The following is a 282,500-nucleotide window of genomic DNA, read 5'->3' as shown; positions in this document are numbered from 1 at the left end:
TTTTGGAATTCAAAATAGAAGACCAAGACTAAGAACAGTGGAAACGGAAGAAATAGAAAATAGAAATAGAAAAATGTAGCGGGTTTCCTCTGTAAGACAATAGGTCAATGTTCTCTAACTTTAACTTTAACTGTTTTGGATAAATATGATAAATACAGTTCAGTAGATGTTGACAATAATACTGAACATAGAATCAAACACTATAACACGAGTGAGCAGAATGACACTGAACCTCATCCAATTAGCACAAGTTACAGAAAGGATGCAGTGGATTGTCTTTTAGAAAATAATCTGAAAATTACATTTATGACCATATTTTTAAGTTGAAGGAATGGGGAAAAAAGCAGAAGGAAATGTAGGCCTACATAATATTCTTGCTGGGTAAAAATTAAAGGAAGGCGGAAGCCTCCCTCCACCCCCCACCCCCTAAAAAAGAAACCAGAAGAGAAAAAGAAAAAAAAAGGTGGGAAACATGGTTACCGTATAGGCTAGCCCAAGTACTTGGACTACGTGTAGGCCTATCGTTGGGTATTGGTCGACTTTGCCAAAAGACATACCCCTTGTTTTAATATTATTTTAATAAAGATTTCAAGATACATGTATCTATAAAAAATAAATAAAGGTGATCCCCATAATTGGGATAACATGTCTGTGTTCTTTTTATTTCTTCATCGAATGAATCGATCGCACTGATATCGGCAGGTGATAGTTTCGTTTTTGTAAAGGCTGTGTATATATAATTTGGCATCTAAGAAAAATACTTTTAATGATGAACACTACCACTTCCGTTATTTTGATAAGCGGTGATATCCCCAAAATGCAATAGCGGGCCGGTCACCCCGCTTAAATGGAGCAGCAAGAACACTTGTCACAACAGAAACAAAACTAAATATAAAACCATTCGACCCTTTGTCCACCCCAAGTACCAGGTTACAACATGCCCACTACCAACCAAAGAATGAAATGATATCGTTTGACAGTAAAGTAAAGTTTGTTTTATTTAACGACGACACGAGAGCACATTGATTTTTTATCTTATCATCGGCTATTGGAAGTCAAACATATGGTCATTCTGACACTGTTTTTTAGAGGAAACCTGCTGTCACCACATAGGGTACTCTCTTACGACAGGCAGCAAGGGATCTTTTATTTGCAATTTTCACAGGCAGGATAGCACAAACCATGGCCTTTGTTGAACCAGTTATGGATCACTGGTCGGTGCAAGTGGTTAACACCTATCCATTGAGCTTTGCGGAGCAGTCACTCAGGGTTTGGAGTCAGTATCTGGATTAAAAATCCCATGCCTCGACTGGGATCCGAACCCAGTACCTACCAGCCTGTAGACCGATGGCCTAACCATGACACCACCGAGGCCGGAATCTGAATAAAGTGGGGTGGGGTGCAATATGTAACAGAAAATTGAAAAACATCGGTGCGAAATGTTGTAGTTAGCTAAATTTCTATCTCTCACTAATTAGTATTAGGCTACATTCATATATGGAATCTGTAGAGTTATTTAAAAAAATTAAATCGGAATATATCGCTTTAAAAAACAAAATCGGAATATATAACTTAAAATACTGGGTAAAAATAAAATGAAAAAAGTACCGATTCCAAATCAATTGATTTCATTGAAATTGGTTGGGAAGTAACCTAGAAGAAGGTAATAACGTTGAAATTTCATTTTGATGCCGTCTATTTTTATTTTGAAAACGTGACGTCATTAATGCTGTATTTTTACAAGATACAATTAAGATACAGCCCAAATACCTGAGATTTAGTTTTGTGAGGTTATTACCTGTTATTTACCCAAAAATAAGACAAACGGTTTTTTTTTGCTAAGTTGTAGGTTTTTCCCATGTGACGGGAAATTAGTCCTTCACTGTAAATAAGCCCCCTTCCTTTTTGACAGCATTTCAGAAATTAGGCCCTTATTAAATAAGCACCCTCTCATCCCCTTATAACCGCCAATAAAGCAAGAGATTTAGCAATCTAACATTTTTTTCAATTTCATGTCTGCAGTGTTTCTTTGATTTACGCAAGTCAAACCAATGTTTATCTTTGAAACCATACATTGATCAAATCAACTTTTTATTGCTCAGTAGGCAAATACCTTATTGTAATTGGCTATGAACAGTTGCAATGACCTAGTTTGACAACTGTAGATAAAGAGAGTGTAAACTGATGGATCGGTCTGTGCCTGAAACAATCGTGTATACACTAATGCCAGTATGTTGTTAATTGCTGTTGTACGTCTTATTAGCATTAAACTTTGGATGTAAATAAACAGCAATGGTAATTATAATTATATACTAGTACAACAAATATTAATAGATCAGGGCTCGCACTGTTGGTAGCCAAATTAGCCATTGGCTAAATTAAAAAAAAAATGCTAATAAAATTTGCAAGTGGCTAAAATTTTGGCTAAGCCATTTATTATCTTCTGATGTCAACAAACCATTACATAATCTATCCAGCACATCAAACATAATAATAATACCAAATGTTCAGTTAGCAATCTCGCGACCGGTATTTAGAAACAGTGTCATCTCGAACATAGCTTAATGACAATTGCTTATTTTAATCATTACGATTATTAATTTTAACGGCATGTGTTCACCATGTATGAAAGCAAAGATCTGTAGACTGTTATTCTAACTTTGTAAAGTCTGAACCAAAGTAATAAAAACTCACCGACAATACATGTCAATTTTAATACATATGCTAGTTCAGTGCCGAATGACAAGTATGCTATCCCATGCTGTCACAGTCAGCCGAGACCATATGTGTCAAAGACATTACCGCAGACATTAAACAATAAGATTACACACATGTAAATCTTGATGTAAATTTGTAAAAACAAAACAATAGTTGTTCAAATCAATGAATACTTAACTGCAGTTTCGTTTATTACCTTGTCTTTGTTTATTTCGTACCCATGTTTGAGAGCACGCTTGCAGATAGCGATCGTGGGAAATGAACATGCAGTACAAATACAAATTGAGGTTAAACATACACTGAATTAAATTAGTTTACAATAATCATGACATTTGTTAGATAAAATATTACATTTGTAAGACTGATATTTGTGGTACTGAAAGTTTTTGTTTGTTTTCTGGTTCATTTAATTATTATTATTTTTAAACAAAGCTGGCCCCTTGTCTTGGAATAACCTCACCCCATGCTAAGCTCATAGTGAGTTGTCTTGGCCCCCTAGACATGTTTTTGGTAAAATACGGTAAAATGACATAATGATATAACAGAAACTTAATTATCTCATACTGGTCATAGTCATTTCATATCATTGTCAAAAACTTTCTCGCACTGTAGCTATTTTATTTTGGGACAGTCTACAAATTGTGATATAATTTATGGGAAAACCCTCTAATAATAATAAGTTCTCAGCTGACATTTGGATCAGTCGGCTATTTTTTTAGGATTTTGAGAGCCACATACATGTAACTTTTACATTTTACTCTCACCAAGTAACAGATATAGACCACAATTTACATGTAAGTGTAACATAATTTATAGATGACCTTGTATATTTTATAGATAAAGACACAAAATGGGCATTAATTAGAACCATTTTCCAGGTCTCACTATGCCTATGATATGAAATGATAGGATATTTATTTAGTTGGATTTTAAAAAATATATAATGAAATATAAATAATTAATTTAAAAAATTGTTTTATAAGCTCATCCAAAATACATTTTCTTCATTTTTTCAGGTTTAAATAGTGGGAAATTAACTCTTCTAGAATTAATTGAAGCTTTAGGGTAAGTATGTGCATGTCTAATTTCACAACCTTTCTTTGAAAACAGAAATCTTTGATTAGTTTCGTAAGGCTGTGAATGAGGTATATGATCCAGAACTGGCAACACATTTACATATGTACTACAAGTTGCTACCACTACAATCTGTTTGCGTTTAAAAGAAACAGAGGAATTGACATATAACTGTATAACAAATAGTTAAAATTCTTATTAAAAGTAATAAAACATACTTTTAAGTTTTAAACCCCTACCAACTCAAATATTATAATATAATATTTTTTGTTTTGTTTACTCCACTCAGTTGATATTGGTCACACTTCTTTGACACAGGAGCTGACACTGTAAGATTTGATATGCAATGCCTGTCAGTTTTAACTCAAAATATAATGCAGGACACCTCTGTGCTCTACATCACTGTTATTAGTCCAACTGGAGAGAACTATAGGTTTTATCTCCGTCCATCTGTCTGTTCGTTCTTCTGTCCTACATTAGTTTTCAGGATGTTTTTTTACAATGCCTTGATATATTGAGCTGAAATTTGTGTATAGCTTTATCATGTACTGTTACAGATCAAGTTTGACTTGATCTCTAAATTTGCTTATTTTTGACAGACCTTAGAAGATACGAAAATCTGCTTTCCAGACCTTTTTTTTGCAAACTCTCAAGATATTGATCTGAAATTTTCTGTATAGCTTTATCACAATCTGTTACAGATCAGATTTGATTTTCATTGCGATATAATCATTTTTGATACAAATTAGTTTTTCAGATTTTAAAATATTTTTTGGCAATGCCTCAAGATATTGAACTGAAATTTTGTGTATATATCTTTATCATGTTTTGTTACAAATCAAGTTTGACATTCATGGCAATTTATAGATTTTTCACAGTCATGGCCCTTGAACTTTGGAGATATGAAATTTGTTTTCCCTTCTTGTTTTCACAATGCCTGAAGATATTAAGATTAAATTTTGTATATAGTTTGTATATAGTTTTATCATGTATAGATTAAGTATAACTTTCATGGTGATTTACCCATTTTTCTTAGTTAGGCCCTTGAATTTAGGAGATATGAAAATGTATTGCTTTAACTGCTTTCAGAATGCTTGTTTTTTTTTCGATTTATGGGATATCACCATAATTCAATTATTTTAACAAAATATCAATAATAAGTGAGATATGTTAGTTGTGTAGATGGTTGAATAAAGTATTTTTAGGGACAAATCAAATGTATATAATTATTTTCTTGTGGTACTTTGTTGGGCCATTAAATAAGTCAGTGGTCTGTGATGACATGCCTTTAAAAACAGTCATCCTATGACAGAGTGTGAGCACACAATTTTATACTGGTAGCCAACCCAAGTTTGTAAATATAATGTTCAAAATTAGGGGATATTCAAATATAACACAATATAACAGAGATGTATTAATCTTTATTGCAATATTAATTAAAGATAAAACACAAGCACTCATGTGACAGGGGATTGGCATTAAAGATTATAACCAGGATAGTGATTTAGGTATGGAGGAGACACAAATAGGCACCAGGGGTGGTGCTTGTCAATTTGGCATTTTCAATATTTGGGTAAACCCCTGCGGTTCGCCAACCACGCACAAATCCGACGTGACATGCTCAGGATTACACATCTAATAACATTTTGGGGGATCCTGTCCCATTCCTCTGTGAGAGCGATGCCTAATTCAGCCAAGTTGGTTGGCTGACATTGACGTTCTCGGAGACACCGTCTGATGATGTTCCACATGTGCTCAATGGGTGAAAAGTCTGGGATTACGGCTGGCCACGGAAGTGTGGTTATGTTCTGTTGCTGCAGGTATGCAGTGACCAGTAGACTCCGGTGAGCACATGTGTTGTAGTCCTGAAAAACAAAATGGTGTCAGCCTGACATGTGAAGAGCACAATGATATGTGCAAAGATATATTGTCACGGTAGTACTTCCCAGTGACCCTTCATGAAAGAATATGCAGCTGGGTTCTGGCAATCATTGTGATGCCACCCCACACCATAACGGATCATCCTCCAAATCGGTTATGGGGATAAATGTTGACGTTGTCATAGCATTCATTGGGACATCGCCAGACACGCTGTCATCGATCATGGAAGTCTAGTGTGAATCTGGACTTGTCTGAAAATATTACCCAAGCCCAACCCCTGTTAGCCCAATGTCTACAATGCGTACACCATTGATGTCTGGCAACGTGGGGTAACGTAGGGTCGACATGCGTGGACGTTACTTCTATGCAGTCTGTTACGAATAGTCTGACCAGACACTGTAACGCCAGTTTTAACACAGAGTTCTCTTGCGATTTGATTGGCTGATTGACCTCGATTCCTCAATGTTTTTAAGTTCCTAATGAAACGGTCCTGAACTGGAGTTGTGGCCCGTGGCCGTCCTGAACAGAGACGATCATCCACATTTCTGGTTTATTGATATCGGGCCCACAATCGGCTAATGACTAATTGTGTTCCTGAACCTGAAGTGCCCTGTGCCCCCCCCCCCCCCCCCCCCCCCCCCCCCCCCCCCCCCCCAAAGGTCTAAATCTGGCTCTGGTTGTATTGTTGAAAAGTTACACAACTTGTTATGATTTAGTGTTCCAGTGACAAACAAGAAAGAATATTGCCAGTATGCACACAACATACACACAAACTAAGTGTTCGATTTCAAATCACACCCTTCGCACGTGCTTCACGATCAAAACAATCAGTGCGTTTTTTTCCATGCTCTGTGACTGGGAACATTAACACACATTGTGCACTTAGTTTGAGTTTTATATCTCATTTCATTCTATAATTACTGATATTTGAAATGGACTATCCCCTACTTATTTTTAACATTTCACTTAAGGGGTCACCTGACTAACACAGAGACCAGTGTTCGAGCTAGAGCAACAGATTTGTTATCACAAGTCCTTCATCAAACTGCAGCTAACCACCTCACTGAAAAAGATGGTAAGTAAAAAAAACTACATGTGTATACGTAGCAATATAAATATAAAACATTTGTCAGTTGCAAAAGAACTATGTATATATACCGTGAAACCCCACTATTGCGACCATCAGTGGGACTTACTAAAAGTGGTCTTAATACCGAATTATCAACATTATCATTCAAATTGATGATTGTTTGGTAAATAGTGATTGTGAACTTTACATCCCACCTTCCTTTTCGGTTGCCGTGAGTAATGTGTAAACTGATAAAATTACTTGGTAATGATGGTGTATTAACATTTACATTGAAATGCAAGAGTAAGCAAGTGTCAAACCTGCTTCAGTTATGTGTAAGATTGAACACGGTCGTTTTCTTTATTATTACACAAAAGAGATTAACAACTGTGTGGACAAGTGACTCCCTCCCGACGTTTCAGGATGTCCACTGCCCCAAAGGTAATACAGACTTGTGAATTCTGTGTCACATGACTGATTGCAGCAATAATTGTTGCATTTGTTGTCAGGTTCTGTAGAAAAATAAACTACTAGGATGGTATAGCATTTGTTTTCATAAAAAAATACCCATGTTACTCTGTGTAACAGTTACTTTTCAATAGTATCAATATTTTACCACGTTATTTGTTGTTTGCCGCTTATGTGACGTGACAAGTGAATGCTTTGGTTGCATTTGTGGGGTCTAAATGAACTGAAAACGACCATTGGGTCTGACTTTACTGGTCGTAATTTGTAATAGTGGGGTGGTCTTAATACTGGGGTAGTTTTACTATAAAACAATAAGGAAATATTTTGGTCTTTAAAATATTGATCTTTATAGGGCAGTGGTCTTAGTATTATGAATATAATGTGTTGAGTGCATCGTTAAATAAAACATTGCATTCCTTCCTTCATTCAAATTAAAAACACATCTACATTATTATATAATATATATTATGGTTCACCACATAAACAAAAACCCAGGTGTAATTACCTTTACCCTTCTGGGAATAGTTCTCTGAGTTCCATATTGAGCAGAAAATACCATTTACAAGTGCGTATGTTTTATTTTTCATAACTTTAGACAAAATATTAAGTTTAAGATAAAAAAAAAAAAAAAATACTGTACCATTCATCAAATATATCATTAATAAAAATTACTGTTGGACGTGTTATATTTATTGTACACGAAGCTAAAATGATGGTGTGCTCAATGTCTGGTGTTGACCTTAGTGTACTTTTAAATACTTGTTGGTGCTCTTTTTAAATATTGCACCCCCGTACCTAGAAAAATCCTTCATCCACCCTGTATTGAGATCAGTTAAAACCTATTTGTGTGTATTTTGTTTTCTCAGTGAATTTGTTGTTGACATTTCTGTGTGGGAAGCTGAGTGATCACCATGCTGTACAGCCGTACGCTCTTCACGGCCTTGTTGCTCTGGTGAGTGGTAGGACAGTGGTTAGTCTGTTGCTGATATCCAAGTACACAAGTACTCTCGATCCCCGCCTCTTGAATAACTTCACTGTCACTCAACATGATGACATGGATAAAGCTTTAGAATAATAGAAATGTACTTACATGTAGTTTATAAGTTGTTTTAGACTTTTAGCAGATCATTCCAGATATTTTAATTTTTGTTCATATTTTGGAGTCATCTCCCCTATTTAATCAATCACTACAATACATTTTTATTCTGGTGGACATAGCAGACAATAAATAGTTTTTACTGAAGGTTAATATTCCTATATTATTTATTTATACAAAAAAAAAAAAATTGTTAATAAAAATAATTAATTTTTGTTATTTCAAAAGCCTTTATGCCCCCATCCCCCTAATCAAGTGCAAACAAAATTACTGAAGAAAAAAAAGAAGGTAATCTCACAATGCAGCCGTCTGGCCTAGATAGAGGTTAGTGTGTTAGAATTAGAGAGGAAACCAGCTGTTGTCATGTATATGCTTCTCCTACTGAGTAGCAGTATGGATTCATAAGCACATTTCCACTGTTAAGATACAACATGTTTAATGTCCCAGTAACAAAATACTGACAGTTTTTGTGAAGTTGTTTTAATAGATATATTTCATAGGTTTTTATGACACTTTTGGTCAGTTCTTCAAAATGTGACAAATTTGTTAGGTAGCTAACCCCAGATTTGTGAATTTAGTTATTTATTTACAAAATATGTAAGTAAATCTACATTAAAGTTCACTACATAACCACCATGGTTCTTTCAGAGTGGTTGCCCCAATCTGCCAGATGGGTGTGGCGAGAAGATATGTCGAGAGATCTTTAAGGAGGTGCACTGCATGTCACTTGCACAGAAAGACCGGTTCTCTGTCTACACAATTCTATCATCACTTCTGCAACACAGGATGAATGGTAATCCTGTCTATTCCACTACTTTGATACTGAAAACTATAATAGTGTGGTATCTGGATGGGTTTATATTTAGTGATATTTTTTTTCCTGAAATATTTTCATCAAATTCAACTTTAGAATAAAAAAATTCAAAATACTGCTCGAGTGAAAGCAGAATAATTTTTAAAATATGAAATTATCACTTCTTGCAATGTTTTACATATATACAGGCCTCATGTTTGGTCTAAATTTATAGGGTGAAGATTTTAACAGGAGAGACTTGATTTTTGTTTTCATTAAAATTATAATAATAATAATAATAATTGTATGTGAAAATGTTGATCTTTGTGAATAGCCCCTAACAATTTTTAATTGCTTTTTGTTATTTACAGAGTTGCAGCGCATGGGAAGTGATTTTGTGTTTGGATTTATTCAGGCTATGGACACTGAGAGAGATCCACGGAATCTGCTGATAGCTTTCAAACTAGCACAAACGATCACAAACAATTTCTCACTAGGTGAGATGGCATTGTCATCAAAAACATGTTACTGAGCAACTTTATTATCCACATAGTTTAAGATATACCATGAAATATAAACCAGTATGACACGTGTGTTGTATGACACATGTGTGTCATAACAATTTTACATCATAGTATAATGTGGCTTCTCCAGTCTTAGCTCTGTGTAATCGCTTACCAAAATTACATCATTTTGGAAAATGACAATTTCATTTTCTTCTTGTTACATTTCAAACATTTTGATACGGTCCTTCTTAGTCTATTTGTAAAAAAAATATGTATTATGGATAATAAAGAAAGTATTACATTCGAGTGTGAATCATACTGATTTTATGAAACTCCTGTCAGGATTCATGTATTACCCTTGCTCTCTGGACAATATAACAATCCTGACACTCGTTTGTAAAATCAGTACGACACACAAGCTAACATAATAATATCTATTTATGCACATTGTAGTTGATTTCTTTATGGGGGGTGGTACTTATAGGCAAAGATATACAGTAAGACTTTTAACAAACAAATATGCCAACTGTTAATTCTGAGTAATAAATTTAAATCTTCGAAGATGTGAAAATAACTGATGTAGCAATTCGACGTACAGTCGCAATTAACATTTTTAATGAAAGAAATGCATTAATATGGGTAATATGTTATACAGTGTTAAAATTATATGAACTTGAAGAATTATAAGTCATTAATAAAAGACAAAACTTTAATAATTATGTTCTTTATTTGTGCTAGCAAGAGTTGTTGTTAAGACAGTACCAATATCCGTTGTTGGTTCCACACATTGATCATGGTCATGGGGAAAGTTTTATTAATTTCATTTTATGCAGTTTTTATGGTTAGAATATTTGCCTTAATTTTACTACAGTTTAAAGTTGTGATTCTCTACAACTAAGCCATCTGCTTTATATGTGCCTCATGTAAAACTGGCATCTCGCAAATATATTTTGAAATGGACATTTCCTTTGTGAAAAATTTAATAATTTTACATCAATTTGTTTTTTAATTATTCAATTTCAGTCAAGTAGTTTATATTGGGTAGAGCATTATTTTACAGTCATTAAAAATATATATTTGAGATGAATAAAAACTGATTCTTCAAGCATATTTTGTTTCAAGATCAAATATTTTTAACACAGTTTATAAAATATTAACAAATGGTCTGATTTCAGGGGTGTTCGTTGAAGAAATGTTTGAAGTTACCTCATGCTATTTTCCCATAGACTTTTCTCCAGTAAGTGGTGTTGCTGGGAACATAATGTGAATACAGCAATATTTTGTAATATAGCAAAAACAACAGTTAGTACATGTACAGTCGAACCTCGTTAATCCGGACAGAATGGTTTTCCCATAAATTGACCGGATAAACGAATTTCTGGACTACTGAATCATGTCCAGAGTAGTCTCCCTTTCATTACAAAAGAATTTTAAAAAACAAAAATAAACAAGCATGAAATACAATCATTTATTTGTTTAACCTTCAATATCACATGCACACGTGCACAAACCTCAGTCAATATTTCACAAAGTAATCTGAAATATGGCATTGTCTAATAGCACAGTTTGACTGTAGCAGTGACTGATGGTTGATGGTTTCACATCACCCCACGCTTGTTTTATAAATCTCAATGCCTGTCGTATACTGACGACTCGAGGTTCGTTCTCTTCAACACACTGCAGGTAAAGCCGGACCAAATACCTCCTGTAATATGCCTTGAATGTCCTTATGATTCCTCCAACCATTGGTTGAATATGTGCTGTGGTGTTTGGTGGCAAGAAATGGACTTTTACGTTGGTTAACTGCACATGCTTAAACCATGGCTAGTGGCATTGTCGACAAGCAGAATAACATGGCAACCTCGTGACTTCATCTGCCTATCAAAAGCTCTCAACCAATCACAGAACAGTTCAGATGTCATCTACGCCTTCTTGTTGCGTCTGTACCGGACATACACCTCTGGGTTGAAATCAGTTCCAAAACAACGTGGTCTCCGAGCTTTGGCAATTACGAATGGCTTAATTTTTATTTCCCTGGTAGCATTTGCACACAATGCAACTGTTATTCTCTCCTTTGACCGTTTAACCCCTTTCACTGGCTTTGATGCTAACGTGTAATTTGGGCCCAGTCCGGTTTCATTACTGCAGTGTTGTTGGCACTTGCTGCTTCCCCCTCGTACACGCGTTTGGTGACGTGTCGGGACTTGAACCGTGACAACCACCCACGGGAGTATGCGAAATCTGTTATGTTCAGTTTAGCACCTAGTTCTTTTGCTTTCTCAATCAATATTTGATCGTTGATTGCTGCATTTCTACCAGACATATCGCTCAGCCATAGGTACATTGCCTCTTCTAGTTTCTGGTTCCTGGCATGGCGGACTCGTGACTGCGGATTCATCTTCGGCAATGCTTAACCATTTTTCTTTATTTTTCACAATGTCGCCAATAGTCAACTTCCCGATGTCATGACCAAAAGTGTTACCGAAATACTTTGCCATCATATCAAGACTAGCTTTGGGATTTTTAACTTTGTATTGACATATTTCTCTCTTTTCGCAGGCTGTAATCTCGTGACGTTTTCTTTTCTTTGGTTGGTTTTCCGTTAGAAAATGGTGTCAAAACAAAGCTGAATATCCAGACTAATGAATAAATTTGCAAAGTAGCCGTTTCGTTTTGTCCGGAAAGTGGGGTTTCTGGATAATCGGAGTCCGGATTAATGAGGTTCGACTGTAGTATGTTAGGAATAACTTTTTGTCTGGTTGTGGTTGGATTACAAGTTAAACATTTTTGAAATTTTTAATGGAACAAGGTAAAAAAATTCATCACAATTTGGAGAAGAAATTTAAAAATTTTAGAATTTGTAGACAAAAATATTTTAAATAATCTGTGTGTGTGTGTGTGTCAAATATTTTACTTTTAAAGTTTAATTTTGTTACTTTTGCAAATCTATGATCATTGTGTTAAAAGGTTCTGAACTACAATAATTCGATTATATGATGAATTCAGTGTTTCAAATGATAATTTGTGACACATTATTAGTCAAACATAATATATTACATTAACATTAATAAACAGCCAATAATTTAATATTTTTGAAAAAATGAAAGAGAGAGCTACCTTTTTTGTTCTATGTATGACTGCTTTCACACATTTTTAAAATGTGTTTCTATATCACCAGTGTTTTAATGTGTTTTGTCCAGCCAGTCAGTGATTCAAATAAGATAACAAGAGAAGACCTCATCGTGGCATTGCGTGGATGTCTGGCCGCTTCATCCAAATTTGCTCCATTTTGCTTGCCCCTGATCCTTGAGAAACTGTCGTCTGATGTCCAGAGTGCCAAAATTGATTCCTTGCAGACACTGGTATTATTTGGTTTTACCTAATTTGCTTACTGGTTAGTTAGTATGAAGTGTCATTGGACAGAGTTAGCTCTGTCATCGCCCTATTTTAGCTTTAATTTGACAAAATAATTTATGTAATGATTTCTTGGAAAATAACTGGATTTCTGCTATTTTTTAAGTTTTAATACATGATTCGGTCAAATCTGCACACACACAGCTAGCCCTATTTGTTTTATCTTGGTTAGTTATTGTTTCAATTGATTTAGCTCATGGTTTTTGTTGTTTTGGTTGGGGTTTTTAGCTTGTGATTACTACTAGATTTCTTTTACATCATGGTTGTTGCCATTATAGTTTAAACATGTAGACTGGATTTTATATCTATGGAATAAATGATATGTTATTTGTGTTACTGTATACATGTGTGGGTTTTAAATAACACACACACACACACACACACACACACACACACACACACGCGCTAAAATGCATAATTTATTAACGCAACTTGCAAATGTCACTTTTAAAGATCACTGCAAACAGAAAATGCTGAGTTGTTTTCACAGAATTTAAACTTTAAACTTAGCTCACATCAACCAAACAACAGCAGTTAGCATTTGTTTTGACAGTCAAGCCAGTGGAAGCTAACCATTTGTGTTAGTAGTAATTTCCTCCACTTTCTATGTAGAGCACCACAGAAATGACAAAGTGTTGAGCTAACATAGTACACTGGCGTAGGAAGTTGGGGGGGGGGGGAGGCGTGTGCCCCCCACTTTGTAGCAGCAGTGATGGTTTATATATATTTATACATGTGTGTGTGTGTGTGTGTGTGTGTGTGTGTGTGTGTGCACCCACACTTTTTGGCACCTTCCTACATCCATATAGTACACTTATGAACAATAACATTAATTTATAGACTGTCCTTTCACTTGTTCAGAATACATTCTTTTTACATATGTGTTATCTTGTCCATTACATGACTACCTTCTAATGGCATACAATAGAACTTTCATTCTAATACTAAAGTAATAGATGCACATGTTTGGTTGCATTTTATAAAATTCTAGCATGCTTTCAGAATTTCTTAATTAATATTTGTTTTTAGATGTATATTTAAAAACAGGTCTTTCAGCAGATTTTGTTTTGTGGGTAACAGGTAATGTTTGTACTTACAGGCTGTCTGCGCAGAAGTTTATGGATCCGACTGTTTAAAAGAATTTCTTGGTTCACTGTTCTCGTGTATCAAGAGAGAGGTAACCTCTACTGTTACTAGTTATGTGCAGTATTGACTGCACCAGTTTATTATTATCATTTGATAGTTACGTAAATAATATTTATTGCAATATATCTAATTTGAAAGTGGTGCCGGATATAGCCCATTAGTAAAACACTCGCCTGATGTGCAGTCGGTCTGGGATCAATCCCCATCAGTGGGCCCATTGAGCTATTGCTCATTCCAATCAGTGCTCCAACTTTTATATAAAGGCTGTTGTATGTACTATGTTGTCTGTGGGATGTTGCATGTAAAAGATATCTTGCTGCTAATCGAAAAGAGTAGCCCATGGAGTAGTGGCACAGGTTTCGTCTCTTATTATCTCAGTGGTCTTAGCCATATATGTCCAATGCCATATAACTAGTTAAAAATGAGTTGAGTGTATAATTAAATAAAAAAAATTCTTCTCTGTTTTTTTCTTTTTGTTTTCAAAGATACATTTGGAACTTTCACAAAGGATCTCATGGTTTCTTTGGTATCTTTGCATAATTGTGAAAAAGGAAGGTACAGAAATTACCAAAATAAAGTTTGGTACTTACAGTTGATTCCTATCTCTGAAGGTTTACCGTATTTTTCAGCATATAAGCCAGTACGTTTTTACTGTGAATTGCATGGTGCGGTTTATAAAACTCTGCACATTATTTATGAATTTTATGGTAACCGCCGTGCGTATAAACCACACTTTTTTTTTTCTTTGTTATAATAATATAGCATACCAAATGACTGGGACTGAAGTATTACTATGGAATGGCCCTTTATTAATAGTCTAGTCAGGCTAGAAACAATTCAACACTTGTGTATGGTTATACTTATGGTGTCAAAAATAGATTCAACCGCAAAGTTTCTTAGTTTGATTTCTGTAACATTTATTGTTAGTAGTGCATCAGATATGTTTATTTGATATTATTATGATATGATTTGCCTCATATTATACAAAGTAATATTGTTATAGTTTGTAGCAAAGCCAGTGGCATCATAAACAATGTCACATGACATAATTACAATGTCATGGCCATTTACGGCCAATTGCAAAAGCCGGACCTTAACAATGACATGAAAACAGTTTCTTGATATCTGTAATGCCTCTGTTTGTTACCTGTTTGTAATGTTTTTAATTAATATGTCAGATTTTAAGTTCAGTACGAAGCAATCGGAGTACCTGTAATGTTTTTATTACATGACAACATTCCCAATCTAATTAGCCCGCTAATTTATACAGAGCATTACGTTGTTGTATTTCATTATATTACCTGTAATTATATATATATATTATAAATATATAATTCTCGACAAATAATTTTTTTAAAAGGCTGTCGTTTAAAAGTTATAAAACAATTGATTGAAACTAAACGATCAACAGGACCGTGCTTAGTTTCGGTTCACTGCCACTGGCCTATATATCCAGCTTGACCCGACCTCATTTGAATATGTAATTTTTGCACACGTCATGCTAGTTAGGTTACAAAGAAACACGTGTAATCAATTGAGTACTAATAATTTTTACTTGTGCATCTTTTTTGGTTCATGCTTTGTAATCAAACTGGAACAAATAAAATGTTATCATCTATTTCTTTTTTTCTTTGCTACTAATGCAAGATTACGAACAATGCATTACCAAGTTCTTGTTCATATTTTCGTAAAAATAGCGGGATTTGTCAATGGTGTGTTTGTTTACGAAACTTAATCATTACATGAAATGAAACTGAACGCAACACAATCAACAATTATTTATTGTTTGAATTTAGGGGAGAATGGATCTCTTTATTATTATTAAATACAAACAATAATTAACTGTAATTAAGTTTGTGGCTTTATTGTAACTGCGGCTTATTTAAAGTTGTGGTTTATGTACGGATGAAGGTCGGAACTTGGTCTAAAACCAAGGGGTGTGGTTTATACACCAGTGCGTGTAATAGGCCAGAAAATACGGTAAATAATAAATGTCCGACTTGTATACTACTCAAAAGAATTTAAGGGTCAGACGATATTTTCGACATTATTTTCTGAATGTCAATTATATTAGCTAGACCATAATGTCACGCATGGTATTATTCCATTTTGACGAAAGTGGGTCTAAGCAACCCATAAATGAATTAAAATCCACTGTCATTGACACTGTCGACTAGTTCTAATGGCGAAAACATGTTTACATTTGCACGTAAATTAGGGCGAAAGCGAAAGGTCTGCTAAGTGCCCATAACTTGCTTTTTCACAAAGCGCTTCATTTGCATGCTTTGCATGTGTATTCCATGTTCCCAATGCTGAATTTCCATATAATTGGAGCTTGCGTTCGTGTACGGTGCACACTCCAAATTTGACAATGGTATGACGTCAACTGACTATCGAAGATCGAGGAAGGGCTATTGCTTGGCTTCAGGATGGCAATACGCAAAGAAATGTTGCTCTGAGACTTGGTGTCAGTCAGAGTGTCGTTGGCCGACTGTGGCAACGGTACCAAGCAACGAATTCTGTTCGAAATCGTCCACGTTCGGGAAGACCCCGAAGCACTACAAATAGAGAGGACCGCTACATCACCAATATGGCTCTACATCAATGCACAACCACTGCACGCCGATTACGTGACAATCTGCGGACTGCGACTGGAACTCGAGTGTCTCATCTAACCATACGCAATCGTCTGAGAGCCAATAATCTACGCTGCCGTCGCCAGGCTGTTCGACCACCACTCCTACCACGTCACAGAACGGCCAGACATCACTGGTGCACACTTCATCTGCGGTGGCAACGTGTTCAGTGGGGTCGAGTGATGTTCACTGATGAGTCCAGGTTTAGTCTCCAGTTCAACGACGGTTGGGTTCGTGTCTACAGACGTCCTGGGGAGCGCTTCGCTGACGTTAATGTTAGACAACGTCACCGGTTCGTGGTAGCGTCATGGTGTGGGGCGGCATCTCTATCCACCACTGGACCCCCCTCTATGTGGTGGATGGCAATCTGAATGGAATCCGCTATCTGAATGAGATTATCCGGCCGTTGGTTCTCCCAGGCCTTCGGCAGATTGGCGGCGGGGCAGTTCTGCAGGATGACAATGCCAGACCCCACCGCGCCAGGGTGGTAACGGACTTTCTCAGACAACAAGGTATCGCCAGGATGGATTGGCCAGCATATTCGCCTGACTTGGCCCCAATAGAGTACGCCTGGGACTAATTAGGCAGGAGAGTTCGGGATAACCATGCCCCTCCGGCCAACCTTCATGATCTGGGTCAACTTCTTATGGCAGAGTGGCAGGCCATTCCCCAAGAGTTCTTCAGACGTCTGATCAACAGCATGAGGCAACGAAGTGTCGAGTGTATTCGCGCCAGGGGTGGATTCACACACTATTAAACAAATGTTCTAATGTGTAAAATCCATGTTTGACAACCTTCAACTTTGACAGCATGTCATGTGACTTTCTTGTATACAGTGATGTTTATTTGTGGTTTTTTGTAAATATGGAACAATAAATTAAATTTTTGGTGTAGTTTACATCATCAATCTAATACACTCTGAAACTTATTTGGTTATAAATTTTTGACCCTTAAATTCTTTTGAGTAGTATATTATATATTGGTTTTATTTTGTTAAAAGTTGTCCTCAAAACACTACTGATGCTGATGTAAACAATATAACATGATACAGTGAATTAATTTTGCAATAAAATGTGATGAAGAAATTCTCATGATGCCCATCCAGTTGAAAATATCTTTAAGTTTGTATCAAATGGATATGTTGCACTTTGATCTAATCCGTCCCACTAGAATGTAATACATCCTATAAAAATGTTAAACATCTCACCAGAATGTAATACATTCCACTAGAATGTAATAAATCCTATAAAATGTTAAACATCTCACCAGAATGTAATACATTCCACTAGAATGTAATATATCCTTAATATATTCCACTAGAATGTAATACATCCTATAAATGTTAAACAGCTCACCAGAATGTAATCCTTTCCACTAGAATGTAACACATCCTATAAAATGTTAAACATCTTACCAGAATGTAATGCATTCCATTAGAATGTAATACATCCCTATAAAATGTTAAACATCTCACCAGAATATAATACCTCCCACTAGAATATATATATGTCTCACTTGAATGTAATACATCCCATTGTACCTTTTCATCATATGATATCATTTACTTTGAACATCTTTTTCACTGGTGTCCATTATTAAAAAACATTTCACTGTTGTATTTGTCAATTTGAATATTCAGCAAGGTTTTTTATATTAATTTGCACAGGTACAAGCTAATACTTGCTATGTTTTTTTAAAAACAGCAGTCTTGAATGCAACATGTCATGCAGAGGATATAATTTGAATTTATAACAATTTAATTTGTACTGTATTAAATTTGGAGAAAAGTAAGGAAGAAGCCTCTTAATACTGTTTTTTCTAACTGTTATGCACTTCGTTACGACCTGCATTGTATTGTTACATACAGTTCATTGAGATCTAATTCCCATGGACTATAAATAAATCCACAGAAATTTACATGTACAAAAATAAATGTGGATTGCAGGATCTCTCACCAGGGATAACTAGTACATCAGGAGCAGCCTATTTGGTGGCAGTAGGTTTTCTTTCTTTCTGTCTCTAGACCAGGCACTGGCATAGGAAAAGGGGTGGTGGCATGTGCCCCCTACTTTTAAGCAGTAGCGATGGTTTTTATATATTTATACATGTATTTATATGTGTGTGTGTGCCCCACACTTTTTGGCACCTTCCTACGCCCATGTCAGGGTTTTTTCTTGTTTACCACAACTGGTGAAAGGCTGTGGTATGTGCTTTCCTGTCTGTGAGAAAGTGCATATAAAAGATTCCTTGCTGCTAATGGAAAAATGTAGCAGGTTTCCTCTGATAACTACATGTCAGAATTACCAAATGTTTGACATCCAATAGACAATAATTAATTAATCAATGTGCTCTAGACACAAAATAACCGTATATTAGACACCAAATAACTACATTAGACACCAAATAACTATATTAGACACCAAGTAACCGTATATTAGACACCAAATAACCATATATTAGACACCAAATAACTATATTAGACACCAAATAACTATATTAGATGCCAAATCACCATATATTAGACACCAAATACCTGTATATTAGACACCAAATTAAATAACCATATATTAGACACCAAATAACCATATATTAGACACCAAATAACCGTATATTAGACACCAAGTAACCATATATTAGATACCAAGTAACCATATATTAGACACCAAATAACCCTATATTAGACACCAAATAACCGTATATTAGGCACCAAATAACCGTATATTAGGCACCAAATAACCCTATATTAGACACCAAATAACCGTATATTAGACACCAAATAACCATATAGTAGACACCAAGTAACCATATAGTAGGCACCAAATAACCGTATATTAGACACCAAATAACCATATATTACACACCAAATAACCATATATTAGACACCAAATACTATATAATAGACACCAAATAGCTGTAATTTAAAAGTGTGCTGAGGTGTCACTGAATTTTTTTTCCTTTCTTTGAAGATCCTCATGTCGAGCAGTGACGAAGTGGTCACGTCTGCTCTCCAGGCCCTGAAGGCGATCGTACGAACTCTCTCTCAGGCTGTGGTGAGAAAATCAGGGAAAACATCACTTCACACATTTCTTGACGATGTTTTACAAGGTATAATAACTAATACAGTTTCCTACATTATTTTTAAACTGGCTCTTGTAATATATTTTTAACTCATCAGTACCAGTGTTTTCCTTTCATTTTAACTGCAGGTCCCTTCTTGTCAAATGAAGCAAATTGTCTTTATTTTTCGCATTTTGTTTTGGATAAAGACAGTCTGATGTTTTTAAGCTGAATATCCAAATTAACAAATAAAAGGTTTGTTGTGTGTTGCAACTGTCCATAAAACAGGGTTTCTAGAGTGAAGTATCAAGTCTTACAATATTTTAATTTTTTAAAATAAACCAGATGAGTATAATTTTCATTATGACTTCAGTTATGTTTTGTTTGGGGTATCTTGTTACTTAGATGCACTTCTCTTGCTTTCAGAGTGTAGGCGACATCTTTGTGAACCCGATCTTCGACTACTACACCCGAGTGGAAAACTGTTGTTATCGGTTGCAGAGGTGTCAGATCCTGCCTACTGTACAGTGGTCAGAGTGATCGTCCCATTGTTACTGGAGCAGTACAAATATAGAAATGCAGTATGTTGACTTTTCAGAAACCTTATTGGCTAGTCTTGAAAATTAATTCACAGGCTAGTATAACTGAAGTACAACCCCAGTTATGTTTAGAATTGCTGTTTGCTTATTACCGGGTAGTCCCCTACTGGTCCAACCGGAGAGGACTATAGGTTTCATCTCTGTCCTTCTGTCTGTCTGTGTCCATCCGTATGTATGTCTGTCCCACATATATTTTTCCGGACGTTTGTTTTTAGAATGCCTTGAGATATTGAGCTGAAATTTTGTGTAAAGCTTTATCATGTACTGTTAGGGATCAGGTTTGACTTTCATAACGATTGACCCATTTTTTAATGTAGTTCTTGCCCTTTAACTTAGGAGTTATGAAAATGTGTTTCCCGGACATTGTTTTCAGAAGGCCTTGAGATATTGACCTGAAATTTGGTATATACCTTTATCCTGTACTGTTACCGATCAAGTTTAACTTTTATGGTGAGTTACCCACTTTTCACAGGCTGAGAAGTATGTCCCTTGAATTTAGTTGATACGGGACATGTATTGCTTTAGTAGTACTCTCAGAATGCTTGTTTATCTGTTGTCTTCTAATTTAATACCTCGGTTACTTGCGATAGGAATGTTGGCTATCAGGGAAGACAATTTCTTACATGATAACAGATCAGAGCCGGCTAGACCTGTTTAATGTGTTTAGCAGTTTGGATAATGTTTCACACCTGTACAAGATAATACTTTTTTATATGCCCATCTATGATGGGTCGTATTATGGTATGGTGTTGTTCGTCAACTGTTCACTGCTTTCCATGTGCTGCTTCCAAAGGAGGCATGGCTTACACAGTCTTGAGACTCGGACATCACAGGGAGCTGACGGGACATTGACGGTTCAATTCACCACGGCAGTGCGACATTGGGCATTGACATGCTTGTCTCCGGCTTCTGAAGGGTTTTTGTTTATGTTGTTCACAACCAACGGTCATCAAGAAAACTTATGACAGCATACTTTTGCATCTTTTGCTACAGTTTCAGTTACAGCATCCGTCTTGGTTACCATATCAATTCAACGAGTTGCGGTAAACCTTGCTGCATGGTCTTCGACATGCAGCCGGTTGCAGGAATTCATCATGGTTTTCTTGCTTGCTGTCATCAGTTCGAAGATTACAAGTGTTACGGTTTGGGGCTGAAGACAGTATCCCATGACGAATATTTTGGGCTGTTCAACTGTTTGTCTGTTGATTGGTGATGTTACAAAGATATTCAGCAGGTCGATCTCTACATCCATTGGTGCCAGAAGTTTGCAACTCAATTGTCACTTCTGCGGTCTCCGGAAGTTATTAGCGCTAGGTCCGTTGAGCTATCATTCGGACAACTGCTTCGTGGAATTTCAACTGATCTGTACGTTGGCGGCCGGCAACAATCATCCAGTTGATGTCACGTGGTTCTGGGTTTTTTTTACCGCATCCGTTTCTATGGTCTATTGAGGATTATCAACCCACTATCAGTGTTCATGTACGATGCAGAGAAGATCGTCTTTTTGCTGCTTATTTAGTACCAGGCGTTGGGACTGCAATGAATACCAACTGTATGGTATTTGCGTTGTTTCACTTCAGGGTATATCGTGATTATAGTGCAGCGGACCGCTCTGCCGTAGTTGAATTTTGGCTGTTTTCCAGGATCTCTGCTCTGCTGTCTATATTATTGCATCACTGAACGACTGTCTCATGATGTGCCAGTGCAGGACAAAGTTAGCTGTTCATGTCAACTTCATACTTCAGTTCTTGCAAAGCCTCAGCTGGATTGTCAATCTCGAAGTTTTCTCCATTTTAACCTACATGTTAATAATAATAATAATAAAATCTTTAAAAAACATGTACATTGAAAAAAAGGTCAGCTCATTTTCTTTTAGGTACTACAGAGGTTGGTTTCCCGAAAACATATTGTTTTTCAGCCTTGTATAAAGTTTGTTGTAATTGATCCGAAATTTGGGCTAGTGCATTATTTTGGTGGGCTACTGGGATTTACAAACCCACTAGTCCTGTGGCTAGTGACTTTTAAAAACATTTGTTATCCCCTATATTTGGCTTAAAATGTATATAAATTGATAACATAATTTACAAATTTAATTGAATGAGTGAATGAATGAATGAATGAATGAATGAATGAATGAATGAATGAATGAATGAATGAATGAATGAATGTTTAACGACACCCAAGCACCAAAATACACATCGGCTATTGGGTGTTACAAATAGTATGTATATGAAAATTATAACTAAAGTATTATGTTCATTTGTTTTATGTATGGTGATTGTATTTTGGAGCAGTTGGCACGGTTTTAAAAATACTGGATCTTCTTTAGCATATTGTGCACAAAACACACTATTATTCAAATCTTTTTATTTGGTGATGTTCGTTGTAGTGAAATAGTCAAATTTGTACCAAGTTTGCTGTTAAAATCAGCTATCAATTCCTAAAACATTACGGGAAAATGTTTCACCTTTGTTGTCAAGTTAAGACATTTTCAGAAAGTTTGCCTTTTCATCTCAGAAATATGATCGGTTTCTAACTAACAGTTAGGGTGAGACATAATCCAGTGTTAAAGCGCTCACTTGATAGACGTTTGGTTTAGGATCGATCCCCATCAGTGGGCCAATTTGGCTATTTTTCGTTCTAGCTAGTGCATCACGACTGTATATCAAATGCCATGGTATGTGCTATCCTGTCTGTGGGATTGTGCATATAAAAGATCTGTTGCTACTAATGGAAAAATGTAGGAGGTTTCCTGTCTGAGACTATATGTCAAAATTACCAAATGATTGACATCCAGTAGCCAATGATTAATAAATCATTGTGCTCTAGTGGTGTCGTTACGCAAAACTATCTTCAACTAAGGGTTTGTTTTGTTAGTATTTTTACTGTGGGTGCACTAAAAACTGGAAATTTGAATTGGAGGAGAAGATACATTCAGTATAGCTTGTTAAGATTATTACCCTGTGATTGAGAGAGAGAGAGAGAGAGAGAGAGAGAGAGAGAGAGCGGGGGGGGACAGAGAGAGAGAGCGCGGGGGGGTGAGAGTGAGTGAGTGAGTGACAGCGGGGGGTGGGGCACAAGCATAAATATGTATTTTTAATGATATGAGTTTGTGGATTGTTTTTATAATTCTCAAATGAAGTTCACATAGTTTGTGTAGCAAGCCTGAGCATAATAATTTCTTTATTATCAGGAACACAGGTGCATAAAACATGGAAGGAAACAATGTATTTTGAAAGCCTTTTTGTAAAAAACCTGAAAATTCTACAGCAGCATTTCTGTGTTTGTAGATGGTTGTTATCAAAGTTGCATGTACCTGGGAATTTATTGTTATAATCATTGCATCTCTGTTATGCTAAATAAAAAATAAATGTTATTAATACAGCCTTCGCTTCTAATTTGTAGACACACCAGAAGAAAAGTTTAGTTGAGCTGCTTAGTCATTTTCTCGATGCTGGAGAAAAATTCACATATACTTCAGAATGTGAGTAATTTGAGAGGTTACTCTTATGATGTCTTGTCCTATTTAATTTAATTCTGCAGAGTTTTTGTTAAATAAATGTATTGATTGTGGAGTTTGGGGTGGTTGGGGTGTTTCTAAAAGCTAATTATACCTAATTATAGCCTATATTTGAGGTGTTAAACAATGTCCTTACATTCCTTATTATTATGGGCCAGGAGTGCTTGCCTGAGGTGAGATGGATTGCAGTGGGTCCTGACATTTATTTTACTTACGAGTAGACAAATATATGTCTAAAATAAGAACAAAATAAGAATAGCAGGTATTTGGTGTTGGGATGCAGCTCAGGCGTAGAAGTGTGATGCTTATAGAATCAATCATATTCAGTGGTATTTTTCCCATCCCAGCCAATGCCCCACAATTGGTACACCAAAGTCTGTGATATGTATTGTCGTCTCTATGGAAAAGCTTTATCCTATCTTTTTTTTTCTCTCGACAAAGTGTCGAAATAACCATATGTTAGACACAAAATAGCCATAGTTTAAAATGTGCTGACATATTGTTAAGCAAACATTCCTTCCATTTTCTATTCTGTGTCAAGCAAACATTCTGTTCTTTGATTTTTTAAAATTCTTTCAGCTCCCAATCCTATTGCAGACTTCAAAGCATCCATCTTGGAAAACCTTGAATCTGGTCTAAGTGATGAAAACAGTGAATTGAGGTGTTCATGTGTTCACTGTCTCACATCTCTCTTTAAACTGCCAGATGTCCTTGACCTCAGTGAGGTCAGCATGGTTGCCGAGAAACTGTCGGAAATGGTACTGAAGGACACAGATGAGGCCGTGAGGTAGTTGTGAAAAATTCTTGAAAGACACCACAGCATGTTGATTTTGCGTACTTGTCAGTACTTAGATATTTTAATTACGGGATAACTATGTTTAGTTTGACCATTTGCGGACGTTAATGCTGGTTTTAGTGTCACAAATTGAGTTTTACCAGTGGCATGTATTGGGAGTCGTTGAAACAGATATTTATGACTGTAAAACCACCACTAACGTCCACAAATGGTCAAATACAAAACCAACATTAAAGTCCGTAAATGGGCAAATACAACATAGCTTATTTTAATTCAATAAATGCATTTCTTTTTTTTAAATCATTTTAATAATAATTTTTCAGAATAAACCAAAACCTGATCATTTCTGCTGGTTTTACGGATTAGGCAACCAAATTTCACTTTATGTGCAGAGTAAATTAGAATTTTATTTTGTAATTCTTTTTCACATATTATCCATTGTTATTAAAGGAACTATCCTGTGTTTGCTGCCATTGTGACATGTTAATGACTTTGATGACTAAAATTACATATTAAAGATGTTTTCCAAGCCATATTTTACCTTCCAATAACTTCATGTGTACAAAAAAATATATATTACAGAGTCAAATGAAAATTTCCCGTAAAACTAGACCACTTGCATGGTCACTTCTTAAGTATTAGTTCAGAACAGGACCCATACTCACAAAAAGGTGTAAATTTATGACTAGCACTTAGGTCTGCCGTAGATTTACGTTTACGTGCAAGTAGCACCTTATTCTCAAAGATGGTCGTAAATGTAAACGTAACTTAGTTGGACACTCTCACCGGAGAAATAAATTTAAAAACATTAGAAACGATGGCTACCGGGTAAATAACAAATGTGCAAAATGCAATTTCGTTTGTCATCTGCCAACAATAACATCGCAAACGGCGAATCATGGCATTTTGGTATTGGTGAGGATCCGCGTTTTGGTATGAACTTGAGGACATTTCTTAAAAAGGAAAAGATAACTCAGGAGAAATTGGCCAAGTCGAAAACATCCGTTCGATCACCAACAAAAATATATTCAGTCCGTGGGCATTCGCCATCGCAAACTGCTTCAATTATTGGAAATGCTGCCAGTTTCCATAAATAATAGTAAATAACGGCGATCATGCTTGATTTATTACATACACATGACTTACGTGCAGCGTTTGTTGTAACCGGAGGCACTCTTATATTTACGTCCAACTTTACATGTAACTTACGTTTTTGTTGTTTCGTGAATAGCTCTTCAGTCGTAGATTTACGTTTACGTGTAAAACTAGGTTTACGATGTTTTGTGTATATGGGTCCTGAACGTTTCTTTTTACTTGGTCCCTCAGGTGTCTAGGTTAAAAGGGGTTCACTATACATTAATTTGAGCTAAATGTACCCCATAAACATGAGAACAATGCACTTATGAAGTTGTTTATTAATTTGTTATTTCATTTTCAGACACACAAGTACTGCCACTCTTTCAAAACTCTCCAAGACATACCCATCATTAATAAAAGAGAAAGTATTAACAAAACTCATATCTCATCTTCAAAGTGGTAAGTTTAACAGTCAATAATGTTTTTTAAATGATAATTTGTATTAACTGAAATCTTATTTTCTAAAAGTTAGATATTTGATAACAATGGAGACATATTTTTTCACTATGTGTCTGCATTGGTAACTATTTTTACCGGCCTCGGTGGCGTCGTAGTTAGGCCATCGGTCTACAGGCTGGTAGGTACTGGGTTCAGATCCCAGTCGAGGCATGGGATTTTTAATCCAGATACCGACTCCAAAAGAGTAGCCCATGTAGTGGCGACAGCGGGTTTCCTCTCAAAATCTGTGTGGTCCTTAACCATATGTCTGACGCCATATAACTGTAAATAAAAATGTGTTGAGTGCGTCATTAAATAAAACATTTCTTTCTTTCTTTGGTAACTATTTCATAGATACCCAGAATAGAATAACCTTAGTGTGAATTGTATCCAATTAAGAAGTATATTTTTTCTCTTCTGTGAAGACTGTTTTTTTTTAAATATCGTATCACCTAATCCACATAACTAGAGTTCTAATTCTTGTAGTTTTTAATTTCTTCATTTTCTAATTTCAGAGCATATGGAATGTGTATTAGTTGAAGGAAAGAGGATGTTCACACCATCGTGTGAATACATACTTACAGCCATGACCTCATTAGCAACACACGTGGAAATTGTTGAGCCTGTCTGCAAACAACTTATGTTTTGTCTTAGGCAGAGTGTATCAGGTGATTTAAAGTAAAACTGGAGGACATTTTAATTTTAACTAATCAATGTGCTCTGTTAAACAAAACAAGTTTACTTTTTTTAAATTTAAACTAATTTTGTATTGCAGTATTTTAGCTAGTGAGTGATAATTTGGGCAGAGTGTATTGGGTAATATAGAAATTAAATTGGAATTTTTAATTTGATATTATTATTTCAGTATTTTAATAAAAAAAATTGTCTTGGGTGCAATGTTAGGTAATAAAAAAATATTCTGTAAAGTAGACCGATAAACCTTGTTCATTTCCTTTCTCCCTTTTCTTCTTTTCTTTCGCTTTCAGTGTGAGTTACAATGTATTATTGTATTTTTGTAAAATGTAGAGAGAGACCTTAATATAGGCATTAGCCTGTCGGCCAATCCCAACACCATTTACTTTTACTATAATAAAATAAGTTTAAACCATGTGGACAAATCCTTTTTATTACTGATAGGAACACATTCTGTTGTCATTTGGTTTAGGAAAATTGCCAAATCATACTACACTGTGGATTTTTTTCATTCATAAGCATGGCTGGTAAACATGTCGAAACATTTTTATTTAATATTACACTGAACAAGGTAAACAATATCCTAAATTGCATTGGATCATTATTTTCCATACTTGTAAGGCTAACAGTCACCATCAGTTAAAAATAAAAGATTTTTGCCAATATTTGTTCATTTTAAAAATGAAATTTGTTGAAATGATGAAGACGAGACAATAAACTATAATTGTACTTTTACCAGTGGTAAAGTACTTGCCTGATGCATGACAGATTTAGAATCGATCTCCACCACTGGGCCAGTGGGGTTAGTTCCTGTTTCAGTCAGTGCTCCACCACTGGGCCAGTGGGGTTAGTTCCTGTTTCAGCCAGTGCTCCACCACTGGGCCAGTGGGGTTAGTTCCTGTTTCAGCCAGTGCTCCACCACTGGGCCAGTGGGGTTAGTTCCTGTTTCAGCCAGTGCTCCACCACTGGGCCAGTGGGGTTAGTTCCTGTTTCAGCCAGTGCTCCACAACTGGTTTAACAAAAGCCATGATATGTATGTCTTCTGTATGTTGTATATAAAAAAACCTCTGGCTGCTAATTGAAAGGAGTAGCTCATGGGGTGGAGATGATGGGTTTCTTCTCTCATCTGTGAAGTCCTTTACCATATGTCCTCGTCATATACATGTAAAGAAAAATCAACGTCCACTGAGGGGCTTCTAATCATGGACTCTCTGTATGAGAATCCAGTGCTCTACCAAAAGAGCTAATAGGGATATTCCCACTAGCTACTGCTAATAGGAGCATTTTATACCAACACTACTACATATATGTAAAGAAAAATGAGTGTATCTTTAAGTATGTGATAAGAAAATGTAATGCAGGTAATCTGTTGTAACTTATTAAATACTAAAAGTTTTCTTTAACCGTGATATTTACCTGGCAGGTTTAGGCGACGGTGATCAGGAATCGTCTGCACGGTCGTGTGCTGTTGTCATGTGTCTGTGTACGCTGGCTGAAACGAACCAGTCTGACAAGGACATCGTTAACTTCATATCTGAACACGTGTTGACCGACATACTCAAACTCTTACTCGATTCAGTGTCCGGGAAGCCAGAGTGTTGTGCAATAAGTGAAACACTTGTAGAGAAAGTAGCACAGCTGTTCAGAACCACTGTTTGCAGTCTGGACAGAAGGTCAGTTTTTGTTCTTATGTTTTTGGGTGGGTTTTTTTTGGGTGTGTGTGTGTTTTGTGCATTATGACGGGAATACTAATGCTTGAGTGATATCGTGACCCGTGCTTATAGCACTCGAATGATGTCACGTGCATGCAGTTTGTATGGCATTGCCATGACATTACTGTCTCAAACTCTATTAGTAAAGTAAAAAAAAATGTATTTAACGACACCACTAAAGCACATTGATTTTTTATCTTATCATCGGCTATTGGACGTCAAACATATGGTCATTCTGACACTGTTTTTTAGAGGAAACCCGCTATAGGCTACTCTTTTACGACATGCAGCAAGGGATCTTTTATTTGCGCTTCCCACAGGCAGGATAGCACAAACCATGGCCTTTGTTGAACCAGTTATGGATCACTGGTTGGTGCAAGTGGTTTACACCTACCCATTGAGCCTTGCGGAGCACTTACTCAGAGTTTGGAGTCGGTATCTGGATTAAAAATCCCATGCCTCGACTAGGATCCGAACCCAGTACCTACCAGCCTGTAGACCGATGGCCTAACCACGACGCTACCGAGACCGGCAAACTCTATTAGAGTCTTAAGTCTAAACTCTAAACGTTTTATAAGCATCAGGCCCGTTCCCATGATATCAACTGAAGACTAAACGAACTTGGTACCTCATCACCACAATTACTGAATATGTCTGTCATTTAGTATATAATTCAAACAGATTTTTTATGTATACCTCATTCTTGGTTATTACACGTTTCTTTTATTGCATTTCAATTTATTTTCTTGTTTATTTAAGTATTGACCACAATTATATTTTGGTTCTTGCAAATATTAAACCGAAAAATTATCACACTATAATCCACATAGCTTGTTCAGATTACTAGAGATCAGAGTAAGAACGCTATGACTTGTTACATGGGTTTTGCGTCGTCTGTGGGGACTTACTTGGGGAGAATATTTATTCCATCTCAAAAGTTGTTCCAGACAGTATATTATAACAGGATGTTGGTGTTGTTTTAGTAATATATTGGTATAATCATTACAGCAAACATTTAAAGTATTTTTGTTCAATGATTCCACTTTGGTTTGACATAAAAAAAAAAATTACAATTTGAAAATAACAAAAATGTAAAATTTTTATTGTCTCACCTTTACAAAGTGAAAAGGCAAACTATAGATATTAATGTTTCAACAGTGGTGTTAAAGTTTCGCATTTACATCAGGTTCTCACAAACTCAGTCCTAGGTCAGTGAAACTTGGTTTATAGTTGTACCTACGGATGTTCATAACAGGTCAGTGAAACTTGGTTTATAGTTGTACCTACGAATGTTCATAACAGGTCAGTGAAACTTGGTTTATAGTTGTACCTACGGATGTTCATAACAGGTCAGTGAAACTTGGTTTATAGTTGTATCTACGGATGATCATCACAGGTCAGTAAAAGTTGGTTTATAGTTGTACCTACGGATGTTCATAACAGGTCAGTGAAACTTGGTTTATAGTTGTACCTACGGATGTTCATAACAGTGCACAGAAAAAGGTTTATGGTATATGAGACATAATTATTGTGTGCAAATTGTAAAAACGTTGATCAAGATATAAATAAATAAGATTAAATGGGTTTGTTATCAGCAACAGAAAACACAATCTCACACCTTAAAATATGTTGCTTTTGTATTAGAAATTTGTCATTATTTTTTTTTTTTTTTTTTTTCAGGAAAACTGAAGTTCTTTTGGATATGATGATAAAACTATTTTTACTTGGTGATTTTTCTGTGTTACCTGGTTTCCCGCCTGATTCTGAGCCGTTTGGTATCTTCAAACCTTTATGTGTAAGTGTGCTATTTATTTATTTATTTATTTATTTTAGACATTGGATGTGCATACAACAGAGATGTTGATTTTTTGCAAGGTAGTTATCAAGAGAGAGTATTCCTTAAAATTAGCAGTCATGTAGCTCTTTCGATATTGTTGTATTTTTCACACAATACATAGAATGTATTCATCTGACATAGAAATTATATTGAATTGCATGGCAGTGTGCAACCTCAATTCACTATTAGAGTAGTTATGCCTGGATAAAATAGAGATATAATGTGATACTGGTATCACAGTCAACTTCCTGATATAGAGATATATTGTGACACTGGATGTCGGTATCAGTCAACTTCCTGATATAGAGATATAATGTGACACTGGATGTCGGTATCACAGTCAACTTCCTGATATACAGATATAATGTGACACTGGATGTCGGTATCACAGTCATCTTCCTGATATACAGATATAATGTGACACTGGATGTCGGTATCACAGTCAGCTTCCTGATATAGAGATATAATGTGACACTGGATGTCGGTATCACAGTCGCCTTCCTGAAATAGAGATATAATGTGACACTGGATGTCGGTATCACAGTCGCCTTCCTGAAATAGAGATATAATGTGACAATGGATGTCGGTATCACAGTGAACTTCCTGATATAGAGATATAATGTGACACTGGATGTCGGTATCACAGTGAACTTCCTGATATAGAGATATAATGTGACACTGGATGTCGGTATCACAGTCAACTTCCTGATATAGAGATATAATGTGACACCGGGTGTCCGTATCACAGTCAACTTCCTGATATAGAGATATGATGTGACACTGGGTGTCCGTATCACAGTCAACTTCCCGATACAGAGATATGATGTGACACCGGGTGTCCGTATCACAGTCAACTTCCCGATATAGAGATATTATGTGACACTGGGTGTCCGTATCACAGTCAACTTCCCGATACAGAGATATGATGTGACAAGATTTGTTGTTACCATTTATTCCTTTCCTTATTTCTTTACATCAATATAAAACTTTAAAGATCAAAGTCAAAACTTTAGCAAAATTTTCAAACTTAAACTACATGCTGTTTGTGAGACTTTATTAAAACTTTGAGTCTAGACTGTAAAGCCGGGGATAAACAGTACTATTTATTAATACTTGTTAGATATTTGTTTTTCAGACAACATACCCCTGGCAGCAGACACAGCTAATATCTATGTTTATGGCAGTCGTGTGTTCCATACCAAGGGATGTGAGTGATAGTTATGGTTTTTTCTGAATTGTACATAGTATGTGTATATTTACTGTCACTATATATTTTGTCAAGATACTGACTAGATAAATTTCTTTATTATATACATAGCAAAGAAATATACAGATCTACGGAAAACAGAGAAGTCATATCTGGTGAAAAGTCATATTTTCACTTTATTTTAGCTACAGTAAAAATATAGAAATCGTATTTACTTTTTTGTAAAAGTGCATGATTAAATTATCTCCCTTTGTCTCGTTTCTTTGTATTTAAATATGATGATTACCAATGCATCTGATCATATTTGAAAAATAAAAAAATGTAATTTAATCAACTGTACCAATAAAAAAAAGGGATACAAAGTGCAATTACGATAAAATATCTAAAACGAATTGAATACGAAGCTACATAATGATGACACAATGTAGTGTCATTGAGTGTAAGTGTAAGAATTTAACGGCGTTCGACTCGTTTTGTTTTTGTGGGAGTTTTTGAAGGATCGCTTTGTCAGGTATGTTTGCACCGCAGTATTGTTAAATAAATGTTAATAAAGATAAATTTTATTCAAATTTCTTTTTAAAAGTCTATGATCAAGTAAATTTTCTGGCAAAGTTCCATAGGAAGAAATATATCATGACGTTACGAGTTTTCGATAGAATAAGCGAAAAGATATTACCAAAAAGTGAAAGATATTGTCAAAAATTTGGAAATATGTATATAATAAATAGACCATTTCATGGTGTTTTTTCCGAATACAATTTTTATGTCAACGAGTGATGTGTGAAAACCATGTTTTCACACATCACTCGTTGACATAAAAATCGTATTTGAAAAAACCCATGAAATAGCCTCTATATATTTTTGTTTTCTGGAAATGGAAATAAATTAATGTTTAATGACACCCCAGCACCAATAATACATCAACTATTGGGTGTCGAATTTGGTTACTGGAGACTAACTCCCTGTATGAAATTAATTTAGTATTTTATGAGTGTATGAGAATGCATCTAAAAATACTCTATATTCTCTTTTGTAAATTGTTCTGTTATTTTTTAATGTGTCTGCTTGTCTATAATACTATACTTACAACACTACACTAATAAAACTGATCATCACTCTTAAGATCTGTACTTATAAAAGTATTTTGACTCAAAGACTTGATCAAAGTCATGCTGTTATATGGGTGAGTCTATTAAAGCATAGAGTCTACAGTATACAATTGTATATGCTGGGGGATAGGTTTTCAACAGTACTTAGCAACCAGTTGTTACAACACAAGTGATGTTCTAATCAAAATTACACCTAACAATTTTTAGTCATATGTTTCGTCACTGTCATTCTGACTGTCTGTCTGTCTGTCCCACTAATAGTTTTCCAGGCTGTTTTTTCGCAATACCTCAAAATATTGAGGGATCAGGTATTGCAGTACTCTCAGAATGCTTGTTTGCTTATTACTTTGCAAGTCTGTAGCCCTGGCCGTATATGACACAGCTATACACGACAGATTTGAGTATAACAACCAGGTGTTGAATAGTATGCTTCAAATGTTTTGTATTTATATAGTACATGCATTTTCTTAAGTAAATTTTTTAAAATTCATATATAGAGGGCAACTTTTATTATAATAATAGGTCATCATAGTGCTAATATTGGTTTCATGTTTTCATTGTAGGAATTTTTTTAACATGTGATAAGCAAAAAACAACAACAACTGCATATATGTTTTATTATGACTTGAGTAACCATGGAAAGACTGTTTATGACAAAACACAAAGGTACTTACTTTTTTTTTTTTTGCAGCTTGTCATTCCAGAGAGGACAAGGTTGCTGGATGCACTGTTTATCATGTCACTTGAGAACGATCACGACTACTCCAGGCTATCAGCTATCAAGTGCTATGCTGGCATTGTAAACAAGCTGCCAAATGGTTGGTAACACGGGGTCGTTTGCACACATAAAATATTTACAATGTACTGAGGCTTAAATTTGATAACCTTTGTCTATTCTTATAAAACTGGTTTTGTCATCAATCTATATGGTCTGCTGTCTTGAAATGTCAAAACAAAAAGGTTCTTGCCGTTTTTAAAAACACACTAAGTAATGTTAGAACACTGAATTGTGAATTAATCAATTTTTATGCGACCTGAATTGCATTTGCATCAAAATCACTTGAGATTATTATTGATTATTCATTTATTGGTAGATAATTGACCATTAATGTGGCAATATTTTAATTTCACTGTCAGAAACATGGAAAGAAATTCTAATTTGCTGTTTCTTTTTGCTAGATGCCGAGCTGGACATCTTGCTGTCTAACTGCCGCCAGAGACTGGTGTTTAACAACAACAACCCCGAGACGTACCACCACGGACAGCGGGCACTCGGACTGTGGGTCTGGCTCACCAAGGCTCTCGTTCTCCGTGCTCATCCCCTGGCAGCAGAGTACACTTCACAGGTAAGAAAGGGCAAGACTTCTGATCGTTCCAGCATTCAGTATATGCAGGCTTAGTGATAGTATTAGCATGCTGGAATGTTTGGAAGTCTTTCCTAAGAAACTGCTTCCAGTACAACATTGACAGTCAAAGGGAAGTCAAGGCTGACCAGCTATTTTTGACACCTGTTTTCACTAAAGGGTACTAAATGTAAAATTAAGTATTCATTAAATCTTGCAATTAATGGATATGTAGCCTATATGACATTATAATTTAAAGATTGATCATACTAAAGGAACTGTGTTATGTCAAAGTGTATGAAATACTGGGCAAGTTCCAAAACATTTCAAACCCAGATCCATCTACTAAAGGATCTTATGGTCTATTTCATTTTTATTATGTACCCTCAAAATATTTTGTAGCAGATAGCCTACCAAGTTGTTTATTTCTGGTGCTTGTTTTAGAGGTAGTCTGCACAGGGCTGTTCAAGATAAGTTTAAACATGGGGTCCACAAACATAAATATTGATTAATAATGAAAACAGAACACAGTGACTGAACTTTGGAGGAATGTTGTCATGTTGGCCTTTTGAATTAGATGCTTTTAGGAAACATCTGGAGCGTTTTGAAAAATACTACAACAGTGATCTGTTCATCAACCAACAAGGAAAGGAGCAGTTTTAGGGTAGCACCAAAATCCAGAAATCTGGAATATTTTCATTTTTCATTCTGTGACATTTAAATTTCTTTTTTTGAGTCATGACCTACCATTGACCTCGTGCACCAACTACAATAATCCTGCTGCAATACCTGGTAGTTTTTATTAATTAGGGATGTGATTTTATTCAGCTTTATCAACCTTTTTGCCTACTAGTAAAATAATATTCACAAAGTAGACTACATTTGATTTGCGAAGCTAATAATGACTTATGTCTAGACTTTTTACTGGTTACAAGTTTATTTGAAAACTGTCTATGCATCATATATATGCATTTTTAAAAGAGTTGTGATTCTAATTGTGAGTGATGTAATATTTCAGCTTGTTTTGATTCTGGAAGATGGCATCCTTGGACTACAAGCAGCAGACGGGTTCCGGGTGATAGTAGAAGATGGCACTGACGTCATGACAACCAGCATGTGTGCCGACATTAAGTTCATGTACAGACAAAGACTGTTTGTTGAAAATGTTGGTAAACTGGTGGAAGGTTTCAATACATCAATAGGTAAGTCATTGTTATCACTGGTTCAGCCATGAATATTATCTGAACGGGTTATGTACATTTGTATTCTATTTAACAATATGTCCATTCTTTAAAGAAGTATTTTTTATGAAACTTGACCAGCTTATAAAAATAGTCCCTATTCACAATTTTTCATCTATGGTCCACATTTTATTTTATTTGTTAGATTTTTTAAAGGTTAAATATGATTTCTTTTATATTTAACCTGACCTCTGACATGCATTGGTCAGAGGTCAGGTTAAGTATTCATGAAAAGTGAAAATTATCCAAGTTTTCTACACATTTTTTTGTTTTTATTATTTAAATTTTTATTTTTTTTAGCAACCAGTCTATTCAAATTGATGTTAAGTTAGAGCAACCAATTGACTAAAAATTAAATTAGCAGTCTAAACATTATTTTGCAGTTTACTACATTTCAGTATCTATGGAAATACTCTACATATGTGTGACTTAATAATATGTATATTAGATATTTCATATTAGGACATGACAGAGATGTAAAAAAAAAAAAAAAAGCATTATTTAAGCCTGTTCAAGATTTTTTTTACACATCTGGTACAATCTTCTGTTTTACTTTGTAGAAAAGAAGTTCTATTTGGTGGCCTTGTCCCATCTTCTGACTCATCTGCCTAAACAAGTGTTAACTGAAGAGCTCCCTGCAGTGAGTGCTAACAGAGTTATCTTCTCCTTGAGTTGATTATCTCCAAGTTTGTTGATGTTGCTCTGTCACAGAACTGTTTACCATAGTTGATAAAACATATCTTCTAGTCACTCTCTTTTTTTCCAACAGGGATGTGATACCCATTTTAAAATAAAAGCTGAAATGATTTTTTTAAAAGCTGAAAGCTCTACACTATACATAAATGTAGGTAATATTTCAGATCGGATCCAGTCTGTGTTGTGAAAATAAAAGCTGAAATGATTTTTTTAAAAGCTGAAAGCTCTACACTATACATAAATGTAGGTAATATTTCAGATCTGATCCAGTCTGTGTTGTGAAAATAAAAGCTGAAATGATTTTTTTAAAAGCTGAAAGCTCTACACTATACATAAATGTAGGTAATATTTCAGATCTGATCCAGTCTGTGTTGTGAAAATAAAAGCTGAAATGATAAAAGCTGAAAGCTAGAAAGGTAATATTTCAGGGTCTGTTTTTTTGAAATGACAAAAGCTGAAAGCTGTAGCACATAAATGTAGGTAATATTTTCAGATCGGATCCAGTCATTGGCTATTGGGATGACACCACTAGAGCACATTGAAGTCATTGGCTATTGGATGTCAAACATTTGGTAAATTTTACATATAGTCTTAGAGAGGAAACACGCTACATTTTTCCATTAGTAGCAAGGGATCTTTTATATGCACCATCTCACAGACAGGATAGCACATACCACAGCCTTTTATATGCCAGTCGTGGTGCACTGGTTGGTACGAGAAATAGCCCAGTGGGCCCAGTGACTGGAGTTGATTCCAAACCGGCCGTGCATCAGCAATCGCTTTACCACTGGGCTACATCCCACCCCTTGTGAAAATAATTTTACACACACAAAAAAAAAGCTGAAATCTAAAAAAAGCTGAGAATTCACATTCCTGAAAATGTGCATATATAAAAGATATCTTGCTGCTAATAAAATAAATTTATTAACCACCTGGTGAACAACTGTGTGTCATGCAAATTTCGTACGTACCACTAGGTGCATATTATTTATTAAATGACATCGTTTCTGTAAGCAACGTTATCTTCCCTTGTCTTCTCTCTCTGTGCATTCGCATGACTCATTGTGTTGAAGTAATTGTCAGATTTTACATTATTTGAAGGTTGGTAACAAATAAAATACCATACTTGTTTTTGCTAGATAAAATGTTTACTTTCGTACAGTCAAATCCTAACATGGGAAGTTCACTTGTTTTGTAACAATGATATTTAGTACACTTTTTACATGGATTACAACTACTTTTAAGGGTAGAATGATGGAAATACATGGTAAAAAGGTATCAGGTTAGCATATTTCGCCCAAATATCTGTCATTTTTGCCTGAATTTAAGGTTTTCTCCCCCCCCCCCCCCCTTATTAATCCATGTAAAAATACATAGTTATTTGTTTGCAACCCTATTTAGCCGTTTAGCTACTATGAATAAATGTTATCCAGATTCAGGCATTTTCGTTTAATTTGGGCAAAAATCAGTCTCCCGTACGAAAATGGGAGCCCGTATCTTTATAATACTCCTGGTCCGGGGAATAAAATAATTTCCAATGATGTAATAATCTATATTTAAATTGTGTACCAGCCATAGACATAATGAGTAGACACTGTACTTTGAGAGCAGTTCTGATGACTCTTTGGAGGAAGTGATCACTCCGTAGCAACATTCAAACAGGTGCTCAGCCAGTTAGTATCTCCTTTGATGTGGAGAATCACAGACTTTTACAACAAATCTGCAGCCTTTTGTAATTCTAGGAAAGAATATTTTCACTTTTAAAATAAACTGCCGATCTCATCAGTTGATTTACAGTTATTTTGTTCGTAAGTTTTCATTTGAGTGTACATTTGATGATTCTAAAAATACTTATTGCAGCTGATGCCCATTTTGGTGCAGTCCTTGTCGTATGAAGATACAAGCTTACAGATAACTATGGTGACCAAAATGGCCGAGCTTTCCCAAGATGCACCAGAGATTCTGTCAAAACATCTTGATTCATTAATTCCACAACTTCTAAAGCTGACCCAGACCGGCAGGTTCATGGTAAGAGATATAGACAATACTACATCAGTGGCCATTACATACGGTAGCATTTATCTTATAATGAGTTGTTTTAAAATGTATCTAAAAAAAACTATCTGGATAAACAGTGAGTAATGAAACAAAAAAAGAAATAATTTTAGGAATGTTAGCATTCAGTTCTTTCCAAAGTAAGTTTGGTGTTAGGTGTGAATATATTTTGTGAAAAAAGTGTAAGAATAGATCAGCTAACACCAGTGATTTTCAAAGATTACTCCGTTGTTGAATTTGGATCAAATTCTTCAATACTTATAAATGGTGGTTGGTTTTAATCTTAATTCACTCGTGACTAAAAATGTTTTTTACTCATTGAAGAATATCATTATGAAGAGAAAACCTTCCATTCTGTGTTGATTACATTAATTATGTTTTGCTAACAAGGAACTTAATTTGACTAGTTATAAAAAGGCCTGCATACAGTATGGGTTTTTTAATATCAGTATTAGGTGTTTGAAAGCAAATTACTAATAAATATATCTTTATCAATTTCATATGTGATGGTATTAGTAAACATTAATTAGAAATTGTCTATATGCAGTATTGATTGTAAATTATCAGAAAGACACTCTGGTCAGCATTTCTGGAAACGTTTCATTAAAATATTCTACACATTTTGCAGCAAGTAAGGATAGCAGCTTTGAAAAGCCTTGACTCGATGACATCACTTCCTGGTCACATGATCCTGCCCCACTGCAGGGTGGTTCTCAAGGGTCTGGAATGTGTGCTGGATGACAAGAAACGGCTGGTCCGCAAACAGGCTGTCATCACAAGAGGAAACTGGTCAGTATGTGAACAATGGCAAAGCTAGTCTAGGGAATCTCTTAATGTGTCATCTTTGTCATAAGGGACTTGGAAATGACTCGCCTGTTAGCTGATGTGGGTCATAAGATCAATCCCCCATCACTTTGGTTAAGTTATTCCCGTGTAATTGATCTTTACCAAGCCAAAATAGAAACTCCACATATTTAAAATGTAAAATATAGCTGATGTAATTTGTTTATTACAATAATGACAATGGCCAAATTAAAACATCCATATCCTTTTAGTCAAAAGTGGTCAAGTGACTACAATGTTTTGCACATAACCATTGACATCAAGTTGGAAAAACACTAAAATATCATTTTATACCTACAGTTGCAGTGTCATGATTTTTTACTGTTCAATGTAAGTGGTTAGCATTATCACACATACCTAGTCATCAAATGGATTCTAGTATCAATTAGGGATCTTTTATCTGCATTTTGCCATTTTGTTCTATTTATGAACAATCAAGCAGAATGCAGTTCATGGCAGTGCCATACAAATTATAGTAAAGTCTTTATTTTGAAGTTGCTAGTGCCAGCCAGTAAGTTTAATAATAAAACAAAATAAAAATCACTATGTATAACTTGGAATTAATGGCATATCAATTTCAACAAATCAATAGTATATCAATTTTCTTTTTGTTTATTTGCAGGTTTTTGGTTGATTCCCCTGTGAAGTGATGTGCGTTTGTGTGTTGGCTTTAACTTATATTGGATCTAGTGTAATCACTTTGTCAATGTCAGTTTTGTGACATGTATCACCTCTTTCCTAGAAGAGACATCCTGGAAAAAGATGCTAAGTAATGGTAACGCGGGTGCAGTGATGTGCAATTATCAAAACCTGTTTAAAAATGTATTGTCAGTACACATATGGAAGAAGAATTTGAAAAACACTGTGAATGTCATTCTGCAGACCTTGATGATGACGGAATATCGGCGTTCAGTACAAAACTGATCATTCCTCACAGAATCATGAGCACAACAAGTTCAAAATCTATGAACAACAATGCAATAATATGGCAACTTGGAATATTTTTTGTGACTAATGAAGATTTTAATTTCAACAAAGGATAGTTAAAAAAAATAGTTTAAAAATCTACTTTGTTATGTACAAAATCTGTGGACCTCTTAATTAGTAAACCATGCATATTAAACCAATACTTATTTTCTGTTTGTGTTTGTTTGGTTGTTTTTTTCCTGTTTGTTTGTTTGATTTCACCTTACATGCAAGGCAACTATTATAGAATTAACATAATAACAAACATTCTGAGAGTACTGCTAAAGCAATACATGTACATATTCGTTCCTGGGCCTAATAAGTATTTATCTCCTGTAAAACATGGGTAAATTATTATGAAAGTCAAACTTGATTGGCAGCTACATGATAAATCTTGAGGCACAGTCCGGGAAACAGACGTACATAACCCACAGTCCCTTCCGGTTGGACTGGTAAGGGACTAATATATAGAATATGTTCAAAACTGTCAATTTTATTCATTATTCATTCATCAGGCAGATGTTGTTTTGGGAGGGGTTTTGCCAAAAGTTAATGAAGTCAAACTATTAATGAATTGATGGATAATGTAATACGACATTAATGACTGGTATTCATGAGATACATTCACATGGAAACATGGCCAGTTATCATCAGTAATCGAGTTGCATTCGTAATCGAAAAGTTCAACCTCCCCATATCAAGGTCAGTATCTGGTGTGTCCACCATTGGCCTGTGAGACGTGAAGATGACGGGGGAAAGGATTGGCACAAACATCTCAAATAAGCCACAGGAATGTTCCTCCACTCCTGCAACGCCTGTGCAAGCTCAGCGACGTTACGCGGTGATGTACACGACGTCCTAATTCATCCCATATGTGTTCAGTTGGGTTCAAATCCGGTGAAACGGCGGGCCAGTTCATAACGGTGATACCGGCTTGTTGCAGGAATGCCTGGGTACTTCTTGCAGTATGTGCATGGGCATTGTCTTGTTGAATAATGTCAACATAACACTGGGCTGTAAGGGCATCATGGACAATGATGAGATCACTCCTGAAATCAGTTGATTGCCCCCCATACCATCGGACAACCGCCGCCAAACCGATCACGTTCCCTCGCACATCCGTCAGCGTACCATTCATGAAGTCTCCTGTACACACGTGCTATTCCATCGGCAAAGGAGACGGAGGAACGGGATTCATCTGAGATCCGGTAAAAGGCTGGTGGATGATTACCATTCTGGAGAGCAAACTAGTCTAGCAGCACGATGTCGTGGTGTCATGATGTTACCGTTGTACAGGCATCTGCATCCAAGTCCAGCCGTTCTGAGTCGACGGATGGATAGGCTTTCCATGACATCCTATCGTGTTGCTTGCTGTCATTGTCGCAGTTCTGAACCGGTCACAGAGGTGGTGTCGTCGAATCTGCCAATCTTGGCATGGGGTCATAAATGGGATGTTGACCAGGTCATGGTCGATCACAGACACTCCCGGTCCGTTGATGACGTTCAATAGTTGATGGATGGACTCCAATGGTCCTAGCAACATGGTTTTGCGAAGTACTCCCTTGAACCATGCCCACTCCTTTTGTTCTACTCCTAGTCGTGGCATTCTTAATCTGATGAGGAATATGACACTGTTAAGTGACTTTTATGTGTCCACATACTGGCATTTCACATGCAGCATGATTGCGTATGTAGTGAATGCATTTCACACCATTTTGTGTGTTTATGCTATTGTATGTGTAACGAGAACAAAACCAGGATTAAAACCCACACAAAAGGACCAATCAATGGCTTCCTCTCATAAATTGTTATTTTAAGTCCAATAAATATATTTTTCATTAATCAACAAAATATTGAAAAATATCTGTTTTGCACTTTCATTGTGTGTCAGTATAGTTTGTAATTAACTCGATAAACAATCCGCATATTAAACTGAAATATTTAATGAACTTTTACTGTTATATTGTTTGCAGTATAATATTTTTTATTTGGCTACCAATTTTTCAAACTATTCTCCAAATGGCTCTAAATGTTATTTGTCCAGCATAAATCTTGACTTATGCCACAATTGGTTGTAAAGAATAACAGAATAAACAAGGGCTACGTAAATACTCCCTTCAAGTATGAGAAACACGTCTTTTTATTCACTTTCCAATAGCTCATTCAAAAACCTTGCAGAAACTAGTCATGGTTAAAATGTATACGACTTGTAAATTAAAAACAACCAGTATTTTAAAATTTACATTTTTTTATATCATTTTTTTTTTTCCCATGTAATTTGGTCACAATCCAATGATATTTCAGTATGTTTCCTAATCAGCTTGTCCAATTCAAGTTCCTATGACTAGTACTTTCGAAATTTCCACTTTTAAGTTTTAATAGTTGCTTTAATACATATTCAGACTGTTTTAAAACTGAAGGATTAGGAAATTATTCATTAAACTAAAAGTGGCAATGTATCTTAATTCTATAATATTTACACACATAAATGTAAAAAAAAAAAGAAGAAAAAAATACATTTCTTACATTCATAATTGTATGTTTATATTCTGTACTTCAGTATTCTACTTGAATACTGTATGAAATGTCATTTCGGCTTGAACTAATTATAAAAGTTAAAATACAAATGTTTTTTATTTTCTGTTCAGATCATTTCTGTTTTTCCTGATGTTTTTTTGGTACCGGTACTTGCTGGTACTCATCTGAATGAGGCAAGGATGTTCAGTTTTTTGTTTTGTTTTTAAACATGTATTGTTTTTGGGTATCATCATGAAACTGCTTTCACTTTTGAAGTGGAGGGTCTATTTGTCTCTTGCTCGTATTCAATTTCAACATGGGATCTCTTTCTCTTTTGTAATAATTTTTTCGATTTCTCATCCTCTGAAGACGATTCTACATCAGAAGAATCTTCTTCATCCATGTCCTGAAAGAAACGAAACCAACAATGAACTACTAGGTGAAGAAAGGTTAAATAACATAGCTAATGGAGCTTAAAACAATTACATTATACTAAAGGAGGTGGGGGATATCAAGATTTATATAACAAAATTTTGTTTCAATGGGTTTTTTTCAATGACACCACTAGAGAATATTGATATATTAATCATTGGTAAGTAAGACATGTCTAGTCTCAGAGAGGAAACCCACTACATTTTTTTATTAGTAGCTTTTATATACACCATCCCACAGACAGGTTAACACATACCATGACCTTTGATATACCAGTTGTCGTGCACTGGCTGGAACAAGAAATAGTCCCAATTCGCCCATAGACCGACCACTCATCAGACGAGCACTTTACCATTTCACGCCTTATAAATTGCAGCCAGCCATGGTCATTTTGTTCCTCAACAGATGATTTTCTGCTTAATATTTCTTTCCACAGGATTGAAACAAGAACTACGTTTTTAAAAATCCAGTAATGGCTCCCATTCTCAAGTTAGTATATCATGTAAACTGCAACATTTGGTCTAAAGTCAGGAAAATCGGCCACACTACACACCGTCACATTTACTGACAGATGTCATGCTAGATATCTTGTCTGCAGTATCCTAAAGGTTAAAAAGTAAAATAAGTTTCATCTTTAATGCAGACTACTTCAATGATGATTTAATATTATAACGAGACTAACCTCCAAATCGGACACGTCGCTTTCTTCAAAATCTTCAGCTGCCACATATTCCACTTCACCAACCTCCTGAAACATTAGGAATTGAAAACATGACATATTTTCATATTTTTTCACTTGTATAGTATACCATAAAACAATAGTTACATAATACCCATCAAATTTCCAATTTTGATAAAGGCATACCATCAAAAGAGTTGAACAGTTAATATAAACAGAATAATTGTATTGAAAAATAACATCAATAAGACTGCCATGAAAATGATATCTTCGTAACTGTTGAATATGGTCTAGAGAATGAAAAAAAGCGCCTGCCACCTCATAATAATTATATTTCTGTTACATTCGTCAGGAAATTAATTTGTACAGGAATGTCCTATATGATGACGTCATTTTATATGGGCAAGTTGTCTTACTGAGCGTTATTGTTTATGGACCAAAAACAATTCAAAATAGAGTATGAAGTTTTAGTGTTATTATTGGCAAGTATGATTCAAATTTAATTATAAGTATTGTCTGTTATTTCTTTTATGTTCATTTGGGTGTGAAAAAAAAATCATCTACAAATGTATAGGTTCAAACTTGTTTAGTAGTAAACAGTCTTTCATATGTACATTTTCCAGAAACAAAGACATAAATCTTGATAACTATAGATACACTGGTTTAATATTGAACCAACCTAGTTACAGTGAAAAACAGAACAAGGTTTGTTTCACGATACCACTAAAGCTCCCTGATTTATTACTGGATATCAAACGTGCTAATTCTAACATGTAGTCTTAGAGGAAACCTGCAACATTTTCCCATTACCAGCAAAGGATCTTGTTTAATATGCACTTTTCCCAGGACATAGGTTTTGACATATATCAATCGAGGGACACTGGTTGGAATGGGGGACAAAATTGGTCTATTGACGGGGGGGGGGGTTTGATCATCTGATCCAAACATCTCAAGGTATTGACTGAGTTAGATCCCATCCCATGAAATAGAGTACGTCAAGAATCTTACTTCGTCGTCATCTTCTTCTTCCATCTCTTTCTCCAACACATCCTCCGATTCTTCTTCCCCCTCTTTCTCATCCTCTCTCTCAGACTCGCTTTCCACATCCACTTCCTCCCCCTCGATCACCTTGTCAAACGCATGAGTCGGGAAGTTGTAGATGTCCCCATACTGAAACACAAACAAAACAGCAATACAGGAACACAGTAGATGGAACTTGTACATGTTCCTGCCATCACAAATTTCACGTGATCAAGGAGGGAAACGATATATGTTAACACACTAAAACGGACACCAACAAAAAAGAAAGAATATTGACCGACCATCATACTGTATTTGTAGGTATATTGTGGTCAATGATCTTGTTAAAATGTAAATGCGTGAGGTGGGAAGTTTTGGCATTCTTATGGTGAATGACATAAAATTTAAAGTACATTTTTGAAGTCCAAATATTTCGAATTTTGGTCATTGTTTTATCTACATTTTACTTAAACATGACACTGTGTCTATGTTTTAACTTTGATAACAGACTGTACATCAACGCATGTTGTGCCATTTGCTGTGACCAGTCAAGCATTAATCCTCAGCCACATTCATTTCAGTAATGCCAGAACATACAAATAATTACTTTAATTTTAACACTATTCTGATCAAATGCGGAAATGTACCGATAAATTTTCACTTTGCCTATTTTTTTAATTAAACTTCTCCCCCTTTTTTCCATAAAGGGAGAAGTCACTTCTACTTTTTCAATCCTAGATTAGGGCCTGATAAATGATTACAAATTAATCTAAATTATTACCGTTCCTTTCTTGAGCCTTTCAAGTAATTCTTTTTCAATAGCTGTGTCTAGTTGTGCTGCAACCAAAGCTTTTTCCTGAAAGTAAGAGAAAATACAGAGAGTAATTAAATGTCCCTCATTCACAATACACAGACGATAATATTTAAATAAGTCCCTGCCCTGTTTATTTTCATCCAAATGACACCATTCCTTTCTTTTCTATTGAAGTTTATCTCTGCTTCCCAATCTGACGGCACTTTCATGATTCAAGTTATTTTCTTGTTCAGTGCTATATGCCTGGCCTTGGCTTAACATTGCAACTTTAAAAAGTGTCTGATGGTCACATACAACATTAAGAGGCAAAAACATCTGCCATGCTTCCCCACTACTGGTGTACATTAGTTGGTTCAGCTGTTTGGCAACAAGTAATCACAATCAATTAACTTTTAAGTAATTTCTACAGGATGAAAAAATCAGATATCATGAAAGAGAAGCTATTTAACTTTGAAGAAAAAGAAAGAAATGTTTTATTTATATGGCATTAAGACACAGATATTGAGAGAGGAAATCCGCTGTTGCCACTTCACAGGCTACTCTTTTCGATTAGCAGCAAGGCTTCTTTTATATGCACCATCCCACAGACAGGGTAGTACATACCACAGCCTTTGATATACCAGTCGTGGTGCACTGGCTGGAATGAGAAATAGTCCAATGGGCCCACCGATGGGAATCGATCCCAGACTGACCGCACATGGAGTGAGTGCTTTACCACTGGGCTACGTCCCACCCCTATTATTTAACTTTGAAGTACTAAACTAAACATAACACAGAGATAATATGCAGTGCATGTAATGAAACATTCAATAACTCACTTCTCTTCGTTTCTCTCGTCTTTCAATCTTCCGACTTAATGGCACTAATTTCTTTCTGCAAATAAAAGAAAAACAATGTGGAATTTTACTCTTAACAACTTATACTACACCTTTTATTGATTTATTCACAACTTTGGAAATATTATGGCTTTGTCGTCCATCTCAACTATCAAAATTCCAATATTTAGAAATATTTAAAAGCTCAATTTAAATTGCATATTATGTAACATATATTTAAAACATATGCTATACAGATGGATAAAAATTAACACATTAATCATTTCTAATTATACATTCAGTGATTCTAAATTCTTCCTAACATTTGTATTATCTGTGAAATAGTAAACACAAAACATTGACTATATATTTAATCCCTAATATAATAATACTCTTTTACAATACCTTTGGGTAAACATCACATTTAATCAACATTCTGCACTTACTGTCTTTTTAACGTTAATCTTCGAATTCTGATCAAGTACTGAGTTATCTTTGTAAACCTCTGTTTACATTTGTGCTTTATAAACCTGTAAAATGAAACAAACAGATGAAATCACTGTCATAATTTGTAATCAAAGCATACTGAACAAGTTTTTATTTTAAATAACTTTCTGTTCAGAGAAGGGATATCCTTTAAGTTGTTACACTGCTGTAGACAATAAAATTATTTTAAAGGCATATGCTGCAAATATTTCTATCACTCAAAATGTGAAAACCCTTCCCTGCATATGCGCCTGTTACATCACAATTTAATGCATCACCTGACAATCAATTTTCCTTGACTGGATATCTCAATAAACACGTAAAATCGAAGTCCGCCAGTAAGTATGTTACTAAAATACAAGTATAGAAACTGCTCATCAGTTGTCTATTAACAGTGCTGATTTTACTGTAAAGTATTATAAATGTAATTTAATGGTAATAAAAATGTAATAGCATACTTTGGCCAATAAATAAGGTTGTCATTGATTTGTTGCAAAGCTTTTTCATAACTCCTTGACAGTTTAACTTTTTCCCATAACCGGCTTGGAAAGGCCGCCCTCTCCACGGTCTTCATGTACAGATAGCACACACCCTTCTCCTCACGCACAGTGGCATACTGACTGTTGGCCAGTGGACACGACGATCGGTTACACAGCCCCGTCAAGCTGTATTCATTCCGACAGAACTTCTGTGATTTTGTTCTGAAAGAAATATAGTAAGGAGTCAGCAACTAGATTCCATGACCTTTTTTTTTTTAGGTATTAGCTTTGACCTTTTAAAAACATTTACAAGGATATTTCTCCATTTATCAACATAATTTAATAAAATTATAATATTTTGACACAAATTGTGCACACCATCTCTTCTTATATTTTAAAGGAATAAAATCTATTAGTAAGTAATTTTTATTATCCACAACCTTTCATGATCCAACTGAATTTTTTTTTTAAACATCTGACGTAGGAAAATGACATTTGCAAATTTTACAATTTTCCTGGATTTTCATAACATCTACGGATTTTGATATACTTTGATTTTAAAAGCTTCTCAATTACGAAGTTTTTCCCATTTGTCGATCCAGAATAAAATCCATGTAACTTATCTAATGCATGTGTAACGAAAAGACGGTTATTTACTAATAGTCACAAACACTTCCTCAGTATAATTTACAGGAATCTACATTGAGGCTTGTCTGTAGGACAGACGGCTTTGGGTGTAGGACAAGCAAATTGTGCCACCTAATGAGAGAAAAATTTGATTTGAAGCTTACCTCACTTTAAATGAGCAAAAGGTACCATTGATGATACTCCAGATAACCTGAAAAAACAAGTCAGTCTACAAGTAAAATACAGTTGCAAATAATCCTAAAGTGTCAAATATACTAAGTTTAAAGCACAATGATAAATCAATTATCAAATATTTGGTAATTCTGACATGTTTCCTTTATTTTTTTAAGCAGACATATCATGGCCTGTGATATATACATGTATATATCCGTCGTGGGAAAAGCCCAATCAAAGAATGGGTCCATTAACAGGGATTCGATCCTCTGGCCCAAGCACCATAGGCGAGTGATCTACCAACTGAGCTAAATTCTGCACTGTCAAATATATACCCAGTGTTAGGCAAAAATTCTATTTTCATTATAGAGTTATCTCTGACTGAGAAAGTTGTTATAAACCATTCAAATGGCCGTCTAGCTCTTGGACAGCAGAGTTTTTGGGCTAAATGGTATCTAGCAGTGACTCATGAAGTATTCTTATTTATTACCCACTCAGTGTTCGAGATTAACGGTATCCCGATATCCCGGGGATACCAGAATTTAATTTTGGATACCAGACTTCAAGAACCCAGTATCCCACCGGGATGCCATATAATACTAAATTCTCAGGTGAGATACCAGATTTTGAAATGTTAGTATCCAACTGGGATACTGGCCAAAAAATGTAATCTCGAACACTGCCACTTGTTGTCGTAATAATACTGTATGCATCATCAGTGTTGTACAGAAGTTGTTAATATCACATTTGAAATTTGATTTGTCATTAGTATAAACTTTGTTTTGTTTAACGAAACCACTAGAGCACATTGATTTATTAATTATCAGCTACTGGATGTCAAACATTCTGTAATTCTAACAAAGAGTCTTAGAGAGGAAACCTGCTACATTTTTCCATTAGTAGCAAGGGATCTCATATGCACCATCCCACAGACAGTATAGCACATACCACCCGTGGTGCACTGGCTGGAAGGAGAAATAGGTCAATGGACTCATCAACAGGGATCGATCCCAGATCGACCACGCATCATACAAGCACTTTGCCACTGGGCTATCATTAGTATAACAAAATGTTTTGCAAAGTGTCAAGGCTAGCTCTGGGTCAGCAGACAATTTTGCCAAATTATCTACTAAACTTCAAACATTGCACAAAACCAGTTGTTTTCTATAAAAATATCAATTATTTAATGCAATTATTTTTCCAAATTATCTACTAAACTTCAAACATTGCACAAAACCAGTTGTTTTCTATACAAATATCAATTATTTAGCCAAATTATCTACTAAACTTCAAACATTGCACAAAACCAGTTGTTTTCTATAAAAAATATCAATCATTTAATGCAATTATTTTGCCAAATTATCTACTAAACATCAAACATTGCACAAAACCAGTCGTTTCTATAAAAATATCAATTATTTAATGCAATTATTTTGCCAAATTAAAATAACATTTGCCAATTGTTTTTGAAATTAGCAATTGGTGAAGTTGGCGAGTGCCAGAGCTAGCCCTGAATGGCTACACTGGATTAAACTGTACAGCAGAGGTCTCTAAGATCATTCCACCTCAGTCCAAAATGGTTACATGTACCTTCATTCTCAAAATGATGAAATTTATGGATTTTCAGACAAATATTACATTTTTGTAAGTGGGTAATAAATAAAATACCACACTTGTTCTCGTTAAGATATAATTTTTACGAAACTCAGATCTCAGTCAAGATATCGAGAAAGTTAGTGAGTTTCATAAAGGCAAGACTTCCGAACATTCCATGATTCAGGCTTAGGTTTAGTGATAGTATTAGCATGCATGATGGAACTTCCAGAAGTCTTTCCTTCATAAAAATTATAACAAAAACAAGTTTTTAGTTTCACTCACTAGCATTCAGCTGAGGTCGGTAAATAATATGAATAATTGTTTGACTATTCCTCCCATTATTAAAATTAATTAATATTATGTATCGTATTGTGTAATGTAATATTATGTATCGTATTGGGAATGGCGAGATTGACTAGCAAGTCCTAATATAAATTAAAAGGGTCACCCGAAATATGCCCCAAACCTGGTTTTTGGCATATTTACCATCAAAAACCCTCACTAAGAAAATAATTCTGCCAAAATTGTATCCAATAAGTGGGTGTTTTTTTTTACTTTGTTGACAGTTTATCAATATTATATGATTTACACAAAGCATAAATATAGTCATAATAATGTTTTTGGGCCTAAACATGCGCATCTGTCTGTTTCAGCCTTGTTGGTAAAATGCGGAACAGAACAGATTTTAGAGTTAATGAAACATCAAATGTGAGTAGACCTAAATCATCCGTTACCCGGAGAGGAAAGCGCTACCTTCCAATACATTTTGTTACACAAATACAGTCTACAAGTATCATGGTGCAGCTCTTTCGGCCTGTGGGCATTTTTTCTGGTTCAGCTTTCTTGCGATGGATGGGACCTGGGGAATGGTGAAGTCAACCGTAGTTGTTTTAAAGTTTAATGTTATTTTGAACTGGGATTGTCGTCTTTGTAAATCATATGATATTGATAAACTGTCAACAAAGTAAAAAAAACATTTATTGGATACAATTTTGGCAGAATTATTTCTTAGTGAGGTTTTTTTTATTGGGAAAAACTTTGACACAGTTCGACCCGTACCTCCTTTCAATGGTTAGTGGTTAGGCATAGGGTCAGTCTTACTACTCTTAGGGTTAGTCTTTGACACTTTGTTATAGAGAGGTACGGGTCGAACTCTTTCCAAAACCTTTTTGATTGTAAATATACCAAAAACCCATTTTTAGGCATATTTCGGGTGACCGAATAATGAAAAGATATTAAAACACTCAGAAACTGTCCTCTCTTTGTCTCTCTGAAGTAAATAGGCCTACATATATGAGGATTAAATTGGAACTAAGCAACTATTTTTGACAAATTCAACATACATCATCATGCTGCATAGCTGGTTTTTACAGTATCAACGAATGTCTGTGTCGTTTTCTAACCATATCAAAACAAAAACACGTTTTCGCTCACGTTGGAAAACAAGACTACATTCATGGTCATATGGCTATATAATTCACTAGAGATACTGAATGCGCATTAGAAAAAGGAACCAGTCGTCTTCGGTATTTAGTACTTCCTCCATTAGACTGGAGTACCCAAGTACTTTAATGTAATAGCTCACGAGACAGGTATGGGTTTTAAAGTTTCCTGCCACTGTGTGTAGTTTTTCACTAATAAATCCTTTCTAACAACTAAAATTATACTTTAAATAAATTACATGCATAATTTTTTTTATACATACATTAGGATTGTGCTCAAACTTCTAAATAATATTAATTAAGTAAAATCTAAAAGCTAGCGCAAATTCAGATTTGATGATGATAACTAGTTTAACGTGCCCATATACCACTAGAATTTCGAATTCGCCCATCCCGAGTCCGACCTCCGATAAGATCGGTGGCCTGACTCGGGATGGAGGGGGGAGGGGGGGGGGGGAGGTTGAAAATGGGCAGAATTTTGAAAATAGCAATTAGTAAAAAAGTTAATAGAATAAATAAAAAAAAACCCGAAAAAGGTTACAAGCCAAAAATAAAAAGAATTGACTGCTCGGCCGAATATTTATATAATTTTGAGCATTTCAGAAGGACAGTCCAAAAATAAATAAGAGAAAGAAGAGAGGATCGGACTATTCAATAATATTTTTAAAAAAGAAGTAATTTCGACATACAATTTTGAACGTAGATCGAAAAGTTTAAAGTCCGATCGATATGTCCACGCGAGTGGCCTTGTTAAGGCCGTTTGGGTGCACAGCTTAAAGGGACGAGATGGGTTGCATCCCGTCAAGAAAACCCCTAGATTGACAGTCGATAGACGTTGAAGGTGTAGTGCTGTGCTGAAATACAGATCTTGAGAAGCCGGATCCGTCTGAACGAGAGAGAGTATCAGACTAGGGTATAGTCCAGTCGTCATGGGTTGGTATAGTGGTGCGGACGGGCCCGACTCCGGAGGATACGAGATGGTATCACTATAAAGCAAGGTAAAGTCTAGAAAAAGAGTAGTAGGGGCTGACCCCGCTTCCTATTTCTTCTTAGAGTGTGGCGGTCAATCTTCCAGTGTTGTTAGGACAGGCTCGGACACGTAGAGACTAAACGCGAACAACCGTGGCGTTCTGCAGAATGGCCGTCATACAAGTCACAAACAAAACAAGTCGACAGTCAGACGGAGAAATGACGTGGAGGCAAGGAATCTCGCTAAAAAAATATTCAACCTGGTGGTGCAGGCTGTCGAAACGAGAAGCGTTCCAGCGTTCAATCAGTTCCAATGGCCGCATACATCCCAGTAGAAAACTTCATTTAGCTGACAAAAACAACGAAATGAAGGACCCCCAAGTCGAGCACACGAAAGCACGTGCAGTGTGCACAAGCGAAACAAACACGTCTTACCGCGTGGAGCTCCAGACTGGGAATCTTCAGATTTGACCTCTTTTTGTTTAGAATAAAGCAAGTAAAATATATTCTACAAATACATAAACAGGTACGAGAGGTGATTAATAAGTTCGTGGCCTAAGGTAGAAGGAGGCAGTTTTCGAAAATGAAACACATTTATTTTTCTGCATAATCCCCTTGTAACATACTGAGTCCAACGGTCATGAAGAATACGGATCCCTTTCCTGCAGAAGGCGGCATCTTGAACCTCCAGGAAGTCTGCCACAGCATCCATGACGTCATCATCTGACGGAAAATAGCAACCACCAAGCTCCTTCGTCTTCAGGAAGAGGTAGTAGTCAGAGGGTGCCAAATCAGGAGAATAGGGCGGATGTTCGATCAGTTCGAATCCACATTACTGGATGGTAGTCATGGCCACTTTGGATTTGTGGACTGGAGGTCAGGTCAGGTCATAGGGTTTTACATGCACATTAAGAACACGCTGTCGTAGCGCACGCCTGTCATGGGCGCAGGTGCCATCCTCGGTCGGCTCCTCCGTTCAGGACAGGAAAGGGTTGGCATGGGTGGGAGAGGGGACCTGTTGAATTTTGAATATCCTGTAGGATTAAGTCAAAAAGGAAAGTATTGCGCAATTTCTTGAGGGAATTTTGGCGCATTTTGGAACGGTTCACGGAAAGGTAAAAAAAGGGAGCTACATGTTATATTTAAACTTAGTTTGCCGAGAGTACCTCATCATATTGGAACCTAGCCGATTGGTGGCCGTCGTTGTAGGCTTCCTGTGGTTGCCCCGAGCTGTGGACTGGATCATTGTCCTGGACATATTTGGAGTTCGTTCCTTGGAAATACCTAGCTCAGTGCTATTCGTCGATCTACCATGATGGTGTCAAGAATCTTGGCGATAGTCTTCTGTGTGGTGACGAAGGAGCATCCTCCCCAAGTGTGGCCACCATGTCCTCGTGGACCTCCTTGGGTGTTAAAACGTTGAGACCGAAGTAGCAGATGACTGCACAGTGACTGATTTTTTTCATTTTCACGGTTTAATTATCAGGAACCGGTGAGTGTCAATGTTAAATTACGAATAACAGAAAAACTAGAAGAGATAACTTCAAACTTTCTGTGTAATCATTCAACAAGTTGAGAACTGCACACAATATCAGTCAAAACTTCATACCGCATATCCTTCTACCATTTGCCACAAACTTAACAACCACCCCTCGTATTTGCACAGTGACATGTTAAATTTTTCTAAGACACAGTAGAAGATATTTTTTTAATCAATTATTTCTCAGCCGACATGAATATTGCGACGCTTTCTGTCAAAGTGCATGTATGTATTTATACAGCACGTTGGGATACAGGTCGTGTACTTCAGGGTGGCTACCAAACAGAAAATACACCCAGCATATCCACAATGTAAAACATGTTATTTATATATTTCAGGTCATCCTACAAAATCGGAATGTTTTTTCCAGCCAATTTACAAGTCGGATCTGAATGTAGAATGGACGGATTAAGAATCATTACACTTAACTGTCTAAACATGAGAATGTTAATGTGTGGTGACAAGCTTTTTCAGCGGCGGAGTAAAGATATTACACTGGCGTAGGTAGCGGGGGGGGGGGGGGGCATGTGCCCCCTCTTTTCAGATATTTTGCTTTTTATTTGCTTTATAATAGTGTAAAAGTGTGTAAATATAAAAGTGTACCCCCCCCCCCCCCCCAACCACCTTTTGGCACCTTCCTACGTCACTGATAGTAATATATATGGCCGTGTGTTACACGTGCCCTACGCTTCAACAGATAATCAACTGTTTGACAGGTAGGCCTATTCACATCCCTGACTTGGACACATCCGCCGGGAAATTCAGAGGATTGTACTTAAATTCACTAAAGGTAAAATCACGTCTGTCATGAGCACATTGGAAGTGTCCAATACAGGTCAATTTGAAGTAGAAGAGATATATTTACAGAAATATCTGATGAAGCCATTCCCAGTTTTATATTAAAAAAGACTATCTTCACATAGTTTAGCAATTGAGGTTGGACGCTATTACAACACCGATAGGTCTAAAAGAATATATACTACTCAAAAGAATTTAAGGGTCAAAAATTTATAACCAAACAAGTTTCAGAGTGTATTAGATTGATGATGTAAACTACACCAAATTTTTTATTTATTGTTCCATATTTACAAAAAAACACAAATAAACGTCACTGTATACAAGAAAGTCACATGTCATGCTGTCAAAGTTGAAGGTTGTCAAACATGGATTTTACACATTAGAACATTCGTTTAATAGTGTGTGAATCCACCCCTGGCGCGAATACACTCGACACATCGTTGCCTCATGCTGTTGATCAGACGTCTGAAGAACCCTTGGGGAATGGCCTGCCACTCTGCCATAAGAAGTTGACCCAGATCATGAAGGTTGGCCGGAGAGGCATGGTTATCCCGAACTCTCCTGCCTAATTCGTCCCAGGCGTCCTCTATTGGGGCCAAGTCAGGCGAATATGCTGGCCAATCCATCCTGGCGATACCTTGTTGTCTGAGAAAGTCCGTTACCACCCTGGCGCGGTGGGGTCTGGCATTGTCATCCTGCAGAACTGCCCCGCCGCCAATCTGCTGAAGGCCTGGGAGAACCAACGGCCGGATAATCTCATTCAGATAGCGGATTCCATTCAGATTGCCATCCACCACATAGAGGGGGGTCCTGTGGTGGATAGAGATGCCGCCCCACACCATGACGCTGCCACCACCGAAGCGGTGACGTTGTCTAACGTTAACGTCAGCGAAGCGCTCCCCAGGACGTCTGTAGACACGAACCCGACCGTCGTTGAACTGGAGACTAAACCTGGACTCATCAGTGAACATCACTCGACCCCACTGAACACGTTGCTACCGCAGATGAAGTGTGCACCTGTGACGTCTGGCCGTTCTGTGACGTGGTAGGAGTGGTGGTCGAACAGCCTGGCGACGGCAGCGTAGATTATTGGCTCTCAGACGATTGCGTATTGTTTGATCAGACATTCGAGTTCCAGTCGCAGTCCGCAGATTGTCACGTAATCGGCGTGCAGTGGTTGTGCGTTGACGTAGAGCCATATTGGTGATGTAGCGGTCCTCTCAATTTGTAGTGCTGCGGGGTCTTCCCGAACGTGGACGATTTCGAATAGAATTCATTGCTTGGTACCGTTGCCACAGTCGGCCAACGACACTCTGACTGACACCAAGTCTCAGAGCAACATTTCTTTGCGTATTGCCATCCTGAAGGCAAGCAATAGCCCTTCCTCGATCTTCGATAGTCAGTTGACGTCGTACCATTGTCGAATTTGGAGTGTGCACCGTACACGAACGCAAGCTCCAATTATACGGAAATTCAGCACTGGGAACATGGAATACACATGCAAAGCGTGCAAATGAAGCGCTTTGTGAAAAAGCAAGTTATGGGCACTTAGCAGACCTTTCGCTTTCGCCCTAATTTACGTGCAAATGTAAGCATGTTTTCGCCATTAGAACTAGTCGACAGTGTCAATGACAGTGGATTTTAATTCGTTTATGGGTTGCTTAGACCCACTTTCGTCAACATGGAACAATACCATGCGTGACATTATGGTCTAGCTAATATAATTGACATTCAGAAAATAATGTCGAAAATATCGTCTGACCCTTAAATTCTTTTGAGTAGTATATATATATATATATATATATATATATATATATATATATATATATATATATATCGTTAAAAGTGTATGTTTATCTCTACATGACAGGCTTGTTTCGTGAGAGAGTTGAATTGCTCTCACTCATCAGATGTAGATTTAATTACACCGTCAACGGTTGAGCACTCTATAAAATAGCGTCTTTCAAATCGAAAACGACTACTATATATATATATATATATATATATATATATATATATATATATATATATATATATATTGTGTCAAATGGGTGCAGTAGAAGATGAGTTTCATTTTATTTTATGCTGCCCCTTCTCTAATGATTTAAGAGCTTTGTATATAAAAATAATATTATAGGGTTCACCCAAATATGGTAAAATTACTACAGCTGCTAAACAGCAAATAATACTAAAGAATTATGTAATTTGGGGAAATATTTATGTAAAGTATTTTTAAAACGTGATGTAATTATAAATGGCACGTAGGGGCGAGTTCTTCAATGTATTTTGTGAATATATTTTTGTATTTGTTACATTCTCATTCTCCGCTGTTGGAATAATGTTACACCTTCCACTTGATATGTTCATATATGTTGTATTTTACTTGTGCAAATGATGAGCTGTAACAGCTCAAAGTTAAATAAAGAATTGAATTGAATTGACTGAACTCAGATCTACTGGTTAGACTGGTTATACTGGTTAGAACAGTGGAGCTAATTTTAATCAGAATGCAAGACAAGTGAATGTGGAATTTGTGCTTATATCATATTACGTACGGATCAATCGCACTATCCAGAACACACGTCCAGCTATTGTTGATGGATACTTGTCTTGTTAATAAGAGAGGGCTATGTTGTAGACTGATTGATTTAGTATATAAAATATGAGTGATGATTATAGTCAGAAATGACCGCGGTGTATTATTATTATTATTATTATTTTGTTTTACCTGTTAGCGTGGTTTCTCATACCAAAAAGTTAGTTGTTTTTGAAAGTACTGCACGATTTTGGAACTAGGCTACAAATGCTTGTATCGGAAGCTACTCCGAGATTAATTATGAGAAGCTGAGCATGAACGAGTCACGGGGGATGGCGAATTTTAACACATAGACTGTAGTCAGAATACACAAGGAGGAATACGTTAGGAGCCACAGGACGGGAAGAAGCAATACATGCGACCCAATTGCCGACGGCGGTTCCATATGGACGGCGTCCATAACATTTCTTGCGACTGCTCACCAACCAACTCCAGTTATCCAGCCAGCGAAGAAGCATGTATTCTTTGTGGATCCACCAGATATCCCGGATTCTCCTTGCTGTTCAGCTGCCCGTGCTTCCGTGCCGGCGAGACGCGGATGGAGCAGGTGGCTCCCAAGATGGCCAATAACAATATTCCTGAGAAAGTTGTATCTGTCGAACTTCTAACAGCGTTACGTACGCGGAGGCATCCTCTTGGCAGACTGCCTTGAATAAGACCCATTCCAAGTGCATGATGACTGTCATGAATCTCCAAGGAGCAACTGAACCGACAGAACTACTCTGGTAAAAGGATCATTCCGGCTTCTATTGTACGGTGTAGTAGACCTAGATACATCTAAGGCAGGGGCGGGACGTAGCTCAATGGTAAAGCGCTCACATGATGCGCCGTCGGTCTGGGATCGATACCCATTGGGTTTTTCTCGTTACACCCCAGTGCACCACAATTGGTATATCAACGGCCGTGGTATGTGTTACCCTGTCTGTGGGATTATACATACAAAAGATTCCTTGCTTCTAAATGAAAAATGTTGCGGGTTTCCTCTAAAACTATGTTAAAATTACCAAATGTTTGACATCTAATGGCCTATGATTAATAACCCAATATGCTCTGGTGGTGTCGTTAAACAAAACAAACTTTGACATCTTGGGCATGGTACCATGAACGACCAGCGACGCCAGTGGTGATTGCCTAAAGAGCAACTTTTCATCAGGCTCTGTTCCCATGGACAGCCATGGATACAGCCACGATCCATCACATGCTCAAAATCATGTTTACATAGTTCAACAAGATGGGATGTCTTCCCAGCTACAAGCTGAACCATGATCCAATCACCATAGAATAACTTATTTTTTTAAATAATAAAATATTGTTTCTAAAACAATCCTATACAACTTAAAATAAGACAGTTAAATTAAAACATGCAACGTGCGTGTTATGAGCATTGTGCAGATGATTAATAAATCATTGTGCTCTAGTGGTGTCGTTAAACAAAAAACTTTATTTCTTCATATGCATCTTTTATATCGTTTTTTTTTTTTTTTTTTTTTTGTATTTTATTATTTATTTATTTTATCATTGTTCAGCCATTAAATATTTTGTAGGCATCCAAGGGAGATGTCAAAGTGTCTTTTAAATTGAAATATTTAGATATAATTACATGCATATTAATTATAGCCTATAATAGTGTAGGCCCTGCGTTGGGATACTGTAGGAGCCGGGGTTTTTTTGTTTGTTTTTTTGTTGTTGTTTTTTGTGGGGTACGCATGTCTCGAAAACAGCTGTGTCCTCCCTAGTAATCGGAGGCCGTTGAGCTACTGTATCACCGACACTTATTTGGGAACTTTTTTGTTGCGTTCCTACCGAGTTGTTGGCCTTGGATAGCTTTTGTTGTCGGCCTTTTCAGCATTATGGTGGAAGAAGGTTTGTAATGTTAAAAAGTCAAATGCGCATTCAGATTGTTACTATTGTTACATATGTAATAACATATACAATAATAAATTTAAAGGTATTCAAACTGCTGCTTTACATGGTCCCCGTAGTTTCCGATCTTGGAGAAATTATGATGTTTTTCTCTTAATTGCGTTACCGTATTTCCCATTCTCCGAGTTTTTACTGGGGACCGCGGACATCTTCTAAATATGACAGGAATGATAGCAATTTGTTTGCTGTATTGATGGAATACCTTTGAAAGAACTAGGCCTATTAAGAAAAAATAAGAAAAAGAAATTTAAGTTGGCCCTAACCCCCCAAAATGGACATTTTCTATTTAGGGGAAATAACTCCGTTTAGCAAAAATTGACCAGACCTAAGCAAATTGGTATAGTCAGGGCTCACGCTGTCGGCTAATAAAATTTGTAAGTGGCTAAAATTTTGGCTAAGCCATTTTCTGTCTTCTGATGTGAACAAACGGTTACATAATCTATCCGACACCTCAAACATAATAATACCAAATATTCAAATAGCGTAATAGCGATCTCGCGACCGGTAACAAAAAAATGGTGTCATGCAGAATTCAGCATAAGCCTTATAATGTTTGCTTATTTTAATAATCATGGTTATTAATTTTAACGGCATGCATTCAACATGTATGACAGCAATGTCTGGAAGATCTGTAACTTGTTATTTTTACTTTGTAAAATCTTTGAACCAAAGTAATAAAAACAGCCCGACAAAGCGTGTCAATTTTAATACACATGCCAGTTCAGGGCCGAAAGACATGTAGGCTATCTCAAAGGGCCGAGTTCAGCCAGACCGAGCAAAAACAAAACGTTCGCTAGACTGGTTTGTACGCTTCACGTTAAACCAAATGGACATGACGAAGACCAATTAAATAGTTCACGAACGTTAGGAAGAACGTTCGTTGGCTGAACTGAGGACAGCTCTCGGTGCGAATATACGTCACACTTCAGAGTCAGCCGACACCCGCGTGTCAAGAGATATTGTTGCGGACATTAAACAATACAATTACGCAAAAGTAAATCATGATGTAAATTTGTAGAAAAACAATAGTTGTTTGCATCAGTGAATACCTAACTGCAGTTTTTGTTTATTCCTTTGTCTTTGTTAATTTCGTACCCAAGGTCGAGAGCACGCATGCAGATCGCTATCGCGGGAAATGAACATGCAGTATTTATACAAATTGCAGTTAAATGTACACTGAATAAAAGTAGTTTACAATAATCATATTTGTTAGATAATTTTAGCTATAAATTTGTAATAAGTTAGCTGGATTTTAAAAAGACCGTACGTTTTAATTTTATTAACGTTTTATTTTTATTTTTTATTATTATTATTATTACCGTATTTTTTTTTTTTTTTTTTTTTTTTAAATAAATGGAGTATACTGTGAAGTCGGCATTCTTAGTCGAGGTATTTTGCAAGCAGAAATCACAACAAGCATTTAACACAACGCTGAAATCAACAGCAACAACATGACACAAATTATGAAATTGTTTGGGGTTGGGAATTGATGGGTCACTTAAAAAAAAGAAAAAAGAATTCAAATTAACATAAAGATTGCTATTTAAAGAAATAATGAGCTCTATATAAAAAAAGCTCTCAAATTTTTAGTTGGGAGAGAAAAAAGGAAGAAAGAAAAAACAACTACCCTCAATAAACATCCACCCACCCCCATATTTCTGTATGTTTGTTAATTTAATGTCATAGGCCTTAGAAGTGGGGGTGGGTGTATGGGGTACTGGCTTCAAACTCTGAATATAATGCATAACCCCATCCCCACCGCACCCCACTCCCGCTGAAAAATCAAAGTAATATATTAGCTGCCCCTACCCCCATTGAGGTTTTGTTATTTCTATTTATTCCAGTTTGTACACAATTAGCTGAAAAAGATATATTTTATATTCATATATAAATACTCTATACAGTACTGCGTAAAACAAATTTGGCTAAAGCATTTTCAATATGGCTAATAAAAATTCCATTCGGCTAATATTTTGGCTACAGGTATTTTTGATCCAGGGTGAGCCCTGTATAATGAAGTGTTTTTAAATTTAAATATAATTTTGGGTTAAAATACCTTTATTAGTGTATGAAGCTAACTAATGGTGTAGCATGTGTAATTTGTTTATTTTCTCTTGTTACATTGTGCCAGTGACCATGCCGGGTCGGGCCGGTAGTCTCGACTGCGCATGTGTAGCGCGCACTTGTTAGTACCGTAGTTCTTACAATTAATGCACTTCACATCTCTGCCTTTTAGAAAACAATAAGAAAAAATTACTAGCTACTCTAAAGTAATATTCTTACTTTTAAATGCTGTACCAATTGTAGAACAATTAACATATTAAAAAATGTTTTAAAACATAAAGCTCTTTAAGAAATTAAAAGTTCAAAATAATAAAATAAACTGTTAGTATCTCAAGTTTCTTGTAATGTTAATTCTGATATTATTATGACTAATTTGGTCACAGTCTTGTCCTTTGGCACACTGTCATAGACTACTTATTAATATCTGACTAAATTATATAGAGTTGTAATAATACTGTTTAGCCACTACAAGTCTAATCTTTGAGGCGACTTCACAACACGACCACTTCTAGTAGTACACCCTTGAATCTTGTGCTTCTCCCTGGGTTGTTTCGCTGTCAGGCAGTTGTGTTTCATTGTCGGCTTGTCGAGAGTCACCATCAGGTGGTTGGGTCTTCACCGGCTTAAGATGTGAACGGTTCCGACGATATTCCACCCTGTTAGCAGTTTCGACAATGTACGATCTGGGTTTATCGGAGACACCTTTTATTTCTGCTGGAATCCAGGTGTTTGATGTCGGTTGGTACATAACAACATGTTGTGTGGGAGAAAGTTCACTTAAGTCACTGGATCTTTTGTCATATTGGTGTTTCTGGATGTTTTGGCGATGTTGAAGCTGTTCAACATTTGAATCATCTGACTGGAGGCGTTGTAAACGGCCACTTGATGGTAGTTGAGTTCGATAGTCTCTGTTGTTGAGCAGTTTGGCTGGTGCTGCTAATTTGTTGTCGATCGGAGTAGTTTGATACGCCAACAAGGCCAGATATGGATCTTGTCCGGAACTTTCAGATTTCTTAAGTAAGTTTTTTTACGGTCTGTGCCATTCTTTCAATAAATCCATTGCTTTGCGGGTAGAGGGGTGAGCTCGTCACATGAGTGATTCCCCATAATTCGCAGAATGAAGCGAACTCACGACTGCTGTACTGTGGCCCATTATCCGAAACCAAGGTTTTCGGTATTCCATTTTCTGCAAATATGGATTTTAACTGTTGAATGATATATGTTGATGCAGTAGTTTGTAGCTATCAGCTGAGCTGAATTTACTAACTGACCAATGGAAACACGAACATTGCGTTAAAGTGACATCATCGCTACAGTCATAAGCAAAGTAGCTCAGCACTTAGCTCATCATGTGCAGTGAAATTGTTCAGAGCTATCAGCTGAGCTAAAAGTCTGAAGTAACTTTTTGCTCAGCTGATAGCTCTCGTCTGCAGTAGACTTTAGGCTTATGGTGAGGGTAGGTACTCACGCTAAATTGACCTTTATTGAGATCTTTGTAGAGTATGGTTTATGGTAAAGGTAGGTACTCATGCCATTTTGACCTTTAGGGTGTTATTTTAGAAGCTAATTAGGGTCAAAATTGAAATGTTTATTTTTTTTATCTGTAAATCTAGGTTCTTTCCAGAAAGTGCTATTAAAGATGTACTTTTGATTATTAAATGTATCTAATTGGTCAGTATAATCTGCATGTTAACTGGAAAATCTGGAATAAAAAATGCATTTATTTTACAGTATTAATTTCGTGCGATACATTCTTCTAGATGCTGTATGTAACTTGGAAATCTGGAACGAAAAATGCATTTATTTTACAATACTAATTTCGTGCGATACATTCTTCCAGATACTGTATATAGATAACTGGCTCTACAATGCATACAAACTGACAGGCTGTTATAATTTGCATTGGTATAGCAGTTAAAAAAAACAACCCTGTGCGTTAGCTGGGAATGTGCATGTTTTAAATGGTATGTTGAAATTGTTTCCATCTCTCAGCCACTACCCAAAGATAAAGGAGTACTCACTAAATTAACTGTTTCTCAACCTGAATAAAATCAAATGATATTTTTAAGTTAACTAATTGTTCTAAAGATGTTTATGAAGAAAAATATTAAATATAAATTTATATATGTTATGTTTAATCTTTGGTTTTGGTGTAGAATGAAATGAAATAGGCTTCATATAATATTATTGGGAATTTAAACAGATCCCATCTGTCTTTTTAAATGACTAGCCAAATACAATTTCAGGCACGTTTTGTTACAAATGGGGACACATGCTTAATTCTATATAGTGTAAGGTTTACATAGAGGGTAGGTACCCTGTCATGTTAAGATCATTTAAAGTCATTTGGCACAAATTAAGGTAAATTATTATTATTATTTAAAAAAAAAAAAAAATTGGGGGGGGGGGGGTGGGTGGCGGGGGAGTTGTTGAATATTATCAGTATTTAAGATATAATGTTATCATCTAATTAAAGACAATATCACTGTTTATTCTAGCAACAATTAAAATGGTATGTCTTAATGGGTTTCTATGATTAAACTTATCATTCAACATGAACAATTGCCATGTAACTAACCGGTTTCATATTATGATTGATTGATAGCAGCAATGGATTGCGCTACATGTTTATTCTGGAATACATATCTGCCTTGTTTTACTACATTCAATTTATTTTTCCAATCTTCTTAAACAGGAGGTAGACTACTGTTAAATTATGGAATGCTTTAAAAGTATAATCAGAAATTATCTCTTTTCAAATGTAACTGAGGCATTCTTGATGGTGGAAACACCTCCAGAGCCTTCACTTCTTCCTGGCTTTATCAGTGACTCTGTATCACCATACAAATTATCAACTGGTTCAGAAAATCCACAATGTTTACTGCAATCCGTGACATCAGTGTGTTTCAAGTGGAGTATGTCCAGCTCAGTAATTGATGACTACCCAAATGTTATCAAAGTTTCGTCTTTAGGGTGACCAAGATAGCAAACCATTAATAGTGTTATGTGTCTGTCTGCATTCAACCACAACTCGAGAATATGCTTCATGCATGGATGAAATATTGTGTATATATAGCTGTGTCATAATTTCCTATCTGTTTGAATGTGCCATTTTTGGATCCTCAACCATCTCCAATGATGAGCCCATACTTAAAAACTAATGTAACCCCATGTTCCATAGAATATTGAATAGAAAACAAAACACATTGTTACTCTGATCCTGCATGATCAACTGGGATAATACTTATGTCAAAGGAATGCTACGCAGAGTGATAATTTGTAGACTGACAGTTTTCTTACCTTACATGTTTGATAGCTATGCTCTGATCTATGCATTAAACAAACCAATTGCAAACACATTTGTCAACATAGTTTTGGGAAAGATTGATGATTCCACCAGAAAAGATGATATTATTTTTGACACTCGTATTGAGAAACTACATAAAGCTACCAACAAAAATCTAAGGAGCAGGAAAGAGAAAGGTAAATTTTGCAAAATTATAGATGCGACATTCATTTGACACAAGTGTAGTTCCAATGTTTCATTAATTATTAATGAAACGAACTGTATTCTTGTCATTCTTAAAGAGTGGAACTGTTGTGGACCTCTTGAACTGTGGTATATGTATGTTGCATGTATGGAGCTACTGAATCAGATGTTGGGATTGATACTCAGGTTAAGGATATTAAAAAAAAAAACCAGAAGTTCTAAAATACTTCTGTCTATAATCTAGCAAGGATAACACCGAGTTATATGTGGGAAGACCTATATCCAACCATACATATTGGTACATGTGAAGAGTCTATAAACTGATAGTGGTCTAAAACTTGCATTAAGATATTTGGGGAAGGATGTGATGCGCGAAATGAATATTGTTAAATAAACACATTTTTCATTACAGATTCCCCTTAGTTTATATGAATATTGAAATATATACTGATCAATTAGTCATAATCAAGAGTAAACCTTAAACAACACTTTTTAGAAAAAACTTACTCTCATAGATATTAAAACAAAGTAACCAAAATATTGATTTTGACTTGCACTGACATCTAAAATCACCACTAAAGTGACCTTTCAATGTCACAATGGTGTGAAAACCTACCTTCACCATAAACCTTGCCTTAAACAGATCTCAGTACAGGTAAATTTTGTGTGGATTCATCATAAACCTTACTCTGTATAAACATCAATAAGCATGGGTACCTATTTCTAACAAAGCTACCATTAATTATTTCTAACATAGGTTTTAGACATTAGTAAACATAATTTCAAGATCACTTGATTTGTGTATCATGTTTGCCTATAGTTTGCATGTAAATTGTAATATATGATGATTCATTATCAGCTATTCATGAAAAGCGAACTTTAAGTAGCATAATTGTAAAAAAAGCCCTACCCGCAAAGATCAGAAAAATGTAAAAAAACTAAATTTTTCCTAATATGACCTTAAATGACCCCAAACTGATTCTTAAGAGTCAATTTCGCATGGGTACTTCCCCTCGCCATAAACTGTACCTACATTCACCATGTAAAGACCTCACTAAGCATGGGTACACGGTGCTAACAAACCATGCCCACAATGTGGACATAACCCATTCAGAAATTATTCTCTTTGATTAAATTCTGGATCTGCCCCAGAAAGATATGACTTCGAGATCAGTTGATTTTTATATCATGTTTCCCTATAATTTGCATGTAAATTGTAATATATAATGATCCATTATAATCATATTTATGAAAATCAAACTTTAAGTAGCATATTTGTAAAAAGTCCTACCCACAAAGATAAAAAAAATGTAAAAAAACCTAACTTCCACTAATTTGACCCTAAATGACATTAAATGACCCACAAAATGACCTTTAAAGGTCACCTTTGTGTGGGAACCTACCCTCACCGTAAATCGCACCTACCCTCACCATAAACCATACCATGTACGGATATCATTAACCATTGATACCTATTTTTAACAAACCATGCCCCAAAATGTGGACGTAATAATTTCCTAAATTTTGTTAAATTATGGATCTGCCCTTGAAATTTCAATAAGGGAGCACCCCTACTAGATGTCTAATGAATATATCTATAAACCAAAGTCATAATATGACCATTATTGATCAATATTATTGGTAAGAATGAAAAGAAACCAATGATTTGTGTCATTTACAGAAACAATGATCTTCATTTGACCTTCAAAATGTAGGTCAAATTGACCAATTATGGAAATCTAGCAAATCTAGCATCACTAAAAATTCAAACATTTTTAAAGAGTTTAATCTCCCCTATAACTGAAATTTGGAGTCCCATGGACTTGTTTTTGGGTAGCAGCAAATCGAACACAAATTGACCTTGACATACCATTAAAAGTATGCAAATTCCCAATTAACGTACAGGTTTAGGCAAGTAAGAGTTGCAGATCTGAAATCTACACATATTTTTACATAACAAGCCTTGAAATAAGCGGCCGGTCATGGTCATTGTCCGGTACAAATTTGTAACTTGTCAGTAACAATGTTGATTGCGCCGGTCACCATGTCCGAAGCTCGCGTTGTAGTATAAACCGTCTGTTTTGGAGTCGAATACACTTAATTCACCAATAAAAAAAATAAAAAGATTACAAATGAAAAAACACAAATGTGTACCAGTGGGGTTCGCGGGGCACTTGGCAGTCCAACACGAAGTTCATCTACAGTCTTCGTACCTGTTTAGTAAGATTTTTCATAGTCTCGATTTTGCGGGAACTTACATTGTAAAAAGTGATGTCACACATATTAGTAATTGACCTTTCGTACTTAGCGTATACTTCTGTGGCGTTTTCGTTTAAAGTTTGCAATTCAAATTGCCTCGTGGTTAACAATTAAAGGATGTTGAACAAAATAACTTCAGTCTTTGCTGTAAAAGAACAGACAGGTACCGATAATGACAAATCAATTGTCCCTGTTCCCAGTATCCGCGGCAGGCAGTCGCCAATTAAATCATCCCCCCCAAATTCCCAAACGAATATCCCGCAGAGTAGTATCTGAAAATCTAGCACTGAACTAAAATGTCAAAAGGAGGATTTTGTTAAAACAAATGCCTCTTTGTGGCTACAGTTTGAAGAAAACACCAAAGGCGAGGTTACACTTTTGACGTGTCCGCTCTGCAAAACATTTCAAAACGAAATGCAGTATAATCACGATTTTTCTGACACATGGATCAAAGAGTCCACAAATCTGCATGTGTCAAATGCTAAAAATCACCCGGCAACCAAAAATGTAGAATATTACCACAAACAAGACACTGATGACATTGAAAAAAATGGATGAGTCTGAGTCAGATCATCGTGAATCTGAAAGTTCAACACAAAGTGATAGTGACGACAGTTTCATGGGTTTCTTAAGCCCTATCCTAACTGGCCGCGGGCGATTATTTTAGAAATCATTGATTTCCATTGCCACATCCTAACTGTACGCGCGCGACGCGACATATGTGCATCGCATGCGTGCGGTTAGGATACGGCAATTGAAATCCATGATTTCTAAAATAATCGCTCATGTAGCTCACGGCTGGTTAGGATACAGCCTTACTAGAGGACATATATTAATGCATCATAGACTAGTAAGTACGTAACAATAATAAATGTCATCATTTGGTGACTTTTGCCTTAATTGCTGCATTGGATATTTAGTAATTAAATATATCAATTATTAAACAACATAAAACATAATTTATTTCATTTTTATTTACAATGTTTTGTGACAGGTACAATTTCTTTTATGTCAGGCACAAATTGATTGGTGCAGGACATTGTGTTAGGTACACCAAAATGTTTTATTTCAAGGCATGCATAAGAATCAATATTCAAACCTTCCTGATTCTCTGACATAGATAAATCGACCTGGCCCCATGCTTATAAACCTTAAAGTCTAGACTTTAACATCATGGCAACGCCACTCAAATAGCATTACGTTAAAGTTTGGACTTTATTAAAGTCTAGACTTTAAGTTTTATAAGCACGGGCCCTGGCTCCCGTACTAATAGCTTTTAGGATGGTGGACTATTAATTGCTGGAATGCTACTACACCTTACTATTAGACCATGGATCAGTATTATGATGTGAATTTGTATTTTAAGCTTTACAATGTTAAACCCAATTAGAATCAATTGTTACTGAATTAACCAATAATAATTTACTGCCAAATATGTAAGCAGCATTACAAGTGTTGATCATAAAATAATTGCTTGCTCTCTGGATCACAAGGAATAAAAGCTACATCAAAATTGCTTATAAGAATTAAAATTTTAAAGCCATCATTAGTGTGTTTTAGAAAAAGATGGATAGATAGAAAAAGAAGCAATCAAGATGATGGCCTTACAGGGTATATACTACCAAATCAAATCCCATAGACGACAATAGTAACATATGTGGCTAAAACTCCTACCTGCAGCGTATCAATCAACATAAACGCCACGGATATAAATACTACCACCCCTCACACTTAAAGTGAATCAGAAAAAATTGGGGGTCAAGCTGCTCATTTCTGAGATAACGGGTAGCGTCTTTGACTACCCTAGTTCCGCAAAAAATTCGAGTACTTTTTTTTACAGGTACCCCATACATGTTTCAAGCACAAGGCTGCTTGACACATTGGTACTAGATGAAATAAAATTGCATATTTTTTTTTACCCAGATGAAACTATTATTTTTTACAACCAACACACTCACATTTATAACCAATCACAGGTGTTCACTTCTCTATCAAAAGTTGGGTGCACCTCGAACTTTGACCCAGCCGGAAGTTATTTGGTTTAGTACTACCTACAGTAGTTACTATTTTTATGACTTTATGTTTCTCCCATCTGGCTGTTATTTAAACAACAATGCATGTGTTGCGTTACCTGTGATAAGGAAGGTTTATACAGATTATCATTTTGAGCAAGTGAAAACAGTAATAAATAACCATATTTTGATTTTGAGTTGGTAAAATATCACAGTCATGAATCATTTCTTTTGAACTTCTAATGTGAACTGATGTAATATATCTTATGGAATAGTGTATTTGATATTTAATTTTTTAATTTAAAATTGTTTTGTTTTTTGTATTACAGAATTTACAATCATTTGAGTAAAGACAAGTATACAGTATGGAGAAGCAGTATTCGGAAGAATTCTTTTGTACATTTGTGGATAACTTGCAGAAACTCTGCAGGAACTTTTTGGACTTTGAACAAGTATGTGAAGTGAGTGGTTATGTATGTCTAATGATGGACAACTCAAAACAAGAACGTTACGTACTCAGTGAGATGGTACATAACTCGGGGAGTGTGATTAGCGAAAGCTACTGCACAAAAGCTTTCCGAACACTACCACTATTGAGGAATGTTCCCCATCCAAGAAAACACTATGAACATGATTTCAGTCCTGAGTTTGATGAGGACTATGACAGTTCTATGGATAGCTGTACACACAGTAGCATGGATAGCTTTTCTGGTGAAGTACCTCATGGTTTGGCCATCTCGGATGTTCAGTCACTGTCATCTAGTCACAAACATCCGGCAGTTGCACCCAACTTGAATAGCAGAAATCCCAGTCACGTGACAAAAATGAAATGTCCAGAAAAACCAAGGATTTCATCAAACAAAGATATTATGATGAAATCTGAAACCCATGTGGAATCGGACCCTAAGAATGTGGACAAAAAGAGGACCCTGTCTCCAAAACCTCAGAAGATCATAGTGAAACAGGAGATATGTGAAGAGGAAGAGGACACATATGACCACAGTATTAAACCAGATTCAGCAACTGCCACCACTCATAAAGAGCCATTTTACCCACACCAACGACCTCCTGTGCAGCATGGTTTTGTGCAGCATGATGCAAACCAAAGAATACATGGAATTGAGGAGGGATTAGTGCAGATCAAACAAGAACCTGAAGACACCGATTTCATTCCCAATGTGGAAATTAATTCTAATATCAGTGACTTGAATATTTTAAAAGAAGAATTCTTGATTGCTGAGCCAATAGGATTCTTAAAATCCAAAGAGTTCACACCTTGTACAACGGGACCAAAAACCAAAAGAACACCAAGGAAAGTGTATGTACCCTTGAGCACTGCTTCAAGACCAGGAGGTAACATAATTGTAAAACAAATGCAAATTTTGTATCTTTTTATCAGTGGTTTGCATCTTTTGTTGTATCTGCTCTTATTATCCAGAATTACTAATGATAGTTATTTGTTCATGTTCATTTGTTGCTGTTGTTGTGGTTTGGTTTGGGGCTGGGTTTTTTTTGTAAAAGTACTTTGTAATTCCAGATTAGTAGCTAGCATAATACTTAGCATTTTATTCAGAATTTGTTCCTTGAACGTTGCCGTAAAGGACAAAATTAAATTGAAATGTTATAATAAAAAAAAAAATATATATATATAATAATAAAAAAAAATTGTCCACTGGACTGAATTACATGTAGCAAGTTTTCACAAGGGGATATATAAATGGATGATGTCATAACTTAAGTGACCATTTGGGTCCATATAGGCCTCTTGTTTAATTAAATCACAATTTAAAATATTTTTTTTAGCAAATGTACATGTATATAAAAAGACAGTCCTCAGTTTAAGATGTTTCTAATTTTCAGTCTTTTCAGCAATACATTTTAAATTGTTCAGGATACCAGTGTCTGTACATCCATTGTGTTCTGTGTATTCATGGTTTCTTATCCTCCTAATGTTTGTAGGAGCTCAAACATAATTTTATTAATACTTACTGGTCCAATGTCTGTCTGTCACATATATTAGTTTTCCAGACATTGTTTTTCACAATGCCTCAAGATAATATTATCTGAAATTTTGTGTGTATCATTATTAAGTACTGTTACTGATCATGGTTGACTTACATGGCGATTCACCAAGTTCTGACAGACTTATGGCCCTTGAACTTAGGAAATTTGATGATTTGTTTTTCTGCCCTTTTTTTTATATAGCCCTTGAGATCTATATGAAAATTTCTTTTCCCGGACATTTTAGGTTTTTTTGAACACCTTACGGTATTTTATGTATAGCTTTATCATGTGCTATTACAGATCAAGTTTGACTTTTATGGTGATATTGTGATGACCCTTGATTAGAGGGTGTCCTTGTGAATGGCCATAATTAATAACTAATGAAGGCAAAAGATCTCCTACAAGATTAAAATTCAACAATATTTGTTTAACAAATTATGTGTCTCTTTACTGTACTATATCTCTTTAGTCTGTATTCTGTCTCTCTTCCTTAAACATCACCTATTTACTCTGTATTTTTTACATGTATTACATCCCTATAAGATAAACAAGGCCTTGTTTGATTGACCCGGCGCATAGAATTGCTCTGTTCAATGTAAACAAATATAGATTTCAGTGGAGTTTGGTGCTAAAAACTGGACTTGAATTTTAAATCAATAATTTATTTCAAAATACTTTATGAGAACATTGTAATTCCTGATTCTCATGGAGTTATGTCCCTTGAACGTAGGAGATATGCAGATTTGTTGAGCACAGTATAAATTGCTTTTATATTGCTTTTGTAGTACTCTCAGAATGCTTTTTTCCTAATATAAATTCTTTTTTGTGCATACAAAATTATTGACTGGTTGAATTAAGCTTGGGCTACTACAAACATTAGAACAACTAAAAACACATTAAATAAATATATGCACAATGATATTCTAAATAAATAATTAAATAAAATACATAATTTTAGTCATTAAAAAGGCTCTATTAGTTGCAAACATGTTATAATGGCACCAAACAGAACAATCTCTTTAATTCTAAAAAATCTTGTTTACATTTAAGTATATATTTGCATAATCGTCTTTGTTTGTCTTTAAAGTAAGAATTCTATATTTTCAGGAAATAGAGAGATCCAGCCAAGGAAGTTTATAAAGTTAGTACAGTCCAACCCTTCAGACGAGGGAAGAGTTGCACGACCATGTCACTCACCTGAACATCTCCATGACGACGAACATCCAGATTCAGATAGTGAGGACTTTATGTATGACTCGAATGATTCAATGAATGACTCTTGTTCTGACATGGAGGACCATCACTCTTATCCATCTGATCAAATGATACACGGTCATCCAGATTTGCCTTTAGAAAGACACCATACCTTTCCTTCAAGACATATGGACAAAGACACTAGCGGGTCCCAGAGTAGACCTCACTCTTTAGCACCAAGTCATAGTGAACAAGACTCGACTAGCTTACCAGTGGAAAAACAACAACCCTGTGCTTCAAGTCAGAAAGACCAAGTTTCCAATCTGCCTCCTGATAGTCATTCTACATTTGCACCAGGTCGTAGTGAAAAAGACACAGCTAGCTTGCCAGTGGAAAAGCAGCATGTCTTTGTTTCCAGTCATGTGGAACAAGGCACTGAGTTACCATCAGATAAACATGACACTGCATCCAGTGACAGTGAAGAAGAGAGTTCCAACTTGTCAACAGACGGCCACCATACATATGTTTCTGGTCATGCCGAACAAGGCCCCGACCTTGCTCCAGACAGACAGAGTGCTGTACTACCAGGTCCTGAAAAAGATGGTCCTAATTTGTCCGTTGAAAGACAGGATACATATACTTCAAGTCACATGGAACAAGGCATTGCTTTGCGAGTGTCTGCTACGAGTCAGGGAGAAAAAGACAATTCCAAGTTGCCTGTTGAAAGACAAGATGCATATACTTCAAGTCACATGGAAAAAAGCATTGCTTTGCGTACAGTGACTGCATTATCCAGTAAAAGTGAACAAGAAAGTCCCAGTCTGACTATTGAAAGACAAGATACATACACTTCAAGTCACATGGAAAAAGGCATTGCTTTGCGTACAGTGACTGCATCATCCAGTAAAGGTGAACAAGAAAGTCCTAATCTGACTATTAAAAGACAAGATACATACACTTCAAGTCACATGGAAAAAGGTATTGCCTTGCGAACAGCTACTGTATCAAGTCGTGGAGAAAAAGACAATTCCAAGTTTATTGAAAGGCAAGATACTTACATCTCGAGTCACATGGAGAAAGGTATTGCTTTGCGTGCAGCCATTGCATTAAGTCCTAATTTATCTATTGAAAGGGAAGATGTTTACACTTCTAGTCACATGGCAAAAGGTATTGCCATGCGTGCAGCAGTAATGTCAGGACATACTGAAAAAGACAAACCGAAGTTGCCTGTTGGAAGACAAGATACCTATACTTCAAGTCGTATGGAACAAGGCATTGCTATGCGTGCAGCAATTACTTCAGGTCAGGTTGAGCAAGATCCACTTGATAGTCATTACATGTATGATCCTCATCATAGGGACCAGGTTACATCTACCATATCTACAGAGAGTCCCCATCAGTTCATTTCCAGTCCAATGGAACAAAAACTGACCAGCTTGCCCAGTGATTGCGTCAAGACCACTGCTTCTGGGCATGTGATAAAAGCTCCATCAAGCCTGTCTAATATCTCATTGATGGAGGAAAGTGGAGATGAGATTATTGAACTGGATAGTGATGATATTGAAGAAGATGAAGGTTTGGCTGCAGCTACTGCATCTTTGTCACAACACTCGTTTTCTCAGTCTCAGCCAAATGAACCTTCTACGTCTTCACAGAGCATCGTGGCGAAAGAACCTCAAAGGCACATGCAGTACGCGATAAACCTTTTTACTGAATATCACAGACAACAAGGTTATTCGGAACCCATGCATTTGATACCACCTCAGAAACTTGATCTGTTACTGGCTAGCTTTTATGAAAATGTCAAAAAAAACAAAACAGGTGAAGATTTCACACCCTTTTCTCTCAAAAATATTCAAAATCGCCTACAAAAATATTTGCGTGAACACAATTACCCATACTCTATTACAAGTGACAGTGCCTTTAGCAAATCACGAGAAATTCTAAGGATTAAAATAGAAGAGCTCAAGGTAAAGAACATCCCTCAGAAAGTGGATATGGTAACAGAAGAGGATGTTGAAATCTTGTTCCAAAAGAACCAACTTGGTGCGTGTTCTCCTGACACTCTGTTTAACACAATGTGGTTTATTAACACTATGTTTTTGGGTATCAAGAGTCGAATTGAACACTGCAACCTCAAGTGGGGAGATATTGTTCTCAATATTGACCACACAGGCAGAGAATTTCTTAGATATGCTGGCCCAAAACAGAGTGTGAAGAATCGCTCTAAACCTTTGTATGCCAACATTGATGAACCAGACAGGTGTTTTGTGGAACTTTACAAGATTTACGAGGATAGAAGACCACCGGAGTTGTTGATGGCTGATGCTCCATTTTATGGTACTGTAATCAAATTTCCAACAGGTGAACCATGGTTTTTACCCGAGCCAACTCCCTCTACCAGATTCAACGGCATCTTGCAGAAGATGGCAAAAGAAGCAGGTCTAGCGCCTGGTCGAAAGTTCACCAACAGCAGCTGCTATGTCAAATAACTTCATCTCACAGAACCTAAAGCATGTCGAAAGTTCACCAACAGCAGCTGCTATGTCAAATAACTTCATCTCACAGAACCTAAAGCATGTCGAAAGTTCACCAACAGCAGCTGCTATGTCAAATAACTTCATCTCACAGAACCTAAAGCATGTCGAAAGTTCACCAACAGCAGCTGCTATGTCAAATAACTTCATCTCACAGAACCTAAAGCATGTTGAAAGTTCACCAACAGCAGCTGCTATGTCAAATAACTTCATCTCACAGAACATAAAGCATGTTATTGTACAGTTTATGTTGTGTCACGAACATCAGTTGTGGCATTTTACATGTTTTGTATAGAATAATGCTTGTTTAGTCTTGATTACTATTACAGTATAATGATTTTGTGCAGCATTCTATGAGAGAGATTGCAGAGTTAGGGAACTCTTGTTACAGCGAAAGATGGTCCTTCATGATAGATCTATGTAACAGTTTCTTTTCGATACATTAGTTTCTTTAAAATGAACTCAAAACACACTGTACAAGTACTGAGATGAAATGGTAATGAAAAGCTTTTAAACAGTTTATGGTTTATTTTTCAATTACAGGGACTATCTTGAGTTTGCTGCAGTTGTTAAGATGTTGCTAATTAACGGTCACTTTTTTATGACTGTAATTTTATAGTAAATATATTTTTTGCATGAAATAATAGTGACTATATACTAGTATTAAATGTGTTTCTGATTGTCCTAGTATATTGTTCTAGGTCAAACTTCATTTTATTTCCTAATATATATTTTGTCGTATATACAAAATTATTTGGAGACCAAATCCAGTTTGAGTTACTTACAAATATTAAGACAAATCAGAAATGCATTGAATATATGCAGACACTGATATTCAAAATAAGAAAATATATTTAATGTGTACTTTTGGTCGTTGAACTATTTTATTAGTCGCAAACATATAACAATGCAGCAAAGTCTGGATAGTCCTTTTAACTAATATTTAAGACTTGTTGTAAAAATATTTCATATACAATCTGTTTATGTAAAACGACCTGACTTGGTGGAATATATTTTGTTAATTGTTTTAATTAAATATAATTAAAATTCATAGCATTGACATTTCCTCCTAGAGTTTTGATTGAATCATCTGAACTATATCCTTCACTGTGACAGGGTTACCCAACAATGGATTGTGTAACTTGTTCTTGTATAGTGAACAGTGTCATAGTATTCATCTTGTACATACACTGTAATTGTATGTAAAAATCAGCCGTCATTTTAAGGCGCTTTTTCTTCTTTTTTTTCATTCGTACAAAGGGATTTTTTAGTTCTATGTTTGTTAATATATACAACCAAGTTAGACAATGTATACAACCAAGTTAGACAACATGTGCTTCTGAATTTAGTATTTTGTAAGAGCTGATTAGTAATTGATTGTGTAAATGTTTTACCATGTCAGTACCAAATGAAATATCAGGTCCGTTGGAGACAATTTTGTAGGTGGGGGCATATATATATATATATATATATGACAACGAAAGCTCTGGAGTTACATAAAGAGTCAAAGGCATGCTTCTTTGGAATGTTTGACATCCTATAGCCATTGATTAATCAATGTGCTCTAGTGGTGTCGTTAAAAAACAAACTTTAACTTAACTCTGGAATAAGTTTTAATCTGAAAATTGAAATATAAATAGTTTTTTTCTATTACATTTAAAAAGTGGGTGTGGGGGCATGCACCATACCCTCTTAACTCCAATGGCCCTGCATATGATGTAACATGTATGTAAATAAAAACTAAGCATGTTCACAAATACCTCAATGCTAATTGTTATAAAGTACATAAACAAACTGATTGAGTCACGTTTTAACTCTACTATTAGGTATAGGTTCTCTTAGTCCCATACCAGTCCATCCTTCTGTCCATCTGTCTGTCTTTCTGTCTGACACACATTTAGTTTTCCAGACTTTTTTCTTCTTTCTTTCTTTCTCTCTCTCTTCCCCCCCCCCCCCCCCCCCACACACACACACACACACACGCACAATGCCTAATATTGAGCTGAAATTTTGTAAATAGCCATATCATATTCAGTTACAGGACAAGTTTGAGTTTCATGGAGATTTACCCATTTTTGTTTATGGCCCTTTGAACTTGGGAGATACAAATTTTTGTTGGGCCCAGTTGGAGACATGTATTGCTTTAGCCTACAACCGGCCTCGGTGGCGTAGTGGTTAGGCCATCGGTCTACAGGCTGGTAGGTACTGGTTTCGGATCCCAGTCGAGGCATGGGGTTTTTAATCCAGATACCGAGTCCAAACCCCGAGTGAGTGCTCTGCAAGGCTCAATGGGTAGGTGTAAACCACTTGCACTGACCCATAACTGGTTCAACAAAGGCCATGGTTTGTGCTATCCTGCCTGTGGGAAGCGCAAATAAAAGATCCCTTTTTGCTGCTAATCGGAAAGAGTAGCCCATGTAGTGGCGACAGCAGGTTTCCTCTCAAAATCTGTGTGGTCCTTAACCATATGTCTGACACCATATAACTGTAAATAAAATGTGTTGAGTGCGTCGTCAAATAAAACATTTTTTTCTTTTTTTGCTTTAGCCTACATTGTGTTAATTTTTCAAATATTATTTCCTGTTCTAGCCAATAAGTTTTCGGTGACTTTTTTGCAACATTTGGTGCCCTAAATTATTCCTAAAAAGAAACCAGTGTTTGAACTGTATAATTGAATGAAGAATCGATTGTATGCAAACCTCTGCTAAACAGGCAGTTAGTAATGGGTGGGAGGTCAATAGTAATCTTTCTTGGTTTATCATTGTGGCACCCCTACAATAAAATAATGGCAATCGAACGATGGTCATTTCATTTAGGTGCTCGACTTAAGTTCATCAGGCGCCTTACTAGGATGCTAAAGTAACCATATAACGTTGGTTAGGTTTTCATATTACCAGGCATGTGTCATCAGGATGGTATGTGCAATCCTGTCTGTGGGATGGTTCATATAAAAGGTACCTTGCTACTAATGAAAAAATATAGCCGGTTTCGTCTCTAAAACTATTATGTCAAAACAACCAAATGTTTGACATCCAATAGCCGATTAATAAACAATGTGTTCTAGTAGTGTCGTTAAACAAAACTAACTTCAGTTAGGGTGCCAAAGTAGGTCTTGAATTGTCTGTTCAGTTAATGTTTTTATTTGAAAGCAACTGAAGCCCTAATGCCTACATTGCATATCATCATTACTGTTGGTAATTTCATCAAACAACATATCCCAAATAGTGCTCAGGGTTTGAACTTGAAAAAGTGAAATGTTTTTGCCATGGGCAAAATGCTCACCGATGGTAATTTTCAGCCTGCCTACAGCAATTTTAAACCAGTAACCGTTGCAACAAATATAAGACCAAAAATTATCACTTCAACCGATGCCATAATTTTTATCCAGTGACAAAAAACTGCCATTGGTAAAGTCACTGATTTACAGTAATGCATATCACAACAGTGCCAACGTTAAGTTCAAGCCCAGAGTACTTGAGTGACATCTTAAATGGAACCCGGGCAAAATCTTCATCTAAAAAATGGGCAGGATATAGCCCAGTTGTAAAGCGCACACTTGATTGATGTGCTGTCTGTCTAGGATCGATCCCCATTGTGGGCCCATTGGGCTATTTCTCGTTCCAGCCAGTGCACCACCACGACTGATATATCAAAGGCCATGGTATGTACTATTCTGTCTTTGGGATGGTGCTACTAATGGAAAAATGTAGCGGGTTTCCTGTCTATGACTGTCAAAATGACCATATGTTTGACATCCAATAGCCAATGATTAATAAGTCGGTGTGCTCCAGTGGTGTCATCTAAAAAGAAGAACATGTTCTAACAAATATTTAACATATTTGTTAAATACGTCATGTAGCTTCTATTATTTATTTGTTCAATAAGCTTCAGTATAGAATAATGTGCTTACATTTCGTTGTGGGCACCTTCAAATTAGCAATGTTATCCTGCCCTCCTCCCTCCCAAATATTCAACACTGCGTAGGCCTTACTTTGAACCTTATATAAAAATTAGTATAGAAAATCCAAATAACAGAGTTTATGCAGTCACTGTCTTTATCAAAGCATCATATACATATGTATCTATTTTACAAAAACGTAATATTCATTATGTACAGTAAACTAGTAATTGGCTTAAAGTCTGCCTGACTTGCAACAAACTGAAGGCAGAAAAATCAATTCTGGCTAGGACACCTTATGTAGTGGTACATTAACGTCATAGTGTGTGTGTGTGTGTGTGTGTGTGTGTGTGTGTGTGTGTGTGTGTGTGTGGGGTACACATTCTGGAATGGTTTTGATGCTAAAATAGTTTGTTTATTTTGTCAAATGACATCACTAGAACACCATGATTTATTCATTGTCTCTTGGATTTTGGTTTGGTTTCTTTACTGACACCACTAGAGCACATTGATTCTTTAATCACTGGCTATTGGATGTCAAACATTTGGTAATTTCGACATAATGTCATCAGAGGAAACCCACTACATTTTTTCTAATACAGCAAGGGATCTTTTATATGCAGTTTCCCACAGACAGGATAGCACATACCACTGGCTGGAACGAGAAATAGCTTGACTGCGCATCAAGCGAACGCTTTACCACTGGGCTATGTCTCGCCCCCTGTCTATTGGATGTCAAACATCCGTTGGTGAGAACACCATGCATTATTTTTGATAACACATGGTTGTTTACACATGTATGTGTGTTAACAATTTCAAGACATACGACTGGCTGCTCCTAGGTGATGACCACTGCCATACATCAAATGAAAAACTACACGATAGAAATCAATTACATTGTGATGTATAGTTAACCTGACAATCGTGTGTCTGTGATGCGTAAGTTAGCTACAAGTGCAACGACTGTAAATAACTTTTAGTCAAAAAAGATGTCAAAATTTGTTTTAAATCTGTTTTTTAAGGATATGTAAGAAATAAAATAATTCATTAGTGTTTGTTAGATACCAATTTATCTCGCAACTCGTTTAAAAAGTATCAAACTCGCTTTCGCTTGTTGCAACAAATGCAACAAATTTTTATTAGCAGTAAGGAATCTTTTATAAATATGTATTCACTTCCCCACAGACAGGACAGCACATACTACAGCCTTTGATATACCAGTTGTGGGGCACTGGTTGGGATGAGAAGAAACTCGATTAGAGAATGGATCCACTAAGGGGGTTAGATCCTGCGACCAAAGCACCTCATACAAGCACTTCACTGACTGAGCTAGATCCCACTTTGCAGTGCTGGCATACGAACCCAGTACGATCCAGACTTAATCTGAGTCACAACACCCTTTATTAAAAATAAGGGCAGATCTGGTAAAAGTCTCATCAATTTTGCTGGACAAAAGCGCAAAACAACCTCGGAATGCATTACAAACAAATCCCATATGATTTCCTACCCTTATAATCAATAGCTGATACAAGATTTTTGACTGTCAAAATGACCATATGTTTGACATCCAATAGCCAATGATTAATAAGTCGGTGTGCTCCAGTGGTGTCATCTAAAAAGAAGAACATGTTCTAACAAATATTTAACATATTTGTTAAATACGTCATGTAGCTTCTATTATTTATTTGTTCAATAAGCTTCCGTATAGAATAATGTGCTTGCATTTCGTTGTGGGCACCTTCAATTAGCAATGTTATCCTGCCCTCCTCCCTCCCAAATATTCAACACTGCGTCGGCCTTACTTTGAACCTTATATAAAAATTAGTATAGAAAATCCAAATAACAGAGTTTATGCAGTCACTGTCTTTATCAAAGCATCATATACATATGTATCTATTTTACAAAAATGTAATATTCATTATGTACAGTAAACTAGTAATTGGCTTAAAGTCTGCCTGACTTGCAACAAACTGAAGGCAGAAAAATCAATTCTGGCTAGGACACCTTATGTAGTGGTACATTAACGTCATAGTGTGTGTGTGTGTGTGGGTGTGTGGGTGGGTGTGTGTGGGTGTGTGTGTGTGTGTGTGGGTGGGTGTGGGTGTGTGGTACACATTCTGGAATGGTTTTGATGCTAAAATAGTTTGTTTATTTTGTCAGATGACATCACTAGAACACCATGATTTATTCATTGTCTCTTGGATTTTGGTTTGGTTTCTTTACTGACACCACTAGAGCACATTGATTCTTTAATCACTGGCTATTGGATGTCAAACATTTGGTAATTTCGACATAATGTCATCAGAGGAAACCCACTACATTTTTTCTAATACAGCAAGGGATCTTTTATATGCAGTTTCCCACAGACAGGATAGCACATACCACTGGCTGGAACGAGAAATAGCTTGACTGCGCATCAAGCGAACGCTTTACCACTGGGCTATGTCTCGCCCCCTGTCTATTGGATGTCAAACATCCGTTGGTGAGAACACCATGCATTATTTTTGATAACACATGGTTGTTTACACATGTATGTGTGTTAACAATTTCAAGACATACGACTGGCTGCTCCTAGGTGATGACCACTGCCATACATCAAATAAAAAACTACACGATAGAAATCAATTACATTGTGATGTATAGTTAACCTGACAATCGTGTGTCTGTGATGCGTAAGTTAGCTACAAGTGCAACGACTGTAAATAACTTTTAGTGAAAAAAGATGTCAAAATTTGTTTTAAATCTGTTTTTTAAGGATATGTAAGAAATAAAATAATTCATTAGTGTTTGTTAGATACCAATTTATCTCGCAACTCGTTTAAAAAGTATCAAACTCGCTTTCGCTCGTTGCAACAAATGCAACAAATTTTTATTAGCAGTAAGGAATCTTTTATAAATATGTATTCACTTCCCCACAGACAGGACAGCACATACTACCGCCTTTGATATACCAGTTGTGGGGCACTGGATGGGATGAGAAGAAACTCGATTAGAGAATGGATCCATTAAGGGGGTTAGATCCTGCGACCAAAGCACCTCATACAAGCACTTCACTGACTGAGCTAGATCCCACTTCGCAGTGCTGGCATACGAACCCAGTACGATCCAGACTTAATCTGAGTCACAACACCCTTTATTAAAAATAAGGGCAGATCTGGTAAAAGTCTCATCAATTTTGCTGGACAAAAGCGCAAAACAACCTCGGAATGCATTACAAACAAATCCAATATGATTTCCTACCCTTATAATCAATAGTTGATACAAGAATTTTGATTTTTTTTTTACTAGAACTGTGTTGTTAATATGACAAAATTAAAATTGTGCAAATAAGCAACTTGCTAATTTCGAGAGTATCTATTGCAGATTTTGATTTGTTCTGCTATTTAGTGCACATATTTATTGTTTACTAATACAGTAATAGATAAAAACAGTATGCTCAAATGTCTGTAGGTGTAATTTTCAGGTTAATTCAAATATTTTCGACAATACTTTCATGCAAGCATTGCTAACTACAGGGTTAAAGTTGAGTGTGACTAAAATTTTACAAAGATTAGTCCGTTGGACGTCCATCGATTTTAAGGTATGACGAGTAGGCTATGGTACCAGTAACCATGTTTTATATTCTGACCGCGCCAGATTGACCAGACTCTGGTCTGGGGCTTTCTTAAAATAAAGCTCAAAACAGACACTGCATGTGGGGTTTTTTAATCTAGAAGTCTTCGGCGTATTGGAATGGACTGGATACGCCATAATTGTAGCCATTATTCAATAAATGGTAGAAATAAATCTATTTAATTAGCTTTATTATTCTAGGACAAAATCAAAGTCTGTCTTGTAGTTTTAACTCACAAATGTGAGCGCATGCGTGTATATAACAATAACAATGGAATTTTTCATTACTACAAGGATTATTCCAAAGGTCAATTAATTGATTGTTGTCGGTATTGTTTTAAGTTTAAGCGATTTGCATGCAATAAGAACAAATCGGATCTAGTCTTGACACCAAGACTTACATGATGGTATAACCGACCCAAGTTTACTGTAATAAACAATAAGTACGGTACGCTTTTATGACGAGAAAGTACATAATATACTCTGTCAAAAAAGAAACGCATAGCTGATAGGTAAAGAAGAAAAGTGTTTGATGTTACAAAATATAGGCTTTTTTTTTGGTACAATGTTGCTGAATGACCATGTTTGTTAATGTTCCTGGAATGGAACAGCATGCCCAAATGCATCCTAAAACAAATTTAACGCACGTTGTGCGAAAATTGCAGGAAATCGGCGTGAAATGGTCAGATTTTGGCGAAAGCGCGTGAAACTCGGGGAAAAAGTTTGGGGTAGTGATGGGTATTTAAAGCTGCAATGCTCGCAATGATGCCTCATTTCCATTTCGACTAGACGAGTTACAAGATGCCAAGACTAAACCTGCTGAATCGAAACATTGCAATAGGCCGCCTCCAGTTAGGTGAATCGGAGTCAGCAGTCGCACACCACACGGACGTTCATCAGAGCACCATTTCACGTATCTGGGACAGGTACCAGCAGTTTCAATCAGCTGAAGACCGGCCGACAAGATTGCTACATCCGGGTTCTGCACTTGAGTCACTGCAACGAACAATGATGGACGCATACCTGGTTCAGCGACGAGTCACGTTTCTTTCTACTGCGACGTGATGGACGACAACGTGTTTATAGACCGGCCTCGGTGGCGTCGTGGCATGCCATCGGTCTACAGGCTGGTAGGTACTGGGTTCGGATCCCAGTCGAGGCATGGGATTTTTAATCCAGATACCGACTCCAAACCCTGAGTGAGTGCTCCGCAAGGCTCAATGGGTAGGTGTAAACCACTTGCACCGACCAGTGATCCATAACTGGTTCAACAAAGGCCATGGTTTGTGCTATCCTGCCTGTGGGAAGCGCAAATAAAAGATCCCTTGCTGCCTGTCGTAAAAAAGAGTAGCCTATGTGGCGACAGCGGCTTTCCTCTAAAAACAGTGTCAGAATGACCATATGTTTGACGTCCAATAGCCGATGATAAGATTAAAAATCAATGTGCTCTAGTGGCGTCGTTAAATAAAACAAACTTTACTTTACAACGTGTTTATAGACGCCGCAATGAACGTTTTGCCAACAACTGCGTCGCCCAAGTTGACAAGATGTGGGGAGCTATCTTATACACTGACAAAAGTGAACTTGTGTTCGTACAAGGCAACCTGACAACTATACGCTACCGGGATGAAATTCTTCGCCGTCACATGCTTCCCATTTTGGATCGACAGAGAGAACTCTTTAAGCGGGACAATGCCAGGTTGCATACAGCACGCACAACAATGGATTTCCTACAGAATGAGAAAATTGATGTGCTGCCAGGGCCATCAAGATCGTCAGATCTCAACTCCATTGAACATCTATGGACGAACTGGACAGACGTGTACGCCAGCGTGACCCGGAGCCTCGGAGGCTTCCGTAACTGTCACATGCACTGCAGAAAGAATGGGCTAGGATTCCACATGCCCGGATTCAGAGACTGTTTGGTGACGAAAACGCCTCCACTCCCGTCAGTCCATAGCAAGAACATTGTCACATACTCATGTCAAATTGGACTATGATACGATCATAAATAACGAAATTATGCCACTTTGTATTAAAGAGATAATTCCATGAATATTTCGCCTATGCGTTTCTTTTTTGACAGTATATATTTTGGTAAAATGGGTATCCAAATTAAAACCGTGTGCGTAGACCTACACACACACACACACACACGCACACGCACACACACAAATGCATTGTATGATTGTTACATTTTACTGAAACAGATTTATTTTGGTAGGTTGGGGTTTGTTTTTTGTTTGTTTGGGTTTGGGGGGTTTTTGGGTGTGTGGTTTTTTTTTTGGGGGGGGGGTCAGTTTTTTGTCAAAAGTGCAAAGATGGAAAGTATATTCGCCATTTGAGCTCAAAATGGCTTTTACGTCACAACATGAATAAAAAATCAACAACAACAACAACACAAAGCGCATGTAAGCACAATGAAATATTTTCAAAATTCTGTCTGTAAATACAAAACAAATTACTACAGGCAGTCATGGCCATTTTTTTTTTTTGGGGGGGGGGGGTCAAAAAAAAAATTGACTAGAAAAGAGGGAGCTAGTGTATGGGCGTAAGTTTTAGGAACAACCATTTAGAGTGACCATTGAGAAATAAGTAGAGGAGAGGATTTTTAAAAACGCAAAAAACAAACAAAAACAAACCCACCACTTACCAACTAAAGCTAGGCTCTATTTGGTGTCACGTATGTATACCTTATTTTTGACACTTGGTTATAGTGAGAGAAGAAACTTGTTACTCTTGCCCAAAAAATCTAGGGGAATATTTTAGAGTAGTAGACTATAGTAGTATGCGCTTTTTTACAGACCGGACCAAACATACCATGACCTTTGATGTACCTGTCAGATAACCTACCGTAGACGGAATCCATCAAGGGAAATGATCCTACATCACGCTGCACCTCAGACAAGCGCTGTTGAGCTACATCCCTGAGTTCAAAGTCGTTATCAAGTGAAAATCAGCACTGGAGGCATGTTTTATTTAAAGGGACACACCCTAGTTACGGCTATTTGTTAACCATTACGGCGTTGTTTTTCGCTATTAAACCCCATTTTTCACAAATACAATTGCACTTTACTTACATTTTATTATTTAGAATACACATTTCCATTCACCTGAAGTGCTTTTTGGTAATCCTGATATTTGTAAAACCACGAAATGCATTTTTTGCATTTTTTCACAAGACGTTCTGTCGAGAAAAAACTGTTAAGCAAGCGAGGTCCAATCTATTTTTAGAGGGGATATTTCCATTTCAATGTCACAGACGTTGGTATATCACGTGACCGTTATCATTTTGGTTCGGTTTGTTTTCTCGTGCACGGTTCGCGCAATCAACATCCGATTTGTTGTTGTTCATTTGTGAGATTTTTCTTCACAGTTCGTGAACATTTTCAGTAACAATAAAGTTCAGACAAGTAAGTGTCTCAATACAAAACGTTACAAACCCTTAAAACCAATAATTTTGCTAAGTCTTACGATATCTGGAGAGGGGATACAACCAGGACAGAACAGTTGGAACATGTCCAGGAGAGGTGAAACGAACGCACCCCAAATCTGTGAAATTTGTCGTGACGTAGGCATTGTTGTGCTTCGAGCGACATCTACCGGTGACATCAGAATACAAACTTTCAAAATTATTTCAAGCAATTGGGACATGGGGATTCCCATGGTATTTATCGATATAAAACCTGCTTTTTCACTCCATTTGATAAAAACGTGATCTAAGTGTATTACAGGTTTGTAGATTAACCAAATTATAATTTATTTTCGCTGGATGGAACTAGGGTGTGCGGCTTTAACGACGCACTCAACACATTTTATTGCCGTTGAAAGACACGAAGATAAAACAAAATGAAAGAGAGGAGGTCAGCAAGACGAGAGCGATTCAAGGTAACGCTTACATATACACATACACATACACATACACATACACATACACATACATATACACATACATAATATACATATACACATTTTAACAAACTGAAATTTTCGTTATTTATTTTCACCTTTAAAAACAAAAAGAAGAGACAGAGGCCAAGAGACTATAATATAGGCTACCTGTACAATGAAGGGTTTTAAATACAATAAAACTTCTGAAAATCGGTCCCCAGTAAACCGGAGGTCCTTCAAAACCGAATTTATTTCATTGAAATTAATCCCTGAAAATCGGACATCCCGAGTCTATTCTGAATACCGAACTAATTATCCGGTTATCAGCGACTGGCCTCGGTGGCGTCGTGGTTAGGCCATCGGTCTACAGGCTGGTAGGTACTGTGTTCGGATCCTAGTCGAGGCATGGGATTTTAATCCAGATACCGACTCCAAACCTTGAGTGAGTGCTCCGCAAGGCTCAATGGGTAGGTGTAAACCACTTGCACCGACTAGTTATCCATAACTGGTTCAACAAAGGCCATGGTTTATGCTATCCTGCCTGTGGGAAGCGCAAATAAAAGATCCCTTGCTGCTAATCGGAAAGAGTAGCCCATGTAGTGGCGACAGCGGGTTTTCTCTCAAAATCTGTGTGGTCCTTAACCATATGTCTGACGCCATATAACCGTAAAATAAAATGTGTTGAGTGCGTCGTTAAATAAAACATTTTTTTTTTTTTCTTTCTTATCAGCGAATTTGGTTCTGTTTGTATTTGATAATTTTACAGAAGTAACCGACAAAGCAACCTTGAATTTAACCCATTGCATTTTCATTGTTTCTATTTCACACACTTGACTGATTAAAGGGACATACTCTAGTTTTTAAACACTAAGGCATATTTTCGACTATTATAGCCGTTTCTGATAACTGAAATCATACTTTACTTATATTTTATGGGTTAGATTATCAATTTCTGTACATTCGAAGTGCTTTTGGTCATCCTGGTGTTTTTAATATCACAAAATGTAATTCTCATATGTTTTTTAAAACGCACACGTGTGCGTCTGAGAAGTAACAGTTATGGAGTCGAGTTTAGCCTATTTTTTTTAGGGTATTTAACTATTTCAAAGTCACAGACTGACGTTTCACTCAATTGTAACTTTATCAAAATGTTTTACAGGTTTGTATATTAACTAAACTTAGTGTTAATTTTCACGGGTTGAAACTAGCGTCTGTCCCTTTAAACAAACTTGAACTTTTCAAACAGTATTACGTGTACATATAGGCCCTAAGATGTAAATGCGGCAATCTACTAATATACAAGGATCATGCAGAATCATGCCATTGATTTGAAAAGAATTTGAAAACATTCGGGATTATGCCGAGGGTATACAAAATTATTCGGGTGAATTACGAAGTATGCCGGAAACTAATTTCAATATAAAATGTTATATAAAATCCGTTTCAAGACGAAAAACAAAACCGTGATGGTATAGCCATAAAATCTGTTTATACTAGTATACAATCCAGAGTTTATTACTGCACTTTTCCCCCTGTTTTATAATACTGAAATAGACCAACAAGTTCGCCTATTGCATAAATAGTCTCGCCCGATATTTTTTGAATTTGTATGCTCCCGAATAACGCTATAAAAGGCGAAGTGTAATTGGTCGATATTTAAATTGTTATTTATAGATGAAATGTCACCTGGACTTGGGAGTCCACGCAATGCTGTTAGACCTACCGGTAGACCAGTAGAGCTAATTTTAATCAGATTGTTATTTCAACTATTTTAAATTTTCGCTCATTTTAATTTTTCATATTTTACAATCCCCATAAATGTGGGCCTAACACTCGTAAAAAAACTTGAGTGGTCCCCTTCAATATACAATCCTGACTCGGGTCAATGAATGAATGAATGTTTAACGACACCCCAGCCCAAAATACACATCGGCTATTGGGTGTCAAAACAAGGTAAGTTGGCCTATACGGATATATTATTTGCCTCAGGTCAAAGTCCATGGGCATAGGCTGGAAAGTTTGGATGAACACACTTACTGAGACACATTAATTTTATTTTTTTTACCCTGCAATATTAGGAAATAATTGATATAGGTGTCCAGGGATAAATGTAGACCGGTCCGCTAGATTCGTATTCGAACCCCCTCCCTCGATCCAGACCACGCTACACCCCTGAATGCAATGTTTTTAAGTATGGGAAAGTTAATTTAAAAGATTAATCAAAGGCGTCGAAAGCGAGATGTGTGTGTGTGGAGAGGGGTAAAAATTGGCTGTCTGGCCAGATACAAATGCAACCGGACCAAATCAAAACCTTCTGGACCAAGCATAATAAAGTAGACCTATATGCCCCTATAAACTCAAAATAGCATTTGCCGGCCCGTGGGGACACCAGACAAAACGATCTCCCGGCCCGTGGTTATGTTGACCAGCAAAAACCTGTCGGGCCGGCAGTACATTGACCACTGAACATGCTTTGGCCTTGCAAATTTTAATTGTTTTCAAGATAGTAGTACACTGTTAACAATAACAGAGTGACTTCCCTTGGTTGGTGAACAAAAGATGGAAGTATTTTTGGATTTTAGAACTAGAAGACGTTTTTTTGCCTTTTATTAAGCCTACACAACGAAAGGGAAAATGTTGAAAAAATTAATCTTGCACAAATATTTGGTATATGCATTTTTGTAGTTATACGATTTAAATGCTATTAATATTTTAATACCTGATCTACGGGCATTCGATTTTGTAGCACTGACTCTGAGACTGAACTGGGCTGGCGCTATTTGATTGAATTTGTCGAATTTCAGATTAATTCCTTCACTCCAGTCTCGTGCGTTTACATATAATATCATCAGCTATGGTCAACATAAACATTATTTGTAGGGTCGAATGTTTTCCTGCCACTTAAAATTGTAGTTTGTACGGATTAGAAATTTCTTTGTTCTTTGTAAAATTCAGAGCCGAATTTTGATAAGACTTAAGTAGACTCTAGAGATCACAAGTCAAATGTCATGACATTTTTTTTCATCCTGACATGAATCAGTTTTCAAAATGTTTATTTAAAAAGAAGACTCACACTTTCATGCATTGACATACATTTTGATACATGTCAGTTTAATTAATGTTGATTTGAAATCTAATAGTAAATTTTTATTATTATTTTTCAGAACATTGAAAATAAAGATATTTTTTAATTATTCAAGATGAATGAGGAAACTGCTGCCCAATTTGTCCACTCAGTGGTTAAGTCACTTCAGGCATTGTGTCATGGTTATGTGGAATTCGGACAAAGTGTTGAAATTATTGGTCATCTGTATTTGAATGTAGACAAAAGAAAAAAGTACAATTACATAGTGCAAGAACAGGTGTGCAAGAGTGAAACAGAGGGGTCAATTGTTTTCATTAGCAACAGCTACCATGCAGCCACCCCAGGGAAGAAGGTGGTCCCAAAACAGCAAGAATCATCACACACTGCTTCTGAACTTAAATTACATGGTAACAAAAAGAGTGTGGATTACATTCCATACAATGAACAGGGTCCATCACAAGAAGTATCACATTCTGTCTCAGATGGTGATGACTTAAGTTCCATTTCTGTAGCTGCCACTAGTCACGATGTTCAGCCAATGTATTCTTCTACTCCACAGAGTGATAATGTTTATCATAGGAAACGGAATCACAGTGGTGGGTTGAACAGGGAGCAGGGAGATTTTTTGTCAGTCCGATCTGGGTCTGTTGGTGAAACTGCAAAGCAGTTTAACAAAGGTGAATTGTTTCCCAATGAGCTGACATCACATTCTGGATCATCGTTTTCTCCTAAAGCTGCTCAGAGGATCAGCAGCAACATTGAACGAGCACTGAACTCTGGGAACTTTTCTAAGAATGAAAATACGAGTTTAGGTTATTCTGGTGTAGCTGATAATGAGAAAACAAGACATCTGATAGCATCAGTTCCAGAAGATTTTTCAAACAATATTTCACATGATCACAATGTGTTGCCTGCAGATGTACAGTCATCAGATATTATTAGACCACACCAGCGGATGTCACTTGGTGCTGTGTCCAAAACAGTGACAAACGAATCTAGGAAGAGGTTCCTCAAAGATCATTGTTTCAGTGCAGTTCGTCATCGTGCTTATACCAGTGATAATGACTTCAATGTTGACCTATCTTGTGTGAAGAAAGAGACGGATGTCACTGCTGCTGCTTCGTCGTGTGAAGAAAGAATTGTGTATCATGATCAAAGAAGTTGGAATAAAACCAACATTGGAGATCCTCAAGATTCATCATGTATGTTTGTTTAAGTTATTTCATGTTCAAATTGGTACATGTATGCATTTCTCTCCATTCCATAAATCTGTGTAAGCATCCATATTAAGGCAAAGCATAATTTAAAGTTGACAAAAAATTAATTATCTTGGTACCCAATTTTTGCATTCCTTTAGATCCCAATGAGTAGTGTGTGCTCATCAAAACCCAAGTCTACCATGGTGTGTCTTTTCATCTATTTATAATTAAATGTTGAAAATGTCTCAAAAGTGTTCAGTCTACCATGTCTTGCCAAATTTCTTGGAAAAACACTGTAATATAATGTTTATGTGACTAGGTGAATTACAGGTACATATACATGTATGCATATATATGTACTGTACTTCTAGTTTTCATGAATCCATTTGTCACTGCTATTTTAAATTGATGCTGGCCAAACAGTACGCAGTTATATTCAGGTTGTGTTTCATTTAGTATGCTGCATGCAATTTAGAGCCAATCGGACATAAGCACAATTGTGAAGTGAAGATGATCAATGTATTTTTAGCCTATTCTGGAGAAGACGAATGTAAGATGGATTCTGGCACTGATGACGACAATGTGATACCATCTCAAGACTTGACTCCGCAATCAACGCCATATCCCTTAGCTCTTCACCCTAACACTGGTGCACCTGGCTACGGAGGTCCAGTGTTCCCTCAGAACTTTGCAGACAACTCTCTTGACCAGACGTCTACCTTGTCTTCTGACAATGACACTGTGGCCACATCTTCCTCTTTGAATATCTCTGGATGCATTCCTACATCAAGTGGTTTTTCTAGAGGTAAAAAAAGGGAGAAAGACAATACTGATCTCACTGATTAGATCTTAATCCTGCACGTATTATGATTAGTTTTAAACAGGGAACGTCTAACTAAATGTCACAATACCCCACTCAATGATAAAACTAAAATATAAGTCAAAGGTTCTTTATTAGTCCCCTACCGGACCAACTGAAGGAGACTACAGGTTTCATCTCCGTCCTTCTGTCTGTCTGTCCCACTTATACTTACAGTTTTCTGGATGTTTGTTTTTTACAATGCCTTCATATATTGAGTTAAAATTGTGTGTATGGCTTTTCAGTGTACTATTACAGATCAAGTTTGACTTTCCTGATGATTTATCTACTTGCAGTTATGCCCTTTGAACTTAGAATATACAGGGGCGGGGGGAATCCAAACTTTTTTTGCAGTGCCTCAGGTTTGACTTTAATGGCAATTTAACTAAATCTTTGAAAACATTACAGTCAGGTACACAGGTCTTGTTGGCTGGTAAGCAAATGAACAATCCATAGCAACACCTTGTTTCAATGCATGAAGATACTGAAATGAAATTGCAAAGTTGCATACCATTATTAACCAAGTTAATACACTAAAATCATCACATGGGTTTATGACATGGATATCATGGGTAAGTTATAGGATAAATGATAAATATTTTATATATATATATATATATATATATATATATATATATATATATATATATATATATATATATATATATATATATATATAAATAAGGACGTATATGAATTCGATACCAGAAACAAACAATGTGAGTACACTAGCAAACCCTGAAAATCGGACAATAAACTTGGTCCCATGGATGTCCGGTTTAGAGGTGTTCCACTGTAGTATTAAACTTGATTATACTGAATTTTTTTCTGTAAATTGTAATGGCAAGAACTAAACCTTCCATATGGGTGAGGGGTGAGGGAAAATTAAATTGTCAATCAGTCCCACGTGACATCATAATAACTAGGCTACCCCCGGGGGGAGAAAAAAAAAAAAAAAAAAAATATATATATATATATTATATATATATATATATTATATATATATATATATATATATATATACTCTTCAAAAGAAGAAACGCAAAACCACATTGTCGTAACATTTGGAGAATTGATTTAATTATTGAATGGTGAGTCCGATAATTACCAAATGTTGCAGGATTGTTCACAATTCACTCTAGTCCATTGTGAGTAAGTGAAAGGACACACCACCAAGGTCAAGGTCATCTGGAGTCAATACTGGGTGTGGCCTCCGCGTGTGTTGACAACTGCCTGGCACCGCCTGCCCATTGAAGCAACCAGAGTACGGATGACGTCCCGGGGGATGGTGGCCCACTCGGCCTGCAAGGCTGCTGCCAGCTCGGGCAGGGTCTGGGGCTGTGGTTGTCGCTGTCGGAGGCGTCGGTCCAACTCGTCCCATAGATGCTCAATTGGGTTCAAATCCGGTGATATCGATGGCCAAGGAAGGACATTAATGTTGTTGTTCTGTAGGAAAGCCGTTGTGAGACGTGCTGTGTGAGGCCTGGCGTTGTCATGTTGGAACACTGCGTTGGCGTTGGCCATAACTGGAACGATGTGTGTACGGAGGATCTGGTCAATGTAGCCCTGTGCATTCAGGTTGCCCTGCACGTGGACCAGGTCAGTTCTGCCAGTGTGTGAGATGGCTGCCCACACCATGACACTACCCCCGCCGAATCTGTCCACTTCCTGCACGCAGTTTGCCGCATAACGTTCACCACGACGCCTATACACGCGACATCTTCCATCATGACGTCGGAGCAGAAATCGGGACTCGTCACTGAACCACACCTGTCTCCATCGCAGTTGAGGCCATTGTCGATGAATCTGGCACCACTGCAGTCGGAGTCGACGGTGTTGTGGTGTTAAGATGACACCTCGAACTGGACGTCTGGCACGAATTCCTACCTCACGTAGGCGGTTCCGTACGGTCTGGTCGGATATCCTGCGCAAACCTGGTATTGCTGCGGCTGTGGAGGTGGCAGTAGTCAATCGTTCCCGAAGGTGGCGTACCCGGATGTAGCGGTCCTGCCCGGGGGTAGTGACCCGTGGTCGACCGGATCTAGGGAGGTCACGTGTTGATCCATGTTGCTGGTAACGGTCCCACAGTCTGGAGATGGTGCTTGGGGACACATGGAATGCCCTGGCAACGGCCGTTCTGGATTCGCCTGCGTCTAGTCGGCCGATGGCATTGTTTCTCTGCGGTTCACTGAGACGTGGCATGTCCTGGATTGTCAACTGTCGGCCAGATACAGAGGCCAGGCAAGCGAACACCCTGCACTTTTATACTGTCGGTGTTCATGTTGCACGTGCAGACAACGCACGTGCAGTGGTGACATGGTTTGCACGTGGCTGCGTTTTTGCGAATATTCACATTTTGGAACTTTATTGTACAGTAGCTGCGTTTTATCGAATGTAACCGTGGGAATGTGTTTGGGACATGCAATGACCTTATATTCACAAAGCATGAACCGGTAGGAAACATAAAATCGGAGTTATAACCCATTTGTACCCTTTTGCGTTTCTTTTTTTGAAGAGTATATATATATATATATATATATACATGTATGCATAAACTAACATTTAAAAGGTGATATTTGTCAAAATAGTCTAAACCAAATGATCATCACGGTGGTGTTTTGCCGTTTGTATGTTGTGTGATCTAGCACATGTTTAGAGTAAATGATTACTAACGACGTTTCTGATTGGATTACCAATCACTTGACATCTGCTGGCTCAAGTGATAACATGGCTGCGTTCTGCCAGACCGAGTGGAAAAATGTCCGCCAGTGCTTCACAGTAAACCAGATAGCCACGTTGGGAACCAATCAAATAGTTCATGAATGTTAGCAAAACATTTGCTAGGTGAACTTGGGCAGAGTATAATGCCTTGATACCTTTCTCACCAAAAATGGTGTTATTGTTAATGACTGTTTAATCTCTTGAGCAGCTTTGAAAGAATATCTAGCCTAGTGCACTGGTGCAGACAAGTGACCACTTTTTATTAAATTTGGGACCAGTTCAAGTCTTGAGAATCAAAATGCACTTCAGATCATTGATGTAGACAAATTAACACGTGTAGATGCACCGCCAAAAAACATATTTTTTTCCATTAGTAAAATCGGACACATGCTTCAGACCGACAAGAATGACAGAAGTGGGACCAGCAAACTTACATTTAACAAAAATAATATCGGTCTTGGAGATCGAGAATCGGTCCCAGACCAGGAAAAAAGGTCTTTTCCCCACCCCTGATATGGGTACATAAGCATATATTACTTTACATAATTTCAATAACATAGTGCTACAGATGTCATGTCAGCTATAGATGGATATTGATAATAGCAAAATGTCCATGTGATGGTAGTTTTTAAATTAGTTGAAAAATAAAGATAAAAATTTAATTTATGCAGAAGGTACATGTACTGCCTGTAATAAATTAGTAAAATAATGATGTTCATTTGCATAAATTGACGTATGCTTTAATATTTAAGTGCATTTAAGTTAAAGTTTGGTTTGTTTAATGACACAACTAGGGCACATTGATTTATTAATCATCAGCTATTGGATGTCAAACATTTGGTAATTCTGACAATCTTAAAGAGGAAAGCTGCTACATTTTCCTTTGGTAGCAAGTGATTTTTTATATGCACTGACTGGAATGAAAAATAGCGCAGTTGGCCCACCAACGTGCATCAGGCGAGCGTTTTATCACTGAGCTATGTTCCGCCCTAAGTGCATTTTAGATGCTTATCTTCTGGGTTTTTTAAGATAAAATGTTTTAAATTAAAATAATAAAAAAAAAAAATGAAAATTGAATTTGTATTTTTAGGACCATTTAACAACCCATCTGCTCCTAGACCGGGCAAAGTGTCTGCAGAAGTTGCCTCTAAATACAACGTAAGTATGATGTTAGCTGTCAGCATCACAATATCTCATTGCATGATGTGACATTATTTGTTAGCTTGCCCATTTTCATTCCTTCATCATATTGTTTCAGAACAATTGTTTAAGCATCATACATTTGCAGGGCTAGCTCTGGGTGCAAATATTTCACCAAATTCTATATTGTACTACAAAAATGGCAAAAATCAACAGTTATGTTCAAAAATTGTCAGTTAATACATGAGATTATTTCGCCAAATTAAAATAACATTCGCCAACTGCTTTCAAAATTCACAATTGGTAAATTTGGTGAGTGCCAGAGCTAGCCCTGAATATGCTTGGTTTCCCTTAACTACCAGTATTTATAAAGTATATATCAACTTCAGTGCAACCATATTTTTATATTGAATCAATTCCCCTTCTTTTTTTTGACTCGCTAGCAACACATAATGCAAGTTGGTAGAATGATGTGTGCCAATCCAGCTGTCGGACAATGTGTCTGGTTTAAAAGCAAATGGCTGACTATTGTAAAACGGGTGTTATTCGTGGGAGTAAATCTTCTCAATGTTCATAATACAGCCATCTCATGTTTTTTAATTTTCGTAGTGGGCAACAACAACAACAATTACCACATTGTACCAAACTATGTTCTGGTACATTCTGTTAAACTAACAATAGAGATACACTTAACAGTATCCTTTTCTGGACTACTTGGCTGATGCTTGCTGCAATCACACATCTTTTATCCACGGGTGACTGTGTGGTGCATACAATTAATGAATGACTTATTTTATGCAAGTATGAAATAAAGATAAACACGTGTACCGGTAATCTTGTTTTAATGTTTAAACGTTGGTAGTTAAACGTGTCCTGTTTTGGTCCAACATTCAGTATCACTAACCATATTTCCACTTGTTTCTTGACTGCTGTGTTCAAAGATACCATCCTGCAACACATTGGTTTTTATTTAGGATTTTTTAAAAGGAATTTGAAGACATTTTAATGGATGGGTTTCATATTTAGTATGATTATGTACTAATTGATTCTTACAACTGCACATCCTCATTACCATAAATGTGATCCCCAGGTCACGGTCATTTGATTTGTTTTAACTCATAACTCATATTTGTTTTAACTCATAACTCATATTTTCAAGGTTGGCTCTCATATTTGGTGCATGTATGAGTAATACAAATGCTAAGTCTCATTCAGCTGCATTCACCATTATAATAGTTTGGTTCTAACATAGCTAAATTCTGGCTTTGTGCATGCACATTATTTACAAAACACTAAAAACCAAGCTGAATTTGGAATTTTCTTCTGTGAAGAAAATGGCAGAATTTCAGATGTATTTGAGGATTCTTTTGCATTTTAAGGTGTCTACAATTATTACCTATCTCTCTGTTACTTACATTCACTACACAGAGCTTTGAATTGTCAGCTATGCTTAAAGGCTTTAAAAAGAAGGATCAGGATCTGAGCTTATACAAATTCAAAAGGAAAACAGTTTTCCCACTGATTTTTACCTCGCCTGCTAGCATTTAAGAACTGTATGCTTCCTATTTAGGAAACTGTTTTACTTTGACTACCAGGATATCAGAATTTTGTGCTTCCTATTACAGGGTTCTTAGCGTTCTAGAAATCCTTGAATGTTTTGTTTTTTAAATCCAGGCCTGGAATGTCCAGGAAAAAGCATTAAATTTTTATTATGTCCTGGAATTTTAGGCTAAAAATTTGTTGGTTTATTTTGTTTTCATAACCTGTCTAAATTCAGACAACAATTTGTTATAAAAACATTCATTGATTGAACATTTCATGTTCTGGAAATAATTTTAATGTCTTGGAAAAGTCCTGAAAATATCCGTAAATTAGTTTTTTCAAGTGTACCGGTAAGTATTAGGAAAACAGTTTTTCTTTTGAAGTTTACTTTGTCTACCAACATTTCAGAACTGTGTATCTTATCCAGCCAAACTGTTTTCCTATTGACATTTACCCTGACTTTGTGTGTTTATAAAAACTGATATGGGCAGGGTTTTTGCCACAGGGTACACATGGTAAAATTACATACTATAAAATATTGGAAATTAATGGATATATTTTTATAATTTATAGTAAGGGAACTGCTTTCTAAAAAAATTCAAAGTGCATGAAATTCAGTGTCCAGTTTAAAAACGTTTCAACCTTATAACATTTAGTGACACTTATGATCTGTTTTGTTTTGATTATGTACCCACAAATTAATTTCTGGCAGAAAGCCTGGAGGTGTCTTGGTATAGTCCTGATACAATATTTTGTGGTTCGTGTTTTCAAAACTGGTTTATGTGGTACCCTCAGGAGTTGCTGTTAGACTGTTTATTAAAATTACATCCAGAAATATTGTACAGTGAAACCTGTCTAAACTGGACCCTGAACATACCAAAATCCTGTCAAAACCGGCCAAATTTCATGGTCCCGAATTTTCTCATAAGCTGTGTATTAAAAACCTGATAAAACTGGAACCTGTCAATTTCAGAACCCAGATTAATTTTTTGCTGCATAGTGTAAACGAATGAAGAATTAACTTAACGAAAACATGACTTCCAGAAAATAATGCAGACCGGAATTTTTGCTGTCCAGCATCCAGTGTTATGTTCTGGGTCACCGATTTCTTCAGTTTCAGCCCAGTTTAGCAGACATCAGAGTAATTAATGCTTGATTGTTTTCAGTTGTACTGTCTAGTGCAGTGCAAATTCTTTTCAGCTTCAGACAATTCTCAGATACTCACAGACTAGGGTTTCCACCTTTGATTTTTGGTCAATGCACTTTGATAATGAAATACTGACACACTGAGAGTAAAATAGTACAAACAACTTAAATTAGAGTAAAATACACATGCGTGATTTAATTTGTATTTTATACACTAAATACAAACAATTTTGTTTATCTTTTCTGCAATAGAAATGAGGTGATACACATACTGCTAAGAAAGATTGAAAATGTCTCGACCATCACGGGCTAGTGGTAGGGAGTGGAATTATTGTTTATTTATATTTTAATGTCAGTTCATAAATAAGAAAGATACTTGACAAAATTGGAATATAGTGACATTATTATTAGTCCTTGTTGCTTCAACAGTCACAATTATTAGGAAATTTTCGGACATGTCCGTTCACAGTTATGAATTTGATGTCATGGAAAATAACTCTGTATTCTAAAATGCGACCCTCTAAACCAGATAAATATTAGGTCCCCAACATGATCAGGTTCAGACAGGTTTCACTGTTTCATTATATTTTTGTAAATAAATGTATACCTGTATGTAAACTGCCCATGTCGATTTATTGATTCATGTATTTGCAATGCATTTGTTAATTTGAAATGAACAAAACTACAGTGGATTTATTGACGTGGTGAACTCTCTTGTGAAAAAAACCAAACAAAAATACAAGAGCCAATCCTTAATATGGACTGATGTTTGTCTTAGTTGTGAATGAGGGATGGGGGTGAAAAATATATGGGTGTTTTAATTTGCATGAGAGTAATGTGAAATACAACAAGCTTGATGGCTCGTATAAAACAACATCATCCCTCAATGTCCCTAACCCAAATCAACTGAGTTAAAAGAGACACACCACAACATTTTTTGTTTCCTAGCAACAAGAGAGGTTTGATTGTGTTTCACACAAATCATCCCAGTTACGTCTGCAGTTAAGTAAAAATACCTTAATAACAACTTTGTTGGAGTTCTTAGGCATTACAGTTACATGAATCTTTGTGAATTTTGGCAGTCGAAAACCTCGAAAATCAATTGAAAACTTGTGATTGCAAAAATATATCTGCTTATGTTTTCCAGTGATTCATAAGCAGTAGCATGTAGATTAGTGGTAGAGGGCTCAGCTCAAGGGCAGTGGGTTGAAGAAATTATTGCTTTCTAATATATTGACCAATATTTTTACAAATGCACATAAAAATAGATTATTTCCAAAACACTTTTCCTTTTCTTTTTATGTCAATTGGGACTATGCACTCATTGTCTTGCAAATACCTTTTCAGTATACCTGGGGTTTTTTTTTTAATGTGGACAAATGCTAGGTTTAGATTGTCAACTATTAAAACAGAGTTAGCCAACTCGACAGTTGTGTTGTAATTTCCCCAACTCTCGAGTTACAACGGATGCACTCAAATTAACAACAAATGGGTTATACGACGAGAATCGTGTTGTAAGAGGGCTCAGACTAACAACTGGACAGTCGTGGTAGTAAAAAGTAGGCCAAATATCTGAGCCCAGCATTAAACCCCCCCCCCCCCCCCCCCCAGTTTATTTACATCAGTTTCATCATTTAAACTGTATGCACAGTTATATTATCAGCAACAATAAGGAATTTTTATGATTGATCATCACATCTGTAGGGCCCAACCAATCAATTTTTTTTTTTTTATAATCAGTCATTGGAACATCACTAAATTGTACCCAAAATTTATTGATTTTAAAAGTGCTGCATTACCCCTGCCACCTAGCATACAGTTTGTGAAAAGTGTGTTAATTGTGAATGGCCCATAAGACTATGAAATGTCTGACAGTCTAATATTACTACAGTAAGACTGGTATACGTGTGTGTGTATTATGGCACTATGATATTTAAGTGCCCACAGTGTGACAGCCTGTATATTGTGATGTGTGTGACAGTTGAATGTGACTTTTTTCTTCTTCTTTTTTTTAAATCGGCAACAGTAGACCTACATGTACTTCATCTTGTAATAGTAAATGTAGTACTGGCAAACATACTGCAACAGAAATGATATATGTATATGATGTATTTTACACTACACATGTCAGGTAGTTAGGCTTTTGTTTAAATATTTTATGTAAAATTAGTTATTTAGTGGGAGAGCTGGACTTGTCACTTATATTTCAGTGTCTTCTTAAATAATACTTTTCACAAAAACAAAAATAAAAAGGTTATATGATATTACTAGTGACATTAAAAAATACAATCCATAGCATTTCTTATTGTCTTATTTTTAAGTTTCAACAGTAATCAGAAATAATGTTTTCTGTTAACACGTCTTTCACTTATAACTACATTGAGGTGTTTAAAATGCTCACAAAAGCATGAAATTTTGACAAGTTTTGGAAGATGCAGACATTTTTGGAATGGAAGAGTTGGAAGTTGAAAAAGGACAGATCTGTTTCCATTGAGAAGTGAGTTCCCACTTTTGTACTGACTTGCATGATACTATTTTCTATCTGTTTTGCTTTACATGTTGCATACATGTGCTCTTGTCAGTCTGATTCTAATACAATTTTTCTTTTGGCACAGGCTTTCCTGTTTGTTTATTTTTCAGTTATTGATTTGGGACAAATCATTACACGAGTGCACTTAGGTAAATTACATTACAAAAAACTGGGATAAGTTGTAGTCCATTTAACTTTAGTTAGTGGTTGTACAAAAGTTACAAGGTTCATTTATGAAGCAGGGAACTGCTGTAGGTCAGTTGTAAAATCCTCCAATGAGGTGCGATGGGTCACATGGTCATTTAATTATTTTACTGTCCCTATGACTGGTACATGAAAGGCTATGGAATTTGCTGTGCTGTCTATAGGGAAATGTATTTCAAAGATCCATTACTGCTTTTTGGAAGTTGTAGTCTTTGTGGTGGCAGTGGTTTTTTCTCTTTCTCTGCTCTGTCTCTATCTCTTAAGCAATGTTTAAATAATATTTGTTAGACATAAAATAGCTAGTTTCAAATGTGCTGAGGAATTGTTAAACCAGTACTAATACATGTATTTTGTTCCTTTTATAAAGCAAATACATGTGTGTGGTTGTAAATTATATTTTGTAAAATAGTACTATTTTTTTTACATATTGTTCAGCTCTCCCTCTAAATGGTGCAGCAAAACCTGAGAAATCAGTACTTCAGAATTACGATTAAACATGAGCAAGAGAGGAATTTTTTTACACATTAATAATGTTCAACATACAAAATTGTTTCTTTTGTCTGTTACTCAACAGCAGAGTGCTTGCACGGGGTGTGATGAGTGTGGCAAGATAGATTGCTTACTTGTTTATGGGGAAGTATATATAAAAGATCCCCTGCCATTCATTTGTAGGAGTAACCTATGTGGTAGGAGTAGGTTTCTTTCTCCATGTTTGTCATGCATTGATCAAGTCCAAAGAAACATGTAGGTATTAACTTTCTGCTAATTGCATCAACTTTTGTGTTAAGTTTTCTTGTTCAGGTTTATTTCTCACAAACCTTTAACTAAGTTTAAGTCCTAGATCAGTAAAATTTGGTTATACATGTAGTATTCATATTCATTTCAATTGATTTTTGTCCCCCAAGAGCTAGTTTAACCGTGAATGGTAACTCATGGATTATTTCTTTCTTCACTAAATCAGTATTTAATTTCACAAAATTCTTGTCTAAATGAACATCACAACACTCATTAAACATTTCTCTTTCTGTACACATTTTGCCAATCTGAAAATATTTCTCAGATTTTATTTTGTATCATCTAATCAATAATATTTTCAATACATGGTTAATACATTGTATTTCTTAAACTGGAATTGAAAAACCTGTAGTACTACAAGAAAGTGTTAAAATATACCAGGTGATTGCAAACTTGTTTGTTATCTGTTCTTTTGTTAAATGATGGTGACATTGAAAAAATAAAGATTTCCCTATGATTAGAACTTCTGTGGTTAATGGCTAAAGCTGTGTTTCATCAGTAAATGTTAGTAGTTACATGTATGGTAGTTTTAAAAAAGGAGCTCATGCTGAACATAATATAGATCTGCCATCTGGCCAGTGTAGGATTTGATCAGGTAATAAGGGAGATAAGTTTGTATCTTGTCATTGCCAAATAGTTGTATTTGTTGGCAACACATGATGAACTTTTAACTAGTAGACAACATTTACATTTTTAAAAAAAATACTTATTTCCTGGACCAACAATCCACCTACATATATATGTCACAGTAAAGATGATGTTCATTTTGGTATATTAATATTGAATATAAACCAGGTATTTCACCATTCAGTATCCATTTGTACTCAAACCAAGTGGGCATTTTCAACCAATTAAGGATTTTTACCGTCAGTAATAAAGTAATTTTAAAAAATATTTAAAAAATGTTTCTGCATGATCCTGTATTTAGTTAAAGTGCATTCCATTCAATAGAAAATACAGGCTCAAGTTGTCAATGTTTCACTTGTGATGATTCTTAACCAACTGTTTTTTGTAGTTTTAATTTGAACGACACTGGATTTGAAATGTTGAAATTCTTTTAAGCTAGTCTCTCATTTTTATACACCATCTCTATTTTTTGTTTGCATGTTAGTTAATAACACAGTAGTGCTGGCTTCAGCAAAATGCATGCTGTTATGTTAAACTGACCTTTAAATATATGTCAGATGTAACTAAGATGTTTAACAATTGTTCTGTTCAGTCAAATCAAAATACAGATTAGATTGAGCTGAGCTTGGGGTAGGGGCCAACAGTGTGAATGCCATGACCATTCCATTCTGCTTTTACTCCACTCAAGTATTCATAGATTTGGTTTAAATTCCCCTATATGCACTGTCATTAACAAATAGGACATATCACTTTGACGTCATCAATTGGCGCACTACAACCTTACAGGAACGTCTACCAAACAAGTTGTTTGATAAACCTTAGATCGATTATGGGTAATAAATAGGATATTAAACTCGCTACCAAATCGTATCATGTTTATGTCCCTCGTGAAAATATGTTCATTGTCACTAGCTAAAGCTCATGACAGTTCAAAATTATTTCACTCGGGATGTAAACATGATATGAAATGGAAGCTCGTTTAATATCCTATAAATGTATACTTCACAATGGTAATAGATTCTATTAGTATAACACATTGATGTGGACAGTCAAACTCATTGCTATCTGTATGTCAAACATCTAGTTGTATGTCAAACAGGTTGTTTTCACATCAATCTGGCTGGATTTGTTTTGTTAAATAGCTTGCATAAAATTCAATTTAGGATTTCACATGTGTTTGGTGTGTGGTAGGCAAGCAATCTAGTTTTCATTTTTAAAAACTGGTCAAGCATGCCACTACGGCAAACTCAGAGAGATCCCTGTTTGTGCTTTCATTTCAACTCCACATTGCTATCCCCATTACCACGTTGTACAAATGAAAGCTGTTGCATGCATGTGAAAGGCTTTTTCAAGTGCAGCGATACAAAATATCAACTGAAATCAGCCTTGCCACAAACTGAACACACCACATGAAGACAGATAAATACTGTAGTACAGTGAAACCCTCAAAAGTGGACCCTCTGTCAGTATAAAATATCCCTTTCTGCTAATTACAAAAATAATGTAGTGGGTTTTCTCTAAAGACTACACATTAGAATTACCAATTGTTTGATATTCAATAGAAAATGATTAACAAATCAGTGTGCTCTAGTGGTATATTTTATAGCTATATGTATCGTTTTGAAGCTGTCCCTGTCTGTGGCCCATTGGGCTATTTCTTGTTCCAGTCAGTGCTCTAGTTGTGTTGTTAAACAAAACAAACTTGAACTTTAACTTTTGGAAGCTTAACCTATCATTTAGATAGTGTGTATTGGTTACTTGGTATTGCTGCTTGGTATTTACTCTAAGTACTGCTACCTAAATACCCACATGTAGGATTCAAACGGTCATTTGTTAAATCACTGGATGTGAATTACAGGGAATTTGGTGAATAAATTTCATTATTAAATCTCAAAAATTAGAAAATCAAATAACTTTGCTTTAAAAGCTTATCGGAGGTCGGACTCGGGATGGTCGTGTTCGAAACCCTAGTGGTATATGGGCACGTTAAACTAGTTATCATTAAAAGCTTTAATTTTTTGTTATATTGTTTGACTAACAAAACTTGAATTTGGTAATGATTTTCTGATAAAATTCCTTAGATTGCTAATAATTGTCTCTGTCCGACTTAACGTAAACCTGTATGCAGGGGCAGTTCGTATATAGGTTGCTGATTACACTGTCCATACATGAACTATTTGACATTAGGACCAACTGTATCTCAATGTCTCTTCTGTCTTCTTGCTTCTCTTATACTGACATATAATATGTCAGAGAATATGTGGGGATGTATAGCATTTTATGTTCAGTCTGTTCGATTAACTTGAGAATTGTTTACAATTGTCACCTTTTTATGAGTGTACAGACTGGTATTGTTTTGGTTCTCCCATCCAAAAAGTCTACATCAAACATGTTTTTGTATGGAATATGTTGATCAACATTTTTTGTTTGTTTACAAGTGTCCAGTTTTTATGCTTAGGAAAAGGTTTATAATTGTAAAGGGTCCCTTACTTCAGTTCAAAGTGGGAATATTATAGGCTAGAAATACCCATTTCTGTGATCATAAAATTACAGATGGAAACAAGGAATTACAAATTATAAAAAGAATTTGCATTAAAATTGCACCATTCTTAGGCTTCGATATCAGCTTGTTGCATGACATTTGTAGAAGTTGATAACAGCTGCCTATAAATTCATTTTCACCTGTAATTTCTATTGTTAAAGATATAATTTAAGATTTCCACGTGTAATTTCTGTTTTTAATGATGTCACTGCCATGTGTTTCTTACTTGACTGGTCATGATGACCCATGGATATGGTATTAGTGCACAGGTTCTGTTATGAGCACCCATTATTATAATTCATACTGTCCTGTCTGTGAGAAAGTGCATATAAAAGATACCTTGCTGCATTAAGAAAATGTAGCGAAGGAAGGAAATTTTTTATTTAATGACACAATCAGCACATTTTATTTATGGTTATATGGCGTCGGACATATGGTTAAGGACCACACAGATATTGAGAGAGGAAACCCACTGTCGCCACTTCATGGGCTACTCTTTTCCTCTATTGACTGCGAGTCAGAATTACCAAATGTTTGACATCCAATAGCCGATGATTAATATATCAATGTGCTCTAGTGGTGTTGTTAAACAAAACAAACTTTACTTTTTTTTCTTTATGGGTAGGAATAGCCTATGCAGGACTCTTCTCTCTGTCTCTCTGTCTGTCTCCTCTCACTCTCTGTTTCTCTCTCTCTCTCTCTCTCTCTCTCTCTCTCTCTCTCTCTCTCTCTCTCTCTCTCTCTCTCTCTCTCTCTCTCTCTCTCTCTCTCTCTCTCTCTATTTCTCTCTATTAGTCAAATGTCAAAATAAAAATGTTAAACCTCAAATAGTCATCATAGCATGATTCTGTGTCTCTGCATTCAGAAGTGTAAGATTATGAGATGGAATCCCCAAATACTAAATGATGCTTATGATTCTGGCTGAACCCTAACAAAATCCCCAACTTCAGTGCCTTCATAAAATAGTTTAAAATGTGCTGAGGTTTCAAACGTATTCCTTTCCTTTCCATTCAGCTATAATTTGACTGGTGCTCACCATGTCACATTCATTTAACATTACAACAGCAATTAGTAATGCAATAGAGCCCTGCCATCAACTGAACATAAAGCTGTTGTGCTGAATGCCTTCTAAATGGCCAGTTACTAATTGATTACAAACAAGATTAAATAAAATTTAACAATTTGATATAAATACATGTGCATGTACAATTCTGTATGTGTATATGTTTTATTAAAATAATTAACGGTCAAGTATTAATTTATATCAGCACTATTTCCTTCAGGGGTACTGCACTGACACAAAAGACTTGTTTAGTTATTAATATTAGTTCTAACACAGATTGCATAATTAGAGATATTTCAACAGCTCTCGTGTAAGGATAAAGTCTAATTAAATAATATCTTAGTTTCTGACTTTAAAGCAATTCAGTATGTAACAAAGTCTATGCCAAATGCATACTAATGAAATTGTCTTTGTAACGTCATTGCTAAACAACCACTAAACATTCTTTGCTTCAGTTATGTATTTTGACTTTGGAAAACGTGATTGGCAAAATTTTGGTTTTAATACCCAACATTTCAGTAGCGATGCAATCAGATTAATTCTCACACTGTTTCCAATTATAATATTTGTAACATAGGCTCTAAGGAAGTATTTATTCTTTACTAAAACAGGGAAATAAATAAATGTATTTAGGAAACGTGTATTGCATGAATGATACTTCGCAGGAATTTATCATCTTTGACATAATTTGAGCACAAATTTAATTGCTCAGTATGTTCTCATTTAACTGAATGTAGTTTCATTAGCATTTAAAATTGAAACATGATAAGCTAACATATGTTTCTCATTTTGGTTTTAGACAAATCCTCCAAGACCGTCAAATTCAGAAGGCAGCCTTGCAGGTGCTGAAAGATATGATGGCATAAAATGTCAAAGTGAAAACAGCATAACTAAAAACAAGTTAAAGGAACTGTTAATTCAGACTGAGTTAACACAGAGGCACAGATTCGTCCATTTAATGACCAAGTCTTGGCCAATGAGAAATGTTACAGTTGATGCTGAATCTGCTACATCATCTGATCATCCTCTTAATTTATGTATGGACTCTCCAAGTCCTTCCAAGGACCCAGTCCAGGGAATAAACAGCACTCTGGATGTGTCTGGGTGTGCTGGTATCAACAACTCTATGGCCATTGTGAAAAAAGTAGGAGAGAAAGGTGCTTCAACAACTGAACTACAACCATCACCATCTAGAAAGCCCAAGGTTTCGGAAATGGAAGGAGATGGTGAACATGAAGACGCACATAATCGTGATGAAACTGTCGATGCTAGTGCCTTGCAGGTGGATGTGAATTACCAGTCTTTTAGTGCAGGGTGCCTCCCATCAGAATCAGCTGACAGCTTTGTTGTGAAGACAGAAATAGTTTCGACATCTGAAGATGAATTTCCCAATGCTGTGCAACATCTGCCATCACCACTGGATGCAAGGGGATCTGAGGAGTGTGAGGAGACCAGTAAACATATTGTTTCCCATGATGCACAGACATTGTCAGCTCCAACAAAATATGGCAAGCTTCCCACTGTGTTGGTGTCAAAGCATGGTTTTGGGTCAGTGATGCATTATTTAGAACTAATACCGGCCACTTTAAAGCAGAACAGAGGAGCAAGAAAGAGATGTCGAGTTTGCTATGCAACTGGCAGGCGACGCGACACACGGTTTCAGTGTGCAGTGTGCAAGAGAAAGCCAGGATTGTGTCCTGTACCTTGCATGCAGAGGTATCATGACCAGATGACTTTGACACATGAAGAGGTTAATGATGCTATGTTTTAACTTGTGCTTTCACACTAGTTTTCACTTAAATGCATATATATCTCTTTTTTCCTAAGGCAGAGATGAAGATTCTCTAGACTTTTGTTTTGAATTCCTGATTTTAGCTGTACCTATTCTTTCATGAAAAGCTTGGGGAAACCTTTGACTTTTTGAGATTAATCAAAAAAAAATCTGATTTTTTTTTATAATCAGTGTTATTTTCTTCTTTAATGAGAAAATTTTTATCAGTTGAGAATTTGGCAGCAAAATCAAATTTTTGTCAGTTGTATCTTTTATGCAGTGCATAATACTAGTATATGACTCGTTTCTCAGCAAGCTGGTATCTGTATTTTACTACAGATTAAAATAAGTTATTCCTTCAGCTTGGCTTGCCCATAACAATAATTGTATTTGGCAGTGAATATTAAAAAAAAAAAATCCACTGATTTCTAATATTATCATGAATCAAACTTGATTTTTCACCCGGTGTTTCAACCTGTTGAGCAGCAACCCAAGAGTATAGCCATAAGTGTCTTCTTAACATAGGCTGCTTAAAACTAAATTTGATGATGAAGCATACTAAATTTGATAATTAAGTAAAAAATGAAGTTTGCTTTTTACATTGATTGTCTGCTTAGTGACTCCTGAATTTGCTACTTTTCAAGTCTTTTGTTAAGATGTTTATGACCAACAGATCCCTTTTAACAACTAAAACTATGTATAAAGTACATTTTTGTTTGTTTAAATATCAGTGTACATTGAATGTGTTTTGGTCATCCACATGCTTGTAATAGCTCAAACTTCATAATATGCATGTATATATTTTTTGTATGTACAAAATTATTGTGTGTTAAAAAAACTTTTGGGGCTGTTACAAAAATCAGGATGACCACAAGCATACTGAATATATAGACACTAATTGTTAAATATTCTAAGCCAAGAAAATGTATCATAGTTTTAGTTATTGAAAAGTCCTGTTTAGGAGAAAATTGTTAAATGGCAGCACACTCGGGACACCCTCTTAATAGAAGTGGCTACTCTAGTAAGTTGTATTGTTATTTTGTTAATGCTTGCTATATTACATTGTTACATTTTTTAGAGTTTATTTGTTGGTTGATTTTTAGGTCACCTGAGCCAAAGGCTCGAGTGATTAATTGTGATCTCTTTTCGTCCATCGTTCTGTGATGTGCGTTGTCAGTCGTGCACAAATGTTTCACATTGTTGACTACTTCTCCAAAACTTCTTGACCAATTCCAACAAAATTTTGTGTGAAGCTTTCTTGGCACATAGAGAAACAAATTTGTTTTGACCAATTCCAACCAAAATTCTCTCTGGGGGTGAAGTTTACTATACATGTAAACTAAGATCAAGTTTTGAACCATGGAAAGTAAATTTGTGAATTTGACCATTCTGATGTCCCCACTCCAAGGGATTGAGGGACGGGGCCAAAAGGAAAATTAGCCAATAAAAAAAATCTTCTCTACTTCCAGAAAAGCTATAATTGAATAGTCTTTATATATGTAAAAGTCGTTAGATGGTTTATCAAAGTTATGAATTTCATTAACGTTTGTGCCTGAGGAGAGGTGAAGTTTACTGAGTTGTAAAAAGAAATGCATTCAAACTGTATATTATTCCCAACTACTAGACCCTTTCCAAATATATTTGGCGGGAAGCTTCCTTGACCCATAGAAAAACAAAATTATAAGTTTGGTCATTCTGACCCCTCTCCCCAATCCTCTGAAAATGGATATCATGCATTTCATGAGTCTGGTAGATGAGGTCAACAGTTTACTTAGGTGATCGTTTGGGCCCATGGGCCTCGTATTTTTTTTCCTCCCCCAAATATGTAATTGATGGGTTTTTTCATGTATAGTAACTAAGTATAGTGTAGTACCATAAACTTTGATTTTTAATTTCACAGCAGATTACTAAATAATTTTAAAAACTATTCTTGACTTTGTAGCCATTTTAACATGTGTTTTTATAGTATTAGTTTTTTAACACCGAAAATTACATGTGACTTGCCTTTTCTTCCCTAGAATATCAATATATGATTTTAATCAATCTAATGGTTATAGTATTTCAAGCTAGATTTTAATTGCAATACTTTCATACTCATTGAAGGGACTATCCTGAGTTTTCAGTTTAGATGATGTCGACCGACAGAGACTTCTTTAACGACTGTAATTACATATTAAAAATAGTTTCGTGTTTCTGATCCTTCTAATATTTTCTTTGTACATACAAAATTATTGAAATAACAATTCTTGTTTGGGCTACTTCCTAATATTAGGACGATCAGAAACATATTGAATATACTGATACTGATATTCTAAACAAAAACTAAAATTTAATATGTCATTACAAGTCCATTAGAACATTTTGTTAATAGAAAGTATCTTACAATGCAGCAAATTTGGGACCGTCATTTTAAAAATATGAAATGGATAAGAAAGGCAAACTTAGTTTGAGCTGTTGCAAATATTAGGATGCCCAGAAAAATTTAAATATACTGATATTAATATTGGTTTAAAAAGGTCGGTTAGTTGGAAACTTGCTACAATGGCTCAATGTCATGAATGTCCTTTTAAGCCAAATGTAGAATATTTGTTAAAGTGTGATATACATATATATCAAGATGAGCCATTGGACAAATTCCCTCAGTGCTATGCAATATAAATTCTTATTTATGGCAGCTTGTATTGGGGGAAATATGTTTAATGGGTTTTTTTTATTCTGGAAAAAATCACTTAACAATAACATGGTGTGTTGTCCTAGTTATTGAGTGATTTATGGCTTACTAACCAATGACCTAGTCTGTACTAAATAATTGTTACGCCATCACTATTTGACAAACATTCAAACTGATGTCATGTCAGATTGACTCTACAGTATATTGTATTAAATTTAAACTTTCAGTATTATTTTTGTTCAAAATGTTATTTTAAAACTATTATTTAAAAAAAAAAATGACATAATTGTCATACAGTTATCTATGAAAGTGAATATTAAAACAATAAGTTGTGGCAGTGCTGAAAATAATGTAGAGAGATTTACCAGTATATCAAAGGTTGTCGTTTTTGTTCTATTTTGTTTGGGCGGAGGGGGTTCATTGGTTTTTTTTATGAGAAAATAAAAACTTGACTGAAATATAATCACAATGTTTAGGTATCCCACACTTCTTAGTTCTTTGTTCACTAAAATCTTCACAAGTTTTAAGCAAATATGAATTATGCAGGTTCATATGATACACATCATTTGACGTCCATTATATAAGGGGCAGAATGTAGCTCAGTATCAGAGTGCTCACCTGAGGCATGGTAGGTTAGCAGGATCGATTATCATCTCTGGTTTTTTCCTGTGTCCAAACCACTGCACCAAAACTGGTACACCAAAGTTCAGTGTTTCTGTCAGAAAGAAACTTTTGGGTATGGTGCTATGGAATTGAATGCAACCACAGTCAACATGAAAATGGGTTAAGTTTAGGGTTAGGGTTAAGAAAATCATACAGTAATGATAAGAGTAATTAATTTTGTTAAAAGGTTAACTTAAAAAAATAAAATCTGCAAAAAAGTTTGGGTATGGCACTATACCCATTTTACTCTGGCAGAAAACTTGCAAAGGCTGTGACATGAGCTGTTCTATGGGAAAACGCACATTAAAAAATCCCTTGCTGCTTTGTCAGTAGGAACAGCCTGTGTGGCAGCAGCAGTTCCCTCTATTTCTCTTTACCAAGTGTTGAAATATATATTGTGTATTCTATTTATCTAATTACTCGAAGAATGTAAAGGGTGCAATATTGCAAGTACATTCTGCTGTGGCAATTAAAATTTACAAATAATTTGCCTTTTGGCAAATAGACTATTTTGTCAATATTTGGCTGTCATTTTGACATAAATTTTAGTTTACAGTCAGTCAGATGATACATATATTGACAATAAAAAATATATGCATAAACTTCTAAAATCACTCAAAGTATTCCAAATGCGATAACAGTTTTGGCAATTTGATGATTGAGGTGTTTTTAACAATCAGAAAGCCCTGCATTCGTGGGCCCATGGGCTATTTCTCATTCTAGCCAGTGCACCATGACTGGTATATCAAAGGTGCTATTCTGTCTGTGGGATGGTGCATATAAAAAATCCCTTGCTACTAATGGAAAAAGGTAGAGGGTTTCCTCTCTAAGACTGTATGTCAAAATTACCAAATGTTTGACATCCAATAGCCGATGATTAATAAATAATGTGCTCTATAATTCCGTTTGCGTGAAAAGGAAACCGATGAATTGGCACATAACTATAATAAATAATGTTAAATCTTATACTAAAACATTTCTGTATAAATAAAAAGGTTTCTTAACAAATTGCCGTCAAAATATATAGATTAATCTCATTTTTAATACACGGTTGAAGACAAAATGCTAGAACAGCCTTAGCTGCATTGCTATCAATTACTTTGATAATGCAGTACACTGAAATCAAAGGTTGAACAGTGTGTTCTCTACGTTGGCTGTTCCATTAGTTGTCTTCATACCTGCATTGTAAAATAAGATTATGCAATTTAATGATAATTTATCAAGAAACTTTTATTACTCTGAATTTGTTTTCTCAAGAAATGTTATTCGAGATTTAAAACTTAATAATATACTTTTATCCTATAACTTACCCATGATATCCATGTCATAAACCCATGTGATAATTTTAGTGTATTAACCCAGTTAATAATGGTATGCAAATTTGCAAGGTCTCTAGGTAATGTGTTGCTGTGGATGGGTCATTTGCTTACAAGCCAACAAGACCTGTGTACCTGAGCATAACATTTTCACTGATTTAGTTAAAATGTGTGACATCAAACTAATTTGTGCTAATCGTGATGATGTCATATTACTGATGGCGGTTACTAAAAATTAAATTAAAATGTTATTTTAGAAGTGTTATAGGATAAATAGAATTCGCTACTCGTGTTTTTTAATGTGTAAAATATCAACCTCATCTAATTTATTGGTATAATACCGATTAACATAGACTCGGTTGATATTTTCCATGTTGAAAAATATTTGTGACGAATCCTCTATTTATATGAATTTTAATTTCATTCATTATAGAGTTATATGCTAATTCGTCAGTTCCTATTTCACGCAAACAGACTATAGTTAAACAAAATAAACAAACTTGTGACACATACAAATGTTCCGATTATAGCATAAATGAACTCAAAACACTTGAACAAATCTCTGATTATTTTACTTTATGCTGGCCATGTGTTTTTGTGGTATATTAAAAGAAATATAAATAAATGTTAAAAAAGAAGACAACATTTTTTCTCTATAAATCATGTGATCATATTTTTATTTCTTAATGATTGTAATGATTTATTTTGCTAGGTACAAAACAGAAAACATGTAGCAATTTAGATATACATAATTATGTGTTTTACAATGTTAAATTTTCACTTCGATTTGATCATTTGCGAAACATTTCTGTTGTGAAACATGCAGAGACCATTTTACCGAAATCGAGGTTGGTGTTTAAACAATTCATTCATGTATATCCATATTAATAATACTTGATATGTTGCCTGAGTTGGCTAGAGGTTTATTTCATTTACTAGTCAACTGTCCCCTGATATATTTTACTTGTGACATTCAAAGTTACATAAAATTGCCAATGATACTAGTAGTCCATGGACCAGGTTCCGAAACACCTCCCCCTAGGGATTTTTGGAGACAAGTATTTTTAGATACCTCATTATATATGAATTTAATATCTGCTTGTCTACAGCAAAAATGTTGGTGGATTAAAAAAATATCGCCATTTGAATGGGGGTACCGTTGCACATTTTGTTCCCAAAAACACTATATTAAAAAATTAAATATGGTGATAAAGTTGTCATCCATATAAATTTTTAACAGATATAAGGCCAAAATGAATGATATTCATCCTATACTAGATGTTAATAGTAACAAACCAAATAACAATGCAATATGTGGTATGAATAATGATATACTCATCGGCAAACGTTAAGCGATGCCTGAAATGCATTATTTTCTATATTTACACATATTTTGGGTTGCTTGAACCTTTTACTATTAAAAATTGCACTGTATTTAATATATTGAGGCAGCATTATTCAAATATGGTTCAGTATATCTGCCTATACTATACTCAACAAAATTAATTAAGGTCCAATAGATAATTTAGCATTTTCCTTTAAATATGGGGGAAAATACAACTTCTTCCGTTGAAAGTTGTCAGCATTGTGGCATGTTCTTAAACTTAATGACTTAAATAACAATTTTGAGGGAACACAATGACAAAAAACATTCTGAACAAATGTGTAACAAATATTTGCCTAATGCTCATTTCAATATTTTTCATAAGTATGTGAAATCCCAGTGTTTTTTGTGTGATATAACCAGTAAAATTTTACTGAAACAATGTATAGAAGCCATATATATGACCAAAACATGCTAAAATAGTATGACAGTAACAAAGAATTATATTATAAGAAAGTTTACTAGCCCTTAATTAATTTTGTTGAGTATACATGTATGTGCATCAATATTATGAATATGTCCCTCTTTACTAAACACAAGTGTTAAAAATTTAAAGCATTAGTTTTGTGTACCTACCATAATTTCTTTTGCATACAAGTCATCTATGTCACAGAAGTTCATCTAGTCTGTGTTTGTAATATTTTTAGATTTGCCTTTATATTTACATTGTGCTTAACGTATGCTCAAGTGTATATAATTAGTTTCTACATCAAATATTGTCTAGGACAGTTTTGACTTCCTTTCATATTCCTTTGCATTTTCATGCAATTAAAATATGTCTGTCATGTTCACAATTTCTGGTATTCTCCTTCTCCAGGCTCTGCTCTAGTTCCCCCATCAGTATGTCCATCAGCTCTCATGATATCATATCACTATTTCATCTCTAGTGTGCCTTCTAAAATTTCTCAGCCATATGACCATTTGGTTGGGGAATAGCCTGGTATGCGTGGCATGACTGATACCAAATGACAACTTGGCAATTTGTTTTCTTTATGTGCATTCTCAGAGCATTCTCAGTGAATACTTACATGTAGAGTGGAGAAGGCTGATTTATACTCTACTGTAGTTCAATATTATCATCCTTGGTTTGGCAACAAACATTTCCAGATATTTCTCAAGTCATGATGTTTTTGTATGTTATTCGCACCTGCACTCCCATAGAGAAGGTATATGAAATGATCTGCTTCTTAAATATATGAACATCAATTTTTGCAGAACTTCCATGAGCTAACAACATTTTAAAGAAGTCTTGGTGTTGCTTGAGAATGTTCAAAACCTCCAGTTTTCCATTCTGCATAAAAGCACTGTTGGTATCATAGCCAGTAATGGCAAGCACAGCTGAAATTGCTAGTTGGTGTTTTCCCTGCATCCTTAATGATGCTGTGCACATCTATAAGATGCCTCTTGTTGCCAAATTGAGTGTATACAAATGTCAGTATCCCGGATGGTGAACTGGCAGTAATGTACAGACATTGAAGTATAATCTTTGTTTCTGCATTTTCTTGTGCACTTTACAACACCCTCAGACATGGTTTGCGTTTGAAACATGTACTTTGTCTCACAAATAGAACCCTCTTCCCAAGAAGCTGAGGGCAGAATTTTCTTTTTTTCATTTAAGTGGTCTTCTAGTCTCTTAAGACTTTTGTAGGGATTCCTTAGATCAAGTGTGGCTTGGAAGAACCCCTTTCACATGAGAAATTTAGTGCCAAACCACAATTTGTTTTTTTAATAATAAAAGCTTCAGGCAATCCTAAGTATGTGTATACATAGAAATTAATACATTTCTGGTATTGCTTACTGGTAACTTATTTTGAGAAGTATATAATTATTCATACCTCATATTATATTGTTTTGTAATTGTTATTAACATCTACTTAATAGAATAAAAGGAAGGATGTAGAAATAGAAAATTGTAAACTTCACATATATCATATTTGGGTCACATAAAATGATTGAGAATTGGGAATGAAAATTAGATTTTTATAGTGCTAGATATTTGCCTGATGACAATATTCTATGTAGATATCAAATATATACACCAAAACATAAGTTAAGCATAATATAAATAGAACTGCAATTCTAAAATATTACAAAAAGCAACAAATAACCTAGCTATTGTAAGATGAACTGTTGTGAGACAGATAAATTGTATATGTAATGCAGACTTGCCTAGAATGGTATGTAAATTCACTTTTTATGTTTGTAAGACTTGTGTGTAATATAAAAATATTCAAAATATCCATGTAAATGGTTTATACAGCATGTACTGCACCATATTTAAGTAATGCTGACTTCAGATATTAAATACAATACAACAATAAAAGGATCAGAATGTTTTAGGTACGGTATGTATATATACACATGTACATAGAGAATTACGTATATCGGGAACTGTGTAACTTTTGCTGGTGAGTATACCCCCGGTACTATATCCATACCACATACATTGCATTGCTTTGTGGTTTGTTGTTATGAACATGTAATTTAGCATGAATAGCATTCATGATTTGGTCTTAAACCTGTTCAAAATATGTCTGGATGTTAACTTGAACATTGCCATGCAGTTTTTTCATATACTCAGGACATTTCAAATTCATTGACTCACTATGCTTAGTCAGATGCCAAAAATGTATTATTTTTTGGTGGAATACATTCACCAGTAACCCAGCTTTAAAGTAAAAGCAGTGATATAGTCCAGAATTATTTTCAAATATTTTTGAAAATTATGTGGAACATTCACCTTGATCAGAAATTTGCCCTGTTAAAAATAAATAGGGTGCCTACACTCGAACGTGCCCTACAGGCACACCCACCAACAGATTGCCTGCAGACAAGCTGATTTGAATATGTCTATGGATAGGCTTCAAAGATATACTCATCTTGAAAAATCCCGGGGGGCAGGGGGGGTTATAGTGGGCCCACAGTCTATAGGATAAGAATTTATTATGTCATAAAGTGACAACTGTGTTTATCATTGCAATAGTAAACTTAGATTCGAAAGTGAATATAATTTTCAGTATTAGATACAAATTAACTTTGTAATCTTCATGCCATTGAAGGTACTCTTCTGTTCATTAGTATCCTGAAGAACATCATTGACCGTGGGCAGGATCTAGCTCAGTCGGTAGAGCACTCGCCTGAGGTGCTTGCGTTGCATGATCGAATCACTTCAGTTAACCCATTCTCTGATTGTTTTTTTTTTCTGTCCCAACCATTGCACCACGACTAGTATATCAAACGCAGTGGTATGTACTGTCCTGTCTGTGGGGAAATGTATCTAAAAGATTCTTTGCAGGTTTTTCCCCAAGACAATGAATAAAAAAATTACCACTTGTTTAATATGATTAGTAAGTCAATGTGCTCATAGCATACAAGACCTATGTTGTTTTTGTAAAATATAGGATGAAGAGACTAGATTGCAGCTTGACATATTAGGAAGGCAATATTTGAGCTTTAAGAAATGATTCTGGGCCCCGTTCCACGAACCAATCTTAGCGCTAAGATCACACACATACGGTAGTTATGCACTTAAGGTGATCTTAGCGCTAAGATAGCTTTGTGGAATGGGGCCCTGGACCCCCCAAAAATATTTTGCTTTTACCCAACCTACCATCTTAACCAGCAAAAAAATTTTAATGTTCATTTTATATTTTAAGTAGAAACAGTAATTAAATTTAAATGGGTAAAAAGAAAACTCAGAAAAAAACCTAATTTACGATTGAAAAAAAAAAAAAATTGTTTTTTTTTGGTGTGTGTCAGATTATAGAAAATATTAGTTTTTTCCTTTTGTTTATATTTTTAATATTGTATGTTAATAAAATAAATGTGTTTTAAGTTTAATTTATTTAATGTGTTTTAATGTTTGTAAAGTTTAGATATTTTTTATATTTTGAAGTCTAGTTATGAATGCTTTTTCCACTGAGAAATTGAAATGATAAATTTAGTGCTAAAATTCAGATGTCTTTGTGCCAAAAATTTGCATTGTGCATCCATATATAAATTTGTGATAACACTAATGAACATTATTTTCTGAAAGTATATAATACTATAAATATGTTGGTTTTTGTTATCATTTATCATTGTTATTATGTTGTGTGTCGCTTAAGATTCTGACAAATAATTACATGTATAAATGTACATGTAATCTAGTCATTAGATGAAATGACTGAAATGATGTTTAAAGGAACAGGTTAAATCTTTTATTAGGTTACAGGATCATTTCTTTTGACGTTCCCATGATAATCTGTTGTACAGGCATGTACATCAGTGGCAGATTCACACAGGGCTGGAATTTACGAATTTGTCTCCCACGGCAATGTTTAAAAGAATTGCCATTGATGAAACATCTCACTGATGGCAATTTTGAGCCTGCCTGTGGCAATGTTTAAAAAGTGACATTTGCGGAAAATAAACGACTGAAAGGTTACTTTGCTGTATGTAGACATATTTCAAATGTGCAAATAAATGTTAAATACTGGCAGATAATGTACACCAGGTGTATACATCTTGCCATTGTTGAGGAGCTTTACCATTGGTGATGCTTTCTACCTTCGGCTATTTATATGTCAACGATGGCAATTGCTGTCTGTGCCGTCATTAAGTTCGAGCTCTCTTCACATAGGTTTGTTTGGAAGGCAACTCTGGCATTCGAAATGTTGCAATTATTAGTGCATACTGGTGACCTGTTTGAGCTGCACCCCTCCGTACAAGAATCATGGCTGCTCCTGTACTGCCCTGTCTTATGAGCAGTGTGTATATGACTTATTGTTTGTCATTAAAAAGAGTATGTGGCAGAAGCAGTCTTTTTTTTCATTCAGTGGATTAACATGAACCCTAAAGCAGTGTTCTCATATGCAATTTGTTGCACCGACTAGACGCATGCAATTTGTCGTGGCGACTTGAATCGTGTGTGGGAAGACAATACATCATGAGATTTCATGACATTAAAAAAAGCTAGTCCTTTTAAAAATATTTTGTGGGAAATATAAGTCACACAAATGTTTACTGAAATAAAGAAAACATGAACATAGACAATTTACTGATGGTAATATGTAGGAAAACAATTATTGACCACATCTGGACAATAATAGGCTTTATGAGTTTTGACATGTTAATTTTATAAACCAAGAAAAGAAAAACCCTGCAAGGTAACAAAACTGAATGGTGTGATTTATTAGCTTATGATTTGTCATGAGAAATAGGATGTGTGCTAATCACCGTACAACTCCAACACAACTTGGTCTTATGACCAATGTCGTTCCGATTTAGGTGTTCTCACAGTACGATTTGATTGCATGCGACAAGACTAATCACATAATGAGAACACCCCATAACAGCTACATGTGTGCTGCAACATGTAGTATGTAGTGTCCTTTGTGGGACTGAGCATAAAAGCCTGTAAGTTTTGTGTGGGTTTCTTATTGTTTGTTTTCATTAGCCCCAGATCAAACTGATAATGTTTATATGGTTTCCATGCTACATCTCCAGGACTGTCTATATATTGGAGCAGTGTGTGGTTGGACTACTCCAAATATAATCCCATGGACGACAGTGTTAACATGTGTGTCTAAAAAACAAATGTATAGATCCGGTATTAGTATCAGTATTTTGGGGGTGATTTACCTCGGTATCGGTACAGTATCAAGCAATATTTTTGGTATACTCTGATTTAAATGCATGCCCAAGTTAAAGTTCACCCACTAATTTCATCTAAAAATTAAATTCCATACGCAAGGCCCTCATTTCTCTCTTCTTTTCAGCTATTTTGCATTCGTCAGATATATTATTACTGCTTTACTAAATGACGGTTAACATTTTTCAATACCCAAATTTCTGTATTTTGGAAATTTGCTCAGTATGATAAATCGGTATTGACATGATACCGATACTGAACGGTATATATATGGTATACTGCCCAGCTCTATATTTTATAGTATTTTATATTGATAAAATAGTTAGACACTTGGAAATATAAAAATTGACCATGATAATTTTTACATTCATGAAAGTATAAACCACAGAACTGCTTTAAACACTAATGTATGAGCGGCTGTGTGTTAATGTGCTGTGCCATTCATACATTATGGGTAAGACTTAACCCAGTGGTGTAGGGCTTGCCTGATGCACAGTTGGTCTGGATTGATCCATGTTTTTGGGTCCATTGGACTATTTCTCATTCCAACCAGTGCATCATGACAGGTATATAAAAGGTTGTGGTATGTACTGTCCTGTCTGTGGGATGGTGCATGTAAAAATCCCTTGCTCCTAAAGAAAAAATGGAATTGTTTTCCTCTCTAAGACTACATGTCAAAATTACCAAATGTCTGACATCCAATAGCTGATGATGAATAAATCAATGTGCTCTAGTAGTGTCTTTAAACAAAACAAGCTTTAACGTTTCATATATTGTGTAAAGTGGTTCTGTGGTTCATACATCCATGAATGTCAAAAATTATCATGTTCAGTTGTTAAATAAAGACTTGGGTGAAATTATTCAACTTGGTATTTAGTAATTAGAAAAATGAGAGAAGTGTGTAGTAGAATTTCCAGGGTTTAAGTTGGAATTAAAGAACAAATAGTGACACATTTTTTTTGTATTTGTAGTCGAATTCATTTTGTCTTAGCAATAAAATAAAACTATTACAGCTCTGCAATCCTAAGGACATCCAGAATATTGTTTGTCCATTTAAATGTCTTCCATTCAGTGATTCATATACAGAGATGAAATTCCCAATGTTAGCACATCCTGAAAACTTTCCTGTTACCATTCTTTGATGAAAACTTCCCAGGATCTCCATAGAGTTTTATGGATTTCTAGTAATTTTCACCTCTGATCATTTAGTTGTTATATGTGTGCAGTTAAAGGGGGTGGATTTAGCTCAGTCGTAGGGCACTTCAAGTGTGATGGTCAAGTGCTACATGACTGATACATCAAAGGCTATGGTAAGTGATGTGTTTGGAGGGGTGGGTTTTTTTTCTTTTTCAGTAGGATGACAAAGTGTTGAAATAACCATATGTTATCATTTAAAATATGCTGGGGTATTCTATATTTTTTTTTTTTTTGCAATAAAATGTGTCCGATTTTAGATTTAGTTTTTTACTTTTTGAGGGTGTAGTATTTGTATTGCTGCTTACTAAAAAACCATTTCATGTTTGTTTTCAGATGCTTGAACTGGCCCAGTGTCGCGGAGTGTATGTCTACCCACTACAGATCACCCGTGCACGTAACAAACTCTCTCCTACTGCCTGCGCTAATTACCTTCTCAACTGTTTCTACACCACCAATGAACTGTTGGGGTCAAATCTCACCGGTGTCAACAATAAAAAACTGCTAGATCCCCAGATCATTAACAGTATCTTAGGTAAGTTCAAAACACCTACTTATTTCACAAATCTTTAACTTCTCAAAATTAATTCAAGTGATGAGTATTTTTATGACAGATGTCATGTAAACAGCCAGCAGGAATTTAGCATTAAAGCTAATTGGTATTGGATGCAGATTGGAAAGTTTCAGAATTTTAATGCTAAAAATTTTTTCTGAAGTACCACTCAAAAGTGTGCACGTGTTTATGTTCATACTGTATGATACACTTGATTTCTCTGACCGGTGCTAGCATACATGTACTATATATTTTATTCCTGGGTGGTTCAAAAACAACTTTACAACTGTTTACTTATGTATATTAATGTATTTGATAGTTTCAACAACTGGTTATCCAAAATTAATAACACTACAGTGTTGTAACTTTTTGGAACAGTTAAAATGTTCACACTTTCTAGTAGTATGTGTTGTAATTTATTTACACATTTTGTTCTGTTTTTGCATGTTTAATAGTTTCCATAGAATTCAGCAAGATAAAACTACAAGAACTCCGTACAGGTTGCAACAGCCACAGCGTGTACACAGTGGTTTTCTGAAAGGTTAACTTTATGATAAAGTAAAGTTAAAGTCACACTAACACATGCCTTGCCAAGTTGTAGTCAAATATCAGGAGATGACATTACATCCATTTTCATTTCAAATAAATGATATTTCAATTTTATAAAAAAAAGTATTGAAAATCCTGCATTAAAATTGCTTTTTGGCTAAAAAGGAAAAGGACCAAGAGTTAACACTCTTGAATAGTGTTGTAGTTTGTATAATTTCCTCTTCATTAGTTACGTAATTTGTTTGATTTGTCTACAGCATATACACTGAAAACATTAAATGATGTCACATACAAGGCATGCTTGTTTTCGAATAAAGTTTGAAAATATTAGCATATTTTGTAGATATAACACTTTTTGTTCATTACCAGTATTAGGAATACAGAGTATACAGTAAATAGATAAATACAGCTCATAGTTCATAATCTTATTATAAAGTTAACCTGTAACTTCAATAATTCTTAGATAAAATGTCATCTTGATGCATTGTGTCAAGCTCTCTTTTTTTCTCTTCAGCCATTTTACCTGTATTTTATGATTCTTCCAACATTTCTAGTATCTGGAATGAAAAAGAAGAGAATGTTATCTGTTTGTGAATAACTGAATCCCATTAAAACATTTGTAAAATATCCTACAAATATGCAATTGATGACGATGATGACAATATTTGTTATAATTATGTTTGTGTTGTTCACTTGGTGTGACAGTTTATTCTGAGACAAGCTACATTGTATGATGTCATATTTTAAAATATGTATGACATCATATTGCAAAACACTTGTAGAAAAAGTAACATTCTGATCAAAATGCAAATTTTTATGATCATTCTGAATTCCTGATCAGAATGCCCAACCAACAGTGATGTCAACAGAAACAAATGATGAGTTTGTACTGTTACATATTTCTAAGGCTGTTTCTGAGATGAGCATCATATTCAATAAATATTTGTCTGAACCAATATTTTGTCCAGACAGAAATTGTACAAAAAACTATTGCAAGCACACTGATTCCACATTCTAGAAGATAACCGTATCATCTATGCTGACTTCGCTGAAATCTCCTAAAACAAAAAAAATGTAGGCTGCCATTTTGATTTTTTATGGAATACTATCCAAGAGGGGTGCAAGGATGTGACATAATCTAACAACGTCATGTTATGTGTTATGTTTTAGGCATTCATCATGACATATTAATTAAGTCACATTCTTCAGAGGCTTCCACTCCACTGAAGAGTATTCCATAAAGAAGCAAAATGGCAGACGGCAAAAAATGACATGCTTTTTGTCCCCGGAAGTTGATAATGGTGACATGGTTACATTCTAGGGGCGGGACGTAGCCCAGTGGTAAAGTGCTCACTCGACGCACGGTTGGTCTGGGATCGATCCCCGTCGGTGGGCCCACTGGGCTATTTCTCGTTCCAGCCAGTACACCACGACTGGTATATCAAAGGCTGTGATATGTACTCCCTGTCTGTGGAATGGTGCATATAAAAGATCCCTTGCTGCTAATCGAAAAGAGTAGCCCATGAAGTGGTGATAGCGTGTTTCCTCTCTCAATATCTGTGTGGTCCTGAACCATATGTCTGATGCCATATAACATAAATAAAATGTGTTGAGCGCGTCATTAAATAAAACATTTCTTTCTTTCTGGTTACTAGTATACGGTTTTTTTATGATTTCTGTTAACAATGTGGTAACGAAAATAATTTAACCAACAATTATTTGTTTTTTGTTAACATTGAATATGTACATGTGTGTACACTAATTTACTTTTTTGGTGTTTTACAGTTACATGACTTCTGTAATACATGTAACATGAAATAAACAAACATTGAATGGACCTTTTTCTCACAAGCAACCAAATTGCAAGGTTTTGTCCGTGTTGATTACTACTGGTTGGTCCCAAGCAGAACTTTTAAAAGTTCCAACTAGCATTGTCGCTGCTGATTTTGCTGCTAACCACAATTTATTTTACTGTCTCCACATAATAAAGTAATGAATTTCACAATTCAGCATGGAGACCATTCAACAATTATGTAATGCAAAATTTGCCATTTCTTTTAACATTTTGCAACACTCCCCGATCTAAAATGATATCACATTCATCACCACCCCTGGCACATTACATGTCATTATGACATACTTTGACTAATTTGAATAATATTATTGGATTTTCTGTTTGTGTTCATATTTCGTTTGGTAAATAAAAGCTAGGTAAACAAAACAAAAATTGTTAAGAAACTAATAGCAATGATTGGCTCTATTTTGCATCATTAAAAAACAGACAATTTTTTAAAATGCTATGTAGCTCTTGACAAATACCCCATCCCTCCCCTATAACATTTTGTAATATCCCTTGATACCCCCTCCTCCAGAGCATTAAGTAATTGTTGAATGGCCACTTATGCCTTTTCTAGGTAGAATTCAGAACCTGAGGCATTTTCTCACAATATGTATAATTTGAAGGAAACTGGAGAAGTGGCCCAAATGCCAGTTTGAGTAATAACTGCGGTTCCAGTGTGTGACTAACTCTATGTTTCTTACAGAGTTTACCATTCGCACGTACCCAGGAGCTGACTCGGTCATGTTAAAGCGAGCAATACGAAACAAAATCACCGCTGCTGAGAGTCGGGTGAAGAAGAAAGCAATAATGGCGATTTCCCGAACCTCGTCTACTTAACATGTCATTCACTACAGTGAGTCAGAATACATGGATTTCCTTCTTTGAACTGTCCAATCATACTTGAATGTGCATTTTGTCTTTTCTTGGATAGTTGAAATTTAGGATTTGCTTTGGGTTTGGAATAAACTGATATACACTGAATACAGTATTTACAAATACATTAAACAAAAAATTCATAATATATATATATATATATATAAACCGGTATATTTATGTTTTTTTGTTTGTGTTTTTTATTATTTTAAAGTTAGAATTAAAACATATTGAAAGAGTAATTACAAATATATGTTCTTTTCTTAAGTTATTTATAACTGAGTTATTACTTTAGATACCGGTATGGAATAAATGGAAGTTTTAACCAGTAATTACAAATATGTTAATTCTACATTATTTGTTTGTGAAATGAACAAGTTGCCTTTTTCAAAGAAAATCAGTTAAGCATTCAGTGACATATAATATGCAAAAACTGAGAGGTGCTAAATGAACTTGATTAGGTTAAGAGAAGTAGACGCGGTACCATTATTGTCTTATATTAACATTAATTTGTCATATTTTAGGAACCGAGTGTTAAACATTAGTATCTTTGGAGGGTTTTTATTTTATTAGTTTATTTTTTATTATTTTAGTGTTAACAAAAATGTTCAAAATCGACATGAATTGTGGTCATAACCCTATGAGGCTTGAATACATTTTTTTTTTAATCTTGTAAATAACAATTCAGTGTACACATTTTGAACACTTTTTGTATAACTTAAAAGTCACAGACCCTAATTACTTCCGAGTCTGTGATGATGAAATGGAGGAATGCCCTCAAAACATACACCAGAGCTTTTCTCCATAACAGTTTCTTGTCGGAGGTATGTGTATTGTTAAAATATGAACAATGTATTTGTAATATTAAAAACATCAGGATGACCAGAAACACTTTGGATGTATGGAAATGGATAATCTAAACGATATAATTTAAGTAATGTCCGATTTCATTTATTAAAAATGGGTCTGATAGTGTTTTAAAGTGACACACTCTAGTTTTTAGTGTTCAAAAATGTATTTATTATTGAATAGTTGTATGTATACATAGCCATAGGTACTATTGTAATATAATTGCTTTGTATATGCATGTCACTTGCTAGGTCAAGTTCACCATTACTAAAATAAAAAACTGACTTTAATGGTTTTTATTCTGAAAAACATGTATTATATTGTTCGACTCAAAACCTGTACCAACATGGATGCTCAGCATTGCTTTGTGGGTTACAAGGTGAAATTCATTAAAACTAAACCTCAAAACATTCTATTAATGAACATCTGAATTAATTATAATAGTAGGACACTTATTTACATAAACAAACTACTCAGTTTGAAAGTAATGGGATGTGGCTATGAGTTGTGGCATTTAGCTTAGTTTGTACAGTCTGAGGTGCTAGGGTCATGGGATCAAACCTGGGCAGACTGTTTGAGTTTGGGTGTGGTTAGTTCAAGGATAGTTCCTGTGTGTAGTGTTATTTAAAGGTTCTTTCTCAGATATGCATATTTTAAATTATTACTTATCTTTTCTTTTTTTTGTAAAATGACAGTCACATAGATTTTAAGTTTAAATGCACACGTAGTCTACCAATCTTATTTCATTACAAACAGAATTTATTGGCAATTTTATTTATTTTCACAATTTATTTTTGATGCAATTAATACTGTTTTTAAGAGTACTATAAAAGATAACAAATCTAAAAAACAAAACAAAAACCCCATTTTATTACAAAATACATATTTATACTCTAAGAGGATGTATATTATAAATATTAAATGTTCATTGTAAAAGAAGGAAATTCATAGATTCTGCACTCCTTTTACCAAAGCATTGCTGGGGGGTTTTCTTCACATTTTTTATGATTTATTAAATGCACAATGTTGAGATAAAAATTAAAGTAACAATTTTTGTGTTTCTTTCAGATCCAATGGTGAAATTCATTTCAGTTCACTAATTATTTTATCTGACCGCTATTTGTAATGTGGAATTAGCCATATCTCAACTGATTTAACTGTTTCATGTGTTTACCCTGAATGAGAGTCAGAAATACTTACAAAAAATTGTTACAAGCTTCATTGAACTTCCCTAATTAATGTTCCTTACTTCCAGTTCAGATGTTTATTGTTCTGAAGAAAACAAAATCTGGAATTTTATTACATACACATATCATTATTATTTGAATACCTATTTCTTCCATGCCATATCTACAAGTATCATGTTTAATAGTTTTCCTCCTCATACCTTTTCTTATCCACACCTGTCGTCACAAGCAATTTTATCTTCAACACAGTCTTCACCATGAGCTAAATGAGGGCAAAGTGAAGATCACTCTCATGGAATTGTGCTAGGCGAGCAATCAATGAATTTTCAAATAAAATGTATTAAAGTTTGTATTGGATGGCAATCAATTTGCTGGTCTTGTTAAACTTTCCAGGTGAGTGTGGAGGGAGAGCGTGAGTGATCACTCGCCTGTCCTGGCGAAGACTGTACAATATCCTTGTCTTAAAAACATCTTGCCTCATCCTTTTAGCTACACACATTTTCTCACAAATGTATTAGGTGTTATAATATCTCGCATCTTTCCCTATGACTTGTATAGAATGATGTGCCTATCTGATGCCTTGATGTCATACACACACTCTCGCACAAGATTTCTTTTGAAAAGAACCACATTGGTATTATTTTCTCTTGCAGAATTCGTCACAGCTACTTTTCCTGGTGCCAAACTGGCTGTCATAAAGCAGTCAATTCGAAAGAAAATCACTTGTGCGGAGTCTCGCGCAAAGCGGAAGTTGACTCTACATTGCTTTAAAATGGACACATGATATTCACGTAGCCTTTTTGTACCAAACTTTGTTTTGGTTTCCAGCATGCTGTGATCTACTTTTGTTTGAAATGACGGGGGAAAAAGTTTGAAATATATATATAGTCTGCATGTTATTTCAGTGCAGATGTTAATGTCGTCAGCTTCATTTTGGCATATTTCTGGAAGGGTCAGTCTTAGACATACTCATAGCATCATCTGCAAGAATTCCATTATATCACTGCTATGTTTCTTTTTGCAGACTTCACTAAGCAAAACTTCCCTAGTACTGATGTGGTTCTTCTAAAGAAGTCTTTTAGGAATAAGATTTCTTGTGCGGAGAGTCGAGCTAGACGAAGGAAAGGACCAGTGTCTGTATTCTCAGACGCTAGATGATTAAAACTCCAGTTGTGCACATGTAACTGAAGAACAAAATTGCCTTTAGATGATGATGTTTTTTGTATTGCCTGTGAGGATCCGGATTTGTCTTCTTAGAGAAAATGTTGTGTCCTTTCTCTCTTCCAGAATTCACTGTGTGTACGTTTCCAGACTCGGATATTTCTTCCATCAAAAAAGCAATCAGGAGTAAGATCACATCTGCAGAATGTCGAGTAAAAAAGAAAGCTCTGGCCCAGATCTCGAGGTCAAAGTTCAATACCTATGATTGAAGGAAATACTTCGGAAATGTCCAAATGTGAATGTTGTATACAGATGTTGGAACAAAAACAAAGATGAATGTTATCATTTGGTGAATGTTGAATAATACTGAATGATATTTAGACTAATCAATATTAATAGCTTAAAACTGGATGTTAGGAATATGAGTATGAAAGGTCAAAAACTGTTTTACTGGAGTATCCAGATGTATGGAGATAAATGAAGGATTTTACATGTTTTCAGTTAAATATGGTAGACTTCCTTTTACAGTCGAGTCAATAATCTCAACAATGATGTGCAGTTTCATACTTCATCATCTGAGATTACTGTATATATGTACACAGGTAGGTGTACGAGGTAGTGGATTTGAGGGGAGCATCACTCATGCTCCCTTTTCCTCTACTCCCCAGCTACCCCAAAATATGTTGATAGTTATTTACAGGATATGTTGATAATTATTTCTCTAGATGAGAAGAAAATTTTGCCAATTTATCTATAAACCTAAAACTGCAAATGCCCAGCTATTTTCCAACAAAATACATGTATCAGTTGTTGAAATAAAGTATGTTAATTGTTTTTAAAATGGTTGAATTGATAATTTTAATAATTTTTTGATAATGGAAATTGGGAAAAACCTGTAGTGAAGCTTCATCCATCATACTGGTTTGGGTGAATAATTTGTCATTTTTCTCCTATGAGATAACGCTGATATGCCTGTAGCTGAGACGTCTTATGTAATTGATAAAGTAGTCTTGATTTTTATGTAAATTACGTCCTATGGAACACTTGTAACACATACTGAAAAAAAAATCAAACAAAAAACTACCATGATACTGAAATGGCCAAAGTAACATTCACAGTAATTTTAAACTGAAATATGTTTAATAAAAACAAATGCAACATATTTTCAAATATTTTATTTTTAAGAAACATAGCATGTTTTGATTAATGTTCTTGTTTAACTGTATAATGATATCACATCTTAGTAGGTCAATAATAATATAGCATTTTTGTACTGTCACCACTAGTAACTAATGTGTTTTTCAAAATTATACTCAACCGTTTTTTGCTTATTATATAAGATTCATGAATACATGTATTTTTGGTGAAAAATGTTGTTTGCTCATGGAGTTTGAAATTATTATTAGTATGGATAAATTTAAATTAAAATTTATAACATGGAATTTAATAATGTTCATGTCTGTTGAATGTTATAGGACTTGTTTTAAAGTTGTTTTGCTCAGTTCAAATCAAGAGGTTGTCTTTTATATATGAAACATTTTAGTTTTTCTGAGAAACTGCCGTACAAACAGAGAAAATTTAAAAGATGCTATAGCAAGAAAGTAATTATTACACCTCGTTATTATACCTGCCAGGTGTGATGATGCCAAGTTTCTGTGTATTTTAATTTTGTCTTCTATAAAAGGCAACTTGTTGGTGTTTATTGTCTATTGTTTGGATACAGTAATGGGCCATCATAATGCTCATACAGTTTTTATTTCATATATTTTCGTGAATCATGTGTAATTAAGCAAAAAACTGTTGAGTATAAGTTTGATTTTGACTTTAATAACAGTTCACTGATATTGTATTCTTTATTTAGAGCCACTTTGCATGGTATTACATAGTTTAATAGATAGAGGATAATAAATGAGTTGTCAGATTTTTGTTCCAAGTGAAATAATCAGTGAATGAAAATAATTTTATGAGGGATATAAATTTGATAATAACTGGCCCCAAGTTGGTCATATCAGATATTTGTTTTTCCTAAAAGTCTGTTATTTTTTATATACATACCACACATGAAAATGTGCCTAGTTTTAAACAATATAAACCACTTCATATACTGTTCTGAGTATTGCTATAACTTTGTATTTGATTTATCGTAACAGATAGTTTTCAAAAACAATACCTCTGTGTATTGTTAAAAAATCTGTAATGAATTGCATTAAAATAACATTTTATTACAAATGTAACATTGAAAACAGATAGCCACAAATGCAAACTCTCTAAATGGTGATGTCATTGAGGATTGTCTGTTATTTCTTTTAGATTGATTGGGGTATAGAAAAAAAAATGTCATGCATAATCAGCGAAGCTGTTCACACAAAAGTTTGCCATGCTTTTTTCTTTTTATTCATACTAAGATGAATCTAAAAAATAACAGACAATCCTTGTAATTACTGGGTAAATTTGAAGCATATTTGTTAATATCATCAAAAAAGATGATCTTTTTTGTATTTTTCCTTTTGTTTTCTTTTTTTTTTGTCTTGAACAGTAACACTTGATAGTACAAAGTACCGATATAAAGCAACGTAATCAGATGTGACATTCCATAGCAAAGTAATGTTTACATTCATTGAGATAACAGAAATTTAATGATTTTAAATTAAGATGTCATATTTAGTAGCACAGGGCTTCTAGATTATGGTAGCTCCACTCCCATGGCTAGTGATATTCAATGTTGGGCTAGTAAATAACTACTATTGCCATGCCCGACGGTTAGTGAAAACAAAAGTCAAAAGTTGCAGTAAATCAATTTTGTAAATATGAATATCCTGTCCCTACACCAACCCCTCAATGTTTGTGTTTTTAAGCTCTATCTCCCTCTTTAGGTGACATATCTGATTATTACTATTATTTTGCATTATTGTATTAACTTAAGTTAAAGTAAAGTAGGGCTAGTGAATTTTTAATTGAGGTTAGTAAATGTTTTAAATCACTGATCCCATGGCTAGTGGATTTTATAAATATTCTAGAAGCCCTGTAGCAACAAGGTCCTTTGTTTGTAATCATCAAATCATCCAGTAGTATTGTATGTTACACTAATGCAGAAACTATGAAAGAAACAAAGAAACACATGGTATTTGAGACCAAATTCAATAATAGAGTAGGGATGTGTATAAACTAGAGAGATGTAAAATGTGGGATTGAATGTCATTGCTGTCTGATTGAAGGCCAGTATCATGGGTAAGTTCCTGATTCTGTGGCTGACACTTTTTGCTGTTGTTATTTATATGTTCACTTATTTCTTTCCAGCAGCATATTTTACCTATTACAAGTGACCACTTGTGTAATAAATTGCTGTATGTCAAGTTATCATTATGACAAAGAAGAACTAAATAATAATGCAGTTATCAAGGTTTTTCCTAATATATATATATATATGAATGGTTGTAATTCATGACTATTATGCTTTATAGTGTTCAGATGCACAGTCAGCAATAACAGTGCTGTTTGGTTTCTAATGTAATATGTTGTACACATCAGAAATGTAGAACTTGTTAAAAATACATGCTTTAATTCATCGTTAAATTGTTCATAGCTTAAACATTAGATGCTAAATTTATAACATTAGATGCTGAATTTATAACAATCCCATAATCCGGTGTAGCACTACTAAAGAGATGTGTGTATTTAGTAACTTACAATACATGTCTTATTTTGCCCATATTTAAAACTTACGTACAGTTAATATAACTTGGTGATGATCACATTTCACAAGTCACCGGATTCCACACTAGTGTTTCAGTAGGGTTTGGGGCCATTCAACAACTATGTAATACTCTGAGGGGAGAGGATACCATGCAAGGAAGAGGGGTTGTTTGTCAAGAGTTACATAACATTTTGGGAAAAATTGTCTCATTTTGTATTTATAAAGTGAAATGCAACCAGATATTGCTATTTTGTTCTATAACAGATCATTTTCTATCTAGATTTATTACCAAATGAAACACATATCAGTATATACAAACAGTATACAATAATATTTGTAAATTATTATATCATTATGCAGGCAAATTGGGAGGGGTGCTTTTGATGAGTTACATAATTTTAGAGAGGAGAGTGCCCTTAAAATTGCAGTGAGGAAGGGGTATTAAAAAAGGGCAGATTTTGCATTACATAATTGCTGAAAGGCCCCTACAGTTTGCCATGTTTGCTGATGATTACAGGACACAGAGCCGAAAAGTGTTCCCATAAAATTTGAAATCCTGTGACTTCCATAAATTCAGCTCTTGAATTGAACATCCATGTACAGGGTACATCATATTTATGATTTATATAATTTATAATGTTCAATTATACAATAGTTATGTGTTTTTACTTCTATTGAATGCTTGTTAGATGTTTTTTGTTTATGTATCAAATACATTTCTGTCTGTGTATGTGTTTTATTAAACATGTTGTCTTAGACTGTTATGCTTGTCACATAGTGTGGCTATGTTTCCTGTCTTTCAAAGTTTTGATTTGTAATGGCGTATCAGTTACCTGTCTGAGAATATATACTACATTGTTATAATTTATGTTCAGACGATTTGTAGTATAAAATGTACCTATTTTATGGTATTTTAAATTTGGCAATTGAAGTAGGTTGCTGATATCCATTTTACTAGATTAATTTTTCCAGTAAATGTACAGGGCATTTATCGTGGATTTTTACAGCACAAAAGCATATAATCTTTTGAATTGTCATTTATTGACATGTTTATGTAAACTGAATGAAAAGGAAAAATTTGTTAAGGTGGAACAATCCATCTGTCGCATTGTCTTGTTATTGTCTGCATGTATAAACTTTAGAGTACCAGGTACCTACATGTATGCTTTGTGATCGCAACATTAATTTTTCTTGTCTTCAAGAGGATTTTTTTTTCTTTCTGTGAAATCTTTTAAGAACAACCTTTTAAAATACTGAGGGATGCACATGACTCATGCAAGTTACATTTCTTTTCTTTTTTTCCCTCGGTTGTAATTAAAATGTTATTATCTTAAATATATTGCTTAATAAATTTAGTATTGTTAACTGTTTCTACTAGGTGCTGCTATTAACCACAAAATTGGATATTGTCAGAGTACATTTATTTATTAATCAGCATAAATCAAACATTTTATATTTTGACATAGTCATAGACAGGAAACCTGCAACATTTTTCCATTAGTAACAGAGGATCTTTTATATGCACCATCCCACAGACCAGATAGCACATACCACAGCCTTTGATATACTAGTGATGGTGCGCTGGCTGAAACGAGTAATAACCCAATGGGCCCACCGACAGAATGGAAGTTAAGACCAGTAGTACAGTAGTAGTACTTGCATACTTATAAGTTATATATTATTTATTTTATGTTTGTTAGATTAAATGTAATAAGTGGATACAAAGGCCCTTGAGAAACTGCAATTTTGCAATGAGAGATGCTTGAATTTTGCCTTCGAAATTCTATATGCATTCTGTAAATAATCTCTTAAAGGAGAGATATTTTAGCAAATGTTATCACATCAAAAGAAAATGAGCATAACGATAAATGCATATTTTAATTGTTCTATGTATGTTCAGGTTTATCCATTGAACAATCAAACTGGGTTATCATGTAGAAAAACAAAACAGTTTCATCCTGGTTGAGAAATTAGTTATGTCCCAGGCTTATAAAACTTTAGATTGAAGAATACATTTTAACATTTTATATCACAGAGCTGTTTTTTACAGAATAAATTTCGTATCCAAAGTAATATTGCAGTTTTGTGAATGTAAATATATTCATTCCTTCATTGTACTACTTGATATTTATGTTTTTGATATATAAATATTAGAGATGTTTTTAAATATTTTAGTCAGTATTTTAATATGTTCACTTGCTTGTTATAAATGTGCCATTTCATTTGTGTGTCATTAGAGAAAGTCTGATCCTAACATTCATTTGGGATGAGTATTTTTTAAACTTGTTACTTACCTTTATTGTTTTATTTCTATGCATCAACTGCATGTGTAGGTTTTATTACATAGTATTAATGTAAACAATGATGATATGTTTTGAAAGAAAAGTTCACAGTGCTATGGAGGCTCGAGAACCCAGTTCTGTTCTCTAGGTAGATAACTGTGCCATGTTTATCATCAAACCACAAGTCCACTTATGTGTCCTATAGCTACCAAGTGCTATAGGAGACATGGCTTTCATGTCCTAAATATTAAGTCTGGATTTATTTTTTATTTGATGATAGGTAAACAGTACTAAGATAGTAGGTTGACATCAGACTGAACTTAGTCTAAGCATAAAGTTTTTATGTACAGTGACAATTGTTGGAGCTTTTTTACCATTATGCATAACACGTCCATGGAAATTCATTCGGTTTATACCAGGCTGCGAATTTAGCACAGTTCCCATGCTTCCATGAATTACAGAATTTGGTTCAGAGGCATAAGATTTTGAGACAGAATTCCAAAATATTTATATTAAATCATGTTTATGATTCTGGTGGAATCTTTAAAAAAAACAATCCCCAAATTCAATTCCTGGATACCATTAGTAAACTGTTCATCACTTGGACTTGTACTTGAAATAATCTAGCTAAATCTGTTTAAATTCCACTTCCAATGATTTAGCAGTCTGGGAAGTGTTGTACACTAGAAATAAGGTTGTAGCAGTGGCCTAGCCACTTTAGGGTCAGACTACTATAAACCCACCAAAACAATCTACTTCAGTGAAGGAACAGGGACAAACAGCATGACCTAAAGTAACTAAGTTTTTTAGTCCTTGGTCTTCAGAATGTCTGTTTAATGATGCCACAGCACATTGTTTTATTGATAGCTTTTAGGTACATGACAATTATCAATCGACCTGAACCCATATTTTCGAAGCTATCTTAGCGCTCCGATATTGTAAAACTATTGTAGACTATGGCGAGTGTCTAAGATGGTTTTATAGTATCGTAGCTCTAAGATAGCCTTGGTAATCTGTAGGCTTGATGGTTGTTATTAGGTTCATATCCCACTTCTAGCTCCCATTCAGAATTACAGGTAGTTCATATCCCACTTCTAGGTCCCATTCAGAGTTACAGGTAGTTCATATCCCACTTCTAGGTCCCATTCAGAATTACACGTAGTTCATATCACACTTCTAGCTCCCATTCAGAATTACAGGTAGTTCATATCCCACTTCTAGCTCCCATTCAGAATTACAGGTAGTTCATATCCCACTTCTAGCTCCCATTCAGAATTACACGTAGTTCATATCCCACTTCTAGCTCCCATTCAGAATTACACGTAGTTCATATCCCACTTCTAGCTCCCATTCAGAATTACACGTAGTTCATATCCCACTTCTAGCTCCCATTCAGAATTACAGGTAGCTAATTAGGGAGGTTTTAGGCAGTCATACCAATGTCGCTCACAAAACATGAACTAGTTGAAAAAACAAACATTACTTACACTGTTTGCTCAGCTGTTACTGTTAGCTTATAGCAATTTTACCACACACAAAGAGTTAGGTCACTGATGTAAATTTTGTTTTCATTGTTCATTCAATTAGTGAACTGAACTTGGCTGACAGCTCATGTTGCCAGCACATGACAAGGTTTTGACACATGTGGCCAAAAATCTCAAACAGATATGTGTTTCACATAAGGTGAAAAAAAGTCTTACAAAATCAATTATATGCCAGAGCTATCAGCTGAGCAAAACATCAGATACAGTGACCATATGTTAGACACCTAAAAGCCATACTTAAAAGTGTGCTGGGATGTCGAATGAAAGATATTTTTCCATTCTTTTGTAGCATTGAGTAAGTACATGTGTTTAGAACATGGTGCAACTTGGCTCATTTTGTTGACTGGATATATGTTGCTGAACGATCTCTGTCTTTAGGTTCAGTTTATGTTTTGTTGTAGTATGTAAGGATAAATGTATGTGACAAATAAATGGATGAATATAGTTTTATTAAGAAAACAAATGATTTTGTTGTTTATTTTTTTACAAATTGTATCCTAAATATAATTATTTGCCATACCAGATGGTAAGTGATGCCAAAATAACATCCCCTAAAAGTATTGCAAGTTATAGGCAGCTAAATGGTGGTGTTTTTATAAACTTTTTTAGGAGGGGGGGTGCTTTCTCTCCCCCCCCCCCCCCCCCCCACTACTGTTAACTGGAAAACTGTTGGGACTAATGAACAAAGAAAACAGACTGGTATATCAAAGGCCATGGTATGTGCTATCATGTCTGTGGGATGGTGCATAGAAAAGATCCCTTGCTACTAATGGAAATATGTAGCGGGTTTCATCTCTATGACTGTGTCGAAATGACCATATGTTTGACATCCAAGAGCTGGGATCTGTCACATTATTAGTAATTGCTTGCAACTCAACCCGAGTACTAGTGTTGGTAATTGATTGGTTTCATCATTGATCATTGACACCAACCGATCAACTTTCAATTACACAATTACTTAAAATTATATAAATATAAGAAGGATTTTAATTCTAAGGACCATGCACCTATTTATCATTTCACTGTCAAAGATATTTATTAATACTTGTTTTCTTTATGTACACGTGAAAACAAACACCAATCCTAACATACTTACATATCAATTCCATCATTTAAAATAGAGGAACAATTAAAGGATCTATCCCAAGTTTGTAGCCATTTTAAAACGTCGGCAAATATGTATTAATTTTTTTCATCATTAAAATTACAGTTTTCTTGCTTAGAATGCTTAGAATATGAATATCTCTATAACCAATGCATTTTTGGCTATCATATATTTAATGTTTTGTAGTACCAGTATCTCAATATCAATTTTTGTCTAAAATCATTTTGTATGTACAAATTTATTATGTTTTTAAAATGGCCAAACAAAATTATAAAAGTCATTCAAAATATATATATCCATATATACAAGTTACCAGTTGTTATCAAATTAATGTCCTGAGTGAAATAATTTTTACAGGGTGTGTGTTTATTTTGCTGTATACTGAATTCAGTCTTGTTAATCTTCATTATTATGCTTAATAGGAGGTTGGAAGCTGTAAAATTTAATTTTTCTATTATTTTTGTGTCATTAATTCAACGCAATACTGGTACGGGGAGAAAAGGAGGGGGTTTCAAATCAGTAAATTTCAGATTATTTCTGTGACTTTAATTATTATAATGTCTGTGAATTAAGACTGTTGGTAGATTGAATGAGAGGTTGACACATGTACTCTTAGCTCTAGCTGTGACTTGAAGTTTTTGCGGCAATACTTGCACTTGTGTTGACCTGTGTGATCTTTGAGATGGCGGGACAAATCGTAGCGGTCACAGAACCGACGTGTACAGAGATGGCACCAGAAGTAGTCTCCGGTGTGGCGCCGCTGGTGACGTTTCAGGTTGTGGATGTGGTCGGTTTGGTAGTCGCACTGTGTGCACGACAGTACTTTACACGGCTTTGCTCTCCGTACCATGTTAAATAAGGTGCTCAATGACTCGGACACAGTTGCTGGAAGTGTCGTCATTTTGTTGGTATCTGAACCAGGTACTGCTGGATCGATGTTCTGGGTTGTTGTTGCTTCCGACGACTGTGAATATTGATCAGATATGGTGGTCTGAAAAGAAATGTTAAAACATTTGAGTCTACAATGCTGAGTATATTGTTATTAAGTATTTTGAATAAATAATAAAGTTCAGTTTTCTAAATTTTCTATGACTTCGTCTATCTGAAATAAATCTGCATTTCATCTACACAACATATAAACAAATACTGTGGGTTAGGATCTCTGGTCTACGATGTCATGTAATTTTAAAACTGCTTGATGATGTATTAGCAGTACTCTGTTTCCAAAACAAGAATGAATGAATGAATGAATGAATGAATGAATGAATGTTTAACGACACCCCAGCACAAGGCATATAGAAAACAAAACAACTGTTTACCTACGTGCATCTGTTTAATTCACCTTTATCACCTTTATTTTTTTCTTAAATTATCTTTTAGATTTTTAGTTTATCTTTTAGATTTTTAGATGTTAACGTTATTACAAGATTGTTAACGTTAACGTTGTTAAAAGCAGATGTAACAGTAAAAAAAGCAAATTGTTTTGTTTAATACCACTGGTGTACATTGATGTATTAATCATTGGAAATTGCATGTCGATCATTTGCTGATTTTGACATATAGTCTTAGAGGGGAAATCCGCTACATTTTTCCATTAGTGGCAAAGGATTTTTATATGCACCATCTCACAGACAGCACATACCCCGGCTTTTGACATACCAGTCATGGTACACTGGCTGAAACGAGAAATGGCCTAATGGGCCCATCAACAGGGATCGATCCCAGACCTACCGCATATCAAGCGGACGATTTATCACCGGACTACATCCCGCCCTGTAAAGAAACAGCTACCGTGACCTCTATAGGTTTAGCCCAGGTTGTCCGTCTATATGGATGGGAATGTGAAACAGGAGTTATAAGCAGTCTGACCCTGGTACAATAGTGGAGTCTTAAATTTTAGGTCTGCAATTTCAGTTCCACTTTTTTCGGTGTAGATGTTTTTACCCAAATTAAACAAGCCCCGAATAGACAGGCCTTATATATGTCACTTGAACAGCCGTATAAAAGGATTATGACCTACTCAATACAGAACCATGTTTGTGTAACATCAACATAATAATGGTGATCGGACTCGTATCAAGGCAGCTGACAGCATTTACTGATAGCAGTAAAGTAAGTAAATTTAGATTTGTCTTTGTGTTTTGCATTAGTTAAAGATCTAGTTTGTTTTGTTTAACGACACCACTAGAGTACATTGATTTATTAATCAATGGCTATTGGATGTTAAACATATGGTAATTTTGACATATAGAGAGCAAACCCACTACATTTGTTCCATTAGTAGTAAGGGATCTCTTATATGCACCATCCCATAGACAGGATAGCATATACCACGGCCTTTGATATATCAGTTGTGGTGCACTGGCTGTATTGAGAAATAGCCTAGAGGGCCTGTCGACAGGATCGATCCTAAACAGACCGTGCATCAAGCAGATGCTTTACCACTGGGCTACATCCTGCCTTTAAGATATAAAATATGTACGAGTACATGTCGCTTTTTTTTTCGCTTTTTTTAATTCTGCTCTTATCATATGTAATTTTCTTCTGATGCCTTTAGTAAATGTAATATAAGACACAATATCAGGATCTTTGTGTGGTGGATCAAAACCAAAATGACAGTCTGAAGTGATTTGAGATAAATAATGTTTGCACTAGTGTAACACGTTGAAGTGTAAACTAATGTATGTAAAACAAAAAGTCACAAAAACCCACAAACGACCCAACTCATTTTAAAAACTTTATTATTCATCACATTGCACCACTTATTTTGAAAAAATAAACAAATTAACAGCAATATATTGTATGTACATCATAAAAACTATGTACTACATTATTCAAGGTATTCAGGAAATTATGATGTAATAATTTCAAAGAACATCACTGAGCAATCAACACTAAGCAAATTTTTCAGATGAAAACTCGAGATCATACTGAAAGCGTTTTCTACTATTTTCAGTTGATAATAAGTTATATAATTTGTTATTACACAAAACAATTAGTCACATATACACATGTATATATCCTTTGATCAGATTATAAAATATTGTAAATTATACATCTCAGAACTTCACAGATACCTAGTAGGCATAGTGACTATAACAAGTCATAAGTGACGTTTCCAGTGCGGAATACAGTTATCTGGATACTGATTTACCAGCTTCATTTAAGGATATTCAAACACCAAGAACCTTGGACAACACGTGACCATGTCTAAAAATAAGTACCGGCAGTGGCCGGTACCTGTGTCCAGGACAGGCGTGCGCTACAACAGCTTGCTCTGAATGTACACGTTAAACAATCCATCCATCCATCCATCCACAACATCATTCGTGGACAATGTTAATGTTCAAAATTACATCATGTGGAATTTCAATGTGGCACATGTTTGGTCACCTATTTGTGGAAATGTCATCAACATAACAGTAATGTTCTGGTATATATTGTATGTACATAAGTCTCAGTACTCCCAACTCTTGTGAAGATAAGGACAAGTATTGTTAGTATTACAAATTACATCATGTGGAATTTCAATGTGGCACATGTTTGGTCACCTATTTGTGGAAATGTCATCAACATAACAGTAATGTTCTGGTATATATTGTATGTACATAAGTCTCAGTACTCCCAACTCTTGTGAAGATAGGGACAAGTATTGTTAGTATTACATGTATATGTACTCTAGTAGTCACTTAACTCTTTGAGCCAACATATGTGGACATTATATGCTTATGACCATCAGGTACATTTGTCATGATTTGTGCATCAAAAAATGTCAAAAACATATTTTGTCACATTACCTCAATGTACTGGATTTTTTTTGTTCAGACGGATATAAATCTAGTAAATTATTATATACTTTAGAAGAAATAAAGGCACTTAAAAATAAAATTGCAGTATCAAAAAGGCCACAAATGAAAATTGAACAGTGTGTGGTTGATTTAACATGAGTGCAAGAGGTTATGAATAATTATTCAACACCAAACCTGAAATGTTTTATAAAGTGTAAGGGAAAGGCAAAACGACATGATAGTATAAATTCCAATTACATGTGTTTTAGACCAGCAAGGAAAACTAACTGAACTCCATATAAACAATTCTAGACATGAAAGTTAAAGTTTATTTTGTTTAACGACACCACTAGAGCACATTGATTTATTAATCATTGGCTGTTGGCTGTCAAACATTTGGTAATTTTGACATATAGTCTTAGAGAGGAAACCCACTACACATTTTTCCAATAGTAGCAAGGGATCTTTTATATGCACCATCCCACAGACTGGTTAGCACATACCACAGCCTTTGATATACCAGTTGTGATGCATTGGCTGGAACGAGAAATAGCTCAGTGGGCTAACCAATGGGGATTGATCCCAGACCGACCGTGCATCAGGCAGACGCTTTACCACTAGAGATGAATTGCAATATGTTTTCAATGTGAACTGTATGACACCATGGCAATGTAAATCATTAATGGTAAGCATGAGCAGTTATTTCAGAAACATCTGTTGGCTATATTCAAATACTGATCGGACAGCCAATAACCATGTGCTCACACTTTAAATTAAAATTAAAATAAGTAAATAAATAATTGCATCTTCTTTAGAACCAAAGTTGACAATGTAACACAATAATGAAAAAAGCCAAAACAACCCCCACCACCCACCACCACCACCACCACCAAACATTTATGTTTTCCAGAGAAGACCAATAACCGATTCTTTCTCTGGGTAACCATTGTATTCAGTCAACTCTTAACAACTCTCTGCAAAAAGATTAAACTTTTATCCCCAAACATCAGCCCTACCACAACAGACAATGGTGATCATATAACACCAGGAATGGCAGTAGTCTCTCAAAGAAGACTCCGCTTATTGCTAACGGACAAAGGTAGCCCATGGAGTGATGGCAGTAGTCTCTCAAAGAAGACTCCGCTTATTGCTAACGGACAAAGGTAGCCCATGGAGTGATGGCAGTAGTCTCTCAAAGAAGACTCCGCTTATTGCTAACGGACAAAGGTAGCCCATGGAGTGATGGCAGGAGTCTCTCAAAGAAGACTCCGCTTATTGCTAACGGACAAAAGGTAGCCCATGGAGTGATGGCAGGGGTCTCTCAAAGAAGACTCCGCTTATTGCTAACGGACAAAGGTAGCCCATGGAGTGATGGCAGGAGTCTCTCAAAGAAGACTCCGCTTATTGCTAACGGACAAAGGTAGCCCATGGAGTGATGGCAGGAGTCTCTCAAAGAAGACTCCGCTTATTGCTAACGGACAAAGGTAGCCCATGGAGTGATGGCAGTAGTCTCTCAAAGAAGACTCCGCTTATTGCTAACGGACTAAGGTAGCCCATGGAGTGATGGCAGGAGTCTCTCAAAGAAGACTCCGCTTATTGCTAACGGACAAAGGTAGCCCATGGAGTGATGGCAGGAGTCTCTCAAAGAAGACTCCGCTTATTGCTAACGGACAAAGGTAGCCCATGGAGTGATGGCAGGAGTCTCTCAAAGAAGACTCCGCTTATTGCTAACGGACAAAGGTAGCCCATGGAGTGATGGCAGTAGTCTCTCAAAGAAGACTCCGCTTATTGCTAACGGACAAAGGTAGCCCATGGAGTGATGGCAGTAGTCTCTCAAAGAAGACTCCGCTTATTGCTAACGGACAAAGGTAGCCCATGGAGTGATGGCAGTAGTCTCTCAAAGAAGACTCCGCTTATTGCTAACGGACAAAGGTAGCCCATGGAGTGATGGCAGGAGTCTCTCAAAGAAGACTCCGCTTATTGCTAACGGACAAAGGTAGCCCATGGAGTGATGGCAGTAGTCTCTCAAAGAAGACTCCGCTTATTGCTAACGGACAAAGGTAGCCCATGGAGTGATGGCAGGAGTCTCTCAAAGAAGACTCCGCTTATTGCTAACGGACAAAGGTAGCCCATGGAGTGATGGCAGGAGTTTCGTTGAGTGTTTGCTTGAGGTGCTTGCATTGGAGGATCGAACCACCTCGGTGGATCCATTCAACTGGTTGGGGCTTTTCTTGTTCCAACCAGTGCACCACAACTGGTGAAAGGCCGTGGTATGTGCTTTCCTGTCTGTGGGAAAGTGCACATAAAAGATTCCTTGCTGCTAATGGAAAAATGTAGCGTGTTTCCTCTGATGACTACATGTCAGAATTATCAAATGTTTGACATCCAATGGTCGATGATTATGCTCTAGTGGTGTTGTTAAACAAAACAAAGTTCAACTTGAACCGTGTGACCCTTAAACATATGCCTGACACCATATAACCAAAAGTAATAATGTGTTGAGTTTGTCAAAACAGGGTGGGATGTAGACCAGTGGTAAAGCACTTGCCTGATACGTGGTCAGTCTAGGTTCGATCCCTGTTGGTGGGCTCATTGGAAAAAATTTAATTTCAGCTGGTGCACCACAATTGGGATGGTGCATATGAAAGATCCCTTGCTATTGATGGAAAAAATATAGCATGTTTTCTTTGTAAGACTTTTTATTAAAATAACCAAATGAAATGACGTAGGAAGGTGCCAAAAGGTGGGGGGGGGGGGGGGGGGGGCAGATACACGCACACACACACACACACACACATATATATAATTATATATATATATATATATATAAACCATCGCTGCTGCTACTGGGTGTATACTACCAAATCAAATCCCATAGACGACAATAGTAACATATGTAGCTAAAACTCCTACCTATAACCAATCACAGGACTTGTGGTGTTCACTTCTCTATCAAAAGTTGGGTGCACCTCGAACTTTGACCCAGCCGGAAGTTATTTGGTTTAGTACTACCTACTGGATCAAGAAAAGTAGGGGGCATATGTAACAGCATGAAATTACAGTAAACAAGGAAGTAGCACAAACAGATGTTCCTTCACTTTTATTTGCAGGTCATCTAATCTTATTGAAAGAAAGTTAAGACAAATTGAGGAATTTTTCTATAACAACTCCATGTTATTTTGATCTCAAAACTGACAATGTTTTATCATGTAACACATTGTTAACAGCCAGTACAGAGCTCAGAAAAACTGTATAGATCTGGCACTTTCTCTATTATGGATTAGCTACAGTTATTTAGAAAACAATTCACGTTTGTATTAACAGTTCATGGTAGATCTAAATAAATTTTATTTCAATAAAAGTTAGCCCATTTCACTATTGGTAAATGTACCAATGGGAATTATAATTCCAAGTTTATGCTTATGACAGTAGCTTCTTTCTTTTTTACCGTAAGATTATGGACACTACAGTGTTATAAATAACAAGACATAAATGCACCAAATAATATTGTGGTATTTATTTGCAGGGTTCATGCACAATTGTAGACATAATATTGATTTTATCTAAGATTTAACTGAATGCCACAGATTCATGTATGTTTTTGTATTACCCATATGGGCAGAGAGAAGTGGGAAAAGAAAACTGATTTTTCCCTAGGGAAAGAAGAAAAAGAATTTCTTCCCCTAAATACGTTTTGATGTCGCAAACAGTGCTTCACTATAAGCAGTCAGTTGTGTATAAGAATAGTTTCCGTGGTGGAAGTGGTGGAAGTCATGTCAACAACTAACTTACGTCATCAGCAATACGTAGGTCACAGCTTGCAAACTTGTTTTCAATAAAACTATCGTTTGAAAATCTTCCTTAAAATGATAAATATTGAAAATGGGTTATAAATAGAATAACCAACTCGCTACTGACTTTGTCCTTTCTTTGGCTCATTGAGTATTGTCTAAATGCATCATATGACTAATAAATATGAATATAACAGATATAAAAAAACCCTGCTGTAACAGGGAATCTGTAAATAATTAAAAAAAAAAAAAAAAAAAAAAAAAAAAAAAAAAAAAAAAAAAAAAACCCAGTTGTGCTGAAACATTGTAAGATTATAACCCGTTTCAACTATTTGTAATAGGGTTATTTTACGGGCACAATATACTGATTTACACTCATGTTAGACGGGTAAAGAAAATAGTAAAGTCAATAATATTTGGTTACGGACAATACCAAACAAAACCTGGGTTTAAGCTATAAAATCATAATGTAAACATACTGTCAACTGTCAGAAAAGTAATAAAGTGCATTCTTTAGAATAAAATGTTTATGAAACGTATAAATGAATGTTTAACGACACCCCAGCACAAAAATACACATCAGCTATTGGGTTTATGAAACAGTCAAGGCAATAAATGGAAACTTTGTTAACACCAAGTAAACAGTAATCATGTTGATTGATTGAAACATATTTTATTGCTTTTTAAAAGAACAAATGGATTAGGCACAAATGATACAACTTACAAGGCTATCTCCATAATACATACATGTTACGACAGTAATATATATAATAACCTTGTTAAAACCAATAGTAATCATAAATTTGAACAAAATCATTTAGCTTTGAATATAACTACAAAGGTTCTTTCAAACAAAACAAATAAGATTTCCCATATTTGAAAAATATAGTTTTAAAATGTTTGACATGATTTTAATGGTTTCCATTTTGAATCATCAGCTGCCAATCTACTGTTCATGGCTGGATGTAACATCTGTTAATGTCCGTAACCAATCAACTGAACATATTTATTTTTAAAATATTAACATTTCAGCTATAAGTAATAAGATTGCTACTTGTATACTGTTTCAGTGTAACTTAATTTGTTTACTATATATGACTTGTTTGTAAAAGTAAATTTTAGGAAAGATTTGACTTAAAAAAAAAAAGTTTTCTTTAAATTTCAACTTAGACTCTTAACAAAATATGTAATAAAATTGTAATTTGCACAAATATATCACATGCATATGAAATCTATATCTTACTGATATTACTTTTGATTTTTAATCACTTAGTTGTGGGCAAGTTACATTTTACCACAAATTTTCTGTTATTTTGTTTGGTTACAGACACTACAGAGAATCCTTACTGAATGTAAAGTAAACCTAGTAGTATGTTTTAGTAGGATTCTATATTCATTGTTATGTCTCATTGTGAACTTAATTGTTTATGCAAGTTAAAAATTGGATAAACACTCAACACAACTAAGAAATATATTTAGCATGCTGTCATAATTTGGTTATTTTCAGGCATGAATGCTGGATGAAAATAACAAATACAAATTCAGCTATATTACTTATGTTTGTTTTTAGTTAAACATGTTGTAACCTTATAAAGTAAAATACAAGAAAATTAAGTACATGTTTTGGTATTTTTTATAAAGTAGCTAAATTTATGATATTTTTGGAAGGTTGCGGACACTACAGTTACAGACACTACAAATCCACATTTAGTATGTATTATTTTCAAATCCTTAAGCTACTTTACATTTTTATTACTTTGCAGAGTTTCTCCGTACATCTGACTAGTAAAAACAAATGGATATAGAATTTCTTTGATCTAGTCAAAAATTATTAGATGGTTATGGACACTACAGATGTTTTGTGACAAACCTATACCCTGGTAAGTTGCCTTAATTTTGTTAAGTTTTTGTAACATTAAAAAATGTTGCACTTTTTATTCCTAAATTATAAATACATGTATAAAATATTTGTGAGAAACTTCAGTGCAACTTGATTTAATTTCACTTAATTTTTGAAGACTTAATGACCAAATGGAATGAGGTATAGACTATACGAACGTAATCATTGTTCTTGCAATTTGCAGAGGCCTGGAAAGGCAATAGGATCCTTCTGAACAGATAGAGTGAGATCTGTAATTCTTTATGACATTTAAAAGTAATATGATTATGTGTGGTTATTTAAAGACAGAATAATAAAACAATCAGATTGCCATAACAATAACTTTTATTATTACATAAATGAAAACGTTGAAAGTTATTAGCGAACTGAAACCAATACGGCAATAATCAAATCAACATCTTCTAATGAATACAACTTCATCCCCTGGAAATATTATATGAAAAAGTGTACTTTTAGTGAAAGTTGTCTTTTTGTAAGGGCTCTAGGAATAATTATGCAAGATTTCCAACGGTCAAAATAAAAATGAAAGGCATTTCATCCTTTTTGAAAACAGCAGTTTCATGAAATTAAACATCTTGTCAACCATAAACGTATTCAGAGGCACATGTATCTGTATCAACAGATGTTCATCTCAATGAAATTAATAATGTTTTTTATTAAAAAAAGAGACAAAAAATTAACTCTTTTAAAAAAAGTAATTAAAATAAACTATTAAAATTTTAATGTAATATAATATATATTATATATATTTGAAGCAGGCTTTGAGATGCAACTATAAACCATGTTTCATTGATTTAGGTTTTATAAGTTGTGAAAATTGGACCTTAATATGAAAATACATGTATTGAGCTAACAGTTACATATATACACATGTATACTGCTAGAGATACAAATAGACTACTAGGAGCTGTATGTAACCCCAGCTGTGTGCTCATCCAGAGATAGAGATCAAATATGCATGCATGTGGCAGGCTGTAAGCTTACAGTGCAAGTTCACTGGCTACTCTAGTCACATGCTCTTCTGGTCCTGGGGGGAGGGGGGGGGGTAGTGCCAGGCTCTTGTTGCATGGTCCTTGTGGCTACTGTATATCAAGACATTCACAACTCTCAAATTACACAACTTTGTTAATTCTGAGAACTTAAAATTTTCAAAATCTTGCCAATTTTAACATGGATAAAGCAATCAAAAGAACACGTTCTAGACCCAAAAACCCTATGATTCTTGCAATTCTGAAAACTGGACTACTGGACATTTAAAAAATGAGTTGGAAATCCTAAGAACCAGAATACCAGTTGGACTTTCAAAAATTACATTGAGGAAACTCTTCCAGCAGATAGGAACAAAGAGTGTAGTGTGCTAGGGACACCAGAAGATGATGTTGATGGAAGTATTCCAACAGAGGTACATGTAGGTTCTCAATAGGAGGTGGAATGTATTCAAGTACATGAAGATACAGTACCAAGTGACTTGAACAACATGGCAGCACCTCTGATTTTACAGACAATGTTGTCACTTCAACAGCAGATTCAACAGTTACAAACAGCTGTAAATGGCAGAACACCAGAAGCAGCAAGTGGATCAGCTCTCGTGGCTGGGAATCATAACTTGCAGTCAGCGCTGAACAGTCTGGCAGAAAGTGGGACAAACAAAACGTATGGGGTTCCCCCGGACCTCTTGCCACATATGGACATAGTATCATCAAGCCTGAGGAGGCTGATTATTGAAGGTAAGGATGTAAACTTATCTATGCTGTTAATTCCAGGATACGAGCTGGAAAGCCCCAAAACTGGAAACTTACACACTAGAATAGCTGATTGACGGTTATTCAATACTCTGTCCCTTTCAGAATTTCTCACTGCTTTCGGAAAAATATAAACGAATCATGTGAAGGAACTGGATTTGTATGAAGGTATCATAATTAACATACACAATAGCCATGGGAATGCATTCTATGACTACCATAAACTTTTTCCTGCCTTGAGACAAAATAATACTAAAGTAGACTGGTCACTGATGGACATGAGATTGTATGGGTTGGTAACAGCAGGAAGAAGGGCATAAACTTGTGAACTTTGATCTGGTGTAACGCATGCTACCAACCAGTGTTACAGACTAAATTCTGGCTTTCAATACAGTAGCTACATGGGCATGGATAGGAACAACGAATTCAACAAAGAGGGGAGAGACAAACAAGGTAGAACAAGGATTTTAGTGAATGGGTAAGAAGTGTGCAATAACTTTAATGAAACGAAATGTACACGTCATGAATGCACATTTCTGTTCAAAGGTGACAAAAGCTACCCACAGTGCAGCCACTTGTCTAGCAAAGTCAGATTGACTGCCATCTGTGTCGACAGATTACAAAGAATTTGTTACAGAACTGTGCAATGGTTGTAAACATGGATTTGACATATTAGTTTCTTGCTTTCTGCTAGCACGTCTTACAGCAACATTACAGGCAGTAAAGAAATTACTAAAGGACTTCCACTAGCACGTCTTACAGCAACATTACAGGCAGTAAAGAAATTACTAAAGGACTTCCGCTAGCACGTCTTACAGCAACATTACAGGCAGTAAAGAGATTACTAAAGGACTTCCGCTAGCACGTCTTACAGCAACATTACAGGCAGTAAAGAGATTACTAAAGGACTCCCGCTAGCACGTCTTACAGCAACATTACAGGCAGTAAAGAGATTACTAAAGGACTTCCGCTAGCACGTCTTACAGCAACATTACAGGCAGTAAAGAGATTACTAAAGGACTCCCGCTAGCACGTCTTACAGCAACATTACAGGCAGTAAAGAGATTACTAAAGGACTTCCGCTAGCACGTCTTACAGCAACATTACAGGCAGTAAAGAGATTACTAAAGGACTTCCGCTAGCACGTCTTACAGCAACATTACAGGCAGTAAAGAGATTACTAAAGGACTTCCGCTAGCACGTCTTACAGCAACATTACAGGCAGTAAAGAAATTACTAAAGGACTTCCGCTAGCACGTCTTACAGCAACATTACAGGCAGTAAAGAGATTACTAAAGGACTCCCGCTAGCACGTCTTACAGCAACATTACAGGCAGTAAAGAGATTACTAAAGGACTTCCGCTAGCACGTCTTACAGCAACATTACAGGCAGTAAAGAGATTACTAAAGGACTCCCGCTAGCACGTCTTACAGCAACATTACAGGCAGTAAAGAGATTACTAAAGGACTCCCGCTAGCACGTCTTACAGCAACATTACAGGCAGTAAAGAGATTACTAAAGGACTCCCGCTAGCACGTCTTACAGCAACATTACAGGCAGTAAAGAAATTACTAAAGGACTCCCGCTAGCACGTCTTACAGCAACATTACAGGCAGTAAAGAGATTACTAAAGGACTCCCGCTAGCACGTCTTACAGCAACATTACAGGCAGTAAAGAGATTACTAAAGGACTCCCGCTAGCACGTCTTACAGCAACATTACAGGCAGTAAAGAGATTACTAAAGGACTCCCGCTAGCACGTCTTACAGCAACATTACAGGCAGTAAAGAAATTACTAAAGGACTCCCGCTAGCACGTCTTACAGCAACATTACAGGCAGTAAAGAGATTACTAAAGGACTTCCGCTAGCACGTCTTACAGCAACATTACAGGCAGTAAAGAAATTACTAAAGGACTCCCGCTAGCACGTCTTACAGCAACATTACAGGCAGTAAAGAAATTACTAAAGGACTCCCGCTAGCACGTCTTACAGCAACATTACAGGCAGTAAAGAGATTACTAAAGGACTCCCGCTAGCACGTCTTACAGCAACATTACAGGCAGTAAAGAGATTACTAAAGGACTCCCGCTAGCACGTCTTACAGCAACATTACAGGCAGTAAAGAGATTACTAAAGGACTCCCGCTAGCACGTCTTACAGCAACATTACAGGCAGTAAAGAAATTACTAAAGCACTTCCGCTAGCACGTCTTACAGCAACATTACAGGCAGATTGAACAAATTGTGCGTCAGGATCGTCAGATCCCCATCAAGGAAGTTGCTGACATCGTCTGAGGGAGGACATTTGGCACAAACAACCTCAACTGACTCACTTAAAGAACGTGACTTCCAGGGTCATTCCAAGTGTGACAGAAGCACTGGGAGCAGTGTATCGCTGCACAAGGTGGCTACTTTGAAGGGGATGGTGGCCAAAATTAGATCCAGCACTGTTTTTGCTGCTTAGAGGCATAGTATCGGAACTTTTTGATCGCACCTTGTACAGTGCAAGTTGATTGGCTAATCTAGTCACACGGTCTTCTGGTCCCGGGAGCTAGCGCCAGGCTCTTGTTGTTGCATCGTTTTTGTAGCTACTGTAGCTACTCTCTGATTACCGTATTTTGTTAACCACCACCACCCCGCCACACTCCAACATCAAGAGTAATGATAGAGAAAGGTCATTATAACTTTGATGTATTACATCAATACAATAATTAATTCACAAATTTCAGTTAACAGGCAGGTTTACAACATTGAAACTAAACTGGAATATATTTTGTTTACATGTAATGCAATCGATATGATTCAGCAGACTAGTTAATTGGGCATCTTTCGCCCCAAGTGGTCTGTATAAGATAACATAGATATTAATTCTATACATAAAATATGTAACTTCTTAAACATAGATATTTAAAAAAGAAAGAAAAAAAAGGCCCATAAAGCTCCCGCCAAATGGGCAGTAATTACAATGTACATGGATGCAGCACATGAAGCTCCCGCTGAATGGGTTTACAATGCATCCTCAGTTATCAGCCTTACTACTTGTACACTATACTGCTTAACAGGGAGTCAGTGAATTATCTGGTGTCATCAAGGACAATACCACCCCATGAAGCTCCTGCCTAATGGGTAGCTCCCTAAAGTCGACAGAGAGTCGGTTTTGTTCTTAACATCATAAAGGTGTTCACCACCCCACGAAGCTCCCGCCTAATGGGTAGCTCCCTAAAGTCGACAGAGAGTCGGTTTTGTTCTTGACATCATAAAGGTGTTCACCACCCCACGAAGCTCCCGCCTAATGGGTAGCTCCCTAAAGTCGACAGAGAGTCGGTTTTGTTCTTGACATCATAAAGGTGTTCACCACCCCACGAAGCTCTCGCCTAATGGGTAGCTCCCTAAAGTCGACAGAGAGTCGGTTTTGTTCTTGACATCATAAAGGTGTTCACCACCCCACGAAGCTCTCGCCTAATGGGTAGCTCCCTAAAGTCGACAGAGAGTCGGTTTTGTTCTTGACATCATAAAGGTGTTCACCACCCCACGAAGCTCTCGCCTAATGGGTAGCTCCCTAAAGTCGACAGAGAGTCGGTTTTGTTCTTGACATCATAAAGGTGTTCACCACCCCACGAAGCTCTCGCCTAATGGGTAGCTCCCTAAAGTCGACAGAGAGTCGGTTTTGTTCTTGACATCATAAAGGTGTTCACCACCCCATGAAGCTCTCGCCTAATGGGTAGCTCCCTAAAGTCGACAGAGAGTCGGTTTTGTTCTTGACATCATAAAGGTGTTCACCACCCCATGAAGCTCCCGCCTAATGGGTAGCTCTCTGTCCTGGTATAATACAATAATTATAAGTAGCTGCTGAATCATCCCCCAAGTCCCAAGAAAGTAGTTTGTATAGTATATTGCTGTTTATTGTATTGTTTGACCATTATGATATTTATGTTTGTAATGCATATTTATTTTGATGATGTTTAAAGTAAACTTATCTGTATGTCATTATAAATGATAGTTGATATATGTATGAATCAGAATAGAGTTTATTATTTACAACTACATGTGCATGTGTCTGTTGTGTATAAAAAGTATTTTAACTTTTTATTTTTTATTTTATTATTATATATATATTTATTACCCCAGCAGGCACTCATAAAAATAAAAATCATAATTTCTCACTGAGAAATTATCATGCATTGGTCTAACGAACAATACTATTGGATAATTTGACGCTTACAAACCAATGACCTTGTCGGTACTAAATATGACGTCATCACAATTTGGCAAACGCACACAATGACGTCATGTAGTTTAAAGAGTTTGCATTTACGGCTGTCTGATTTTGGTGTTAAATTTATAACAAAATGTCATTTTAATGCAATTCATTATAGATATTGTACCAGAATAAAGAGAACTTTTGTTTTTGAAAATTATTTATGAACGTGATTAAATTACAAAGTTATAGAAATACTCAGAACAGTGCGTAAAGTGGCGTATATTGTTTCTATACATGTATGTGCATGTGTGTGTCGAAAATAAAGGCTTTTAGAGAAAAAATAGCTCCGGTAATAAATAGAATAACAAACTCGGCACCAGTTATTATCAAATTTATGTCCCTCATGAAATAATTTTAATTTGTCACTCGCTAAAGCTCGTGACAACTGAAAATTATTTCACTCCATACATAAATTTGATAATAACTGGTAACTCGTTTATTATCCTCTATATATATACATGTATATATATATCAAATTAAGAAAATAATAATAACTTCCACTGAGATGAACATAATACATAGGTGCAACTATGAACTGTGTTTCATTGGTATGGGTCTTATAGTTTGTGAAGAATGAAGCTAAGTGCAAAAACTTAATTTTGGAGTTGAACACAAAGCTGACGCTTTTGATGCTGCCTCCACCGTCAAGATGGAAAACACTGGGAACCTTCCACTTACCTATATTTTACAGTTTGACTGCATCACAGTGAGATAAAAATGTTTACAAAGGCACATATAGGCTAATCAACTGGTGCACAAAACACTGAACACTGGAAAACGTCAATCACAAAATATCTTTTGAACATTTGTGGCTTGAAGATTGTTAATGCATCTGACTTTATTTGAAAAAAAGAATGATTTAATTTAATAAATAGCATCTTTTACAAAATATGCCTATGAGGTATTATGCCTGTATTATGCTCCCAAAACCCCACCTAAAAACTAAAAAGTAATAAAAATCCCTCAACAAATTTATATTAGATAAAACATCACATTCCTGACTTATATTTATTCTGTACTAGACAGTTATGAGTAACTAAAGAGAAATTCTTTACATTTGAAGAAAGAAGAAGTTTTTTTTGTTTAACGACACCACTAGAGCACATTGATTTATTAATCATCGGCTATTGGATGTCAAACATTTGGCCATTCTGACATATAGTCTTAGAGAGGAAACCCGCTAAATGTTTTACATTAGTAGCCATGGATCTTTTATATGCACCATCCCACAGACAAGACAACACATACCACAGCCTTTGATATACCAGTCATGGTGCACTGGCTAGAACGAGAAATAGTCCAATGGACCCACTGATCGGGATTCATCATAGATTGACCGCGCATCAAGCGAGTGTTTTACCACTGTGCTACATCCCGCCCCTTACATTTGGGGTGAGATAATGGTAGGATCATACTAGGATGTTGTATTATGCCTGTGTTATGCTCCCAAAAAACCACCTAAAAATAAAAAAGCATACCCCGCCTCCCCCCACCCATCAAACTGATATTGGATAAAACATCACATTCCTGACTTATATTTATTCTGTACTAGACAGTAACTTAAGATGAATTCTTTACATTTGAAGGAGGAACATGTTTGACAAAAGCCGATCATTTGTTGAGCAGCGCCATCTTGTGTTTCCTCTCGTGGAGGTAGAGGCCCGAGTGTGACTGGAAGCGTTTTCCGCACGTCCTGCACACAAGCCCACCCTCGTGACCCTTGATGTGCAGCGCCAGCTGGTACTGGTCGAAGAAGTGATTCGAGCACAGGTGGCACCGGAAGAAGTCGCCGCTGTGTTTCCGCTTGTGTCGAACCAGGTGGTCGACCCGGACCGTCTTGTAGGTGCACTGGTTGCAGTGGTAGTAATTCTGACGGCTTTTTTGTCCCGAGGGCCGACCACTCCAGGACATCTGAAAGACAGTAATGTGTAACATTAATGATTGATATCACTAACAGAAATAACAAAAAAGGTCTTGTGTTGACTTTTTAAAGCTACTCACCCTAGGCAGTTTAAATATTTTCAGTTAAAAGTGCTTTTTTTTGTTTTACTATTAATTTACACATTACTTATTATTTGATTAAATTATCAATGTTGGCAATCCAATATTTTTATGGTCATTCCAGCTGTTTATTACAGATGGGATTTAGCTCAGGTGGTTGAGCGTTCGGTTGAGGTGCTTCCATCGCAGGATTGAACCACCTTGGTGGATCCATTCAACAGATTGTTTTTTTTCTTCTCATTCCTACCAGTGCATCACAACTGGTCAAAGGTCATAGTATGTGCTTTCCTATCTGTGTGAAAGTGCATATAAAATATCCCTTGCTGTTAATGAAAAAATGTAGCGGATTTCCTCTGATGACTACAAGTCAGAATTACCAAATGTTTGATATCCAATACTAGCCGATGGATTAATTAATCAATGGGATCGAATGGTATCATTAAACAAAACAAACTTCAGGCATTTGTAGTGGCTCAAAATACATGTTATTGAAACGGAAAAACAATGTACCTCGAAAAATAGAAACTGTGGCTTTAATACAAACACATTCATTTGTAGAGAGTGGAAAAACAACAGCCCTCAACAGCCAATTTGTAGTAACCATAGGACACATTCATCAAAAAGTCAGCAGACACATAAATGGGATTGTGACTTACAGAGAGGTAACTGGTACAAAAACAAAAACTGGTAAAAGAAAGATACAGAGACAGAAAAAGAGACAGAGAATAATGCAATTGCTTTGCAGATTAAAACTGTCACCAAAAGCTCCTGTTTTCAAAACTCATTTACTTGGGACAGATAATCTATAATTCCTCATAGTCTGTTAGCATATAAATACATGAATGCGTGCTTACAATACAATATTCCTATACAAAATACATGTACTTTACATATAGTCAACAGAAAACTACCAGTTTGTTGGATTACGTACTATCACTAACTAGTTTTGCTTGATGTTTGAAAACAAAATCTCTATGATATAAGACTTTTTTTAATGAACTTTTTCCATTATATCATTTTACAAGCACTCAATTTTGAAAATCTTAATGTCACATTCAATGCAACCATACACCATCCATGCATGTTTGTTTTGTATATGTTTAGTGATGACAATTAGGATGATGATGATGATGATGATGACGATGACGATGACGATGACGATGACGATGACGACGATGACGATGATGACGATGACGATGATGATGATGATGATGATGATGATGCAATTTTTATGAAGTAAAGTTTAGGTATGCTGTCCTGGGCATGTATCAGCTGCTAGGTTCTCTACTTTAAATGGTTTAGTATGCTGCCTAAATCAACCAATATTTTATATACTCTCAAAGACATACCATGATTTTTTACCAACAAGCAGTGAAGTACTATTGTCTACAGCACATGGCTGTCCCAGATGGAAAGGTACTCAAATACAAACCAAGTTACAGGAAGTATAAATATTTAAAACCCCAGTGTCTGAACATTGTACAGCTTTAAAAAACAAAACAAACACAAGTTGATTATGGTATGTCAAGCAAAAAACATGTCACTACTCACCAGCCTTCCAAATGAACTATCTAACAATGTTTAATAATCCTCAGTTCAATCACATTCAAATCTGACATGCACCAAAACCTTTCATCATAAGTAGGTATACCAAATTTTAAAATGTATCCTAGACATAGGTTATTATGTCCTATTCGTCATGCCTCCAGTGAGACATCTGATGTGTTCCTTGGGTAGGTTTTGCTATTCCTGGTGCAATGCTTGTCTCAGTCTCTATAGATTGGCTACTGGTGAATCCAGCTTGTGCCCCAGGATGTCCCAGATGTGTTCCAGCAGGTTCCTGGATTCTTGGTGGGACAAGGGATAGTTGTGATGGTGTTTTGCTGGAAGAACTCTGGTACCTGTCGAGAATAGTGTGGTTTTTTAATGTTATCCATATAGACTGGTCTGGAAGCCACAATGTGGTTATCAAAATGTGGTCCAACAATCAGATCCAGGATTTAATGCCTGTACATGTCTGTCAGATTTTCTGTTCAGTGGCCATGCCCAGGTTGCAGTCATGGGACAGGCAACCCCACATCATGACTGATCTTCCATCAAAAATAACTGTGAGAAGAATGTTCCTGGGTATGTTTCTGTGCTGCCAGACCCGAATACTGAGTGTGGTAACCTATCTGTGCAACAGGAATCAGCTTTTATCTGATCAGTGGATATTCCTCCATATGCATTGGTTCTAGCCATATCTCGCCAAACACCATGCCAAATGGTGCCTGTGATGACCATTTGACAGCAATGGACACTTGAACGCCTTCCTTGACCCCAAACCTGCTGATTTGGCTCAATTTTTCAGTGTCTGTGATGACAATTGTCTGTGGAACATCCACTTCTCCTTCAGAAAGGTGCTTGTGACAAAGAGTTGTCTAACCAAATTGAACAGGTTGCAATCTTCATGTGCTGGTGGCACACAAGTCACCCAGACTCTCGAAAGTTCTTTACTTCAGTAGTGTGCCAAAGTTTGTGTGCCAGACTGGTTATTATTGAAGTGTGGTAACTGAGATGACCAACAACAGATTTCTAGGACATTCCGCATTAATGTGATCTATTATTCACCACCTTTCAGATCATCTCTTATGAGCCATGTTGAAGAAGAATCAAGATTACACATCAGAAACCGATAGTGTGTGTTTAGCAAGTCGCGGGTGGGTTGCTGCATGTGTAACATGCACATGATTTGTACTTCAGAACTATCAGCAAGTATTCACATGTCAGCTATGAATATCAGTTTGTGTTGTTACCAGCTGCATATTCGCATTCAAGTGAGTGAGCAACAGTGATTAATTTTTTCATAGGATAAGTAAAATATTGGTGTTTTCTTTCAAGTTACAGTCTTTTTAAAAACATAGAACAAAGGTATTAAGAAAGCTGTCTTGGTTTATTTGCTTGTTTTTACATCATTCAACAAAAATGTCTAAGAATGTGAGAGATGCATTTTTATTTTCCTTACAGTTAAAGTTGACATCACAAATGTTAAAATGTGTGTATTGTTGCACACAATCAACATATCCATCAAAACAGGGCACCAAGGTATACATGGCACCAAACAATATTTACAAGATTGTTACCAAGAGATTATAAGATTGAATTGTTACCAAGAGGTCAAGTATGAATTGTTACCAAGAGGTCAAGTATGAATTGTTACCAACAGATTATAAGTATGAATTGTTACTAACAGATTATAAGTATGAATTGTTACCAACAGATTATAAGTATGAATTGTTACCAAGAGGTCAAGTATGAATTGTTACCAAGATATTATAAGTATGAATTGTTACCAACAGATTATAAGTATGAATTGTTACCAACAGATTATAAGTATGAATTGTTACCAAGAGGTCAAGTATGAATTGTTGCCAACAGATTATAAGTATGAATTGTTACCAAGATATTATAAGTATGAAATGTTACTAAGAGGTCAAGTATGAATTGTTACCAAGAGATCAAGTATGAATTGTTACCAACAGATTATACGTATGAATTGTTACCAAGTTATTATAAGTATGAATTGTTACCAAGAGATTATAAGTATGAATTGTTACCAAGAGATTATAAGTATGAACTGTTACTAAGAGGTCAAGTATGAATTGTTACCAAGAGATTATAAGTATGAATTGTTACCAAGAGATTATAAGTATGAATTGTTACCAAGAGGTCAAGTATGAATTGTTGCCAACAGATTATAAATATGAATTGTTACCAAGTTATTATAAGTATAAATTTTTACCAAGAGATTATAAGTATGAATTGTTACCAAGAGATTATAAGTATGAACTGTTACTAAGAGGTCAAGTATGAATTGTTACCAAGAGATTATAAGTATGAATTGTTACCAAGAGATTATAAGTATGAATTGTTACCAAGAGGTCAAGTATGAATTGTTGCCAACAGATTATAAATATGAATTGTTACCAAGTTATTATAAGTATGAATTTTTACCAAGAGATTATAAGTATGAATTGTTACTAAGAGGTCAAGTATGAATTGTTACCAAGAGGTCAAGTATGAATTGTTACCAAGAGGTCAAGTATGAATTGTTACCAAGATACTATAAGTATGAAATGTTACTAAGAGGTCAAGTATGAATTGTTACCAAGAGATCAAGTATGAATTGTTACCAAGAGATTATAAGTATGAATTGTTACCAAGAGATTATAAGTATGAATTGTTACCAAGAGATTATAAGTATGGATTGTTACCAAGAGATTATAAGTATGAACTGTTACTAAGAGGTCAAGTATGAATTGTTACCAAGAGATTATAAGTATGAATTGTTACCAAGAGATTATAAGTATGAATTGTTACCAAGAGGTCAAGTATGAATTGTTGCCAACAGATTATACATATGAATTGTTACCAAGTTATTATAAGTATGAATTGTTACCAAGAGATTATAAGTATGAATTGTTACCAAGAGATTATAAGTATGAATTGTTACCAAGAGATTATAAGTATGAACTGTTACTAAGAGGTCAAGTATGAATTGTTACCAAGAGATTATAAGTATGAATTGTTACCAAGAGATTATAAGTATGAATTGTTACCAAGAGGTCAAGTATGAATTGTTGCCAACAGATTATAAATATGAATTGTTACCAAGTTATTATAAGTATGAATTTTTACCAAGAGATTATAAGTATGAATTGTTACTAAGAGGTCAAGTATGAATTGTTACCAAGAGGTCAAGTATGAATTGTTACCAAGAGGTCAAGTATGAATTGTTACCAAGATACTATAAGTATGAATTGATACCAAGAGATTATAAGTATGAATTGTTACCAAGAGATTATAAGTATGAATTGTTACCAACAGATTATAAGTATGAATTGTTACCAAGAGGTCAAGTATGAATTGTTGCCAACAGATTATAAGTATGAATTGTTACCAAGATATTATAAGTATGAATTGTTACTAAGAGGTCAAGTATGAATTGTTACCAAGAGATTATAAGTATGAATTGTTACCAAGAGATTATAAATATGAATTGTTACCAAGAGATTATAATTATGGATTGTTACCAAGAGATTATAAGTATGAACTGTTACTAAGAGGTCAAGTATGAATTGTTACCAAGAGGTCAAGTATGAATTGTTACCAAGAGATTATAAGTATGAATTGTTACCAAGAGGTCAAGTATGAATTGTTACCAAGATATTATAAGTATGAATTGTTACCAAGAGATTATAAGTATGAATTGTTACCAAGAGATTATAAGTATGAATTGTTACCAAGAGATCATAAGTATGAATTGTTATCAAGAGATTATAAGTATGAATTGTTACTAAGAGGTCAAGTATGAATTGTTACCAAGAGATTATAAGCATGAATTGTTACCAAGAGATTATAAGTATGAATTGTTACCAAGAGTTTATAAGTATGAATTTTTACCAAGAGATTATAAGTATGGATATTAATGACACAAACAGAAAAAGTTCTGCTTTCAATTTTATGTAAACAAGAAAAATGTCTTTTTTAAACATTATCTGCAAACTCAAATAAAATAAATTTACTTTTTACACACCTGTTGGTGAGAACATCATTAATTATTTTTGATAACATACTGTTAACACATAAGTTTGGTAACAATTTCAAGACATACGACTGGCTGTTCCAAGGGGAAGATCAGGTTACCAATGTCATATCACCCAACTAAAAAAAAGCATGATTGAAATCTATTACACTGTAACATATAGTTAACAAAACCTGACATTAATTTGTCTGTGATGTAAAAGTTAGCTACAAACTGAAGGACTGCAAATAACATACAGCTGAAAAAAAGCAGAACTTCTAAGATGAATGGTATCTGATGGCCACTCATGTTGTATTTTCTATTTAGCATATTACTAAACTTTGGTCATTTAATATTATTAATATTATGTTCTTATTTGATTTCCCAAAACATCTTCATATAAAGATAAACATATTTGTACACACTTTACCCACACCCGAAAACCCCCCCCCACAAAAGTAAATTTATAATCTTTGCCTAATACAAGTACAAACATTAACAATTAACAAAACTGGGAAGGTTCCCATTCCTTGCTTCTGCATTTTGTACACATATTTTTATATCAGTCTTATTCACATACTTTTTTTCTTATAGGAGCAATTACTCTGTAATTTCGTTCCAACCAGTGTACCGCAACTGATCAAAGGCCGTGGTATGTGCTTTCCTGTCTGTGGGAAAGTGCATATAAAAGATCCCTTGCTGCATTAGGAAAAAATGTAGCGGGTTTCCTCTGTCTACGAGTCAGATTTACCAAATGTATTACATCCAATAGCCAATGTTTAATTAATCAATGTCTAGATGTCATTTAAAAAAAAATAAAAAAATTCATGGATTGGCTATTTAGAAATTACGAACTTTTCTCTGGTGTTGTATGTGACTATTTGTGAGTCTTCACATGCTGATCCAGTCCTCTCTTGGATGAGTAGTTCTTGCCACAGATCTTACAGAACAGCATCCCACGGTGGCCACTCATGTGAAGACACAGCTCGTGTTTGGCCGAGAAGTGACTGGGACAGAGAGGACACCTGAGGAACTCTCCACTGTGGACTCGCTGGTGGCGTTTCATGCTGTTCGAGTATGGCGTCTGGTAGGAACACACACAGCATGCCAGCAGCCCGTTTATAAATCTGTATGGCAGGGCTTTGTCCGTGTCATGCTACAACAGAAATCAAAACTCGTCATGTCATAGTATGTTGAGTTCACCTGGAATTGCCTTCTACCACACGTTATTTCAAACATATAAGGTGCTCCAAAATGTTTATTACCATATATTAATATATCTAAAACTAACCATAACCATACTGTTGAAAATAAAGCAAAAATCGGAACCCAATATTTTGAGTATAATGAAATTACTTTTCATTTTATTTCCCCAGTCACTCTGCTATAATATAACACCTCTAAACTCATATTATGATTCCTTTGTAATGAGTCTTTTTTCTATTAGTGTAGTGAATACTGCTTGAATAAAAAATAAAAATCTGTATTACATAGAAACCAAAAAGACATTATTCTTATCTTTATACTTAGTGATAAAAAACAAAACTAATACAAAAATGCTAAAATCAGTTTTGGTTGACGTCATGATTTATTAATCAGCGGCTATTAGATGTCAAACATTTGGCTACTTTGACATAGTCACAGAGAGGAAACCCGCTACATTTTTCTGTTAGTAGCAAGGGATCTTTTATATGCGTCATCCCACATACAGGATAGCACATACCACAACCTTTGATATACCAGTCGTGGTGCACTGGCTGTAATGAGAAATAGCCCAATGGGTCCACCGACAGGGATTGATCCTAGACCAACAGCACATTAGGTGAGTGCTTTACCACTGGGCTACCTTCTACCCCCTGGCTTCAGATGATTGCATTACACCAAAATGGAATGCACTCAATGTGTATTTGACCTTACTAACATTAAAAACAAAGGTTAGGATATCAGTAGTGGTGAAGGGCAAACCACAAGGCTATATGCTGGATCCACCTTGTTTTTGACAAGACACCTTTATAGAATCTTTAACTTTGTATACATGTACATGTGCATCATGGCAGCATGTGTGTGTGTGTGTGTGTGCGTGCTTGGGTGTGTGTGTGCGCTTGGGTGTGTGTGTGCTTGTGATGAAAATTTTAATGATGGGAGTATCAGACATATAGTGTCCAATTACTGATATCTACTTTCCCTCTATAGTCTGCAACACTGATAAACTACACTAAGTCTTGTATACTAGTATTCCTTTATTATACAGCCATTTATCACGCTTTTCTGCTCTTTTCAAAAATATTTATTAAGATTTCACAATTTATAAAGTACAGAAAGAAACAATAGGTGTTGCATTCAAACAAAACAATCACAGTATAATAATATACAAAGATTTACAATAGTATTTTTCCTGTGAACACAACATGTTTTCCATTATCAGACCTTCAGTTACACTGCAAGTGTTGTCACCTTCTGTAAATTCTTATTGCAGATGCAGACGACACCACTAGAGCATATTGATTAATTAATCAATGGCTATTGGATATCAAACATTGGGTAATGCTGACATGTAGTCATCAGAGAAAACCTGCTACATTTTTTCTAATGCAACAAGGAATCTTTAAAAATGCACTTTCCCACAGACAGGAAAGAACATACCACAGCCATTGACCAGTTGTGGTGCACTGGTTGGAATGAGAAAACACAACCACACACATGCTTAATAATGAATGTGAACATGTATATGAATTTAGTTATTTAATATATTAAAATGTAAAACAGAATGGCTTATGAATTCCATGCTGGTTATATTAAATCCTTCTTTTGTGATGTTAGACACTGTCAAAATGAAAACATGATTGACAGAAAAAGTAATATTATTATTCTGTAGATTTTGTTATTGAAATGACATGTGATGATCACTTCCAACTCAATAATGGCACATTTTTTACACCGTGTTGCAATTCTGTGGATTTTTGTCTCTGTCCATTCTGTGATATTTCTTCATGTGATTATTCAAACCTTTCTTAGAAATGTATTTCTTTTTACAAGTTTTGCACGCAAGGTTTCCAGTATGACCTTTCAAGTGAAGCGTCAACTCGTATTTCTCTGTGAAGTGACTTGGACAGAGATGACACCTTAAGAAATCACCAGTATGAATTCGCTGGTGACGCTTCAGTCCATGCGAGTAGTTGCTCTTGTATGAACAATAGCTACATCTGAACTGAGACGTAGCTGCTTTTGTGGTTGTGCGTTCAGTGCATTTTGGAATTGTGGTCTGCAAAAAAAAAGAGAGAAAACGTGTCTTACAAATGCCCGCTATTAACAACTGAATTTTTTAATATTTTATTTAATCTATTAATGTTTGGGTTATTTTCTATGTCATAAGCAATCCCTTTAAAACAATGTATCAAGTTGCATTCACAAAACCTTTGAAACTATTTATCTAGCATCAACAACAAAACCTTTGAAGGAATAAGTCAACTCTGAACAACAAAAGCCTTTGAAAGAATTTATCACGTCTCAAAAACAAAACCTTTAAAATAATTTATGTCTCAACAACAAAACGTTTGAAAGATAATAATTTCCGCCCGCACACCCATCACAATATTTGTTAGAATTAGTGTAAGTTTAGGGTTAGGCTTAGTTATATACAATACCTTTTTAAACACTTTGTTCTATAAAAGCAACATAATGTTTATATTTCATAATCCAGTATCACTACGTTTTGCCTTTGAAAATTAGACATTTTGACTATTCTAATACCCCAAAGGGGGTGCAGGTGGAAATCTTTCTGAAAGATTGTATCAAATTTGAACAACCAAACCTTTCAAGGAACACAAAATTTTGTAAAACAAAAATGTATGATAACCAAGACGGAACAACATAACAGTTATCATAATCAAGACCATGGGCCTTATTCACACAGGTCTCTTAGGCTCTGCTAGACAACAAAGCATCCTCTTTACAAGTCACCGGCCTCGGTGGCGTCGTGGCAAGCCATCGGTCTACAGGCTGGTAGGTACTGGGTTCGAATCCCAGTCGAGGCATGGGATTTTTAATCCAGATACCGACTCCAAACCCTGAGTGAGTGCTCCGCAAGGCTCAATGGGTAGGTGTAAACCACTTGCACAGACCAGTGATCCATAACTGGTTCAACAAAGGCCATGGTTTGTGCTATCCTGTCTGTGGGAAGCACAAATAAAAGATCCCTTGCTGCTAATCGGAAGAGTAGCCCATGTAGTGGCGACAGCGGGTTTCCTCTCAAAATCTGTGTGGTCCTTAACCATATGTCTGACGCCATATAACCGTAAATAAAATGTGTTGAATGCATCGTTAAATAAAACATTTCTTTCTTTCTTTACAAGTCTTTTAGCATTGCACTGCGAGATCGCAAAGTTGCAAGAGTTTTATGAATTAGGCCCCATATGTTTACACTATAGAGAACTGAAGGGACATTTCACAAAGTAGCGATTGCACACATCTATGAATTGGTGAAAATAGTGATGATACCGGGCTAGGCTTATTATCCAAACTGTAACTGTAGCTACTTGATGCCTTGTTAGCATACTTCTAAGATGATGACCCCAACCCCAACCCCAACCAACACCTAGAGCCATCATTAGTAGCAGAAACTCACTGTAGGGTAACACTTTTGCTGAGGTACAATGACACTGTTGATGGTATCAAATCAGATGTGACACCCAACTGTTCACGGATTATTCTCCCCTGTTCAAACCTGTTTAAACTGCTGACCAATGTTATAGGGCAGTGTCAATTATGTTCAGCTATTACAGCTTTTGTTCCTTTACACCCTCTTTAAGTTATTATTTCTGACAAATCCATTGTTTTTTTCGGCTGTTCTGTTTGCAGTAGCTCAAAATGCATTTCAGGATTTGTCATAAAATGTTGTCATAAAATGTTGTATCTCACCATTTGTATCAGATACTATTGTACTTGAAATGTGCAGGGTCTTATTCAAATCAGAATGACAATTTTGATAGTTTTAAGACATTAGAAACTTAACAGCCTAACCCCCTATTTTTTCCTCAACCCCTTATTTTTTTCTGATTTTTATTATGGATGAGGTGTTGTGGTATTTACATGGTGTGTATGTAGATTTAAATGTTGTATGTAGCTGCTTTAGACACATGTTACCATTGTTGTTAACTATGTGACTTGATTTGGTGGTATACACCCTAGAAAAGGAAGCATTATGATGAAGCCAAGGCTGTATCTGTCAGTCACAACTGGTATACCCAGGTCTTGCTCTACTCAACAAATTAAACAGATCAATAACCATCTTTAACCATAGTTATATAAACAGTCGTACCACACAGCATCCTGTAAAAGCTTTTAGGTGTAACACCAGTCATTATACAATCTATGAAAAGATTATATACCATCCCAGAGCAGAATTTAGAGATCAAATGACATTCACCAAACTTACATAGACCATTGTTAAATCTTCTGATTTATTCAATATAAAAGTATACTGTCTATTCAGCATAAAGATTAATACTAAATGAGAAAGAAGTCACTGTAGTAACATATTATACCACTCCATTGAGATGAAAATTCACTTTGGTTTGGAGATAGCATAAGCATACAAGACAGGGGCGGGGGTGGAACTGCCCCACCCCCCACCCCCCATTGCTGGAGCAAAACCTCAAATTCGGGCAAAAATTATGCAGATATTCAGGAAAAATGTGATAACCTGAGACCTTTTTACCATGTATTTCCATCATTCTACCCTCAAAATTACTTGTAATCCATTTAAAAATGTGACATGACTCGTTTGCAACCCTATGTAATGGTTTGGTAGCAATGCTAAAATGAATAAATGTTGTTATCCAGATTCAGGTATTTTCATTTATTTTAGGCTCTGCCCCACCCCACCCCTACAAAATTGGGAACCCATACGCCTACAGGGATATGAAACAAGCACCTACTAGCCTTAAAGGCCATGGCAGTGTTTCTGACAGAAATTTTTTTTTGGGTATGGCGCCATGAAATTGAATATTTACATTGTGTAACAAGGGGTATGGGAGGCCTCCCCAGAAAGAAAATGGTTTAGGTTTAGGGTTAGGATTAAGAAAATCATACAGTAATGACAAGAGTCATTAATTTGGTCAAAAGGTGAACTTTAAAAAAGAAGATCTGCAAAAATGTTTGGATATGGTGCCATACCCATTTTACCCTCTGGCAGAAACCCTACATGGTCTCACAATAACATTACAGGTCGTGGAAAAGTGAAATTTTCAGTAACCCATTTATGGTCAACAGAAAATAAATTCAGAATACCCATTTCTTTCTTACTTTTCTTGTTTAACCCATCGGGTCCATGTAAATGATGTCCTAAATTTAATGCATGAACAAAAAATAGGTTATGCAAAATTACATTTTGAGCGACATGCAAACAAATTCAGCATATCCATTTCTTTATCTCTTTTTTTTTTTGTGGAACCCATCAGGTCCATGTAAATGATGTCCTAAATTTAATGCATGAAAAAAAAATAGGTTATGCAAAATTAGATTTTGAGTGACATGCAAACAAAGCAATTGGTTCCACGATTTCCAGAGTCCTTCAATGACTATTGAACAAAAGAATACACACAAAACACAGATGCCAAGTCAAGTTCAAGACATACACACATGTAGTCAGTCTTTATTTACACCAATATAGAAAAAATATCAAACTTGTTTCACCTTTTTTGTAGCATAAAGTTAATACATGTATCTATTTTCAAGTAAAATGACATACAATACCAAAACACACCCTGTAAAAACATCTGCGTATACAGCCATTGCAAGTTAATTCCATATTGTTAAATGTGCCTTGTCGTAGCTGCACATATCATATTTTGTTATTTTAAATTTGTGATAAATAACTGCAAATTAATCTATCCTACACATTATCAGTGATTAAGTTACTTGAGTAGTTGTAATGTACTGTCACTGTGCTCAAACAGTGGTTTCTTTATGAATTCTGAGTAAAAAAAGAAAATAAACAAAAAGATCTATGTTGCTTTTCTAAAACATTGTTGGAGGTAACATTGCAAGTTCAGCATGCTGGACATTCTAAATAATTCCCAATAATATGTATGTGTGTGTGGAGGTTCCTGTTAGTAAATTACATTATTTGGTTGTAATTGTTTTTCTGAGCATGTTGTTTAAGGTATATTCTTTACATTTCAAAGCAGAAATCAATAAATAACTTTGGCCATTTTGCTCCTGATACAGCCCCTTTAAGAGAAGAAAAAACACAAGAAATCCACGGAATAAAATGTCTCACCTACCATAAAACAAATTTGGTGCACTGTGATGGACATCCCTAGGTGCAACTATAAACCAAGTTTCAATGACCTAGTTTGTGAGAGACTGATGTAAATGTGAAATTTTAATGTGAAACTGCCATCAGAAATGCAATACCTATATCTTGCCATTTTATTTCGTAAAGGTGAGACAAAACATCAGTGTTAATCAATAACATTCCTAATCACATGGAGATGGGGTGTGTCTTTTCATGCTGCTGCAGCGTACTAATAGCCATGAAGTTCTTCCCACACACTTTGCACCTCAGATCACCAGCATGGCCTTTCATGTGTTGGCGCAATTCATAACTTCCGAGAAAATGTCGTGTGCATATATGACACCTGAAGAGATCTCCCGTGTGCACCCTTTGATGGCGTTTCAAGACGTGGTTGTAGATAGTCTGATAGTCGCACTGGTCACAGGAATACATTTTAACCTGCAAGTTATTGGCTACAGATCCAACCACTGCCCTAGGACTTCCTCCTGGTCCTGTCAGCTTGTATTTAGATTTGTTCTGATATTTCTCGGACAGATAATTGCCACTTCCAAGGGACATTCTTCTAGGAACTGACCAACCATCTGGATCTTTAGAACAGGACATTAAGAAGAAATCATCATCATCTTGTTTTGCACTTGAGGTGGTAAGTTCTAACTGAGAATGTGTTCCAAACTGAGCATCTCTGCTTGTTGGAATTGTTGTCACTTGAGTCTGCAAAGCAACAAGAAGCTATTGTTAACAATCCAGTATGCATTCAAACAAGATTCACAGGCACATAAAAAAATTTAAAAATACAAAACCACATTTGAATATTTTGTGTACAGTTAGCTAAATATGAAAGATGGAAATGATTTCAAAGAAAACATCTAGAATACCATGCTGTGTCCTTTCAGAAGTAAATCAACTATGAAAAATCAAAGAATAAGGACAGGAACAGTTTATGGTTGGCACTAAAATGAAGCATTCCAAAATAATACAGGATCCTTTCAACTCTCGAAATATCATCATGTTTCTATCACAGACATCATGTTAATAAAATTGCGGGCTACAAATGATGTATCCAACTGGGATATTTCATTATAGATGACATTCCAAGCTTTTCTGAGATTCTTGAAAGAAGGGCCACAATTTCAAGACTTCACTGGAACCCTGTTAAAAGTTCAGAAATCATAAATAGACCCACATTCCATTCCTAAAAACATGTCAGTGATCCCATTCTCAAATGGTACCGTGCTTTAAAGCATTGCCATTCAAAGTGAAAGTAAAGTTTGTTTTATTTAACGACGCCACTAGAGCACATTGATTTTTTATCTTATCATCGGCTATTGGATGTCATACATGTGGTCATTCTGACACTGTTTTTTAGAGGAAACCTGCTGTCACCACATAGGCTACTCTTTTACAACAGGCATCAAGGGATCTTTTATTTGCGCTTCCCACAGGCAGGATAACACAAACCACGGCCTTTGTTAAACCAGTTATGGATCACTGGTCAGTGCAAGTGGTTTACACCTACCCATTGAGCCTTGCGGAGCACTCACTTAGGGTTTGGAGTCTGTATCTGGATTCAAAATCCCATGCCTCAACTGGGATCCGAACCCAGTACCTACCAGCCTGTAGACCGATGGCCTAACCACGATGCCACCGAGGCCGGTTTGCCATTCAAAAAGCAGCACTAATACCATTATGGTAACAAACAGCTATGAATATGGACACATATCACAAAAACCCTGACCATAAATGTCATATCTTAGAATTTAAACTCCAGAATATTGTTGGAAAACTGGAACAGAAACCAATGCACTATATAGAACTCAGAATGTGATAACAATGTAACCTATATTTGTAGGTTTAGTCCTTGGACTTGTTCAAGTGATTACTTTTTTTATTCTTATACAACTGAATAAGTGGCCGTCTGTCATTTCAAAGTCAACAATTCAATTGTTAGTAACTAGAATGGCAAAGACATGATGGCTTTGCAGATTATGTACCAGCTGGTGAACAAATAATCAATTGACATCAAGTGCCTGACAGGTGGGTTGTTTTTTGTTTTTATAATAACTAAGAAACACAATCTTAACAAACACCACACTCATCATAACACTTGAGACTTGCATTCCATAAACAAACTCCCTTAGAATAATTATGAAACAGTTTCCCTATTTAAGTAATCTGCTTAAAAAAGAAAAAAAAAGAAGAGGTCCTTTTGTTTTCATTTCCAAAATTATATCTTGCTCTGTGATATTTATGAGGACAGGGGTATGTAATTAAAACACTAATATTTGGTGAAATATATACCAATTTTTTTATAAAAGCCATCCAATAAAGAATTCAAGAATTATAACTGGGAAAAAACCCCACTTTAACTAACAAACTTTCACTGTCCTTACGTTAAACCTGGGTGACTTAACCAACACCAATTTCAAGCATTAAAGCCATCCTTGAAAAAATTCATGAGTTAAAAGCAATTAAAAAGTAACTTGAACTTGCTTTAGGGCAAGATGTATGTGTGCAATTGAAAAACTCACCTAGTTAAAGACTGTTAGCGAAGAACTTTAACTAAATATTAACCAAGTTCTATATGACATTGACCCTGGTCCAGGCTGCAGTCATTTCATGGGTTGATGTTGTGTACTATCACTTAATGAACATCATAGCAAATATGAAAGCAAAGGACAACAAAATGTAAACCACATGCCCATACAGTACATACCAAAATGCTTTTGATGTACCAGTCTTGTGACTCTAAATAATAGTTTCTGGAACAAATTCTTTTGTAGCTTTTCTTTTCTTTTTATTTTGAGACTAGTGTCAGAAAAGCCAGCTTCAAAAGGATGACTACCTAAAATATTTTCTAGTTCAATCTGTCTTATAATTTTAGCATAATTATTATAAAATCCAGTGGTTTATTTTTGTTCCATGAATTTTCTCTGATCGGATATATACTACGTCACTAGAAGGAATGCTGCATGCATGTGTTACATATCACATGACATCACATACAGAATGATGTAATCAACAGGTAGTCTACCTGCAAGACCTCTCCCTCCCTATCTCCCTCCTCCCCCATATCTCTCTCTCTGTTTCAGTCTCCCTCCCCCCCCTCCCTCCCTCGCTCTCTCGCTCTCTCTCTCTCTCTCTTTCTCCCTCCTTCCTCTCTCTCTCTCTCTCTCTCCACTCTATAAAACATGCAGAAACTACAGGTTTGACAGTGTACTAATATAATTCTAAGAAAATAATAATAAAATACAAACAAACAATTGCTTAAAATGTTTATTTTGTCATTAAAATTTCTTCTTTATTTTTAGACATTATATTTACTGCAGCAAACTAAAGAATATCTTGCTTTTAAGGATCAAGATGAATATTTGAGACCTCACAGTAACAAACTTACAATATTTAAAAAACCTGGGATTAAACTGAGAGGACTACACTCAGTCTAGTATGTGTGGGGACTAGCAATTTGAATTATCAGATACATTAACAGGGTTTAAGCTGGACTCAAAATATTAAGAGTAGTTTGTTGACTTTGGTCTGAAAGTTGCAGCCAAATTTAAGTATCAGTAAGCCAAACAACATATAAGTTATTATAACAATAAAAGTTGTGGTCTTTAAAAATATTGTTTTATTTTTAAGAAAGATTTTTGGTGACTTAATAATAAAATAAATCTGTCAAATTCAATTTTAATTTCACATTTGCAATAAATTTAGGTAAACCTAAACAGCAGAAACATAGTAAAAGAACTCCATTGTTTTGCCCTAAGTGAGTGCTCCGCAAGGCTCAATGGGTAGGTGTAAACCACTTGCACCGACCAGTGATCCATAACTGGTTCAACAAAGGCCATGGTTTGTGCTATCCTGCCTGTGGGAAGCGCAAATAAAAGATCCCTTGCTGCCAATCGGAAGAGTAGCCCATGTAGTGGCGACAGCGGGTTTCCTCTCAAAATCTGTGTGGTCCTTAACCATATGTCTGACGCCATATAACCGTAAATAAAATGTGTTGAGTGCGTCGTTAAATAAAACACTTCTTTCTTTCTTTCCATTGTTTTGACCCACAATCACCTAAGCATTTTACATTTACAACTGCATGTATAAAAAATCATTGTTAATAACAATAATTATAAAAAAAAAATACAATCAAGTTAACAAGAACACAAATTTACATAATGATTTAACCATTACAGTCTGTGGACAGTTTTTCTAACACAGCTTTCTGGCACCTTTCTACCGGTTAACTGAACTAAGACTGATAATCTAACATGTCTGTGATCAGTAGAGAATTAGCTGCATCAACTAGCCTTTTGAATAACTTCACCATGCCTGTCATGGGCTCTAATTTGTGCTTGATACCTCATGCCATTTAGAATGTCTATCTCCCATTAACTTAAATCCAGTAGTATCTTCATATGCTGCTACAATGTTAATTTTGTTTGATGTTTGACAATTCTGCTTTCTTAAGTACATGGTCACATGCTTTGTCTTATGTTATTTTTTTATTTTTTTTGTTTAACAACACCACTGGAGCACATTGATTACCAAATCATCAGTTATTGGATGTCAAACATTTGATAATTCTGACTCGCAGTTATCAAAGTAAACCCACTGTATTTTCCCTAATGCAACAAGGGATCTTTTATATGTACTTTCCCACAGACAGGAAAGCACATGCCATGGCCTTTGACAAGTTGTGGTGCACTGGTTGGAATGAGAAAACCCCTAATCAGCTGAATGGATCCACTGAAGTTGTTTGATCCTGCGATGCACGCACCTCAAGAAAGCACTCAACTGACTGAGCTAAATCCTGGCCCTTATTCTGTTATATGCCATACTTATTGTACAGAACATATGTACTACGAGGTGTTCCACATGTTCTTTGATGTACTCCATGTGCTTTGCTACATTCAATGTTCTTTGATGTACTCCATGTGCTTTGTTACATTCGAACGCACTTTGATGTACTCCATGTGCTTTGCTACATTCGAATGCACTTTGATGTACTCCATGTGCTTGAATGTACTTAGATGTACTCCATGTGCTTGAATGTACTTTGATGTACTCTATGTGCTTTGCTACATGACATTTCATGTGCTTTACTAAGTCCATGTGCATAGCACGTGTATTGATATTTTCCATATACTTTATCTATTTTGCTGTATTCCATGTATTTTTCTGTACATTATATGCTTTTTGTACACCTCTTACAATGTACTTTCCACCACACTGATACTCTACTGAAAATCACATGCTTTGCAATACGCCAAAATGTTGTCAGGTCTATTTGTTACGGTGACGCTTTTCATGGGATTTGAGTGAATCAATGTGGCTGAAGCATTTACCACAAACTTTACAGGCCAGGTTTCCAGCATGCCCTTCCAAGTGCTTGTCAAATTTGTATTTTTCCTGGAAATGACACTTGCAGAGCTGACATCTGAAGAGGTCTCCCGTGTGGAGCCGGTAGTGTCTCACCAGGGCTCCCTTGTGCCTTGTTCGATAGCTACACTTGGTGCAGCCAAACTCGGTGCGAGACACAGTGAGACCATAGGTTCCATCAGGGACTGGGGAAAGGCCAACGTGTTGCTCATTTACATTGTCCAGCACCACAGAACTGCTAATAGATGAAACAGGACTTGGCTGCACATCTGAATTTTCCTCCAACTTAAAGTTAGACTCATTGGAGATATTTATGGCACAGACTTGACCATGTGTTTGTATTGTCTCGTTGAGAATATCCTTAGCATCATTCAGAGTAAATGATTCAGGTGCAGTCAAGTAGACACTCTAGAAAACAAAATATACATTCATACATGTGTACTAAACACAACAGGTTAATCAGTTTTAAACAAAATGTAATGATAAACTAAAAAAATAAATGTAAAATTAACAGTTAAAAATAGCAAACTAAAGAACACAACCTCACCCCATATTTACTCTCTACCAACCACAAGATATATAATACAGTATACCCACATTGAATGCATAGAATAAATGGATGAATGGATGGAGGGAGGGATGGACGGATGGATGAATAAATGAATGAATGACATCTCAGCACACACACCAAAAATGTTAGCTATTCATCGTCAAACAAAGGTAAATTATTAAAATGAATATAAATTTAAATATAAGTCAGAGTTCATAGCTGACCATAGCTTTCATGGCCAAAAGTAAAATGATGTACACAGCCGTGGTAAATAAAATTTATGTAAAATCCACTATGAACATGTGTTGTTTGAAGAATGTCAAAATTAATTCTGGATTAAAATACTACCATTTAAGCAACTGGTATTTAGTCCAGTCATATAGTCTGTTAAACACTTAACTTACACTGGATGGTGAAGGTTCAATACCACATCAAATGATTTCAACACTAAAGTCAGTTGATACTTCATTTTTATACTTCATTGGTTGTTGCAAGAAATCTTAGATCACACAGATAGCAACAAGAAATAATGACTGCATCAAAAATCATTTCATATTATCAGACGTTGACTGGGAACATATAGGCATCACATTCAACACTACAGACATTCAACACCACATTACAACTTGGTATGAAATATAGATATTACTACACTAGTTGTGATTTAAATTTGGTCTACAATTTGATGTGTCCCCTTATTTCTTTCCATCAGTATATGTAATTGTCTCTCAATGTTGCTACGATGTTATGTAAAAATTTGTTCCTTCATGAAATGTACTGAAAACATAGATCTATGGATATGAAAAATTAAATATTGCAATATGTATCATATCATGACCAACATATTGGGGTGCCAATCGTATCATGACCCACCCATATTGCTACACCTGTACAGCATAGCTGAAACAAAGATAACAATGTGAATCTAGATACAAATGCACGTAAGAAGCAAAAAGTAGTACTGGGTAGATGAAAACAACAGCAGTCCAGTTTATATACAGGAGGTCACAATTCATTATCACATATTTACAATTCGCTCTTCATTAACATCCAGCCTTAGAATATGTAGTACAAAAAACCACCAAAAAACAAACAATAAAACCCAAAAACAATGCAACAAGAATAAGTCATAGTATATGGCTATAAGAGGACAAAGGCTTTAAAAAGTGATACAAAATCAGCAGCATCAAACAACCAGGATATATATATTTTTTTATAGAAAGAAAGAAGTGTTTTATTTAATGACGCACTCAACACATTTTATTTACGGTTATATGGCATCAGACATATGGTTAAGGACCACACAGATTTTTTTTAGAGGAAACCCGCTGTCGCCACATAGGCTACTCTTTTACGACAGGCAGCAAGGGATCTTTTATTTGCGCTTCCCACAGGCAGGATAGCACAAACCATGGCCTTTGTTGAACCAGTTATGGATCACTGGTCGGTGCAAGTGGTTTACACCTACCCATTGAGCCTTGCGGAGCACTCACTCAGGGTTTGGAGTCGGTATCTGGATTAAAAATTCCATGCCTCGACTGGGATCCGAACCCAGTACCTACCAGCCTGTAGACCGATGGCCTGCCACGACGCCACCGAGGCCGGTTTTTTTTATAGAAGACACACAGATGAATGTAAATCAAGGTCTTAGTCTCTCAGATATACAATCCAATCATAAAGCTTGTTTTAAACACAACAGACACATATAGTAAATAATAAACTCTATTCTGATTATTACATACATGTATATATCAACTATCATGTATACAGACAAGTTTACTTTAAACATCAGCACTATAAATGTGCAATACATGAATATCATAATGGTAATAAAATACAATAAACAATATACTATACAAACTACTTTTTGGGACTTGAGGGATGATTCAGCAAGAACAAAACCAACTCCCTGAAGACTTTAGGAAATTACCTGTTATGTGGGATCTTCATGGGGTGTTGAATTCCTTTATGATATCAGGAACAAAACAGACTCGATATCAACTTTAGGGAGCTACGGTTGATAACTGAGAATGCAATGTGCACACATTCAGCGGGAGCATCATGTGATGCATCCATGTACATTGTAATTACACTGCCCATTTGGCAGGAACTTCACATGATGCATCCATGTACATTCATTGTAATTATACTGCCCATTTGGCAGGAACTTCACATGATGCATCCATCTACATTGTAATTATACTGCCCATTTGCTGAATAATACCAGTTGCATTACATGTATATAAACAAAATATATTCCAGGTTAGTTTGCAATGTTGTACACCTCCCTGTTAACTAAAATTCTAATAGATGTAGTAAGCAGTTGACCATTACATCATGTTTGTATAAAACTGGTTTATAAAATGTTATAAACCTTGATAAAAGGGAAAACTCTCAACAGTTCCACAAATATGCATTTTAAAGTTGTTGTTTTTTTGTGGGTATTTTTTTTTGGGGTGGGGGGGTGGGGGGGTGGGGGGGGGATTAAGAGACACAAAAAAGCCCACCATCTTCCTGAATATTACAAATAAAAATGAAGGAAATAATTTTAAAATGTGTTTGTTTATGTATGTGTTAGGCCTCAGCAACAGGCAATAACCAGTTTACACATTAATGTTTCTCGGCAAGGTGACGTCTCTCGTGATACTTGAGTGCATTGATGTGTTTGAAACATTTGCCACACACTTTACACGTCAGGTTGCCCGCATGGCCATCCAAGTGCTTGTGAAATTGGTATTTTTCTGAAAAGCGACAACTACAAAGGTGACATCTGAAAAAATCCCCCGTGTGGATCCTCTGATGTCTCTTTAGAGCGAACCTGTGCACCGTCTGAAAGCCACACGTGCTGCAAGTGAACACTCTTCTAGACCCGGCAGACGGGTCTGTGTTTAACACACATGAACTCTTGCTTGGGACATGCATCACATCATCAGACTGAACGGTTTGGCCTGTGCGAAACTCTGGATTGGTTTTAGATGTATAGTGATTTGAGTTGTAGGCTTGTGTTTTCCTTCGGGATGCAGTTTCATGCATTGATGGTGAATATTGCTCCAATCCACTTGATTGTATGCCGCCAGTGTTGTATATCTATAAAATAAAATATAAATATATTTACCGAGAAAAAAAAAAGGGAACACTTGCAGTTATAGACCAAATTGAATTCACTATTCGATGGTAATGCCTGTATAAAAAGACAAATGCAGAGTTGAAGGTCAGTAGAGTGGTACTGACTGCAAGCAACATACTTGACTTCATGACACTATCACAGTCAGTTGAGTGCTCGCCCGATGTGCTTTTATTGCAGGATCAAATCACCTCGGTGATTCCTTTCAACTGATTGGGTTTTTCTTCTTGTTGCAACCAGTGCACCACAACTGGTCAAAGGCCATGGTATGTGCTTTCCTGTCTGTGGGAAAGTGCATATAAAAGCTTCCTTGCTGCTAATGGAGCTAATATATATATATATATACACACACACACACACGTTCCGAGTACACAATTGCAATGCACCCGGGGGGAAGCTGAACAAAAGAATATCGGCCTCCCCCACCCAAACCCCCAATACTTGCTGCTGGTAATAACTTGGTACTTGGTGATGCTTCGACCAGAAGCGGTCAGGCCCTTTATAAGGGCCCTATGGGCAACCTAGGGAGACACCACAGCATCATAAAGGTCTAAAATTAACGAGCTACTCTCGATTCACTAGTATCAAAACCTATATTAGCTCGGCCATTTACCTTTCGACCGACTGTTCAAAATTGCGCCAAATTCCCTCAATCAAAATTGCACACCCTTTTCTCTTTGGCATTTAACTGCTCCATTCAAATTCCATAGCACCACCACCACCCCCACCCACCTGCTACTGATTTGATCGGGCTGCTGGTGCTCCCTTGCACCTGCCAGTGCAGGCAGTCCCTCCTCTCCCCTCCCCCCACATTTCCTGTCATGGACGGAGGAGCTACAACAGCTTGTTCTGAATGTGCACGTAAAACCCTATGACATGACATGACATGCTAATGGAAAATTCAGCCGGTTTCCTCTGATGACTGAGTCAGAATTACCAAATGTTTGACATCCAATAGCTGATGATTAATTAATCAATGTGCTCTAGTGGTGTTTCTAAACAAAATAAACTTCTTTTTTTCATGACACTATGGATGCGAGTTACTCTTTGCAGTTAGTGTTGGTGTGATCCTTTATGCCTTTCCTTCAGTGTGTGTGTGTATATATATATACATTAACTGTGCTAGCAGTTGCCTTCATCCTCCATCAAATATGGGTGGATCTCCTTTCTTTATCTGAAGATTCTTGTTAATCTGGCCCAGTTCCATCATTAGACAAGTTTCCTCAACATTTAGGTCATCACCATGAAGCTTCCAATTGCAGCATTTAATGCTTTATTTAATACTGGAGAGGGTGGGAGGGGGCGGCACTCTGAACTTTAAACCTGGTGAGATGTTATTTGTTAAAGAGCACCTGTGAAATGTTTATTGTTTTAAACTAAAGTACTGATTTCTGTTAAATAAAATATGGATATGTTGCATTATCAATTTTATCACAAAACACAAGTGTATGTAAAATACTTTTATTAACGACAAACATGCATAACATTATGCGAGAGTCCAATACTTAAATTAAAACTATACACAAACTATTCTAGTGACTTTTACATAATGTAAAACACTTCCTTAAAATTAAACTTAACACAACATAAAATGCTATCTTACCTTAATTAAAATTCAATATGCAATATACTCACACATAATGTAAAACACTACCTTAAATAAATCCTATGTACAATATACTCACACACAACAAAATATTTCCTAAATTAAAAGGCAATGCACAATAATTATATTCACACATAATGTAAACAATTATCTTAATTAAAATTCAATGTACAATAATATACAGTTGAATCCCGTTGGCTCGAACCACGTCCGTGCTCGAGAAAGTGTTCAACCCATTGGGTAGTTTGACTGAACCATTCAGTCTACGTAAGTAAGTATAACTCAGGACTTCGTTTTTGGTTCGAGTTTTGAGCATTGTGGTGTGTTCGATCCCTCCGAGTTTAACCCAACAAGATTCTACTATACTTGCATAATGTAAACCAATACTTTAATTAACATTTAATACACAGTATACTCACACCTAACATAAAACACTACCTTAATTAAAGTGACAGTTTTTACACAAGACAGCATATTTTTTACTGTTAAAGCAGTTTGGGATAATTTAAATTAGAAGTCACTTATAGTTTATTGTTTACAAGTGTTAATGGTGTTGATGTTTCTACTGCCACAAAATGAATGTTTGATCATTCTAAAAACACACGTACCTCTGAAAAGTATTGGTTATGAAAACAAGCTCTGTATATTTTGAAGGTAGTTTCCAGTTTTAACGTTACAGACTAGTTTCACTCTGTTATAACTTTATGGAGATGTTTTAGAGTTGTATCGACTAACCAAACTTAGTGGCTAGTTTCTTGGGTTCAAACTAGGGTCAATGTACAATACTGATATATAACAAACTAGGGTCAATGTACAATACTGATATATAACAAACCACTAGTAGCGACTGCCGTAGTTATAATTTAATGTTCAATATACTCATATATAAAGTAAAGCATACCTTTATTAAAATTCAGTGTACAATATACCATACCAGTACTGGCACATAACGTAAAACACAACCTCAATTAAAATTCAATGTACAATATACCATAACAGTACTTGCACATAACGTCACACACAACTTCAATTAAAATTCAATGTACAATATACCATACCAGTACTGGCACATAATGTCAAACACAACTTCAATTAAAATTCAATGTACAATATACCATACCAGTACTGGCACATAATGTCAAACACAACTTCAATTAAAATTCAATGTACAATATACTATACCAGTACTTGCACATAACGTAAAAACACAACCTCAATTAAAATTCAATGTACAATATACCATACCAGTATTGGCACATAACGTAAAACACAACCTCAATTAAAATTCAATGTACAATATACCATACCAGTATTGGCACATAACGTAAAATACAACTTCAATTAAAATTCAACGTACAGTATACTCACAGATAATGTAAAACACTACCTTAATTAAACTTCAATGTGCAATTAACTGTTGTAAGTTGTCAAAATAGCATAAAACATTACTGATCATTCAAATAAGCAATTTTAAAATACAACAAAATGAATTAATTCACCTGGGCCCATAGCTAGCCAAACATTTTCCAGACCATAGTTATTTTTTTTTTACTAAATATTTGTTTAAAATTAATTAAGACTAATAACATTTGTGACTCTGGATGTCTTAAAATAACTTTTTAAACTATCCAAACTTCAATATGTCTTCTTTTTACCCTGAAACAATTTGTTATGTTTTGTCTATACTACCTCCCCTTTCCTGAGAATAAAAACAAGTTAGTTAGACCCTGATTACTACTGCCAAAATTACAGAGATTGCAAGTGGGAGTGCATGGTGAGGGCAGGGGGTCATTGCACCTCCAACTCTTACAATTATGCATATATTACTTAAAAGACAAAGTAATATATAATTGAAATCCATCACCCACCCCTTACCCCCATTGCAAACATCGTCCAACACAAATGAAACTAAACTCAAGAAATGGCCAAAGGCCTATGCAATTGGCTATTAAATAGCTACATGTTTAGCTATTATTAAGCATAAAAATCAAGGCCATCCTGCTTTGCTTTTTTTTAAATTATGAACCACAGTCTAGACAACAGGTCAGCTGCTTTCATCTAAACTTATTTCAAGTGTTCCAGCTTATTTCAGATAATATCCTTAGTCTATCAGACCATAGATTTTGAACCACCTGAATAATTATAATTGTTGGGACATTAAACTGTGTTCTCAAGAAATATAAGAACATGTCTGCCAATCAGAACCTATAATAGACACCTGGGCCCCGTTCCACGAAGTGATCTTAGTTAGCACTAAGATCACCTTAGTGTATAAGGTAGCTACGTACTTATAAGGTGTCTTAGGGTTAAGATCGCTGTGTGGAACGGGACTCTGGGGCCTTATTCACTAAACTCTCGCAACTTTGCAATCTCGCAGTGCAATGCTAAAAGACTTACAAATAGTATACTTTGTTGTCTAGCAGAGCCTAAGAGAGTTTTGTGAATTAGGCCCCTGGTGTTTTGAACTGACACTGATTGTAATATGTACCAGGCTATGCACAATGGTTGACATCCATTACATGAATGTCCATGACATTATGTGATGATAAAAGCAAATTTAGAATTATTTTTTCTTTCCTTTACTTTCTCAATAATAATAATGATAAAGATGAGAAAAATGATTGAAACTAAGCTGCCACAATTAATCGTCATCAGAAAGTAAAGAAGCACACCAACTCAGTGATGATCAGTCTAATCAGCACATTGGTCACATGATGTCACTGAGGCTAACTAAAGAGGCATCCCAGAAGAGAGTTTACGCATGTGCCGTTTCTCGTGGTATTTCAGCGTACTGAAGTTGGTAAAATTTCTACCACAGATTTTACATCTGAGGTTTCCGGCATGACCCTTTAAGTGATGCTGCAGCTGGTAGCTGTCCGAGAAGTGGCAAGTACACAGATGGCATCGGAAAAAGTCACCCGTGTGGATCCTTTGGTGTCTGGTCAGTGCAAATCTGTACAAGGTTTCAAAATCGCAACTCTCACACTTCAACTTCTGCTTTCGGAACTTAGTAGAGATACTGTCTGTTTTCAGCTGCAAACCAACACTACTTGTACAACTCTTGTTGTCTAATGATCCATATAGTCTTGGTATGTAAGCAGATGACAAACTTCTTGCAGGGTCACCAAGAACCTGCCCACCAACTCTCTAAAAAATAAAATCACATACAGTTGCAGTAAGCTATGTAACAAGTTAAACATTACAGGAGAGGAAAACAATATTGGTGTTTTAACGATACATCAGCACATTTTAAACTACAGCTGTTTGATATCTAATATATACTTATTTAAACTTTTGGTCGACAGAAAGAGAGGAAACCAAGTTTCATGTTTTTAACCAAAATGCACAACATTTTTGTTAGCTGCCCCACTAAAAGGGGGTGGGGCATATTTTTAGATCCCTGGCCACCAGGGGGCTGTCCTTTCTTAGGTCCATATCTGAAACTGTTTGTAATAGGTTACGGTATCTACGTACCAAGTTTCATGCTTTTAACCAAAAGTGCACAATTTAGTAAAACATTGGGTGTTAGCTGCCTCATTATGGACAGAACAGGAACAACCCAGAGTCCAATGAAGGCAATTGATCTTCTGAACCATCGCCCCTCAGACAGGCACTCTAATACTGAACTACACCCCACCCCAAAAACAAAACTACAAATATTGCAAAGTAAAATGTAACTGTATACTCCAGTGGGACAGTTTTTAAAAACTACAGCAGGCATTCAAAAGTATGTGGTCTAATCATGTTCCATGTGATTATCTGATAGGACAAAATCACAGTTAGTTTTTACCACTTTTGATTTTTTAACCATTTTAAAGCAATTGGCTGGAACGAGAAATAGTCCAATAGTTCCACCAATGGCGATCGATCCTAAACTGTTGTGACGCAGAGAGGCAAAACACAAACTTGTTCAAGATATCATGATCCTTTTTCTATATGTGAAATTTCAAGAAACTCGGATGAGAAATGAAGTGGCTGGAGCGGTGATGTCACGCGTCACATACAAACGTACCGGCAAGACACCATATTTCCTTGATGACTCATTACAAGGTGAAAATTAAACTTAAGGTGGATGACAGCCACTCTTTGCATCCTTGTTTTTTGGCTTCATACACAATAATTATAACATATATTAACATAATTTCACTTAAAATCCGTATTTCGTAAAAGCTACAATTTTTTTATTCAAACACAATCAGGTGCATTAGTAATGTGCCAAAAAAAAAAATTCAATAGCAATTTTGCATTGGAAACATGTACCTAGTTTATAGTTATTGTAAGGAGATACAAAGTGATGTCATTGGAATACTGAAATTATCTGTATTATTACAGTGCTTAGCCACATTAAAATAAAAACTGGTCTTCTAACCTTGACTCCTATCAAAATTTCTATAATGAGCAGACAATGCAGTTTACAGGTCAGTATGTTATTATTTTTTTATAATTCTGGACAAAATATTAAGTTTTAAAAGATGAAAGAAATAAAAAGTACCTTTTGTCAAATATATCATATCAAAACATTACCATCGGATATTTTTTATTTATTGTGTATGAAGCCAACACAAGGGTGCGAAAAGTGACTGTCATCAATCTTAATACCAAGTAGGGGTAATGAAATACAAGTAAATAGCTACTCAAGTACCAAAGATTAGAAACAAAATCTTCATAACTTCATTGAAAAGAATTACTTAGCATAATGTTCCCTTTCACTGCAAAAACAATAGATGTATGTCACAATGCATTGTTAATGCTCCCAGTTCCAACAAGAAAACTAGTGAAACAAGGCATCAGAAATGCTGTTTATCTGCTTATTCTTTTATGATTCTAGTTTTATATGTACAGTTTCAAAAAATAAAGCCAGTAAAGCTGTATCATCATTTTAATTTTTAGTAACCGTGACCTCAACCTTTGACAGAGGCAAAATGTGAAGTCGTTCATGATATCATCATCTTATTCCTGTTAAGTTGCTAGAGCAGTGACGTCATGACCTCTTTCAATTTCAACAATATGCGCACATTGCCTTGAAATTGAAAGAGGTCGATACCATAAATATACCGAGAGAAAAAACAGGTTATGCAAACTATGTAGCATTACAATTGAGGATGAAACACATTTTCTTATTAGTTGTCCTGAACTTGAAATAACAAGACAAAAACATTTTTACAAACTCATAAACAAGTTTTCTGCATTTCAATCAATGAACTGGCCTCGGTGGCGTCGTGGCAGGCCATCGGTCTACAGGCTGGTAGGTACTGGGTTCGGATCCCAGTCGAGGCATGGAATTTTTAATCCAGATACCGACTCCAAACCCTGAGTGAGTGCTCCGCAAGGCTCAATGGGTAGGTGTAAACCACTTGCACCGACCAGTGATCCATAACTGGTTCAACAAAGGCCATGGTTTGTGCTATCCTGCCTGTGGGAAGCGCAAATAAAAGATCCCTTGCTGCCTGTCGTAAAAAAGAGTAGCCTATGTGGCAACAGCGGGTTTCCTCTAAAAACAGTGTCAGAATGACCTTATGTTTGACGTCCAATAGCCGATGATAAGATTAAAAATCAATGTGCTCTAGTGGCGTCGTTAAATAAAACAAGCTTTACTTTCAATCAATGAACAGCTATGAAAAATGCTACTACATGTATATCATATGTATGCACAGTAATAAAGCATTTTGTATTGTATTGTATTATATTGTATTGAGTCATGTATGTATGTATGGACAAGAAACTTTATCTCACCTTCATGTAAAATACTCGAATTTCATTGGTTATTTAGCCTATTAAAAAAAAAACTTATACCTCGTGTGGGTGGAGTCAAATCTCTCATACCCACCTGTAACATCGGACTGTTGTTATTGTATTAATGTGCCATATAAAAATTTGTCTGTTACCACCACTCGGAAAATGAAATTAAAGAAAAGCGAGCATTTTAATGTGGCGAAGCATTGTAATAATACAGCTAATTTTAAATTTGAATGACGTCAGTATTCCAATGACGTCACTAAACAGGGTACATGACGTTGCTATTGATTTTTTGTTGTTGTTTGAACATTATTAATGCACCTGGATGTGTTTGAAGAAAATCCTGCAATTAAACATATCGGCAAGATAAATTCGTTGTTGAAGCATCACTAGGGGTTTATGGATTTTTATACTCTCTGTATGCTCTTGTACCCCGAGCATACTGAGGGTATAAAAATCCATAAACCCCTAATGATGCTTCTACAACTTGTAACATCCCCCTTAACAACTCATCTCAAGGGGAACATAACTGGTTTGATAAGGTTGTTGGGTCTTCAGACATAAGTTGAGATTAGAGCATGCAAATACCACAAATGCTGAATTGTTTTTGTCTTTTCACAGTTGCCCAATATAGGAAACAATCCACATAGTTTTAATTACAACAGGCAATAAGTATATTAAAAAAATAATCTTTAAATGTCCACAGTTACTGTTATATATAATAACGATGTACATGTCGACATGTTCATTACCGACTGAAAAAAAATAATCCCCCGTTTTGAGAACAGTACATGTATTTTTTTTGTTGTTGTAAATATGGTCCTACTCGTTGGAAGTACTTCACACTTCACTCAAATGATGTGCGCAAGTGTACATGAACTGTCTGTAAACATCCAACTTGTAAAAATCAGGCACACACGCACGCGCACAAACACACATATGCAGAGAGAAAAACACAGACATATTTCCGTTGGGAACAGGACTCACCCAGTCAAGATACCCTGGTGCCTGGGAACAAGCATGGGGTGCACTATGCCTACTTAGTGGAACTGCAAGACTGGGGTTTTAACAGCTTCTTTTTACCTAATATCAGCTTCATTCATAAACTCCTGCTCAGTGTGTGACAGTTTGAACTACATGTATATACCATTGTCCATAACATTTTTAAATCATGTTTGTGTCTTGTTGTTTGTCATTATAAATTGATGGTTATAATAAGTTAATCTGTTTGGAATCTAAATAATCCAGTGATCTAAGTTATTTTCATAATATAATAGCAAATGTACATGTGGTATGTGATCATTTATATAGCAAAATGAAATGATGTTCTGGTATAAAGGTGGGTATATCAAACCTTTTGTAGTCCTTCTCTACTGATTTCCTGCATTTCAGTCATCATCTACTTTCAATATTGTGCCATTTTGTACGTAATTTGTTGTGACATAATAACTTAACTGAAATGAAGGCAGAAGTAAATGGTGGCATGCAGCTTACACAAACCTATGCACCTACTTTGTTCAATGGGCAATTGTGTCTTCAACAGGACGTAATGTGCTCTAGTGGTGTCGTTAAACAAAACAAACTTTTCAACAGGAAGTCAACTGCAACACATATCCCAGCTAGGTTTTGTACCCACTATGAATGTGACTGTGTGTGTGTATGTTGTATGTGTGTGAGTGCATGCATGTGTGTTGTGTGTGTGTATGTGTGTCTGAGTGTTTACATGAGCGTCATTTATCCTAACAGTAGTTGAATGTGTAGTAACTTTAGCACAAGAAGATAGAAAAGAAGTAGTTAAACTGCTATACCTATGCCTTTGATTTTAAAAATACTAACAGAGTAAAAAACGTCATACCTTTTATGAATTTAGGCTCTCTCTGCTCTTTTGTTAATATCCAATTTCATTACTGTTTTTATATAGTTGAGTACTTATACAATTTATCCATTTCTTCAGAACTCCGACTTGTACAAAAACCAAAAAGCGTAGCTATGATGACAATTTTATAATCATTTTTATTCAGCCAAAAGCTAACAACAAAACAAAAACAAACATATCAGACATTTTCACTATGTTTACAACAATTAAGTTCATGTTTCTGAAGTCCCAACAAAGATGAAAAACTTTTATGACAAATGCGACATTTCAGCTCTCCAGCATGTCCTTTGAGGTGGTAGGAAAGCTGATACTTGTCGTAGAACTTACAGCTGCAAAGATGACAGAAATAGAAGTCTCCGGTGTGTTTTTTCTGATGTCTCTCCAGGGTAAAACGATACGCACTCTGGAAATCACAGTGACTACACTTGAAGTTGGCAATCGTTTGAACATTCTCAATAATACGGGATTCAACAGGGTTGTGGTCATCATTCGGCTGCTGATGTTGCTTAAAATCTGCCACATCACTTTGGAAGTGTAAGTCATCAGCACCATGCGAAGGATGGAATCTTACTCGTCCAGTTTTTCGTTCTATGACATTAGATGGACTTCGTGGTAACAAGTGAAATCTTGGCTCCATTGTCAATTTGCCTGTGTAAGTCTACAAAAAGAATGAACTGTTTTAAGATAATGCTCGAAACTCTAGTGGTATATGAGCATGTTAATACATATTGGTTATTGGCTTTAAGATAATGGATATTGGTAAATACGACAATACTTGGAAGAATTAGCTTTAGTATAAACACATTTCACAACAAAATTTATATGGAGAAAACCCCCTCAAGAATGATAGTAAGAAACAAATGGAAGCAAACAGCAACCTTGTGATAATACAGTAATGAATGTACCTCCATGTCACTTGGCAGATACAATGTCCTGACAATTCCTCAAATTACACAAACACATTGCATCTGGTTTATCACAAGCTGGTTAGACTTAGTAACAGATCCTGGATTACAAGATATCATTTTTTTTAAATGCTGAACATCCTGCCTTCAAACAACCTGAATAAAGTGTCTCCGAGTCACAAACAATGGAGTACAAGCTATCACTTTATAAAAATGCTGAACATCCTGGCTTCACACAACCTGAATAAAGTGTCTCAGAGTCACAGACAATGGATTACAAGATATCATTTTTTTAAAATGCTGAACATCCTGCCTTCACACAACCTGAATAAAGTGTCTCCGAGTCACAGACAATGGAGTACAAGCTATCACTTTATAAAAATGCTGAACATCCTGGCTTCACACAACCTGAATAAAGTGTCTCAGAGTCACAGACAATGGAGTACAAGCTATCACTTTATAAAAATGCTGAACATCCTGCCTTCACACAACCTGAATAAAGTGTCTCAGAGTCACAGACAATGGAGTACAAGCTATCACTTTATAAAAATGCTGAACATCCTGCCTTCACACAACCTGAATAAAGTGTCTCAGAGTCACAGACAATGGAGTACAAGCTATCACTTTATAAAAATGCTCAACATCCTGCCTTCACACAACCTGAATAAAGTGTCTCAGAGTCACAGACAATGGAGTACAAGCTATCACTTTATAAAAATGCTCAACATCCTGCCTTTACACAACCTGAATCAACTACTATTGGGTGTCAAATAACTGGTACTTTTTGACAGTTACAATTGACAGTCAAAAGAAGTCTGTACCATTACTAAACATTCTGCCACCATCATTTTGTATTCTGTAAAAACACCCAAACACACTTAGAGTTACCACACAATAAGATCATACATGGTTCACAGATACAACTTTGAAATCATCATCTTATTGTCTACAAGTCATCTACCACTGGTGTAGGAAAGAATTTGTTTCTGATTTTCTTTTTTTTGGGGGGTAGGGGTGCATGTGTTTAGGGATGAGATGGGGATTCTGCAATCTGCTCCATGAATCTGTATAGGCCATGAATCACCCCAGCTCCCCAGCAACTCCTATTAGCTATGCCAGGGCCATCTATAGATTATATGTGGCACTTCTGATGTTTCTTCAATCCAGCGAAACTTGCAAAAACTCTTCCACAAACGGTGCACCTGAGGTTGCCGGCATGACCCGCCAGGTGGTACTGTAGTTGATGTCTGTCACTGAAATGACATGTACAGATGTGACAGAAGAAGAACTCGCCTGTGTGCAGTCGCTGATGTCTTCTCAAGGAATGCTGGTAATCCGTTGAATACTTGCAACTGCTGCATTTATATTTTTTACCCACCGGATTGTGAGAAGCACCGTCTCCTAATCTTTGCATATGATGCCTTACACATTTTCCAGACCCAACGGTGTCACCTAGATCCAATCCATGCCTATTTGGAAACACTGTTAGATTTTCCAAAAGTGAATCATCATATATGGTCTACAAAGACACAAAAGCAAGGATTAATTTACTGGCATTTCTGCATCTATCACATAACCCAGAAATAGATTCCATGTTACAAGTCCCATGTCAAAACCTAATCATAAAATGAGTTTTTATCAGCACTGTCCCATATGGAATGAAAGATAAAAAAATGCAGTCTTAAGGCAACCCTTAAGAAGTCCATTCAACAGTGTGCTATAACAGTTGATTATTGACACTGACGTAACAGAATGGTCAATACACGAAATGAAAACAACCTGTTAACTAGTGTTGGTACAATGTGTGTTAACTAGTGTTGGTGCAATGGTGCAGAGTGTGTTAACCAGTGTTGGTGCAGTGTGTGTTAACCAGTGTTGATGCAGTGTGTGTTAACCAGTGTTGATGCAGTGTGTGCTAACCAGTGTTGGTACAGTGTGTTAACCAGTGTTGATACAGTGTGTGCTAACCAGTGTTGCTACAGTGTGTGCTAACCAGTGTTGGTGCAGTGTGTGCTAACCAGTGTTGGTGCAGTGTGTGCTAACCAGTGTTGGTACAGTGTGTTAACCAGTGTTGATACAGTGTGTGTTAACCAGTGTTGATACAGTGTGTGTTAACCAGTGTTGGTACAATGTGTTAACCAGTGTTGATACAGTGTGTGCTAACCAGTGTTGCTACAGTGTGTGCTAACCAGTGTTGGTGCAGTGTGTGCTAACCAGTGTTGGTGCAGTGTGTGCTAACCAGTGTTGGTACAGTGTGTTAACCAGTGTTGATACAGTGTGTGTTAACCAGTGTTGATACAGTGTGTGTTAACCAGTGTTGGTACAATGTGTTAACCAGTGTTGATACAGTGTGTGCTAACCAGTGTTGCTACAGTGTGTGCTAACCAGTGTTGGTGCAGTGTGTGCTAACCAGTGTTGGTGCAGTGTGTGCTAACCAGTGTTGGTACAGTGTGTTAACCAGTGTTGATACAGTGTGTGTTAACCAGTGTTGGTACAGTGTGTTAACCAGTGTTGATACAGTGTGTGTTAACCAGTGTTGGTACAATGTGTTAACCAGTGTTGATACAGTGTGTGTTAACCAGTGTTGGTGCAGTGTGTGTTAACCAGTGTTGGTACAGTGTGTTAACCAGTGTTGATACAGTGTGTGCTAACCAGTGTTGGTACAATGTGTGCTAACCAGTGTTGGTGCAGTGTGTGCTAACCAGTGTTGGTGCAGTGTGTGCTAACCAGTGTTGGTACAGTGTGTTAACCAGTGTTGATACAGTGTGTGTTAACCAGTGTTGATACAGTGTGTGTTAACCAGTGTTGGTACAATGTGTTAACCAGTGTTGATACAGTGTGTGCTAACCAGTGTTGCTACAGTGTGTGCTAACCAGTGTTGGTGCAGTGTGTGCTAACCAGTGTTGGTGCAGTGTGTGCTAACCAGTGTTGGTACAGTGTGTTAACCAGTGTTGATACAGTGTGTGTTAACCAGTGTTGATACAGTGTGTGTTAACCAGTGTTGGTACAATGTGTTAACCAGTGTTGATACAGTGTGTGCTAACCAGTGTTGCTACAGTGTGTGCTAACCAGTGTTGGTGCAGTGTGTGCTAACCAGTGTTGGTGCAGTGTGTGCTAACCAGTGTTGGTACAGTGTGTTAACCAGTGTTGATACAGTGTGTGTTAACCAGTGTTGGTACAGTGTGTTAACCAGTGTTGATACAGTGTGTGTTAACCAGTGTTGGTACAATGTGTTAACCAGTGTTGATACAGTGTGTGTTAACCAGTGTTGGTGCAGTGTGTGCTAACCAGTGTTGGTACAGTGTGTTAACCAGTGTTGATACAGTGTGTGTTAACCAGTGTTGGTACAGTGTGTTAACCAGTGTTGATACAGTGTGTGTTAACCAGTGTTGGTACAATGTGTTAACCAGTGTTGATACAGTGTGTGTTAACCAGTGTTGGTGCAGTGTGTGTTAACCAGTGTTGGTACAGTGTGTTAACCAGTGTTGATACAGTGTGTGCTAACCAGTGTTGGTACAATGTGTTAACCAGTGTTGGTACAGTGTGTTAACCAGTGTTGGTGCAGTGTGTGCTAACCAGTGTTGATACAGTGTGTGTTAACCAGTGTTGGTACAGTGTGTTAACCAGTGTTGATACAGTGTGTGTTAACCAGTGTTGGTACAGTGTGTGTTAACCAGTGTTGATGCAGTGTGTTAACCAGTGTTGGTGCAGTGTGTGTTAACCAGTGCTGATGCAGTGTGTGTTAACCAGTGCTGATGCAGTGTGTGTTAACCAGTGTTGGTGCAGTGTGTGTTAACCAGTGTTGGTGCAATCTGTGTTAACCAGTATTGGTATAATGTGTGTTAACCAGTGTTGGTATAATCTGTGTTAACCAGTATTGGTGCAATGTGTTAACCAGTGTTGGTGCAATGTGTGTTAACCAGTGTTGGTGCAATGTGTGTTAACCAGTGTTGGTACAATCTGTGTTAACCAGTATTGGTATAATGTGTGTTAACCAGTGTTGGTGCAATGTGTGTTAACCAGTGTTGGTAAAATCTGTGTTAACCAGTATTGGTATAATCTGTGTTAACCAGTGTTGGTACAATCTGTGTTAACCAGTATTGGTGCAATCTGTGTTAACCAGTATTGGTATAATGTGTGTTAACCAGTGTTGGTACAATCTGTGTTAACCAGTGTTGGTGCAATCTGTGTTAACCAGTATTGGTATAATGTGTGTTAACCAGTGTTGGTACAATCTGTGTTAACCAGTATTGGTGCAATGTGTTAACCAGTGTTGGTGCAATGTGTGTTAACCAGTGTTGGTGCAATGTGTGTTAACCAGTATTGGTGCAATGTGTGTTAACCAGTGTTGGTACAATGTGTTAACCAGTGTTGGTACAGTGTGTTAACCAGTGTTGATACAGTGTGTGTTAACCAGTGTTGGTACAATGTGTTAACCAGTGTTGGTACAGTGTGTTAACCAGTGTTGCTACAGTGTGTGTTAACCAGTGTTGATACAGTGTGTGTTAACCAGTGTTGGTGCAGTGTGTGCTAACCAGTGTTGGTACAGTGTGTTAACCAGTGTTGGTACAGTGTGTTAACCAGTGTTGATACAGTGTGTGTTAACCAGTGTTGGTGCAGTGTGTGCTGACCAGTGTTGGTACAGTGTGTTAACCAGTGTTGGTACAGTGTGTGCTAACCAGTGTTGGTACAATGTGTGCTAACCAGTGTTGGTGCAGTGTGTGCTAACCAGTGTTGGTACAGTGTGTTAACCAGTGTTGATACAGTGTGTGCTAACCAGTGTTGCTACAGTGTGTGCTAACCAGTGTTGGTGCAGTGTGTGCTAACCAGTGTTGGTGCAGTGTGTGCTAACCAGTGTTGATACAGTGTGTGTTAACCAGTGTTGATACAGTGTGTGTTAACCAGTGTTGGTACAATGTGTTAACCAGTGTTGATACAGTGTGTGCTAACCAGTGTTGCTACAGTGTGTGCTAACCAGTGTTGGTGCAGTGTGTGCTAACCAGTGTTGGTGCAGTGTGTGCTAACCAGTGTTGGTACAGTGTGTTAACCAGTGTTGATACAGTGTGTGTTAACCAGTGTTGATACAGTGTGTGTTAACCAGTGTTGGTACAATGTGTTAACCAGTGTTGATACAGTGTGTGCTAACCAGTGTTGCTACAGTGTGTGCTAACCAGTGTTGGTGCAGTGTGTGCTAACCAGTGTTGGTGCAGTGTGTGCTAACCAGTGTTGGTACAGTGTGTTAACCAGTGTTGATACAGTGTGTGTTAACCAGTGTTGGTACAGTGTGTTAACCAGTGTTGATACAGTGTGTGTTAACCAGTGTTGGTACAATGTGTTAACCAGTGTTGATACAGTGTGTGTTAACCAGTGTTGGTGCAGTGTGTGTTAACCAGTGTTGGTACAGTGTGTTAACCAGTGTTGATACAGTGTGTGCTAACCAGTGTTGGTACAATGTGTTAACCAGTGTTGGTACAGTGTGTTAACCAGTGTTGGTGCAGTGTGTGCTAACCAGTGTTGATACAGTGTGTGTTAACCAGTGTTGGTACAGTGTGTTAACCAGTGTTGATAGTGTGTGTTAACCAGTGTTGGTACAGTGTGTGTTAACCAGTGTTGATGCAGTGTGTTAACCAGTGTTGGTGCAGTGTGTGTTAACCAGTGCTGATGCAGTGTGTGTTAACCAGTGCTGATGCAGTGTGTGTTAACCAGTGTTGGTGCAGTGTGTGTTAACCAGTGTTGGTGCAATCTGTGTTAACCAGTGTTGGTACAGTGTGTTAACCAGTGTTGGTGCAGTGTGTGCTAACCAGTGTTGATACAGTGTGTGTTAACCAGTGTTGGTACAGTGTGTTAACCAGTGTTGATACAGTGTGTGTTAACCAGTGTTGGTACAGTGTGTGTTAACCAGTGTTGATGCAGTGTGTTAACCAGTGTTGGTGCAGTGTGTGTTAACCAGTGCTGATGCAGTGTGTGTTAACCAGTGCTGATGCAGTGTGTGTTAACCAGTGTTGGTGCAGTGTGTGTTAACCAGTGTTGGTGCAATCTGTGTTAACCAGTATTGGTATAATGTGTGTTAACCAGTGTTGGTATAATCTGTGTTAACCAGTATTGGTGCAATGTGTTAACCAGTGTTGGTGCAATGTGTGTTAACCAGTGTTGGTGCAATGTGTGTTAACCAGTGTTGGTACAATCTGTGTTAACCAGTATTGGTATAATGTGTGTTAACCAGTGTTGGTGCAATGTGTGTTAACCAGTGTTGGTAAAATCTGTGTTAACCAGTATTGGTATAATCTGTGTTAACCAGTGTTGGTACAATCTGTGTTAACCAGTATTGGTGCAATCTGTGTTAACCAGTATTGGTATAATGTGTGTTAACCAGTGTTGGTACAATCTGTGTTAACCAGTGTTGGTGCAATCTGTGTTAACCAGTATTGGTATAATGTGTGTTAACCAGTGTTGGTACAATCTGTGTTAACCAGTATTGGTGCAATGTGTTAACCAGTGTTGGTGCAATGTGTGTTAACCAGTGTTGGTGCAATGTGTGTTAACCAGTATTGGTGCAATGTGTGTTAACCAGTGTTGGTACAATGTGTTAACCAGTGTTGGTACAGTGTGTTAACCAGTGTTGATACAGTGTGTGTTAACCAGTGTTGGTACAATGTGTTAACCAGTGTTGGTACAGTGTGTTAACCAGTGTTGCTACAGTGTGTGTTAACCAGTGTTGATACAGTGTGTGTTAACCAGTGTTGGTGCAGTGTGTGCTAACCAGTGTTGGTACAGTGTGTTAACCAGTGTTGGTACAGTGTGTTAACCAGTGTTGATACAGTGTGTGTTAACCAGTGTTGGTGCAGTGTGTGCTGACCAGTGTTGGTACAGTGTGTTAACCAGTGTTGGTACAGTGTGTGCTAACCAGTGTTGGTACAATGTGTGCTAACCAGTGTTGGTGCAGTGTGTGCTAACCAGTGTTGGTACAGTGTGTTAACCAGTGTTGATACAGTGTGTGCTAACCAGTGTTGCTACAGTGTGTGCTAACCAGTGTTGGTGCAGTGTGTGCTAACCAGTGTTGGTGCAGTGTGTGCTAACCAGTGTTGGTACAGTGTGTTAACCAGTGTTGATACAGTGTGTGTTAACCAGTGTTGATACAGTGTGTGTTAACCAGTGTTGGTACAATGTGTTAACCAGTGTTGATACAGTGTGTGCTAACCAGTGTTGCTACAGTGTGTGCTAACCAGTGTTGGTGCAGTGTGTGCTAACCAGTGTTGGTGCAGTGTGTGCTAACCAGTGTTGGTACAGTGTGTTAACCAGTGTTGATACAGTGTGTGTTAACCAGTGTTGATACAGTGTGTGTTAACCAGTGTTGGTACAATGTGTTAACCAGTGTTGATACAGTGTGTGCTAACCAGTGTTGCTACAGTGTGTGCTAACCAGTGTTGGTGCAGTGTGTGCTAACCAGTGTTGGTGCAGTGTGTGCTAACCAGTGTTGGTACAGTGTGTTAACCAGTGTTGATACAGTGTGTGTTAACCAGTGTTGGTACAGTGTGTTAACCAGTGTTGATACAGTGTGTGTTAACCAGTGTTGGTACAATGTGTTAACCAGTGTTGATACAGTGTGTGTTAACCAGTGTTGGTGCAGTGTGTGTTAACCAGTGTTGGTACAGTGTGTTAACCAGTGTTGATACAGTGTGTGCTAACCAGTGTTGGTACAATGTGTTAACCAGTGTTGGTACAGTGTGTTAACCAGTGTTGGTGCAGTGTGTGCTAACCAGTGTTGATACAGTGTGTGTTAACCAGTGTTGGTACAGTGTGTTAACCAGTGTTGATACAGTGTGTGTTAACCAGTGTTGGTACAGTGTGTGTTAACCAGTGTTGATGCAGTGTGTTAACCAGTGTTGGTGCAGTGTGTGTTAACCAGTGCTGATGCAGTGTGTGTTAACCAGTGCTGATGCAGTGTGTGTTAACCAGTGTTGGTGCAGTGTGTGTTAACCAGTGTTGGTGCAATCTGTGTTAACCAGTATTGGTATAATGTGTGTTAACCAGTGTTGGTACAATCTGTGTTAACCAGTATTGGTGCAATGTGTTAACCAGTGTTGGTGCAATGTGTGTTAACCAGTGTTGGTGCAATGTGTGTTAACCAGTATTGGTATAATGTGTGTTAACCAGTGTTGGTACAATCTGTGTTAACCAGTATTGGTATAATGTGTGTTAACCAGTGTTGGTGCAATGTGTGTTAACCAGTGTTGGTAAAATCTGTGTTAACCAGTATTGGTATAATCTGTGTTAACCAGTATTGGTACAATCTGTGTTAACCAGTATTGGTGCAATCTGTGTTAACCAGTATTGGTATAATGTGTGTTAACCAATGTTGGTACAATCTGTGTTAACCAGTGTTGGTGCAATCTGTGTTAACCAGTATTGGTATAATGTGTGTTAACCAGTGTTGGTACAATCTGTGTTAACCAGTATTGGTGCAATGTGTTAACCAGTGTTGGTGCAATGTGTGTTAACCAGTGTTGGTGCAATGTGTGTTAACCAGTATTGGTGCAGTGTGTGTTAACCAGTGTTGGTACAATGTGTTAACTAATGTTTAGTACAATATTTAAAACAAAAAAATCTTGAACTTAGTTGAACATAATAGAGTTTAAGATTTCTTAATGTGAGCTCCCATGTAACATGCCTCATACATGCAGGGCTCAAAATATGAAGTAAAACATGGCCTGATGTTATATATTTTTTAAAGTAGCAGGCCAAAAGAAATATGTCCTGCTAAGAAGAAATATGTCCTGCTACAAATAAGACAATATGGGGTGAGGGAGGGTTTGGCACAGTGTGAAACATTAGGACCTCTGAGATATATTTTAGAGCATTATGGAATTAAAATATTACAGAATCATGACCTAAATAGCAGATAAGACAATATATGTAAATATCTCTTGTGAAAAATGACCTGCGATATTTTAGTGGATTTAGCAGGTGAATTTTTATTTCAACTGCTAGGTCTAAAAAATGGACTGCTTTTCGCAGGCTGCTATCTCGAGCCCTCACGTGTGACATGTATCTACGTCACATTTTTACGTGTAGAAAACGATACACACAAAAGTTGATACATTTGTCCCCTCATCAAATTTCATGTAGCAAATGTAAATGTGATTAACAGCAAAGCAATATACTTTAAGATAATGTGTTAAAGAAAACTAGGAAACCAAAAAAAAGTTTCGTTCTTCATAGATGTCAATGAAATCATTAATTTAACGCAGACGTTTTTAACCATTGTAAACTCCTAAATCTACCTCAGTTTCATACAACACATACAATTTTCCTTGAATCAAATAGTTTTATATTTTCCTGTTAACACTAACAAATTAAATGATATGAACATATATTTAAGAACATAGTACAATGTTTTGTGTGCATTTGTGATACCACATGTCCACATGAGAAAAAATTAAATCTTAAACTCATTTTTGTTGGTAGGTTTTCTCCACTGTAATGTTTCTCTCAGGTTTCACAGACTTTTGTGTAGAGAAATTTTAAACTCTTTAATAATTAATTAAAATGACAAAATGGATACCACAATCAAACTGTGTATCTCTGCACAAAGTTTTGACTGGTACTGACTACTATCATGAAGTACTATTCTTCAACTTTAGTTCGACAGAATAATGAATCTGAACAAAAGCATTAAAACAATCAAATTTTGCATCTCTGCCATGTAATCAATGACACCTATGTTTTGGTTGTGACTGCTACCATGAAGGGGCGAGATCTACATGTAACTCAATACAATGACACCTATGTTTTGGTTGTGACTGCTACCATGAAGGGGCGAGATCTACATGTAACTCAATACAATGACACCTATGTTTTGGTTGTGACTGCTACCATGAAGGGGCGAGATCTACATGTAACTCAATACAATGACACCTATGTTTTGGTTGTGACTGCTACCATGAAGGGGCGAGATCTAACTCAATACAATGACACCTGTGTTTTGGTTGTGACTGCTACCATGAAGAGGCGAGATGTAACTCAATACAATGACACCTATGTTTTGGTTGTGTTTGCTACCATGAAGGGGCGAAATCTAACTCAATACAATGACAACTATGTTTTGGTTGTGTTTGCTACCATGAAGGGGCGAGATCTAACTCAATAAGTAGAGCGCTTGCTTGAGGTGCTTTGGTGGCCCACAACGGATATACATGTATGCTGTTCTGTCTGTGGGAAAGTGCCTTTAAAAGATCCCATGCTGCTAATGGAAAAAAATGCAACAGGTTTCCTCTAAATACTGTGAGTCAAAATGACCCAATGTTTTACATCCAATAGCTAATGATTAATAATTTATGTGCTCTAGTGATGTCATTGAACAAAATAAAATTTAACTTTTAGCTGCCATGAAGAACTATTCTTAAAGTTTAATTTGACAGAATAATGAATCTGAATCATAAAAGCATTACCACAATCAAAATTTCTATCCCTGCACAAAGTAGTCAAAGAAATCTGTGTTTTGACAAGGTTTGACTGCTACCCAGAAGCACTGTAATGATTCATTTTCTATGTAAACACTAATTAAACAGCATGTGTCACTGGTGTATCAGACAGACACTAAACAGACTGATTATAACAATAAAAAAATTAATTAAGCCAAAGGACCAAGGACTTGGAAGGAAGTAACTCTATTTTATTTGATCATGAAACTTGTACTTGATTAAATGATCCAGTGTATCAAGTGAGCACTGTTCGAGGAACTCCATGATTCCAACTCCATTATTAACTAATGAAATGAACTGCACATACATGTATACTGCGACTTCAAGACCTACACAACGTGACACATCAGTCTCAACAATCAATGATTGTTCCAATAGCAGGAAACATTTGTTTTCAAAATCTTGATTACCAACATTTCTAATCAATTGGAAACTAATGGGCAACTACTGGTTAATGTTTTAAAATTGTTTAGCGATTTAAGAAAGTTGTGTTGCGAATCGAGACACGATACTGAACAAAATGTTCCCTGACCAGATCATACAAGTTAGGTTGAAACTAGTTTTAAATGTATTATTTCTGGCAAAGACTTTGCAGTTTCCCTCAAGTTATGGAACTGTAATACGAAATCAAGCACTTCCACTGCTATGTCGCTTTTAAGTGTGCCTTTTCGTGCCGCTTCCATCCAGCGAAACTGGAAAACACTTTGGCACAGACCGTGCACTTGAGGTGCCCGGCGTGTCCGCGGAGGTGATACTGCAGTTGGGTCTTGTCGTTGAAGTGACACGAACAGATGTGACACCAGAAGAACTCCCCCGTGTGGGTCCTCTGATGTCGTTTCATCGAGTTCCTATAGTGTGACGTGTACTCGCACAGACCGCATGTGAACACTCTCTCACCCACTGTGTGCGATGTATCACGTAATGCTTTTAAATAGGCCTGTCCGTTTGGGATATCTCCCAAGTCGGTATGGATTTTCTACAAAAAACAAAACAAACACAAATAAAACCATTAAGTTTAAGTTTTATTAGGTGGGGCAATCTTTTCAAATAATTGGAGTAGATTTTAGTTGTAATAACTTACAACTTTTAATCACCACAGTATAGAATAATTGGTCATGACAAAGCTGATATGTTTGACTCACATGAAACTTAGTCAGCTAGATATTAGATAATCATGTAGTTCATTTCCTGCAAAACATTTTACCATAATAACAAGAAACTATGGATACCAGTATCTCCATCTTGTTTCTAACCCGAAAAAATTAACATAACAATCATTCTGAGAGCACTGCTAAAGCAATACATGTTCTCCACTGGACTCAACAAATGTTCGTATCTCCTCTGTTCAAGAGTCAGAACTCTGTGAAAAATGGGTAAATTGCCATGAAAGTCAAACCTGATACCAGACCCAACAATTGTTTGCTTTTTCTAAGTTCAAGAGCCAAGGGGGTAAATCCTTATGAAAGTAAAACTTGATCTATAACAGTACATGGTAAAGCTATACACCAAATATCTTGATACATTGCCCAAAAAACAAAGTTAGGAAAACACATTTTTGCATCTCCTAAGTTCAAGGGCCATAACTCTATCAAAAATGGATAAATCGCCATGAATGTCAAATTAGATATATACCAGTACATGATAAAACTATATCAACATCTTGAGGCATTGCAACAAAAACATCCGAAAAAGTATATGTAGGGCAGACAGGCAGACAGACAGACAGACAGACAGACAGACAGACAGACAGAAGGATTGAGACAAAACCTAGACTGGAGAGTACTACTAAAGCAATACATGTCTTCTACAGGACTATGTACATTCTCGTATCTCAAAGGCCATACATGTAACTGTGAAAAATGAGTAAATCGTCATGAAAGCCAAACAATACCGGTACGTGATAAAGTTATATACAAATTTCAGCTCAATATCTTGAGACATCATACAAAAAACCAGCCTGGAAAACTACGTGGAACAGACAGAAAGACAGACAGTTGGACAGAAGGACAGAGATCAAACCTATAGTTGGACTGGTAGGGAACTAAAATAGTAAAAATGTCATAATTTGGTTACAATTTCTACCCAACGTTTTGACACCATCTACCAGTAGCTGCATTCATCAGGGAAATGTTCCAGCTAGTACACCACATCTGGACAAAGGTCATGGTATGTGTTTTCCTGTCTGTGGAAAATTGCATATAAAAGATCCCTTGCTGCATTAGAAAAAATTAAGCTGGTTTCCTCTAATAACTATGAGTCAGAATGACCAAATGTTTGACATCTAACAGCCGATGATTAATTAATCAATGCCCTCCAGAGGAGTCGTTAAACAAAACATACAAAAAATCATCAGGGAAATGTGATTTTTTTAAAACAGACTATATACTGTCCATCTTCACACAGGAATATCGGGTTAATATCAATAGGCTAATCTTTAATTAAGAATAGTTATTTGATATTAATAACTGTAAAAAGCAAAGTTGAGTCACCTTTAATATACGACTACCTTTATGCCAATACTGTATATTACACATGCAATTTTGACACACCCACTGCCGCCCAAGTCAACACAATTACACACCTCTATATAATAACAGTTAACACAAGATATTTATTTTGGATATACATGTAGTTTGTTTTACTGGATTTAAACTCATTTCAATATGTACAATCTCAATAAAGAGTTGGGTTTTTTATATAATTTTAAAAATATTTGCATGCAGAATGTTCTAAACAAAAATGAGAACACTGTCTAGATCTTTCATTTTGATCAGTCTTTTCATATTGTTTCAAATCACAGTTAGTTTTTCTCATTATTAGAATATTTCTCTGCCGATTCTTCATAATAATGTCTGGGAACACTTTTATGAGTTCTTATCAGTTCTTATCATGTTGTTTTAAACCATACAATCACAGTTAGTTTTCCTCATTATAAGAATATTTTTCTTCCAAATATTCATAATGATGTCTGGGAACACTTTTATGAATTCTTATTTCAGTGATAGTTCTTATCCCGTTTTTTCACACCACACAGTCAGTTAGTTTTTCAAATCATTTCTCTGCAGATCTTCTAAATAAATGGACTGTGAACACCTTCACCATCTCTTATTCCTATGATAGTTCTTTTCATGTTGTTTCAAACCACTCAAATCTGAGAAGTTTCGGTCACATATTTTACACCTCAGTTTGCCTGCATGCCCGTTCAGATGGTGTCGCAGTTGATACTTGTCCGAGAAGTGGCAGGCACAAAGATGACAACGGAAGAAGTCTCCAGTGTGTCTCCGCTTGTGTCTCTTGAGGACATGGCGGTAAATCGTCTCGTAACTGCACTGGTCGCAGCTGTAAACCTGCTTCTTTGAGGAGTTCGGATAGACAGCTTCCCAGAGTGTTGAGGTGATCGGGTTCTGAAAAGCACTTGAATCTCCTGGTCCAGTGTCGGCGAGTTCAATTGGTCTCCTCTTATTCCCACAAGGTAGGTTGAAATATCCACTTTGATGGGTCTATAAAATAAAACATCACGAGGTAACGTCTTGGACAAGTTGAATGTATATGTAATTACTGCTGCAAGTCTTATAACAAAATGAGCTTTATCGTTTTAACATTATCAAATAGTCCCAATCTGTAAATACTCTTGGTCCAAATGATATCATGTGACTTAAAAAACTGACGTTCATAACTACATGAGTCTCAACTGCATGGCACCCATCCACATACAGTGAAACCTGTCTAAACCAGATCATGGCAGGGATCTAATATTTATCACATTTAGACAAGATCCGGTGTTTAGAGGGTCAGGTTTTAGAATTTATAAAATTCGGGACCATGAAACTTTGCCAGTTTTGACATAATAATACCTTTATTTAATGCTTGATTTCAAACATTAAATAATGTGTGTGTATATGTGTGTGTGTCTACATCCACACACATGCACGCACCCACACACACACACACAGTAGAATCTCGTTGGGTCAAACTCGAAAGGGTTGAATACACAGCAACACTCGAACCAAAAATGAAGTCCTGAGTTACACTTACGTGTTGTTGACCGATGGTTCGAACACTTTCTTGAGCACCATTGGGGTTCAAGTCAACAGGATTCAATGTATATATATACAATTAATGACAATATATACAATATATATATATATATATATAAAAACCATTCAACACCACCAACTATCAATTAAAGTATTGTATATTTTATTCGGTGTTCATAAAAAGCATTTAGCTACTAATCACAGGTAAAAACCAATTTGGTGCCATCTGTTTTGAACTTCAGCTACATAAAAACAGTATTATTAAGAATGATCCATATCCAGTAGTCAATTTTAATAGTCATCTGATCATTTGAATTGCCAAATAAGATTACATATTAGAATATCTGGAAATTACTTGGGCAACCGACACAGGAAAGATGGACTTGTTTTGAAATGTCCCCTCCTCACATATTCCACACTCTGAATCTGGGGCCTAATTCACTAAACTCTCACAACTTTGCGATCTTGCAGTGCAATGCTAAAAGACTTACAAAGAGGATGCTTTGTTGTCTACCAGAGCCCAAGAGACCTTTGTGAATTAGGCTCCTGTATTACAACTGCCTAGTTACTCATTATTGTCCACACTGTTATCACTTCTGCAATGTTAAAACAAGTCAAGGTTTTCAAATTTCATAATTGTTTATTTGTTTGGAGTTTTTTTTTGCTGCTTGTAGTTTAATTGTATTGACTAGTTGTTTCTCCAGTTGTACAGTTGATGCTAAGGTCTGCCTACTACTTTTCACTAGACTTAATAAAGGATCTTCATGCTCTGTATCGCCTATTGGATGTCACCTGTGGTACATGTGTTTGATGTAACCTCCTTTATGTGTAACAAGATAAGTTTCTGAACCCTGTCTTTTTAAAATGTAGTTTTTGATGCAAGAAGTGCACGATGAAATCTCTTCTATGGGTAATCAAAGAGTTTCTGAATACTGTCTTTTTCATGTTGCTTTTCGTGTCGTTTAAGTGCACTCATGTAGGTGAAATTCTTGTTGCAGAACTTGCATCTGAGATTGCCCGCATGGCCTCTAAGGTGGTGTCTCAGCTGAAGCTTGTCAGAGAAGTGACACGTGCACAAGTGACATTGGAAGAAATCGCCCGTGTGCACTCGCTTGTGTCGTTTTAACACATGCCGGTATATTGTCTGGTATGGGCACTGATCACAGCTGAACACTTTACTCCAACTGGGGTACTTTTTGTGTGGAAATACTGAGTCCTTTGGTGCTATGTGAGTATCCAGCGATCCCCGACTAGAAAGTGTATCAACTTTGATACTTTGTACAGCTGCTCGTCCTTCTAGTCGTCCAACATCCAGATGCTTGAATAACATGTTCTAGAAAATAAAAACACCACCTTGTACTGACGATGAGTAACGACTTTCTATCAAGCAAAACCAAGTGACTTCATATATCTATATTTTAATATTGTTGACTTGTATATTAACACTAATATATTTTGTTTTCTTTTGTTTTCTAAATATTCATAATAATGCTTTTTTTAATAAAACAAATATGTTCTGAACCTGAATGAAAAAAACAACAAGAACAAACATGATTGTGTCAACTGGTTTTTAAAACAATAGCTGTGGACATCTGAGTTTCTTTAAGGATAGTTTATATATTGTGTAACACTTGAACTGTAACAGCTGACAACAGAAATGAGAGATACGGTGCAGATTTTATGAAAGTTGATGTTCTTAAATGCCAACCAAATATAACACATGTTAGCATGACTGAACCCATCGTCGGTTGTAAATTATTAAATATATGTGGCTGCCTTGGAAAGTTAATTGAGAGATAAATACATTGCATAAATTAACATCAATATAAAATAGACAAGAGTAGATAATGATACACATTGACTTCAGTGGTGTAGCCATTGAATTTAAGTCTGGTAGGTTCCTGGTTTGCATCTCAGTTCCCACACAGAGCGAGTTTTACTTATGGGTAGATGCAAGGACACTATACATGTATGATGCATACCAACATTTCACATATTACTAACCATTAACGACTAACCCACTGTCCTGGACAGACACCCAAATAGCTGAGGTGTATGTCCAGAACAGCATGCTTGAACCTTAACTTGATATAATCACTAAAAAAGTTAAAATAAAGGAAGGAAATGTTTTATTTAACGATACACTCAACACATTTTATTTATAGTTATATGGTGTCAGACATATGGTTAAGAACCACAGATATTGAGAAAGGAAACCCGCTGTTGCCACTTCATGAGCTACTCTTTTTGATTAGCAGCAAGGGATCTTTTATATGCACGATCCCACAGACAAGATAACATGGTCTTTGATATATCAGTCGTGGTGCACTGGCTGGAGGGAGAAATAGACCAACGGGTCCACCGACCATGCATTGAGCGATTGCTTTACCACTGGGCTACGTCTCGACCAAAGTTAAAATGAAATCCAGGAAGTATATTAATGTTCAACTACCGGTACAAAACAAAGTAGTGCTATCTATAGTCTGTCACATCCTCCCATATCAATGTTTTTTTGTAAATAATTTCACTTTGATTTGATGCAAGAAAAAAATTAAGTGTTTTGGAACAAACAAAACAACCATTTTTGTGTGCAATTTTAAAAAGAATCGGTTCAGTAATAACTAAAACTGTAATACATACCAAATACTGAAGCTTTTCTTGAAAATAAACAATGAATTAATGAGACTGACTGAGTTTGAGCATTTATAATGATTAAAATTATTATTTTCTTGTTTAGGATACCAGTGTTAGTGTTTCTGAACGCCTGAATGTTCCTAAAAGCCAAGACTAGATTTTACCTCTGAATAACTTGAAAAATGTACTGAACGCGTAATTATTAAAAAGGCTTCATTAGTCAGAAACATTTTATAATGACAGCAAACTCAGGACAGTCCGTTTAAAACAATCAGAGAGAAATTTAACCATTCCAGAAGAAGAAGAAGGAAGGAAGGAAGGAAATGTTTTATTTAACGACTCACTCAACACATTTTATTTACGGTTATATGGCATCAGACATATGGTTAAGGACCACACAGATATAGAAAGAGGAAACCTGCTGTTGCCACTTCACGGGCTACACTTTTCGATTAGCAGCAAGGGATCTTTTATATGCACCATCCCATAGACAGGATAGCACATACCACGGCCTTTGATGTACCAATCGTGGTGCACTGGCTGGAGCGAGAAATAGTGCAATGCGCCCACTAACAGGGATCGATCCCAAACCGACCGCGCATCAAGCGAGTGCTGTACCACTGGGCTACGCCTCGCCCCAGAAGGAGGAGGAAATGTTTTATTTAACGACGCACCCAACACATTTTATTTGGTGTCAGACATATGGTTAAGGATTAAGGACTACACAGATATTGAGAGAGAAAACACGCTGTTGCCACTTCATGGGCTACTTTTTTCGATTAGCAGCAAGGGATCTTTTATATGCACCATCCCACAGACAGGGTAGTACATACCACTGTCTTCAATATATCAGTCGTGGTGCACTATTCGGAACGAGAAATAGCCCAATGGGCCCACCGACGGGGATCGATCCTAGACTGACTGCACATCGAGTTAACACTTTACCACTGGGCTACATCCCGCCCCTTAACCATTCCAGATGACCATGACCGTGCACTAACAGTTTGTATTAAAAACACCTCGTTAACAATCATCCCTTAAAAGGATTCAATAACCTGACAGAATCATATATAAAACACGCATGATAAGAGTATACTGCTAAAGCGATACATGTCCCCTACTGGGCCCAAATCTCCTAAATTCATAGGCCATACCCCTGTGAAAAATGGGTAAATTGCCATGAAAGTCAAACTTGATCTGTAACAGTACATAATAAAGTTTCAGCTCAACATTTCAAAATCTTCTGGAAAAAATGTCCGGAAAAGAAATTTTCATATCTCCTAAATTGAAGGGCCATAACTCTGTAAAAAGGAAGGAAGGAAATGTTTTATTTAACTATGCACTCAACACATTTTATTTATGGTTATATGGCATCAGACATATGGTTAAAGACCACACAGATATTGAGAGATGAAACCTGCTATCGCCACTTCACGAGCTATTCTTTTTGATTAGCAGCAAGGGATCTTTTATATGCACCATCCCACAGACAGGATAGTATATACCACTGCCTTTGATACACCAGTCGTAGTGCACTGGCTGGAACGAGAAATAGCCCAATGGACTAACTCTGTCACAAACTGGTAAATCACCATGAAAGTTAAACTTGATCTGTAACAGTACATGATAAAGCCATACACAAAATTTCAGCTCAATAATCTCAAGGTATTCTAAAAAAACACATCTGGAAAACTATATGTGGGACAGACAGACAGACAGACAGACAGACAGACAGGCAGACAGGCAGGCAGACAGGACAGAGATGAAACCTATAGTCCCCTCCGGTTAGACCGGTAGGGGACTAATAAATTCACACAACCATAAACTAAATGGTAGAACAGACACAGGAATTTATAGTTTAGTCTTTATTGATAAAAATGCAACAACATTCTTAGAACATGACACTGTATAATATTATGCAGACTTTTAAAGAAAACCGTACAAATTCACAGAAATGTGTAATAATAGCAAAGAGTCAGTTCACTGTGGAATTAAGTCAGTCTAATTCTCAAACAAATGTTGTTGTTTTTTACAAACATTTTCAAAAAATAATAATAGAAATTATGCCACATTTCATAGATTAGATTTATTATTTTGTGAAGAACACTGCAAATACTGACAGAAAACAAAAATTAACACATTTTTACTATCATGATAGGTACTGGTACTAATATCCATTGTGATCCCCTACAAAAAAAAAAAAAAAAGGAAAAAACAACTATGTATTGCTAGTCAGCCTGTAATGAATATATCAACAATAAAATCAAACTGTTCTGTAGAACCTGGAAGCTTTTAGTTACATGTAATTATCATTATGACTTTGTTAAAGCTGACCGGCCTCGGTGGCGTCGTGGCAGGCCATCGGTCTACAGGTTGGTAGGTACTGGGTTCGGATCCCAGTCGAGGCATGGGATTTTTAATCCAGATACCGACTCCAAACCCTGAGTGAGTGTTCCGCAAGGCTCAATGGGTAGGTGTAAACCACTTGCACCGACCAGTGTTCCATAACTGGTTCAACAAAGGCCATGGTTTGTGCTATCCTGCCTGTGGGAAGCGCAAATTAAAGATCCCTTGCTGCCAATCGGAAGAGTAGCCCATGTAGTGGCGACAGCGGGTTTCCTCTCAAAATCTGTGTGGTCCGTAACCATATGTCTGATGCCATATAACCGTAAATAAAATGTGTTGAGTGCGTCGTTAAATAAAACATTTCTTTCTTTCTTTTGTTAAAGCTGTGAACATTAGTTTCAGAGGTATGAACTTTATGTTTTGAATGATAGTCACTTTCAGCTAGTACAAATGCCAGGACAACCAGAAACACACTGAAATTGCTAACATTTATAATTCAGTCAAAATGTTTTAAGTAGTGTGCAAGATAACAGTAAAATTATTGTAACAGCATATCTTACAATGACTAAACAACAAACAAATTTCAAACTGCTTTCCAATGAGAACACTAATAACAACTTGAGTTACTACACATACCATAGCAACCAGAAACACACTCCACTGGCTAACTAATGTGCACAATAATAGTGAAAAAACGAAACTATTTTACACTGTCTAAAAAACAATTTAATGAACATTCTTTCCAATAGAAACTTGTATCAAAATGTCCGGTACCATTTTACTGAGAAACATTGTAGAGTAAAATCACCTTAAACTGTACATGTGGCATGTTCACGTCATGTATAAACACATTTCCTAGGGAACACGACAGACATGCTTGAACCTAAAGTGGGAGACTGATTGTTATGTGCAATGCTACACAATTTACAACACCAAATGCTTAAGTATAATATTATCAGGCCCTGAAAAGTGCGAGAACAATCATTTCGTTCACGCATCGCTTGCACAAATCTAATTTTGTAAAACCTATTTCCCGTTCACGCATTGAATTAAGGACATCATTTACTTGGACATAACGCGTTATGCAAAATGGGTTACCTGGGAAATGGAAATGAGTTATGTACATTTTTAATTCTCAGAGGCCTGTATAATGTAGACATAATACAGCTTCACAATTTACATTTTTATACTGTCCCTTTTATAAGAAGTCTTCTAAAACACAAACTAAATTATCAGCAACCACGAACACTTTCAAAGAACATTAATATTAAAATCCATCTTTGGTAGGTAGGAGTTTTGAGATATAGCCTATTATAAGTGCTATACACAAAAACAGAAGAAAAAAGAAGAGGCCAGCATATTTTCAGGTCAAGTTAAAAACCATGGCTGTCATTCACCAAGTGACTTTCCACATGCTTTGAAGAAATGTTGAATGATATGAACTCAGTGTTAGATCTGCCCCTTCTTGTGCTTTCTTTCATGGTAGTAAAGACATGCAGTGGAGGAGAACAACTTTGCACAATATCTGCACTGGAGTTCCCCCCTGTGTCCCTTCAGGTGATATGACAGCTGGTACTTGTCAAAGAACTTGCATGTGCACAGATGGCATCTGAAGTATTCTTCTGTGTGCTTTCTCTGGTGTCTCTCCACCACAAAACGGTAAGCACTCTGGAAATCACACTGACTGCAATTAAATCTGGCTTTTGCCACATCAGCAAATTTCCCTGATCTAATTTGAGAAATGGCGCCATCTCTGGGCTTCAGCATCTCCACTGAATTATAATGACCACTTGTCAGTAGCCCAGAACTGGTGTCATGACTGCTCTGAAGGGTAGACAGGGTTGTGGCACCAAATCTTTGACATTGCAGGGGTGACAATCTTTCACTGAATGTGGATGTTAATGTCTACAAAATAGAACAACCACCATTTAGAAATTAAATTTTGATACATTCCAGAACATGAATAAAGACAAAAGAAGGAAAAATTTAACCAATTTCAGTTAATTTTCTTTTTATCAACACCTTTTTTGTTCTTTTTTTATATAGAACCCACACTGAAGAAAAACAGCCAAATAAAAGATTTCAGAATACATACACATGTATATAGCTTGGGCTATTTTACTATGTGTTTTGTTGTTTCTGTTGTTGTTACAAATACACAGGGGTGTCTAAACTTGGCTGACCATTGACTTCAGTTTTGTTTCAAAGTCTGCCACTAGCAGGTATATTTTGTACACAGCATTGTTATCAGTTTGCATGGATTACTGATGACCCAAACCGGTTGTTTCCGCTATTTACTGTCCAGTTCCAGCCAAGAGTTTATGCTTCCAATGAATCAATGGATTTATCCAGTCTGGTGTTTGTGATCGACATCTCATTCTCAAATCATAACAGACCAACTGAAAGTGTTTTTTCCACACGTTATTACATATATGCTTTGATTTATAGTGTGCCATTAGCATAAAAACAATAGGATATTCTGGTGGCGGATAGGTTAAAACCAGCGAGAGTTCAGTGCCTTGTTAACAGGTGAAACAGGTCTGAATAGCAGGAATGCACAACTGACTAAAAAGGAATTTACATTTGTTTTAAAGAAGAAACATTGTTAAGAAAGTACTTGTCTGCACCATGCTACTTTTGTTTGCCATCAGGACTACAACTGGCCTGACTTGTGTTTTTTCTCATGATGGTAAAGAGTGGATCTGGATGAAAAAGCAGCAGCACAGAACTGACATTTAAGTTCACCAACATGGCCTTTCAAGTGATATGACAGTTGGTACTTGTCGTAAAATTTGCAACTACACAGATGACAGAAGTGGAAATCTCCAGTGTGCTTCTTCTGGTGTCTCTCCAAGGCAAATCGGTATGCACTCTGGAAGTCACAGTGGCTGCACTTAAACTTTGCATCCTTCTGTGCGTGTGTCATGTACAATGAACTTGCACCATTATTTTCAGCATCCAAATGGACTAGATCTTTCTGCACTGGCAAATGATAGACTCCTGTGTGTGTTACAAGTCCTCCTAATTCTGGCAACTGTTCCACTCCTATGGTATTAGCCTGCTCTTGTGAAAAACTATTCTTCAGTATGGATTTGCCAGCTGTACAACTCTACAAAATAAAAACAACCATTTTCATGCAGATGTCTGACGAAAATGTGGGTTTGTACTATCATATAACTTTCTTTTCTTCTTTTTTCCATATAACTTTCTTATATAAGTTTCAGTACTTTAAATTGCAAAAAAACACCTTTTAATTCTGTAACAGAAAGAACGCAAGAATTGTTTCTTACAAAGCCATCTGAACCCTGAACAATAAGTTATTGTTCAATGCATACTTGTAGAAATGATGTAAGAGAATATAATTTTAACCATATGGAATGTAAAACCTGGAAAAACAGCTATTTCTTGTAGGTTTTGTTGTTGTTGTTGTCTGTATCTTTATTCCCTCTTATTTTAAAATGTGCATAAGTCTTTTAACAAAGATATCAATTACGTAAGATCATCAGACATAATATAGCAGACCATCAGATGCTATAAATTAAGTTAGTTTGGCATGATTTTTTTGTGATTACCAAGGTCCAGTGCTTATGGTTTAAAAAACTGATGGTGAGCAATAAACTGCTCTCCTAAAATATGAAGGAGAGCAATTGTTCAGTGTCTAAATGGGTGAATATCTATTATGTGTTGATAAGATTTAGCTATCTAAAGAAGTTTAAATTGCTGAAGGCATGTAATTAATAGCAGACAGAAACAATGAAGTGAAAAACTTGCACTTAAGAAAGGCATGATTTGATCATTTACCTACCCAAAAACTGATCGAGGACTGCGTTACAGGGTGCAAAGAAGCACTTTATATTTACTCGTCAATTTGCTAGTGAATGAAAGAAACCCACAAGCAACTTATCAAGTATTAATATGGATAAACATTTTTTACACACCTATTTTGAGAGGCAGTTGTGGCAGACCATTTTAATCTCCAACATATTTTGTAGATTACTTTTGAGACTTGTGACTGGTTGTTCCATGATGATGACCCAGTTGCCACAGATACACCATCCAATAAAATTAGCACAACTGAAATTGACTGCTTTGTGAAGCACACATTAACTGCAGTAGCAAGGTTGAGTGCCATAAATAAATCTGAGTTGAAAAGGACGTTTAACTTTATTTCAAGCTAGCTATTGAGGATATGCAAGAAATAGAATTACAAGTAATAAAGCATTACATTATCATTAATATAGTCACTGCAAAAACAGACTGCAACCATATGCTCATCAAATGATCAATGTACGTGAATATTATCATTGTAAAAAATATCTAAATTGCTACACAAATTTCTGTTGTGGACATTATGAAATACTCTATTTAAAAGGAAAGCATTAATTTTACATTACAAAACAGTAAATCATCAACCAGAAATGAAAAGATGATCACATGATTTACAAATTACAAGAACAGCCCTAAGTTCAGCCAGTGAATGTTTCACTATAGTTTGCAAATTATTTAATTGGTTCCCAACATTACCTTTTGGTTTAATGTGAAGCGAATAAACCAGTCTAGCGGACGTTTTTCTGCTCGGTCTGGCTGAACGCAGCCCTGGAACTCAGGCAATTAAAAATACAAAAAATAATAATAATGATAATTTTATTTCTTTATTATAATCTTACTGCAGAACACAAACACATGGTCAACTAAAAGTAGAAAATCAGAGATTGGTTTTAAAGAGTTTTAAGAGTTCATTTACAATCATTAGAATACCTTGGGTGACGATGGCTATCTGACATTATGCATGGTTTGCAAACAGTCCGAAATACTAAGCTTATGCTTTAATTTTGATTGTTAATACATGTCAATAGAAAATTTATGTAATAATGACATTGCCGAAGATAAGTGTTTGGTCAAATTTTATTTGCCAGTGCAGAATTTCACTAGCACAGGCGAGTGTTTCACTCTGGTACTGCACCCTGCATTACAATAATTTATTATCAGAATAACCAAGTTTTTACATTACAGTATATAAGTATAATAAAAATATTAAATCGGCAAAAGACAACAGAAGTATGAACGATAAAACAGGTAGCATTCATCTCAGCTAATAAAGAAAACACATAAGACATTCCTTGTGAAAACCCAGAGCATATCAGAAAATATATCCTTCAACACTTCATCTTTAATCTTTATACTGACATTCTATTTCTATTTGCAAAAATAACTGATACATATGTTTAATTTACCATGATGGTACGAATTCAGAGCAATTATAAAATTAGTGATATTAGCATGCAACAAGGTGGGTAGTTTTTCACACAAGTGAAAGTCGTTTTGCATGAGCACACGTCAGCAAAAGAAATTGCTTAAATCAAATAATAATAATATTATTAATAATGATACTTTATTTAAAGAAGGTAACTCAATTAGTACAAAACTATTATCCCCCCGAGGCCTCAAATAAGGACTGGAGCTCCTGGTCTTGTCTAAACCTTGAGCACTACATAAGACATAGATCACACATTGTATTAATATAAAATAAATGTGGTGGTGATGACAAAAATCATCTATGACAATCATTGTGAATAAAACAAAGAGTACCAGTGAGGTACATGATACACCCATCACAAATTATCGAATGTTTTAAAACTTATATGAATTTGTAAGAAAGATAGGGCCCAGACAAAGATTTGATTTAATATGAAATAATGCATAAAAAGTAGGTCACTGTGACCTAGTTATAGCGCACAAAACACTACCATTCCAAAATGTACTTGCATGCAATGTTTGATAATTCTAAATGAATTGATAAGACAGATATGGTCAGGAAATGTAAAAGTTAAAGACATATGGACCTAATGGTGCCATACTATAATACAACCTGTCAAAGACGGGTATAAAACAAAAAGTAAGTCATATTAGTAAAAGAAAATGTTCAATGCATCCAAATTTTAAATACAAAATGTATGTGAGACTACTTTTCTTCTTTTTTTCTGAAAGTTACACAGAGCTCCGTTGGTATATTAGCAGCAGTAACATTATAACTATTATATATACAATGTATATATTACTCTTAACAAGTGATATGTGGTATTATTATGGTATTATTACAGGGAACATTTTGTTTTCAAAATTTCGATTACGGGCAGCAACATTTCTAGTCAATTGAAAATTGATTAGCAACTTCAGTTTAATGTTCTAAAACTGTTTAGCAATGTCTAAAACATGCATAGTGAATCACGACGTGATACTAAATAAAATGTTCCCTGCATTAATCTTATTCTTTTAAATACAAATAATTATGTATTAATCAATTTGTTACTTATTTATTGCATTATACAGGTACTGAATTAATTATTGTCTACATTGATCAGAGTTTTTATTTTTGAGTGGTGAATACACATGTTAATAAGTATGTTTAAGTAATCCCTAATTAAAAGTGAGTCCTTACTATTCTGAATTCTGATAATTCAAACTTGGTGGTATAATATATAATAAAACAAACCCCATCTTTTAAAGAACATGCTTTTATTTTATGAAAAAGCAAGTTCAATAATGTGAATATGATATAAACAAGATATAAAATTTAACATTTTGATCCACCCAAATTTCATGACAAATTCAATTACCATTACAACAATGCCAGTATTAGTCAGCATGGTAATAAGCAGTACAGGTACACAGTATATATGGATTTGTTTATGCAAAAGCCAAAGTCAAAGGAAAAGAACATTTGTAAAAACATTAATGCCATATAAACACATTTAAAACTATGGTTCTTTGGTGTCTAATGTATTGCTATTTTGACATTTGATCTAGAGATTGGAAATCTGTTGCCATCACATAGGCTAATTGGCAGCAAGTGATCTTTTATTTACACTTTCCCAGACAGGAGAGTACATACCAAGACCATTTGTGTACCAGTCTTGGAGTATTTGGCAATATCAAAAATACACACACACACACACACACACACCCTGCACCACCTGGTCAAGGCTAGATTGTAACATTTGTACGACTAGACCACCAATCTACATCCTGCACCACCTGGTCCAGACTAGATTGTAACATTTGTACGACTGGACCACCGATCTACATCCTGCACCACCTGGTCAAGGCTAGATTGTAACATTTGTACGACTGGACCACCGATCTACATCCTGCACCACCTAGTCAAGACTAGACTGTAACATTTGTACGACTGGACCACCAATCTACATCCTGCACCACCTAGTCAAGGCTAGTGACTGGACCACCGATCTACATCCTGCACCACCTTTTCAAGGCTAGATTGTAACATTTGTACGACTGGACCACCGATCTACATCCTGCACCACCTTTTCAAGGCTAGATTGTAACATTTGTACGACTGGACCACCGATCTACATCCTGCACCACCTGGTCAAGGCTAGATTGTAACATTTGTACGACTGGACCACCGATCTACATCCTGCACCACCTGGTCCAGACTAGACTGTAACATTTGTAGACTGGACCACCGATCTACACCCTGCACCACCTAGTCAAGGCTAGATTGTAACATTTGTACGACTAGACCACCGATCTACATCCTGCACCACCTGGTCCAGACAAGATTGTAACATTTGTACGACTGGACCACCGATCTACATCCTGCACCACCTGGTCCAGACTAAATTGTAACATTTGTACGACTGGACCACCGATCTACATCCTGCACCACCTGGTCCAGACTAGATTGTAACATTTGTACGACTGGACATCCTGCACCACCTGGTCCAGACTAGATTGTAACATTTGTATGACTGGACCACCGATCTACATCCTGCACCACCTGGTCCAGACTAAATTGTAACATTTGTACGACTGGACCACCGATCTACATCCTGCACCACCTGGTCCAGACTAGATTGTAACATTTGTACGACTGGACCACCGATCTACATCCTGCACCACCTGGTCCAGACTAGATTGTAACATTTGTACGACTGGACCACCGATCTACATCCTGCACCAGCTGGTCCAGACTAGACTGTAACATTTGTACGACTGGACCACCGATCTACATCCTGCACCACCTAGTCAAGACTAGACTGTAACATTTGTACGACTGGACCACCGATCTACATCCTGCACCACCTGGTCCAGACTAGACTGTAACATTTGTACGACTGGACCACCGATCTACATCCTGCACCACCTAGTCAAGGCTAGATTGTAACATTTGTATGACTGGACCACCGATCTACATCCTGCACCACCTGGTCCAGACTAGATTGTAACATTTGTATGACTGGACCACCGATCTACATCCTGCACCACCTGGTCCAGACTAGATTGTAACATTTGCATGACTGGACCACCGATCTACATCCTGCACCACCTGGTCCAGACTAGATTGTAACATTTGTATGACTGGACATCCTGCACCACCTGGTCCAGACAAGATTGTAACATTTGTACGACTGGACCACCGATCTACATCCTGCACCACCTGGTCAAGACTAGACTAACATTTGTACGACTGGACCACCGATCTACATCCTGCACCACCTGGTCCAGACTAGACTGTAACATTTGTACGACTGGACCACCGATCTACATCCTGCACCACCTAGTCAAGGCTAGATTGTAACATTTGTATGACTGGACCACCGATCTACATCCTGCACCACCTGGTCCAGACTAGATTGTAACATTTGTATGACTGGACCACCGATCTACATCCTGCACCACCTGGACCAGACTAGATTGTAACATTTGCATGACTGGACCACCGATCTACATCCTGCACCACCTGGTCCAGACTAGATTGTAACATTTGTATGACTGGACATCCTGCACCACCTGGTCCAGACAAGATTGTAACATTTGTACGACTGGACCACCGATCTACATCCTGCACCACCTGGTCCAGACTAAATTGTAACATTTGTACGACTGGACCATCGATCTACATCCTGCACCACCTGGTCCAGACTAGATTGTAACATTTGTACGACTGGACCACCGATCTACATCCTGCACCACCTGGTCCAGACTAGATTGTAACATTTGTACGACTGGACCACCGATCTACATCCTGCACCACCTGGTCCAGACTAGATTGTAACATTTGTACGACTGGACCACCGATCTACATCCTGCACCAGCTGGTCCAGACTAGACTGTAACATTTGTACGACTGGACCACCGATCTACATCCTGCACCACCTGGTCCAGACTAGACTGTAACATTTGTATGACTGGACCACCGATCTACATCCTGCACCACCTGGTCCAGACTAGATTGTAACATTTGTATGACTGGACATCCTGCACCACCTGGTCCAGACTAGATTGTAACATTTGTACGACTGGACCATCGATCTACATCCTGCACCACCTGGTCCAGACTAGATTGTAACATTTGTATGACTGGACCACCGATCTACATCCTGCACAAGCTGGTCCAGACTAGATTGTAACATTTGTATGACTGGACCACCGATCTACATCCTGCACCACCTGGTCCAGACTAGATTGTAACATTTGTACGACTGGACCACCGATCTACATCCTGCACCACCTGGTCCAGACTAGATTGTAACATTTGTACGACTGGACCACCGATCTACATCCTGCACCAGCTGGTCCAAACTAGATTGTAACATTTGTACGACTGGACCACCGATCTACATCCTGCACCACCTAGTCCAGACTAGATTGTAACATTTGTACGCACCACCTGGTCCAGACTAGATTGTAACATTTGTATGACTGGACCACCGATCTACATCCTGCACCACCTGGTCCAGACTAGATTGTAACATTTGTACGACTGGACCACCGATCTACATCCTGCACCACCTGGTCCAGACTAGATTGTAACATTTGTACGACTGGACCACCGATCTACATCCTGCACCACCTGGTCCAGACTAGATTGTAACATTTGTATGACTGGACCACCGATCTACATCCTGCACCAGCTGGTCCAGACTAGATTGTAACATTTGTACGACTGGACCACCGATCTACATCCTGCACCACCTAGTCCAGACTAGATTGTAACATTTGTATGACTGGACCACCGATCTACATCCTGCACCACCTGGTCCAGACTAGATTGTAACATTTGTATGACTGGACCACCGATCTACATCCTGCACCACCTGGTCCAGACTAGATTGTAACATTTGTATGACTGGACCACCGATCTACATCCTGCACCACCTGGTCCAGACTAGACTAACATTTGTATGACTGGACCACCGATCTACATCCTGCACCACCTGGTCCAGACTAGACTAACATTTGCATGACTGGACCACCGATCTACATCCTGCACCACCTGGTCCAGACTAGACTGTAACATTTGTATGACTGGACATCCTGCACCACCTGGTCCAGACTAGATTGTAACATTTGTACGACTGGACCATCGATCTACATCCTGCACCACCTGGTCCAGACTAGATTGTAACATTTGTATGACTGGACCACCGATCTACATCCTGCACCACCTGGTCCAGACTAGATTGTAACATTTGTACGACTGGACCACCGATCTACACCCTGCACCACCTAGTCCAGACTAGATTGTAACATTTGTACGACTGGACCACCGATCTACATCCTGCACCAGCTGGTCCAGACTAGATTGTAACATTTGTACGACTGGACCACCGATCTACACCCTGCACCACCTAGTCCAGACTAGATTGTAACATTTGTATGACTGGACCACCGATCTACATCCTGCACCACCTGTTCAAGGCTAGATTGTAACATTTGTATTTGTTTCAATTAAACGCACATTCGTCTACATAACTTACACACTCTATATGAAATTGTTCCATTTTTTCACACCATGGTTAGGAATTATAGTTCAGTAAAAAATTATGCAAAATGAACATTGTAAAAACTTATATACATGGAACATGCTTTCTTTTCAATTTTCAAATCAATCATCTGAGAAACCTCGCAAACAGTAAGAATGCCAACAATCTATCTATTGTCTTTTAAATGTCGTTTGATGTATAGTCTAATAGTGGACTCAGGAACACGGAATTTGCGAGCAGCTGCAAGTTTGGGCATTCCTTGCTCTCGGACAGCATTAACTGCCTCTACGAGGCTAGACTTGGAATATGGCAATGCTTTTCGTGGTCCTCTGCCCCTTGGAATAAACCGTGCACCCTGCGAACCAAGAGAAAAAAACAACATGTAAGAGATCCTTCGAGAACAAAGCTTTATTCAACTCTAATGCAAGTCTTCAAAAATACAACAAGTATGCAATTGGCAAACCTTTAGGAAAGTCGTAAATCAAGAAAGCAATTAACAAGAAAAATGTAACAAGCTTCATCATCTATAAACAATGTGAAAACAATGTAAACTATGTAACTGTTTATTCAAAACACTGAAAACTATTATTAATGTTTAAATACAATTACATCCATTGTCAAGTCTGACATTTTATCAAATATCAAATTGTTCTTCATCCATTTCAAGTATAAAATAGCCACTGTTACTATCATAAAATCAATCATCTATACGCGAGATATAACTTGGAACTTGTATACATGTCCAGATCACGGTCAAGGTCAAGACTAGACTAATAATGCTTTGTGAATAAGAAGGACGAAAATGTTTTATTTAACAACGCACTCAACACATTTTATTTATGGTTATATGATGAACATATGGTTAAGGACCACACAGATATTGAGAAAGGAAACTTGCTGTCGCCACTTTATGGGGTACTCTTTTTGCAAGAAAGCATGTGATCTTTTATATGCACCAAAAGGATAGCACATACCACAGCCTTTGATATACGAGTCGTGGTGCACCGACTGGAACGAGAAATAGCCCAATGGGCCCACCGACGGGGATCGATCCCACACCGACCGTGCATCAAGCTAGCACTTTACCACTGGGCTACATCCTGCCCCGCTTTGTAAATAAAGCCTCTGGATTATCAAATGCCTTGTGAGTTGGTGCAGGGTGTATACCACCAAATCAAATACCATAGACAGTAGTAACATGTGGTTAAAACTCCTACATGTGGTTAAAACTCCTACATGCAGCGTATCAATCAACATATACATCACAGATATAAATACTACCAACCCTCAACCTTAAAGTAAATCAGAAAAAATTGGGGGTTAAGCTGCCCATTTCAGACATTATGGGCAGCATCAATGACTATCCTCGTTCTGCACAAAAATTGTTATGCTGTATTCAAATAAAATTACAGAAATATACTGGCTAGACGAAAAAAACATTTGATCAAAACAAACACATTTGTCACCTATGGCAGGACTTATGGTATTAACTGCTCTATAAAAATTTAGATGCACTCAGGGTTCGAATTTCACTTACTTGCCGTTATGCCCATAAAATCTTACGGTGTCGACGGCAAGAAAAATGCTGCACTGCCCTACCTCGTTTGCCACTATATAAACCCAGCATTTTATTATTTAGAAATGACACAAAATTTAACATGAAAAATCTAGCAAAGTCGGGCTGCTTGTTGACACACGAAGTGAAAGGTCAGTTATACCAGGATGTAAAACAAAACATGCTAAAATGCCCATAAAAATTACGTTATTTACAGCAGTTTAAGTTGACGACATTTATAAACACAATGTATATTCTTTGTGACTTACACATTAGTGATTTCAAATATCATATTAACCAATATATCTTTTCAACTTGGCAAGATGATTGGGACGTTGCAGTCACAAACACGCTTCATTATATCAAGCCAGTCCTGAGAGTGGCAGTCCTCCTACAGGCAGTGCAGGAAAGATGAAGCAGTCTTGTGTCATACCTGCATATTTGACACATTCATTTATTTTAACCCTCTAGTGCCTAAGTACTCAAAATAAATACCAAAAATTATCATATTCATTCAACTTACAGGTGTTAAGTGTACATGGAAAATGTAGCATATATGCTACATGTTATTAACCTTGTAAAATACATTATTATGGTATATATCTGTATCAAAAATAAACAGTCCAAGACCATAAGGTGAAATAATTTTTGTCTCAGAAACTTGATAGAAAATAAGCTGCCTTCGTGCCCCCCTTTTGAAGGAAACGTTTGCCTCTGTGCTCCTCTAAGTTGACTTGGTGCCTTGTTATTAAACCGAAGGCAACCTTTGCTGTGCCCCCCAAATTTGACCTCTATGCACCACAAACTTTGACCCAACCAGATGTTATTTGGTTTAATACTATCTGCAGTAGACTGAAACCCTGGCAACTGATACATTGTGTTTTTAAATATAATATTTACTGGGTAGACCATTCTGTTGGTGAACTATTAGTCTCCAAATGCATCATTAGCCCTGATGCAATTTAAAAATTGTTGAATACTAAATACAAAAACCATTACACTGATTTTGAAGCTAGCATTTGACAGTACCATTCTTAACTATGGTTAATTGTGCTACCATTTATGTGTGGATGTGAGCAATTGAGGCCTTGGACCATCACATGCCATGCTAGTCGGTGCAGTGTTTTTAAATACTAGATAATTTTCTGTAATAGTAGTATCATAATTATAATTATATAATTAATTAATTACTGATTTTAAATTTGTATAGTACATTTATACTCAGTTTGAAAAAAAAGAAGTTTTTTTGTTTAACAACACCACTAGAGCACATCAATCATCGGCTATTGGATGTCAAACATTTGGTAATTTTGACTCGTAGTCATCAGAGGAAACCCACTACATCTTTCCTAATGCAAAAAGGGATCTTTTATATGCACTTTTCCACAGACAAGATAGCACATACCATGGCCTTTGATATACCAGTCGTGGTTCACTGGCTGGAATGAGAAATAGGTCAATGGACCTACTGATGGGGATCGATCCCATACTGACCACACATCAAGTGAGAGCTTTACCACTGGGCTATGTCCTGCCCCATAGTTTGAAAACAAAGTACTCTACATAAAATTACTGCATCATAAACACCACACCCCATACTATATCAATAGAGTATTTAAATTAAAGTAAAAAACTGATTTTATGCACCTGTTTTGTGTGAAGACATTTATTCATACTCATTTGAATATAAAATCAGTCACTGATTATATTGCTTGCTTTGGTGAGTAAAATTTTGAATATTTTGCATTCTAAAATAGTTAAGTGTCAAAATACACAGCTGCACATTATACAGGGGTACACATTTTTTTGGTTTTTACATTGGGACAAATAGTTAAAGGGACATACCCTAGTTTTTAAACACTAAGGCATATTTTTTTTTACCATTAGAGCCGTTTTTAATAACTGAAATCATACTTTACTTGGATTTTATTGTGTAGATTATCCATTTCCGTACATTCAAAGTGTTTTTGGTCATCCTGGTGTTTTTAATATCACAAAATGCATTTCTCATAATTTTAAAAACACATGTGCGTCTGAGAAGTAACAGTTATGGAGTCGAGTTTTAGTCCAGTTTTAGAGGGTATTTCACCATTTCAAAGTCACAGACTCATGTTTCACTCAATTGTAACTTTATCCAAATGTGTTACAGGTTTGTAGAGTAACTAAACTTAGTGTTAATTTTCATGAGCTGAAACTAGGGTCTGTCCCTTTAAACTAGAGAGTGAGTGTACATAATAGTTTGGAAAAGTATGTAACAAGACACTTCTAATTTCAGGTAACTGATCATACCAATTGTATAGACATCAATACATTTAGGAACAAATGTATATATAACAGAATGACCAATTCAATCATTTTGGACAAAAGTGATTGATTTCAATATATAATTTCTTGACATATGAATTGTATTTGACAATACGAATATCCATAGAACTAATAGTCTAATAAACAGACAATCTGATGTTCTGAATTGACAAGTATTGACAATTAATGAAAGTGAACGGCACAATGAAACACAAACTGTTCAGTGCAAAACAAGTCAGATGGTTCTCGATCAACAACTTACAAATTACATATAAAATTCCAAAACATTTGGCCAAGAAATGTTTTAAATACTCTCAAACATATTAACAGGTCTGCCAAACAATACATACCAAACATATGTTACAGTTTCATAATTAAAGTTTTTTTTCATGATTCTATTTTCCTAGTGACATAAAGTCATGCAACTCTTTTTTGAAATCCAATATTGCCAAATTACAACATAATGGAAGTGCTATTTGCAGTGAAATATGTGTTTATCAAAAGCATGAATAAATGATCAATGCCTTGCTAAAAATGAATTACTTAGGTGTCACCCAGAACACAACATGCCAAGTGCATGGATAGTTCTAAACATGGCTCATTAATTTAAGACACTGAGCTTCAGTCACCCACATCGATGTTATTCTTGACATAGTATCTCACAGTTGCTTCAGGAACATTAAACATGCGAGCTGCTGGCAATTTGCCCAGTCCTCCTTCTCTGACGGCCTTAACAGCATTTCTCAGAGCTGATAGGGGATATGATTTTTGTTTTCTTCGTATGGGTCTATATCTATGAACCTGCAGAATCAAAAGAAACAGTCATTACTCACCAGGTTGCAATATGACCAGCTTGTCCCCATTTCCCCAGTTAGTCAATTTTTTAAAAGTTTGATTTCTTTCATAACTGATGTTTGATAATGTCTTATGAACAGATTTCATGCACCCATAGTTTCATGCACCCATAGGGTTCATGCATGCTCTGCACTTGTAAAAAGAAACATATTTCCGATGTTTATTTGTGTTTTGGCTATTATCTGTACTAGAGCTATTGGTTTTAAGGGTGTCCATTTATGTGTTGATTCACTTTGATGAGGCCATCAGTTTGAAGAAGTACATTTGTTTTAAGTCATGATTCAATTACATTCATTGGTTTCTAAAAAAAACCCAACCCCAGTTGCATCATGCATTTTTCCAAATGCTTCACACATATTTTACTGCAAATCTATCTATCTATATTTAAAGATAATGCAGACACAAAAAGCTAAAACTCATACTAATTCACATATCTGACAGTTAGTTTACCAGCTTTAAACATGGGTTTCAATTTCTGTCACACATTTAGGCAATATTGACAAAAAAAAAATGCTAAAATGAAGCATTATCATATAGTAATATAATGCAATGCTTTGTCAGTAAACAGAAGTGGGCCCAATGGGCTATTTCTTGTTCCAACCAGTGCACCACGACTGCTATATCAAAGGCTGTGCTATGTGCTATCATGTTTATGGGATGGTGCACATAAAAGATCCCTTGCTACTAATGGAAAATGCAGTTTCCTCACTAAGACTATATATATGTCAAGATTGCAAAATGTTTGATATCCAGTAGCCGATGATTAATCAATCAATATGCTCCAGTGGTGTCGTTAAACAAAACAAACTTGTTGATTTCAGAGAATACAAATATGGTCACTCGACATCCAGATTATATTAATATAAGATTACTTAACATTTAAGTTACACTCTACACAAAACTGAAGCATATTGCAAGCAACATCACTTGACATCCAGGACCCACTGTAAACAAAATTGGAGCAGAAAGCAAACAATTCCATTTGACATTCAAGTTACACTTTTCACAAAAGTGGAACATATTACAAGCAAGACCACCAGAAGATCCATTTTACACAATACTGGAACAAAATGAGAACAATTTCACTTGACATCCAAGGTCTGCTTTACATAAAAAAAACTGGAAAGGAATGTAAACAATTTCACTTGTTATCCAAGTACTGCTTTACATAAAACTGGAATGGAATGCAATTTCATATGACTTCCAAGTTCTTCTTTACATAAAACTGAGACAGAATGCAAACATTTTCACTTGGCATCCAAGTTATGCTTTACATAATATCTCACAGTTGCTTCTGGCACAGAAAACCTTCGTGCAGCAATTCTTTTTGGCATGCCTTTTCTAACAGCTCTGATAGCCTCTCTGAGAGCCGACTTTGGGTACATTTTATGTGGTCTTGATCTGTTGGACACATGACGAAGCACAAAGCAATCCAACTGTGAAACCAAACAAGACAGCTGTTAGAATATGTTTAGAATACATCCATGATGGATGCCACCATCTCCAAATGAATACCCATCAAAGGAGCCTCAAAGTTACTAAAGTTGTGGAACACAGCAATATTTGAGAAAAGTAAGAAACCTTGTGCAAATGTCAGCATATATTATTACATTTTACTACAAAGTTATTGAAAGTTTCTACTTTCCAGAACATTGAACAATGTAATTGTTATTCCATTTTAAACCCAAATTGTGCATGTTCAGACCAGGTAGCCGACAGTTCATGTCATTTTAAATATGATACAAATTATTATATATTAAGAACTATATAAGTTCTGCTTTGGAAAAACCAACAAAAAAAATCCATTCAAATACTAAATCAAATTACTGGAATAAAATTAAATCTGCCAAATTTATATATTACTAACATAAACCTCAATTTAACTCATATCAGTCTGGTAGGAGTTTAACAAACTTTTTTTGCATCTCAGGGGGCTGCAATAAGTATGGTCACACTTCTTTTACACACATCCATTTAAACCTGCAGTTATTACATGTGTCACTACATACATACATACAAGCACAAGGACCATGAAGAACTAACTATGGCTTATTTTCTCAGTATTTCTGCTAGAATTTTTTTTTTGGGGTATGGCGCTATGAAATTGAATATTTACAATGTGCGTGCTGAATGAATAGTGAGTATGGGGACCTCCCCCATAAAGAAAATGTGTTAGGTTTAGGGGTAGGGTTAAGAAAATCATTGTGATAAGAAAGATGTTAGCTGAACGGAGCCAAGGAGCATGGGAATATTATCTAGTACACGTATGTTTGCTTCAAAATGATACACTGAACCTGTAACATCTTCTGAGTACTTACAAGTTAAGAATAAAAAATTAAAGCAAAAATGTAGATAGAGGTGAGTTTGCCATCCATGACAAGTACATAACAGAACTCCTCCCACCCTCGGTCCTCCAAACACCCTAACCTAATATAACCCCCCCCCCCCCCCCCCCCCCCCACACACACACACACACACAAATAAAAAACCCTTAAAAGTTCTAGACCATTATGATGAATGTGAGGCAATATGCCTAAATCAGTTTCGTACAGTATTGCTGTCAACTACAATGTCCACAAGATAAGTCCATACTGTAATGTTGGAACACATTAGGAGGTCTGGTAGCACTGGAAACTTGTTCTGACCAAGAACATCCATTTAAAAATGTGGCCGGTGTCACATATCTTCACCAGTGGCATCGACAACTCGGCCATGCTTAATGTAGTATCTCACAGTTGATTCTGGAATACAGAATTTATCAGCGGCCCCTGAAACAGTCATCCCATCCTCTCGGACAGCTGACAGAGCACCTTTGAGAGCAGATTTGGGGTATAACCTATATCTTCCCCGTCTCAGAGCAAACACCTGAAGAGTTAGAAAAAAACAAGGTTTTGGTGGGTTCTTTACACTGGAATAATACTAGTTATTACAACAACTAATATTAAATGAAACATGCAGAATCAACACAACACAACACAACACAAATACTGTTTGTGATAAGTAAATGTATGCTGATAATGTAATGAGGCCAAACACAGAATATTTGATATAGGCTACTCTGTATAAATTAAAAACCCTAGAGAATGCTGTGATAAAGTTATTCCAGAATGAGGGGTGAAGAAAAGTTAGGGAGGGATTCTCATTTTTTGAGACTGAATTTTTTTTTTTTAAATGCATTTGCCAGTCCCACTTGTGTTTTTTCTTGATCTGAAGCATTTATCCATTTCAGTTACTGAACTAATTTCATTTTCTGTCTGCAAAACAGTGCCTCTATTTGTTTACATCATTTTGAATCACAAAACGCTTACACCAGTCCCATCTTTAATAGAAATTAGTCTAGTTAAGTAATAGAAACAGTGAAGAGGCTAAGTGGCAATCCATAAAGTACATATGCCCATAGGGGTGGGGTAGGCATTACCTATAAAGAGTGTACAGAGAGAGAGAGAGAGAGAGAGAGAGAGAGAGAGAGAGAGAGAGAGAGAGAGAGAGAGAGAGAGAGAGAGAGAGAGAGAGAGAGAGAGAGAGAGAGAGAGAGAGAGAGAGATAGATAGATAGATATCTCTGACAGAGTAAATACTGTTCAGTTGAAAAATGCAGCAGTATTGCAAAGTATTGAGTCACTGAATGTCAAACACAACTTAAATGTGTTCTATTTAACAGCATGTTACAAATTTACACTATTTAACAATTGTTATTTCTAGAATTTATCAAAATTAATGGTGTAAAATGTATTCAATCCACACTCCTAATTGTAGTCCATGTACGATTGTACCTTTTATTGTGGAAGATCGAAGGAAGGAGATTTTGTGCTTACATGTACTTTATGGATGGCCTCATACACTATTTGTGCTGCTTTTCAATTTGGATCACCTCGTACATAATAAAACCAACTAAGTAAACTACATATATAGTCAACATGTCAGATCTTTTAGATGTCTGTGATTATAAATTCTGTGATACGGATATATTCTCTTTCAATAAAATCAGCATTACAATCACAGAAATTTGGATATTGACCGTATGAACTTGACGTTTGATCCATTTCAATGAGAAAGCAATGTTAGACACTCGGATACATTTTAATATTACTTGTAGGAACACTAGCATATTAAATACTGTAATTCTGTGGTTTTCTTATGGTCTCACTAGAGTTTTGCTAAATGACACCACTAGAGCACATTGATTAATCAACCATCGGCTATTGGATGTCAAACATTTTTTCATAATGTAGCCAGGGATCTTTGATATGCACTTTAATTAGTCTTTTCCACAGACAGGAAAGCACATACCACAGCCTATGACCAGTTGTGGTGCACTGGTTGGAATAAGAAAAAATCACTACACAGATGCCATCTGCTATTGGAATCCATGTTAAATTGCCAAAATTTAAATGAAGATTGCTAATAGAACGGGTTATCATTGGCACTGACAACATATGCCATTGCGAACATATACATGTATTTATATAAGTATATATTTTCTCTCCAAAATTGAGAACATTTCCATCTCAGTAAATGTGGATCCATTAGGTTTTGCTGCAAACATGCATGTGTCACGGACCAGTTATTGTTTTATAAATTCATTAAAGTTTGGTAATTTCCGTAAAGAGCTCCAATCGGTTTTTATGGAAATATTTGATCATTTTTTTTTTTTTTTTTTTTTTTAAAGTCATTAAATTTTTAATTAATTTTACGTTTGATTCTAAATATAAGCCACGTCGTTTTTCCTTTAAAAACATTTTTATTAATTCTATTCAAGTTTTTATACATTTCTTCTTTTTTCTTACATGCATTGATTACAGCAAGGGACAATTTAGCCTGGTATGCATATTCAACAATATATAATGCACATTATTGCTTAATATCAACAAGTATAATCATATAGTTAATTAATAAAACGGTTAAATGTGATGGCAATTATATATAATGGTCGCAGCCATTTTGTACCATCTTAGTGAGTATGCCCGCTGGCGAGCTGGTGGTTACGTAATACATAACGCGTAACATCAAGAATGAGCCTTAGAACTAGAGAAACACAATCTACCTGGTTTTTGTGGGATGATAAATAGTCATACATTGCAATGTTCTGTAATAATACACATCCCAGTAAGCCAGCAATAAGTATATCCAGCACTATATATATTATTTTTCAACACAATAAAATACCATTGTCAAAATGACTACACAAGTTGAAATAATTAGCAATGTTTTGTCCATGCATTAACCTACGCACTAAAATGCTACACAGTGTGTTTTCTTAGTTAATTGGTTTATGGTGTTAGTTGCTTCTACCTGTGATTCCTGATTGGCAGGTGTGTATTTGATTGGTAACCAGACGAGCCAATTAATCTAGACACAAAAATACATACCGGTATCGTGGAATATTACCTGTCGCCCCTAAAATTGTAATGGACATGATTTATTACAGTATATAGTTCTGTAAAACTATTGATTAAGTAGACTTTTCCATCTAAAACTACAGAACTGACCAATTACGTAGTCCCAAAGAAAAGAAAAGAAAAATCACTTGGGTATCGTGGGTTGTCGTTTTTGCTCCAATGTAACATATCAATAGGCCTAATAGTATAAATTTTTTCTTTGGATTATTTAACAGAGAAAAATACTATAACCCCATTTTGTTCCGTTAATGCAACTTGAAATATATTTAGTTAAAACAGTTTATTATATTATTACGTCATTTATGCTGTTTTACAAGTCAGGTTGATCAAAGAGAAGGGCCTTGTCGAAAATTACTGCTTTTGTTTACACTGTACATACAGGAGATGATCAGGAGCTGACGTCACTTCGCCCCAAGCTATCCCACCGGACGTCACAAAAACAAAACAAAATGACTGCCCCCAGTTAGCAGGAATAATCATGGTTTTTTATTAACTCTAAAATTACACATTTTTCATTTGCTGAAGTGTCAGTATATGTTGGTGGTCCGGGTATGCATCTTTCCAACACATAAGGCTCTTGTTTGAGTTGACCCTACCTTTAAGTAATAATAACCAAGTTTCATTAATGCAGGACTTATAGTTTGTGAGAAATGATGCTAAATGTAAAACTTTAATGTTGAGATAAATGCAAATGTTGATGTAAAGCCGAAGGTGTACAAACAGTTAAAAGAAAAAACAAGAGCATATACAGGTATCAAATCAGAATGTTTATTATATATCGTATGGACATATCCATACAGCAGAATACAAGTACCCATAACAAAAGGTATATGACATAACATTTACACAGTAACGCTGTACATATATTGTTAATGTTTCACAAACAACCATAACACAACATATTCCAATCAGACCTGAAGCCTCTGGTGATGACCATTAACCACCATGAATACAATGGGTATTTTTTAAATAATGTGCATTGAAATGATTGTTTTCACTTTGACTGTTATGTAATGACTTGATCTTTCAAGAACATTAAAGTTTAAATACAAAATGAAAGCTTAAATACACTGAATGTCTATGAACCAGTCATGTCATTAAAGATTAAGGTTAACTTCATATTATATTAAAGTTAAAACCAGACAAAAAAGTTGCACCAAAATTTATGTATGTTTTAATTTTCAATAATGGCTATGTCAATTTTATAAAAATTATTAAATATCCTGCAATAGGGCACAGGTAGGGTCATAAAAAAAACAACCCAACAAAACAAAACAAAGGTATAACCAATCAGAAAATGGGTCCACATAGGGGCTTCAATCCTATGACCCCAAGCACCTCAAACACACTCTCTACTAGATCCCGCTTGATATGGTCTAATGTTATAATACCATGTTAGTCACCCAATTACCAATGATTAATAAATGTACATGGATTGTTTAACAATTGCTATTAAAGAAAGGCTCTAACTTAAACTATTAAAAATTAACATCTTCAGTTGTACCAAATACTCTTATGGCAAAATGGCAATATTATTTCATTACTGATCTATCAAGTTTCAATATTGGACATTACATAGAATACTGACAAATAGTTTTGCTGAACCTTATCGGTACCGAGACATGCACATTTTGTAATGAAAGCAAAGAAACAATTCATGTTTTTTGGGAATATAATTTTGCTGACATTTTGGAATTCATTTTAAAATGGTTAATGAAATATTGTAACCTAAAATTTTCTCTTGAATTTAAATATAAAACAGATATCTTTGATCTCTTGCAACCTTTAGTTATGTATTTTATATATAAATGCAAAGTGCAAAATGTTCACTTAAACATTTTTTTTTTTTTTAATTAAAGACACAATAAAGAAAAAACATTTATATTTAGAAAGAACAGTCTTATCATTAGTTAAAAATCTTCAACTCAATAACTCCTTTAAAAAACCCCACCAAATCCTATGGACTCCAGCAATGTTAGTAATATTATATACCCAGTATAGTAAATTAATAGGATAACTACTTTACATAGTAATGATCATTCCACAGAGCACTGATAAGTTATATAACAACTATCGGGAAACAAATTACAAGTATATAATTATGACCTCGCTTTTGCAAGTTTTTTCTTTCTCTCTGTATGTGTGTGACTCACTCACTCACTCTCTCTCTCTCTCTCTCTCTCTCTCTCTCTCTCTCTCTCTCTCTCTCTCTCTCTCTCTCTCTCTCTCTCTCTCTCTCTCTCTCTCTCTCTCTCTCTCTCTCTCTCTCTCTCTCTCTCTCTCTCTCTCTCTCTCTATTTATTTTACATCAATAGGCTTTGTTCAGGGCCTCCATCTCTGACATAATAATCAACATTTTTGGATAATTTTTTTTTTTTTTTTTCTTTTTTAAATTAAAATAATAAGAATAATTAAAAACAATAAATAAATAAAAACATTAATCATTGGCACTTCTGTAGATTTTCTGGGTTGCCCCAGACCTGTTGGTCAAAGAATTGTGTATACAGACTTAACAGGAGTTTTGGAGCGGTGTTGTTGGGATATCTCAGAAAAAAGAAAGGAAAAAACCCCTACTGTGTTACTTGTCACATACTTTTAACTTGCAGTTATTAGCACCTATATTTATGTGATAGACTAGTTATTATCCAAACTGACAATGCCAAGAAAATTGGACAAAGAAAACTAAGGAACATGATGGCTATAAGAACTGGGAAATCACAACTTGACAGCAATTTATATACGGGGCATTTATATATCAGGGCCCCGTTTTATAAGTGATCTTAAGAGCTAAGATCACCATAATTGCATAAAGTAATCATGCACTTATAAGTGATCTTAGCGCTAAGATCACTTCGTAAAATGGGGCCCTAGAAAAGCACACTGGAATGCTGATGCCTTGAGCTGATAATCACATGAACCATATCTAGTCACAGGGAAGATGAAGATGGACAATGTTCAGTGACTGCAATGGAAGAAACCCAACCACCTGAATACTATGTCGCCACAAGGAACAGAATACTAAAAACCTTCAGCTCAACCTACATCTCACAATTTCACTGTACCCCCGACGAAGTAAGAGAACTTCAAATGAAAGATTCACATTCGTCTTCTACATGTACTTTTAAGGCACAACAAGAAAAGTGATTTCTCAAATGGGAGGAAAAATCAGAATGTAAGCATGTAAAACATTATGGAGACAATTCAAATGACTGGCTATCAGACATTAGAGATAGGAAAGTAACAATGGGAAGAGATGGCAGTGGCAGATAGTGGGGTCTACTGCCAAAAATTGTCAGTACAGAGATAAAAAAAAACAAAAAAAACAACAACCTATACACAGAATTAATCATGATTTTATGTTATATTCTTAAGGTATTTTGTTATACAGGTATGTAAACTTCTTTTTTTCTACCAATGCAAGACAAAAAAACATGAAAAAAACTCAGCATGTTTTAAGTGAAATCTTTTAAGGTGTAACTGTCTTGCATGAATGAATGAATAATGTTTAATGACACCCTAGCACAAAAAATACATCGGCCACAGGGTGTCAAACCATGGTACGTCAAAACACGAAGTAACTGTCTTGCATGCATTATTGTGTGTATCATTGCTATCTTATTAAACTTAGGTATATATGCCAATATACAAGTTAAAAATAATAAAAATGTTCGAAACATATTATTTATATGGCTAACTCAGTTTAAAACATGATTATTATTTACTATTTATTTATTATTATTTTTTTTTTTTAATTCTGTTGCAATCTTACAAAGATTCAGTAAGTGCATAATGAAACAACAAAAGAAACTAAGTTCTAAACACTGAGAAAAAAAAAGAAGAGGTTTTCTGTAATATCAAAATATTTTGGAAATTCTTTCCATCTTTCACATATAGACATAAAATAGTTTAAATTATGTCTTCTCTTCGTGAGAAATGAATATTAATAGATTAGGATTATTCAAGCTACGAGTTTGTTCCGAGATAACCCTGTCCCGAATAGTTGAGCGAGGAACTTGGAAATAAGCACTGGCTTGACGCGTGGTCATCTTCTTAGCAAGAACAGTTTGAACTGCACTTAGTAAACTTCCTTGCGTGTAGCGTTTTCGAAACCGTTGATTCAAATGGAAATTCTTCGGTACGTCCTGCTTAAAGGGCTGAAAGCAAAACAAATTCAAACTGAGTTCCAGCCAATGACAGGCTTTGTAACATGAGTCAAAGCTTAAAGTCCAGTTCTAGAAAGGCATATAATTAACAATAATATTTGCTTGTTTTTGTTTTTTTTGTCAAATAGTACCTTTTAATACTAAGATTACTTGCAGGCCTGGAAATATGTTCGGAGAAGCCTATCAAAATATCCTACAGGATACATAAATAAGTATATGCCAGTCATTTGCATATATGTGTGCACATACATTTTTGTTTTAAGTGCACACAACACAAAATATGTCTTTTAACAATCAGATGTAATGTGAATGGGTATGAATGTGGGTGCATTTGTGTAAATGTATGTTGCAAAAAAAAAATTCAAAGAAGATCAGAGATATGTAAAAAAAATAACCCCTAGTCTTCTTGACCAACTACCCATTTCCCATGGACAGGGATAAGTTAAGTGTTGCTTGTTTCCCATGGATAGAGATAAGTTAAGTGTTGTCCGTTTCCCATGGATAGAGATAAGTTAAAGTGTTGCTTGTTTCCCATGGATAGAGATAAGTTAAGTGTTGTCCGTTTCCCATGGACAGAGATAAGTTAAGTGTTGTCCGTTTCCCATGGACAGGGATAAGTTAAGTGTTGTCCGTTTCCCATGGACAGAGATAAGTTAAGTGTTGTCCGTTTCCCATGGACAGGGATAAGTTAAGTGTTGCCCGTTTCCCATGGACAGGGATACGTTAAGTGTTGTCCGTTTCCCATGGACAGAGATAAGTCTAGTATTGCCCATTTTCATTCCATTTACATTCATTACAACATAACTCATCCCATTGATCCAGACGTAGCAACGTGAGTTTGTTCAATTCTCGAACGTAAAAATTATGTTGTCAGGGAACGTCATATCTGATGACGTCATTTTATACGGGCAAGTTATCTTATTGAGCATTATTGTTTATGGACCAAAAATAATTCAAAATAAAGTATGAAGTTTTAATGTTATTAATAGCAAGTATGATTCAAATTTAATTATAGCTATAAGTATCGTCTGTTATTTCTTTTACGTTAATATGAGTATGAACAAAAAAACAATCTGAGTATGAACAAACAAATATCATCTGCATACTTTATGTGAGAACAGCTTCGCCGATTCACACAGTTTGTGGATGATTTTTTTGTTTTGTTTATACACCGATGAACATAAAAAAAATAACAGACAATCCTTAATTGATTTTATTTTTTTGTGTGTTGAAAAACATTATTGTATAGATACAATAAAAGTGTATTAACTCTGAAAAGCAACTTATTTGACATCATCATTCAGAACGACATAAAATGTCATCTTATTTGATAACTTCGGGCTATGATTATTTTCACATCATAAATGAAATACTAGTAACTCACACACAAACACACACACATGCATGCACACAAAGCCACCAGTATGCAAACACACAAAGGTTAGTTTACATACAGCAAAACCGACTGCTTTTGACACGAAAGTAAAACTACTAGCCAGCCCAATGAACAAGTACTATTCAGGACTTGTTGCTATATAAATATTAAATACAGAGGTTTTATTGCCATCTCAAATGGGGGAAATAATAATTTAAAAAAAGGAATCACACACATTTAGCCTGTGAGAGAGAACTATCATGGAGTGACAGTGGTATTCAGGTGACTGAAACAAGTTGCCATGTGGTACAGAACAAGTACACCCTCTGTAATGGAAATTTAAAGCCAAAGACTCAGCAAACCTCATCACAGGTTGAATTTTCAACCACCTCGGGTGTACTTTTTTCATCCCATAATGCCGCATATGATGGATTCTTATATTAATCTGGTTGACAATGAAAAAACATATCAGGATTGGCACACACAATGATGTTATTGTATTCATCTGTGATAAAAAAAAAAAAAAAAAAAATGTATTTTTTACAAGAATGACCTATCAATGTTCATAACTGAACTGACTCAGTCTGTGGTTGAATTAAAAAGAAAAAGACAACAGAAAAATAGTACTATGAAATGCTTTGTCCAATATAATATATACATACACTAATGCGGAATCAGATGAAATGAAAGCTCTGAATCCATATTTGTGATGCTTTATTCAGTAACATACAGTGCCATCAAGGTACAGATAAGGACCACTGTTATATGGACCACCCCACAGGGGGAAACAAATTCTTATCTGAAGTTAAGCCTAGTTAGATGGAGAGATGAACTTTTGTTTACAGTGACTTGTAACTTGTAAACTTTTTCATGTTTGAAGACAAAAGACAATTTTAACCATGGACTGAAGGTTCAAGAAATATGTTACATTTGTTTTTGTTTGTTTTTTTTCAAATGTGTGGTGGGTGGAATGAAAATGGAATAAAATTGTGTTGATAGGTTATATGGGATATTTTATCATTATTATTCTGAAATTACTACCCGAAAGCCAGACTCAGACAGTCCTGTTACATCCACAACACAACTGATATCAAATTGTTTCTTACAACCATGAGTAGCACAGTACCGTGTATATAACTCACAAGCACATATTGAACACAAAAGAAAACACTTTAAGTATGTGTAAACTTAAAGTAAATAAATTAACACATATAAAACTGCAAAAGCCAACGAAAGGACGCTTAACAATATGATAAAGATTGGTAGTAAATTCCTCCACCTTTTAATCAGACAGATTATCACAATAATTCTGTGATGTGGAGCTATTATGGAACAAGTACTACCGTATACGCAAATATGTTCGCGAATAAAATATACCGCGAAAATCGCAAACACGTTAATAGCACCGCGAATTTAATTACTCGTGAACTTATTTCCGATTTGGTAAAATAATATTTCCCTTATAATATATAGTCTTATCTCTACATGCCCAACCCATATCAGAATCAAGCAGAGGTCCGCAAGGTCACGTGATTCTGTAAACCTGCATGGTCACGTGGATTTGATCGAAGTGACACACAGTTGGGGTGTAAATCTGTTGTTACGTAATATCAGTTTTGTTTGTTCTCTTTGTAACTTTGAATGGAAATTTGTACCACCAATAATTAAAAGTTATTTCTTGTGATATTTGCGTTTTTCAATTTTCTGTATCGCATGTGCGTGTTCCATCGATAACATGACAATTAATAGTCTTATCAGACATACATACAACATTGACGTTTCGCTGACAGCATGGTGAACATGTCCAAGTGTGTGCGTGAAATTGTCATTGAAAAGAGTTTGGCAAATGAAATATGGGTAATTTTGATTTTATTATCGGGGGACACAGTCGCAAAAATAATTCCTCGCGAAAATGTAAAATGAAAGCCCGATCGCGAATTATTTTAGCCGCGAAAATATTTGCGTATATTGTAGTTTACATGTACCATGAACAAACTCATGGATTGTTCGATTCCCTTCAAAATGTACTTCAGTGTTTTTTCTTGCATCTAACTTTTTTTTCCCATTCACATAAACCATTGTTTGCATTTTAATAGATGCGCAGGTTGTTTTTTCCCTTCCACCCATCTCGGTGGTTTATCAGTAATGTGTATATTATTAAGTGTCAACAAGTTACTCATTATCACTGTACTGATAAATGTCTTTAGTCATGTTTCACATCAGAGCCATTCAAGAATTGTCACATGGGAAGCAATTAAAAATATATAGTGACCAGCCACAAAATAAAATTCTACTTTAGCAATGCACCTCTCAGAGGACAATATTTATGCAGCAGATCCAGCAGGCATGAAATAATAATTACGTCATCCACATCCATGTGATCAATTCTAGAAGATCCCTCAATAACTTGTTAGCAATCGTATCATGATTTACATTACACTACTACTACTCAGGACACCGAGACTCCTTCACATGACTTGTCAATCCAACAACTGGCAGCAGTCTGAACAATTAGTCTCAATCTTTCCTTATTCCACACAAAACAAGGAATCTTTGTTTCCTAGTAACCAGCTGATAAACATTATTTTTTTACCACCACTTTGTCACATATTCTGGGTCTCCATGACGGTGATGATAAACTGGCACCAATCCCTGATCATCATTACTGACACTACTGTTAAACATTTCAGAATCAAAAGATCCAATTAATGCAATAATTTCTTTCTTTAACTCTGGATTCAAACGATGTTCAGGAGTTTTGATAAAGTACTTGGTGATTCTTGTGAAATTTCCGTGTGGTTTCTTTATTTCACCAAGACCCTCTTGTTGTAAATGTTTCAATTCGACTGAAAACAAAGGAATACTGTAATAATGAAGGGTTAAATGATCTAATTGATTTCCAATTTATACTTATTAACTACAATTTACAAATATTATTATAGTATTAGTGAATTAACAACATTTAAAAATATTTTTTTTAAAGAAATATGTCTCTGAATACATTCCCCAGCCCCCACTTAATTTATTAGTGTTAATATAAATGATTGACTGAATCATATTTTATTGTATTTGAAAAACAAATACATCTGACACAAGGATCCTAAATTATTAGGCCCTCTCCAAAATAACATACAATTTGTTGTTTTTAATTAGTAAAAATTATTTAATTTCTTTATGGGAAAAGTAAAGATACTATTGCCTTAAATCCAAGCTTCTATGCTTAAAAGTGAATGGTTAAAAATACAACAAATTAAATAAATGTATATTCACTTTTCACTTTATCCATGGTTGCTCCTCGAATTGTTCTTTGCAGTTCTCGGAGTGGAACTATAGGCCCTGGGTACCTGCATATTGCCCTTATAACTTTCTCCCTCATAGACTTAATTCTTCTGCTCCACTGGAAACCAAATGGTGGTAACCCCATACTTGTCATAACCTGCCAGGGGAAATAAAAAAATAAAAAAATATTTTCTTTTAAAAAGTGTAGCAAAATTTAAGAAAGTGAGCAATATTACTGCAGAATGCTTAGGCTAATTTATTTGAGGGCCTTAGTAAGCTTTTTCTTCATGACAAGGGATGGCTGGGGGTGCAACCATAACACTGATGATAATAAATGATATAACCCAGGGCCTAACGTCAGATGTATTGTGATCACCGATAAAAACCAACAACACTTGTAACAAATTCAATTTATTGTCATACAATACCTGGTATACCAATTTTGTTGGGTTTCAATGATGAAATGCTATTATGGGAAGCTTTGTTCGTTTTTATTCCTTCACTCAACTTCTTTAAAACTATTTCCTACTACAAGTTTCTTATTACTACAGTTCGGTCTGAATATTTGAATATTCGCTCACTAATTTGCTATTCCAAATGTATTTTATAGTATTCGAATATCTGGCGATTTTGGGTTGTAGGGGAAAATTTACTCTAAATGAGATAGATAATGCAATGTCTTTTAATTCTAAGATTGGTCCTGCACGCTGCTTGCCACATGCATTCAGTCAGTGACATTTGTAGTGACTTCTGATGTGAGTGGCTGGAATTCATAAAAAGTATTTTTGATAACATAAAAATGGGGTTCATCTACACTAATCAATGTGGATTTCTAATCATATAAAAAGAATTAAAAAAACAAATTTGCGATCAATTCATGCAACTATGTTTTTTGGCATATTACAAACTCTACTAGGGACCAATTTTGTATATTATTTGATGAGATTATCGTACCAAAATAGATACCGGATAACTAAATTGCATACGTCAAATTTAAGATTACTGCTTGAAACAAGATAAGATTGTTTAACATTCATAAAAAAAACCATGCTATGTAAAATTTGTAATACTGATATTAAAGATTATAGAACTAATCCTAGTTTGTTTTAAATGAAAGGTATGCTGTTGTTGACCATTTCGCTACATTGTCTGATGCAGTTTTTATTAAAGTATGTATTTCTATCACAGATGTGTTACAGGTGGGTGCAAATATTATTTTGTACCTGTTGCTTCTGCTGCCCTACTTTTCTATTAAGTTTGTTTAAATATTGCTAGCTTAAACCAATGTATTTTAATCAAAAAAGGTCCCATCGTTTTCATACAGTGATAGAGGTATTGTAAATACACAACTGATGACATTCTGAATCTGCAAACAAATTACCATTCATGTAGAATACAATGTAGGTTATGAATTTATTTTGTTTAATTCCAAATGCATCCCCCATTTATTGAGTTGGTAGGATGTAGCTCAGTGGTACTGCACTTGCTTGGGATGTGCAAATCCCAGGATTGACCATCCTCATCTTGTTGAAACCAGTGTCCTATGATTGGACCATCAAATGAAGGTATATGTACTCGGTGTCACCATTGAAGGGTCACTCATATTGTTAGTACTACACATGTTAATGATGCCCGTCCAACACGCTAATTATGAAAGAAGGAATGTATGGCCTTCGTGGATTAGGCCCAGAGTGAGGCTTCCTAAGTAGCATTTGGATTTCAATACGAGTAATTGTACCTCCCGTTAAGAGGCCACAACAAAATGGTAAAAGTTATGCAAACACATGTACCTACTATCACCCCAACAAATGGGTTGTCTCAACACACCCATGTGTGACATTCTCTATGTTGTGCCCGTGCAATGCTTTCTCACCATGGGTATAATAAAAGTGTGCATGATTGCCATCCACATATTCATGCACACTTCAGTTGAAAATGCACCAGAAAGAGCCTATTAATAACACTTAAATGTGAACTCAAGACCTCTCACATAAAAACATAAATTACAACAGAGGCTGAAGCGATCTTTACAACAGTCAAAAGGACAAACTGCAAAACATTTTTCAACATTTACAAGACAATTTGTACCCAGGAAATTACTAATATTTTATCTCTGACATACATTTCTTAATTACACACCCCATACAACAGGAATATTTCAAGTGATTTTTCTGATTTTTATTTTATTACAGACCACACAACTAATTGTTTTGCCCTCTCTAGAACTTTCTGGCAATTCAAACATCAATTCATCATCATTCTTTGCAGTACAATTAAAAATTAACGATACAGAATTGCTCCAGCTCCCTTCTCATCAGGCCATGTAGACAATGTATGTAATTTACAAAGCACTAGAACCAAAAAAAAACACATTTCAGGCCATGTAGACAATGTATGTAATTTACAAAGCACTAGAACCAAAAAAAACACCATTTCTTCACATATTACCTCTTCAAAAGCTCATCATAATAAGGAGATCTGTTGCAATGGCGTAGATAAATTTGTTTCAAATCTCTATCCATATCATCGAGATTGTAATACATTGTCTTATAAATGTCAGGGGTGACAAAGGTTGCTAAGAGTTCGTTCATCATTGGTTGTGGAATGGCATCAAACTGTGTCTTTAGGAAAAACATGTAACGTCTTGCTGTGTTCCTTGAAAACAGTTTTACTGCACCAAACCCTTCTTGTTCTAGACAGCCAAGATGGACTGAAAAAGCAGGCAAATAAACTCATTCTTTCTCTTTTAATCAATAGATGTGCTATATATATTTACTCCATATTCTTATATTGTAATCATTAATTATTTCATAAACTAATTCAAACAGCTTAAATGATGATAACAGGTGGAAGCTATTTTGTTTTTACTAGTACCAAACTAAAACTTGGTTGACATGTTAAAGCAATATATAATTTCAAAGTGTGTTAGTTAAAAATAAAGGTGTATGAAATTATACTGAAATAATAAATCATGGATTTTTACATGTACCTATATTACATATGTGACCAGATTTTATTTAAAAGTATTAAATTTAACACTTCCTTTAAGTTACTTACTTGTTATAATAGTGTGCAGATGTATAAAGGCTATTAAAGCATGTAATTTCAATAGAGATACACAGTACTATTAAATTACTGGATGTAATAATGTTGGATGAAGTTTGATCGCGACAAGAGGAATATTTACATTTAATCTCCTCCACACTTGGTCCACTGACTAATCGCTGAAGTTCTCGAACTGGCACCAATGGGCCTGGATACTTGGATATTGCCCTTATGAGTTTGGTTCTTAGTGATACCCAGGAACCCTTGGTCACACTTCGATGGGACACATAGGCCATCTGCCGGGAAAACAAAACAGTATTGTTAATATTGTCAGAGACAGGCCATCATAATAGGTATCCAATGCAAAATAAGTTAATGGTACTAAAATAATCTGATATTAATTTCGATCATTTGTTTCAGGATTGGGTTTTTTTGCCCCCACTAAATCGTTCTTTTTCTCGGCATAATTATATAAATTTATTGACTGGGATATCTTAAGTTCATCGCTTAATATTATATTTTTTGGGTATGTTGTAATGATCTCAATACATGGTATATATCGCAACCAATTACACTATAGTTTTGAAAAGGAAAAACAAACAACATAACTAACAACTGATGTAAACCATTAATAACTGTTTATTATTGACCATTAAAATTAATGAAAGCCACAACAAATTATTATGGTCCTACAAGAATATGTATTGATGTTCAACACAATGGGTCATTTTTTTTTTTACAAAATGAAAACAAGAATAACACCAAGTATCGCATATTTGCCATCAAAACACAATAATTAGACAGTCACTAGTATATTTCTTTATAAACAATATACAGTTAAAATATTTCATCAAACTATTCAGTGGTTAAGCATACACTTTACACTGAGCTATACAAAAAGCAATTTTGTTTAATTCTGGATTAACTAGCATTGTAAAATACCTGTAAGAAATAAAGCATTTTGATCGGCTGATTACAAGTGGTTCATTCTACGATATACCATCTCCAAAAGTCAATGTACCTACTGTAACATTGTTTACGTGTATTCATACGTGGTGAAGTGTCACTGTTTGCAAATAGGGATGACGTACACATAGAAGATGCCGTGTCGTTTAATTTGGGTGAATTTGAAGAACTATTCGGACCAGAAAATGACCCTGAAGAATACTCTCCAGACGATATAGCAACGCTTGCTGCATCGGCCTCTTCAAGCAGAATTTCAACTAACAATTGTCCTGGTGGGTGAAATCAACTGACCGAGAATGTACAGTCACTGACAGCAGACGACACTGATAACTCATGCTTTGCCAACAAAAATTCTACAACAAATTGATGAAAATATTGATCCCTTAAGTGCACCTAGCAGTGTAAAATCATTGTGTAAACCCAAAATTAAAAACGCAACAAGTGACCCCGTTTACCCGATCATGGCCTCTCAAAGTTTTCAAACGAACTTGCAAAACACGAATATTACAACAAACACAGATCCCATCATCAACAAAATTACTCAAATGACACCTATCTTCAACATGTTGAGTTAAAATTCACAACCATTATGACACAACAAATATGAATTAACAATGTAGCACAATAAATAAAAATAAATATATCCAAATCTGTTTGATCAACAAACACTTTTACAAGTTTTCATTTCAGACCGTTTCATATTGCAGGGTATTTGAAATTTTGTTATGTTCTTCCATAGTCGCCAATTCTTTTTCAATTGACTAGAAATATTGCTAATCAAGATTTTGAAAACAAAATGTTCCCTGCACTGTGTTCAACTGACATGGGTACTCAAAGGCATTACTAAATGTTGTTGGAGGGTTTTTTGGTGGGTTTTTTAATACACAATATTAGGGTGGGAACCAGTTATTTTATTAGTGGGTGCTTGTGATAAAGCATAGGTGTCACTTTAAGCTCAATAAAACTAAAACAGCATAATCCAACATTAACAACCTGGCTGTTTATGTGGATTTCCGGTGTGCTTGTAAATTGAAACTTCCTAGTTGTCAACTCATAAGCATAACTTGTTTGTTTGGGTGCACAGAGTTCTTGTTCCATTAAAATAGTCAACAATAATGCATCTCACTAACAAATTTAGATATTTTTACTAAGTAATCTTAAAAAACAACAAAAAACACTTTTTAAAACAATTTTGCTACACCTCCAATTAAATTTTATATTTTATTTTAACAAATCAAATATTTTAAATATTTTTTTTAAATTATGAATACGTCATTTCCCCCAAATGAAATGAGGAGAAAAGTACAAAAATCGTCTCCCACCAGTGTTGCACCAACTGATTGTCTTCAATGGCACATTTAAGGACTATACTTTATTTTTTTCATCAAAACAGTGTTTCGAAAAAAAAATATCATAATTTTTCTTCTAAATTTAAAAGTTGTACATACTACGTCTAGGGTGTTTCAGTTGCTATTTTAATGTCAAATGTTGTCAAAAAGGTAATTAAAAGTACACTCAAATGCAAGCTCTATTTTAGTTTGTAACAGTGGCACTCACCAGTAATACCACTGCAATCCAGTTACCAGGTTCAAGATCTATATACAATAACAACACATTCAACCAGGGAGAGACGTCTGATAAAACGTACGTCCAAGACATCACACAGAAGAGGGAAACTTTTATTTAGTTAAGTTTATTAACCATGGCAGCCACCTGGATCGTCAAACACATTTCTATATTCTGCGACTGAAAAGCCTGCCAGGGACAACACTTCACAATGCAAAGCATTTTTTAAGTCCAACTCATCAGGGTGCAGTTTGACAAAGCGCCACTTGGGTTTGATTCCGATTTTCTTCTCAAACAAGGTTAATTTTCCAAAACCACAGCTCTCAAGATAATCCAATTCAACTGGAAAACAAAATTAACCAAACTTGCAATAACAACTAAAATGTCAGACCAACATTTAAGATCAGGGTCAAATATGGATCACTACTTCTCAGTGACATCTTCATAATGATATTACATGTAAGCAATATGCTTAACTGATATTTTTTTTGTAAACATCGCAACATTAATAATGTTTCTCATTGTGTTTAATACAGCCTTGGCACCAAAGAAAAAAAAAAAAGAAGTTCAATCGTTAAATCTATTAGACTCAATGTGTAAAGAAAGCATGCTAACATGCTCAAGTACTTTATTCATCATCATAAAGTAATTTAGTCAAAGCCCATAACATTCCAAGCTCTATCTAGGTTCCTTTAAATTTGGCAGAACATTCCCCAAGAGATACAACTCTTGTCAACTAGGCTTCTAGTTCTATTGGGTTCTGACAGGCAGCCACAAACAAAACATTCTAAAAATATGACACGTTCTCATTTACTAATACAAAAGTGCTGCCAATAAAGAAGAGAACTTGACCGTAACATCACAAAAACATAAAATTTATTGCAAATCACAATGATAAGTTGAGATGAGTAATATTATCCATAATATATTTACAAATATGTTGTTAAAATTTTTCATTTTTAGTGTCTTAGTGCTACCAGTGAAAAAAACTAAACATACATTTCATTATCCATAAAATGAATGCCATGGGGGTTGTTAAACGTTCATTTATTTAAAAATTAAAAGAAAGGAAAAGAATAATCACTTTTCACTTGGCTGATCTGTGCTCCAAATAACTTCTTTTGCAGGAGACGCGGGTTTATGACCGAGCCAGGAAATTTGCAAACTGCTTTCACCAATCTCTCTCTCATGGACTTCCGAGGATGCCGGGAATATACAAATGGATATTGCCCTTCCTCATTTACCTAACATTAGAGAAAAAGGTGATGTTATTTACAAAATTCTCTGCTTTTATTGCATATAATAAGAAACAATATTTAATTTTGTACAAGCTATATGCTCTTATTTCATTGTTGGGGGAATGCTTTTTTAATTACTTTTTACCATCAGACATATTAAAGGAGACATCGTCATGAATGCCATAAAAGTTAAGTCTAATTTCATTAGATTTTAAGTACTGAAAACCCAGTCTCACCTACAAATTGCACACTGAGGTATGACAATATAGTGTCGATCTCGAAAATGTCACCAATATATTCAGGATGAGAATGAACAATGAAAATAGAAAAGAAATATTTTTGTCTCTGAACGATGTTCACAGGACATGTCAAGCAGTTATGCTACTAGAGGTAGAAGAGCATAGACCACCCCCATCAACCCCATGAAGGCAACACTTAATAAAACTTTTCTTTTTTTTTTTCTATTATTATTATAATTTGGTAGTGTCATAGTCCTTCTTTCAAGGTATTCCAAAGTTAAATATTTAGTGATTAAAATAAAACCAAATTATTTCAAATTCTGTTTGGCCATTGGAAAAAAATCATACATTATTAACATATTATAACCAGATACTCTAAAAACATTACATCCAAAAATGCATTGGTTATAAAGATATTCATATTCTAAGCAATTTTTTTAAAGTAAATTGTAATTTTAATGAGGTAAAAATATTTTATTTGCAGACATACTTGAAACTGTGAACACATGCAAATAAACCTTGTGTGGTCAACAGTATTGAACATCATGTTGCTATTGTGTTTTTTAGATGAAATGAAAAAGCGCATTTACGTGTTTCTGCATGGCTCTCACATCCCTGCACTTTGTAAAACAAGGTCCTGGGAAACTACACTTCCAAATTCCATGATTTCCCGGATTTCTGTCTAAATTCTGCTAACATTTGTGATCTTGTGCATCTTGTTCCATGACCTAAGAACCAGGGCTATGTCAATCCAGAAAAGGAAAACGTTCACTAAACTGGTTTATGCATTGTATGTTAAATGATATGACCACATCGGCAACAAATCACATCATTGGCAAATATTAAGTGTTGCTCACTGTTCCTTAATTAAGGACAGGCTATTACTGACATAACGAACCATATTATCATGTTAGTTTATCTACCGATACAATTACCTCCTTTCATAAGCAACAAAGTCCCCAAACCAAGAGAATGAAATAAAGAAAAAAAAAAAGGGTTTAATTTAATAACGTACTAAACACATTACGGTTATAGGACATCAGACATATGGTTAAGGATCACACAATAATGAGAGGAAACCCACTGTCACTACTCCATGAGCTACTCTTTTTGCAAGGAAGCATGGGATCTTTTATATCACAGACAAGATAATATATACCACGGCCACTGGAACACCAGGTCGAGTTCAGTTAAAATGATCAGAAATATGTTCGCTAGACTGGTTTAAACCAAATGACCATATCGGGGACCTGTCGAACAGTTCGCAAACATAGCTTGCTTGCTGTGATTGAACAATTTTCTACTGGCTAGAAGGAAAAATATCTCAGTGGGCTCACACTAATACTGATCAATCCTAGATCGACCACACATTGAGTGAGTGTTTTACCATCAAACTAGCTCTAGCACCCACTAAAAGAAATGACCGTAACATTGTCAAGATGATGGTGATCATTCTTTACTTGAATCACAACAATAACATTTTAAAACAAAACTTCTCAAAAGTCGCAAGTAATGATGCGAAAATGTCCTCAACAAACGGAGATCCCAGTTTTCTCCCAATTCACAGAAATTATTACACAGGGAAAAATTTTTTTCAGAATTGCATCACAATCACTGTGCACTAATAGATGCCAATAATAATATAAAAAATTATTAGCTCATTTGCTGATTAAAATGTTGAAAACAAAATATGCTCTGATCCAGAACTATTCCAATAAATTAACCCAGGAACACAGTAAATTCAGAAATACAGAAATAGAAAATACAGTCAGACCGTCAGACCAACTACACTTTAGTCTGTCTGAATTTTTATTGGTTCATCAGCCTACAGCACAATACAATTATTGTTGTAATACCATCTTGACTTAATTATCATCCAGTGATTTTCTTATTTCCTACTCCAACAGATACGTAAAACTGTTTTTAAATGTTTTACATTAAAGCTACACAACATATATTGCATTAAGAAAGAGGAAACTTTATTATATTTCACCGTCATTTATTCTGTATTTGTGCAAACAACAAACAATTGATGGGGTGTGGTGTGTGTGTGTGTGTGTGGAGGGGGGGGGGGGGGTGTGTGCGCATGTGTGTGTGTGTGTTCAACAGGCCAGTTACATGTAGGTTTTTAATATTATATGAAATCCAAACATTAAATGACAGGTTAATCAGAGAACACTAAAATGTCCTTTGTGAGTTTCTAGAAGAAATGACCTGGAGATTGTCATCTGTTTTACCAATAATATATGAAGAAATATTGCTCTATGTAACACTCTTAAAAGCAACATTAAATATTAGATGAGGCTTATCCTAAAGACTGTACTTTGTGATTATCTGTTCACGGCCATCAAAGTAGATCACTGCTGCAGAGGCACATTTAGCACACTGCTGTTCAATGGCACGTGGTTTAAGGACTCACAATACAGGCCATCTAGAGATGAATTTACGGAACCAGTTCAAAGTCAAGGGCTTCTCAGAATGCCTCTTTCCCAGTCTGACAGTATAGTCTGTTGCTATGTCAACTACATCACGCCAAGTATATCCATACTCTTTAAATCTTCAACAATCTTGGCCTCTCCCTCAACACTAATGTTTCCAAGCACACAAACTCTAAGGGTCTGCTCAAGAATACAGTCTTGCTGGGGGTTTTTACCTTTAAAAATACTGCCATCTTTTGCTGTTTGATTGTAATCACAATATGTTTTAGCCAACGGTGGGTTCAGATATTAAAACAAAATACATTTTTAAAATACTAGTCAACCCCAATTAATTCAATAAAAATATGTTGGACATTAACTGGAATAAACAGCTTATTCATGTTTTGTCAAATCCAACATAAATCTTGCTGTGCTAAACAATAATCATTTGTAATATATATTACAGAACCATACAGCAAAAATACTACAGTGGTCACCGAGAAAATGAACAATAGTGTACAATATGCTAATTTGTTCACGGAAAAACTAATATGTTATATTTGGTATTAAATGTTTTTGGAGATATTACACAAAAAGACAATGACCAAGAAAATTTGTCTGTAATACTGACAAATTGATTTTATTTTTAATTTAGAAATAATTGCAGAAACCTGGTTATTTTCTATATTAAAAATGTCAATTATTAAAAATCAAATAATCAAACTAAAATAAAATGCTTTTAATGGTGAGTACCATAGCTACCCACGAATGTAGATTGTAAATAGCAAGTAACTGAGGTACTTCTTGATGTTATTATTGTATTAGCAGTAATAAAAGTTTTAAAATGTGCTATATATTGACAACATAAACAGTGAAAACCGTAGTACTGTATGGATGACTTTTCGGTATAAGAAGAATAAGAAAATCCAAAATTAAAATGTTTCAACTTCTTGTCGCACTCATCTCATTTTAGTTTCTTGAGGTAATCAGCAAGAAATCTCGACCCAATTACATAAACCATCAAAGTGACAGAGCCTAATTTTTATTTAAACACTTCGACATATTCTATGGCATATTTTTAATTATTAAGAGCCATTTTTATAATTCAAAGTAGACATTACTTACTTTATTGTTTAGATTATCTATTTCCATACATCTATATTGTATATCTTGAATACAATTCGGGTCTATGTATAGTACCCTGTACTAGCAGTATATATACTCTTCAAAAAAAGAAACGCAAAAGGGTACAAATGGGTTATAACTCCGATTTTATGTTTCCTACCGGTTCATGCTTTGTGAATATAAGGTCATTGCATGTCCCAAACACATTCCCACGGTTACATTCGATAAATACAATAAAGTTCCAAAATGTGAATATTCGCAAAAACGCAGCCACGTGCAAACCATGTCACCAAAGCACGTGCGTTGTCTGCACGTGCAACATGAACACCGACAGTATAAAAGTGCAGGGTGTTCGCTTGCCTGGCCTCTGTATCTGGCCGACAGTTGACAATCCAGGACATGCCACGTCTCAGTGAACCGCAGAGAAACAATGCCATCGGCCGACTAGACGCAGGCGAATCCAGAACGGCCGTTGCCAGGGCATTCCATGTGTCCCCAAGCACCATCTCCAGACTGTGGGACCGTTACCAGCAACATGGATCAACACGTGACCTCCCTAGATCCGGTCGACCACGGGTCACTATCCCCGGGCAGGACCGCTACATCCGGGTACGCCACCTTCGGGAACGATTGACTACTGCCACCTCCACAGCCGCAGCAATACCAGGTTTGCGCAGGATATCCGACCAGACCGTACGGAACCGCCTACGTGAGGTAGGAATTCGTGCCAGACGTCCAGTTCGAGGTGTCATCTTAACACCACAACACCGTCGACTCCGACTGCAGTGGTGCCAGATTCATCGACAATGGCCTCAACTGCGATGGAGACAGGTGTGGTTCAGTGACGAGTCCCGATTTCTGCTCCGACGTCATGATGGAAGATGTCGCGTGTATAGGCGTCGTGGTGAACGTTATGCGGCAAACTGCGTGCAGGAAGTGGACAGATTTGGCGGGGGTAGTGTCATGGTGTGGGCAGCCATCTCACACACTGGCAGAACTGACCTGGTCCACGTGCAGGGCAACCTGAATGCACAGGGCTACATTGACCAGATCCTCCGGCCACACATCGTTCCAGTTATGGCCAACGCCAACGCAGTGTTCCAACATGACAACGCCAGACCTCACACAGCACGTCTCACAACGGCTTTCCTACAGAACAACAACATTAATGTCCTTCCTTGGCCATCGATATCACCGGATTTGAACCCAATTGAGCATCTATGGGACGAGTTGGACCGACGCCTCCGACAGCGACAACCACAGCCCCAGACCCTACCCGAGCTGGCAGCAGCCCTGCAGGCCGAGTGGGCCACCATCCCCCGGGACGTCATCCGTACTCTGGTTGCTTCAATGGGCAGGCGGTGCCAGGCAGTTGTCAACACACGCGGAGGCCACACCCGGTATTGACTCCAGATGACCTTGACCTTGGTGGTGTGTCCTATCACTTACTCACAATGGACTAGAGTGAATTGTGAACAATCCTGCAACATTTGGTAATTATCGGACTCACCATTCAATAATTAAATCAATTCTCCAAATGTTACGACAATGTGGTTTTGCGTTTCTTCTTTTGAAGAGTATATTTGTCTTTATTGAAATAGCATCTAACAGATTAATATCTTAACATTACACATAAAAGTAAAATACCTCCAAGTATATTAAAAATGACTATTTAAGTCAGGAATCACAAAGGCATTTAATTGGATCCAAACTGTTCACACCACTGTTTATTTTGCTACTTTATCACTACATGTTATTAATGTATCTCAGTGTTTATACTGTTTGAAAATCAACGGTGAACAAGAAACTGCTTTCCAGAAGTTGTGTAGGAGAGCAACTGCTCTCAGTGTACAAATTCACAGTAATTTTGAATAAATAAATTAATGTTTCAGAACAGTCTCCTATGGCAATGTGCCAATTCAAAAACCTGCTCTCATAAACAATTACTTAAAAAAATTAGTTTGTTATCAATACTATGCAGTGTAGGTGGTAATTAATTTAAGCCAACATGTATTTTGTTTTCAAAAAAACAGTCCAACAGCACCCATAAAAAAGTGCACACCAACATTTTGGACACTGACTTGTATTAAAATGTAACAATTTTATACTTAAACTCACATGACCAAACTCAATTTTAAGCTATTAAACTTTAACACTAATTTTCTCTTGTATTTATATTATAATAAATATTTATCAAATGTATAACCTTGATGACAACATACAAATGTTACTTTTGGTGTGTGGTTGATTTAAATGAATCAGTACCTTGGGTTATTAATTTTTAATATTAATCCCACCCAAAGAAATGCCTTGAAAGTGAGTACATTAGTCCCTATATCGGTAACAATGATTTTGCCATTCTTGAGGAGAGTTGTGGCATGTATATAAAACAATTACAGTAACCATCACACTATGCAATTTGTAGCAACCATGCTAATTTTAGTTGCACAGTAACTGATAAAAGGAAAAAAAAAAAATGTGTTTCATATTACAAACTGTAACACTAAGTTTACTACCAACTGAATTTGCAAAAATTACAGACAGCAGTGATATACATATAGAGAATATTCCAAGTGTCTTGTGATATCACAATTTATCAGCACGAGTTGATAAAAGTATGAAATCCAAGGCTTGCCAACAGGCCTTCAAAAATAGGAATCCCCCCCCCCCCCAAAAGAGGAATGTTATCAGTGATGCCTCAGGAGCGTGTTTTTCAACATTTTGGTAAAGTCAAGTTCAGGGCTGTACCCAATCGGCAAATACTGAGGCTGTTCGGAAGACTGGTTTATTCTATATTGCCATGCTTGCTATGCTCGCTATTCGGAATCCATAAGTTTAAAGAACAAGGCAGGAAACTAATCTACGATAGTTGACGGTGAACAGGGAAAAAGTTAAATTTCTCCGGTGTTAACAACATTTGTGCCTTCCAAAATACGATCCGACACCAAATATGTGAAATTATTATTTTCTGTCTAAATATCGGAATTTCGAACAAGGCAATTGTAATAGCATAATCTATGCTTTAAATTTGTAATGATTCCGCCAAATTCTTAATGGTTGGCATCTCTGCATGGTGCAACATGTCTTACTTTATTATTTCTCGTACAACACTGACCTCCAATATTATACATATGTACATACATCAGTAACTAATTACATTTTTGTTAGATATTAATTAATCAAAAATAATCAGACTGTTTTAATACAATAATAGGTTAACTTTAAAAATGGTATTGAAAATAATCCAGCCATTAAGGAAAAGAATAAAAAAAATATATATCTGACACAACCGTAATGCAAACTAGCCAATGAATTGATAGGAAACTGTATGCATGTACATTATGCAAATGAAAAGTATTGTCAAAACAGCTTATCAAGCTCACAGGGATATAATAGGGCAGAATGAATCAAACATTTTAGAACAGCATGGTCTTGTGTTAATTTCCTAAAAAAAATACCAACAAAAGCTCCCTTCTGAAGTAAAGTCCAGTGTCTCAAATTTTCACATGAATGTGGCAATAGTGAAGTTCTAAATATGAACACTGATAAACAACAAAATATAACCCTAATCCTAACCAGAAGAAGACCATTTGCATGGAATTTAGATCAAATTAGCCAGTGGGTTTTAAATCTGGCATGGGTTTAGAGATGGCTCGATGTGGACATCATACAGTGAAACCTTTTTTAACTGTACATTCATGTGCTAAAGAAAAAGTATGTTTTTGATGGGTATTTGGCTTACAGGGGTTTGGATTGAAGCAAGAGATTTTGTTGCATTCTGTTCTCTATTTAACACAGAAAAAGTAATAAAACTGTTAAAAATATATATTAAAAAAACACTACCTGGTACATACCACTAAATAATTAACAAGTTGAAATGTTAACGGACTTTTCGACATGTTTAAAGTTCATTTGAAAATGAAGTGCAGTTGACACCTTTCCAGAAAGTCAAGCCAAAGAATTGTTACTCTTTATTTGGTTTAATAAACATTGCAGAAGAAACAACACTATAAATGTATTCAGTTAAATTATTAAATTCATGGTGCCTGGTCACCGTTGTAAATGATATGTGAACTAATTCCTAATCATATTCGTAATTCAACCTAACACAATAAACTATATATACCGTATATATATAACAAAGCTCCAAGCTGCAACAAAGCTGAAGGTACTGGTGATTAAATATACTAAGTTAATAACATTTTCGTTTGTCAATGACCAACAAGTAAATAAATGACATCATATAACTTTATGTCTTTCTGTGACTATTTGACAGAAGAAATTTTATTAGCATGCAGTGTGTTGTAATACATAGAATACATTCCCACAGGAGTGTTTATATTACAACTTGTAATATATGATTTTCACCATATATCACTTGCTTGCTTAAGTACGATTGAAAACACTTGTAATATCAGTGGTCTCTTAATTTAAGAGCATTGTTTTAGTATCCTCTTTACAAACTGCTAAACCAGAGTATAACTCTACACAATTAGTCAAAGTGATATTCTGCGGTAAATAATGACTGATATTGGAATGACCATCTGGATTCAGAAGTACAATTTACATTAAACAACACCTTGGGACTTGATTATCTATCAAGTGTTCGGTTTAGAGGGGGTAAAGTTTCATGTTAAAATATGCTTAAATAATGTTTTTGACTGAATGAACCATTTGGAATATATTGGCAAATTAGTTTTTCCAAGGAGATCAAGTGTACATAGATAGCAATATTGGGCATGCACAGGTCTACTAATTTTATAGACAAAACAAAAACTTTCTCTATTCCAAGGCAAATGCGATGGTAATGTAGCAACCATTCAGTTACCAGTGTTTAACATATATAATTTTTCTGATTCAACACAGAAATACTTTATTTTGAGCTTCAGAAAATCACCACTAATATTCAATTTGTGAACTCTTGACAAATGACAAATTTGTCTGTGACCTGGCTCTAATTATTCCAAGGCTTGAGAATAACATGAAATCTGGATAACAGAACTCTGTTGTTCTGATTGACAACTTAATACAATTTACTACTATAAACATGTGATGTTTATGATTGTGATAATGACCAATGACGGAACTGAAAATATACCTCGTACTCTAGACACATCAAATTTAATCAATTCATAAGATCGTTAAAGCAAAACCAAATGTGTAGATTCTGAAAATCTGTCCACCTTTCACCCGTATACATGTAATGATGTTTTTTAGCACACTCATCCAAACAATCATTGTAGTAACAAAGACACCACATTAAAAGGAACATGTATGTTCAATCGACCAACGTGTTGGTTTTATAAAGAACAGAAATCATGAAGAATCATTATCAATATTCGTAATGCTCATAGATATCAACTTCCTTGAACTTCTTGCACAACACATTGGTGGATATTTTTTCAGTACATAGACCAGTTTCTGATAGACAAATTATTCTGATTCATTCGCATTTGCTGGCACACCAGCATGCAAAATGGCAAGATTTTAATGATCAATGCAGGTCTATTATTTTTATGATATATAAAGCAATGTGTGTTGGTCTATTTAAAAAAACAAAAGAACCCATAATATTGTTATCATCAAAGACTTCAGTCTCTGAAGTACTTCATTGCTTGCAGATGTATTTACAAGTAAATCAGTAAATCTTAAAGATTATATTATATTTCTCCAAGACTTTCTCAACTCCAAACATGAAATATTGAAATATTAAATGTAAAACATTTGTAACTATTTGTATCGGACAGGAATCATCATGGTCATAAATATATAAAGTATATACACAAAATAAATGTAAGCACTACATAACACAACATGTATTTCACATTTTCAGGAAATTCCTCAACATATATACTTCAGACTTGCTCAACAGTAACAGTATTTTAAGTCAAACCAGAAATATATTAAAGTATATTGTCAAGAAATACAGCAGTTATTTTTTTTAATAGTATTTGAACTAAATGAGAACAAAATGTTATTAAATCAGAAAAAGGATATTAATTTTCCAGGTTTTTGCTTTGGACAATTAAGTGAACTATATCATGTGACAAGATAATTTACTTTTGTAAAACTCTGACTTAAACATTTATTAAAAGCATAACAGCATAATACAGATCATAAACATTCAAAACTTGTAAACAGAATTTTCCTAATCAGAATAGGAAAATCATCACCTCTTTAATATTAATTAAAACGAAAATACTTATATGCTGCACAAGCTCAAAACCGAAAGGAAGCAGGCAAGAAATGCCCCTCAAAATGCGTTCTGATAATCAGTTTCATAAGCAGCTTTAGCTTTCCATCTTACTTTTAACAATTTTTCAAATATATCAAAAACTGTTTCATAACTTTATCCACACTTGTCTCAAATCTTCCATATTGCTGTTTAAAAAGTTACATTACAAGTCTAATATCAGGAGTGTGAGTCTGCTCACTTTCTAGCTTAGAAAAGCAAAGATTGCCATCAACTCCACAAAATGAATTTCGAGTCATCTTGTATCAGACAGGCATGTTAGTTCACAAAATACCTGTACTTGACATATATTTATACTGTTTTGAGAAACAAGTCTGAAGATTCATGGAGGAACAAAATAGATGTCTAGTACTCATACAGCAGAACATTCATAGGTCCAGAGAAAATAAACCCATTTTAGTATTGTCTCATCCACACCTTCACCTCAATAAATAACACTTACATATAACCCAAGGGGCTGGACCATAATCAGTATTAAACGTATCTAAATAAAAACTTTTCAAAAGCAGCCTTGTGGTTTGGAATTTACAGACAAGTGAAAACAGGCTAAATAAACTTTTTTTAAAACAAGATTTAGGCATATTAATTGTGGGTTTTTTTTTTTACCATCAATGAACATTGGAACATGAAATTTGTAGTGAGAAATGGGGGATCCCAAACATTATGCTGATGCTCAACTTTCATTTTTAAAGAAATAACTTTCTACAGGTTTAACGTAATAGTGGGAATTATTCCTTTAATCTATGTTTACAAACATTTGCAAAATACTGATGATATTGCAAACCCCCCCCCCCCAAACAAATTTGATTGACAAAAAATATTCAATTGCAAACTGCTAAAAAACCCAACTTAACGCGAACAAATAGTCTATTGTGCCCCATTGCACATTATAACCAACACATTTTTGTAGGGGATCCTTATTTTTGTGAAAGCAGGCATTTGTTAGCATGTCAAAAATTAAATTTAGATAGGCTAAACACAGAACCTGAAATGTGTGCCTGGTCACACTATGGAATTGATGCTATGTCAAGTTTTAAGGGCAGCAAGTCCAAGATATTACAATAATGTACATAAGTAACTCATTGAAAATAAAAGCTGCAATGATCTTTAAAAAGCTAAAACCTCTATACCATACTTAATAAATGTCATGTTTAAACACTTCATATCAAATCCTATCTACTCTGTGAAGGCTTAAAACTGATGGGGTATATGATACACCTGTCACAAATTCCATGAAAAGTAGGTTGTAGTGTACTTGCATGCAAGGTTTGATGATCATATATGAACTGATAAAGAAAATATAGCCTAACAAGGATTTTCTTTAATGTGCACTAATGCAAGAAAAGTAGGCTGTGGTGACCTAGTTAGGGTATGCGACACTCCTACATTCCACATTGTACTTGCATACAAGGTTTGATGATCCTATATATGAATTGTTAAGGAGGATATGCCTGGAAACAAAATATTTACAGACATACGTAGGTACGGACAACACCACACCATAATACTATCTGTCAAAGACATGCATATAAAAAGTTTAAAAAAACACATCCCTATTTAACTCAATTTTATTCAGTACTTGAAAAATGCCCAAAATATTTCTTCACAATAATGTAAAATATACAAAGAGCTAAAGATGATGATTATGGTCAGAATTAATCAAGCAAGTGACCAATTTATCAATCATATTTTTATATTGATCATGGCTTCCCTATTAAATGGTTGAAAATATTGTACTTGATTATATCTAAGATGAGGTTATTGTGTTAGTTGTAAGAGCCATTAATAAAAGATTTTCCTTTTTAATAATGCTTCATAGTTTAAATTAAAAGAGAACTTTTGGTCATTAAATATATTCTCTAGGTCCGATTTTTACTATTATGATATTCACATATGTTTATAACAGAGCATCCACCATAAGCGTGAAATCACTGAACTAACTGTAATCAGCAAACCCATTCCAACCAGTGGTCCGAAATATATGAACAGTTAAATCAAGTTGGTGGTGAAACTTTCTGAACAGATAATGAATGGTCCTCCTGTTTGAGCAAAAATTTATCAAATGTCAAGTGATCCCTCTAACATAAAATCTGATTTCTCCACACTTATTAGGAAGGAATGATTCAAGATATAAAAAAATGGATTTCCATGTTCCCTGGACCAAAACAGTTTCTATCAACCAGTATTTTAAAAATCCCCAGGCATAATTTACAGACAATGTTTTTTAAGTATGGTGAAATAATATTTTTAAAAATTTGTTTTCTGAACACTTGCCAACATTGAACATACATGTACTGGCTATTCACCATGAATGATTTTTACTGTATGAGCAACTAGTTATAGCTAGGTCTTCTGCATATTTCAAGCTTTCTTACCTTAATTCTTGTTCTTTTCTTCTCCACCAAACCTTTCCAATGCTAGATTAATAATTATTCAACTAACAGAGAACATGAAGATTAATTAACAAAAGCAGCAGGTTTTATCTCTGTCATATCTGTGGTTATGGTGTAGCATTAGTTAGGGTTTTTTTACTATAAAAATGTATCATGTGATACCTAAATTTAATATTGCTACCTTACATTTAAGAACATTTTTGTCATGAACATAGTAAAATTATATGGATAATATTAATTTTTTTCAATGCAATTAAAAAATCCTATAAAATACTGTAAAATTAGTGTTTGCTTGCACTTCAAAAACCTTCCAGTGACTCACTTGGCTTGCTAGTAAATTTACCCTGTCAAAATCCAAAATCTAATAATCAGTCTTAAAGATCTTGTAAACTTGTAAACAGTGTTTAGTCCACTCCATTTCAAAGCTTCATCTCCAGTGGGACCAAGCCATCCTTTTTACATGCTGAATATTTTGTTTAAAAGTATAACAGTGGTTATACACTTTAGATTATGTAATAGTGTATCAGGATTCCACTCCACCAAACGATCTTAGCACTACTCATCATAAATACCTACTACAACGACGAACCTTTTTTTAAAATCAGCAGCCTGTTCTTCAATGCTGTTACTATAATTTTATATTACAATTTAAATTTCCAACAGGTCCAAGAGAGTTGTAATCTACTAGCACAGATGTCAAATGAAAGTTAGATTAAATTATTTCATGACTTTCTAAAAAAAAAGGGTACAAACTCAATTGCATTAAAACAGATCTTCTTTCATACATAGCCCGAGAAAAGACATTTTACTCCCATCAAAATATATGGAAGAAAATGCATGTATTATGAATTTGGCAATTATTGCATTTCAATCAGCAGGCAAAGTTACTTGAATGTTTCTGACACCAACGAATACATCCGATATCTCAAGTGCTGGTTGTAAAACTGACTAATCCTATCAGTTGTGGAATGACACATAGGTAATAGCAAATAAATTCTGCCATGAGTAACCCTTTTGCATTAAACAAATGATGATCCAAACATTCTTAATGCATGTAAAAAAAACCCCACAAAAACTGGTCCTGTGACCAAATGCCACTTGAAAAAAGCACCAGGTTATGTAGTGTTTATATATTCTTTTTGTCAACATAGGCAAAATAGGCAAGGCTTGAAATGTCAGCTCAATATCTCAAGGCATTGTGACAAAAAACATCTGAAAAACTATTAGTGGGACAGACAGACTGACAGACAGACAGAGATAAAACCTAGTCCCCTCCGGTTGGACGATAGGGCACTAATAGTAATAATAAATATACAATCAATTACTATTTACTAAATATATTTTGTAAAATAAAAAATGTTATGATTGTTTTTATATATTTATTAGCTTCCAACACAGAAACAAATACAAGTTACGGAAAATTTGCATGCTCTTTTCAGCAATGTGGTTGTTCCAAACCAGACTTTAATACATGATGGAAAATACTGTCTATCAATTTTAAATTCTATTTTTGTCAGCCAAACAATGTCAATGCAATAAAATAAAATAAAAACTTAGTAGGTTTAAACAACTTAACTTAGACAAATTAAAGTTACATTAAAAGGATTATTCTGACTTCGTAACCATTTTTAAAAGTAGGTCACACTCATTTGTCTACACGCAGATGAAATTCTTAGCATTTAGTAGAAGTTGAGCTACTAACTGAAGTTCAATTTGGCAAATATATATGTTTGATTTTATGTTTTTATAAGCTTAGTAACTGGCTGTGTCTGGCAGGGTGTGCACTTGGGATTTTTTTTTTTTACTTGCCATTCAGGCGAGTCATGTCAGCACGTCTTGCCCACACAATTTTTTAAAGTGGACCGAATTAAAAAATGTTAAAAAAAGTATTATACTTGTCATAGGAGATCAGTTTCAATTCTGTTCTAAGGTATATCAATGTTTATAAAGAGATAGTTGTTATGCAAATAGCTAGCTTTTTATTACTATTTCTATCGTTTAAATGAGCACTAAATTGGTTGTTATGTAGAAAATTTTCCTGTGTGAGAGTCAAGAACTGTTGCATCATCCATAAATATTAGCAGTCAGCCGTTTCGGTAACTGAAACATTTTGTAGATTAGAATACAGCCAGAACATTACATTTTGGACATTCCAAAATAATTTGCTGAAATGAATGTGCAAAAGTGTTATAAACTAGAGTCAGGGCAAAACCTGTCACTTTCTCATCTAGAAGCTGAACTTCAATTTTGCCTTTAATAACATCTACAGTAATTCCCTTGTTGAACCTTCATGATCACTAAAAAGATATAGGTCAAATAGTGTTGACATTCTATTTAGAGAGGCAATTTATCCTGCAATCACTACATACATTGGCAAGATATGACTAGATAAATTTCTATATGTTCAGTCACCAACCAAAAAAATAAAGCTCACGTGACACACATGTAAGCCTGTCTCGACTCAAGTATTTCAGACTAGATTTTAAATTTTAGATTTAAAACATACTCTTTAAATATTTGTTTTAGTACAGTATACACAAAAAAACCTTAATGTCACAATAAAGATACAAAACTTGTATATTTATTTAAAATTTAGAGTTCAGTGTCTTACAAAGAATGACGTCGGGTATCTTGTATGCCTTACTGCAAAAGCCATGCTCGGTTGATGATACTCGATTTAGACTGCAAGATAAATAAAATAACCGGTTACTGCCTAAAATATTGGCTTTATCCAGCTCAGGTTGAATAGGAAATGTCGCTTGGCAGTCTTATGGAATTTGCCATTCTAACCTTCACAGGATAAAGTAAAGTTTGTTTTATTTAACGACGCCACTAGAGCACATTGATTTTTTATCTTATCATCGGCTATTGAACGTCAAACATATGGTAATTCCGACACTTTTTTTTAGGAAACCCGCTGTTGCCAAATAGGCTACTCTTTTATGACAGGCAGCAAGGGATCTTTTATTTGCTGTTCCCACAGGTAGGATAGCCTTTGTTGAACCAGTTATGGATCACTGGTCAGTGCAAGTGGTTTACACCTACCCAATGAGCCTTGCGGAGCACTCACTCAGGGTTTCGAGTCGGTATCTGGATTAAAAATCCCATGCCTCGACTGGAATCCGAACCCAGTACCTACCAGCTTGTAGACCTATGGCCTAACCACGATGCCACCGAGGCCGGTTTTCACAGGATAAAGCCAAAGGCAGTAACCAGTTATTCTCTATGTATGCATCATGAGACTACTGTAAGCTGTGGTCAATACATAAACATATAATTTACATGATCCAAACCTGCTTGCTTCTGGTGTCTTGCTGGTCTGCATCAGTTGGTCCACTACAATAAAACAGCTTAGTTTGCAGAAGACCTAGCTATCAATGCGTACAAATTATTAAAATAGAAATGGTGTACCTACCTCTTCCATTGCCTCATTTGACATGGAAGATCCTGATGGATTTCCTTCACCTGTGCCAGCCACTGAAGAACCAAACATGTCACCTGCACCAAGCGATGAATTGTCTACTAAATTTGAACTTGAGTTACTGTCGTTTGCAAATGAACCAACATCTAACTGACTTGGACCACCACCTTCATCATCTAATAAAATGACATCATTCTCTTCTTTGATTGTCACCATGTCTGTTAATGGCAGACGAATGCTTTCATTACTTGTGGACACAGGTTCAGATGCTGTGGTCGATGCAATGTCGCCTATAGTTGCTGCTGTAGTTTCTGATGAAGATGCAATATTTGTTGCTGCATTATATAAAGACTCCAGATCACTGTCTGTTTTTTCTGAAATGATAATTTCAAGTGCAAAAACTCTCATCATATGAAACATGATTCTAATGCAAGCTGTATGTAAAGTACAGTTCGAATAATGACAAATTCATATTATTAACCAAATACAAACAAATGTTTACAAATAGCAAATGAAAACGTGCAGCTTAAATTGGGCAATTAGTCTATAAATAATATAGTAAAGCTGACAAGAATTGAAAAACACATCAACCTTCCTAAACAACTAAGACTAACTGTTATCTTTATGCTGAAGGGACAAATATCAGTTGTTCAAAATAAAATATATTATTAATATTATAGTTACAGGTCAGAACCATTACTCAACCTTTAGATGTATGTACACAAGAGTTCTGAAGACTAAAGAAATTGACGGTAAAAAATGTTTATTGCATTTAACTCCATGTGTTTAACACTAGTCTCATCAGGAGCGGTACAGTGTAAAAAAAAAATAGTGCACTGGCGTAGGAAGGGGGGGGGGGGGGGGGGGGGGTAAGGGGGCACATTTCCAGATATTTTGCTTTATATTTACTTTATAATAGTGTAAATACAGCAACTTACTGTTCGAGTAGATGCAATGCTTGCCCTCATAATACAATGAAAGATCGACAAACCTTTTTTACTTGAACCATCCCCAGTCCCATCAGTGCTGGATCGTTTCTGTCCTCGGCCCTCAGGAACCTGGATGGAATGTCGAGGTTGAATCTGCATGGGTCGCCCTCTCGATGATAGCGAATCTTGTGGCTCTCTACCATGTCCAGAACTACCCTGTGTAAAAGACGGAGGCTGGGTTTGTCTCATTGGAGACTGTGACTGTACATATCTTTGGGATGACTGTTCAGAGAAACTGGAAAGATGACTAGAATGACTTGTCCCTGCAGGATGAATGCGAGATCGGTATGAATGTCCTGAAGAAGGAATGTTTTGATGTAAAGACTGAGAATCTGTATATCCACCTGATCGGCGCATGTTTGTGTTGTCCCTGAGTACAAGATCTGCTTCAGAACTCCTTGACGGCAGACGTTTCATAGTCTTGAAGGCTTTCACACAGTAACTCTCACTGATCACATCACCAGTACTGTGAACCATCTCACTGAGAACATATCTCTCCTTCTTGTAATTGTCTATCTCCAGAGAAAGGTAGCCACTCAGCTCCACTGCCTGTTCAAATTCAATATAGTCTCGGCAGAATTTCTGCATCGCTTCCACAAACTTGGTAAAAAACTGGACAGAATACTGCTTATCCATTTTATTATCCAATATTTCCAAATCTAAAACAAAAATGTGTTTGTTAATATTTTAATCTACATATCAAATGGGCAATTCCAGCATTATGGATGTGGCACTTTGTACCAAGCATCTATGTGTTTATTTCAGAATCAGAGCTAGCTTTGCCATTTGCTAAATTGACCAATAGACCCATTTCACATTCCCATTGAATATGTGCACTAAGAGTAACATCCCTTTCCAACTGCATCCAGGTTATTTACAGCTTGGGGGGGGGGGGGGGGGGGGGGGGGAGGAGCTTCATTGACAGTTGTCATGAGCATCATGAATAGCTTCATAGATGTTAATCTCTGGTGACTAAGGTACATATTTTGTGTAATGGCTGTGAAAAGCAGTCTACTAAAGATTACATTGGAATGGTTTAAGACCAAAAGCAGAGTAACATTAATTTAGACGAAGTCTCTGGAGACTTTAACAATGCAAAATTAAAAGATTTATATATCAGACACATACAACTTCATTTGAAATATCTGGTATTTACAAAGTTTAAAAAAATAATTTTTAATTTATTTGATTTTATTTCTTTCATTTACTCTTCACCATCGCTTGTATCAGTCACATACAACTATATATATTTATTATTTTATTTGTTTGTTTGTTTTTCATTCTTTCATTTACTCTTCACCATCATTTATGTTAGCCATATACAACTTCAGTTGAAATATCTGGTATTTACGAAGTTTAAAGTTTTTAAAAATTTATTTCTTAGGCACCAACTCTTCTTTATCCTTCAGTTTTAATTCCATGACCTTTTACTTTTGTTGATTGTCTGTCGTCCGAGGCGTAGTACTTAATATATTTGCTTCCACCATCAAAACGACCATTTTAGTTTGTAGCCATATTATCAAATTGTCTGATAGTTTAATCTCTTATTTTTTCTTCGATAATAGATATCTGTATACATATATCATTATCCTGGACCTATCGAATTCCGTCCTATTAACAGGAAATCGCTACTGTGCATGTTCAGTTCAACAACCAGATAAATTTAACGACATCATTGTTTACCTTGTCCAATACAAAGTAAAATAATAATAATTTTTTTATAATTACTTACATTTGTTGTGAACGAATGTAAAATTCCTACCAGGAAGTGAATATTTGTAAAATATTTTAACACCATCAAAATCCGTCCAATGTGATCGTCACAAACGCGGAATGTATGGAAGACCACATCCGTCATAAAATTGAGGCAACAAGAACACAACAGACTGTCAATGAAGCAAATGTAAATGAATTATGAAAATATCTACACGTTTTTGATGAACACTGGTTATCGACCAGCACCACTGTGTTCGAGATTAGAAAGTTCCCCTTGCTTTGTTGTTTTTTTAGAGTTTGTTTTAGATTTGATTTTTTTAGATGTTTTGTAAACAATCATGCCACTCTTAACAGCTTTTCACATAGTCAACAATGTTCATGAATATAGGAAAATGTTTTTCGTGTGCTAACAACTTTTTTAGATGGCTGAAGAAAGAAGAAAAATCTACTAAAAAATGTTTTTTTCTTAATAACAATTGTGGATTAGACATTAACAGCCTTCCATACATCACCCCCCCCCCCCAATAAGTGTCAGTCATGTGACTTTTAACTAAATATACAGACAAAACTAATGTAAACGACAGTAATTATCGACCTGTCAAGTCTAGTCTCTTCGTTTATACAGGATTTAATCTATTATAACCTTTGGTTATGGTTTCTGTATGCAATAATATAATTACCGCTACTGTACAAGGGACAAAGACACTTTAAAAACTTTTTTTCCACCCTCATTTTCTAATTTGATCGTTCAAGGCTGGTTAGTTGATACATATGCAGTAGAATAAAAGTTTGTGCTTGCGCAGCGTGATTAGAAAGAGTGCAGAAATGAAATGGGAGGGAATTCGATGGGGGACGGAATTCGATAGTTCAGGATATATGTAGCCCGAGTATTCTGACTGTAAGAGAGCTAGACGGACATTTGGACATAAATACCTTTCATTACAGTCAGAGACCAAGCTATGTATTTTTTTGGCAATTCCCGACAACCAAAAAGTTGGCAAAGATTTCCGCTCTAAATTCTAATACCACAACATTCCTATGTTTGACGTCAAATATCTTTACATGGATAATTTTCGAGTTAACTGATTAAAAAAAATCCACATATTAATCACTAATACACATACTACAGAAAGAAATTAAATCTGAATTTCTTTTAATCAATCAACTCGAAAATGATCGATGTAAAGGTATTTGACGTCAAATATAGGATTGTTGTGGTATTAGAGCGGAAATCTTTGCCAACTTTTTGGTTGTCGGGAATTGCCAAAAAAATACATAGCTTGGTCTCTCTGTAATGAAAGGTATTTATGTCCAAATGTCCGTCTAGCTCTTTTACAGTCAGAGTACTCGGGCTAGGATATATGCAATAACAATTAAATTTCTGGCCATTCTCAAGTGGGTAGCAACCAAGAGACTGGGGAGGGGGGGGGGGGATGTACCTCCCTTTTAACTACTCTATATAAATCTGGTTTAAAATATGTCCTGTACCCCCACCATTAGACTGCGTCCCTTTACTAACAGTTTTAAGGTTTACATCAGAAGATAAATTTCAAATGGCTTAGCCAAACTTGGAAGAACTTTCCTTTGGCACTGTCACTAACCCTAACCCTAACTCTCTATGATAAGTATTTATAATGTTCTTTATACGTGACAGTGCCAAAGGAAACTCCTACCCTGCTTTATTTTTATCAATAAAAAAATCTTCATGCGTGGCCACGGTTTTTTTTTCTTTCTACATTTTGGCATGCAAGTGTACTTTGGAAGCCATTTTGAATTTGAACACATTATCCTCTTGTACGAATATTAAATACAAATGTTTATAAAAAGCAATGTTTTAACATACTTGACTAACTTACTATAAGGTAGTATATTATTAGCTGGTCAATAAGAAAGCATATTTAATCGAATTTACTGTTATCAATCTGCTTTCCATAAAAGTGACGCTATCATTTCTTGACCACAAATGTTTGAATTATCTCCCTTTGTGGTTGGGTTGTGGGGGGGGGGGGTGCTCCTAATGATAGACTGGTAATTGAGATTGAAAGTTAGCAAATAAAAGCACTCCATAACTTTAATCCACTTTTTGGTCAAAGCGTACCAATGCTAAAACGTACCTACCAATACGTATTCATATTTTGGTCAAAATTTACTCAGTAATTTTATATGTACGCTAAAACTCACAAGCACTAGTTGGACAAAACAAAATAAACCCATTTTGATGAAACGGGCCTAGCTAGTCCTTCCTACGGGATCGGTTTTTTTTTTTCTTTTTAATCTTTTTATACTATGAAATTTACTACAAATTATTTATATCTGAGCTGATTGTTTTCTAAATTGCATATAAAAATAGTATTTTACTTTTATTTTTATTCTTACGTCGAACCAAATTGAAATTATTTACAAAAACGTTTTTGTAGAAAGATTATATAGTACAAATTACAGTTTGTAGATAGTAAATTAATTATACTTTGTGTTACACGAATCGTTGTGAATTGGACTGAGGATAGTTCCGAGAATAAAACAATTTCAAAACTCGTATAGGCCTACTTGTCATCCACTTATTTATTGCTGAAAATTCTAACTACATTATACGGTATATATTAGGTACGTGCAATAAGCCATAAGATAATTCTGTCCTGGACAGGAGATCTGGCACAAATAACAACTCGTGCCCAGCGTAATGGTTAATAACTAGGATCTGTCCCTTTAAAACAAATTATATATACATGCATATACTGTGATATATATAACTTAATAACTTATATGATATGTAGGCCTGTTTGACTACGACGTTCACTTACTTTATTGTTATAAACATAAAGGTAAAATTAAAATGTAAACATGGTACAAAATACACAATTACAACATATAGCATATAGTCCATGGGCCAGAATAAGTTACTGGTACCATCTGGGGGTCGTGGTGGTTGGAGGCTGAATTTCATAGTGGCTTTTTAATTATTTATAAAGATGACCATGCCAGGAATACATTCCAATATGATCGACATCTTTAAAAGGCCATTTTGACCTAATTCTAATGAGTTCCACTTTAGATTTCTTACACTAACATACATGTAGTTTATATTATAATATTTTAGAGATATGTGTATTAAACATATATTGGTGTGGCTGCATAATTCTTTTTTTTTTTCAAAGACCGATTAATAAATAATGTCAAAGGGTTGATTTTGGGTGTGGTAAGTTGGTGGGATTTATTATTATTATTTATTTATTTATTTTAGAAAAAAATACCTAAATATGGTAAATCAATTTTCACAATGGAGGAAAGTCCTTTCCCAATGACAATAGTGACCGTTACTATCCAGTGAGTATATCAATATAAATTTTACTGAATGTGAAATAAAGGTCACTCGTTTACAATAGACTACCGGTCAAATCTAAAAAATGTTTTGTGGCCTGTTTTGTTAGTAAAGGAAATGTTTACTGTCATTATAGGTACCCACGCGATTTTGACATTGAAAGGTAATTTTGGGGGTCGTTTTAGGTAATTTTGGATTAAAATATGCCACCTTATATATTACAATTTACATGCAAATTATTGAGAATCGTGATATAAAAGTCAATTTATCGCAAAATAATATGTTAAAAAATTTCTCGAAGTTGTCAAGAAAAATTTAATGTCATTTTGTTAGTAATGGTTACCCATTCTTATTAAGGTTTTAATTCTTATTAACGGTAAGATTTCAGGCGAAGGTAATTCGTACGAGAGTTTAACATTTGAAGGTAATTTCAGGTCTTTTGTGATGTAAACTGTAATATAAATCTGAACGACGAAACCGTATTCCATTATCGAAATCGTATCTCTACACAAGTGATTTCAAATAGCACATGTCAGGACACTGCAGTACATTTATTTTTGATAGATGAATTGATTTTATATCAGAATTTCCCATAATTTGCATGCAATTTATGATCCATTATAATAATATCATTCATGAAAAGATACCCCTGCGTAAAACATTTTAAAAACAGCCTTAGCCAAAAAGATTTATTTTAAAAAGAAGAAATAGAAGAAGAAGAAGAAGAAGAAGAAAGAAGAAGAAGAAGAGGAAGCTGTAAACAAGTTAATATATTTTTATTTTGACACCAACTTATTAACTGACCCTAAAATACCTTTAAACAAATGTCAACATTGTGTGGATCTCTATACTCATCGTAAACCTTATAGATAATATTAAACGTAAGTGTTTATTGCTAACAAAACATGCCTCAAAAACGTTTTTTTAAATGGACATTTTGCCACCTTGGCCACTGGATATTAACGGGTACATATTTACAAATGTGATAGCGGGAATGGACCCTCCTTGACTGTGAACATCCATTAACCATATTTAGGCAAGATTTCCAAAATTAAAAACAATCCCACTCACTTACCACCCCTAAAATCACCCCTTATTACATCAATATCATGTGGAATAACCATAGTACCTATAAAATAGCATACTATAAGTTATGTTGGTTGAAGGAATATAAAGTGGTATTCATTTGTGTTATTTGACTAAAAATTCAAGTAAAAATGTCCCTCAGGCCTTTTTAGATGTCCATCATACCAAGATGCATCACTGTGATGTCTCAAGCTTCGTGGAAAAACAACCACATCGAAGTGTAGTCTCGCCCCCCCCCACCCCCGATGGTACGAATAACTAAAATTTGGTGGATTAATAATGTTATATTATTAAACATTTATAAACATATAAATACGTTTTAACCAAAAAGGGGGTACGTTTACGATGGGAACCTTTCGGTTTGGGCTCGTTTTGACTTGTATTCCTTGTGCGTAGCAAATGTTAAGATATCAGTCATTCATAGCGCCGCCACCTGGTGACATCGTTCAAAATAGTTTTTGCTATACCTGTATGCAGTGTACTATTTAAAAGTGGCGCGATGTTTTGCAATAAGCCTACAGCCACATACCATGTTTTTATATAACACATAGCACTTTTATTATTATCAGTACAATACAATACGATACAAAATGCTTTATTATCGTGCTTACATATGATGTATACATATAATTATTATATACATATAAAAATATTGCTGGTGACCCAGCAATAATAAAGATAATGATAAGAATAATGAACGACAAAATATACATTAAAAAACAAAATAATAATAATAATTATAAGTGCTATAACTTGTCACATATTATTTAATAAGTGTTTTAACCAACAAACTATTTCTTACTGTATCCATGTCCCAAATGAGCTGTGCTATGTTACACGATGGGCAGGGCAATTGATAATATATTATAGGCTATAGTAGCATTTTTCATAGCGGGACGTAGCTCAGTGGTACAATGCTCGCTTGCTGCGCGGTCGGTCTAGGATCGATTCCCGTCGGTGGGCCCATTGGGCTATTTCTCGTTCCAGCCAGTGCATCACGACTGGTATATCAAAGGCCGTGGTATGTGTTATCCTGTCTGTGGGATGGTGCATATAAAAGATCCCTTACTGCTAATCGAAAAGAGTAGCCCATGAAGTGGCGACAGCGGGTTTCCTCTCAATACCTGTGTGGTCCTTAACCATATGTCCGACACCATATAACCGTAAATAAAATGTGTTAAGTGCGTTGTTAAATAAACCATTTCCTTCCTTCCTTCATGGCTGTTCATTGACATTGATTGAAATGCGGGAAATTCAGTTATGAGTTTGTGAAAATGTTTTTGTCTTATTTCATGTTCAGGACAATTAATAAGAAAATGTGTTTCGTCCTGAATTGTAATGCTGCATTGTTTGCATATCCTGTTGTTTCTCGGTGTATTATGGTATCGACCTCTTTCATTGTTAAGGCGATGTGCACATAGGCCTATTCTTGTTTTGGTGAGGTATCTTAGATTACAGTTGTTAAGTTTTCCAGATAAGTTGCAAGTCTATATATGTAATATGCTTGTAATAGATAATGTTGTCTGTACTTTATGTTGTAATTTTTCTGTTATTATTTTCTTTAGTGTTTTTGGTTTCTTTAGAATAACGCTGATTTCTGTTGTATCAATATATTGTTTTTCTTGAGAATGTTAGTTACGTAGTTGTGGACACTGTTTTTATCATTCCCGTTGAGCAGTTTGCTATGTTGGACTGCATCATCAGAGGCGGATCCAGAAAATCCATTTGAGGGGATGACATGAGACGGACTGCCATGGGAACTTTGGGGAAGGTTTGGAGGGGGATCGTAAAAAAATAAAATAAAAATAATATGTAATAAAAATATATTATTTAAAACGGCAAGTAGTCATGCCTTTTATCATAGTTTTGTACGAACGTCATTGTTGACGTAATTCGACGTAAGAAACACACACAAACGCTAACACGCCACCCCCCCCACCCCCCACCCCCATTTTTAAAGCCGGATTGACGCTCATGACTCTGTTGCATCAGATTTAGGAAATAATGTGTATTTTAGACACAGTAATTTGCAACCATTTGGTTGTCGACGATTGCCAGAGTGTTACATAGAGTTTCCTCTAGCCTTCCCCTACATACATGTAGGCCTATATGAATATCAATAAGGGGAGGGCTGGAGGTGACTCGAGCTACATATCTGACAACAGACGACATATAACATGCTCTATATTTTCACTGTGCCAAACTGGCACAATGTTCGATCGAATCTCATTCCTTCATTTTTCTTAATAAACAACAACAACAACAAAACAAAAATGTAATAAATATATTAATCAATGTGGATTTCTGATACTTATAGTTGGTGTTTATAGAAGTAAAGTTATCTAAATATATGAACGCATTAACATATATATTTATAACACGTTACAGTTAAAGATGACGTCAAAATACACTTGCCAGGCCTAGACCCAGACCCAGACCTAGACCCAGCTTCGGTGTGGTTTGGGCCTTAGGATGCTTATAATGCGAATATGTTACTTTATTTTAATTTTTTATTTATTTATTTTTGCATATATGTTATTTGATGTTTAAGATATTCGTTTTTGAATCAATACACTATTTAATTTTTTTTATTATTATTATTATTATTATTATTATTATTATTATTTTTTTTTTTAATAATTTACCACGGCGTTGAAGGGACATAGAATTTTTTTTTTTAAAGCGTGCGCACGACTTATTAAAGCGTGCGCATGAGATATTAAAGCGTGCGCACGAGATATTAAAGCGTGCGCACGACTTATTAAAGCGTGCGCACGAGATATTAAAGCGTACGCACAAGTTATTATTAAAGCTAGTATTGTACGCATTTTTGGTACACATGCACGTGCAGTATTAAAAAGATGAGCTATTGAATATTCCAGCAGGTATAGAGGGTGGACACTATGGAAAGAAGATGCGATCTCATTCGAGGATACTTCAGTCTCGGTTTCACCTATGTAGATATAACATATGTTCTTGCTAAAAATCATGGCATTGTACTTTCGGTTCGCCATTTGAAGCGATTATTGAGAGACCTTTCACTCTTTCGGAGAAAAGAATACAGTCAAATTGTCCTTGTCATCGACTTTATTAGAAACCAACTTGGACTATCAGGACAGAGGCATGGTTATCGGTGGATGCATAAAAAATGTATCCAGTCCGGCTTGGTCGTGAAACAAGAAACAGTACGGTCATTGCTGGCAGTACTGGACCCTGCTGGTGTTCAGCTTCGATCAGCGCGTCGTATACGACGGCGTGTGTACTCTAGTAGGGGACCAAACTTCATGTGGCACATTGATTCCTACGACAAACTGTCACCATATGGAATTTGTATCAATGGCTGCATTGACAGGTTCTCTAGAAAGATAATATGGCTGGAGGCTGCCAAAACCAACAGCGAACCACGTGTTATTGCTGGGTATTTTGTGGAAGCATGTCGAAAGTTGAAGGGACGGCCAGTGTGTGTACGAACAGACATGGGTACAGAAAACGTTAGAGTTGCCCACATGCAGCAGTTTCTCAGTGAAACGGCACCATATCGTTACCCATGTTACCTTACTGGAACAAGTCAACACAACCAAAGAATAGAATGCTGGTGGGGAATGCTAAGGCGACAGAATGTTCAGTTTTGGATGTCGTTGTTTCAAGACATAAAAAACGATGGTTACTTCTCTGGAGATTTCTTGGACAAAAGCCTAATCCAATTTTGTTTTCTACATATTATCAAGGTACTATACTTACCAGCAAGTCAATCATAATAACTATGCATAAGTGTGTTATACAGTCACTTAACATTATGATGCATATTCAACTGAATTAAAATTAACTCTTGGTTTGTTTCTGCCATTTACCAACACAAAGATCTAAAAACATCTTGTGGTCATTGTCCCATTGATCTTCGGTGAAGTCTGAGGCAATATAACGCTAAGAGGTGGTCTAGACTATGGATTAAATAAGCAGTTCAGCTTATGTCCCATCCTCTGAAAGACATGACCAAAGGCCCTAGGTAATACGGACCATTTTGCTCCAGGATGAATATAAATTAAAAGGTCAGCCAATCAGATAGCTCCTCTTAAGTTTCAAAACTGGACAGCATTGTGAACATGACATGAGAGTGAAAAAACCCGCCCACGTTAAATAACACGGGCTTTGACTGGTTTATATTAATTTTTTAAACCACACAACACCGCGTTCGCTGCAGAACGGAGGTTTAGATAAACTCACCCCATTGGCGGATGTTTAGTAGTCAAGGGCCATGTGTTTCCGAGGATGCTTACTTATTTATCGGATAAGAACAATATATTATGGACTCATAATCTATAGGAATATTGTAGACTCCCTTAAATCTTCGTTTGGAACGTAGCGGAAACAAGATCATATTAAACTTTAAGTAGATTGATATATGGGCTGCTATTAATAGTTCTTGTATATTAGGTAACTCCGTTCACATGCACTCCGTTATATAATACAACTGATGCGTTAATATGGTTTTCCCGTCACACCATCATTTAGTTCACTTTAAATTGTGTCCTACAATACACTGTAAGCTTTAGTTAGTGAAATGAATACTAGCCATTTACCCTATATGTAAGAATGCAAATCGTGGTATTACCTCCCTTTGATATTAAGATTCTATCCGCAGCCAATGTTCTTTCGTGCGTACGTGACAAATAAATATTATTTAATTAAATATTAATGAGAAAATGTGTATGTTAATACAGGAAGATCTCCTAGAGACTAAGAAAGTATGGAATGCTCATCGCATACAATCGTCAAGGTATGTTGCTGGGGGTCGACTTTCTATACTCTACTCCGTACCACAGATCTACAACACACGAAATTACCTATGTGAGGTGGAGCTGGACCGACTAGAAGCATGTTCGATTGAATGTACATTTATGGATAATATGCCACTTTGTGATGAAGATGTGAACGAGCTTGGATTAATGTATATGGAAGAATACGGACTGGCACTCCCTGTTGATGCATACGAGGCTTCCAACCTGTATTTCAGACTACGGAATTGCATCAGACGAGATCTGGATATGTAGCTTGCTGATGGCTAGCATATTGTGAGTGAGTTAAGCTGATAGGAACAAGAAGATATTTCACATCGCGATCGGAGAATTCACTGTGACAAACATGTATGTGTCCATGAATAAATTAGGTTTTTCTAATACATCTTTATTCAATGAACATTTCTTTTGTAGAACTGTACATAAATGTAAACAAATTTTCACAGAAATAAAAAACTTAATATATTTTTGAAGTTGATATTTTAAACTTAAAAAAAAATACAACGAAAAAAACAAACAAACAAAAAACCAATGGTGGACCAACTAAACATTCAGCTCTATCTAAAACAAATAATAATAAAACTTGTTCAAATATTAATTTGTTATATTGTTAATTTTCAAAGTGTTAGGCGTTCAATATAGTATTCAGGGGTAAAATACGATTTCACAGTGCACATACTTGCAGCATTGACATTTCTGTAACAAACTAGGAATCGCAAAACATTAATAAACTACTGAAACTGTGAAAGCTAAATGACAATTGCTTATTGGTGCATGCATAATCGTAATTTATATATCGGCTACTAAAGCAACGTGCCATCAAACTCTAAGTTGTACAAATATTTGAATAATAAAGAACGCATCAATTCTGGAAAGCACCCAGTTATAAAAAAAGAAGATAATTAATTATGATTATCAGGTTGTGTTGGTCTAAACCAGACCCTTGTGTAAAACTATCTAAAACATAAATCTAAACTCGACATCTGTGCATTGCATCAGTTCTAAAAAGCAACCATTCGTTCACTTGCTTGGAGGAGTTAATCTGCCATACATCCACCTTACTACTATCTACGCAATGTCCATGATCCAAACACCACTTGACAACAAGTTGTTAAATTCAGAACGAAAGGCTGTGTACCTTTCATATTCTGTAGGGAGTTCTAAAACTCGACCACACGTGTGTGCCACTGGGCATCGGCCAAGTCCAGTTCGTTTGGCAAATGTTATGGTAATGACACTGGGCGTTTGCAGCATTAAATTTGAACCCATTGTGAATCTCAGGAATTGCTTTAATGTAGATGGACTCATTTCACGTACAAATCGTCTCAGGTGGTTCACTGTCTCCATCTCCGATTCAGACATAACATTCGCCGGTACAAGTATCTTGCATACTTTCCTATTAGTTGGTACCAATTTCACATACAATTTCTGTAAGTCTTCGGGACTGAGAACCTTGCCCATGTCTTCCAGGACTTTTGACCAGCAGTCTATTATGTACTTAGGTTTCTGAATGAGTTCCTTGTGGGTAAGTTCCTGTACAAGTTTCCTCAAATTGTCTTTTGTCGGATGTGTTCTGCATTTATAATTGTCTAAAACTTCTATCAGGTCATTCACATCCTCTGATGAGAAGTTGGTCATCGCCATGCTCAGAGTAGTCTTGTCTTCTGCTGGTAGAGTGTCCAGAAATGAATCTATGAGGTCAGTAGTACTCGTACCAAACATAGCCATTTCTATAACGTTTGGTACCATGTGGATTGGAAAATAGTTTGCCTGAATCCATCCTTTGTATATTATACGGCTAACTGCTTTTCATTCTTCGTGCTGAAAATCATGCCTGATGACAGGAACTTTCATTGCATTGCCATCACAACAATTTTCATAAAAATCGGTCCAGAACTCCGTCAGACAATCTCTAAACATTCCATCACCATATCCCAATTCTTCGTTGCCATTTGGAAAAATCATGATCGCAGTGATTTCAGTTGAAAGTACTGTCGGGTCCTTGAAATATGATATCATTTCCATGAGGCAGTTGCCTCGATGAAGTCTCATTGTGTTACCTGCCATGTGCTCTGTAGAATAGGGCAATGTAGCATCTAGTTCTTCGTTTGAGGTACTGGGAAATTGTTGGAAATTAATGTCAACGTCACTGGTGCTATTTTCAAGCATGTCTGATGATTCTAAAGGATGTTCGTTTCCTATCGGACCATCGATAATAGTATTGATATATGTTGTCTCATCTGAAAGTGCAATTGATAGTGCTGGCAGTTCATCATTACATGAATCATCGGCTATGTCCAGTGAATCCTTTTTGCAACATGTACTCATGTAGAGGCGAGGCAATCTCACTTTGGTGCATTGGTACATGCTGTATCGACAACATCGTGCTTAAAGTCTCTGATATTAACATTAAATTCATCCATTTGACCTCTGTTGGACTTGCCATCCGGGAAAAACAGCTGTTTAACTATGTCAAGAAGTTCTCCAGCTGTAATAGTTTTGGACACCTTGAGATGTCGTATTCCTCCCCCAGTTTTTGACTGAACCTGTTTGTACTGATGATTACACTCATCCAAATGCACCCATCCTAGTTCCACACGTCTAGTAGTCTTTGAAGCACTTTTGTTTCCTGTCCACTTGGTCGATGTAGAGGGTCCATAACGATCATCGTCGTCGGATGCTGGTGATCGTTTGTGCATTTTTGCACGTAGATTTCTTAAATGTACTTTACGCGTTGCCTTTTCGGAATTTAATTCCCCTACTTGAATACGAGAAAAGTTCTTTGCAGCAAGCCTATCTCCATATAAAGGCAAATAATCAGACAGTTCTTCATCATCCAGCAAGAGTAGGAGACTACAGTCAAACTGTAAAAGAGAAAGACAATGTTATCACTTACATTTAAGTGTATATTGCTTAGAGCAATTAGCCCTAGTGATGGGAATCGGTTAGAATTCCATCATCGATTATCGGATGTAATCGGATTGTACTGTTATATGATCGGTTTGAATATACATGTATATGATCTTGAGAAGGATCAGACTTACTACTTTCCATGTTCACCATGTTGATTTTTTAACATAGCAACGTAGTTCATCATCTAAAATATCTGATTCAGTCATTTTTACGTTTAAACACTTTTAAACTCGGGCAGTGATCTGTTGCATGAAATTTGGATTTAAAGAAGGTTTGTAGAAGTTTTCCGCGACAATCGATTGTGGATTTCATATTCGATCATCACATCGCTAGAGCCACAACCGATCAATTTTCGATTATAATCTATCATCGGTACACCACTAATTAATCTTATTGGAAAGTTCTAATATGTATTATCATTCGCCGTTTACAGAAAGAGAGAAACAAAGCGAGAGAGAGAGAGAGAGAGAGAGAGAGAGAGAGAGAGAGAGAGAGAGAGAGAGAGAGATTATTAAAATGTAGATTATTACCATTGTGAAATGTTTTATCGTCTCAAATATTTAAATTATTATCGCAGATTCGTTAAATACCATTAACTCACTCACTGAAACCTATCGCTAAGCGATTCCTACCCAACCTGTGTGATTATTCGTCACTGAATGTAGCTGTAGCCTAGAATGAGAAATTTTTGGGGCGGAAGATGCGACTATATACAGTGTATAGATATAGCTGAAACACCGTAGACGTTAAATTATTTATCAGACGATAAGAACTCGTTATTCGTACCTTCTTGTCTCGCATTCGTTGTTCATCCTCTTCTGGAATGCCGCGATCTTTTAACAGAAACTCTCCAAGTTTGTCCATTTCTCAATGGCGTCAAAGGTTGGGCGTAATCTTTAATAACTCATGTGCACGTTTTAATAACTCGTGCACACGTTTTAATAACTCGTGCACACGCTTTAATAACTCGTGCGCACGCTTTAATAACTCGTACGCACGCTTTAATATCTCGTACGCACGCTTTAATAACTCGTGGGCACGCTTTAATATCTCGTACGCACGCTTTAATAACTCGTGGGCACGCTTTAATATCTCGTACGCACGCTTTAATATTTCGTGCGCACGCTTTAATATCTCGTGCGCACGCTTTAATAACTCGTGGGCACGCTTTAAATTATTTTTTTCTATGTCCCTTCAACGCCGTGGTAATTATTTATTTATTTATATATTTATTTATTTTATTATATATTTATTTATTTTATTTATTTAAAAAATATATTATTTATTTTATTTGTAAAATTAATTAATTAATTAGTTAGTATATTTATTTATTTATTTATTTATTACAGAATTATTATTATTGTTGTTGTTATTATTTTAAATGCAGTTCCACAGGGAACTCCGTTTTCTTACTATGGTATTTAATAATTTACTACAAGTTTTATTTTTTAGCCGATTGTTTTCTAAATTTCACACACCAATAGTATGGGATTGTGTGGTTGCTGTTGTTGTGGGTTTTTTTGTGTGTGTGTGTTTTCTTTTTGTTGTAACTTCCAAAACACTTTTACTTTTCGTAAGATCAAACTGAAATTATTTACAAAAACCTACAAAAACCAACAAAAAACAAAAACAAACAAGAAAACATTGTTTACGGAGGCTCGGAAGGACTGTACTCTATTGGTGCTCAGACATGAACCGTCGAAATCATCGGTGGAACAAACCTATAATGGGAAGATAACTCCCATGCGTTGTGATTATTTATGGAAAAACAGTTATTGTTAGTAAACTGTGTCAGTGATCAAAGGTTTTAATCGATCTGTTTAAGGCAGGTATTTTTCAGAGTGATGCAATGTCTTCCATAATATGTCTACCTGCTTTAAAAAAGTGTGTCACTCAGCCTGAAGTCCGAACCACTATTATTTACAATTGACATTCTGAATACTCGGAATAGGAAGGAAATATTTTATTTAACGACGCACTCAACACATTTTATTTACGGTTATGTGACGTCAGACATATGGTTAAGGACCGCACAGATATTGAGAGAGGAAACCCGCTGTCGCCACTTCATGGGCTACTCTTTTCGATAAGCAACAAGGGATCTTTTATATGCACCATCCCACAGACAGGGTAGCACATACCCTGTGGTCCCTGGCCTTTGATGTACCAGTTGTGGTGCACTGGCTGGAACGAGAAATAGCCCAATGGGCCCACCTACGGAGGTCGATCCCACACCAACCGCGCATCGAGTGTGAGCACTACCACTGGGCTATGGGCCCGCCCACATTCTGAATAGTGAATGGGACACAAAAATGCAGCATACCTTTTGCAAATCCAGTATAATTGAAAACAATATTGTAACAACAGGGGGCATGAAAATAATAGCAATTAAATGATTTGGCCTTGTTGATCTGGCACGTGTGAGGTCACGTGACATTCACCAAATTAGCAGAAGTACTCTGACTGCAAGAGAGCTAGATGGACATTTGGACAATTATACGCTCTCATTACAGTCAGAGACCAAGCTATGCAATTTTCTTTCAATCGCAGCCCACCAAAGAATAGCCAAAGATTCCCGCTCTAATACCACAACAATCCAATGTTTGACGTCAAATACATTTACATTGATCATTTTCGAGTTCTTTAATTTATTAAAAAAAATCCAGATATTAATCACTAATACCTGTACACACACTACAGAAATAAACCCAATATCACCCACATTCAGCTAACCTTCGGCAAACTCCGGACAGTAAAATTCTAAGTTCGCCGACCTATATTGTAACGTTGCGTCACATGATCGCCCACTCAGCCATTCCGTCTTCCAGGGGCCGTCTCACATGATAATACGACAAGTGCCCAACAATCATCGAAAAAAGTTTGTTTTGTTTAACGATACTACAAGAGCACATTGATTATACATACATACATACATACATACATACATAAGGCATCTAGGATATCTAAGCAAAGTCGAAATAGGTGACATGTTTATCATCTAGTATGTGGAATTTGTATCCATGTAATGTTTTTTTACAATTTCTGTTGAGACAAAATCTGGGGGAAATCTAACTAATTATATATAAATATATATGTGTGTGTGTGTGTATGTGTACATATACAGCTGGATCCCGTTCGCTCGAATCCCATCGGTGCTCGAGAAAGTGTTCGACCCATAGGGTAGTTCGACCGAACCATTCGATCAACATCAGATATTTCTGTAACATCAGTTAGAAAGTTGAATTAGATACATATTATTTTGGTAACTGCAAACTTTAATATAGCAAAATATCTGAGTGAAATAATTTATTAGAAATTACGCCGATTGTGTGATGCAAAAGCCCTTGATGGTATTAATTAAATGTATGGTTGCGGAAGTGATGACAGCTGATTAACTCGCCCATTGTTTTATTTCAAACTGGTCTTACAGACGTGTTCAAAGTCATGCTTTGTGTTGAGGCCCGTTTGTGCACTAATTGTTTTCAATTGGTATCACAGTCCATCTCACAGTTACCGTAACACTAGCTGTACTTGAAAGATCATTACCGATAGCTGCCTAACAGGGTCAGGGTAAGGGTTTAACGTGCGCATATACCACGAAGGTTTCACACACGCCTGTCATGGGCTTAATCTCTGACATTCGCCAGTGACTAAGTCCAGGACAGGGGGGGGGGGATTGAGTTTGAAATGGTCGGAATTTGGAATACAAGTATTTAGTAGCATCCAGCGACTGCGCGGACCAAATAGTAGGCACCAAGTAGACACCGAGTATGGGCCATGCTCTGATTGGCTGAATTTCGATTCCTTCGGTTCTACCTGGAAAAACCTAAGTCTACGGAGAATAACTGCACCTAAAATCATGTCCGGACTAAGAATTTAAACCCAAAAATAAGTTTGACTGCTCGGCCGAAAAGGTTTTAAGGTGATTTGAGCGATTGAACGGGCGCCAAAGTAAAATGCGTTGGACTATTTATAAAAAAATAAACATAAGAATTTTGAACCACAGAAAAAAAGTTTTAGAGTCCAACTAAGCCCAGAAAAGGAGGTTACCTGTCCTAGGTAAGGTTGGTCTACTTTGGGGAGCCTGGAGTATCTCGGAGTGATGGCAGCTGTTCTTTTATTTGGCGCAGATTCTTGACTACATAGGAATAGTCGGGGCCGCAGACCGCTTTGAGCATCCTGTGGATAGATCTATTGTCGAGCTTCCAAAACAGGATGCACTGCCTGTAGGTCTGGTCCCTTCGGTGCGTGACGACTATTCCCTTCGTTCCACTGAAGATCTTGGTATGTAGCTCGTAGCTGCTGCCGTCATCCAGTGTTTTCCAGTTCACGTTGAGAAAACCTCCCCGAAGTCTGTGTGGCTCACGCGTGTCCCCCTGCATGTACTGATGGAGTTGGCGACGAAGTCCACTGATGGAAGGGCTCCATTCGTCGTCATCGGGTGGGGGGGGGGGGGGGGGGGGGGGGTGGGGGGGGGGGGGGGGGGGGGGGGGGGGGGGGGGGGGGGGGGCGGCTTCCGTCAGCGGCTTAGTCTTGGCTGGCTGGGTGGTCGGTGATGTCGCCTTCCTTTTTGCCGCCGCAACAACAAGTCCCTGTGGCGACTCAACGGGAGCGGTCGGTATAATTGACCGCTGCACCAGAGTCGTCGTCTATTGGGGTGGAGGTGGAGGTCGGTGATGTCACACTTGTCCATTGGAACATCTCAATGTCCTGTGCAGAGTATGGCTGGCCCGGGGGTGCAGGAGCCGATGACTGTCGCGTCCTCTCCGGAGAACTCGGTGGGGGCGGCGACACAGAAGGGACCGCCACTGGCGGTTGGGCCGCCAGCTTTGTCCCCCCCTGGGCCGTCCCTAGCACGGGTTTCTTCTTCCTCCTTCCTCTTCCAGTCCCTCCTTTCCTCTTCTTTGGAGGCGGGTCACCATATACCAAAGACACGGTTGCCCGTGACCCGGTATAGGTGACCCGAAACTCCAACAGAGTACCAAAGCTGGCTATCAGTCCCCCCAGGTGGGGGGGGGGGGGGGCAGGTCGAGAGCGCACGTAGACACGTCTACTCGCATGGAGAGACAGCTGGAGAAAAAAAAAAAGAGCTGCCTAACAAACAACATAAACAAAGGACTGCATGGCTATAGTTCGTTCCGCCTAAATAATTAATCCGAAGGTTGTAATAACCAACTGCGCAAACGCAGCAATAGTTGGTCCTTTTCGGTGGTTTCCCATTTAATATTTGATGGATCACAAGTTCGAGGAAAATGTAGCTAATAACACAGATGGGACTGATAATTTAGTTTGAACGAAGGCTTATAGTCGCCCCTTGACGTGTTCGACCCGTCAGCAATTAATATAAGGGTTTACCGAACAAAACACTTGGGACTTTGTTTTTGGTTCGAACGTTGCAGTGTGTTCGACCCTTCTGAGGTCGAGCCAAAGAGATTCTACTGTATGTATATATATATATTTTTTTTTTTGCAGATGTGAAGAAACAAAACAGTTAACAGAATGGATAAAGAGTATTCTGTACACTTTTTCTCTTGTCTGGTAGAAGCAATGCAAAAATGTTGCCAAGATTGTTTACAATTTGAACAGGCAGTGGAGCTGAGTGGCTACCTTTCTCTAGAGATAGACAATTACAAGAAGGAGAGATATGTTCTCAGTGAGATGGTTCACAGTACTGGTGATGTGATCAGTGAGAGCTACTGTGTGAAAGCCTTCAAGACTATGAAACATAAAACATTGTATACAAAAGCACCACGAATGTGTGAAGCTCCAAGAAACATCCCAATCAAAGCTGCTGACGTTCAGCCTGAACGAATGGACAGTGTTGTGTATCCTGATGAAATAGTTACTCACTATGAAGATAATCTAGTACAGGCTTTACAACACCATGGGACACTGACATCCTTGAAGCATCAAACAATATTATCATCAAGTTCAGGACATTCCAGGGGTACAAGTCCTTCAGAAGCATCTGTGAAATTGTGTTTGAAAAATTCATCACCTACCTTGCACCCTTCATCAGCTGAATTGTCTTCAGATAGGATTTATTCAGGTATACAAGCAGAGCCTGGTGACTCTGGAGATACACAGTCAACTTTCCACAACTCACATCAAAGTCACATTCAGCCAAGGACGTGTATTCAGTTATCAGGAACAGAGTGTGGCAGTCCTCCAGTCAATGTAAATGCATCTTGCAGTGTGTTGAGTAATTCTAGTTGTAACCAGAGGAAGGAAGAAGTATCCATGTCTGAGAGTCATAAAGCTGTTCAGAAAAAGACTGGCCAGAGTTTAGAGCTCAGAGCGGTCAAACGAAGTGCCCCAGTTATAGACATTTCTGTTAGGTGTAAAAAAGGTAGGAACTGTTTTCGTAAAGTGTTGAAAAGTCTTAAAATGGGATAGCTAATGGCATTAAAACATTGTGTATTATTAATTTTTACTTTAACATTAGCCACTTTTTAATATTTTGTACACACAGAAAACAGAAGTTAAAAAGTTTATTTAGTAACTAAGTGAATCAGAGATTTGTAAATGGTGTAAATAAACTTTAAATATAACACTTGATAAAAATAGGAATTTTGAATATAACTTTATTTGTAATATTGGTAACAGCTTTAAACTTGCTGTTAAAGTGTACGGTGTGTCCATGTCAGCTTATGTTGGTACACTACTCACATATTTTACAATATTTTCTGTATCATGTTGTGCATGCATTGTAATTCAAATTATCTAGCTTGCTATTTACATTACCACACTTTCAAATGTCATGTTTTATGCTAATTTCAGAAAGGAGGGGTTGTGATAATTCCATACTGCTCAGCACTGCTGAAGAATCAAATGATCTTTTGTCTTATACTTCATCACAAGTCCATACCGTTGAGCTAGAAAACATACAACTGAAGGTGGAAGATGAAATTGTATGTCTTGATGATGAAGACAAACATTCCAATGTAGAACAAGAAGGTTTTCAAATGGATGCTGGTGTTTATTTAAACCATTCAACAGTATCAGAAACTTCAACTACAGCAACCGAAAGCAGGCTTGATCATAGCTTTTCTAGCTCTGAAAAATATCTTTCACAGGTATTGTTGTATTTTACTGATAAAAGCACATAAAAAAAATACCATAAAGCCATAAGCACATTTGACAAAAAAAATATTTAAACTTCATTTTAAAGCTGCAGTGTCTGGAATATTTTTATTATTTAAGCATTTAGAATAGATGATCCAGTTCTATTTGGTACATAAAAGGCCCACCACATCGCTATAGTTTCGCAATGCTCGCTTATCTACATTATCTAGGTCAACTGCAAACCCAATGGCCAGCTTGTTTTTCTTCAATTGGCAGAATGCCAGTAGAACTGGGAATTTACACGATTTATACAGGCACTGAGCTTCTCACGTGATTTTGAACAAATTTAACTGTCTTGATTGAGGGGTCGTCTCATACCTCCAAAATATATTTATATCCATAGAGGTATGGTACAATACCTTTCCAGGGGTTGGTGGGGGATTTGCCTTGAAATTTTGACAGTGACCAGCAGTTGGCATACGCGTTACATGTAAGGGGGTGTTAATAATTATGTAATGTTCTAAGGGTAGGGGAAGAGGGCAGTTTGTTCGATATACGTAACATTTATGAAGACTATATGTTATTTCTATTCATTACTTAGACCTAAAAATGTGGGTTTTTTTTTTTAAATGCACGGTCGGTCTAGGATCGATCCCCATCGGCGGGATTGTTCCAACCAGTGCGCCATGACTGGTATATAAAAGGCCATGGTATGTGATATCCTGTCTGTGGGGTGGTACATATAAATGATCCCTTGCTAAAAAAAATAAAAAAATATTTTTAAAATGTAGCGGGTTTCCAAGGCGCGTGTGCAGGGATTTCAGTGGGGTTGGGGGTTATAGACTGCATTGAGCGAAGTTTATATTGGGCCATTTTCCCCCAGAAAATATATTTATTTTTTTTTTTATCTTGGTCAGGGAAGGGTTTCGACCCCCAATACCCTCCCCCCTGCACATGCGCCCGTTTCCTCTCTTAGATTATATGTCAAAATATGACATCCAAAAGCAGATGATTATTAAATCAATATGCTCTAACACTGATGTTGTTAAACAAAACAAACTAACTTTACCCTTTTCAAACAAAATAATATTTATTTGAATTTGTCGATTTTACCACACGTAAAATTAAAAAGTGAAAACGGTCATTTTTTACTTTAGTATATGTTATTAAAAATATATACATGATCAATGTGTTATACAAACTAAACTTTGAAAGTTCTACAAACACTTTATAAAATATTAATTCTTAAATAGGAAGGTACGATTGTCGATAGTATTATATATTTTTAAATCTAGAGTCAGCTGAAAAGAATACCTAATGAGTTTTTTATTTTCTTCAGAATACTACATTACATTGCTACTTGAGCAAGTTGTCAGGAAGCCACAGGAACAAGATTTCTTCCTCCAGCTTGAATCACGGAACATTCCACAAGTGTGACGAGTGCAACTACAAGACCCTATACACAACTCATCTGAGAAACCACCAAAAGATACACACCAGAGAATTCTTCCCTTGTCATTTGTGTCCTCGCAAGTTTGCCGACAAAAGCCAGCTTGTGTATCACCTCAAGATCCATGCTGGCCGACTGACTTGCACAGTGTGTCAAAAACGGTTTCCATCACTTAAGGTGATGAAACAACACCAGCAGCTGCACAGAGATGGGAAGGCTTGAATCAGCTGCCGCATAATATGTTGACCTTTTGTTTGTTTCTTTTATGTTGTTATTATTGGGTATTTTCTCCAACATGCCACACTGATTAAATTTGTTAAAAGTCTTGAATTCATTATGAATGGGAATACCACAACTCAGTAAATTGTATTTGAAGATTTCTTGAGCATTTTTGGCCAAAGAATGTGCTAGATTGTAGTTTTTCGCTTATTAAAAACTAATGCTAGAATATAGCATTGCGTAATCAGTTACTGTGTTAGAACTTGTGCTAATTATCATGAACATATTTTAAGTAATAACTTGACATGCTTTTTTTTACACAGGTTTTACAAGTTAGTACAACATGACAAATATTTTTGTTCAGCTTCAGATGTTCAATTTTGTTTTCCCCGATTGCAACATACGGCAATCATAAACGTTTAAAACCTGCAATACAATAAAACGCTAAGAGTTGTCTCCCTTTGCGAAATACCGGGTTCAAAATGTCATGATTTTAAGGTGAAACCACCTGGAATCCTAGCTGAAACAGCTAACAAAAAAGCAGTAAATACCTTGTTAACAAAAAAATCCAATACATTTTTAGGAATTTGATGACATGTTATGTTATTAAACTCAAAATGTGTGTATACTTTATTTAAAAGTTTGACTATTAGTGTAATTTTAGTTTAATTATAAAACAAAGATCTAAAAGGTAATAAATTTGTGACACGGTTTTTTGACAGGGCGTACAGGATTGTACATCCCTCCAAAATCTGTATTTCCTTCGGCTTTGCCTCAAGAAATACAGATTTTGGAGGGATGTACAATCCTGTATGCCCTGTCAAAAAACCGCGTAACTAATAGACCCTACAGTAGCACTGAGTAAGACCTTTTATTACTATGTGCACAAGAAAGACCCTATATTACAGTGCCCCCAAGGAAGACCCTATATTACAGTGTCCCCAAGGAAGACCCTATATTACAGTGCCTCCCAGGAAGACCCTATATTACAGTGCCTCCCAGGAAGACCCTATATTACAGTGCCTCCAAGGAAGACCCTATATTACAGTGCCTCCCAGGAAGACCCTATATTACAGTGCCTCCCAGGAAGACCCTATATTACAGTGCCTCCCAGGAAGACCCTATATTACAGTGCCTCCCAGGAAGACCCTATATTACAGTGCCTCCCAGGAAGACCCTATATTACAGTGTCCCTGAAGAAAACCCTATATTACAGTGCCTCCCAGGAAGACCCTATATTACAGTGCCTCCCAGGAAGACCCTATATTACAGTGCCTCCCAGGAAGACCCTATATTACAGTGCCTCCCAGGAAGACCCTATATTACAGTGCCTCCCAGGAAGACCCTATATTACAGTGCCTCCCAGGAAGACCCTATATTACAGTGTGACCCTATATTACAGTCCCAGGAAGACCCTATATTACAGTGTCCCAGGAAGACCCTATATTACAGTCCCAGGAAAACCCTATATTACAGTGCCTCCCAGGAAGACCCTATATTACAGTGCCTCCCAGGAAGACCCTATATTACAGTGCCTCCCAGGAAGACCCTATATTACAGTGCCTCCCAGGAAGACCCTATATTACAGTGCCTCCCAGGAAGACCCTATATTACAGTGCCTCCCAGGAAGACCCTATATTACAGTGCCTCCCAGGAAGACCCTATATTACAGTGCCTCCCAGGAAGACCCTATATTACAGTGCCTCCCAGGAAGACCCTATATTACAGTGCCTCCCAGGAAGACCCTATATTACAGTGCCTCCCAGGAAGACCCTATATTACAGTGCCTCCCAGGAAGACCCTATATTACAGTGCCTCCCAGGAAGACCCTATATTACAGTGCCTCCCAGGAAGACCCTATATTACAGTGCCTCCCAGGAAGACCCTATATTACAGTGCCTCCCTGAAGAAGACCCT

General features: G+C 36.0%; 6 protein-coding genes across 28 annotated transcripts in view; 4 read left to right on the top strand and 2 right to left on the bottom strand.

Annotated features, from left to right (window-relative positions):
* The window catches only part of LOC121384078 (MMS19 nucleotide excision repair protein homolog), a 44,010-nt gene extending 3,788 nt beyond the window's left edge, over positions 1-40,222 (top strand). Inside the window, exons 2-25 of the mRNA XM_041514300.1 lie at positions 3,735-3,783; positions 6,645-6,748; positions 8,077-8,162; positions 8,955-9,099; positions 9,471-9,596; positions 10,781-10,842; positions 12,806-12,967; positions 14,119-14,196; positions 19,768-19,906; positions 20,285-20,439; positions 23,863-23,941; positions 24,557-24,764; positions 26,212-26,309; positions 26,864-27,016; positions 28,465-28,714; positions 30,434-30,548; positions 31,726-31,797; positions 33,598-33,724; positions 34,086-34,252; positions 35,268-35,451; positions 36,051-36,130; positions 38,047-38,214; positions 38,870-39,030; positions 39,707-40,222. Coding sequence (XP_041370234.1) covers positions 3,735-3,783; positions 6,645-6,748; positions 8,077-8,162; positions 8,955-9,099; positions 9,471-9,596; positions 10,781-10,842; positions 12,806-12,967; positions 14,119-14,196; positions 19,768-19,906; positions 20,285-20,439; positions 23,863-23,941; positions 24,557-24,764; positions 26,212-26,309; positions 26,864-27,016; positions 28,465-28,714; positions 30,434-30,548; positions 31,726-31,797; positions 33,598-33,724; positions 34,086-34,252; positions 35,268-35,451; positions 36,051-36,130; positions 38,047-38,214; positions 38,870-39,030; positions 39,707-39,734 — 2,996 coding nt within the window. The 3' untranslated portion in view covers positions 39,735-40,222. The remainder of the gene's footprint in view (positions 1-3,734; positions 3,784-6,644; positions 6,749-8,076; positions 8,163-8,954; positions 9,100-9,470; positions 9,597-10,780; positions 10,843-12,805; positions 12,968-14,118; positions 14,197-19,767; positions 19,907-20,284; positions 20,440-23,862; positions 23,942-24,556; positions 24,765-26,211; positions 26,310-26,863; positions 27,017-28,464; positions 28,715-30,433; positions 30,549-31,725; positions 31,798-33,597; positions 33,725-34,085; positions 34,253-35,267; positions 35,452-36,050; positions 36,131-38,046; positions 38,215-38,869; positions 39,031-39,706) is intronic.
* A 2,058-nt stretch (positions 40,223-42,280) lies between these two features.
* On the bottom strand, positions 42,281-51,170 carry LOC121383158 (protein MAK16 homolog). The gene is made up of 9 exons (XM_041512985.1): positions 51,033-51,170; positions 48,084-48,130; positions 47,272-47,514; positions 46,774-46,857; positions 46,331-46,385; positions 45,480-45,554; positions 44,687-44,848; positions 43,682-43,747; positions 42,281-42,973 (listed from the first exon to the last, which is right to left on the bottom strand). Exons 1-9 carry the CDS (start codon positions 51,045-51,047, stop codon positions 42,818-42,820), a joined length of 903 nt encoding a protein of 300 aa, XP_041368919.1. The 5' UTR covers positions 51,048-51,170; the 3' UTR covers positions 42,281-42,817.
* A 7,403-nt stretch (positions 51,171-58,573) lies between these two features.
* On the top strand, positions 58,574-74,475 carry LOC121384288. Its single transcript, XM_041514601.1, has 3 exons — positions 58,574-58,897; positions 69,112-70,135; positions 71,894-74,475. The coding sequence occupies exons 2-3, from the start codon at positions 69,148-69,150 to the stop codon at positions 74,470-74,472; spliced, it is 3,567 nt and encodes a 1,188-aa protein (XP_041370535.1). The 5' UTR covers positions 58,574-58,897; positions 69,112-69,147; the 3' UTR covers positions 74,473-74,475.
* A 13,992-nt stretch (positions 74,476-88,467) lies between these two features.
* Positions 88,468-129,764, top strand: LOC121384193. 3 transcript variants are annotated; one of them, XM_041514467.1, is made up of 7 exons: positions 88,468-88,585; positions 89,083-90,205; positions 90,732-91,007; positions 94,873-94,940; positions 120,339-120,537; positions 123,648-123,797; positions 127,141-129,764. In XM_041514467.1, the coding sequence occupies exons 2-6, from the start codon at positions 89,119-89,121 to the stop codon at positions 123,779-123,781; spliced, it is 1,764 nt and encodes a 587-aa protein (XP_041370401.1). In that variant the 5' UTR covers positions 88,468-88,585; positions 89,083-89,118; the 3' UTR covers positions 123,782-123,797; positions 127,141-129,764. The 3 variants fall into 3 exon arrangements, with proteins under 3 accessions (XP_041370401.1, XP_041370400.1, XP_041370399.1); XM_041514466.1 differs by having other exon boundaries at positions 126,878-129,764; XM_041514465.1 differs by having other exon boundaries at positions 126,507-129,764.
* A 158-nt stretch (positions 129,765-129,922) lies between these two features.
* Positions 129,923-261,726, bottom strand: LOC121384041 (zinc finger and BTB domain-containing protein 46-like). 20 transcript variants are annotated; one of them, XM_041514212.1, is made up of 7 exons: positions 261,592-261,726; positions 258,022-258,678; positions 257,025-257,404; positions 237,555-237,708; positions 236,816-237,077; positions 234,359-234,524; positions 230,694-233,934 (listed from the first exon to the last, which is right to left on the bottom strand). In XM_041514212.1, exons 2-6 carry the CDS (start codon positions 258,653-258,655, stop codon positions 234,518-234,520), a joined length of 1,437 nt encoding a protein of 478 aa, XP_041370146.1. In that variant the 5' UTR covers positions 258,656-258,678; positions 261,592-261,726; the 3' UTR covers positions 230,694-233,934; positions 234,359-234,517. The 20 variants fall into 20 exon arrangements, with proteins under 20 accessions (XP_041370147.1, XP_041370155.1, XP_041370137.1 ...); XM_041514218.1 differs by lacking the exons at positions 230,694-233,934; positions 234,359-234,524; positions 236,816-237,077 and adding exons at positions 239,936-240,286; positions 241,029-241,188 and having other exon boundaries at positions 237,580-237,708; XM_041514220.1 differs by lacking the exons at positions 230,694-233,934; positions 234,359-234,524; positions 236,816-237,077; positions 237,555-237,708 and adding exons at positions 194,462-194,867; positions 195,000-196,607.
* An 11,858-nt stretch (positions 261,727-273,584) lies between these two features.
* Positions 273,585-280,832, top strand: LOC121383958 (zinc finger protein 485-like). Of its 2 annotated transcripts, none has more exons than XM_041514072.1 (4): positions 273,585-273,674; positions 277,322-278,198; positions 278,630-278,925; positions 280,254-280,832. In XM_041514072.1, the coding sequence occupies exons 2-4, from the start codon at positions 277,349-277,351 to the stop codon at positions 280,584-280,586; spliced, it is 1,479 nt and encodes a 492-aa protein (XP_041370006.1). In that variant the 5' UTR covers positions 273,585-273,674; positions 277,322-277,348; the 3' UTR covers positions 280,587-280,832. The 2 variants fall into 2 exon arrangements, with proteins under 2 accessions (XP_041370006.1, XP_041370007.1); XM_041514073.1 differs by having other exon boundaries at positions 273,613-273,678.
* The last annotated feature ends 1,668 nt before the right edge of the window (positions 280,833-282,500 follow it).

Source organism: Gigantopelta aegis, chromosome 10, assembly GCF_016097555.1.
Source record: "Gigantopelta aegis isolate Gae_Host chromosome 10, Gae_host_genome, whole genome shotgun sequence".
NCBI lineage: Eukaryota > Metazoa > Mollusca > Gastropoda > Neomphalida > Peltospiridae > Gigantopelta > Gigantopelta aegis.
This window is presented reverse-complemented; position numbering and strand designations above follow the sequence as displayed.

Bases quoted from the DNA above. Each gene is read 5' to 3' on its own strand.
- LOC121383158 (XM_041512985.1), bottom strand. The intron at 46,858-47,271 runs GTATGCTATTAC...TTCATTTTACAG, and splicing joins AACCTTATTTATTGGCCAAA to GTTTATAAAGCACAAATGTA. The intron at 43,748-44,686 runs GTAAGATTCTTG...CTAATGTTTCAG, and splicing joins AAGAAGAAGATGACGACGAA to GAGGTTGGTGAAGTGGAATA.
- LOC121383958 (XM_041514072.1), top strand. From the start codon at position 277,349: ATGGATAAAGAGTATTCTGTACACTTTTTCTCTTGTCTGGTAGAAGCA. The intron at 278,199-278,629 runs GTAGGAACTGTT...TGCTAATTTCAG, and splicing joins TTCTGTTAGGTGTAAAAAAG to AAAGGAGGGGTTGTGATAAT. The intron at 278,926-280,253 runs GTATTGTTGTAT...TATTTTCTTCAG, and splicing joins CTGAAAAATATCTTTCACAG to AATACTACATTACATTGCTA.
- LOC121384288 (XM_041514601.1), top strand. From the start codon at position 69,148: ATGGAGAAGCAGTATTCGGAAGAATTCTTTTGTACATTTGTGGATAAC. The intron at 70,136-71,893 runs GTAACATAATTG...CTATATTTTCAG, and splicing joins CACTGCTTCAAGACCAGGAG to GAAATAGAGAGATCCAGCCA.
- LOC121384193 (XM_041514467.1), top strand. From the start codon at position 89,119: ATGAATGAGGAAACTGCTGCCCAATTTGTCCACTCAGTGGTTAAGTCA. The intron at 90,206-90,731 runs GTATGTTTGTTT...ATGTATTTTTAG, and splicing joins AGATCCTCAAGATTCATCAT to CCTATTCTGGAGAAGACGAA. The intron at 94,941-120,338 runs GTAAGTATGATG...GTTTGTTTTCAG, and splicing joins AAGTTGCCTCTAAATACAAC to ATGCTTGAACTGGCCCAGTG.
- LOC121384041 (XM_041514203.1), bottom strand. From the start codon at position 258,655: ATGGATAAGCAGTATTCTGTCCAGTTTTTTACCAAGTTTGTGGAAGCG. The intron at 257,405-258,021 runs GTTTGTCGATCT...TTATCATTTCAG, and splicing joins GGATGGTTCAAGTAAAAAAG to AAAAAACAGACAGTGATCTG. The intron at 166,695-257,024 runs GTAGGTACACCA...GTTGCTTTGCAG, and splicing joins CAAATGAGGCAATGGAAGAG to ACTCAAGTGACAACAATTCC.